This window comes from Delphinapterus leucas, unplaced genomic scaffold (genome assembly GCF_059928025.1).
Source record: "Delphinapterus leucas isolate spDelLeu-1000000601 "Yukka" unplaced genomic scaffold, BTC_Dleu_Yukka2 spDelLeu_asBTCV2_sq25, whole genome shotgun sequence".
NCBI lineage: Eukaryota > Metazoa > Chordata > Mammalia > Artiodactyla > Monodontidae > Delphinapterus > Delphinapterus leucas.
Genome location: NW_028322234.1, coordinates 15,974,150 through 16,247,031, shown reverse-complemented (window position 1 = coordinate 16,247,031; position 272,882 = coordinate 15,974,150). Strand labels below are relative to the sequence as shown.

Genomic DNA, 272,882 nt, shown 5'->3' with positions numbered 1-272,882 from the left:
CTGCTCTTTCCACTTAAAACCATCTTGGGGATTAGTCTCTGTCGGAGCACAAAGAGCTGCTTAATTCGTGGTTCCCTGTGTTCGTGGGAGCATAGTATTCCTCCACATGGGGCCTGGAGCCGATCTTCCTTTTTTGGCTGCGCCGGGTCTTAGTTGCAGCACACAGGATCTTTGTTGCGTCATGTGGACTCTTAGTTGCGGCATCCGGGGTCTAGTTCCCTGACCAGGGATCGAACCCGGACCCCCTGCATTGGGAGCACGGAGGCTTAACCACTGGACTGCCAGGGAAGTCCCTTGTTTAGTTTTGGTGGGGTTTTTTTTTTTTTGGTTTTGGGTTTTTTTTTTGGCTTCATCAAATTTATTTTTAAATTGAAGTATGATTGCTTACAATCCAATATTAATTCCGGGTACAACACAGTGACTTGATATTTTTATTCGTTACAGAATGATCACCACTTCTCAGTGTAGTTTCAAAATTTTAAACATTGAGGTATAGTTTACATACAATGAAATCCACAGATATTTAGTGCGTAACTTGAGTTTTAGAGAATGCATGTGACCGAGTAACCCCAATGCCACCAAATACAGAACATTTCCATCACCGTTAAGTTCCCAAGGGGCCCCCCTCCCCCTTCCCCTTCCCTCCCAGGGAAGGCAGTCCTTGCCTTCCCCCAACCCCCAGAGGCCGCCTCTCTTCTGAGTTCTATCACCATAGATTAGTTTTGCCTGTTCAGGAAGGTGGTATAATGCACACGCAGCATGTACTTCTCTGTGTCTGCCTTCTTTGGCTCAGCTTTGGGGCTTCAGATTCGTCCGTGTCGATGCATGGAGTACAAGCTTTACTGTATGAATGTACCACAGCTTGTCCATTTGTTCTTCCGTTGTGGGGCACTTGGGTTGTTTCCAGTTTAGAGCTGCCAGGAATAAATTAGCCAGGCGTTCTTGCACAGGTCTTTTTGTAGACATACTTCCATTTAATTGGGAAATAGCTACCAGCAGATTGCTGGTTACAGGGTAAGTGTATGTTTAACTTTACTAGTCATTGCCCAACGGTTTTCCAAAGTGTCTGTACCACGTTACAACCACCCCTACCCCCAGCAGAGAGTCCTGGTTGCTCCAGGTCCTTGTCAACACTTGGAATTGTTGGTCTTGTCATTTTAGCCACTTTAAGTGGACGTGTGGAGGTTTTCAACCAATCTTGCATTCCAGGGCCAGATCGCAGGGGCCCTGGCTGTTTGCTAAAATTTTGTTAAGGATTTTTTACATCCACGTTCATGAGGGATATTCAGCTGTGTTTTTCCTTTCTTGATGCATTTTTGTCAGGTTTTGGAAGCAGGGTTATGCTGGCCTCATTAAAATGAGTTGAGGGGCTTCCCTGGTGGCACAGCGGTTGAGAGTCTGCCTGCTGATGCAGGGAACACGGGTTCGTGCTCCAGTCCGGGAAGATCCCACGTGTCATGGAGCGGCTGGGCCCGTGAGCCATGGCCGCTGAGCCTGCGCGTCTGGAGCCTGTGCTCCGCAACGGGAGAGGCCACAACAGTGAGAGGCCCGCATACCGGGTGGGGGGAAAAGAAAATGAGTTGAGACGTGTCCTTCCTCCTCTAGTTTCTGGAAGAGTTTATTTATTTATTTGTTTTTAGCTATGCCGCACATCTTGCAGGATCTCAGTTCCCTGACCGGGGATTGAACCTGGGCCCCAGCAGTGAAAGCCCAGAATCCTAACCACTAGACCACCAGGGGACTCCCTGGAAGAGTTTATATAAAGTTTATATGGTTTCTTCCTTAAACATCTGATTGAATCTACCAAGCTGGACCTGCAGTTTCCTTTGTGGAAAGGTTTTTAATTATGAGTTCAGTTTTTTTAACTGATAAAAAGCTTTTCAGGGGCTTCCCTGGTGGGGCAGAGGTTGGGAGTCCGCCTGCCGATGCAGGGGACACGGGTTTGTGCCCCAGTCCGGGAGGATCCCACATGCCGCAGAGCGGCTGGGCCCGCAAAAAAAAAAAAAAAAAAGCTTTTCAAACTTTCTATATGTTTTGGTGCCAGTTTTGATAGTTGGCATCTTTGGAAGAGTTTGTTCATCTAAATTGTCAAATTCATTGGCATGAAGTTACAGCCCCCTATTGAAGGCTATAGGATCTGTACTGATGTCCACCTTTCATTCATGATAGTTTGTGTTCTCACGATCTTATCATTCAGTCTAGCTAGGTATGTATCAAAGAACTTTGGCTTTGTTGGTTTTCTCTGTTGTTGGCTTTTTGGTTCATTGACTTCCATCTGTATCTTTAATTTTCTCCCTTCTAATGGCTTTGGCTTTTAGTTTGGGCTTCTTTTTCTAGCTTCTTGTGGAGGAAGCATACATCATTCATTTCAGACACTTTTCATTCTTTTTTAATAGAAGCATTTAAAGCTATAGCTTTCCCTCTCACAACTGCTTTAGCTGCCTCTCACAAGTTTTGGAGTATTGTATTTTCTCGTTCAGTTCAGAGTGCTTTCTGATCTCACCTGGGGCTCTCAGTACAGTTATGACTGAGAGTGAAGAGCCAGCTCTTCACTGCCAAGGTCTCCATCCCCGGCAGACTCTCTCCCGACTTCTGCACCCAGTGCTCCATGCTGGCGAGCAGGGCTCTGTGCTGTCCCTGCTGCCCTCCTCACACCTCCTGCTGTGAGCCAGGCCAGGCTGCTCTGTGACTCTTATTTTGTGCACTTGGAGGTTCACTGCCGGTTCACTTCCGTATCTCCTTGGCCAACCCGTGAGTGCCAGAGGCAGGACCTTGTTCAACTTGTCCCCATTCCCTCTGGCAGTGCCGTGCTGAGAACTCATTACGTGCGGGGCCTGGGCCGAGTGCTGCATGGTTGGGTACATGGCTCACCAGATGCCTGGAACAGCCCTGGGAGTTGGGGACAGAGTTGTTACTGGCGTCTCACAGACCTGGAGAAAGTGGCTGGCCCGAGGGCACGCAGCCTGGTGTGCTGCATCCTGCTGGCCCAGCAAAGCTCTTATGCCCCCGCCGAGCAGTTCTCGGTCCTCTTGAGTAGATGCCTGAGCCCCAGAGGGCTGAAGAGGCTGCTGCTCTCCGAGTGGCCCTCAGTGGGGGACATGGGGGGACGTGAGTGCTCCCTGAACCATGGGCTGTGGTTCTCCTTACCCAGGAAGGGGCAGGATCCCCCAAATACATCCCACCTGGGTGGGGCTCAACTTCCCGTTTCCTACTTCCCAGTCTGAAGAGGGCCAGGCCTGTAGGAATGACTGTGGTCGGTGCCCTCGCCAGGGCTCAGACGTGACCCTGACCCCAAATTTGTCTCCAGTTCCACAGAATAACGAGAAGCTTCAGGAGAGCCCGTGCATCTTTGCCTTGACGCCCAGACAGGTGGAGCTGATCCGGAACTCCAGGTGTGCTGTGCCCGCCCCCTGCCCGCCTCTGTGGCAGCCCAGGACAGCCTTCGCCAGGCCCGCAGCAGACCCTGGGCTCAGCATGGCGGGGAAGGGTGGCCCCCACCCCGTGCTCATGGCCTGCGCGTTCTCACCACCTTTGACCCACAGCTCCAAGGTGGGCCAATCGTCCCCCTTTAACAGGGTCCCCCCCTCACTGCTCCGGACATCAGGGTCGGGGCACGTTCTCTGTGGGGTGTGGAGCAGCATCCCTGCCCCTACCCCCTTGACGCCAGGAGCACCCCAGTCGTGGCCACCACAGATGTCCCCAGACATCCCCAGTGTCCCCTGGGGGCAGAGCTGCCCCCGGTGAGCAGATGAGGGATGCAGGCTGGTTCCAGGGCTCTGACTCTGCTCTCTGAGGCCTTCAGTCTCCAGCTGAGATAGAAGTCACCATTAGGGTTGCCATTCCTCGGGCACAAGGCCCACACCCACCAACCCTCTTACTACCCGTACCAGCCCCCCATTTTCCAGAGAGAGGCGGTCATTTGCCCAAATCACCCGTGAGTAAATGTCAGGAGAGAACGCTCTAGGCAGTACCCTTGGCCTTCGGTCGCCATGGGAAGGAAGTAGTGGGTTAGTCCGTCTGGCTGGTCCCCCCAGTGAAGGGTCAGAGGTGGCTGCTGGGCGCTGTCCTGCTATTGACCCTCCCCTCCTCCCCCCGCACAGAGAACTGCAGCCCGGGGTCAAGGCCGTGCAGGTCGTCCTAAGGTAAGCCCAGGTGTGCCCAGGCCCGGGGGTGGGTGGGGACACGACCCTTGCCCACCTTCCCTTCCTGTGAGAGAGAGAGAGAGAGACACACACACACACACACACGCACACACACACACACACACACACCCCAACACACCTCTGCTATCTGGCCTTGTCCGTGGGTACACCAGCACGCAGCCCCACTCAGGCCAGATACGGGTCCTGTCACCTCCACCCTCGCCCCCCATCTGTCCTCCCTGCCCCTCCCAGCGTGCCCTCCCCTGCCCGAGGTGCCGAGGTGCCTATGGTCCCCGGTGTCCTTGCAGAATCTGCTATTCAGACACCAGCAGCCCTCAGGAAGACCAGTACCCACCCAACATCGCCGTGAAGGTCAACCACAGCTACTGCTCGGTCCCGGTGAGTGGGCCCCCCAGATCTGCTGCGGGGGGCGAGGCAGAGAGTGCAGAGTGGGGCGGGTGGGACACATGGAACACCTTGTGATGGGCGCAGCTGTGGTGTCTGCTTCCAGGGCTACTACCCCTCGAACAAGCCAGGAGTGGAGCCCAAGAGGCCGTGCCGCCCCATTAACCTCACCCACCTCATGTACCTGTCCTCGGCCACCAACCGCATCACCGTCACCTGGGGGAACTACGGCAAGGTGAGCAGGCCCTGGAACTCCCTCCCTCTGCCCTCCCTCCCCTGCCCACCCTGCCTCCACTGGCGCAGCCCTGACTCCACTCCCCTCCCCCACCGCCAGAGTTACTCCGTGGCCTTGTACTTGGTGCGGCAACTGACCTCCTCGGAGCTGCTGCAGAGGTTGAAGACCATCGGGGTCAAGCACCCGGAGCTGTGCAAGGCACTGGGTGAGCCCCGGGGCTTTCTGCACTGCTGGGTGGGGCTCCCCACGGTCCCTGGGGGTGGCCATGGCTCCATCACTGCTGACCCAATTTGCTGGGCACAAGGCACAGGCCTGGTCCTCAGGAGCTTGTTGCCTGTGGGGGGCCTGGACCTCCCCGGGTCTGGCCATCACCCTGGTGGTTGGGGAGCTCTGGGAGGTCTCTGGAGGATACAGAAGGAGGAGGGGGAGCCAGGCAGCGAACCATCAGTGCAAAGGCCCTGAGGCAGGGATGGGCTGGGTGTGCCGAAAGCCCCCCAGTGAGCTCCGTGAATGGGGCGAGGAGAGCCGGGGTTGGTGGGTGAGGAGCCTTGGAGGGCTTGCGGGGGTGGGGAGAAGACCCCAGGTGATCAGCTTTCCAGGCAGGTGCTTCTGGCGGCGGTGCGGGACCGGGAGGGGGCGGGGGCCAGCGCTCAGTGGGAGTGGAGGATGGATTCCCAGTTGGAGGCACACGTGATGATGAGGGTCTGCCCCAGAATGCTGAGACCATTGTTTTTTTTTCTTTTTTGTACTTTTAAGAACCAGAAAAAAGGGGGTGGGGATACGCAGAGCATTAATAAACCCCAGAAGAGCCACTCAGACGGGCAGATAGAACCTTCCTGTGCCCTGCCCCGGGGGCTGCCCACCACACAGCCGGGGCTCAGGAGTTCCCTCTCTGGTCGCCTGGAGGCCCTTGCGGGGTGCCTTCTGACTCCATCCTCACTGCGGATCCAAGCAGTGGGGCCTGGCCACATCCCAGTCTGACCAGTGGGGACACTGAGGCCAGTGTAGCAGAGTTAGGGCTCTGTGACCCCAGGACCTCAGCCTAGGCACCCTGCCCTGCCGCCTGCCTGTTTCCTCAAATGGCCCTTTCTTCGATCCCCCCCCCCCACACCTGCCCGCTTGGCAGGTTCAGGCATTGGCGCAGGGCTGGGCAGGGCTCATCCAGGCACCCGTGGGCCCCAGAGTGGGGATGGGCATGGGGAGGCCTGGCTTAACTCCTCCGTGACTGGCCTGGGGCAGTGCAGGGGCCGCGGCAGCATATGTCGCGGCTCATGGGAAGCCCGGGCCCCTGCTGGGGTGGGCAGGGCCTCCCATCTGAAGCAAGTCCCCAGCTTCCTTCCCACAGCCAGCTCAGGCTGGGCATCGTGCCTGCTGGGTTGCTGTCTGATTGCAGCTGGGAAGTCCTGTTCTCTGTCTCACTTGAACCCTTCCTGCTGCGCGTGCCCTCCCTCTATTAGGTAGAGGAGGACAGAGGCCCTGCTTTGAAGCATGATATGCAGTGCACCCGTCCTCAGCTGCCCAGGGTCTTTTTGAGGGGCCAGGGTCTCTGGGTCTACCATTTATCTGCACCTGTTAGCCAGAGATGGGAGCCACAGGGTGACTGAGGACAGTAGGGGCGTTGAGGGGGTGGGAGGACAAGCTGGCAGGTCACCCTCAACCCCGTGTGGGAGGCGGAGGAAGGCTCTCTGGAGGAGGGGACACAGGCGTTGTATCAAGGAGGGAAGGGCAGTCCCATCGTCCAAGACGAGTGCCCTCCACTCTGCAGGGCCTGGGCATAGTCCCGAGCCATCTGGGGATGGAGCTGAACCGCTGCCCCTCTCAGGTTGGTTGGCCAGCCTCCCGGCGCCCCCTGCAGGCCCATCCCCAGGGCTGCAGTGGGCCAGTTTCCTTCCAGGCTTTTTTCCTCCACCTCGTGGGCTCAGTGTGCCGTGGCTTTATGGTGGGCGCCTGCTGTCTTCTGATCTGTTAGAGAAGCAGACTCGGACAGTGCAAGGGAGCTGTGCTCGTGGGCTCACTCCGCCCTCTGAGGGTCCCTGGTGGGGCTCTCCTGGCCTTGGGACGTCCCAGCCCTTGGAGTGGTGCGGGAGGTCCTGGCGGTTTTCATCAGAGCTAACAGTCACAGCAGGTGGCCGACGGCAGCTCTTTGTTGCCTGGATCTTTCCAGAAAAGGGCGGTCTTGTTGGGGGGCTGGCCCCCCTCGTTGTGCACCCAGGTTATTGTCAAAAATAAATGTCTGCTGCCGAGGGCTTTTTTTCTTTTTTTGGCTGCTTCGGGTCTTCGTTGCTGCGTGCAGGCTTTCTCTAGTTGCGGCGAGCGGGGGCTACTCTTCGTTGCGGTGCGTGGGCTTCTCATTGCGGTGGCTTCTCGTTGCAGAGCATGGACTTCAGGCACACGGCTCAGTAGTTATGGCTCGCGGGCTCTAGAGCGCAGGCTCAGTAGTTGTGGCGCGTGGGCTTAATTGCTCCGCGGCACGTGGGATCTTCCCAGACCAGGGCTTGAACCCGTGTCCCCTGCACTGGCAGGCGGATTCTTAACCAGTGCGCCACGAGGGGAAGTCCCTGCCCAGGGCTTTTTTTTTAACATAGATTCTCCTCGTAGTCCTGGGTCCTGGAGCTAAAGCATGTGCCTCATGGTCCTGGGAGGTGAATATGGGGTGCTCACCGTGTCTAGCTGAGGCGAGGGGTGCTGAGGGTGTTCATTGCTGCCCTCCCGAGCATCTCTGGCTGCTGGGAAAACCTGCCCCTCAGCCCCGCTGACACCGGCCGCCCCTTCCCCACAGTCAAAGAGAAGCTGCGCCTGGACCCCGACAGTGAGATTGCCACCACTGGCGTGCGGGTCTCCCTCATCTGCCCGGTGAGTCGGGGCACGTGGGTTTGTGGGTGCGGCTGGGTGGACAGTGCTCGTTGCGTGGCTGCTCACACCCATCACCTCCCACCCCCACAGCTGGTGAAGATGCGGCTGTCGGTGCCCTGCCGCGCGGAGACCTGCGCACACCTGCAGTGCTTCGACGCCGTCTTCTACCTCCAGATGAACGAGAAGAAGCCCACCTGGATGTGCCCGGTGTGTGACAAGCCAGCCCCCTACGACCAGCTCATCATCGATGGGTGAGTCGCTGGGGCGTACGGGGGCCCTGCCGCCTGCCAGGCTGTGCTGGGCTTGGCCCCTTGCCTGTCTGGGCCTCTGGAAGGAGGAGAGGGGCCATGCAGCTTCTGAGGCCTCCTGGGGCCTCCGGGCTACCCAGCAGCACCCTGTGGCAGCTCTGCAAGCCCTGGGCTACAGAGAGAGGCGGGTGTCAGCCCTGTGGGACTTGTCAGGGCCTTTGCTGTTTGTGTGGCAATGGCGTAGCTTAGGGTTCAGAAGTGGGGCTCCAGATCCACGAGGTCCACTGTTGCTCCCCACGTCACCTTGCGTTTTGTGAGTCTGTTCCTCCCCCATGTAAAACAGGGACCCGAGAACCCCTAGCTTCCACCCTATTGCACAGTTCGGGGAGTTGCTTCTCAAATGGCGTTCAGCAAAGGCTTGGTCACATCCTCCACATAGGAAGGTGAAGGGGACGCACATCTTCCCAAAACTCTGACCACCTTCTGTTGGGCCCTTTCCTAGGTGACACCAGCGTGCGGCCAGGCTGTCCCCTGAGCCTAACCAGCAGGCCCTCCCCATGCCACAGGGGGGACAAGGGGAAAAAGGCCATTCTCCCTAAAAGGGAAACTTTGCTCTGGTCTTAAGTTTCCAGAAACTGAGCCCAGCACCTGACTGACTGGCTCCTGCCAGGCGCCAGCCACACCCACTTCTGTCCCCAGAGCCGGGGCTGGGGTAGGGAACCTGGTGGCCCAGGCAGGAGCGGACCATGGGGCAGCCCTAGACCGCTGACTGCATGGCCCCCGCCCACACACAATGGCTGAGGCGCGGCTGCGGTGTGTGCCACGGGGTATGGGGTAGCCCTGACCTGCAGTGGCCGCGTGTGAACTGTCCCCACGATCGGGCACTCGTCTCCCTCTGGTCACTGCGCTTGAGGTCTCAGAAGCCCTCCCTCCCAGCCGTCCAGGGAGGTGGACCTTGATCATCCTCTCCTCACAGATGAGGAGACAGATTCAGAAGGGGTGGCCACCAGCCCAGGCCCCCAGCTCACAGGTAGCCAGGCAAGGACTTCAAACCCAGTCTGACCAGCTCTGAGCCTGGGTCCCCTCCCTGGAGGAGCTGAGCAGCCACCCCAACGCTGTCCAGCCTTGGGGTGGAGTGAGGAGGCCCCTGGGGCCGGGCACAAGGGCTGGGCCTGAATGGCAGCTCTGTTCCCAGCCTGGCAGCTGTGCAGCCCAGGGCCCGTCTTCCCCCCTCACAGGCCTAGAGCAGGTCACTCAGGCCCGGGTGGTGGTAACTGACAGCTCTAGGGACAGATGGGGCTGGGGCTGGGTAGTGTGACTGTGCCCCACATGGACTGCCATTCCATCAGCCCATGCGGCCTGGGTATATCCAGGGAGGCTTCCTGGGGGAAGGGTCCTTGGGTCGTGCATTTATTCCACAAGGCCCTGCCACTTGGTTTCTGGCCCTTAGCTGGGTGGCTTTGGGGTCAAAAGGACTCCATCCCAGACCCTGCCCTCAGGGAACTCCCAGCTGGACGTGTGGGATGGGAGGACCGAGCCAGAGACAGACATTCCTATTGCTTGTGCTCTGCTTGGAGAAGAGGAGCCGTAGAGTAGGGCTTTGGAGGGTGAGTAGGAGTTTTCCAGGTGCAAAGTATGTTTCAGGCAGAGCTGTAGTCATACTGTGGTGACCCTCTGCCGTACTATGGCAGAGCTGTATTCATACTATGGTGATGAGGCTGGGAGGGGCCCCATCTGCCACAGAGGGTGTCCTGGAGAAGGCCTCCCTCCTGTGTGATCATGACTGAGGTGGTCAGAGTCACCTGGAGGCAGATGCAGTGTTGATGCTGAACGAACGCTGGGGGCTCTGGTGTGTCCCTGCTCCCGGCCTGGCATGGGCCTCCGCCGCGAACCTCAGGTCAGCAGGTGCAGCCAGTGCTGTCCTGAAGCCACTTTTGGAGAGCAGGAAGTGGCTCAGAGAGCATCCCACCCCCAGCCAGGGGAGCAGGGTGGGGCCCAGGAGTCAGCAGGCCCTCCTCCCGCCCCCAGGCTCCTCTCCAAGATCCTGAGCGAGTGCGAGGATGCCGATGAGATCGAGTACCTGGTGGACGGCTCGTGGTGCCCGATCCGTGCCGAGAAGGAGCGCAGCTGCAGCCCCCAGTGCCCCATCCTTGTGCTTGGTGAGGCCTCAGCCGGGCTTTGCCCGAGTTTCTGTTCCCGGAGTTTGCCGATTGCTGAGTTTGACTCTATCCCACCGCGTGGCCTTTTTATCTGAAACGCGACCGTCCCGGTGGAGTTGATCCCCCTGGAGCGGGGCGTCTGAGGTGGTTAGTGAGCACCTGCTGTGTGCCGGGCCTCATCCAGAGCATGGGGGACCCGGTGGCCTGAGGCCACCTCGCTCCGTCCTCCGAGGTGTGCTGCTGCGCAAGGCTGTCCCCGCCCCTCGCCGGCCTTGATTTCCTTGCTCTGCGGGTCACCTGCCATCCTGAGCATCTGTCCCTGTCTCTCTTCCGCAGGCACCTCGGATGCTAATGGGCTCCCAACCACCCCCAACGTCAACGGTGGGGGTGGCAGCGCGCTCGGGGGCGCGGGCGGCGGGGGCAGCGCGGCGGGAGGCGTGGAGAACGGGAAGCCAGGAGCTGATGTGGTGGACCTCACGCTGGACAGCTCGTCGTCCTCGGAGGAGGACGAGGACGAGGACGAGGAGGACGAGGACGAGGACGAGGACGGCCCCCGGCCCAAGCGTCGCTGCCCCTTCCAGAAGGGCCTGGTGTCGGCCTGCTGACCGCTGGCCACCGCCGCGACCAGCCGGACACTCGACTTTCCTGGTGCTCACCACGCAGAGGGGCGCAGACGGGCCTCGGGCACAGCGGGAGGAGTGATTTTTTTTTTTTTCTTTTTATTGTTGTTCATTTTGTTTTTCCACCCCTTTCCCTGGCTCCTGGCACCTGTACCTCTGGACTCTCCTATCGGAGGATTAAAAAAAAAAAAAAAAGTAAAACGACAAAAAAAAAATCAAAAAAAAAAAGAAAAACAAAAATCAAACTTAAAAACAAGACAAGCCACCCACACAGCCGCTTCCCTGGCCGGAGTTGGAGCCCGAAGTCAGAGCCAACCCTGGGAAGGGCGGGTGGGCCCAGGTTGCCGCGCCCCCCGGACGACCATTCCAGCTGGTGCGAGGGACCGGGCGGTGGGGATGCGGGGAGGACAGCCTTTCCCCCGGCAGCAGCCCCCGACTCTGACGTTCGTCTGTTCCTTTGCTTTCTCTCTCTCTGCAAGCGTGTCCTCTCCTGAGAGCCGGGAGCAGGGAGCGTTTTTTTTTTTTTTAGCCAAGAAGCCATGGAGGGGGGGCGGGGCCGGGCAGTGGGGGGCGGGGCGGGGGGGGGCCAGGGAGGGTTTAGCCACAGATGTGTTGTATTTTTTGAAAGTGCAATAACTTGGTATTTTGAAGACCCGGCGTGTGGCCAGGACCCCCGGCGGAAGGCGGGGGCCCCAGAGCGCGGCACCGTGTGGCGTGGGGGGGGGTCTCAGTTTTCTAGCCAGCTACCTCGGTAACTCCAATTCAGGTTAACTTCCCTACGGAACAGCGCAGGTGTCCACGGACGCCGACGCCGCCGTCGCCAGCCCCCTCCTCAGCGGGGCAGGGGGGCGTGGCCACTTCCGAGGGGTCGGCAAGGACCTGCCCTGGCCTCTCCATTCTGGGCGGTTCCTTCCCCCTCTCCTTGCTCTTGGGTTTTCCGACGGGTACGAGGCCTGCCCGGCACCCGCTCCCCTGGGAGCCTCACTCTTGTCTTCCAACAGGACTGGGCCTCAGCTCCCTGCCCAGACCCAGGTGGCTCCTGGCCGGTGGGGGGGGGGCAATCCAGTGACCACGGGGGCCCAGAGCGGCCCCAGACGCCTCCAGGGACCCGCAGCTGGGTGCCTGGCCCCCCGCCCAGCACCCTTGTCCCCCGGAGGCCACACCTGGTTCTCCAGATCTCCTGTGCCCGCCATTCTTTCTGCTTTTTCTTTTCTTCCCCGCCACAGCCCTCACCCCCAAGACCCGGAATATTTTTTCTTTGTATAAACAGAACTCTCCTAGTCAGGAAGCAATATCATTTCAGGTCTAAAGAAGAAAGGGACATGAATCTGGTCGAGGGCAAATTCAGTTTTACTGTATAAACTCGGTTGTGCAGTTCAGCCCTCCCTCCGTCTGCACTGGCAGCCGAGGGCCGCTGTTTTCTAATATTTGTATTCTAATTTAATTGTTTTTTAAAAACGCAAATAAAAAAGTCAAGGTGAAGCTGTCGCAGCGTCCACTTCTCTGTGCGTCGGGGCCATGGCTGGGAGCAAAGGACAAAACCTGTGCCCTATCCATGCTTCTCCTGGCCTTGTGCTGCATGGCCTTCCGGATTCAGAAGTCACAGCATTTGGTCAAATGAGAAAGATTCCACCTTGAACTGCCAGGTCCAGTGTGTGTCTCCTGGACCGGGCAAGGAATTCAGACTGAGCCACTGAATCCCAGGATGGCCCCTGCCCCCCTGGGTGGCCAAGAAGATACACAAATGGCCAATAAGCTCCTTAGAAAGATGCTCGACATCATCAGTCAACAGGGAAAGGCACGTCACAACTGCCACCTCACCCCTCACCCCCACTAGGACGGCTAGATGGCGAGGACGGGGATTAAGTGAGGACCTCGAGCTCGCCGGCGGGAATGTGAGATGGGGCAGCTGTGGTGGGAGAGTCCTGGGCTGGAGTTGTCATCTGACCCAGCAACTCCGCTCTTAGGTGTCTACCCCAAGGTCAACGAAAACAGGCTCACGTAGACACTCGTACACACCTGTTCACAGCAGCATGATTCACAACAGCGAAAGGGTTATTGTGAAACAATAACCCTTTCATCTGGGAAAAACCCAGATGTCCACTGACAGGTGAATGGACACACCACGTGTTCCATCCACCCAGTGGAATACGATTCAGCCTTAAAAAGGAGCGGAGCACTGACGCTTGCTACAGTGTGGATGAACCTTGAGGACATGATGGTCAGTGAGAGAAACCAGACAGAAGACCACATAGTATGTGATTCCATTTATATGACATGTCCGGAACAGGCCAATCCACAGAGACGGGTTAGAGGTCACCAGGGGCTGGGAGAGGGGGATATGGAGTGACTGCTAGTGGGGAAGGGGTTTCTTTGTGGGGTGATGAGGGTGTTCTAGAACTAGATGGAGGTGATGGTTGCACAATTCAAATATGCAAGAATTCTCTTAGCGAGGGAGGCATGGGAGCCTAACCGAAGATGCCCTCCTGGGCCGAGTGGCTGCAGAACCATCCTTCACCATCATCCGAGGCCTCCAGTCTCCCTCTCGGCTGGCTTAGGTCCCCTCGGGGTCTGGCTGTGGAAGCCCTGGTCCCCTACCCACCCTGGAGACCTGGGTCCATGTAAGCACAGACAGGCAAGTGACCTTGCTGCTGATGGAGGACTCCCAGAGCCGCCACTCTGCATCCTCCCCAAGCTCCTGGCAAAGGCTGGCTGGCCCTCCTCTCCCAGGCCACGGTGTGGCCATTGTGTCCCCTCGGGGCCCCTCCATCACCCCACCCCCACCCCAACCCGCTGGCCCCAGTCTGACGGAGACAGACGGGAGGAGGGCTCTTCCAGGGCCCTGAAAGTGGCTGTGTATGATGACCCCAAACCAGAGGTGGGGCTGCAGCCTAAGACCCCTGTCCCCGGTGAGGGGACCCCGGCCTGACTTCCCCCGGGAAGCGTGGGTGGAAGCAGCCAGCTTGGATCCTGGGTCATGTCAGTGGGGCCCAGCGTGGGCTGGCACCTTGGGGCCCTCTGGCAGACTTGATGTTCCCGGACTGAGGCCACCCCAACCCAGGGCCTCCAGAAACCCTGCAGGAGGCTGCCCAGCCGGCTCTCCCTGCCCACCCCCATCCTCGCCCTCACCGGCCCTCAGGCCCCTTCCTGGTGCCACCCGCCCATGCCCCGGGGTGTGGGTCACCTCCTCTGTAGGGGCCCCAGGCCTGGTACTGCTGGCGACACCCACCCCACTCTGGAAGCACAGAGGCAGGGTCACTGCATCCACGCCCCTGCCTCCCAGGCCTGGCAGGAAGGGTCCGACTGAGTTTGAAGTCCTCTCCCTGGAACCCAAGTAGGGGGGCCCGGAGTGGTGTTGACAAGGGGCCCAGCCCACAGGGAAGGGGCCCCCCAAACCCTCCATCCCCGCTCCCGAGCCTCCCCCCCCACCCCGTCGCCCCAACAAAACACAAAGAACATCAAAATCAGGCAAATGAGGCAGCAGCGGTCGTAACAGGCTGCGTTTAGTGGTTTTTTTATGTACAAGAAAAATGATTTTTTTTTGTCTGGTTTTTCATCATCTTTTGTCTTTTTGTTTTTGTTTTTTTGTTTCTTTTATTACTTTTAAAGCTTCTCCCTCCCCACCCCCCAAAAGTGCATTTTTATCATTTTTTTTTTTAAATCTCCCACACTTTATAAAGACTCTCAAATACAGTCTATGGAATGTCTGCTCTGTGCTCTGTGCCCCCGGTGGGCGCCACCCCTGCCCCCCTCCACCAGGCCTGGCCCCCCAAAGTCCAAGGCACCTCATGTCTGGGCCCGGGTGGGGCAGGGGGCACCCTGGGCGTTGGGACCCCTGGCCACAGCTTTCAGGCAGCCCCAGCCAGGGGATGGAGGTCTCCCCAGCTCCCTCCATCTCCTGCCCTGCCCCCCCACCCCCCGTGTAAATCTATATATTTAGTGCGAGCTAGTCTTACTCTGAGGTTATGGCTCCTGGGGTGCCCGAGCCCCAGGCCCTGACCCGTCCTGCGCCAGCCAACATCCCCACTCCAGGAAGGCTGCTTCCTCAGCTTAAATAACTTTTTTAAAATAAAACTGCAAATATAAATATCTTTCTTTCTCAAAAAATAGGATTTTTGCTTTTTTTTTTTATTGATTTTTACTTTTTTTCTCCTGCTTTTCCTTTCACTCTCTCATTTCTTGCCGCCTACAATCCTGGCTGCCTGGGCTGCCTTGGTCCTGGAGGAGCCCCTGCCTCTTCTGTCCCATCACATGCCACGAGGCCGTTCCCTCCACGGACAATGGGTCTCAGTAGTGCAAAGACTCCCCAGAACACTCTTGAAGGGGCTGGGGGACCCCTCCCCCCTACCTAAGACCCCCTCCCCCTTGGAAGGAAGCAAAGGGACAGCCACGTACAAACAGGGTGACAAGACAGGATAGCCATGAGGGGTCTCCTGGGCGAGCCGCCCACGGGGGGCAGACTTTGGTATGGCCCAGGGGAGCCCAGCTGGGCACAGGTCCAGACTCATACTCTTGTCAGGCTGGGCCTGGTCCGGCACTTTACATTCACTGGTTTTTAAGGTTTGTATTTTTTTGCCTTTTTTTTTTTTTCTCCTAATCTCAAAAGGCGGGGTGGGGATCAAGGTGGGGGGCTAGCCAGGGGGCAGCAGCAAGGGTGCTAATCTCTCTCTCCCGGGTCCTGCAGGCTGGCGACCTCTCCAGGTGAGGGCTCCGGCCCCCACCATCCTGCTGGCCCACCGCCGTCGTCCCAGGACGCCCTCCCCCACACCCCTGCTGGAGCCCCCTCCTGGAGTTCCCCCCGCCTGGACCTCACTCATACACAAGCGCACACACACATTCACGCAGCTTCACCAAGATGATGGAAATAACAATTTCGCTGTTTTTCTTTTTTTCTTTTTTTTTTTTTTTGTACCAGGCAGTTAAAAAAAAAAAAAAACACCCCAAAAAAAGAAACCACAAAAAAAAAACCCAAACAACCAAACAAAAAAACTTTTTGCTCTGTCCTTTCTGACCAGTCAGCACGTTCCCCCTCAAAATTTTTTTTTTGTTTGTTTGTTTCCTGAAACGCGAGAATTCAGCAGTATCTTTGGCAACACTTTATCACGACCTTAATTTAAAGAATAAAAATAAAATTGATCCACGTCTATATACAGTATGTGATTGCGCGGAGTTGGGGGGCAGGGCCTGGGCTGGGAGGACGGGGGTCCCGGCTCTGGGCCCATGCAGATGCTACGGCCCCCGGGGATGGGCTGGTGGGCAGCAGGAGAGGGGTTAAGGCGGAGTGGGTGGGCAAGGCTGGCGGAAGCTGAGCGCAGAGCTAGGGGTAGGGGTTTAGTGCAATTCCCGAGGAGGTTTGTGTTAAAGTGTGCTCGGCGGGGGTTCAGCCCTTGCCCCCGCTGTAGTCCCAGAGGCCTTAATCCCCCAAGCCTGGTCTCCCCCCACCCGGCCAGGACGACAGCTGTGATTTTTCAGTTGGTTTTATTGCGAGGGGGTGTGTGGGTAGTGGGGGAGAGGGCTGTCCCTTCAGGGAACCGCTCTGGGAGCTGGGGTGGGGTAGGGGTGCAGGTCCCTAGCCTGGGCACTGGAGCTCCCTGTTCAGCTTGCACGGGTGGTTCTCTGAGAGAGCTCGCCCCACGATGCTGGGGTGTGGGCGGGGCCACCCGGCCCTGGGCTCCCCTGCCACCCCCCTCAGGAGGGGGGGTCCTGAGACATCTGGGGGGCTGACGGGCTCAGGGGTGGGGGGAGCAGGAGGAAACAAAAAACTGTCCTGTAGAAACGATGAAAGTTGCCTTCTTTAAAAGCTTCCCTTTAAAAACAAGAAAGAGATGGGGTCTGTCACAGAACCAAGGGGCACGGGGTGACGGGCCAGCAGCTAGAGGCGGGGAGCGGGGACACCCCCCCCGCACCTCCGGCTTTTGACGAGGAAGGGTCTCCGCTCAGCAGAGCGTCTATTTACAGGGCCCCACGCTAGGGTTGCATATGCGACGGGGGATGGGTGGGGGTGAGGAAGGTGCCCCGGCCTCTGGCGACACGGCCTCCCCAGCCCTGGCCCCAGTCCGTGGCCTGTGGCTCGGTCAATGCCGGGCCTTTGGGGAGCCAGAGGCTGGGGGGAGGCGGGTGCCAGCCCCCAGGTTACAGTCAGTGCCTTTGAGTAAAAAGAGGGGTGCAGTGGGGGGTGGAGTAAGGCCCTGGAGGTGAGGCCCCCTGTCACCCACCTCGGTGGGGATGGTGTATCCAAGATGGCAGCTCCTCGGTGGCCACAAGGAAGGGCGGCCATGTTGGAGGGTGGGGGGACAGCAAGGGTCGGGGGACAAGGGCAGGGAGACGGGATTGCTCCGGCTGGTTGGAAGGCCAGCCCTCTCTCGGGCCCATCCCTGAGCTGGGGAGTCGGTAAGGAGGGTCCCCGCGGACACGGGTGGCCACTGTATGGCTAGCAGGTGAGGAGACGTCTCCAAATCAGAACCCAAAAAGGGACAGAATGGGGCGGGGAGGTGCTGGGCGGGGGAGGGGGACACGGCAGAAACACAAAAACCCCGCAGTCCTGCCTGCAAGGCGAGCCCCCATGGTAAAGCACAAATACCTCAGAAGGCTTCGCCCTCACCCGTGACTTCCTGACCCCCTTCTCACCTCGGGGAACAGAAGTGGATTCTACGTCTGTGGTGGGTTTCTTTTTTTATTATTTTGTACAAAAATAAATCGACTTTTAGGAATTTCTGTTTGCTCTCTCTCGCTCTCTCTCTCTCGCTCTCTCTCTCGCTCTTATTTTTTTTTTTGTCTTTTTGACTTTTCATAGAAGTTGGTTGCAACTTGTAAACATGTTTTTAAATTAAGAATTAAGATAAAGTGTAGTACCCGTTCTGTTACAAAGTGCCAAGACTTCTATTTGTGGTTGGTTGTCTTGTTGTTTTTTTTTTTTTTTCCTTTCATTTTTGTAAAATCTTGTTTTTATTGCTTTTGTGACATTGGAACTTCTGGACACTCTCGCTCCCCACATCCCTGCCACCGTGAGACCCTGCGTTCCCTCTGCTCTTGGCTCTCTCACCCCACAGTCGCCTGCTCCTCTGAGGAAAAGTATATTTTATATATATATATATCTATATATAAATTTTGTTTTTAAGGAGGAAAAGAGGAAAAAAAAATCTAAAAAGTGCTTTTAAAAATCGGGACAGGGCTAGGGGAAGGGGAGAGGGTGAAGACAAAAAGTTTCGAATCTCCAAACGTCTCATGGGGTCTGGGGTGGGCCTGGGTCGGGGGACCAAGACGGGGGTGGCAGGGGCGCCCTGAGTGGCAGCCCGCAGGTCCCGCCGGGTTGTAAGTGCCGTGAAGGAAGGCGGCGGGGGCCCTTGGGGAGTCACCCTGGTGCCCTCCCCCCCCTTCCCCGTCTTCTCCCCTTTCTCCACGCCTGGAAATAAATAGATTTGTGTCGCGGTGGCCAGGAGATCCGGGGGACCACAGGCAGGGACGGGAGGCGGGGAGGCAGGCGGGGAGACGGAGGGGGAGACCCCCACTTCGGAAGTGCCCTGAGGAAGGAGGGTGGGGGTGCGGATGGGGCCGTTTTAACGTCCGCTCACAGCGGACACAAATCATTTTTAAGGTCTTATCTCAAAAGACTCTAGAAATCAGCGGGGGCGGGGCAGGGTGAGGAAAAGAAAAGCCCCCCCCTCCCCCGCCATCCCCGGCCCACGCCCCCGTGACCACCCTCACCCCTGCCGGGACCTGGGGCCCTGATCGGGCCTCCGATGGGACCCCAGACCCCGAGGCGCCCGGGGAGCTCAGAACCCTCGTATCCCACAAAAACCCCAAGCTGAGCCCCGAAAGCCATCGACGGGGTGGGGGGCAAGCGGGGCTGGGGGGGGGCGAGGGTCCCCGTGGAGGGAGAGAACATCATGAAGGAGAAAAATCTGAGAAAAGCACTACCCTAGATTCTGTGACGCTTCATATATATATATCTGTATATATATATATATATAGATATAGATATCTGTATATAGATAGATTTCTTTTTTTGTGTTTTTTGGGGGTGGTGGGTGATTTGCTCTCTCTCTCTCTCTTTCTCGGGTTTCTGTTTTCTTTTTTTGGTTTTCAAGCGAGTCCGGCCGCGAAGCTGCCATCGGCGGTGGCCCCGGTGCCCCCGTCGCCTCCCCCAGCGGCGCCCGCTACATTCAACCTGCCCAGGCCGTCGGGGCTGGCCTCGTCCTCATCCTCGTCCTCGTCCTTAAAGTGCTTCTCCTGGCCATTGCGCCGCGCGTCCGGCGAGCCGGGCGGGGCAGGGGCGCCGGGCGGCACAGGGGCCCCCGGGGCGGGGGCGGGGTCGGGCCCCCCAAGCCCGCCACCCCGCACCCGGGGCTTGCGGCCGCGGCGTGAGGGCACGCCGTTGCAGCCGTCCTTCTTGAGGTGTCTGTGCAGGTGGTCGGAGCGCACGAACGTCTTGCAGCAGCTGTCGCACTGGTAGGGGCGCAGGCCAGTGTGGACGCGCATGTGGTTCTTCAGGTCGTAGTTGTGCGCGAACGCCGCCCCGCACTGCTGGCACAGGTACGGCTTCTCGCCCGTGTGCTTCCTCATGTGCACCTTGAGCTTGTCCTGCCTGTGGACGGGCCGAGGGTCAGCTGGCGCCCGGCCGGGCCCATGCCCAGGATGGAAGCCCCCTGTCCCCGCCAGCCTCGGCGCGGGGAAACCGGGACCCTTGTGGAAAGGTGGGCTGCGGCAGGTGGCGCCCCCGTTTTGCGGGGAAAGGGGGTGCGAGTCCCCATTCTGAGAACAGCACCAAGGAACCCACGAAGGTGTGAAAAGGGCCTTGGACCCTGCTCGCTGTGTGGCCACGGGGAAATGGCTGAACCTCTCTGAAACCCAGTTTTTTTTTTGGCCGCACTGCGGGATCTTAGTTCCCCAACCAGGGAATCAAATCCACGCCCCCTGCAGTGGAAGCGCAGAGTCTTAACCACTGGACCACCAGGGAAGTCCCACTGAAACCCTTTTCTTATGCATAGGAGGAGGAAGATAACAGGCCTCCCTCCCACCTGGGGCTCTGCCCAGTGGCAGGTGCATGGCTTCACACTACAGGCATTTACTGAGCACCTGCTGCATAGCAGACCCCGTTCCAGGTGCTGAAAATGCTACAAGGAACAAGGAGGAATGCCGGAGTATTTGGTAACAGAGAGGGTTAAGCTGTCCTGGCTTTAGCACCGAAAGTTCTGTGTCCTGGGAAACCCCTCAGTCACTGAAAATCCAGGGCAGCTGGTCACAGTAGTAACCAAGTCCCCACCCCAGGGACCCCACCCCCTACCCCCAGTTCCTGCCAGATCTCCCCTCACCTCTGCCTCACTCTGCTCTGGCCACACTGGCTTCCTGTCACCCCAACACGCTGATAACAAGGAGCCTACCTCAGGGCCTTTAAACATGCTGTTCTGGCTACCTGGAGCACTTTTTTCCCTCCCAGATCTTCACAGTTGAATTTCAGCCCAAACGTGATCTCCTCAGAGAGGCCATCCCAGACTCCCTCAGCCCTGGTCCCTCATGCCACCGCCTTTGTTTCTCATCTGTCTCCCTGACTGGACTGTGAGCCCTGAAAACAGGGACTGGGTGTGATTCAGGGCCCCTCCATGCCCATCTCACCCACAGGGAACTGTGTGGACCTGGCTCAGCCTGGGGCCTTTGGCCCACAAAGCTGGTCACCATATCAGCTCTGGGGAGACTATGGCCCAGGTGTTGCTCTGTCCCCTTGAGCCCTTGAAATGTGGCTGGTCCAAGGTGAGATGTGTAAGAAGTGCAAAAGGCACCCCAGATTCTGAAGACTTCATTTGCTCAATGTACTGTACAATATCTCATTTATAATTTTGCTTATTGATCACATATTGAAATAGAACTAATGGACTATGTAAAAATATGATTAAAATTACTTTCACCTGTTTCTTTCACTTGTTAAAAATGTGGCTGCCAGAAAATTTAGAGTCACGGAGGTGGCTCACATGATATTTCTATTGTACTATGCTGGTCCATAGTGATGGGGGTGGATTCCTGCCTGGAATCCACAAGGCAGGGGCAGGGACCTGGGTCTCCAGAGCTCTGGGTAGAATCTGACCTGCTCCTTGCTGCAGACTCTTATGCTCCACTGAGTCACTCAGGGTCTCTCCCTTCTGATGCCCACCAGACTGAGAGCTTTTTCAGTGCCAGGACTAATAAACTCCTACTCATCCTTCAAAGCCCCACCGGAAATGCCCCTCCTCCTCCAGGAAATCTTTCCCAACCCCGAGACAAAGGCCTGCACCCTCCTCCCCCCAGGCTCTTTCAGTCCCAAGTCCCTCCCTCTGGCACCTCCCACAGAGCTGGTGTCCCTGCTTGGCCTAACTTCTATGGCTTCTTACTGTTCTGAGGATCAAGACCTGGCCCTTTGCAACCAGACCCCCTGCCTGTTCTCTGGCCTCGTTACACCCCCACGTGAGCCAGCAGAACCTGGGCCACAACAAACTCATCACTCCCTGGATTAACTTGAGCTGTTACCAGAAAGAGGATGGCAATGGCCAGGTGCTTCCCGCCACCCCCTACCCCGCCTCCTAGGAGCCGGCTAACATGGTCTCCCAGTTGCCCCGCTCAGACCCTGGGGCCAGGTCACGGAGGGAACAGGAGGGACTCAGATTGTTCTAGCACTGTACAGAGATGTCCCTAGCTGAGGCTTGGAGGCTCAGAGAGGGGAAGTGACTTGCCCTGAGTTGCACAGAGGGTTGGGGGCTGTCCCAATGTGGGGTGGGGGTGGAGGAAGCCCCAGTTTCATCACTTCAAGCCCCGGCCTGGGTAATTATAGCCCCGGCCGCCACAGGCCCTGCTTACTCAACCCTCTAGTGTGACTCAGAGGGGCCCCTGGGCTCCCCAGCCTGGAGGGAGGGGTGGGGGCTGGGGCCCTGGGCGGCAGAGAGGAGCCAGGTGGGCACCTGGGAGGAAGAGGCCTGGCCTGGTGGCCCTCTCTATGCCTCAGTTTCCTAGAACGGCAAACAGGATCAGCCCTGGGTTGAGGGTGGGGTGGCCAAGAGAGCTCCAGGCCAGAAGGTGAAACTGAGCCTGGCTGAGGGTGGGGGCGTGGGGGAAGGTGTCATCTCTCCAGGCTCTGGCTTGCTGGGCCTCTACCAGGCTGCTCCTCCCAGGCTCTAAGACCCCTGAGGGCAGGACCCACAGCCAGCCCAGTCCACCATCTCCACATCTGGAGCAAGAGGGAGGCCCCTAAGACCAGCGGCACCCCAATCTCACCAAAGGGGGGGAGCCAGGCCACCCACCAGGCTGCCTGCCTCCCGGCCAGTGCCCTTTACCCCTGCCTGGCACTCCTGGGCCCTGGAGTCCCAGCCACACCCTCCTCTCCTGGCTTGCTGGGGAGGGGGCCCAGGTGCTGGTCCGGGGGTCAGCTCCCAGATCCTGTCCCCACAGGGCAGGGCCGGGAAGCTGGGACAATGGCCTCTTTCTTCGGCCTGGGTGGGTGTGGCTTGGGGAACCCCGGGGCTGGTGAGGGTAGGGGGTGATGCTGAGTCACCCAGCCTGGCTAGGCCCCCACACACCAGCCCCCCGCTCCCACTGGGCTGGCCCACAAGGCCCAGCCTGCCACCTCTGTACTCTTAAGACCAGATCGCAAAATCCCCCCAGCCTGGCCTCAAACTCCTCCTGTCCAGGGACCAAGCCCAACGGCTCCCGTGCCCTTTTCCCTCCACTGGCTGTGGCGAGTCCCTAAGCTGAACTGGCCTCAGGGCCTTTGCACTGGCTCTTCCCTCTGCCTCTCCCTTTCCCGCTCCCCACGGCTCCCTCCTTCTCCTCCTTCAGCTCTCAGTCCTCGGGGAAGCCTCCCTGTTTAAGGCAGCACCTACAGCCACACCCCGACCGTGTTCTCTGCTCTTTTCCTCCCTGGCACTTTCCACCAACTAGTGTTATCAGCTCTGCGGTTTTATCTTGCACATGCTCCGTCGCCCCCACGGGGATTTTGGCTTGTCCCTCCACTTTTAGAACAGGGCCTGGCACCCAGCAGGCACTCCATAAATGTTGGCTGAATGAAGCAAGTCCCCCGGGCTCACGCAAGACTTCAAAGTTACCTAACGACCAGAACTCCCTGCTCCCAGTGGGGCTGTCACCCTCTCTCAAGGCCCAAATGCTCCAGTCGGGATGAGAAGAACCACCCAGGGAAAAGGAAGAAAAGCAACTCCTTGGGCCCTTCCTTCCAGCCTCACGCAGGTCGGCACCGCCTGGCACGCTTTATGTTCTTGTGGTCACCTTGTTTAGGGCCTGCACGGCACCGCCCACCCAGGCTCTCTCGACAGGCGCATGGGGGTCGGGGGTGCCCCGATGGACAAGGCACCCTTGCAGGGCAGGGCGCGGTGTTGTTTTCGCACGCAGAGGCGGGGTGTGAGCGTGCTCGCGCAGGCGGGGCAGGGGGTCCCCGTGTGGCTGCTTTTGGGGCAAAGGGCCCCCAGGGAGCACCCCCCCTCCCCCACGCCCCCCGCCGCGGTGGCGCCGGCTCACCTGGTGAATCGGACCTTGCAGATGTTACACTCGTAGGGCTTCTCGCCCGTGTGGGTCCGGATGTGCCGCGGCAGCTTGCCGGCGCCCTGGATGACCTTCTCGCAGATGGGGCACTTCTGGAAGGCCTTAGCCCGGATCTTCTTCTCCACCTTCTGCGACCAGGCCGGGTAGACGTCGCCGTCGTGGGCGCCGCTGAAGTACTTCAGGTAGTAGTCCACGACGCCCTTGTCCTCCGCCCGTGACTCCTCGTCGCTGTCCCCCGCCGTCGCCGCTCCCGCCCGGCCCACCGACGACATCATCTGCTGCAGCAGCGTGCTGGCCGCCAGCCCGTCCGTGTCGGCCCCGTCCCCGTCCTCGCCCTCGGCCGTGCCTGACAGGAAGCCCGGAGAGTCGCCCGGCTCCGGGGCCGCCTCTGACAGCGAGGCTGCCTCCTCCTCCCCGCCCCGGCCGTAGTGGCCGTTCTGTGTGGCGGTGGACGGCTGGGCCACGGGGGGTGGGAAGAGGCCGCCAGCGGGGGCGTCGTCATCCCGCTCCGGCCACAGACCTGGGTTGCTATCTCCCTCATCCCCGTCCCCGGCCGGGGGCCGCTCGGCTGGGGGGCCGGGCCCGTAGAAGTCCAAGCCATTGCAGTCGCCGGCAGCCACGGCGGCCACGGCAGCGGCCACGGCCTCCTTGGTGGCGTCCAGGTCATCGTCGGATGCGCCAAAGGCAGACCATGGGAATGAGGCGGCGGCGGCGGCGGCGGGCAGGCTGTTCATGGGATTGCTCTGGAAGAACTCGAGGTACTCCTTGGCGCGAAGGAGGTTTCGCTGATCAATTTGATCTACGAGGTCCAGCTGGCCGGCATCGGCACCCGCATCGGCCGCCAGGATCTGCCGGTCGAGGAGGTCGGCGCAGACGTGGCTCACGGCGGGGATCTCGAGCAGGCGGGCGGCGCTGAGGATGTCGCCCACGTTGGCTGTGCTGACGGTGAGCGTGGCCGTGTAGGCGAAATCCATGAGGGCCGTGAGCGCCTCGGCGCTGACGAAGTCGATCTCGTACACGTTCTGCTGGTCCACCACGGCACCCGACGTGAACAGCTTCTTGAAGTACTGGCTGCAGGCAGCCAGCACCGAGCGGTGCGTGGGGAACTCACGGCCCTCCACCAGGATCACCACGTCGCACAGCAGGCCCTGCGTCCGCTGCTCGTTGAGTCCGCTCAGAATGTCGCTGCTGTGGTCAGGGAACGGGATCCCGATGGGGCCGTCCACGCCGCCGGCCATCTTCCGCGCCGAGACCTGCAGCGCCGGGGAGGAAGGGGCGGTCGTGAGGGACAGGGAGGGCCGGGCCAACTGGCCGGGCTGCGAGGCCCTCAGAAAGCAGTGCCCCCACCTCCCCGCCCCACCTCCCCCCCCCAGCCTCGGTTTCCCCAGCTCTGCATCAGGATGGTCCATGGCTGGTTCTGCATCATCAAAGTGAGAGGACATTGGCGAAACCCAACTGGGTGCTTCAGAGATGAACACCGGCCCCCCTCCCCGCTTTACGAGAGAGGGGAGTGCCTGTCCAAAGGACAATTTGAAGTGGCGTGGGAGCACACAGAAGGTGCTCAATAAATGCCCAACACAAGTTGTTTCCTAATGAATCTGAGCACGGGATTCTGCCCATGCCCTCTCTAGGAGGCCATAGCGGTGACATAAGGCACCCACCGTGCGCTGCCCTGGCTGAGCGCCCAGCAGTCCCAGAGGCAGCACCGTCTCCACCGCAGAGGTGAGAAAACGAGGCTCAGGCTCAGGGAGTCCCAGGGCCCCATGGCTGCACCTCAACTCAAACCCAGGGCAACTGACCCAAGAGCCAATATCCAACCAGCATGGCCGTCCATCCCTGCCTAGCCCCTCGGCCTCCCTAACCTTCTCTCCTGCCTCCTGGTCGGGCCCAGTTCTCTTGGGGGGCTCTGAGTCAGGAAGGGGTAAGGCCAAGACCCAGGGACCTGGCCAGGGTCATCAGGGCCGTGGGCGTGCCCTGGTGGGGTGGGGCGGTGACTCTGCAGGACAGACCCCTTCCTGCCCTGTGGAACCCCTAGGATGTGGCTCAACCCTCGCAGTGAGTAACTGGGGGAAACCAGGCCACTGCCTGATGCTCCTCCCTGCCCACTCAAGCTGACCCTGTCAAGGAGAAGTGGGGGACCAGGGGGCCTCCTGCCCACCTCCTGCCTGGCCAGCCCCTCTCCTTTTGGCCACCCTGTTTGCACTGTTCAGCCCGGGACAAGGCCCTGCCACTCTCCGGGCCTCAGTCTCCCCATCTGTCAAATGGGCAGAAGCCTTTGGAAAAGCAGGGCCATGGAGGGGACTCTGTCCCGCCCCTCTCCCCTGCCTCCTATTTTCCGCCTTCCCCTGGGCTGTGACTCATCCACCCACTTGGGCGCTTGTGCAACCCTCTGGCTCTGTCCCCACCCCTCCACCCTCTCCGGGGAGCCCCCGGCTGCCCCAAGCCACCCAACAAAACCCACATTCCTCCAGGCCCAGCCAGCCTGCTTTCAGGCCAGAGCCTCTGCATGTCTCTGGGGAGAGGGCCTGAACCGGGCCTTCCTCAGCCTCCTAAAGACCCCAGGACCCCCAGCTGGGTGACCCAGCTCAGCTCTAACACAGATCCCTCCCACTGTGCCTCCAGTGGGATACAGGCGGCTGGCCCGGCAAGGGAGCTGGGCTTGGTCTGGTCAGTCCTAAGGCCAGGGCCGCCCTGCGAATGGGGTCCAGGCCTTGGGGCCGACACAGAAGCCTTTGTGTGGCGTGCAGGCGGCCAGTACACTTCCCGGGACGCCTCTCTCCGCCGCCCGCCCTCTTTCCCGCCGACCGCACCAGCTGCTTAGCTCCCGCCTCTGTTCCGCCAGCCCGCGGTGGGTGGCGGGGCAGGCTCAGATGTGGCTGCTGGGAGCAGGAGGAAGGGGATGGGGGCGCGACCCCCCCCCCAGGCTCGGCCAAGGGAAGCCTCGGCAGAGCCCCCTGTGGCGGCTTCCACCCCCTGCCACCATCTGCCGTCTGGCCCCGGGCCCCAGGGAGCGAGTGGGCAGATGGGACTCCGGATCAGACTGGCCTTGGCCCCTCCTCGCCCCTCCTCTGATCCTGGCCACTAACGTGCCAAGATGGCCACCCTGGCCCTGCTTGCCAGTGTCCCCTCAGGGGTCCTCCTGGGGCCTCTAGGTCGAGACCTTAATTGGTCCAGGTGACTCACCCCTCGCCACAGCCCCTCCACCCCCGCCTTCCCACCGGCACCAAGCCCACCGGGCCAGGCGCTGGCACATCCTTACTTCAAGCGTGAAGCCACCCGGCTGGGAAGGAGCAAGCTCCGGCCTTGAACCTGGCCTGGGGCAATGTACCCAGCCCTGGGCCTGGATCTCCACCAGCTGGAGGAGCCGGGCCACATGCTAAGAGCCTGTTGTGTGGGGCAGCCCTTGGGTCTGGGCTGGGTCTGAGGGTCCGCGCCCCTGTCCTTTCCCAGCTGGGGCCTCTATTTTCTGCACATAATCATCTGAGACTCTCCCCCAAAGGGCAGGGCCTGGGGCAATACCAGCCAAGGAAAGCCCCAGGGAAGTAGCATGACCCCCATTTACAGATGAGAACACCAAGGCCCAGAGACAGCTAGAATCCAGGCCAAGGGTACCCAGCAAGGCTGATCCAGGAGCTGACAGAGGCGAGAGGCTGGGGGTCCCCCAACCCTCCCTCCCCGACACCTCCCAGCCAGCCACAGCCCCTTCCCTGGCCCTGGAAACTAAACTGACCCAGCCCTCTCTCCAGGAACATATGCCACCTGCCTGCCACACCCGGGGCCACTGCCCTCCCCCTACCCGGGGCCTCTCAGGGCCCTCCCTCTAAGAAAGCAGAGGAAGACCCTGCCAGGTGGGAGAAGGAAGTCACGTGGGGTCCAGGCAGAAAAAGCACCTATTACTGAGCACCCACTGTGCGCCACAGCACCGTCTCACCAGGAGATCCCTGTGGCTCCCTTCCTGGCTCTAAGAGGCCCTGCTGGCACCTGACACCTAGTAGGTGCCCCAACACGTGGCGGTTTCCTCGGTGATGATGAGCCAACGAAAATTCTCTCCTCCAGGAAGCCTCACCCCCTCAACGACCAGGGTCCCCTGAGCCCAGGCCCACACCCACCCAGGGCCCCGTGTTTCATCACAGCTCCACCCCGACACTCGCCCCCATGGGATTTCCGGGTCCGTTCGATGCTGACTCGGCGGCCGGCCGAGGGGCAGGTCTCAGCAGGCTCTTCCTGGGCTGGAGGTGGGGCGCCCTCCTCCCTCTGGGCTGCTCCCAAGCCACCCTCCACCCCCCGCCCCCGGCCTCCCCTGGGCAGTGCACGGTAGGGGCGCAGCAAACGACAGGAGGAACCAAAGACCAAAGAGCTATGTGCTGGAGAGCCCACACCCAGCCCCGCCCACCTGGCTGGCAGGCACACCCAGTACCAGGGGACCGTGCCAGTCCCACCTCCAATCTAACCTAGGGTCACTTGCTGCACCAGGCAGCAAGGACCCGGGCCTGCTTTTTGCCCTCCCAGGGGGCCTCCTCTGTGCCCTGGAACCTTCAAGAACTAACTGGACCCTGGGCTTTAGAGATGAGGAGAGGCTCAGGGAGGTGATAAGGCCAGGGCAAGGTCACACAACAGACCGGCAGCCAGGCTGGGACTCAGATGCTCTGACTTGAGCCGGCCTGAGCTGACACCTCTCAACTACTGGGGATGCAGGGAGAGGTCAGGAGCATCCTGACTTGGTCCCAGGAACAGCAGGTGTCATCCAGGAAGGACCCTAGGATTGTGGGAAAGGTGTCCCAAGCATGGGAAACAGCAGGGACAAAGGCTCAGCGGTGGGCACCTGGGAGAGGGGCAGGGGAAGGAGGCTAGAGTCCCCAAGGTCAGGTGCAAGGTGAGGGTTGGGGCCGGGCCTCTTCCTCCCCCCCACACTCCTCAGGGGGTGGCCAGCAGTGGATAGGTAGGTAATTGCCACCTGACGCCTTCCTGGAAGAGTGTCCAGGGATGTGGGCAGCTCAACAGGGGGTTAAGGCCTCCCTCCCTACAACTCAGGGAGAGAATGAAAGGAAACTATATAAGGGACCTCTAACACCTACTACCTGCCACAGCAGCCCGCGTCCATATCCTGGCTCCTCCATTTCCAAGCTGGGTGAACCTGGGCCAAGAAAAGCACCTCTCTGTGCCTCATTTTCCTTGGGGGTTGTGACAGTGGCAAAGGGTTCCACTCTCATCCTCTTAGCAAACTTTGGCCTAGGACCTACTGTGTGCCAGGGACAATCCCCAAAGGCCCAATGAGGCTGTTTACCCCCTGCCTTGTGGATTGGGGGCTTTGAACTTCACCTCTGAACGTCATTCCAGGAATCCAGCCCCCTCCCCAACTACTGTGTACCAAGGAAGTGTGTGGTGAGCCCCAGGAGGAAGCTGAGCCATCATGTGTGTGTGGGGGGGAAACCAGGCCCAGAGAGGGTGGGCGGCCGCCCCAAGGTCACACAGTAAGTCTGGCGCCCAGGTGCGGCTGCCAGGCCAGTGCCCAGCCGCCCCCGCCCCCTCCCAGCCTGGCAGCCTGTGTTGCAAGGTTGGTCCTGACGGGTTACCCCGCCCCGACCTGGTGCCAATCCCCGCCTGGCCCAGTACCGAGGCCGGGGTTTAATGGGACAGGAATGCAACGTCCTGATCAGGAGGTGGGGGGCACCAACGGCTCAGGGTGACTGCTGGCTGCCAGCTGTCAGCCTGCCCCCTGCCCGCCTGTCCTCGCAGGCCTCCCTCCAGGCCAGACACCAGCAGACAGGCCCTCGGCCATTTTATGTGTCCATTTATTGCCCTAAATGGGGAGGGGCTTCCTGCCCGGGGCCTTAAAGGGCCAGAGGCAGGAAGGTTGCAGGCCCAGTGGGAAGTGTGTGTGTGGAGGCTGGTGGGGGTGGGGACTAGGAGGTCATGGGGATCCCATCTGAGCCCCAACTCATGGGTGGGGCTGAGGCCCACCCTGTTCCCACGCTCTGAGTGCTGTCGTGGGCCAGGAAGTACAGCCCCGACACCAAGACCAGCTTTCAAGAGGAAGCCCTGTGAAGAAAGAGCCATTTTCAGTGGAAGTGGAAGGAATAAGCTTCCTGTCACCGGGAGTAACCAAAGCCAGGCTTCACAGAATCCCATCCGTGTCTACACTGCCCTCAACTCAGGCTGCACCTGCTTATCCAAGATGCCCAGGAGAGGCCTGGGTGACTTCCATCCAGACTGCTCCCTCCCTCCCCTGAGGCCAGCTTGTCACCTGGAGGTGCCTGTACCACCCCCAACCCCACCCACAGCCTGCGCAGGTGGACTGCTCGGCCTGGAAACCCCAAAGGGGTGCTTGGCCCACTGGGGCCCCAGTGTCCTATGCCTACAAATTCAGCCAGTTCCCTCCTATCAAACACATCCTGATGGGAGGTGGGACCGAGCCTTGTTTTCCAGTCAAACCAGAAAGGCGTGGGTGAGGACACTTCCACCAAGTGGCCGTCCACAGCCTGCTGGGGGGACAGATGGAGGGGCTGGTGCTTTGGCCAGATTCTCCACAGGGCGCCTTCCACGCTTTGGTGCTCCAAAGACTCGGGACTCAGGCCGCAAGGGCAGGGGCTGTTCCTCAACGGGGCTTGACGGGGGCCTGGTCTGGATCACCTCAGCAGCAATCCTCATAGCTCTGGGAGGAAGGGTCTGTAACCACTGCCCCACTTCACAGGCCAGGAAACTGAGGCAACTTGCCCAGGGTCACAAAGCAGAGCTGGATTTGAACACGGGTCCTCTGTCTGGCTCCATCTGGCCAAACTAACTAGTCCTCCCAGGGCTCCACCCTCCTCTCCCACCACACACACTGCCCCCAGGTACCAGCAGGGGACTAACTCCCCCCACCCTGGGGGCCTCGGTGGGGGGAGGACAGCTTATTCTCACGCCCCCTCAGAGCTGCCCTGTGATAGCCCAGAAAAGGGAGAGGTTTGCCTGAGGTCACACAGGGAGCCTGGGGCAGGGCTGGAGTCCAGCTGACACCTGTGAACTCAGGGCATCAGAAAAGAGATGCAGGAGGGGCTCCCCCAGGCCCTGACACCACACAGCAGTCACTCAACAAACATTCCTGGGGAATCACTGAGTAAATCCTCACTTTTGGCCTAAAGGTAATCTCCCCATTGTATCGATGGCAAAACTGAGGTTGGCAGAAGGGAGGTGACCTCCCTAGGTGGACCTCAGGTGGAGCGGAGGGCTGGGCTGAGATTGGACCACGGTGGCCCCCACCCAAGCCTGTTCCTCTGGTCTCCACTGCCCAGGGCTGTTGCAGGGTGGTTTATGGTCTATCAGGTGCCTGGAGCACAAGATGACAGGTGGGGGGGTGTCTCAGACACACACACACACACACACACACACACACACACACACACCCTCCAGCAGAATCCCTGCTGTGTCCTGAGCTGACCCAGGTGCTTCCTCCATGAGGGAGGCAAGGAAAGGGAACACAGGTGGATCTGCAGGCAGTACCTGGGGGGAGCCCACAACCACCTCATTTTACAGAGAAGGATGCTCAGGCTCCAAAAGGCCATGGGGCTTGTCCAAGGTCACAGAGCAAGTGGGCCAGCATTTGAAACCCCTGTGGACCCCCTCCTCGGGCCAGCTCTGCTTCAGAGGGGCTGGCCCTGACTCTTGGCTCTGGGAGGTGATCTGGGTCTCCTCGGAAATAATGGGTTGTAAAAACACAGAGCCCTGCCAGTCTCCAGGGGCCAAGGTGCCAAGGGGCGGGGCTGCAGCTCAGATGGGGTGGGAAGGGCCTGCCTCAGAAGGCTGGGAGGCAGGGAGGCTAAGGCCCCTGCTGTGTGACCTTGGACACCTTGCTGCCCCTCTCTGAGCCTCACTGTCCTCTTGGGGCAAAGGCTCCATTTGGCAGACAGGTGCCTGCTGTCAACCTCCAGGACCTCTGGAAGACAGGTGGGCCGGCGCCCCTCGGCTGTGACACACAAAGGACTTTGGACGCGTCCTAAACTAGGAGGCAGGACCACAAGGGTCAGACCCAGCTCTGGCTGGGTGACCTTGGGGCTGCTCTCTGCTTCCCCCAGGGCCTCAGTCTTCCCTGCCCCACAGGGCACCACTCTGAGCCTTGCTCTAAGCCCCTGAGGCCCCACGCTAGCGTCTGGCCTCCCCTCCTGGTCTCAGTTTCCTCGCACGGCATCAGGGACCTCCACCAGCCCAACCAGCTTATGGGTCAGAGGGTTCCAAGGAAAAGAAGGGAAGGAAAAACGCCAGCACAAGGTATAGCTATTGCCTCGAGAACCTTCCCCACTGGACGAAGGCTGAGCACTGCCGGGCCTCAGTCTCTCACACAGAGAAAAGGGTGCATGGGCTCCCCGCAGCCACCCGCTGCCGAGGGCCTCTGCTGAGAGTTGCGTGGCTCCCCGCCCGGGCCAGGGTGCTGACTGGCCACCACGCAGCCAGTCAGCCAATCAGAACTGAATAATAAATACCCCCCCAAAGTGACCCACGAATTAAAATTTCAGTGTCCCCGTTGGCTCCTCTTTCCTTCATTAGGCATGCGGATCCCAGGGCTTCGCTCTTCCAGCCACTGGCTCCTGCCCCCCCTTCTCCCCTAGGCTCCCGTCTCCACAGCGATGGCTGGCGGTAAACAGAGCCCCGAGCCCAACCGATAAGTGCCAGGCCCCACCCGGGGTGGCCCTCGGGGGAGAATGCCCCCCTACCTGGAGCCTCCGGGGCCTGGGCAGCAGCAGGGCCTAGCCTGGACTCCCCGGACCTCTCCCAAGACCAGCTCTGCGAGTAGGAAGTGATCGGCTGGTCCTGGGGAGGGCCCCCCAGTGTGGGAGCGGCACACTCAGGGTTACGCCCTGGCCCTGTTGGGGTGGGGGTGGGGGGCTGACATGGAATCCTGGACGCCCTCTCCGGCCGGGCCTGCTCCGGCCCTGGTCCGGGAGGCAGCTGGCAGGGTGGGGGGGGTGGGGGAAGCCAAGCAACCCCGCCACCCATGGGTTGAGCCAGGTGGGCACACCCGGTGGAGGGGCACCAACACCTCTCTCACTTCCGCCGCCTGGCTAGGGGGAGAGAGGAGTTGCCTATCTCCCCCTGCCACCCCGCCAACTGCTGGCTACATTCCCCAAACATTTAGTGGGTGCCCACAGGGTGCCCGGGCCTGGTTGGACAGCAGTCTCTTGCTGCGGTCCACCGGACTCCCTCGCCGCCAGCCAGCCAGCGCGGACAGTGCCTCCCAGGACCCGCAAAGGCCTGGGCCCCGGGGGGTGCACCGGCCCCAGCTCAGGTCCCTGCCTGGTTCCCAGGCCCGGGCTGGGGGAGGGGGCCGGTTCCTAGGCCGGGGAGGGAGGCAGAGCGAGGGAGGGGGCCGGATCCCACCAGTTCACCCCCTCTTCTGCCCGGGCTCAGGGTTCGCACGTGGTGGTGGCGTCAAGGGGAAGGAGGGGTGTCCGGGCCAGAGGAGACGGGGTCACGCGCTTTGGGGGCGCGGGCGGGGGAGAGGGGTGCTCTCTGCTCCCTACCCCGGGGCCGGGGCCGGACGGCCGCGCGGACAGGGCGAGGGGCCAGGCCGGTCCCCCCGCCCAGGGCTGAGTCAGGCCCGGGCGGGGGCAGGAAGCGGCCCCCTCCCCCGCCCCGGCCGCAGTGCGCGGCCCCCGCCCCGGCCCGCGGGCCCCCACCGCGCCGCCCGCGCGGGGGGCTCCTACCTCCTTCCCGGGGCAGCGGCGAGGGGGCCCGGCCCCGGCGGCGGCGGTGGCGGCGGCTGCGGCTGGGCTGGCTCCCTCCGAGGGGCCGGGAGGCGGCAGTGAGCCTGGCCCCGCGCCACCCCCCGCCGCCGGCGGCCAATCCCCACCCGGGCTGGGGGGAGGGCGATGCAAATTACCCCGGATCTGGGTCCGCCCGCCCGCCTCCCCCACGCCCGGGCCCAGCCTGCACTAGGCCGCGCATCCCCGGGCTCGCCTGTGCCGCGCGGCCGCCCGGGCCGCCGCCCTCCCCGGGGAGCGCCGGGTGGGTGACCCCCCCCCCCGGGGCGGGGGGCTGAGGGGAGGGGGGCTGGGGACGGTTACACAACCAGGCGGGGAGGGGCCCCGGGGCGGGGAGGGGGCCGGCCCGCGGGCCGCGCAGCCGGAAGCCGGGGACCGCCACCGGCCCCCGGCAAGGGGAGCCCGGCTCCAGGCCCCGCCCTCTGGCCGGCAGGGCCCGCCCTCGAGCCGCGCCGCGCGATCGGCCCGCGCCCATTGGCTCTCCAGCCCGCCGCTCACCGCCCCTCCTCCGCACCGCCCCTACCCGCGGGCCGCGGCGGACCGCCAGCGCAGGGCACCCTGGGACTTGTAGTCCTATTCGCCTGCCACCTGCCAGCCGCAAGCGCGGGGGAACTACGATACCCAGAGGCCCGAGCGGCCGCGCCCGCCCACCCGGACACCCCACCCCTTCCCCCTCCTTTGCAAAGCCCCCCTCCCTGTTTTTTCAGCCCCCTCCCCCCCCTCCCCCATGGAGCTCAATCCTGGCCAACTCCAACGTATGCACGCAGCACCGAATAGGCCCCCGGGGGGCGAGAGCGCCCCCAGTACCCAGCTGCAAACTTAGCACGCGACGCGCCCCCCTATCTCCCCACGCCGGCTCCCCCCACCCTCAATGCAGCCCCGCTTCCCCTCCCCCTCTCCCCGCGCGCCTGGGAGCCCCGAAAAACCATGCACGGAGGGGGGGGCTGGCGCACAAGCCCATGCACTTCGCCCCCAATACCCACTCCCGGGCGGCGCCCCCTCCCCGCCCTCGGGATCCAGGGCGCCTCCCGCCTCCGGGCAGCTGCCAACCACCCCCTCCTCTGAAACTTGCGGGACGTCCCCGGCTCCCGGGATCGCCCCTTCCCGAGAGGGCAGGGGTGGGCGCAGCGCCCCCGGCCCGTCCCCGCCCTGCACCCCGCGCTGGGGGCTACGCCGGGCGCTGACTTACCTCGCGGGGCCGGGCCGGGGCCGGGCCGGGCCGGGGCGCGCGGGGCCGGGGCCCGGAGTTGGGACTGGGCTCCTCGGCCGCTCGCCTCTGGGGTCCGCGTCTCGCTCTCCCCTCGCTGGCTCTCCCCTCGTCGCTCCCTCGCTTCGGCGGCGGCGTCACTGCCCCTACAGTAACTGTACAGTACAGCCAAAGCCCCGTATGATGCTCGCGACTCCCTTCCTGGTTTCTCCGAGGGCAAGAGGGGTCCTCCCTTGTCTTAAAGGTGCCGCAGCCGCCGGCCCCCCCACGCCCAGCCCGCCCCCCCCCACCCCGGCCTCAGAGGCCAGAACAGGCTCGGCAGGTCCCCTCTTGCCACGTCTCTGCCCTCCCGTGGGGCTTCGCCCGCTGCGCCGGGGAGACCGGGCTGTTATTAGGTTTTGTCAAGTTGGTGGGGGGGTCCAGCCCGCCCCCGGCGCGCCCCCCCCTCCTCTGACCTCTCCGCCCCGCTGCGCGGCGCCGTGCCAGCCTGCCAGCTTATCTGGCCCCAGAGCTCCCCGGGGCGCGGGGGGAGCGGGCCCCCCGGGGTGGAGGGGGTGGGGGCCTCCAGATAAACAGGCCCCCAGCCTCTGCGCAGAGGCGGGTGCGGGGGGGCGCGGGCTTTGCCCCCGACGCCTGGGGCGTGGCAGGATGGCAGCGGGGGCGGGGAGGGCTGTGCGCACTGCGAGGAGAGACGCGGGCGTGGGTCGCGGCTGCCCGGGCTGCTGGGGGTAGGGGGGGCGCGAGGGGGTGGGGGCCTCGGGCCTGGCGCCGGCCCTCCCCGGGCCTCAGTTTGCCCAGCCGCGGAAGGGACCCGGGGGCAGGCTTTCAGCTGACTGCTTGGGTCCGCTGGGCTCCCGGGTCCCTCAATGAAACAGCCAACCTGCCCGCCCGAGATTATATAAAGGAGTCGCCTCCGCCCGCTGCGCCAGGGGCGTAGCGGGGGAAGGGGTTGGCGAGGGGCGGGCTGGGCTGTTGTTTTCCCGGCTTTCCAAGTTCCCCCACCCATCTGCGGGCCACTGGGCGGGACGGGGTCCCGGCCCCGGACGCCTGGGTTCTGCGGTCCTCTCCCGCAAGGGTCTGCGTGGCTCGGGAGGGGCGGAGGTGGGGAGGGGGGAGGCGTTGGCTCAGCCCAACTTTTTTTCCCTGTCCATTTCTCCCACTTCCTCCCCGGTCGTGGGAGAGGTCCGGCGGGGGACGGGGGAGGGGGAGGAGGGGACATGGGGTGAGAACAGCCTGACCCGGCCCGGCCGGCTGCCCGTTGCACACAGTAGGCGTCCAGAGAGGGCTGGCTGGTGCGATCAGCCGCCTGGGGAGCTCTGAGCCTCAGTTTCCCCTTCCTTATTCCCTTGGTCGGAGAGGGCTGGCACCTGCTTCGTAGCTGTCGTTTACTGAACGCTTCTCTGGTGGCTGGCTCTGTCCGGGGTCCTGTTTACCTTCATTCTAACATCTAATGCCATTATCATGATCATTATTTATTGTTATTATCATTTTTACCACCATTACCTTACAGGCAGGAAACTTCCACTGCCGTGGGTGAAATGCACCCCGTTTGTCCTTCTCCGACTTCAAAGCTTTCCTCCCCCCAACCCCAACCTCCTGCACTTTACTGCCTCTTCACACACGTATTGAAAGTGCCTTTAAACGCCCAAATGGGTTGAATTGGCTTTTGTAATAATAATTGGGCTTCAAGGGGAAACCCGGGAGGCCCCCAGAAGGGAAGCGACAGCCCCAGGACTTGCAGCCTGAAACCAGCCCCGGGGTAGGTGGAAAGGGACTGAGGGAGGGGCCGCATGCGTCTAGCGTGAGGGCGGAGCCCAGGGACTTTGTTCTAACGACCCTGCCTGGGATATAAGTCCTCTTCCTTCCAACGTGCAGGTCCCAGGGCAGTGCTTGGTCTCTGTAGATACCTGAACCTCAAGCCTTAGCCCTCAATGGTCTCTTTTGCCATCCTGCCCAAGCTCCACCCACTCAGCCAGAGCAGGGGTGACTCAGGGTCCCCTCTGTACCACCCAGCCTCAGATATCTGGCACCCTTCTCTGCAGTTAATAACCTGACTCAGAAGGGGCAGGGAACTCGTATGTAGGATTGGCGTTGAATCTAATCCTTATCAGGCCCTGGGAAAAAACAGGGATCATATGATTTCCATCTTACATTTGAGGAAATTGAGACCCAGAGAGGGACAGTGGCCAAGGATGTTGAACCCAGCTTCACCTGGCTCTGGACCCTGCCGGAAGGGCTGTGGGCAGGTCCTTCAGAAAATAAATGCTGTGATGGCGTACCCCTACCCTGTGCCCACTCCTGTCCCTGCAGTGCAAAGAGAGGGAAGGGAGCAAAGCTTTGTCCTGACCCCCACTCCTCAGTCCCACCCCTTCCCCTCCCCAAAAAAAGATACCCAAGTAGATACTATTTGAAAACCTAATAAAGTATAAAAGATTGAGTTGCTGTGTGACCTTGGGCAGCTTACTTAACCTCTCTGACCCTCAGAGTCCTCTGTAAAGAATAATGGTAGAGGGACTTCCCTGACGGTCCAGTAGTTAAGACACTGCACTTCCACTGCAGGGGGCATGGGTTCCATCCCTGGTCCTGCAACTAAGATCCCCACATGCCACAGCGTGGCCAAAAAATAAAAGTTAAAAAAAAATGTTTTAATTAAAAAATTAAAAAAGAATGATGGTAGAGACTTCCTAGGGTTGTGACAAAGGAGAAACAAGATGGTACATGTAACATACTTAAACAGAACAGTGCCTGCTGGTGGGAAGTCCTCAACACAGGATAGATGTGACCATGCTGTTATTGCTGTCATTATTGTTATTATTTGAGCCATACCCTTCCCCCCACCCTGTTCCTGGCCAGTGTAGAGTTGAAACCCACATCTCCAAAGGTGAAAAATTCACGCACACACTCAAGGCATTTTTTTTACCTCATTGGCAGACCCCACCCCCGCCAATGTGCTTGGCTAAAGGGTTCTTGGAATGTATCAGAACCAAGTCCATCATAGCCATAAAACAATACAAAAGTTGATAAATACTTGAAACTTGCCTCAGAACAGATTTGTTCTAGGGTGAGTAGTAACACCAGCTCTCATTTTCTGAGTTCCACCTTTGTGTGTTATTTTAGTCTATCTGTGGAGCAGGGGTTATCATCCCTGATGTACGTGATGAAGACACCGAGACCCAGAGGGGGTAAGAAGTTTGCCAAAGTCACACAGCATGCCAGTGGGGTGACTTGAATTCGAGTTATATGGGCTAGGCTGCAAAGCTGTATAATATTTTGAACTGATAACTCTTGTCACCATAAACAGGTGTTGCTTCTGGGAGCAGAGTGAGAGAGCTTCTGTTTACTCTCTTTGATCTTTTGAATTTTGTATCATGCATTTATTACTTATAATAAAATAAAAAATACTTCTAAAGTAGCACATTACTTAACCTATGTGCTTCAAAGAACACCATCAAAAAAGTGAAAGAAAAACCTACAGAATGGGAGAAAATATTTGCAAATCATAGATCTGATAAGGGTCTACTACCCAGGATATATAAAGAAATCTTTAACTCAACAATAAAAACACTACCAATTTTTTTTAAGGGGCAAAGGATTTGAATAGACATTTCTCAAAAAAGATATATAAATAACCAATCAAGCTCATGAAAATTTACCCAACATCATTAGTCATCAGGGAAATGCAAATCAAAACCACGAGGAGACACCACTTCACCCCTGCTAGGTTGGCTAGAATCAAAAAGACAGACTGTAACAAGTGTTGGTGAGGATGGAGAGAAACTGAAATCCTCATATGTGGCTGGTGGGAATGCAAAATGTTATAGCTGCTGTGGAAAACAGTTTGGCGCTTTCTCAAATGGTGAAGCAGAGAGTAACCATATGATCCCTCAATTCCACTCCTAGGTGTCTCTACCCAAGTGAAATGACAACATGAATATCCATAACAGCATTATTCCTAAGAGCCAAAAGTAGAAACAGTCCAGGTGTCCATCGACTGATTAGTGGATAAATAAAATGTGGTCCATCCATACAATAGAATATTATTCAGCCTTAAAAAGGAGTGAAGCACATGCACGCTACAATGTGAATGAACCTTGAAAACATGATGCTCAGTGAAACAAACCAGACACAAAAGGCCACATAGTGTATGATTCCATGTACATGGAATGTCCAGAACAGGCAAATCCAGAGACAGAAAGTGGGTTAGTGGATGCCTGGAGCTGGGAGGTGTTGGAGAGAATGGGGTGGGGGGAGTGCACCAATAGACGTGAAGTTTCTTTTTAGGGTGATGAAAATGTTCCGGGATTAGATAGTGGCCATGGTTGTACAACTCTATTACTAGGCTAGAAACCACTGAATTACACACTTTAAAGGGTGAATTATATAGCATGTGAATTATATCTCAATAGAAATTATATAGAGAGAGTTACTTTTTTTAAAAATAAATTTATTTATTTATTTGTTTTTGGCTGCATTGGGTCTTCGTTGCTGTGCGCGGGCTTTCTCTAGTTAGGGCGAGCAGGGGCTACTCTTTGTTGCAGTGTGCAGGCTTCTCATTGCAGTGGCTTCTCTTTTGCAGAGCATGGGCTCTAGGCACACAGACTGCACAAAGACTCAGTAGTTGTGGTTCGCGGGCTTAGTTGCTCCGCGGCATGTAGGATCTTCCCACACCAGGGCTCGAACCCGTGTCCCCTGCATTGGCAGGTGAATTCTTAACCACTGCACCACCAGGGAAGTCCCTAGAATTACTTTTTTATTGAAGTATAGTTGGTTTACAATAGCTTTACTTTTTGGTTGAGGAACATTTTGCAGTTGACAAAATTCTTACATCCTTGTGATCTCATTTAAGCTTCCAAATACCTGAGATATTTTAAAAGAGGGTATCTCAGTTACTACAGAAGGTCATACGGGTGCTGAGCTTGGAAGGGGGACTGGAGTTCAGGTTTCCTGAGTCATAAAGGTTTTCAAGTGGGGATGTTAGCTGTCATCTAGGGAACTTCTTGGATGAGACAGGTTGAGTTCCTGAGAGCTCGCTCTCTCCTGGGGGAAGACGTGGAGGAGAATCTCAGGGCCAAGTGAGCTCTGGGCAAGAGGGAGCCCGCCACCTCTCCATCCCAGACCCCAGCTCCTCCACAACCTAGGGGGGTGGCTGTCTGAACCCCTAAGACTCCCATGCATGAAGCTGGCATTTCTTGAGACCAATCTTCTTGTTCTGATTCTGCAGCCCAGGTGACCCTCCCACTCTGGGCCTCAGCTTACCAATGGCAGCGAGCGCCATACCTCTTTCACAGGCTTACAAAGCAGCCACCAAACAAGGCAAGGTGCCTTTGGGAACTTGGATCAGATGTCTTTAGGTTTTGCTTGCTTGTTTGTTTTGTTTTGTTTTTAAATTTTATATTGGGGCACAGTTGATGAACAATGTTGGACTAGTTTCAGGTGTACAGCAAAGTGATTCCATTATACATATACATGTATCTATTCTTTTTCAAATTCTTTTCCCATTTACATTACGTCTTTAGGTTTTTCAACAGGTATTGACTGTTCTCTCAACCACGACCCAAGAGGGAGTGGATGAGGGGCCTTCCCTGACTGCTGTGGGTGAATTAGGGGCTGTAGCTGGACCCAGGGGCCTCACAGCTCGAGGTGTTAAAACAGTTTCTGCCGTGGACCCGGGTTCGATCCCTGGTCGGGGAACTAAGATCCCACAAGCCAAGTGGTGCAGTCGAAACAAAACGAAACAAACAAAAACACAGTTTGCACATGGGCCTTGGGAATCCTAGCTGATATTCCTGGAGGAACTTCTGGGAAAGGGAGCTGCGGGGTAAGTGCTCCACTTTTGAAAAAGGCAGGGACATAGGCAGGTTCTAAAACCCGGGGTGGGGAGGTGGGAGGAATTGAGAGATTGGGATTGACATATATACACTATTGATACTATGTATAAAATATATAACTAATGAGAACCTACTGTATAGCACAGGGAACTCTACTCAGAGCTCTGTGGTGAACTAAATGGGAAGGAAATCCAAAAAAGAGGGGATATATGTATACGTATACCTGATTCATTTTGCCATACAGCAGAAACTAATACAATATTGTAAAGAGCTATACTCCAATAAAAAATTTTTTTAAAATCTGCCTATAATTTGCATAATGTAGTTTATGAAATAGAGTCACTGCAACCACCTTGAAAAAATTAATAAATCAAATAAAACCCAGGAGGGGATCACTGAGCTTGATGTTGACACCATGACGATTTTAGAACATTCTGCTCAGTGTTTGGTCTGCCTGGAAGCCCACTTAGCCAGCCCTTAGTGCCTCCCATGGACGAAGTCCCTGGTCTCCAGCTTACATTTTAGTGGCAAATACTGACAATAAGCAAAGAGATAAAATCATTTCAGACAATTAGCGGCGAGTAACTGAATAGACAGTGATGGGGGCCTGGGGGCTATTTTTTTTAAATGAACACATGTCAAAAGATTTTATTTCATTCATTAATTAATGAGGGAACCAGCAAGATGTTACAACGGGTTCAAAGGAAAATCCAAAGAACATTCCTATAGAGACAGGTGAGCAATGCTGGAATGAATTACAGACAGAAGAAAACAGGACTGTGTATGATTCATTTGTATTTGTCTGGACAAGAATCATTGCCAGCGAGTTCCCTGGAGGTCCACTGGTTAGAACTCAGCTCTTTCACTGCCATGGTCCCAGGTTCAATACCTGGTCGAGGAGCTAAGATCCCGCAAGCAGCGCCGCATGGCCTAAATAAGTAAACAAATAAACAAAAGAAAACAAAAAAAGGATCATTGCCATAAGTATCAGTTTTCTACACGTACACAGTTGTAGAATAGCCCAAAGATGGCAAAAGGTGAGAGACCTCATAGAATCAGACCATGGCTAGGTTTGTCTAGGGGCTAGTTCTGTTACTGAAATGATCATCAGGGAGAATTCTTCAAAGGAAGTGATACTGAGCAGAGATCTGAATGAGGATATGGGAGCAGCTTCCCAGGCCTGAGGGTAAAGGGTACAACGTGGGACCACCCCTCATGATGGAGGATCAGCCAGGAGGCCAGTATGGCTGGAGCAGCAGATTCAGAGGGCAGTAAACGGGCACCTGCAGGCCAGGCAAGTGCTTTGGACTAAAGTGTCATGGATTCAGTCATAAAAAGGAGTGAAGCACTGACACTCGCTACAACATGGATGCGTCTTGAGAACACGATGCTCAGTGAGAGAAGCCAGACACAGAAGGACTCATAGTGTGTGATTCCATTGATGGGAAACGTCCAGAACAGGCAAATCCACAGACACAGAGAGTGGGTTTGTGGTTGCCAGGGCCTAGGGGAGGGGGAGGGGAGTGACTGCTAAGGGGGATGGGGTAGTTTTTGGGGGTGATGGAAATGTTCAAAAATTAGATAGTAGTGACGGTTGCACAGTTCTGTGAAAACCACTGAATTGTCCACATTAAAGAGTGAATATTCTGGTAGTGAATAATATCTCAATTTTTAAAAAGCAAAGAAACACCCATGTTTAATAACAGCCATATTCACAATAGCTAAAATATGGAAACAACCCAAATGTACATTGACTGATGAATGAAAAAGCAAAATGTAGTCCATCCACACAATGAAATATTACTCAGTCTTAAAAAGGAAGGAGATTCTGACACCTGCTACTACATGGATGAAACTTGAGGACATGATCCTCAGTGAAATTAGCCAGACACAAAAGACAAATACTGTCTGATCCCACTCACAGGAGGTCCCTAGAGGAGTCACATCCACAGAGACAAGAAGTAGATGGTGGGGGCCAGGGGTTGGGGGAGGGGGTGGGGAGTCAGTGTTTCATGGGGACAGAGTTTCAGTTTGGGGAGATGGGAAAGCTCTGGAGATGGATAGTGGTAATTTTTGCACAACAATGTGAGTATACTTAAATGTCACTGAATTGTACATTTAAAAATGGTTAAATTGGTAAATTTTATGTCATATATATGTTGCCAAAAAATTTTGTTTTAAGTTCAAAAGGAAAGTCGGCCTGGAACAGGATGTGAGGGTGGCCAGGTGCCATCTCATTCCAAAGTCTGGGAACCCCTGCAGTGCCTAATGGATTCGCACATCCCATTAGTATGAAGCGTGGTCATTTGTGAGTAAAATTAAATGTTTTTCCTTTCCAAAAAATTAAAATTAAAAAATTGAAAGGTACCCCCCAAAAAGTATTGATGGAAAGACATCCGTAAGAATAGAATTACCATATGACTCAGCAATCCCACTCCTGGGCATATACCCAAAGAAAACCATAATTCAAAAAGACACATGTACCCCAATGTTCACTGCAGCTCTATTTACAATAACCAGGTCACGGAAGCAACCTAAATGTCCATCAACAGATGAATGGATAAAGAAGATGTGGTACATATATACAATGGAATATTACTCAGCCATAAAAAGGAATGAAATTGGGTCATTTGTAGAGATGTGGATGGATCTAGACACTGTCATACAGAGTGAAGTAAGTCAGAAAGAGAAAAACAAATACTGTATATTAACGCATATATGTGGAACCTAGAAAAATGGTACAGATGAACCAGGTTGCAGGGCAGGAACAGAGACACAGATGTAGAGAACAAAGGTATGGACACCAAGGGGGGAAAGTGGCGGGGGAGTGGTGGTGATGGAATGAATTGGGAGATTGGGATTGACATATATACACTAATACGTATAAAATGGATAATTAATAAGAAACTGCTGTATAAAAAAATAAATAAAATAAAATTCAAAAATTCAAAAAAAAGAAAGACATCAGCCTGGGTTCGAGCAGACATGTGCCCTGCTTTATGTTTTGTTAATCTTTCCGATAACTGTGTAAGAGCCCTGAGCAGGGCAAGACCAGTTGGGACGCTGGTGTGGGCAGCTCGGTCAGCATAGATGGAGACAATAGTGGGGGAAGGTGGACAGGGTCCTTTTTTCTTTGGCCGCACAGCACTCGGGATCTTAGTTCCCCAACCAGGGATCGAACCTGCTACGGAAGCGCTCAGTCCCAAACACTGGACCGCCAGGGAAGTCCCTCCTTACACTTATTTTTATTTATTTATTAAAGTCTTTATTGAATTTGTTACAATATTGCTTCTGTCTTATGTTTTGGTTTTTTGGTCCCTGAGGCATGTGGGAGCTTAGCTCCCCGACCAGGGATCGAACCCACACCCCCTGCATTGGAAGGCGAAGTCTTAACCACTGGACTACCAGGGAAGTCCCTCCCTACACTTATTTTTAAAAGGCTCATGATCTGCTTTGCCATCTTCAAAACCTGCAGCTTGACATCCTCCCATTTCTCTCTAACTCTGACCCTCCTAACTCCCTCTTATAAGGACCCTATGAAATATGTATATAAATTAGTTTCCTAGGGCCTCTGTAACAAAGTACCACAAACTGGGTGCCTGGGGACAGCAGAAATGTATTCCCTTTCAGTTCGGAAAGCCGGAAGTCCAAAGTCAAAGTATTGGCAGGGCCATTCTCCTTCCAAAGGCTCTGGGGAAGGGTCTGTCCCAGGCCTTTTGCCTGGCTTCCTTCCAGTAGCCTCAGGCCTCCCTTGGCTTGCAGGTGGCCAGCTTCCCCAGGTCCCTTTAGGTCATCTTCCCTCTGTGCTCATCTGTCTCTGCGTCCAAATGCCCCCTTCTTATAAGGACAGCAGTCACATTGGATTAGGGGCCCACTCTGCTCCAGCATGAACTCGTTTTAACTAATTACATCTTCAACAACCCTATTCACAAATAAAGTCACCTTCTAAGGTACTGGAGGTTAGTACTTCAACAAGTCATACATACATATGTGTATATGTTTATCTATCTATCTATCTAATCTTTTTCACCAGTGACTTTGAATAAAGATGCCAAGATGCTGAAGGCTAGCTTATCAGTTCTGGGAGAACAGAGATAAATTTGGATTCAAGGCATATCACAGCAAACACACAAAGAAACACTAACCTTCCTGGGAGAGCTGTAAAGTTCTATGCACACTCTCAAAAGCCAACTGAGGGGACTTCCCTGGCAGTCCAATAGTTAAGACCCTGTGCTTCCACTGCAGGGGGCAAGGTTTGGGTCCCTAGTCGGGGCAACAAAGATCCCGAAAGCCACGCGCTGTGGCCAAAAAGAAAAAAAAAAAAAAAGGAAGCCATTGAGTAAAAGGGGACAGAGTTTCAGTTTGGGAAGATGAGACAGTCCTGGAGATGGATAGTGGGGATGGTTGCCCAACAATGTGAATGTGCTTAATGCCACTGAACTGCACACTTAGAAAGGGTTAAAATGCTCAGTGTGATGTATGTATATTTTACTACAATTATTATTTTTTTAAGGTGGGGAGTCAGTTGATTCAGTGCAGTACAGGCTCCTGGATGGGATCCTGAAACAGAAAAAGGGCATTTGTGGAAAAACTGGTGAAATGTAAAGACAGTGTGGAGTTTTGTTCGTGGTGATTTACGGGTGTTCGTTCCTTAGTTGTGACAAAGATGCCGTGGTGATATATGACAGCATTAGGGGAAGATGAGTGAAGGGGTATATGGGAAGCCTTTCTGGAATCTTTGCAAGTTTTCTGTAAATCTAAAATATTTCTGAAATAAAACATTTATTTAACAACAAAAAAAAGTAAAAATTGAGTCTACATGGGTGTATATATTTGTCAGATTCATCCAACTCTATACGTAATATCTGTACATTTTATTGTATATAGCCTATACCTTAATTTTATAAAAACACACAGAAATTAAAACACCCAAAAAAAAGTTGCTTGACCAAAAATGCCTAAAAATATGCACCGCCTTTGGCCCAGAGATTCTGTATCTAGAAATTTATCCAAAGGAAATATTTTGAGACGGTCAAGCTATAGTAAGTAGAAAAGCGGGTTACAAACCAGTACATTTAAAAGGTCCCATTATTCTGGCGTAGGGACTTCCCTGGCGGTCCAGTGGTTAGGACTCTGCACTTCCACTGTGGTTTTGATCCCTGTCTGGGGAACTAAGATCCCACATGCTGTGCTACATGGCCCCCCCAAATTTTTTTAAATAAATTAAAATAAAAGGTCCCATTATTCTTAAAAATATACACATGTATACGCTTTGTACACACACTGAGGTATCAACAGTACTTATCTCTAGGTGGTGGGATAAGGGTGACTTTATTGCTTCTCTGAATATTTGCATTTTTCTTCAATTAATATATATTTCTTTTCTAAAATTAAAAAAAAAATTTTTTTAAGAGGTAATTGCACCAGATAGAATATCCTGTGAGGGTTTTGTATGAGTTTCCTTGGGCGACTGTAACAGGTTACCCTAAATGTAGTGACTGAAAACAACACAGATTAATTTTCTTACATTTCTAGAGGTCAGATAGTCCAAAATGGGTCTTGGGCTGATCCTTCCGGAGGCTCCAGGGCAGCATCGGTTTCTGCCTTTTCTAGCTTCCAGCGGCGCCACATGCCTGGCTCGTGGCCCCGTCCTCCATCCTCACAGCCAACAGTGCAGCATCTCCCGTCTCTCTCTGTCTCTGACCCTCCCATCACAGGGTCTTATAAGGACCCTGTGATGATGCTGGGCCCCTAGAGAATCCAGGATAATCTCCTTTGTCAAGAGCCTCAACTTAATACCATCTGCAGAGTCCCTCTGACCACGTAAGGGACACAGACGTCTCTGGGAGACCATTATTCTGCCCATCACACGTTTGTATGGACAAACCAGGCAATTAATAGTGCAGCTGAGATTCTGAAAAAGCTAATGTGATTTCAGGCCACATTAATAGAGGTCTAGCACTCAGCTCGAGGGAGATGGTGTTCTTACCAAACCATTCTGGGGACGAGACCAGCATGCTGAAAGGAGACAAGGAGCCATGGCCCACGAGGAAAAGACGGACAGACAGACTGATAGCTGGGCCTGGCTCCCAGGAGTTCTCTGTAGGGCTTACGGGTGGAAGGCGGAAATGATTCTGGGGTGTTCCCGAGGGAAGGAGGGATGTCAGACCTGGTCCCAGTCCTATCTGAGTCTCCTCTTACTGCCTGGCACCCAGCACTGGGCTCAGTAATGGGTGGTCCACTCTACTCTTGGGGGGTGGACCAGCCCAATATCAGGAGAAACTCCTGGAAGCCTTGTCGGGGGCGGGGGGTGTCTTTCCACCAGACTCATTCGGTCGAAATGCTGACAGGGCTGCCGAGGCCTAAGTCAGAGAATCCAGAGCAAAGTTCAATTCCTAAAACCATGCAGGTGTTTGCACATCTGTATTCATAAGAGCATTATTCACAGAAGCCAAATCGACAGATGATGGCTAAACAAGTTGCGGTCCATCCACACAGTGGAATATTATTCATCTTTAAAAAGGAAGGAGATTCTGACACCTGCTACAACATGGATGGACCTTGGGGACATGATGCTCAGTGAGAGAAGCCAGACACAGAAGGACAAATACTGTCGGATTCCACTCACAGGAGGCCCCTAGAGGACTCAAATCCATAGAGACAGAAAGTAGATGGTGGGGGCCAGGGCCTGGGGGAGGGGCTGGGGAGTTAGTGTTTAATGTGGACCGAGTTTCAGTTTGGGAAGATGAGAAAGTTCTGGAGATGTTTGCACAACAATGTGAATGTACTTAAAACCGCTGAGCTATGCACTTTAAAATGATCAAGATGGTAACTTTTGTGTATATTTTACTACAATAAAAAAAATCAGGGTCTGTTTTTAAAAACAGGACTAAAAAAAAAACCCAAAAGAAACTATTTTGGGGTCCAACTTAACAGAGCGCAGCCTTTTTATTTTCACAAGTGATGACATTGGAAAGAAAAGAACGTGAGAGCCACCAGCCACAAGTACAGTGTCAAATGGCTCCCAGCTCGGCTTCTGGACGCTTCAAGCCCTGCCGTGACCACTCACAGGCACATTGCTGGTTTGGTGGGCAGGGACTTTGTCTGCCCTGGGTGCCCCATAAACCCGGAACTGGTGCCCGGGTGCAGGGAAAGCCAGGTGAGGCGCCGGAAGCCCCTGGTTCCCCAGTGGGTGGATGCCTCCTCCCATCCAGGCTCCTCCCAGGTCCCCAGAGCCCCACCCAGACGAGCTAACATTTAACCAGTACACCCCGGGGTGGCCAAACCAGGTGTGCAAGTATCGAAATACTTCAGCAGCTTCACGGAGGGCCCCCAGCATCACGGAGAAACATTTTCTAAGCAGCAGAGGGTGGGGCAATAATGGCTGGTCCATGGGTACCTGGGGGGCTAGGGAGCCTCACTTAAGAGGTGGCTTAGACTGCTCCAAAGGTGGAAAAGGCAGGACCGATCTGGTGCTGCTGTCCCTCCCTCCTTCCACCCACCCCCAGGATCCCCGTCTGTGCAATGGGCCCTGCCAGTCTGTGCAATGGGTCCTGCCAGCCGGAAGCTCCCAGTCTCCTGAGCGCCACTTTCCTGGATGCCCCCTCACATTCAGGCCGGATGACAGCTCCCAGGGGCCTCTCAGAACCTCGAAGGAGTGCTCCAAAGCCGGGGGGGCCAGCCTGTCTGCCTTTGGGGTCCAGCCCAGAGTTCTGTCTCTGTCACTCTTTCCGCAGCCGGGTCCCCCCCCCCGCCGCCCCCGGACAGGAGTTGGCTTAGGGCAGGGGATCACATTGGGGGTGGAAGGGGTGTGATTCCCCTACCCCCTGCGGACAACTATGGCTGTCATATTGGGGGAGCTCCAGACATGGAGCTGGTGGAGGCCAGGGATGCCACTCAACACCCCACAGTGCCCAGGACAGCCCCACCCCAGGGAATGACCGGTCCCAAATGTCCACAGTGCCCAGGGGGAGAAACTGTGGCCTGGATCTAACGCGCCTGCTTGCTTTTTCCTCTCCGGGCTCTGCGGAGAAGGAAAACCACTGCGCGGTGGCCTCTGCTTGACCGGTGGCCAGGTCCCAGCCCTTGAGCCATTCCGCTGCCCTTCCCCCATCCCCTGGCAAAGCCTCCTCTCCACCCACACCCTTACACTGCCCCAGGCAGCCTGTCTCCACGCTGGGGGGTCCTTGGCTTTTTATCTGTGCGAGGGGCCTGAGGCTGGTCACTCAGTAGAGACGGTCTCCGTGGGTCAGCTTCACCTGAGGGACCCCGGGTGAACCAGGCCAGTCCTGTCCTCCCCCACCCCAGCCCCTGCCCGCTCAGGGCCTTCTACAAGATGGCACCCCTGGGGGAGCCTGCAGAGCGGAGGGGACCACAGCTAGGGAAGGAGCAGAAGAGGAGAACGTGGCAGCCTTTCGGGTCGGCCAGACCTCCTCCTCGGATCTTTCTTTTTTTAAAATCACCACAATTTAAGGAGGGACTCCTCCCTCCATCCTGCCGCCTGCCACGTGGGCCAGCCAGGGGAGTCACCCGCTGGCCCTCTCGCTCCCTTGGCTGGTTTGGCTGCGAGGCAGTAGCTTCAGTTTCACTTTGGTGTCACCGGTTTCACTTTCCGGGAGAGAAAGAAGAGAGACAGAGAGAGACAGGGAAGAGAAGAGGGACAGAGAGGGAGGGCAGCTGTGTCAGGTGCAAGGTCAGCCGCCGCCCTGTCCTGCAGGGCCACCGTCTTGCCGCCGCTCCCTCTCCTGACCTTCCTCTGGCCTGTGGATTCTCAGGGTCAAGGTCAAGGGGTCAAAGGGCAAGTTCTCTCTGCATGACCTTGGGCAAGGCAAGCCACCTTCTTATCCTGGGCTCCTTCCCCACACCGCCTGACCTCCTGTAAAAGTGGGGCAGGGGATCAGGTCCACCCCATGGCGTGCTGGGAAGATCAAAGCTCTGCTGACCGCTGACTTGGGCCACAACATCCCCTTTGGGAGGGGGCGGAGCTAGGTCCAAGGCAGGACAGGATGTCGGCTGCCTTTACCCAGCAGGGACCCTTGGCCCAGAAACCACCAGAAAGGAGGATCCATGTGGCCTGAGTCGGGGCTGGGTGGGGAGTGGGGGGGGGGGATAGTGTCCCCTGAGGCCACCTGCTGTGGTTTGGGGCTCATGGTCTGGCAGATGGGGCTACAGGCCCAGGTGCCCCACTTGCTTACTGGCAGGCCTGCCTGTCTCCAGGCAATAGCGTGGCCTTGTCCCCCTCACCCCTGCTGTTCTTCCTGCAGGGTGTGGGTCCACAGCCTGGGGCACGGATTCACTGTCTTCTGGGCCTGGTTGAGAGCCACTTAATGTCAGGAGATGGGCCCCATTCTCCAGGACTCCCCAGACTGGACGGGAAGCGGGGAGGGGGGATAGTCACCTGGGGATGTCAAGAACGTAGCTCAGGGAATTCCCTGGTGGTCCAGTGGTTAGGACGTGGGCTTTCACTGCCGTGGGCTTTCACTGCCGTGGGCCCGGGGTTCGATCCCTTGTCGGGGAACACAAGCTGCGTGGCGTGGACAAAAAACAAAAAACCCTCACAGCTCAGGGAGACAGGAAGTGTGGGAGCCAATGGGAGAGGGCAGTTCGTTTTTTATTTATTTATTTATTTATTTGAATTTTATTTATTTTTTATACAGCAGGTTCTTATTAGTTATCTATTATATATATATTACATTTTAGTGTATACATGTCAATCCCAATCTCCCAATTCATGCCACCATCCCCCCACCCTGCCACTTTCCCCCCTTCGTGTCCATACGTTTGTTCTCTACATCTATCGTTTTTTAGTATAACAGCTTTATTGAGATATAATTCAAATACCATACAGTTCACACACTTAAAGTGTGCGATTCACTGGTTTTCAGGACATTCACAGTGTTGTGCAACCATCACCACTATCTTATCTTAGAACATTCTCATGCCCCCAAAAGGAAACCCCGTCCCCATTAGCATCACCCCCATCCCCTCCCCCAGCCCCTGACAACCAGGAACCCACTCCCTGTGTCTGTGGATCGGCCTGTTCTGGACGTTTCCCATCAATGGAATCACACCCTGTGTGTCCTGTGTCTGGCTTCTCTCACTGAGCATCGTGTTCTCAGGGTCCGTCCACGGTGTAGCGAGTGTCGGGGCTTCACCCCTTTTCACGGCTGAGTGATGCTCCCGTGTGTGGATGTGCCTTATTCCGCTTATGCATTCCTCAGCCGATGGACGTTTGGGGTGTATCCAGTTTGGGCTGCTGTGAATGAGGGCAGGTGTTAACCGAAGTAGGTGTTGGTTGGTGCGTGTCCACGCACCATAAGTGATGTCTGGGGACCCCACGTTTTCTGGGGGGTAAGAAGCACACCCTAAAAGGCACAGAGAGAAGGAGCACCCCCAGGGGCGGCCCGGCACCCAGTCTCCCTGGATCTTTGCCGGATGCTGAGGAAACACCTTCCCCATCCCCACCCCCGCCCAGGTTGGCTCCAATTGTGAACCCAGAACTTCAAAAGGGAGAGTTTGAGAAGCTCCCAGAACCTCAGGGGCCAGCACGGAGCAGCAGGGCAGGCAGGCTGGGAGCAAGGCCCCGGAAGATGGCCCCTCCCTTTTAATGAGGAGTAGAGCCGGGCTGGGGGTGGGCCGGCCGAGGCGGGGGAGGGGAGAGCAGAGGAGAGGCAGGAAGAGGAGGAAGGCAGGGGCGGGGCTTCCTCAGAGGGCAGGTAGGCAGGCGGCTTCTTCGCACCTGTGCCGGGCTTTGCGCCGCCCCTTTGGCGGGGAGCCCCTGGGCAGGCGAGGAGGAGGGGGAGAGGGAGTCACACAGGATTCCGTTCCTGTCACTCCGGAGCCACTTCCTGCTCTTTAATGTGGGGTGAAAGCTGGAGACAGCGTACCTCCGGCTTCACGCATCCCGGGGAGACCCCACCCCTCTGCGTAGAAGCTGATCCCACTCGCCCCGCCCCCTCCTCCAGCCCAAGTCCAGGTGTGGGGAGACCCGGTCCAGCAGCTCCTCACGTGCTCACTGGGCACCTGTACAACGTCTTTGGGGAAATACCCGCCTTTTTAATTGGGGCGACTCTTTTGGTTGTTAAGTTTTGAGGATTTTTTCTTTTTTTTTGTTGTAAGGGCTCTTTATTTCCCCTGAGTACTAGGCCCGTCTCCCCTACAGGATTTGCAAATACTTTTTTCCCACTCTGTGGGCTTTCTCTTCACTCTCCTGAGGGCGTCCTTTGATGCACCCAAGTTTTCAATTTTGATCAAAGTCCAAGTTCATCTATATTTTCTTTTGCTGCTTGTGCCTGTGTGTCATGTTGAAGAATCCACTGCCAAGTTCAAGGCCATGAAGATGGGTGATGGGAAAGTCAAAGGAGCAATTTTGCTGAGGGTTTTACATGGGTGGGGGTCTGGCGGCCCTCGGCAGGGGGAAGGGAAAGGCTGCCTGAAGTTTGAGCAGGAGCTGAGGGTGGGGAGGGGGGAATGGAAGAGGAATTCCAGAACAGGGAACAGCAGGTGCAAAGACAGGGAGCCAAGAGTGAGTGAAAGTCTTGCACTGCCTCCCCCTCCCCCCTCCTCTTCTCCCTCCCCCTCCTCCTCCCCTCTCTTCCCCTCCCCTCCCCTCCCCTCCCCTTCCCCTCCCCTCCCCTTCCCCTCCCCTCCCCTCCCCTCCCCCTCCCCTCCCCTCCCCTCCCCTCCCCTCCCCTTCCCCTCCCCTCCCCTTCCCCTCCCCTCCCCTTCCCCTCCCCTCCCCCTCCCTCCCCTCCCCTCCCCTCCCCTCCCCTTCCCCTCCCCTCCCCTCCCCCTCCTCTTCCCCTCCCCCTCCCCTCCCCTTCCTCTTCTCTCTCTCCTCCCCACTCCTCCTCCCTGACACTCTGACCCCTGGGAGGCCCCTACCGCTGTACACTGGGTCCCCCCCAGAGACATCAGGGGTTGGGGGGTGATGTGTCTGTGCTTAGAAACCTCACTGGTCCCCACCTCAAAATCCAAGGCTGTTATAGAAGAAAGGAGATGGGTGGCCCGGCAGGGGAGCTGTGTGTGAACTTTCAGGTGAGTGTAGTGGGGCGGTCATCCCAGCCACACGGGAGGGCGGAGGGTTATGGGGGCTCGGAGAAGGCAGAGAGCCCTCCCCAAGAGACACCCACAAGTGAAGGACCAGGAGATAGGCAGGTGCAGATGGAAGGGAGTGAAAAGGCTCACAGGTGAGCAGAGTAGGAAGTGTGACAGGACAGACAGCAATGCCAGTGCTGGGGACAGGTGGGCTTGGTCTTCTGGGAGGGAGAGGGGACATGGGGACAGGAGGTAAGGGGCCAGCCTTTACCTCCACCCAGGGCAGGCCACCAGGATGAGGCTATTTGTGGATCGATAGGTCTAAGGGGAAGGTATAGGGGGGTCTCCAGTCCAAGGCCTTGCCCTGCCCCACGGCCCAGCTCTCTCTATGACTTTTTTCTTTTTATATTTATTATTATGATCATTATTATTTTTATTTTGGCTGCACCGGGTCTTAGTTGCGGCACACGGGATCTTCGTTGCAGCATACGGGATCTTTGGTTGCAGCATGTGGACTTTTTTTTTTTAATAAATTTATGTATTTTTATTTATTTATTTTTGGCTACGTTGGGTCTTTGTTGCTGCACGTGGGCTTTCTCTAGTTGTGGCGAGCGGGGGCTACTCTTCGTTGCAGTGCACGGATTGTCATTGCAGTGGCTTCTCTTGTTGTGGAGCACAGGCTCTAGGAGCGCAGGCTTCAGTTGCAGCATGCGGGCTCAGTAGTTGCAGCTCGTGGGCTCTGGAGTGCAGGCTCAGTAGTTGTGGCACACAGGCTTAGTTGCTCCACAGCATGTGGGATCTTCCTGGACCAGGGCTCGAACCCGTGTCCCCTGCATTGGCAGGCGGATTCCTAACCACTGCACCACCAGGAGAGCCCAGCATGTGGACTTCTTAGTTGCAGCATGCATGCGGGATCTAGTTCCCCGACCAGGGATTGAACCCGGGCCCCCTGAATTGGGAGCGTGGAGTCTTACCCGCTGGACCACCAGGGAAGTCCCTCTCTGTGGCTTTTTGCAGGAGAATCTGTAACCTGAGGCCGGCTTCCCTGGATGTCCATGCCCTCCTAGCTGGTGTGACCCGCAAGAGGACGGCCACAGTGGGGATTGGCCTGGACCCCTATGGTGGTATTTCCGAGCATCCTGCTCCTTTGCTAATTCATCTTCCCAAACCTGCTTGTCTGAGTTCACTGCCCAGCTTGCAGTCGGCCATCGTCCCGGCCATAAAGTTCCGGTTTCTTAGCCAGACATCCAAGTGACCTGGCTTCCCACTCAGCCACCATGTTGTCCTGCACCCAAAGCCAGTGGGGGCTGAAATGTCGACAGGCTTCCGTTCGTTCACCTGGTAGGCACCCAACACCCCAGCCCCTATGTCCCCCCCCCAGAAACTAAACAGTCAACACGAGGTCCAGTAGAGGCAGACCTGACCCCTTTCTGAGTCCAGGCGCCCTTGCGGGCCCATTAGGAATGGGCACTGCTCTGCTGGATGGTTGTTAAAGATCTTGCACCCTGGCCCCGCTGCCACACCCTTGCTCACGCGGGTTCCCCTGCCCCCGATGCCCTCTCCGGTCCAAGGGTTCTCAGCGTGGACACCCAGTCCACGGCCTTCTGCCTGGTGCTGCCGCTAGGGCTGTGAACTCTCCAGCACACAGAGTGTGGAGAATGGGGGCGCCCGGCATCTGTCGGGGGAGCTCGGAGCCTCTGGACGGGTCCCGCGTCGCCAGGGCTCAGCGGAGGACGATGGGGTTAGCTATTCTGGCCAGTTCACGGGGTGTAGCCAGGGTGAAGGGAAAAGGGATTCAGCATGCTCAGGAGGAGAGGGTCTGCTCCTTCCTGGGGGGTCAGGAGTAGCCATCTCATTTGGTCCGGGATGACCCCCTTGCAGGGGGCGTGGCCTCCCCCAGGGGTGGGGGTCAGGCGAGGGCCGGGGGTGGGGAAGAGACTCAGCTGCGGGGCCTCGGGGCCTCGGGGCCTCCCTCACCTGAGGCTTCTCTCTGACTCTCCAGGTGCTTCTCTGCGGTCCTCCCTCGGTCCCCAGGGAAGCCTGGGCAGAAACCCGAGCCTCGGTTCAGGCTGCCATGGGGCCTGGCCTCCCCCTCCGCCCTCCTTCCTCCTCCAGAGCCTCCGTGTCGTTGCCACGGGGACTGCAGACCGGGCAGGTCCTCCAGCCACTGGCCTGAAGTTCAAGGTGTGGCCTCCAGCCCCGGGTGGGTGGCTCGGGGCCCCGCACACCTGGTCAGCTGGGAGCCCCAGCCCCGGGAGGCGGGGCGAGACCCGCAGGGCCCCTGCTGGTTTCATTTTGAGGCCGTCCCTTCCCCTTCCTCACCCCCACTCTGCCCGCCTGATCCCCACTTTCTGGGAAATGCTGTGGCAGCTTCTTCTGAACTGAACTCGGTTAACCCGGAGTCCACTGAGTCCCACCTCCCGGACCTGAGGCTTCCTGCCCCGGCACACACCTCCACCCCTGGGGCTGGCTGAGCGCCCTTCTCCAGACTCCCTGCCTTCCAGAAGGTTCTGGGCCGCCCCTGCCCACACGCCCCCTGCCACACCGTGTCCCAGGCTCTGGACACAGGAAACCTGGGGGCTTCAGGCAGGGCTGCCTTGGACATAGAAGACCCAGGGTCTGACTTCTGCTACAGGGGAACTGTGGCCTTCTACACTGTTGGATCCTGGGAGGGGCATGGGCTAAACCAGCTTCCTCCCCTCACTGCTGACAGGGGGCCGGGTTACTCTCTAGGAGGGGGACACCGCAGGCTTGGTGGGCGGAACAGCATCCCCGGCCCCACCCGCTGGATGCCAGGAGCCCCCCAGTCGTGATGACCACAGATGCCCCCAGACATCAGTGTCCCCTGGGTTGAGGGGGGCAAGAGTGTCCCCACTGAGACCCAGTAGGCATGATGACAGCTGGGAGAGGACAGAGCAGCCTCTGGCCACGTGGGGCATCGAGCACTGGAGACGTGGGCCGTCCGAATTGAGATGCACGGTGAGGGCAAAACACACGGTATCACAACTCCGTACCAAAAAAAAAAAAAAAAGGAAAACACCAGACTAATTTTCATATGGATTGCAAAGTGCAAGGGTAATATTTTGACTACATTGGGTTAAATAAAACATACCATCCAATTACCTTCACCAGGGACTTCCCTGGCGGTTCCATGCTTCCACCGCAGGGGCACAGGTTTGATCCCTGATTGGGGAACTAAAAATCCTGCCTGTCACGTGCCACGCGGTGAGGCCCAAACAAGAAACAAACAAAAACAAGGAACCAGAAGGGTTAACTCTTTTTCCTGTTTTAAATGTGGCCACGAGGAAATTTAAGTTGCGCCTGCAGCTGAATGATGCACGTGCGTCCCAGTGATCTGAGGGCGCAGGGGGCCGAGACCCGCCTGGAATCTGCCTGCCGGTTCTGAGTTCTGCACACCTTCTTTCCTTCCATTTTCCCCCTGCCCCATCCCCAGAACGTCTGTTACACTCAGAGAAGGGAATGCGACGGTCCCGGGGCCGGGGCTGTTCCAACCTGAGAATTCCACTGGATCAGGCGGGCACCCGTGACCCCGAGCTTTTAGATGGCTTCTGGCCCATGGCCAGGGCTGGGGGTAAAACCCTGTGGCACCCTGATTGAGCTGGGCCACCTTTCCCGGCTCATCACTTATTCCAAGGTCACTTATGAGCTGCTCAGGGCTCAGAACCAGGCAGGGAGAGTCTGCTCTCTGGGGACACAGGGGTCAACACACGTGGTGTTGTAAAGTGCTGTTTAATATGATGAAAACTTGGACCTGAGGAGAAACTTGCATCGACAAGACGCTGGATACCTTCTTCTTCCAAACCAAGCGCAAAAGAAACCAAAAAAACAAAAAAACCCCAAAACCCCAGAAGCGAAGAAAACTCAAAACCCAAGTAAGAAAACATCCAACGGGTGAGATTCTGAAGCTCTTTGATTCATTTCCTGATTGATTTGTTTTTGGACAAAGAGGTCAGACAGAGGGACGCTGGGGGTCCCAGGGGCCCGAACAGGGCGGCTGCATCATCTCACGCACTTGGCCGTCTCGGGGTTTAAGGAAGAGCCACGGGGAACCTTGACACAGAACACAGTCTCTCACAAGAAGCTCGGGAGGGGCCAGCAGCCTGGCTGCCTGACTCCACCTTCTGCCTGGACCCCTACACGTTGGGAGACCCCAAAACCAACAGATGTTACATGTTTCGGGAAGAAGAGCCTGCCCCCTTGCAAGAGAGGACCTCGACAGGGCAGGGATCAGCGTTCCCAGGCCGGCCTGTGGTCACCTTCGGCCAGATCATTGGATGGGAGCAGCCAGGCAGGGACCACTGTGAACCGGGGAGAGACGGGGTGTCGCGGTGTGGGGGCAGAGGGGGCCAAGTCTAGCGACGTTTGCAGGAAGCGGGTGGGGGGCGGGGGAGACCCCTGGCTGTTAAAGTCGGACACTTTCATCACGGTCTCCAAGGCTCTGGCGTGTTCCTGGCTGACTCGGAGTGGGAAGGGTAAGCGCCAAGTGTCTCTCTGGTCCTTTCCTGAGGCGCCTCGGGGTCCTGGCAAAGCAACACAGCAGACGGTGGGCGGCTGGAGCCGATGGGCTGGGGGAGGCGCCTACTTTCGATCCATCCTCCCCCAGCAACCCTGGAGGCCTTACCCCACCGACCCGATTCACCAGCACCCCTAGGAACCCCGTCAATGTGGTCTCACTCCTTGCGAACGGCAGTCGGCTCTGTTAACAGACATTGGTCAGGCCCACAGCCTGACGTGTACAGGACTGGCCCAACGATGGGGCTGCCTGTGACTGCCAGCGCCGGGCGCCCACGGGCCAAGACGCTGAGTCACAGTTCACCCGTTAGGCCCCCTTCCCCCTCTGAAGCTCTGGAGGGAGCTGGGGTACCCACAGAGCGACACCTCCATCACTTTTAGTTATCTTTTTTATTCTTTTCTAAATCAGGAAAGACTTTGGGGGCAACTACGAGGTGGCAGATATCCGGAAAGCTGGTTGGAACAGCTACCAACTTGTCTTCTCTTTGGTGACCACAGGAAAAAACAGAGGAGACTTGAAGGGTTTCCCTAGGAAGAAAAGGACCCAGCAGTTCCCAGAGGGCCACAATCCCCCACCTTCAGCTATACCTTCTCCAGAAACGCGGGGCTGGTGTGGCTTGCACCAGGACCGCTGCTCTACGAGAACCCTTCCTCTGCGATTTATCACACATAAATATCGGCTTGTTTCAAGCCTTCAGGAAGTATTGGGGTTGTGGGGAGACGCACAGCTTCATCTTCAGAGAGCCTGCAGGAGGGGAAGCCTTAGAAGCAGCCCTGCCCTCCACCACTTCCTACTGCCCGATGGCCCAGAGGCGGCCTTCTCCGTTGGAGGTGGTACAGCCCTGAAGGCGGAAAGGCTGGGTCTCGGGCCTCGGACCTCATGCAGACCCCTGCAGGGGGCCTGGCTGGACACCCCAACGGCCACCAGGAGTCAGGACAGCCTCACCCCCACCATCTCATTTCCGATCAGCTGCGGTCGAACGGTTCAAGGCCCGAGACAGTGACGTGGCTTGGGTGATCACTTCTGATTTGCTGGGCGAGCAGAGGTGACACAGAGCCACCCGCCCACATCTGTCGGCCTGCAGGCATAGGGGAGCGGGCCTTATTTGCAGGATCTGCTGGGGCTTCAACCACAGGACAGCTTGGAAACCCAAGGCTTCCTTTCTGCCGAGCGAGTGTCAGCTCAGGCTGCTGCGAGCTGTCAGAAGTCTCTGTTCCCCGAAGCACAGAAGAGGACTTGGGGGTCCCTCCCAGGGGGCAGGTCACGCACTGCTGAGGACAGGCTGCATGGCCCGAGGCTGGAGCCACCGGGGCGGGGACCCCACGAGAGCCACTGGGCCCAATAGCTCTTGGGGGCCGGGACGGCCACCTCCAAGGGGCAGATGCCAGGCTGGGGGCACACACGCACTCCAAGGGGGCAGCCCCCTTCTCTTCTGGTGAAAGTCACCCACGGCTGGGGGTCCCTCTGAGGGCCTCGGAAAGGAGCAAAGCCAGTGCCCGACACCACGCCCGTGTCTCGGGGGTTGGGCCGCCCTCGCAGAGGCGCCCACCCCGGGCTGGATCAAGGCTGACACCCCAAGGACAAGGCACAAGAAGCACAACCGGCACGTTTGCTTTTTCTTTCCCTGTTTTGTTTCGGTTTTTTTCTTTAAACCTAAGGAAGCAGGTTCTGAGAAGACAGCGCAGCGGCGTCGGCCTCCCCGGGCCCAAGGGCCACGCGCGCATCCCCACGGAGGGGGCAGCCGGAGGGGTGGGATGGGGAGCGGGTCTGTCGGTGGCGGGACCGTCAGACGGCAGTGCGCGTGGGCGTGCTGGGCTGGTTCAGCCGCAGCGTTTTACACAACCAGCCGGCAAAATCCACTTCTTCCACCTCCGACCGCTTGATGAAGGCGTGGTTCTGAAAGGGAAGGAACGAAGTGAGTGGCCCCGCCCTAGCCGGCCGGCCGGGTCCCCACCCCAGAGCAGGGAGGCCCGGGCCCGGGGCCACGCGGCCTGGGACGGGGTCTCAGGCGATGGGGGAGGCCACTCTATGCCCCCTGGAGCTCAGGGTGACGTGGGGTCGGCTCACCCTCTGTGGGGCATCCCAGGCGCTGTGGGGTGTGGAGCAGCATCCCTGCCCCGACCCGCTTGACGCCAGGATCCCCCCGCAGGTGTGACAACCACACACGTCCCCAGACGTGGCCCAGGGACCCATGGGGGCAGAGTCACCTGGGTAAGAACATCTGATCTGGAACCACGGAACTCTGTGAGGATAGCAAGTGCCCTACATGTCCTGTCCAGGCGGCAGCCACCGGCCGCTTGAGGCTCCTGAGCCCTTGAAACAGGGCCCGTGTGGCTGGAGAGCAGGATCGCGCCTCGTCCGTCAGTTTAAGTAACTTTAACAGTCACCCTGACAGCGGTTCCCGTTCGGAAGGGCGGGGGTCTAGGCCTCCCACGTGACATCCACCTGTTATGCCAGCTGGGGAGGCGAGACCACCCCTACCTCCCTAAAGGTGGGCGTAGGCTTGGGTGAAACACCAAACCAAGGGAACAGGACTCGTGGTCGGGAAGACAGTCAGCCCCACACGGCCCACAGTGTCACGCAGGCAGAGACGTGGACGTCGTCCCGCACTGTGCGAAGTGCGTGGAGCTGGGCGGGGGGGCGGGGGGGGGAGACAATGGCAGGTATCAAAGTTCACTCCCCTGTTCCGTGGGTCTGCATGTTCCACAGTGAACACGTGCTTCTTATGTCGTGTGTGCCCTGAACACACGTCACTGGACTCAGTAAGGAGCTTCTAGAAAGAGGCAGATGGACGCAGACCCCTTCCCACAAGGCACTCCAGGCCAGGCTCACTCTTGGGGCCACAGAAAACTGACTACAGCTGGGACACACAGGCTGCAGCCACAGCTAACAGAGGGGTGGGCTAGACAGGGTGCCTTCCTGGAGGCGGTGCCGAAGCAGAGGCCCATAGCTGGGGGGAGAGCAACAGGACACGTCCCAGAAGGAGAAGGGCCATCCTGTGCAAAGGTCCTGAGGTGGAAAGCAGGAGGGAGGCCCGGTGGAGGACATGGTGGGGAGGGGGGAGCGTGGTCCTGCAGGCAGGGGCACAGGAGCCCACCGGAGGGCGTGGCTCGGTTGTTCAAACTACCGCATCGTGACCACCCTAAGAGGCTTCTTCTCTCCCTTGTGGACACCTGAGGTTGACAACCAACGTCTCACGCCTGTAGCTGGCAGTGTTTTCTCTCTTCGAGCCACAAGACGCATAAACAAGGGGCTGACTCAGCATCGGGGGTGACTCAGGTGGTCAGGCCTGGTGATGGAGGAAGAAGGCCTAACGTCCACAGTGGACATGGGCGGAAGGCACTGTGATGGTCACCCTGAGGCTGGCAGGCAGCCCTGCCGGGGGAAGGCCAATGCCAGAGACCACCTTGGTTTTCAAGGACGTTGGACAGTATGGGTTTAGAGGAAGGCAAACACCCCAGTGGTGCCCCCAACGCCTTGGAGGCCGGCCATTCTGAGACACAGCCCTAGCCCCAGGCACACGGGCCCTTCTGTACCCCGGGGAGCTGAGAGGACCATGGCCGCTCTGCATGGTCCCCTCCAGCAAGCCAGGGCGACCCACAGGGGTTCTCCAGCTTGGCCAAGAGACATCAGAGCCAGCTCAGGTGTTCACTCAAGGCGAGGAGGGCCTGCCAGGGACCTCTGGAAGTCCAAAATCTGTGGGTATTACTCACCATGAGCATCTTCAGATCTGCTCGCTCTGCTGGGTTCTTAATTAGGCTGTGGGTTCCAGGGGGTGGGAGAGAGAAGACAGGCGGGCAGTCAGTGGCCTTGGGGGAAGAGGCCTGCATCCTGCTGCCCTTTCCTGCCTGGCCCCCGTGGGTGAGGGGCTCCACCGCCACCCTTGGGTGTGAGAGCAGGATGCCCCGGGAGGGCAGGGCAAGAATCTGAGACCAGGACAGGAGGGAAAGGGGAAGAGGGTGGGAAACCCCCCCACGCTGCTCCGTCAGAGGCCCAGCAGCAACCACAGCTAAGTTTCTAATAAAAACCCCAAGTCTGGGAGTCCAAGGGTCAAAGTGGAAGTTTTCCCTTCACGAAAGAGGAACGGTCTAAAAGGCTGCTGCTCAAAGCAGTTCAGGGCTGAGTGGCAGTTCTTCAAACTGGCAACCTCACAGGGCACAGATAGGTTTACGGGGAGCGCTGGACGCACAGTCACAGGCTGGCTGCGAGGTACGCAACCCTGGGCCGCAGCGTCGCGTCCTGACGTGCAGGGCGCTCAACAGGCCGGCCCTCCGGGTCCACAGCCCGCTCGCCCGAGGCCGCGTCACCCAGACGCTTCAGAGGGTGGGAGGGCCACCCCCCAGAAACCGGCTCCGAAGGCCTGCCTAGGAGCCACGGGTTACGGGCTTGAGGGGTTAGGACACCTGGCTGCCTGCTGGCAGAAGGCAAGGCGGGAATAGCGTTATTTCCAGAGAGCCTGCCATCCTGGCTTGCGCGGGGTTTTGGGGACAAGCTGGGGGTGGCAGCTGGACGCCGTGACTCAGCAGCCTTGGTGGGGGGTTGGCGGGGGATCTGGGTTCTCAGGTGAGCTCCAGTCCCGCCAGACGCCGCCACTGCCCGGCATCCCCGAGGCCCCGGCCGTCCCAGGAAGCAGGCCAGGCCACCTGGCCCCTGCCCCACCCGCCCCGAGCTGGCGGCCATGGCGTCTTACCATTTATTTACAAACTCCTGGAAGTCCTGGGTGAAGATGCCGTTGGGCAGCTTGGGAGGAGGCTGCGGGGCAGGACAGAAAGGCGGGGGTGAGAGCTCAAGGATGCTTCTGGAATCAGGGAGAAAAGGCGCTTCCCAGCCTGTGCCTCTGAGGACAGCTCGGCACTTGTTGGGGACCCTCAGGATGCACCCTTCCTGGAGGCAGAGGGCGCCCACCACCCCCCTTCCAGCAGCTTCCCCGGGCAGCCCTGCCAACTGGGTTGGCCTTTTCCCAGAGTTTCCTTCAAAAGCTCTTCTTGTTTGGAGACCACGACTGGTTCAGGAGTGAAGGAGAACAGGGCTCATCCTCATTTTATGGATGAGGATGGTTACTCTTGACCACGTGCTACATGGTCTGGGCCACTACCCTCCGGAGGTGCTTGGAGAGAGCTGGGGGTCTGCCTGAAAAGAGGGGAAGCCTGAGGGGCCTGGGCCCGCACAGGTCCCGGGGTGGGGACAGCCGTGCGCAGGCTCAGGCCCCGTCCAGGAGGGCAGTGGGCCTTCTTCCTGCTCAGGGGCGGGAGGTGCCGGCGGCCTCCCTGGAAGGACGTGCTCACTGGGCCTGGGTGTCGCTGCCAGGTGCAGGGAGAGCTGTGTCACCGGAACCACCCTGCCCTGTTCTGTCGCCACTGACCCTGCTCTGAGCTGCTCACCTCAAGACCCAACCCTGGGCCAAGCTTGGCCACCCCAACTCCAAAGGGCCACTAGAAACACACTTCCATCAGAGAAGGGCCAGGAGGGTGACCCGGCCACGCCGAAAGGGAGGGCTGTAGGGTCAGGTCCTGCTCGGCCCTGTCTCAGCTGCAGGCCTGAGGAGCCCACTCCCATCCTTATGCCTGGATTTACCCATCTGTACAATGGGAGTATCCACGCTGCCCTCTCACGTGGTGGGGAGAAGGACTGGGTGGGCGCCCTGTGCCCCCTTCCCAGAGAGGAAGGTGATGCCTCAACTTTCCCTGAGGCAGTGGGATGATTTATGACTTCACCCACAGGGCCCCAGCGCTGGGCCACTGGGCTCAGAGTGAGAATTCCGGGTTCATCCCCGTGAAAAGATTAAAAAAAAGAGCCCCCTGGGGAGGGGAGGCGTGCGCATCCTACTGGACTCAGTGGTCTCTCCACAGCTCTCTGCGGCCCCTTCCCGACACAACCCACAGTCTACGCATCGAACGCTCTTCTTTCTGGGGAACACTTTCCAACGGGAATGGCTTGATGCTGCTGCTGTGGTGACCCGCCTGCCAGCAGGGCCCCGGGCACGCACCTCGTTCACGATGTAGTCCAGCAGCTCAAAGATTGCCATGGCCGGCCGGCTGTCCATCCCATGACCTGCCCGGGGCAGAAACAAAGACGGGTGAGACGGGCAGGTGGGCACCGTGCTTCCATCGGGCGGTGGGGCCTGAGCGTGCTGAACGCAGCCGAGCACCCTCTTCCGCACCCGGCCCGACCCAGAGGGCAGGCTCCTGGGCCCAGCTGCCTTCCTGGGAGAGGAACATCTCTCCTGAGCCTCTGGTGAATTAAAAAAACAAAACACCAGAACGAACAGGAACGTTTGTTGAGAAGGCACACATCTGGCAGGGGGCTGCGTCTGGGCTGTGCTAAAGCCGACCCCCTGCTCCCTGGCGTGGGGGGAGGGGCCACGGGGGGCTGAGCAGGCAAGGGCGGCAGTGTAACCTGGCACGGACCTGCGGGCTCAGGATGGTGGCTGGCTGGGATGGCTGACCCCTGTCCTAGACCCAGCTGGCCAGGCCCGCGTTTGGCAGCTGGACTTTCGCCTTCTGTCCCCTGTCCTGAAATGGGCACGTGGGCCAGGGCCGGGGCTGGGGGAGGTGCCGGCAGGCCAAGCGGCCTGGCACAGCGCCCCGCTCCTCCCCGCCTGGAAGGTCTGAGCACCGTCTGGGAGTTGGGCTAGAAAGGGAGGGGCAGGGCCGGGGCCTGAGGACACAGATGCGGGCGGGGGGGTTCTCCCCTAGGAGGAAATCAAGACACCCCAGCAGTCTGGGTGCGGCACCAGGAAAGGGGAGGGTCTGGGCTTGAGAATACTGTGAAAAGCGCCATCTGACGACCCAAGTATCCGTCAGCGGTAAATATTCCACACGGTGGAATATTATGTGACCATAAAAAAGGAGCGAGGCACAAGGTGCCACGAGGCACCGATACTTGCCACGGTGTGGACAGATCTCAAGAACACAATGCTCAGTGAGAGAAGCCAGACACAGAAGGACACACAGGGTGTGATTCCATTGATGGGAAACGTCCAGGACAGGCAAATCCACAGACACAGGGATTGGGTTCATGGTTGTCAGGGGCTGGGTAGGGGACAGGGTTTCCTTTTGGGGTGATGAAATGTTCTGAAGTCAGATAAAGGTGATGGTCGGACAACCTTGTGAAGGTATAGAAATCCGGTGGGTTATAAGCCTGAATTGAGTGGACCATATGGTATGTGAATGCTATCTCAATAAAGCTGTTAGAAACCAACCAACCAACTGCAGTCCACTGCATGGTCCTTTGGGCTCTCACTCAATTCAACTCTCTTCCTGTCACTTGACTTAAAAAATAAATAAATTGGGCTTCCCTGGTGGCGCAGTGGTTGAGAGTCCGCCTGCCGCTGCAGGGGACACGGGTTTATGCCCCGGTCTGGGAAGATCCCACGTGCCATGGAGTGGCTGGGCCCATGAGCCATGGCCGCTGAGCCTGCGCGTCTGGAGCCTGTGCTCCGCAACGGGAGAGGCCACAACATTGAGAGGCCCGCGTACCGCAAAAAAACAAAAAAATTTAAAATAAAATAAATAAATAAATCACAGAGTCCTACGCGCCCCTTCCTAATCACACCACCTGAGCCATGACCCTCACCCCTCGCCAGCCCCCAATGTGGTGGAAGCATCGGCCTGAACCTCGCAGGTGGCTGCCTGAGGTACCGGGAGGCCCCTGGGAGCCCCGCTGCCCTCCCGTACCTCTGCTGTGTGTTGGGTTGAATCTAACCAGCCACCCGAGACCCGAGTCGAGTTCCCTTCACTTTGGGCTCCCTGAAAGGCCTGGCCCAACACAGCAGGACGGCCACTGCAGAGTCCAGGTGTGGGGCAGAAGACTGCCTGCTGGGCAACCCTGTCGGCTTTTCTGTACACTTGAACGTTCTCGTGATAAAATGCTGGAGAAACCACCCGCCACCCCACGGCTTGGCTGAGGGGCGAGTGTCCCGACCCCGCCAGCTGGCAGCAACAGGTGCAGCTGCCCCAGACAGGACAGTTCGAGGCGTTGCTTGCAGCGTTGTCCCCAGAAGCCTCAGGACCATCTGAGGACTGCTGACCGCAGTGAGCGTGGCCCAGGGGGACAGGTGGAGCTAAGAGGGGCCAGAGGGGAGGCAGCTGCTGTCCCCAGGCGCCGCGTGCCCCATCCAAACCGGAAGTCCCAGCCTCAGGCCATACCGCTGATGGGGCGTCCGGGGGGTCTCGGCCGCGGCGAGATGCTGTGAGGCTCTCCTTCCGCGCCGTCGACCATGGCCCGGCCAAATATGGCCTCCAGCTCCTTGGCGTCCGGCGGGGGGATGGGGTACCTTCCAATGGACAGCTCCACCAGGGACAGGCCCATGCTCCAGATGTCTGACTGCACCGAGTAGTGAGTGCCTTGCAGCCGCTCCGGCTGAGGGGAGATGGGCAGAGACGGCCCGAGGGAGATGGAGGGGCGCTGGCACCCTAGAGCGTCCCTGTGGTCCCCCTGCAGCCCCATCACGCTTAGGGGCCCAGCAGCAGAAAGAAAGCCATTCCGCCCCCTCCCTCCACCTGCTTCCAGCCGTGCTGACAGCAGCCCCTTAAAGCCCCGCAACCCAAAGTGCTTCTGGAGAGCGACCGACCCAGGAAAGACGCCGGAATGTCTCCTTCTCCCAACAATCCCAAGACGGACTTCTCAGAATCTGCTCTTAAAATCAGCCAGATGGGGACTTCCCTGGCAGTCCAGTGGTTAAGACTCCACGCTGCCAATGCAGGGGGCGCGGGTTCGATCCCTGGTCGGGGAACTAAGATCCCGCAGGCCACGCGGTGTGGCCAAAATAAATTAAAGAGATAAAAATGAAAATAAAAAAATAAAATCACCCAGATAGTGCCTAAAATAACGGAGGGCTAGTCGATTGGCTCAGAAATTAACTGACTACTCTCCCCGAGCGGACAGGAACCAGGCCGGTATCTCCAGAGAGACAAAAACCCAGATGAGAAGATGATGGAAACTAGAAATTCGAAGGAGAGAACAAAGCCCGCAAAAGAAACTATACTACAGGGAAGGGCAGGCTTTTGGAAAAGCTTCTGGAAAACGGGGAAGAGCTGGTGAGGGTCGGGGTGGCGGTGGGGAGGACGCTGGAAGGACTCACAGACATGTAGGACCGCGTCCCCACGAAGGAGTTGGCCATGGAGTCGATGAGCTGCCCGCTCACCCCAAAGTCGCACAGCTTGATCTCCCCTCGGGAGTTGACGAGGATGTTGGATGGCTTCACATCTGGGAGCAGAGCCGGCGGTGTGGACGCTGCGGGTCGCCGTCAGCCCCTCCCGGCCCCGGGGCGCCCGTCCCCTTACCTCGGTGCATGATCTGGTGCTTCTCCCGGAGATACGCCAGGCCCCGCAGAACCTGCAGGGAAGCCACGGGGCGGTACCGTGAGGGGGACTGTCCTCTGGACAGGCCCAAGGCCCAGGCCGAAGTGGCCATGTGACACTGACGACATTCTTCGGGTGGGTACAGTCACCCACCTCCCCAACTCTCACACGGCCCCCCATCCTTGAGGAGGACATCGCTCTCCCCTTGTCTGAGGAGGGCCCGAGGCCCTGTCAGTAGGGCTGTAAGTGTCCAGCCAACTGCCCCACCTCAGGGGTCACCCCAGCCCGAGAGGCGTCCTCTGTTGAGCCCTTTGGTGCCGGGACTGTGCTCGGGGCCCCCAGGTTGACGGCGTGAAGGATACAGGGGCTGTTTCACCGAGTTAGACAGGCGACACTCGACGATGGCAGCACCGTGGGACAGCGAGTGCCTGGCGCCGCGCCACGGTTCCTCCTGCCACCCCCATGCCTGTATGGGGCACAGAAGTATCACCCCCACTTCACAGGCAAAGGGACGCCACTCGCTCAGTCCCACAGTCGGTGGAGGCTGGCACAGGCACCTCTGCCTCTTTGCCCGGAGGCTGACGCCCACCACTGGCTTCCTGAGGCTCCTCGAGCCTGGCCGCGTGGAAGGGGGCAGAAGTAAGAAGAAACCCATGAGAACACGGGGCCGGGAGCACGCGCCCGCACGCACTTACCGCGATGCTGACCTTCCCCAGGATCTCTTCGGGGATCCTCTTGGCTTCTTTCAACACCTGGTCCAGGGAGCCACCGTCCTAGGGGCAGCACAGGAGAGAGAGGTAGAGCTGCCCTGAGCCGTCGCCAGGCAGGGCTCCCCAGAGGGACGCCAGAGTGGCAGGGAGGAAAACGAAGCATTTCCCTGGTTCCCAGAGAGCTGGTGCTCAATTTCCTCCACGGAAAACAGAGGCCAGACCACAGCCAAAGGCAACCAACTGGCTCAGAGCAGGGACTCCCGCGGCCCCGGCCACCTCTGGGGCCTCAGGAAACGGAAAGGGTGCCAGTGTGCTCGCCAGGCGGTCCATCCTTCCCGGAACTGAGGCCCGTGGCTGGACGGCGTGACTCAGCCTTCCTGAGGTTGCCACGGCAGCGGCCGGCGGGCAGTGCTCCATGAGGCCTGCGGCTGAGCCGCCCAGCTTGCAGCCGGAGCACCAGAGAGCGTACCTGAGCCAGACCCGCAGCTCTGGGCCTGGGTCCCCTCCCAGCAAGTCAGCCGCAGCCTCGGGAAGGGGAGCGCGAGCACAGGGGCGCCGCCCGCAAGTGCCTGGCACAGACGGAAGGCCAAGCCAGCTCCGCCAGGAAGGCCTGATGGCCGAGGGGCACGGGGGAGGGGGAACGATGGCTCGGCCCCCCGTCCTGCCGGTGTAGCCACTGCTCGCCACCCTGAAACTGGGATGTTCAGCAAAGGACGTGACACAGGGCACCCTAGTTGATCCCCTGACCAGGGCATGGCCCCAAATCCACACGATAACGAGGAAGTGACAGAAACCAAGTGTCTTGTGCAAGGTCACCCGGAAGCAAACCTGGAGACCAAAACCCCGGGTGTCACCGACTGGCCCAAGGCGCCTCTTCAGAGATGGGCTCCGAGGACACACCGAGGCCCCCCCAGGATGCCAGGCAGACCGGAGCTGAGGCTCGGGCATGCGGTGGGAGGTGGTCAGCCTCTGAACTCGCAGCTGGGTGGAGAGCCTGTTTTCTCTCCATGCTGCTCTAGGGCTCCTGTGGCCACCAGCTGTCCCAGGAGGCCTCTTATTCCGTTTGAGGGGGCGCGAGAAGCCTGCAGCCTCGGAGACGCCTGGTCCCCCCTCCCTGGCATCTGCTCCAGCTGTGCCTGGGGAGAAGGGCCACGGTGGGAGTTGTGGAAAACCCCAGGCCCTCCAACGCTTTGGGAACCCACGGGGGACTCTGTAGGCTAGCCCCAGCCTGAGGACAAGGGGGCTGTGCGTGCAGCGACGGCGGGTGTGGCCGGGGAGGAACCCACGGGACCAGGAGGTCCGGTGCACTTGGTCGGCAGGCTGCCTGGCCCAGCCCCGTTCTGCGTGCAGGGCGAGATGGGAATTCCACTTTTTTTCTCATTTTTTGTTTCATCAACCTTAAAAGGGTTTTTTAAAAAAAGCGTTCGTGATCCCTGCTCCCTGACTCAGCTCCTCATACTCTGAACTTTCCGTAGGATTGTGGTATGTTTGCTGGACGACATTCAGGGAGAACGTCTCCGCAGCGACTACGGTGGGCCAGGCCCCAGGCTGGGGTCTCAAGGCGACTCAGGACACATCGCGGGTCCTCTCCACGCAGCCCCACTGCCACCCAGCCCCTGACATCAGCGTGGTTCATCCTCCGTGGGGTGCAGAGCTGATACAGAGCTTTAAGTCTATCTATCTATCTATCTATCTGGGGGCTCACATTATGCATACTTTCCTCTCGGGGGATTTTCTCATCCGGTGCATATATGCTGCTTTCACTTCTCCCCTGGAAAGCGGCCTGGTGTCATTCTTCACCTCCCCTTTGCTGACGGACGTGTCTGATTTTTCATTATTGTAGAACAAGGGAGTGCATTCTTCAGTAGATTTGACCAGGACCCAAGAAAATACCAAGAGCTGCCTCTGAGTGGTCAGTCGGCTGCTCCTTGGCCGCTCCGGCCCTGAGACACCCGCTGTCCGCTGGTCCAAGCCCCTAGTTTCCCCAGGAAAAGGAATAGGTCTGGGCACCGGGGAGCCGCCAGCCCCGCTGTTTCCCGTGCCCACAGGTGAGTTTCTTCTGTGCTGAATCGGAGCTGCTCGGCACAGCCAGCGGGCCTTTCTCACAAGCTGGAGCTGGAATCTACCCGGTGGGAGACGAGAGTCAATTTGTGCACGACCCTGCGTAGAGACGAATGTGTGCCCTCGACAGGGAGAGAAATGGAGGTGATGCAGGAATTCGGGGAAATGGTGGCGGTGGTGACAACGTCACGGCTGACGCTCCGTCAACGTTCATGGACCAGCTCGCCCCGTCCTCATATCTTTGGCCTGACAGACAAGGTGCGAGACTCGTCCAGTCCCGCATGAGAGGTGGGGGGACTGCAAGCGTCCTCTCGCCGCCATGTGCGAGACCCTGCAGGGGACCATCGGGCACGAGGACACTGGTGTAGGTGGCACAGGCCCTCTCAGCGCTTCCCGTCATCTTGTCCTCCTCACGCCCTCCCCGCCCAGCAGCCACCCACCACTTAAGGCTCACCTCCATTGACTGTAACCCGTCAGCAGAAAGAGGGGCGCGCGGGCCACACCCGAGCCCGTGTCCTTGCGTTTGTGTGCCATCTACGCGTTCCACTGTCGTCATATGCTCGCTATGAAAGCGAACAAGAAAAGCCCGACCGTGAAGCTCTGAAGGACGAACATGGCAAACAAAGAGAATCTAGCATCTCCCCTGCATCCCAGCGGTTCCGTCTGTGCGCTGCCGGGGTGCAGGCGCCTCACCTGGAACTGATGCTTTACACCCACCAAGAACGGAGGGGGAGGGGGTGGGGCTGTGATGCTGCCTCTTTTCTTTTCTCTTCTTTTTTTTAGACCGTGCTGTGTAGCACGCGGGATTTTAGTTCCCCAACCAGAGATGGAAACCGTGACCCCTGCAGTGGGAGCATGGAGTCTTAACTACTGGACCGCCAGGGAAGTCCCATGCTGCCTCTTTTGTACAAGGCCAAGAGGGGCCTCCAAACTCTCAGGGTATTCAGGGAGCAGGGATGGAGGTAGCTGAAGCGGGGGCAAGCAGGGGAGGAGGGGGGAAGGGGAGAGGGAGGGAGAGAGACAGCACAGAAGAGGCTCCCCTCAGACCACAGCGATGTCATATCCTTTTCTCGCCCTGATACTCGTCTGTGCAGTGTCGACCAGGTGGGTGGGCAGATACGACTGCCCTCTCCCAGGTGGGGAAGGGGCTCCCACGGGGCAGTGCCAGGTGGGAATCAGGCAGCCAGGTCGGGGCAAGGCAGCGGGGGAGCCCTCCCCCCGGCCCACATGCATTCCTCGCGGGCTCTTGCTCAAATTCGTTTCCTGCCTTCGTTACAAAACCATCAGAGGGGACGGCAAGCTGGAGGCGAGGCGTAACCACAGCCACCCGCCAAAAGCCACGCGGCATCCTGGTTTTGCAAGGGCCCTGAGGGCCGGGGCCTGGACAGCCGGGAGCGGGCAGGGCCCTACCTGACAAAGGAGGCATGGCAGAGGGCCGGCGGCATTTCCTCTGGGGGCCTTCGGCTCTGACCACTTCTGCTTTCGCGTTACACCTGATCCCACCCACTTCTGAGCCTCGAGACCAGAGTTCCTTAATGAGGGGGCACATCAGAATCAACCATGGTTTAAAAGAGATGGGCGGCCGCCCTCCATGGCAGAGGCCTGGTCCCATGGGTCTGAGCTGGGGTGCAGACCCGGGTCCCCAGACCACGCACGCTGGTTAGAGGGCACTTGGGAAGGAGAGATCAAGTGTTTAGTCGCATAGCCCAGCGGCGGGCCTCAGCCCTCGGGCATGCCTGCTTAGGTGCAAGGACTTTCAACGTTGCATTACTCAGAAGGCCGCGGGGACCGGAAACAACCTTAGTGTCCACCAAGAGCGTTTCATAAATTACCCAACAGGTACGCGGGGACGCCAGGGCGCTAGACGGAGGGGAAAAAGACGGAGCCGGCTCTGTGCCAACAGAGAGTAACGTCTACCATGGATCCGGGGAAAAAGCAACGTCGGGAGGAGGGTGTCTGGCACTTAAGAAACAAAGGGGTCTACATGCACGCACGGCTGCACTGCCTCGTCCACCTCCAAGAGGGTCCCCCGGGAACAGGACGGGGACTCCGGGGTGGGAGGGGAGGTGCCCCGGGCCCCACCGCACTCACCATGTGCTCCATGCAGATGCTGATCTCGCCGTCGCTGTAGAAGGCCCCATAGAAGCCCACGATGTACGGGGAGTTACACTCATGCAGCACCTGCAGCTCACGGATGATCTGGTTCCGGATGGCTGGCTTGATCTCCAGGTGGATCAGCTGCAAGGGAGAGGGAGGCGGGGTCAGGATCGGGCCACTGAGGGGGGCCGGGAAGGAAGGGTGTCTATGTACCTGAGAACGGGGAACACACACCCACACACAGACTGGAGCGGGAATGTTCACAGTAACCGGCTTCACAGCAACTGAAAGGTGGAAGCAACCCAAATGCCCTGAATCAACGGAGGAAGGGACAGAAAAATGTCTCTCTACGCCCTGAACATCACTCAGCCGTGAAATGGGGTGATGCACAGACACTCGCTGCAATGTGGATGGACCTTGAGAACATGACGCTCAGTGAGAGAAGCCAGACACAGGAGGACACATGGTGGGTGACTCCACTGATGGGAAATGTCCAGAACAGGCAAATCCACAGAGAGTGCATTCCTGGCTGTCTGGGGCTGGGGGACAGGGGAGTGACTGCTAATGGGGATGGGGCATATTTTTGGGGTGACGAAAATGTTCTAAAATTGATGATGGTGATGGATGCACAGCTCTGTGAATATACTAAAAATCAGTGTATTAAATACTCTAAAAGGGTCGCTTGTATGGTAGGTGAAGTACATCTCAATAATGCTGTTTTAAAAAAATATATCATCAGAGGCAACATTATTCACTTGGTTACAGGGGGAGCTCTGTTAATCAGATCATACAAAGGGCCAGCCTTTCCCAGGAGCAGACCAGGTAATGCCCTGTCCGATGCGGCAATTACTTCACCTCTGCCCCCCTCCGCCCCTTGGGTTTTCTGGACCCCTTCCCACCCCCGGCCTAGAGAGAACAGATAGCCTTCCACTGCCACCCTAGGATCCTAGCTCCCCTTCCCCTTGAGTTCAAGTCAGCAGAGAGGACTGCCACCAAATTCATCGCAATATCTGGAAAGGTTAGAAAAGAAAGGATCGTCCAGAGAGATGCAGAAGAGACAGCTGACAAACAGCCAAGAGCAACTCCCAGCTACAAACCCCAAATAAGCCAAGATCCCCCGTACAGCGGGGGAGAGTCAGGCTGCGGGTGCACGTTCTGGTTACTTCGAGTCCTAGATGCTACAGCCATGGTGATAAGACAAGAAAAGGGTGTGATTTCCACCTGTCCATCAGAGAGGCGGAACCAGATCCCCGGTACCTGAAAATGACCACTATCAATTCAACAGACATTTCTGTAGAGTCAGTTACACTCGGGGCTGGTGACAGGGAGAGACAGCACAGATGGTCCTGCTTGGACGAGACGCACCACCAGGAGGAGAAGAGACACAGGCAAAACAACCCCGCTGTGGTGGAGATGCTGATGGAGGAATCACAGAGGGGGGTCCAGGGCTCAGGCGACACTCAGGCCGGGCCTCGAAGGACAGGTGGGACTCTGCCAGATGGACAAGGTGGGGTGGGCATGCCGGCGGAAGGACAAAGAGCTGCCTGTTGGCGGGCTGTGTGCCGAGTTCATGGGGGCACGGGGCGTGTGTGGGGCACCCACCAACGACCTTCAAAACCTTGAGAACTGCAGCAGCTCCCAGCGAAACGGTGCCTGGTGCCTACGCCGCCCCCAGGCAAAGCCTCACGCCTACACATGAAGGTTCCCCACCTGACCCAGCCTGCAGAGCAGAGCTCTGGCTGTGGGCCCTGGGACACCGCACCTGCCCCTTGGCCACCACCAGCGGGACGGCAGAACACACCAGAACCCCAGGTGCTCTCTCCTCCAACGGCCGCCCCTGTGAGCACGTGCAAGCAGACCCGCTTGGAGAGGGCGAAATGAGGGTCTGAAAGCCAAGTGCTGCCGTCCGTGTGCAGCGCGGCAGGTTCATCCTGCAAGCCAGGCGGGAGGGCACAGCGAGGCGGACTGTGGGCAATGCCAGCATCAGGACCATCAAGGCCCAAGAGAAATACAGCACGGGCCACCAATTTAATTCTGAATCCTCTAGCTGTGCATTCAGAGTACAGAGAGACAGGTGACATGAATTTTTCATGTATTTTGTTGAAACTCGGTGTAGCGTATCAAAAATTGACTGTTCGAACGTGAGGGCGATGTAAAAATATTAATGAGTTTTTTCACACGGAGCCCTTGAAACCTGGTTTGTGTTTCTGCACGTACGGTGCACCCTGTCTGACATCGACCGTGTTTCAGGGGCTCGGCCACTGCGTCTGACCAGGGGCAGCCATCGTGGACAGCGCCGCTCTCGACAAAGAACTTCAAAGGAGCCGCAGATGAATCACTGGGGTGGTGGGGGTAGAGAAGCAGAAGTGGGGGAGTTGGACAAAACTGGGCAGATCTGGACAAATCCCAGGGGTCCTGGAAGCCTGGAGTCAGGGCCTTAATGTGAATAAGGCCAAAAGAAGTCAGAGGCTTTCCAGAAAAATATGGTAAAGAACGGATGCAGGGGCGGCTGCCATGTGAAGTGAGCCTCATGGATTACCTATGAACCACCACTGAGGGGGTGTGGAGAAAAAGCAGGAATGGGATGAGGGCCACGTTTCTGAGCACTGGTGCTTGCGATTCGCCCTGACGATGACGACCCATAGGGGTTGGAGAGTGGTGGTGAGAACTGCCCCCATTGGGCTGACCAGCAAGTTCAGGTTCAGAGACTTAAATGACGCCCCCAGGGGCACACAGCTGGTGAGCGGTCAGGGAGGGTTGGGTCCTGGCTTATGGAACGCCAAACAAAACCCACGCTCTTTCCACGGCAGCACCTGGGCTGTGCGAGCTCCAACAGCTGATTAAATAAGTACGGTGCTAGGAGTTCAAACCCCATCTAGGAGTCTAAGGGTGTTCCTACTGCAGATTGGGGCATTCGAGTTAGGGATGGGGGCAGGGGGCACAAACTAGGTAAAGAGGGAAATGGATTGCGGAGGCGAGGCCTTGACTGCTTCCACTGGGTCAGGGTCAACTGCAAAGGGAGGACCCGAGAGGGTTCAAGCCCAATTCAGACACCGACCCAGCTAAGCCTCAGTTTCTCAGTAAAACAGAGCTGTTGGCCCATGCAAATGAGAACATGCGCACCGGCTTTGACCCAGGGCCATCACTAGAAAGAAGACAGCTAGTGTTAGGACGTGGCCTTGGGCAGGTTTGTAACCTCCATTCTGGAAGCATGCAGATGCCGAGGGGAGGGACACACACACACACACACACACACACACACACACACACACACACACACACACACACACACACACGAGGCTGAAAACACATCCCTCCGCTCAGAGCACAGGGAAGTTGGGAGAGCCTCACAGGTGCAACACGGTCACCGAATTCTTCGCGGATCTCTGCCGGCCCCAGTGATGCAGAGGTTGTGTGCCCAGGGCCCCGCAAGGATGCGGGAGGAATCGTGACACCAGACATGAGTTCAGAGAACATTTACGAACGGACGAGACAGTGGAAATGGAGCCCGGTTCTTGCGGGTCTTAGGGACCTGGTGTCACTGCTCGTGTCGTAGTGGTCAGGATAATCTCCTGCCCATCACAGGGGCTGGAGGGACGCCGGCCCACAGCAGGATCCGTGCAGGCCTTCCAGAATGTGTGGAATTCCTACTCGGCTTCCCAGGAATTCGGAATTCCACCCAAGCTAGTGGAGGAAGGACGGAGGCCACTGTTTCTCAAAAACCACTTTGACATGTCAATTTTCCCACCTGTGTCCTCAGCTGAATACAGGCAAACAGAGCTCCTGGGAGAAATGGCACTCTGGGAGCCCTTGACCTCCGCAGACCGGCCGAGGGCTCCAGGGCCACCAGGGAGTAAATTCACGCCCTGAATTGCATGACTCTGGGTGCGGCTGCACAGGCCACAGGCAACTGGAAGGGGTTATGATTGATGGGGAACAAAATCTGAGGTTCACTACCCCCAGTTTTTAGAACTTTTTTTTTTTTTTTGCCGTACCACACGGCATACGGGATCTTAGTTCCCTGACCAGGGATCGAACCGGGGCCCTTGACAATGAAAGTGCTGAGTCCTAACCACTGGACCTCCAGGGAATTCCCTTTCTTAAAAAAATTTTTATTCTATTATTATTATTTTTTTGGCCAAACCGCGCAGCATGTGGGATCAGTTCCCCGACCAAGGATCGAACCTACGCCCCCTGCAGTGGAAGCTCGGAGTATTAACGGCTGGACCACCAGGGAAGTCCTCCCTTTTTTTTTTTTAAACCTTTTATTTTGAAAGGATTATGCAAGCACAGGAAAGCTGCAAAAACAGCAGAGAGAGTCCCGTGTGCCCTTCACCCAGCTTCCCCTGGCAGTGACGCTGTCTGTGACTGAGGCCTGTATCACAGCCAGGACACAGACATCGGGGCAGCACCACTAACTAGACTACACCTGGGCCCCCCAGGTTTAAACCCGGAAGCCTTACTTCACAGGCTTTCAGAAAGCCGTAGACAAACTCTCAGATTTCATGGTTATACAAGGCACGTCAGCAGCCACCTGGAAGAGTCCTGGTTGTCCTGAGAACCCTCCGACCCTGACGAGCACTCTGACCTGTACACTCTGTTCCCAAGTCCCTGCCTTCCATCACCGTCTGAATTTCACGTCTGCCCTTCCACTCCCTGTACTTTGGGCGATGGCAGACCAGGGATTTCGGGGGCTGCTCTGGTTTTGAAAAGGCTGCCTGTGGTAAGCAGACAGAAATAGAAAGCATGTGGCTGTAGGTTTCGGGAGGGAGGGCGGGGCTCTGGAGGCAGGAGGAATAGCTGCTGCGCTAACCTCCCCCCCCCCCCATGGAAACCGAGTGCATGGTTCCCAGGAAAGGCGGGCCCTGCGCAGATCCCCCCGGGGACCAGGGTGGTCAGGTTTCCAAGAACGCAACTCGGAAACTATGGGACGATGGGCTTCCAGAAAGGGGGCTTTCTATGTCTGCAGGAACACGTCTGTGGGAGCTGAATCACGTGTCAACTCAACGTCCCCCAGTCACGTGTGCAGGAGCCACCATCCCCAGGTGGTGACCTCCTCTTCTCCACTCCCGATGTCTCTCAGGGACCCTTCCCTACGTGTAGCAGGGAGGCTGCACTGCGGCACAGGAGCCCCGATGAGGGACTTCTCAGCACCAGGGTTTGCACTGAACAGGGAGGTGATGGTTGATTTTGTGTGTCCGCTTGGCTAGGCCACGGTACCCAGCTGTTGGGTCAGATGCCCATCTAGATGTCACTGTGAAGGTATTTTTTAGATGTGATCTAACATGGAAATCATCAGACTTTGAGGAAAGCAGGTGACCCTCCATAAGTGGGTGGGCCTTATCTAATCAGTTGAAGGCCTTAAAAGACTGAAGTCGCGCTACCCCCACCCCCCGCAAAGAGAGGATTCTGCCTCCAGACTCCCTCTCTCTCTCTCTCTCTCTCTCTCTCTCTTTTCTTCTTTTTAAATTTTTTGGCCACGCCGCAGCATGCGGGATCCTAGTTCCCTGACCAGGGATCGAACCAGCGCTCCCTGCAGGGAAGCCCCTAGGACTCTCTTTGGACTCAAGCTGCACCGCCAGGGAAGCCCCCAGACTCTCTTTGGACTCAAGCTGCACCAGCTCTTTCCTGGGTCTGCGCCCACCGGCCCGCCCTACAGATTTCAGACCTGCCAGCCACCACGGTCCCTGAGCCAATGCCTTAAAGTACCTCTACCTACCCCACCCCCTACACACCCCTAGTGCTTCTGTTTCTCTGGAGAACCCTGGCTACTACAGGTGGCTCGGGTACCCCGTTACCAAGGGACCGCCCTCCCCCACCCCACCGATGTGGCCGTCGCTACCAGCAGCCAGTCCTGGTCGGCAAGGCCTTCTGGTTGTGAAGTCAGGGGAAGCCCGGCTCTAAGGGGACTCGATTCTCCTCTCTTCCGTCTGCTACCCTTCTCAAGCCAGTCTGTTCCCGGAAACCTGAATTTCAGACATCCCGCAAGGCAGGGGGCGGCCTCCAAGAGAAGAGCTGCGTGGCACCAGGCTGCATCACCACATTCTAACTAGAACCCACGTTGGTGGGGGTGGCCTCTGAGCCTGGGAGCCCGTCAGAAGGCAGAGGCCGGCACCCTTGAGGCCCCTCTCTCCTGCTGCCAGGGCACCTGTCGCCACCGCTTGCACCCGCAGAGTACGGGGACAGAGCCGTCACCCCGCCGCCAGCTGCCTCTCACCTTTCTTGCCATGATGAGGCCCGAGGGTCTGTGCTGGACCTTGGTGACCACCCCACCGTTCCCGGCTCCCAGCTCCGAGATCCTTTCAAAGTCATCGTCCTTGAGCTCCCCGACCTTGGCCTTCTGGGTGAGGAAGGCTTCCAGCCGCTTCTTCTGCTGCTCGTCAAGTTCTAGCTCCTCTAGCTTCTTCTGCAGGTCCACCAAGTTTGCTCTGCGGAGACCCCAAGGGCGAGGGTTAGCCAAGACTGCATGCGCTACCAAAAGATGACTCAGCCCGAGCCGAGGTCACCGCGTGGCCACTGCACATTCCAGGCCTGGGGTTTGTAGCTGGGAGGTGAATCAGACCTGATTCTGGTGCTTGAAGGGCCTACGATCTCATGGGAAAGAAAGACCACCCGCAGACACACAGCTGAGGTCCCTGAGAACTGGGGATGCCGTCCCTCTCCCCCACTCATAAAGGTTAGGAGACCTCAGAACCTCGAGGGCCAGCTCTAGCTCAGTGGCCCTGCTATCAGACCCGGGAGCCCTTCCTCCTGACACAAGAGCTCTGGACCACATGGGAAGGAGACAAGGGAACCGGAGAGACAAGCCTGGGGGTCGGGGAGTGAAGCCCCAGGTCAGGACACCTGTCTTTCACAGGGATGGAGGAGCAAACTCATTTTGAGTGGCCTCAGAGCAAAGAACTAGAACCAAGAGGCAGATGACAGAAGCCGTAGCATCTGCGCCTCTAATTTACACGAATTACACAGAGGCATGGGCGGAGGAAAGGAGAGGGGCATAATTTAAACAGTGCAGACAATTCCAGGGCATTCCGTTCCAGCAGCATGCTCTTATTATATCTTGAGCGTTACTGTAAACGGTAGGCATTTATACGTACATGCATTCCTAGAGCCGGTTATTAAAAACCAACCATGTGGGACTTCCCTGGTGGTGCAGTGGTTAAAGATCTGCCTGCCAGTGCAGGAGACACAGATTCGAGCCCTGGTCCGGGAAGATCCCACATGCTGAGGAGCAACTAAGCCCGTGAGCCACACCTACTGAGCCAGCGCTCTAGAGCCCGTGAGCCTCAACTACTGAGCCCGTAAGCCACAACGACTGAGCCTGCACTCTGGAGCCCGCGAGCCACAACTACTGAGGCCCGCGCACCTAGAGCCTGTGCTCCACAAGAGAAGCCACCGCAATGAGAAGCCCGCGCGCCGCAACGAAGAGTAGCCCCCGCTCACCGCAGCTAGAGAAAGCCCGCGCGCAGCAATGAAGACCCAACGCAGCCAAAAATAAATAAACAAACAAATAAATAAATGTATATAAAAACCATGTATACTGCACTTTATTGGGTGATTTCAACGAACTTTCGAAGGACAGGTTGACAGTTAGCTATTTTCACGAGTGCCTTGACTCTGAACCAAATCCTGGAGTAAAACACTGTAACAGGCAGGTAGACGCCAGCTCAATGCTCAGCGCGCACGAGCACTAACCCGAGGCTGCCCAAAAGAAAAAGAACGTGAGCTATGTATGCAATTTTTAAAATTTCTAGCCACGTTAGAAAATGTTTATCTGGTGAAATTAGTTACTCTGGAATATGTATTATACTTACAGCTCCCCTGAATTTGGACAAACAAGCCACATTTCAAGCGCTGGCTGTGGCCAAGGGCTCTACCCAAACAGTGAGTGCAGCTCTAAGGAAAGTCACTAGAGGAGAATGGGCCACCTCCAGAGGTCCCCACTCACCACTCTCCAGGGCACTTAAGCCAAGGTTTACCACCCACCTAGGGGAGACCCCCCCCGGGGGAATTCAAGCAGGAGATGAAGGGGGACACTGGAGTTCTGGCAGGAACCTTCCAAGCCCCAAGTTCAACCATGACTTGCCTACAACTTAAAGAGATGTAAGCAAAAGGGCACACAGGAGCAAGATGACCTGCCGCTGGGTGATGTCACCTGAGCTGGTACCTCGAAGAGGTCGTTGGGAGGTAGGGGGCTAGGTGCCACTTCCCGAGCAGGCACAAGAGCTTTAACTCCCACAATCCTCCTGGGAGGCACCTCTCTTGTAGACCCAGCCCACCCAGGAGGGACAAGGCTCAGAGGTTCAGTAACCTGCCTGAGGGTCACAAGGCAAGGAAGTGGCAGAGGCTGGAGCAACACCTATGCCCTTCCAGCCTGCAGAGCCTGTGCTCATAGTAGTGGTCCCCTGAGCCAGGACCTGGATAAAGGGGGAACAAGAAGGACGCCGATGGACAGAGAAGGAAAGGCAAAGGAAGGAATATATGTGCCACGACCCCTTCACCATAGGAGTGAAGAGGCAGCTCTTGCAGCCAGGCCCTCAGACCCTGGAATGTGTCCAGCCTGGCCTATGACATCTAAAATGCATTCTGGAGTCAGCTGATTAAGCCATTTTACATTTCATGGCAACTCCACTGTGGTTATTTAAAAAAACCCTGGAATTCCAAAGGCTGGCTTCTTCTGGGGGAATTCTTGAAGGGATGGAAATCACAAATCACATTAAAAAAAAAAGAAAAAAAGAGAAGAGAATATGATGAAGGAGATGTCTCGTAAGAATAAGTGGAGTTTCTGAGAATCAGGAACACGTCCCCACATTGAGCTGCACCCTCGGGGACAGAGAAAGATGTGAACTCACACACATATGCATCAAGGCGCTCCTCCTTCATCTGGTCGCAGGAGGCCAAGTCCCCTGAGAGGCACCAAACATGCCATTCGCCCATCACACCTGGTTCTCATGGGTCACACCACAGGCAAGGCGCACGGCACACAGATCCCGGCCACGGACCTCTGACACCAGCCTGGCCGCTCCAGCATGAAGAACGGGAGTGGGGAGGTCATAGGGACATGCTCTGGGGCCAAGTGGCGTGACCTCACACAACGCAACTCTGCCATCAGGTAACCCCAATGCCCCGTGCTTCTTTCTCTGTCCCTTCCTTCCCCTCAAGTCCTCCTGTTCCCCTCAGTTGCCTCAAACCCAATCACACTTCTCCAGCCCCTCAAGGCTTTGCTAATCCATTCGATCCAGAATCTCTGTTCATCTGCTTTCAGGGGTCCCAGCAGGCTCCCGACTTCTTTCCTGCTGGGTGCCCAGTTCTCCCCACCCCCGTCCCTTCAAATCCCCCTCGCTCCTTGTTCCCCCCCAAGCCTCTATGCCTCCTCCAGGCCTCCTAACCACTCTCCCCAGGTTCAGCTCCACCCCCCACCAGCAGGGTCTTCTCAGGCTCCCTTCCCCCCAATTCCCTGAGGACCCTCCCCACCCCTCAGGGATCCCTCCCCACCCTCAAATCTCTCAGGTACCCCCTTCTCCTTTTCCTGGACCTCCTTACCCCATGCTCACTCCCAGGAACCCCGCTTGCCCCATCCCCTCCTCTCAGGAACCCCACGTGCCACCGTTCTTGGAATGCAAGGACCCCCCCACCCCGCGCCTTTCCCCCCACATCACTACTCAGGGACTCCTCCTCCTTCCTCCGATTTCACTATTGCGGACCCCTGACCCATCCTCTCCCCTCAGAAACCCTCCCATCATCATCCTGGCTGCACTATTTAGGGCGCCACATTCCGGTCTTCTCCCCGCAGGGACCGATTCACTACACTGAGACGCTCCATCCCATCTTCTCCCAGCAAGAACCTTCCCCCAGCCCGATTTCACCATTCAGGGACCTCCCTCCCGCCAAGAGCGATAATCCGAGCCCCTCACCTCTCCTCTCCTCTCAGGGCCCCCTCCCCGACCTTGCTACCCAGGGCCCCCTCCCCTCCTTTCAGGGACCCCCTTCCCCGATCTCGCAACTCTGGGACCCCTCCCCCGTCCTTCCCACCCAGGGCCCACTCCCCCGTCCTCTCATCTCCTCGACCCCCTCCCCCGACCTCGGTACTCTGGGACCCCCATCCCGTCCTCTCCCCGGCCCTGGCCCTGCCCACTCACTCGGAGGCGCCCTCGCTGGTGGGGGACGGGCCCTCGGCGATGGCGGGGTTGATGGTGAGCGCCGGCAGCACCGGCTTCCTCCGGGCCAGCATCGGGGATCCGAGGGCCGGCGGCGGCGGCGCCTCTAGCCGGGGCCCATAGGGGGCGGGCCGGGAGCGGGCGGCGCCGACGCGAGCGCGGGGCTGCGGCCGCCGCCTAGGCCGGCGCCGGTGGGGCGAGGATGGGCGGCGCTGCGGATCGGGGCCGAGAGGCGCCAAGGGACGCAGGGGCTGAAGCCGAGGGATCGGGGCCACGGCAGCCACAGAGGCCGGACCGAGGCTGACGCTGCAGCCGGAGCCCGGGAGGCAGAGGGAAGGGAGGGGGAGCTACGAGATCGCGGGCCTCTCGCGATAACCAGCGCCGGGGAGCCGAGCCGGGCCCCGCCCCTCACCCCGACGCGTGCGCACCAGCCTGAGGCCGCCTCCTCGAAGGGAAAAGGGGAGGATACCGACTCTAGGCGGTGCATGGAGCATGCGCACTCGCTCGTCTCCCACCGAGCGTGTGCGCATGTGCCTGGGGCGCCAGGAGGGCGTTCGGGAGAGGCAGGGCGAGAGCGAGGACGCGGTGGGCAGGTGTGCGTGAGGGAGACGTCAGACCCTTAGAGCCTTGCAGGTGCCGGACTGGGAATACATCACCCGGTAAAATCCTCAAAAGTTGTGGGAGGGGCTCCCCTGGTGGCGCAGTGGTTGGGAGTCCTCCTGTCGATGCAGTGTACACGGGTTCGTGCCCCGGTCCGGGAAGACCCCACATGCCGCGGAGCGGCTGGGCCTGTGAGCCATGGCCACTGAGCCTGCGCGTCTGGAGCCTGTGCTCCGCTACGGGAGAGGCCGCAACACTGAGAGGCCCGCGTACCGCAAAAAAAAAAAAAAAAAAAAAAAAAAAAGTGGGAGACTTAAGTTGACCTCAGAGTCAAAGGCTTTTTGCCAATTATGGACAAACACACACACACACACACACATAATATAAATTACCATCATTCTTTCACGAAAGAGAGGTCATTTAAAAACTTGTTGTTGTTGTAAGTATATGTAACATAAAATTTACCATTTTACCATTTGTAAGTGCACAGCTCAGTGGCATTAAGTACATTCACACGGTTTGGCAACCATCCCCACTATCCATCTCCAGAACTTTCTCATCCTCCCAAACTGAAACTCTGTCCCCATGAAACACTGACTCCCCATTCTACTCCCCCAGACTACCACTACTTTCTGCCTCTATGAATTCGACTCCTCTAGGGACCTCATATAAAGTGGAATCATACAATATTTGTCCTTTTGTGACTGTCTTATTTCACTCAACATAGTGTCCTCAAGGTTCATCCATGTTGTGGCGTGTGTCAGAATTTCCTTCCTTTTTAAGGCTGAATAATATTCCTCTGTATGGTTGGACCATGTTTTGTTTATCCGTTTACCCACTGATGGACATTTGGGTGTTTCCACCTTTTGGCTGTGATGAATAGTGCTGCTATGAATATGGGTGTACCAATATCTGTTCATATTCCTGCTTGCAATTTTTTTGGATATCTACTTAGAAGCGGAATTGCTGGATTATATGGTGTTTCTATGTTTAATTATTTTGAGGGATCATACTGTTTTCCACAGCGGCTACACCATTTTATGAGAAAGGTCATTTTTAACACCAATTAAAAAAAAAAAAAGGAGGCAGTATATGGCACTGAATAAAGGCACAGCCATTTAAGTGGGAAAAAGTTGGCTTCATGAAAAACTCACCACATTGCTTTTTTTGGCTCACATCTATGAGCACCTGTGTGCATTTCATGGTAGGGTGCATCTTCACGTGGGAAAAAACAGAGAGAGGAAGGTTCAGTCCACCTCTTCTAGGTTCAGCCCAGGTCCCCTGGTCCCCCTGGCTCAGCCCTGCCCACTTCCTGTCCAGCCTCCCTGCAGTCATTCTTTTAATAGTTAATTTGCAAGCCTTTTAGGTGCTAGACCCGCTCTGGGCACTGAGAGATACAATGTTTAAAAAAATAGCTACATAATCTAAATATACATAATTGCAAAATGTGACAGTGGTCTAAAAATGCAAAGTTGTAACCATAGCTCTCCCCTGATGAAAACTGCTCCCAGACACTGCCTGCCCCTCCACTTTTACAATCTGAGCTGTGTTTGTTTTGCCTCTCACTGCTCCCAGTCGCTCATCCAAAATTCAGAAGAATGCTCATCTAGCCTCAAATAATGCCATGACCTTTCCCAGATCTGGGCGTTTCCAATATCTTTCTGTTCTGCAAAATGATTTCTCTATGATTTTATTTTATTTTAGGCTATATATACATATAGTCTTTTTTATTGAGCTGTAACTCACATGTAATAAACGCACAGTTCTTGAATGTTCAATTCCTTAAGCTTTTATAACTGTATACACCCATGAAACCATTCCCGGAAACAAGATGCAGAACATTTCCATCACTACAGAAAGTTTTCTCGTTGTCCTATTCAGTTAATCCCCCTTGCCCCAAGCAGCAGTGGTGTGCTGGTAAATGTTTAACAATGGGCTTGTGAAACGAGAGATTTAGAGAGAGAGAGATTTAGAGAGAGAGAGAGAGGCTGCTTTGTAATTTGTAGTACTTGTCCTTTTCTGTGGTGTATATATTCCCACCGAGACTTATTTCCATCTACCATGAAGTTGGAAAGGATAGTAACAATAGGCACCTATGAGCCAAGACAAGCTGGCTGCAGCCCCCTACTCCCCTACAGGCACCCTAGATTCTGATTTCTATCCCCAGAGATTAGTTTTGCATGTTCTAGAGCTTCGTGGAAATGGAATTGTACAGTATGTACTCTTGTGCCCAACTTCTTTTGCTCAGCAAAATATTTTGGCCATTCATCCATGTGATTGTATGTAACAATAATTTGGTTTTTTCCTTGCTGTATGTATGATATTCCATCGTGCATACCTGGGGGACTGCCCTTCATGTAGACCAATCAGTTAGTTCTTTTTTTTTAAATTGAAATATAGTCAATTTACAATGTTTCAGGTGTACAACAAAGTGATTCAGTTATGTATATATTATATATTTTTCAGATTCTTTTCCATTATAGGTTATTAAATGATATTGAATATAGTTCCCTGTACTATACAATAGGTCCTTGTTGTTTATTTTATGTATAGTGGTGTGTATCTGTCAATCACAAATTCCTAATTTATCTCCTCCCTTTCCCCTTTGGTAACCATAAGTTTGTTTTCTATGTTTGTGAGCCTGTTTCTGTGTTGTAAAGAGGTTCATTTGTATCATTATTTTTAGATTTCACATACATGTGACATATGATATTTGTCTTTGTCTGACTTAGTATAATAATAATCTCTAGGTCCATCCATGTTGCTGTAAATGGCATTATTTCATTTTTTTTTTTTATGGCTGAGTTAAATTAGTTCTTGAGGAGGATCAAGGGATCAAATCTTTTCTAATGAGCAGAATTTTCTCCTCGATTCCTAGTTGGGGGCTCAGCATACATTAAATCTGATTCTCCCTGTTCCTTCCAGTTCCCTATTCCTTGGAATTCCCAATACACCCTGCTTGTTTCTGGCGTATGGCTCTCGCTGCATTCTGATTCGCTTCCCTGCTCTCTTATTCTATCTTCCCGTCTAGTTATGAACATTTTGAAGGCAAGGAAGATGTTGGATTTGTCTGTTTCTCTTCCAGTCCACCTCCTTGGATAGTGGAAGCCTCCGAATATATGCTACTTGAATTAATGAAATGGGTGCTCCTGTCCTTGGGAGGCGAACTTCCTGCTAATCACCTGATGCTCAGCCCTTGTTATAGAACATAAGCTTTTATTGTTGAGATTACAGCAGACTTGCCCTCCAGCCCCTTCTCTATCTTGACCACGGAGTACATTTTTCTCTGTAACCTCACCCTGTTACCTATCTCTCTGCTTATCATTGGTTCCAATCACATCTTTCTTGATACATCTGTTCCCTGGTCCCAGAGACTTGGATCTCTCTGAAATCTCCCCCTCCCCATGGAAATTAGTTTCTAATGGCTTTGTTGATAGATTCAATTCAAAGTGGTGTTTATCTTACTCAGGAACAATTTAGCATTAATATCACATGTGTACACTTGGCCTATCTCGGAATTCACCCTGAACTTTATCTCTCTCACCTGGGCAATGGATTAACTGGAAGAACGGCTGACCTGACCCCTTTGCATACTGCAGTTGAACTCTATCTGGACTACCTACAACCCAGCAATTCTACCCATAGGCATATGCCCTTCTATAACCAGGAGACACGTACGCTAATGTTCTCTTTGGCAAAAATCTGGAAACAACACGAATATCCATTGATGGAAAAATATGTTCCAGTATAGTCCCCAAAGAAATATTAGGCAGCAGTAAACTCGCAAATGACACAACAACGTAAAAAAGTCTTAGAAAGTTACAGAAGACTTTTGATGACACCATTTTTTTTTTTTTTTTAGATTTTATTTAATTTTGGCTGCATTGGATCTTTGTTGCTGTGTGCAGGCTTTCTCTAGTTGTGGTGAGCGAGGGCTACTCTTCGTTGCTGTGTGCAGGCTTCTCATTGTGGTGGCTTCTCTTGTTCCAGAGCACGGGCTCCAGGCACACAGGCTTCAGTAGCTGTGGCATATGGGCTCAGGAGTTGTTGCTCATGGGCTCTAGAGTGCAGGCTCAGAAGTTGAGGTGCATGGTCTTAGTTGCTCCGCAGCATGTGGGATCTTCCCGGACTAGGGCTCAAACCGGTGTCCCCTGAAAATGGCAGGCGGATTCTTAACTACTGCGCCACCAGGGAAGTTCCCATCACCTCAATTTTTTTTAAAGGTAAAAAGTATTTATACTCAAAACATCACATCCTAATTATATTTTGCTATTATGTGTGCTTTTTAATTTGCTTTGATTTTCACCTATTTTCATTGTTTTTGTTACTGTATCTGTTTGGTGGAAATATGATGGGGAGGTACTTTCTGTACTTTTTAAACTTTGTGTCATTGACATCACATTGGCAGATTGAAATGGTCCCTAGTGGGAGTATTTACACCCTGGAAATTGGCAAATGATACAAATGAGGGCTTGATTTATTGTGTTTTTGATTGCATAGAATGAGTCAGAAAATATTTTGGTAAAAGGATCGGTCAATATTTTCTGCTTTGTGGGCCCTACATCTCTATTGCATGTCTGTACGGAGAGAGCAGCCACAGACCACACTAACCAAATGGGCATGGCCAGGTGCCAATAAAACTTTATTTACATAAACAGGCAGAGGATCATAGCATGCCAACTCCTGGTTTAGGCTTTAAAAAGTGGTGGAGACATGCCGCGGAGCGGCTGGGCCCATGAGCCATGGCCGCTGAGCCTGCGCGTCCAGAGCCGGTGCTCTTCAACGGGAGAGGCCACAGCAGTGAGAGGCCCGCGTACCGCAAAAAAAAAAACAAACAAAAAAAGTGGTGGAGAAAAGTTAATAATGCAGATTAAATGTCAAAATGTGTGTGTCTACTATTGTTAGGTTGTGACTAGCACACACACACAGAAATGGAAAGATATTTTCCAGTATGCAAAAACCGTTACATGATTCACCAAAGAAGACATTCACATTATTGATGAACAAGTGAAATTCCAACATACATCTTCACTTTCATGTTACTTATTAACATAAATGAAAAATATTGCCAACGTTCATGTCAGAACTACACTTGTTCCATTATTTGCCACCAGAGGTTGGCTATGGATACAAGAGTTTGGCAAAAATCAACCAAAACCTATTCTGAGATTCAAGTGGCTATGTAGAATTTATAATACGGTATTGTATATGTGATTATTATTTGTAAATTGTGTCCTACACCTCCTTTATATTGTTAACATTTAAAAGTATATATTAGGGGGCTTCCCTGGTGGCACAGTGGTTGAGAGTCCGCCTGCCGATGCAGGGGACATGGGTTCGAGCCCTGGTCAGGGAAGATCCCACATGCCGCAGAGCAACTAAGCCCATGCGCCATAAGTACTGAACCTGCTCTCTAGAGCCCGGGAGCCACAACTACTGAGCCCACGTGCCACAACTATTGAAGCCCATGAGCCTTGATCCCGTGCTCTGCAACAAGAGAAGCCACCACAATGAGAAGCCCATGCACCATAACAAAGAGTAGCCCCCACTCGCCGCAACTAGAGAAAGCTCATGTGCATCAACGAAGAAAAAAATATAAAATAAATAATAATAATAATAAATATATATATTATATAATGCATGTATATTATATACGTGTAATGTATATTCGACATATAGAGATGTCTGCAATGCATGTATATTATACACACGTATATTCAACATATAGAGATGTCTGCAGTGCATGTATATTATACACATGTAATGTATATTCAACATATAGAGATGTCTGCAATGCATGTAGTTATACATGTATAATATATATTAGATATACAGAGATATCTAAATTCCCTTTCAAGAGAGCCGGTTGTTAAACACAGACCAACACACCACTACTTTTATACATTGGGGAGCTGAAATATTCCTCCACCAAAACGGTGTGCATTCATTCAACTAACATTTATTGAGTGTCTACTCCCTGCCAGGCAGAAAGACCTACCCCAGGGGATATGGATATTCACTAATTACTTCATTCAACAGAAACGTCTGTGATCATTCCCTCCATCAGCTTCGATCCAGATACTTAGCTATTCAGAGAGAGAAAGGGATATGGGGTTGAGCAAAAACTCAGGAAGTAGCAAATAAGTGGACAAAAGCACAGAGGCCCATCTCTGTGGTGGCATCCCTAGAGGGATTTTTTTGTGTTTTTTGCTTGTTTGTTTTGTTTGTTTTTCTTTTCGTTTTGTTGGTGGCCGCACCACCCGTGTCTTGAGGGATCTTTGTTCCCCAGCCAGGGATGGAACCTCAGACCTGGGCAGTGAAAGTGCAGAGTCCTAACCACTGGACTGCCAAGGAATTCCTATCTCTCTTTCTTTCTTTCTTTCTTTCTTTCTGTCTTTCTTTCTTTCTTTCTTCCTTCTTTTCTTCCTTTCTTTCTCTTTCTTCCTTCCTTCCTTTCTTTCTTTTCTTTCTCTCTTTTTCTTCCTTCCTTTCTTTCTTTCTTTCCCCTTCCTTCCCTCCTTCCTTCCTTTTTACCTCCTTTTATTATTTGATTATTTTTCTTGAGATATAATTGACATATAACATTATCTTAGTTTCAGGTGTACAGCCTAATGATTTGGCTTATGTATATATTGAGAAACAATCACCACAACAAGACTAGTTAACATCCGTCACCACACATAGTTAACAAACACCTTTTTTTTTTCTTGTGATGAGAAATTTTAAGACCTCCTCTCTTTGCAACCTTCAAATATACAACACGGTACTATTACCTATAGTCACCATGCTGTACATTGTGTCCTCAGGACTCATTTTATAACTGGAAATTCGTACCTTTTGACACCTTTCACGCATTTCTCGCCCCTCCCATCCCCACCCCTAGAGTTGTTTTTCTTTTTTAATTATGTTGTATCATGTCCTGAACAATGGATGGGCAAGATGATATCTATTTTACAGCTGTGCAGAAAGGGTCCATGCAGATGAATAAGAATTAGGAGGAATGTGGAAAAGGAGTTTGACTTGGGGCAGGGGTGGTTAATAGGTGAAATTTACTTTTTGCCTTCCCTTTATTTATTTATTTCATAGCACTGTTATTTAGTAAGAAACAGATAAGCATTGTCTTTTAAAATTTATTATTATTTTTTTAATTGAGGCATCATGTATGTAATGCAAAATCCACCCTTCTAAAGTGTATGGGGACTTCCCTGGCGGTCCAGTGGTAAAGACTCCGTGCCTCCACTGCAGGGGACACGGGTTCGATCCCTGGCTGGGGAACTAAGATCCTACATGCTGCGTGGCAAGGCCAAAAAATTATAAAAAAATAAAATATAGTGCACGGATCAGTGGTTTTTAGTATATTCACTGTGTTGTGCAACCCTCACTGCTGTCTAGTTCCAGAACATTCCATCGCCCCCAAAAGAAACCCCGTTCCCATTAGCCATTGCTCCCCAGCCCCCGGAAACTTGCTTTTCTGCCTCCAGTTTGCCCTCAGCTTCTGACTGTGCCCATAAATGTCTGCGGAAGGGATGAAGTCAAATGGAGTTTTGATGGGATGTCGTAATCACTTCGATCAAAGTCCCAAACTCAAGGTTTCTAGAGTGAGTGATGACTTTATTTTTTCTTTTTTTACAGGGGCAATTAAAAATCTCCGGGGCTTGGCAAGATCAGATGGTTGGGTGCAGATTTCTCTCTCAAGGTCAGTACCTCAGGTGACCTTCAGTTTATGAAGGTGTTTCTTCATCAGTCTGATTTCTTTCTTCCTTCCTTCTTTCTTTTTTTTTCTTCCTTTTTTTAATATTTGTTTATTTATTTAGGCTGCGCCGGATCTTAGTTGCAGCATGCCGAATCTTCGTTGCAGAATGCAGGGTCCTTTAGTTGTGGCATGCAGACTGTTAGTTGCAGCATACATGCGGGATATAGTTCCCCGACCAGGGATCAAACCTGGGACCCCTGCACTGGGAGCGTGGAGTCTTACCCGCTGGACCACCGGGGAAGTCCCCGGCAGTCTGACTTCTGTTTCCTGTAAAGCATCAGAAACATTGTTCAGATAATTCAGCAAAGGAGGAGTCCCTCAGAAACGTGGGGCCTTGGAAAACTCATCTCACCCCTCTGGGTCTCAGTTTCCCCTTTGGCAACACCATTTCCTCCTTTGACACGAGAGCAGGGCTCTGCAAACTTTTTCTGTAAAGGACCAGATAATAAATATTTTCAGTTCTGAGGGCCAGTCTCTGTCGCAAAAATATAGACAAATGGGTGTGGCCAGGCGACGCTGACATTGGCATTTCATATCATTTTCAGTAACAGAAAATATTCTTAAAACTTTTTCTCAACGGGTTAAAGAGTGTAAAATGCATTCTTGAAGACAATACAACAGCAGGTGGTGAGCTGGCTTTGGCCCATGGGCTGTGGTTTGCCAACCCCTGATCTAGGGCATCAGGACATTGGTTACACTTCGAGGCATTTGGAGTATAAGACGTGGCATGTTCCTCATAACTAAGTTAAGGCAAATCATTCATTCATTCAACAGCTACAGCAGTTCAAATTTTTATTGAATCCCTACTCTGTTCCAAGCTCTCATGGAGCTCACAGTCTGATAGGGAGAAATAGGCCACAAACAAATAAAAAACAGCATGTCCCATTTCAGCAAGTGCCGCGGAAGAAAAATAGCGAATGCAAGAGAAGAGGAAACACAGAAGCTGGGAATAGGGCAAAAGTCACAGTTTTAGGGCTTCCCTGGTGGCGCAGTGGTTGAGAGTCCGCCTGCCGATGCAGGGGACACCGGTTCATGCCCTGGTCCGGGAGGATCCCACATGCCTCGGAGTGGCTGGGCCCGTGGGCCATGGCCGCTGGGCCTGCGCGTCTGGAGCCTGTGCTCCACAAGGGGAGGGACCGCGGTGGTGAAAGCCCCGTGTACCGCAAAAAAAAAAAAAAAAAGTCACAGTTTTAAAATAGGATGTCAGGGACTTCCCTGGGGGTGCAGTGGTTAAGAATCCGCGCTCCCAATGCAGGGGGCCCGCGGGTTTGATCCCTGGTCAGGGAACTACGTCCCACATGCATGCCGCGACTAAGGAGCCCGTGAGCCTCAACTAAGACCCGGCACAACCAAATAAATAAATAGGATGTCAGGGACGGTCTCACTGAGAAGGTGACATTTGGCAAAAGCAGAAAAAGTTGGGAGTGTGCTCCATCGAGATCTGGAAGAAGAGTTCTGAGGCAGACGACACAGCCAGTGCAACGGTCCTGGGGCAGGACCACACCTGGCGTGTTGGAGGGACAGCCAGGAGGCCCGGGTGCCTGGAGCAGAGTGAGACAGAGTGGATAAGACTGCTGATGGATGGATGTGGGGTGTGAGGGAAAGAGAAAACTCAAGGACAGCCCAACGTTTTGACCTTGAGCACTGGAAGGCTGGAGCTTCCGTTTGGTGAGACAGGAAGGGCAGCAGGAGGAGCACGTTTGGGGAAATGGGAGGTGCTCAGTCAGCCACATTGAATTTGGGAGGCTTGTGAGACGCCTGCATGGAGACGGCAAAAGGCAGTTGGATATACAGGCCATTTGCCAACCTTCAGCAGTTAACCCTGAAAACAAGGTCAGACTTCTAGAAATGACAGGTGTAGCAGAAGCACTTGCTGCATTTTCGGTAGGGATTAAGCTAGTTTTTTTTTTTTTGTTTTTGTTTTTGGCCATGCCCCACTGGCATGTTGGATCTTAGTTCCCGGAGGAGGGATCGAACCCGGACCCCCTGCAGTGGAAACACGGAGTCTTAACCACTGGACTGCCAGGGAAGTCCCTAAGCTAGTTCATTTTGAATCTAATAACTCACATCTGATATCTTGGAGAGGTGGTACTGGACTTTATAAATAATCACAGCTTTTGGGGGGGAAAAGGTCCAAGCATTATTCTAATATTTGAGAAGGAATGGGTAACGTCTTATGACATCAGGTAAATATTTGATAAATATTTGATGGGGAAAATGAATGAATAAATGAGTGATGAAGGAAGGAAGGCTCTGAAAAAGAGTGATTTGTCTTCCCAAAAGTCCCTGGCACAGCTGGCATGGATGTCCTCTCCCAGGAGGACTATCTTCCTTTCTGACTGCCATGCTGCTGATGCTCTGCTCACATCCCAAAACGCAATGGTTACACCTTCCGTCTCGTGATCCACACAGAAAATCCCTAATTTGTAGCATCTGCCGATTCCTGAGGTGTAAATACCCCAACCTTGGCCAATTTCAATCTACCCTCATGATGTCATTGAATCTCACCAGCCAGAGGAAGCCAGCTCCAGCTCACCACTGTACCTGAGTCTTTTCAGGCCTCGGACCCAACATCATTTCTTAGCCTGAGCATATATATTACCTATCTCCTCTGTCCTTCTATGTCTTCAGTGTGAAATACCAGCCAGTTCCTGCAGATGTTGGATGAAATGATGTGGATCAAAATACTTCAGGAGAGGGACTTCCCTGGTGGTCCAGCGGTTAAGATTCTGCGCTTCCAATGCAGGGGGGCAAGGGTTCGATCCCTGGTCAGGGAACTAGATCCCTCATGCCGCAACTAAAGATCCCTCATGCTGAAAGTAAATATCCCGCACGCCACAACCAAGATCCTGCATGCCCCGACTAAGACCCGGTTTAGCCCAATAAATAAATAAATATTTTTAAACAACACTTTGGAGGGGCAAAGAATGGCATGCTACACAAATGCAAGGCGTACATACAGATAAAAAGCACAAATTAAGAGGTGGTGTGTATACACACCAAGGGGCTTTGGAAAGTAACAAAGCTGTTCAAATTTGTCAACATCTTTGACAACGGCTGAATGGGATTTAATTCATTGAGAGTCCTAGTGTGTAAAGCATGGTGGGAGAGTAGGATCATGGCCCCAGGAGGGGGGAGTCCTGGAGACCTTGGCAGGGGGCAGGGGGAGGAATCAGGACAAGGAGGAGGCACAAAAATAACCTCCCACTCCTCCCCACTTCCCAGGAGACCTGGGTTTGGCGGGGAGGGAGGGCGTGGGTGGAGCCGCCAGGGAAGGAGGTTGAGAAGGCAGTTGCTCGCGGGGTCCACTAGAGGGCGCCAGGGACTGAGAAGTTGACCGGTCTCCCCCAGCCTCAGGCCAGGCCTGGGTGGGAAGGGGAGGGGTCACTGGGTGACGCTGGGCAGCTGTCTATAGAAGAGGACCTGGGGGCCTAAGTCTCTGAACATGGACTTCCAGAGTTGGGGGTTTGGAGGAGAGGGGTTGAAAAATTAGAGCAGGAGTCTGCAAAAAAAATTTTAAAGGGCCACGTAGCAAATAGCTTAAACACAGCCCATCACAGTTAGTCAACTCTGCGCTCTTAGTCCCCAAACAGCCACAGACCATACAGTCCATAAATGGGTGTGCTGTGCGCCAACGGAATTTTATTTTTTGAGGCTGAAATTTGAATTTCATGTAATTTTCCTGTGTCGCGAAATAATTTTTTCCTATATTTTTAATGTTTGGTTTTTTTTTAAGAAGATGTTGGGGGTAAGAGTTTATTTATTTATTTATTTATTTTTGGCTGTGTTGGGCCTTCATTTCTGTGTGAGGGCTTTCTCTAGTTGTAGCAAGCGGGGGCCACTGTTCATCGCGGTGCGCGGGCCTCTCACTATCGCAGCCTGTCTTGTTGCGGAGCACAGGCTCCAGACGCGCAGGCTCAGTAGTTGTGGCTCACGGGCCTAGTTGCTCCGCAGCATGTGGGATCCTCCCAGACCAGGACTCGAACCCGTGTCCCCTGCATTAGCAGGCAGACTCTCAACCACTGCGCCACCAGGGAAGCCCTTCTTCCTATATTTTTAAAGCGAAATAATTATTCTGTATTTTAAAATTATCTGAAAATGCAAAAGCTGCTCTTTGCTCTCAGTCTTTACAAAGACAGACTATGGGGGTATAGTTTGTCAATGGACTAGGGATGATAATAAATATTTGTCTGACACTACGAACCAGGTATTAAGTGCCTAAATGCAGTGACTTACATAGCACACTTAAAAGCTGAAGGAAATCTTGTTTTAACACTCACTCCTCTATAAGCCAGAAAGTGTCAGTAATAATTATGCAAAGCAACCAATAATTGTAATAGCCATAAGAGAAATATGGAGTGAAATTTTTTCTTTCATTGAACACCAGCTATATAATCACACCAGTAACATACATAAAATAAATATCCCAGTCCGATATACACATTACTAAATGTTAAATAGATAGCTAGTGGGAAGCAGCCACATAGCACAGGGAGATCAGCTTGATGCTTTGTGACCACCTAGAGGGGTGGGATAGGGAGGGTGGGAGGGAGATGCAAGAGGGAGGAGATACGGGGATATATGTATATGTATAGCTGCTTCACTTTGTTATACAGCAGAAACTAACACACCATTGTAAACCAATTATACTCCAATAAAGATGTTAAAAAATTAAATAAATAGGGCTTCCATGGTGGCGCAGTGGTTGAGAGTCCGCCTGCCGATGCAGGGGACACGGGTTCGTGCCCTGGTCCGGGTAGATCCCACATGCCATGGAGTGGCTGGGCCCGTGAGCCATGGCCGCTGAGCCTGCGTGTCTGTAGCCTGTGCTCCGTAACAGGAGAGGCCACAACAGTGAGTGGCCCGCGTACCGCAAATAAATAAATAAATAAATAAATAAAATAAAATAAATAAATATCCCAGTCCAATAAAGGGAAAAAGGTGATGAATGGATACATTTTAATTCCATTAATGAATTTTTTTTTAAAGAAAAACTTCTCTTTACATGTAGGTACATATCTCTACTGATCTGTTGCAGCAATGAATAATAGCTTTATAGTTTAATAAGTTTAAATCATCAAACAAGAATAATAATTTAAAGGAGGAAATTATTGATATTTCCATTTTAAAGATATGGCTCAAATCCAGTAAAAATGAATTAAAATTTGAGCTTGCCAAACAAAAATATTATAATTTGCAATTGGTGCACTGTCTAAACTTTTAAACAGAAATAGAAGGTCCAAGTGGTCAGATAGGGAAAAAAAAAAAAAGTGAAGTAGCTCAAACTCTGTTTCTTTGCATTTAAAATCACTGGCCCATCACTGTTTATTTCAAATCTACTGTTTAAACACAAGATCGTGTAATACCACAAGGGTTGGAAATATGAACTGTTTCCAAAGAGAACTCAAAAGAATTAGAATCGTTAAGAACTAACTCTTCAAATGAATGTGTATAGCTGAGTCTGTGTGTGTCTGGAGCCAAATGCATTGCATGAAGTTCTCCAAATTCACTTCTGTGTATAATACAATGTTTATTAAAGGATAAGTAATAAAATGTGCTAATTCAAAACTTCCAGTGGTTAAACCACAGCAATTGTTCATACCAAGAGTGGACAGGCCATGACTTGTCAGCCAAATCCAGCTTATTTTTGTAGGAGCTAAGGAGGGGTTTTTTTTGTTTTTGTTTTTTAACTGGTTGGGAAAAAAATCAAAAATAGAGGGACTTCCCTGGTGATCCAGTGGTTAAGACTTCGCCTTCCAATGCAGGGTGTGTGGGTTCGATCCCTGGTCTGGGAGCTAAGATCCCGCATGCCTCGTGGCCAAAAAACCAAAGCATAAAACAGAAGCAGGGCTTCCCTGGTGGTGCAGTGGTTGGGAGTCCACCTGCCGATGCAGGGGATACGGGTTCGTGCCCCAGTCCGGGAGGATCCCACATGCCGTGGAGCGGCTGGGCCCGTGAGCCATGGCCACTGAGCCTGCGCGTCCGGAGCCTGTGCTCCGCAACAGGAGAGGCCACAACAGTGAGAGGCCCGCGTATCGCAAAAAAAAACCAAACAAACAAAAACAGAAGCAGTATTGTAACAAATTCAAGGAAGACTTTAAAAATGGTCCACATCAAAAAAAAATCTTTAAAAAAAATCAAAAAGAGAATAATATTTCACATGTGCAAAGTATAGAGGACTCAAATTTCAGTGTCCATATAAAGAGCTTTCCTGGCACTGGGCCATATTCATTGATGAGTTGTCTGCAGTGGCTTTCTTGTTGGGATCACAAGCTGAGTAGTTGCCATCTGGCCCAAAGAGCTGAAAATATTTACTATCTGGCCCTTTATGGAAAAACTTTGCTCACTCCCTGGTTTAGACCAATAAAAGATTTCTTAAGGGGAGATTATTTTGACACTGACATTGTTCAGAATTGTCTATGCACGTTGATAAAAAAATAATAATAAAATCAGGTTTATTATCAGTTTCTGAATTCTCTGCAGACAATGGGCTCCCCTTTTTTTACTTCAGATTTTCTTTTTTATAAATTGAAGTGTAGTTGATTTACAGTGTGTGTTAGTTTCTGGTGGACAGCAAAGTGTATCAGATAGATACACTTTTCAGATTCTTTTCCATTATGGTTTATTAAAAGATATTGAATATAGTTTCCTGTGCTATACAGTAGGACCTTGTTGTTTATCTATTTCATATGTAGTAGTTTGTATCTGCTAATCCCAAACTCCTAATTTATCCCTCCCCCACTTCCTTACCCCTTTGGTAACCATACATTTGTTTTCTGTTTTGTAAATAAGTTCATTTGTATCATATTTTAGGTTCCACATATAAGTGATATAATATGATATTTGTCTTTCTCTGCTTGACTTACTTCACTTAGTATGATAATCTCTAGGTCCATCCATGTTGCTGCAAATGGCATTATTTCATTCTTTTTTATGGCTGAGTAGTATTCCATTGCATATATCCCACATCTTTATCCATTCACCTGTTGATGGACATTTATGTTGTTTCCATGCCTTAGCTATTGTAAATAGTGCTGCTGTGAACATTGGGGTGCACGCATATTTTAGAATTAGAGTTTTCTCTGGATGTATGCCCAGGAGTGGGATTGCTGGATCATATGGCAACTCTAGTTTTAGTTTCTTAAGGAATCTCCATAGCGGCTGCACCAGTTTACATACCCACCAACAGTGTAGGAGGGTTCTCTTTTCTCCACACCATCACCAGCATTTTTTTATCTGCAGACTTTTTGATGATGGCCATTCTGAACAGTGTGAGGTGATGCCTCATAGTAGTTTTGATCTGCATTTCTCTAATAATTAGCGATGTTGAGCATCTTTTCATGTGCCTCTTGGACATCTATATGTCTTCTTTGGAGAAATGTTGATTTAGGTCTTCCGCTCATTTTTTGTTTGGGTTGTTTGGGTTTTTTTATTATTGAGTTATACAAGCTGTTTGTATATTTTAGAAATTAATGGGCCTCGTTTTTGATAGCACCTGGGGTGAGCTGCTCCCCTCTCCCCAGCCATGGTATGCCACCGCTCCTGTATAAGAGTTCTCTGGATCTTTACTATTCTCCCCATTTTGGGAGGAGTAGAGGCACAGAGAGGCCAAATAACTTGCTCAAGGTCACACGGCTTGCAAGAGGAGGGGCTGGAATTGAATCCAGAGAGCCGTAACCATGACATTCGCTCTGTGCTAGATGACACGACAAAGCCCCGGCCTGTTGTTGCCATGAGCACTGCTACCTGGGGTTGACTCTGGCTCACCCCAGGGGCAGCTCTGACTTAGGGTTGCTGCCTTGAATTTCAGCATCACTACTTACAAGCTGCTTGGGCTAGAGCATCCCCTCCGCAAGCCTCAGTTTACTTATCTGCAAAATGGGTATTTACAAAGTCCCCAACTCATTTGGGGTTTTTGGAGGATCAAGTTTATTTGTGTACTTTGCACAGTGCCTGGCACAGTGAGTGATCAATAAATTTTAGCTGTGGTTTTGATGAGACTGGGTGCCCAGACCCAGAAGCTGGGCCTAGGAGAAATGGCATTGTTTTTTGTGGAGAAGGGAAGTCCAAGAGAGTGGGGGTGGGGATGGTTTGAGAGAATTCAATGCACAGAGTGAGTTCTCCATGCATGCATGTTTGTTTGTTTTGGAGGCCCCGCTGGGATTCTCCATGCACGTTTGCGTGCAAATTGCATATACGAAATAAACCTAATGAAAGGTAAGAAATGACTTTTCAATCCTTTTTTAAACTGTCTGATTCTGTCAAGAAGCACTCAAGTTGGGTGCTGTTGTGTCTTTAACACATTTTTGCTAAGCTTTTAAGAGTCACCTAATCCAGAACCTTCCACAGGCAACAGTAGCTCTCTAGAATATAATAACATTGTTTATTTTCTTTTGCATCTGTTTTAGGCACCTGATACTTAAAAAAAACCTAAAATCTGGTGTTATAATGTTTCCTTTTAAGATACATTTTAATTAATTTATTTTTATTTTTGGCTGTGTTGGGTCTTCGTTTCTGTAGGAGGGCTTTCTCTAGTTGCGGCAAGGGGGCGCCCCTCTTCATCGCAGTGCGCGGGCCTCTCACTATCGCGGCCTCTCTTGTTGCGGAGCACAGGCTCCAGACGCACAGGCTTAGTAGTTGTGGTGCACGGGCTAGTAGTTGTGGCGCACGGGCTAGTAGTTGTGGCGCACGGGCTTAGTTGCTCCGCGGCATGTGGGATCTTCCCAGACCAGGGCTTGAACGCGTGTCCCGTGCATTGGCAGACAGATTCTCAACCACTGCGCCACCAGGGAAGCCCTAAGATACATTTGTTGAAGAAAGTTTAGTACCATCTTCAGCATTATTATGTATTTGGCTTTTTTTCTTCAATAAATTTATTTTTGAAAGACACTTAGTAACACGATGGTAAATTAGACCAGTATCAGATGCCCCAATTAGAAGGTAATTGTAAAAGCGATGTAACATGAAAATAAATGTTACTAGGGACTTCCCTGGCGGTCCAGTGGTTGACTCAGTGCTTCCACTGCAGGGGGCACGGGTTCAATCCCTGGTCCTTCCGGGAACTAAGATCCCACATGCTACACTGCGCCACCAAAAAAAAAAAAAGTTACTAAATTCTCTTGAGGGTTTTGGTGATCATTTAAGTGTACTCTAACTTGGAGATTCTATTGGTGATCTGAGATTTCTACAGTATTCTTCCTGCAGCAGGGAGGACATTTGGGGATTAACCATGCTCCCAGAGAGAAGAATCAGGGCGCGGTTCTTTCTTAACACTTTCTCAGCCCGTTCCACCTCGCTCATGCGTGAATGGGATTGTCCCCTACCTGGTGGGCTTCTCCATATATATGTACACAACGTGGCCCACGACTCTTATCAAACTACACTCCTGGTCAGATTCTCCCTGGGATTAAACATTAACCCCAATGTTTAACCTGGAAGGGGCTTCATTTTATATAACCTTTAGATCCATCGTCCCATTTTGCAGATGGGGAACCAGAGTCTCAGAGGGGAGGAGTGACTCTGTGATGTCACAGCCAAGTTGATTGCTGAGCTGGGGCTAGGACTTCGACCTCCTGGCACCCAGTCCAGAAAGCAATTGCACACAAAATGGGAAAGTTTTGAATTGATTTAGAGACGATACAGATATCCCAACTCGGCCGAGAGCAGGTGTATTTCTCTTGAGACCCGTGGCGCACACTGAATTGTGGGGTTTGCTCCACAGATGGGTTTGGAGCCACTTCAGTGGTGGTGGGGGATTGATTTCGTGGCTGGAGGTATATCGGTGATCAAAATATACAGGTCCCTCCTCCCTGGTGTAAACAGATAACATAGATAAATAGAATTTCCTCCCATCAAAGGGGTTGTACTGGGTGTGACTGGGATGGGGGGGGTGATTTTGGCTGGGGTGGTCAGGGCAGCTACTTGGAGAGGTGACCACCAGGCTTGGGTTTCATCACAGCTTTGAGGGGTGTTAGGGGTTGAATTGTATCCCCCAGGCCCAAATTCATATGTTGGAGTCCTAACCCCCAGGGCCTCAGAATGTGACTGTATTTGGAGTTGGGGGTTTTCAAAGAGGTAATCAAGTTAAGTGAGGTCACTAGGGTGAGCTCTAATCCATAAGACTGAGGTCCTTGTAAAAAGGGGACATTTGCACACAGAGATACAGGGACAAGATGGCATCTAAAAGGCAAGGAGAGGGGCTTCCTTTGTGGTGCAGTGGTTAAGAATCTGCCTGCCAGTGCAGGGGACACAGGTTCGAGCCCTGGTCCGGGAAGATCCCACATGCCGTGGAGCAACTAAGCCCGTGCGCCGCACCTACTGAGCCTGCACGTCTGGAGCCCGCAAGCCACAACTACTGAAGCCCACACTCCTAGAGCCCGTGGTCCGCAACAAGAGAAGCCACTGCACTGAGAAGCCTGCGCACCGCAGCGAAGAGCAGCCCCCTGCTCACCACAACTAGAGAAAGCCCGTGCGCAGCAATGAGGACCCAACGCAGCCGATAAATAAATAATAAATTCTTTAAAAAATAATATAAAAGGTAAGGAGAGAGGCCTCAGAAGGAACCAGCCCTGCTGACACCTTGATCTTGGACTACCAGCCTCTGGGACTGGGAGAGAATACATTTCTGTTGTTGCAGGCCCCCAGTCTGTGGGACTTTGTTTCAGCAGCTACAGCAAACACATTCAGAAGGTGAGGGATGGAGGGCCAGGACGAATTCAGGCTCTGGGGACCCCGACATGCCTCCCCCACCCGAACCTTAAGGACTCCCTCCCAGAAGCCCCAGGGGTGGAGCCAGAGGAGACAAGATCTTCTCGCCCACAAGGGGAAGGAAGCTGAGTTGACCACATCCACAGCCGTAGGAGGCCTCCTTTTCCTGGTGAGAGGGTCAGCTCTGACCCTTGGACCCACCAGCCATAAAATAATCACCGAGGTGAGGTGAGATGAGATGGTGGTGAGACATGGGGGAAGGACTGGGCAGAGGGGTGTGGATTGCGAGATGGCAGGGGCGCTGACCCCGTTTGCTGGTCTAGACTCAGGACCCTCATGGGGTACTGCCCCAAAGGCCACCTGGTCTCCTGAAGCTGGGGGACCCCCTTCCTATGGTTGGCTCAGGGCTAGACCCTAACACCAAGCTTGGAGAACCAGATCTCTGACCCAAGGGACCTCCCAGCTCTTTCCACAAACACATCCCATCCAGCCCCACGCAGAAACTTCTAGAACCATCACAGGACTGACATCATCCTGGAACAAGGCACCACCCTGCCCTCAACTCCCCAGGATCTTTCTGCCGAGGCCTCCCTGACCCAACCCCTCCCATCTCTCTTTCCTGCTTTATTCTTCTATACCTGGTCTCTCCCAATTTATTTATTCTTTAAATTTCTAATTGAAGTATAATTGATTTACAATGTTGTGTTTCTCTTCAGTTTATTTATTTACTTGTTTATGCACAATTGATTTTACTTAGCATCTTCCCCACCTCAGAACATCAGCTCCACAGGGGCGGGGCATGGGGAATAATTGGTTACGTTCTCTGCTGGGTCCCCAATACCTGGCACACATCAGGCACTCAAGAAGTAGTGGTCATTGGGGCTTCCCTGGTGGCGCAGTGGTTAAGAATCCACCTGCTAATGTAGGGGACACGGGTTCGAGCCCTGGTCTGGGAAGATCCCACATGCCACAGAGCAACTAAGCCCGTGCGCCACAACTACTGAGGCCGCGTGCCTAGAGTAGTCCCCGCTCGCCGCAACTAGAGACAGCCCGCACGCAGCAACGAAGACCCAACGCAGCCAAAAATAAATAAATAAACTATTAAAAAAAAAAGAAGTAATGGTCACTAGAATGAATGAATGAATTCCCGGACATAACGTCCTTCATGCTTTAGGAAGGGCAGAGGGAGCCTCCCACCCCCTGACAAAGTCTCGCCTCTCATGGTATTGGGAGACCCTGATTCAAACTTCCTGTCTTCAGTCACCCCTGAGAGCCAGGAACCCCTTGGACTGGGAAGCCTGGAGGATTAGGTGCTAATCAGTTGGCATTGCCTAAGAGCCCGATCAGAGTCCCCCTGTCCCCAGCCCCTGGCCTGCCTCAGCCACACCCATGTCACAAGGGTTTTACTCACTGCCTGGCCTGGCCGTACCCCAAGGGAGAGTCCCGGAGAAAGAGGGGGAAGGGAGGGGGGGAGCAGGTGCTCCCAGACCCCCTCACCTCTTTCCCCCAAAACTGACCTAAAGGGAGAAGTAGAAAGGACCCTCTGGCAAGCAGCCAAAGGCATGTGGAGGTGACATGGTGCCGAGGGACATGTCCCCAACTGGGGCAGGGGACCTGGGCGTTGTCTCAATGGTGGCTGACTCATGGAGTGGCCATGGTGAATCATAACCCCTTATTAGCCCCTCTGTCCTCCTGTGCAGAATGGGGACTGTCATTAGGGCCAGACTTGTGCTGAGGCCAAAGGGCTGAGGGGGCCGGAAAATGACAAGCAGACGTCTGCCCTTCGAGCACCTCGGAAGCTGAGCCTGGCGTGTTTCTTACAGATTCATATACTAGTAATAATAGTAATAACCCTAAAAATGGCCAGAGTTTGAGACCTGGCTGTGTGGGCATCCCTTCTGAGCACTCCACATGTTATAATGGATCAAACCCCCAAGAACCCGGTGAAGCAGGGTCTTTATCCCGCATTTCATAGATAAAGAAAATGAGTCAAGAGGAGCAAAGTTATTTGCCCACAGTTACAAGTGGTAGAGGCAGGATTCGAACCCAGGCCCTGCTCTACCCCAGCCAGTTCCATGGAAATATTCTCACTTTAAAGTTTTTAGCAGTTACATCAGAAAAGTACAAAGCAAAATGAAGTTTCGTATTAATAATAAATTTTTGTCAATCTAAATGACTGAATTCATAAACCCAAACTGTTACCATTTCAACGTGCAGTCAATGTCACAGTTATGAACGCAGTATTTCACTTTTTTTCATGCTAAGTCTTGGATATCCAATGTGTATTTCACACATACAACCCATCTCAATGTGGATGCTCAGTTTTCATCAGAAATCCTCGATCTGTATTTATAGAGTTCAGAAAATTTACAGTAAAAATGTAGATTCACATATGCAACTTGTTCCATATATACTCAAAAGTTGTCTGTTAACTGAAGTATCAATTTTTAAAATTTAAATGAATAGAAATTAAAGTTAAAATCCAGTTCCTCAGTCACACTTTTTATACTTCAAGTGCTCAGTAACCACATGTGAACTTAATCCTGCTGTTGGGCTGAGCAAGTCTAATCCACAGAACCTGTGGATTACAGAAAATGTTTTCTGAAAAGGGCCAGATAGTAAATATTTTCAGCTTTGCGGGCCAAAGTGTCTCTGTCAAGACTATGCAACTGTGTGACAGCAACTGTAAACAATATGTAAACTAGTGGGAGTGACCATGTGCCAACAAAGTTTTATTTATAAAAACAAGTAAGGGGCCAGAATTGGCCCATAGACTGTAGTTTGTCAGCCACGCACTAAACTCCATGATTATATTTATACATGTTCAGTTGTTCCTTCTACAAGTATTGATTGGGCAGCTACTGCGTACCAGGCACAGTTCCAGGCACTAGGGATACTGCACACAGTAGGTCTTGTCCTAATGATTGTCCCTATTTTGCAGGTGAATTCTAGCTAGAGACTTTATGGTACTCCACCCCACAACCTTTCCTATCTCTGACTTGTTAAGCACCTGGATCAATGTTGATGTATAGAAGGAGTAAAAGACACTTTTGTAGACTGAAATAATGAATGAATATTGACATTCCCTAGGATGTGTCCCTCTGCCTGGCACAGAATAGACAATCCATAAATGTTTGTTGAATGAATGTACACTGTGATAAATGAACAAAATATATAGTGTCGGGTGACAGTAAGTTTCTATGAAGAAACATAAATCGAGATGGGGATGGAGACTGGTTTTAAAGAAGGTGGTCATGGAGAGCTTCATGGAGGAGGTGAATTCGAGCAGCCATTTAAAGGTGAAAGGAGCCAGCCACAGGGAGATCTAGGAAAGGGGATAGGACAGCAAGTGCAGAGGCGCTGAGGGAGGACCGTGCCTGGTGACATGAGTCCAGTGTGAAGGGAGAGAGAGGAAAAGCAGTGGAAGGTGGTGCAAAGGTAATGAGGGAGAGGGCTTTTTGAGTCCTAATAAGGAAAGCAGACTATGGGGGCAAGCATGGAAGCCAGGAGGAGGAGAAGGGGGAGAGTGCACTGGTCCAGCCCAGTGAGGATGGGGCTGGACCAGGACAGTAGAAATGGAGCAGACAAAGAATGAACGTATTTTGAAGGCAGAGCTATCAAGACTTGCTGATGGATTGTAATAAACATGTGCAAAGCCCACTGGAAGATAAACAGAAACACAAGAGTGTGGGAGCTGAGGGAAGGAGGAGGGTGACAGATACACAGGAAGTAGTGAGAGCCAAAAAATAATGCCACGGAATTCAGAACAGTGGTTACCTCCATTGGGGGAGGGGTAACTCCTGAAAAGGGATTTCTGGAGTTCTGGAATATTCTTTCTTTTTTTTTTTGGCCGTGCCATGTGGTATGCGGGATCTTAGTTCCCCAACCAGGGGTCGAACCTGTGCCCCCTGCAGTGGAAGCACAGAGTCTTAACCACTGGACTGACAGGGAAGTCCAAAAATTATATATATTTTTAATTAAAAAAGTTTACACAGGGTCTTGGTGCAAACCAATGCTAATATCATGCCATCAGATTAGAGTATAAGAGATTCAGTTATGAGCATTTGACAGCCAAAAAGTAAGGGGGAAGGAAAGCAATGATATGTGAATAGGCGAGGACCATTTTGGCAAATTCAGAACTGGCCAGACATTCTTGAGCATCCACCATGCCCTGAGTAGTGTCAAGGGAGATGAACAGACCTGCCTTCAACCTTCAAGGGACTCAGTCTAGTTTTGAAAAGACAATACAGACAGGCAGGACCAATCAACAAATACCTAAGGAGAGTGTGTTAAGTGCTAATCTCTATAATCTACATTCAAATGTGAAGCTTGGGGCAGGGAGAGACAGCTCTGTGGACAGGATTAATCAAGGAAAGTAAATAGTTTTTTTGTTTGTTTGTTTTGATGTTTGTTTGTTCAGTGCAAGGGTCGGAAACTCCAGCTCAAAAATTTTAAACCAAAAGGGGAAGTCACTGGCTCACATCACTGCCATGTTTCTGAAGCCAAGGAGTGGATTTCAGGTATGGCTGAGTCCAGGACTTCAGACCATGTTGTCAGGGATTGATTGCTCTCTGTCTGCTCTGCTGTATTCTGGGTGGGCTTCATTCTCAGATAGCTTCTCCCATCATGGGGTAATGATGGCCAACAGCCCCAAATCTACACTCCTACAGCTCAGCACCCCGAGAGTGCTATAGAGTGGAAAGGGGAGTTCTGGAGTGAAGTGAGTTCCCAGGGTCTAACGTAATATCTGTGAGGAGTGGAGGTAGAGTTCACACACACGTCCATCTGTCTCCAACCCCTGAGTTCTTCTTAGCCACCGAATCGTACTACCTCCTATGGAACTGTCCCCAAGCTGCAGAGGAAATGGTTAGAATTTTCTCAATTTTAAGGGTTTTCTCATTTGAATTTTTTTCAGTCTTTTCTGACTTTAACTACCACTTGTCTGAGCTAGAATCTAGTACAGTATGCAATCTCCAGTCAGTAAAGATTCAGGAAGCAGTTTCTATGTGCCCTAAACTAAATGCTGGGATTTTATAGATAGGAATCTTGTATGTTTAAGGGTGTGAGACTGAATATCATAATTTCATGGTGTTTCACATAGAACCCAGTGGCTTTTGAACATCTTACCACTTGAGTACATCTGAAACCCACAGAGGGAAGTTATTTGCCCTGGGCGAAAAGATAAGAGCTAATATAGATCTGGGCTACAGTTCCTTCAGGCTCCATGAGGAAATGTAAATGTTCCCAAGAAAAATAATATATTCACCCAAAATCAGTCATTCACATTTTACCTAGGTCTAGTTATATCTAAGTAACATCTGAGAGGGGGTGATTTTTGCCCTGGGGAAAAATGCTAAGAACTAATCTTTGAGTTATAATGCCTTAAGGCTCCATAAGAAAATGTAAATGCTCCCAAGCAAAGGAATCTATGTGCCTGATATCAGTCATTCGCACTGCAGCTGGAATTAGCTCAAAGTGCTTCGAGCACATTTTCCCTGAGGTAACTTCAGAGATGGAAAGGAAGAGGGATCTGTGAGAAAAGCACAGGTATAGGGAGACTGCCTCCTGGCAGGACTTGGTTGGCAATTATTGATATGGTAGTGTTCACATCAGAATAAAGCAATAATGATGAAAGGGAGGCATCACCTTATTTAAGGAACGTTACAGGCAAGGCAGTGGGAATGCTGGACTTTGGGGACCCAAGGTGGATCAATTTACTTTTGTAGAGGGGGCAGCTCCTAAACACTAACTCTAACACAAGGTGCGCTTGTATTAGAAAACTTGGGAAACTATGGAAAATGTATGTTTTGCATTTTATTTGTATTGTTTTATTATTATTATTTTTTTTGCGGTACACGGGCCTCTCACTGTTGTGGCCTCTCCCGTTGTGGAGCACAGGCTCCGGACGCGCAGGCTCAGCGGCTGTGGCTCACGGGCCCGGCCTCTCCGCAGCATGTGGGATCTTCCCAGACCAGGGCACGAACCCGTGTCCCCTGCATCGGCAGGTGGACTCTCAACCACTGCACCACCAGGGAAGCCCCTATTTCTTCTTTTTTTTTTAAGTTAAATTGTATTTCTTTGTTTGGAATATGTACATCGGGCACATGGCTGAGAATTCCAAAATAAATGATTATGCAGGGAAAAGCCCTCCTTCTTCTCTATCCCACCTCCCAGCTCCCAGCCCTGAAGGTTACCACCGTTACCAGATTCTTGTGTCTCATTCCAGAGATATTCTATAAATATATAAGAAACATGTATACACGTTCATTTTTCCTTTTGTCACACAGAGACAGTATCTTGTGTAGTGCACCTTAATTTTTACTTAACCAGTGCATTCTCAATGGGAAAGATATTATCTTCAAGGGGGTTGTGAAAACTAGTTCTTAGGGGGTGAAAAAAAATCTTACTCTTTTACTGTATAAAGCACAGATATACATATGGTACACAAGCATGTATATAGAATACATGTGGATTTACAGTTTCACGGGGGAGCAGTTAGGAAAATGTTTTCAAAGACTCCTTGTGGGAGGGCCAGAATAAAAAAAATGTTGAGAAACACTGAAATAACCATATATTTTCAATATTGTCCCATATCAGTACATAAAGAGAACCCTCATTCTATTTCACAGCTACATAATATTCCATTGTGTTAACACATCAGACTCTATAATCAATCCCCTATTGACAGATATTTTGGTTGTTTCTAATGTTTTCCTAAACGCATTATGTACGTGGTTGTTCATTATGTATTTAGTATGCTTTTTATTGAGGTAGAATTAATTTACAGTAATGATGCACAGGTCTTACGTGTGTTCAATTGGCTGAGTTTTGACAATTCTAGACAATCATGTAACCACCATTAAAAATAAGATATGGAATATTTTCTCCACCCTAGAAAGTTCCTTCATGCCCCTGTCCACTCAATTGCCCACTCTACTTCAGGCAACCACTTTCTGTCACCAAGAATTACTTTTGCCTCTTCTCTGGGTGTCATATAAATGGGATCCTACAGTCTTCTTTTGTGTCTGGCTTCTTTTATCACAATACATTTGAGATTCATCCATGTTGTTGAATGTATCAGTAATTTATTCCTTTTTATGGCTGAGTGCAGTTGTGTTGTATGGATATACCAGTTTGTTTATCCACTCCCCTATTGTTGGGTATTTGAGTTGTTTACAGTTCAGGACAATCATGAATCAGGCTGCTGTGAACATTCACGTACAAGTCCTTCTGTGAACATATAATTATATTTCTCTTAGCTAAATACCCAGGAATAAAATTGCTAAGTCATATGGTAAATGCATGTTTAACTTTATAAGAGATTTCCCAATTGTCCAAAGTTTCCCCAAGTGGTTGGACCCTTTTGGTTCCCACAAACAGTGGGTGAGAGTTCCAGTTGCCCCAGATTTTCCGCCAACAACTGATGTTGTCTTTTGTATTGCAGTCAGTCTAGTGGGCATCTTTAAACGTTTTCAAATATCAGAAATGGTTCAGTATCAATGAAGTGCAACTTAAAAACAAAGCTCACACCTATGCAATTATGTTTAAGAAATGCTACAAACTCTGTCCCTTCCAAGGGTGTTACAGAGTGTTGTAAAGGCTCTGACAAGTTCCGCAAATCTGTTTATTAACACAGTATTCCTCAATCAACACAGCATCCTCTTGTGTTATGTTTCATACTTTTTAAATAATTAATTAATTAATTTTTGGCTGCATTGGGTCTTCATTGCTGTGCACGGGCTTTCTCTAGTTGTGGCGAGCAGGGACTGCTCTTCGTTGCGGTGCACGGGCTTCTCATTGCAGTGGCTTCTCTTCTTGTGGAGCACAGGCTCTAGGCGTGTGGGCTTTAGTAGGTGTGGTGCAGGCTCAGTAGGTGTGGCGCATGGGCTTAGTTGCTCCACGACATGTGGGATCTTCCTGGACCAGGGCTCGAACCCGTGTCCCCTGCATTGGCAGGCGGATTCTTAACCACTGCGCCACCAGGGAAGTCCCATGTTTCGTGCTTAAACACATTGGTAGAATCTATTGTGGGAATTTTACTTTAGATTCCAACTTAGCATCGCTTTGAAGCATGTGGTCATGTCCAGTAAATTAGGTCATATGATTCCAAGGGCATCAGAAAGTCCTCTTGTCCCTCAAACGCTTATCTTTATCCTACCTTTTCAGACGTCTCCTTCATTAGGACACATAAAAGCCTTCCAAAGCCCATGATTATAAAATTACAAAAAAGTACAAATATCCTGGGGAGGTGGACTATGGGGTCTAAATCTACGTGAAGGTGTAAATGAGTAATACCAGATCCATGATTCTGGCAGGTTTTGATAAGAAGAGGAGGAAGTTCTATGTCAAGGGCACCGGGGCTCCTCAGAGTCATAAATGGGAGTGAGGGGGAGGCAGAGACAAGCCCAGAAGTCAAACTTCACCTACTTTCTCCACCTGCTGACACTGCCCTGGAAAGGAGCCTCCACAGCAAAGGCTGAATAAATATTATGACTAGGAAAGCCAAACCAAACCAAACAAACCCCTTAAAAAATCCAACACACACACACACAAATCCAACACAGAGTGGTTAAAAAGGAAATAAGAGATGCAGGGGTCAAGAGTGAGATAATGTCTCCCATCCAGAGGGGGACAGTTACTGTAATGCAGGGATTCTCCCGCCAGGCACTGCTGACATCCGGGCCAGGCTTACTCTGTGTGGGGCCGTTCCAGGCATTGTGAGGTGTGGAGCAGCATTCCTGACCCTCACTCATTCCATGCCTGGAGCACCCCCAGTTGTGACAACCACAGATGTTACCGTCAGATAAGAGAACCACTCTGGCGCAGCACATAATAGGTCGTCCTTAAATTTTTGATGCATGAATAAATAATGGCTGGTCCAGGGAGAAATGTACGCCAGGATGTGAACTTCTTGAGAGCAAGGAGGGTGTCTGAGTTACTGTGTAAACCTAGCACCTACCATCGTGCCCGGCACACAGAAGGTTCGTCATCCATTCACTAATCTCCAACAGCTTCCTGCTGTATTTCATATAAACCAAACTCCTTGCCACAGACTGCAAGGCCCTGCACGACCTGCCCCGTCCCCTCCCTGCCCTCCCCTCCTCCCTCTCTCACTCTGCTCCATCCACATGGGCCTCCTGGCTGTTCCTCCAACACGCCAGGCCCCATCCTGCCCCAGGACCTTTGCACATGCTGTTCCTTGGCCTGAAACACCCTTCCACTAGATCTCCCAGTGGCTGGCTCTTTCTCATCATTCAGGACTGTACTTAAATGTCACCTTTTTTTTTTTTTTTTTGGCCATGCCACATGGCATGTGAGATCTTAGTTCCCCGACCAGGGATTGAACCCGCGTCCCCTGCATTGGAAACGTGGAGTCTTAACAGATGGACCACCAGCAAAGTCCCTAAATGTCACCTCTAAAAAGAAGCCTTTGCCAGCCCTCTGTTGCCCTTTACATGATGACATTTAGTTTCTTGGTAGCATTTGCCCATTTGTCAGTTTTCTGGTGTGTTTATGCATTTATGGTCTAGCTCATCCACTGCCTTATCCCCAGGGCCTTAAATAGTGCTTGGCACACAGGAGGTGCCCAATGAGTAAGAGTTGACTGAGCACCTCCTGTGTGCCGGGCACTTCCTAGACACTGGGGACCCAGCTGAGAACAAAAGAGCCCCGAAGTCACTCACATGAAGAGGCAGGGGAGGAATGAGGGAAGAATACAGGCAAGTAAACAAGAAACTTTCAAATAGTGAGGATTTCAGTGAAACCAGTGATGTGATAAAGAGGTACAGGGTGAGGGCTCCTCTCTGGTGAGAGGTCAGAGACGACCTCTCAGCTGTCTGGGCTGAGATCCACAGATAGAAAACATTCCCAAATATGTGAACGCAGTGATAGATTCGGGGTGGAGGGGATAGGAGTTCCAGGCAGAGGGAACAGCTAGTGCAAAGGCCCTGAGGAGGGAATAAGTTTGGCTCAATGAATATTTATTGAGAATAAATGAATGATAGAAGATTCTAGAAGGAATCGATTGTTCTGGTTTGGCCGTGGAGAGCTTGCTTGCGGGCAGGGGGTTGGGGGTTGCCAGCTCCAATGAGGGAAGGGGGCTCCTGGCAGAGGGAAGGGCTCTAGCGGAGGCCTGGGCAGTTCTTCTTGGTTCTGTTCTGAGAGTGGACAGGACCCAGCCAAGGGCCCTGGGCTCTCCTGGAGCCGACATCCAGGGATTATGACGAGAAACAGTCCCTGAAAGTAGGGGAGAGGTCATGCGAGAGCCGCGGCTCCCCAGACTTTGGCCTTTGCCCACTGCCGGCTGGAAAAGCACGAAACATCTGAGATAACGGTCTTCCCTCCCCTCCCCCTAGCCTGCCCCCGTGTCACTGGCCCTTAACCCTGTCTGTCTTGCCTGTTCCCCAATCAGCACCTGGGGGTGGGCTAGGAGCTCCCCAGGACTATTTCAGCATCTTTTAGGGGTGGTGACAGAGCCACAGAGAAGAGCCGGCTGAGCCTGGGAGCCCTGGTGGTGGGGTGAGCCCCCACCTCGCAGCAGACGCAGAAGTGGCTGGAGAAAGAGCTGGCCAGGTTCATGAATGGGGATTTAGCAGTTGGAAAGGTGAGCCCTGCACTGGTCTCCAGGTGAGGGAGGGTTTATGCCAGGAATCTTCCCCAAGCTCCCAGGGTTGGCAGGAACCTCACATCCCATTTTACAGATGAGAAGACTGAGGCCCAGAGGGAGAATGCAACGACCAAAATTGTGTCTCCATTCTGGGGCTGCTCCTGGTCTTTCTTCCTGGTCCCCCCGCCTTCCAGAAGGGGGGAATTTGGGCAGCATGGGAGTGCAGGAGAGGGCTAGTTCCATCGGCTGATCATCCCCACGGGGGCATCTGTCTACCACTTTTTAAAGAAATTGGCTGTCAGGCCCCGGGAGTCTCTGGGTTGGCCCCAAAACACAGATTTGGAGACAGAAGTCCAGCAAGCAGGAGCAGCAGGCCCGACCTTGGGGCTGGAGCCGGGATGGAACTGGAGCAGGATGGACCTCAGGGTGGTGTGCAGATGGGTGGTGGGGAGGAGAAGGGCTGCGTGACCCTCACAAATGTCCCCTCCTTGCCCCAGATGGCTTCCTCCACCAGTCTCACGTGCCCTACCGACAGCCTGGAACTCTTGGATCTCCTGTTTGACCGGCAGGACGGCATCCTGAGACACATAGAGCTGGGCGAGGACTGGGGCCACGTTGAGGACCAGGTGATAACCCGCTGCATTTACCCCAGGGCCAGAGCCAGGACCCCACTCAGCTCTGTGCGTTTATTGCTCATGTGTGAGATTTTAAAAGCACGTTATTGTATGGAACCTCTCAGCGACCTAAGGGGCAGATGCCATCACCTCCTTCTTATAGGTGGGGAAAAGCGAGGCCCAGAGAGGGGTGGTAACTTGTCCTGGGTCACACAGCAGTTTGGAGTTGGGTCCAGACTTAAACTTGGGGCCTGTGCCTCGACACGGTTGGATGTTGTTCCCGTGCTACATGACTGTGTTCAGGCTCCAACAACACTGGGGGCAAGGAGCGTTAGCTCTTTCCATCTTACAGAAAGGACACGTGAGGCCCAGAGAGGGTCAGTGGCTTGCCCAGAGACACACAGCTATCCAAACCGAAACGTAGGCCTCCTAATTCCCACCGTCCCTCTCCGTCCCAACAGGTCCTGCCAGGCCCGAACTCTGATGATTTCCTCAACTCCATCCTGGGTTCTGGAGAATCAGTGCCCAGCTCCCCGACCTGGTCTCCTGCGGCCAGTGACAGTGGCATCTCAGAAGATCTGCCCTCCGACCCCCAGGACACCCCTCCACACAGTGGGGTGGTTGCCACCCCGGCCAGCTGCCATAGCGCAGAGTCTGGCAAGGGGCCCTGCCCCTCCTACCATACTGGCCCTGCCTGCCCCACCAGGAACCTTGGGCCAGTGGCCCAAGGGTTTGAGGCTTCCGTTGCTATAGACCTGGGTGAGTCCTGAGTCTTTGCCAACTACCCTCACCTTCTCCCAGGCACTGTACACGCAAACCCATTTTCGGTACGCAGGCCTCTCACTGTTGTGGCCTCTCCCGTTGCGGAGCACAGGCTCCGGACGCGCAGGCTCAGCGGCCATGGCTCACGGGCCCAGCCGCTCTGCGGCATGTGGGATCTTCCCGGACCGGGGCACGAACCCGTGTCCCCTGCGTTGGCAGGTGGACTCTCAACCACTTCGCCACCAGGGAAGCCCGTGCAAACCCACCTTTTGAGATGGGTATTGGGATGCTGTCTGTCATGGGCCCGTTTTCCAGGTGGTTAAGAAATGAGTCAGAGCCGCAAAGGTGGGATGCGCCCCTGGCAGGCTGGTTCCTGCTGCAAGCATCATGCTGGCAACCTCATTTTTGTACCTTCCGTGCCTGGATCATAGTAGACGCTCAATGAAAGTGTGTGAGGTCACGGGATCCCAGGCCTTGGGGTGTTCCCCTTGGACCTGGAGAAAGGCCTGATGCAGAAGCCACCGCCAGCAGGGTATCCTTTGTCTCTTGAGCATTGCAATGGTATGGGAACGCTTATTAGTCCCTTTGGAGACTTGACAAAACTAAGGCTCAGAGAGGTTTAGTCCCTTGCCCAAGGTCACACAGCTCCACCTAGTCGGGATTAGAGCAAAGGGCTATTTGACTCTGAAGTCTGTGCTCTCCAGAGCAGCTCACCTACAGTTTGCCAGGTACCTGGTGGGAGGGAACCACAGGTGAATCAGACCTGGTCCTTTCTCCAAGGGAGAGATAAGGCCAGGCCAGCTGCAGATCCAGCCTATAATCCTGGGCAATAACAGCTGCTCCCTCCCAGGTTGACAGTGGGTCCCTGACAATGTCCTGATGAATCTGGGTTCCCATCTTATGGTGGAGGGGAGACTGAGGCACCAGGTCTTGGGGCCCCAAGCTGTACTTCAAATCCCTAGCACATTGGGGTCAATTCTGGGAGCTTTGCTGGAGGAGGGAAGTAGAAGCTGGGAGCTTAGGGGCCCCCCGCCTGACTCCCTCCCTGTCTCTGTCCCCATCTGCCCTGTCAGAAATGTGGAGCCCAGGCCTGTACGCCGGGGAGCAGGCTGAGCTGGCCAACTCACCCCCGCACTGCAACCTCACAGTGAAAGACCTCCTCCTCTCTGGCAGTGGCGGGGACTTGGTGAGCAGTCCCCACCCGACCCCTGGAGCATCAGAGGTGGGAGGGCACTGGGGTTCATGGGGCCCCAATACCCCCATTTTGGAGACTGGAAGACAGTCACAGACAGGGGCTGATAGTTGTCCAAGGTAAGTCCAAGTCACTTACTCTGACTTACACCCAGAGTAAGTCAGTGGGTCCCAGTCCTGAGTTCTCTGTCTCCTGGGCTGGGATACTTTCTACTATAGTAGTAGTATTAAAAAAAAAAAAAGGGCTAAAACTTACCAAGCATCTACTATAGGCCAGGCACTCTTCTAAATGCTCTTAATGTATCATCTTTTAATTCACAGCAACCCTGAAAACTGGGGCTCTTATCTTAATTCTACGTTTGAGGAAATGGGCACAGAGAGGTCCAGTAATTTGACCTAAGTCACACAGCTGCTGCAGGCTTAATCCCTGGGCTGGCCCATTGGGCCTACTGTGCCCATTGCACGCTGACTGAGGGCTGTCTATCTTGCCCTGGGGTTCGACTACAGGTAAACCAGACCTGAGAACCCAATCAGTACCTCCATTTCTCAGATGAGAAAGCCAATGCCCAGAGAGGTTAAGCCACAAACCCAAAGTCACACGGCAAGAAAGTGGCCGAGTCAGAATTTGAACTCTAATTTGCCTGATGCCCAAAGTTGTCCTGACAACCTCTAAGAAAGAGCAGAACACCCCTCTTGACTTGAGAGATGCGCGGTGAGCACCAGCTGTGTGCTCAGCCTCTGGGGACCTCATGGTCAAAAGGGGACAACTGACTGCTCATGGAAGTGTACCCATAAGGGAGAGAGGCTGGAGGGGCATTGCAGGTCCAGGAAGGCTTCCTGGAGGAGGCAGAACTTCAGCAGGTCTTGAAAGATAGGAAAGGTGAATGACTGCTCTGGAAATACTAACTGGCTTTTGTAAATGTGTCAAGTTTAATACCGTTGTTCTGTGTGTGAACAACGTTGGGAAGTGGAAGACCTTATCCCCATTTGGCAGATGAACATACTGAGGCTTGGATCCTGGAGAGAAAATGGTTGGGCTGATCCATGGCCTGGAATTCTAGGGAGTGGAATTTGATCCAGCGAATGTCAGGCTGCCCCAATCTCCACCTTTATTCCTGAGCCTCCCATTCCATGGTGTGACATTCCTAATACTTGGCTCTCTGATGACCCGATTCTTTCATTTTCAATGTTTCTATTTCATAATTTAAATTTAATTAAAAAAAATTTGAATAGGCAAATGCATTCACATAGTCCAAGTTCCAAAGGTACAAACAAGTAGACAGGAAGAAACACCCCTCACCCCCATTTCCTGGAGGCTCACTTAACCTGTGCCTTGTGTGTTGGATTTTCCCTTTGCTGTTGCAGAATGCACTGCAAGGAATGTTCAGAGCCCAGAGAAGTGCCTGGCATGTAGTAGGTGCTAAATACATAGCTGTCTAATGGCTACTTGTGAAACAAATGAAAAACTTGTATCTAAAGAGCAATTCCTGGAAGTGGAATTGCTGGGTCAGAGGGCTATGTGCTGGTTCTTTGGAGCCCTAGTGCCAGTGGGGACTCTACAGCAGATGGATCGATTGTTTCTCAGACCTGATGCCTCTTTCATTTCCCAGAGGCGGTCACTCTCCCTGCCCTCAAAGCAATTCTGCTGGTTTCCCCACAGCAACATCACCTGGCAGCCCCAAACCTGTTGCGCCTTGGGACCGAGCACAGCCAGGAGCTGGTGCTGACAGAGGATGAGAAGAAGCTGTTGGCCAAAGAAGGCATCACCCTGCCCACCCAGCTTCCCCTCACCAAGGTGAGTCAGTGGGACCCCTGGCTCTGGAGCTCGCCCCCTTTCCTGCAGCTACTTGCCCATGAGTCTCACCTTTGGGTCTCCCACACTAGAATGTTAGGACGTGTCTGTCACCAGAGCCAGAAAAATCATCCTCAAAGCCACCGCAGTGGGGGCTTTCTAGCTGGCCGCAGTCTCCACCCAGCCTGTTCACTCAATATCAGTATCTGAGTTTGCTTTTCCAATTGGAAGACCTCTCTTAGACTTGATAACTGGGCTCGGGAAAGGAGCTGTTCCCACAGATGGCCAGAAGATGGCGGGATTGCACCAGTGCACAAAATCCAGTTGCCAATTCGGGACTGGGTTTGGGAGCTGGGAAAACCTTCAGAACCCAGGACCCCTCTAGAGATTCTGCAAGAATTTCAGGGCAGAAAATCTGGTCTTCAAGTCATCATGGGTCTGCCCTCAAGTCCCTGAGTCTGGGATGGCTCCCTTGGGAGGATAATGGGGTGAAGTTGTGGGGTCTGGACAAGAGAGCGGACCGTCCAGACTGCCTCAGTCTGCTCCCCATGTCACTCTGCAGTATGAGGAGCGAGTGCTGAAGAAAATCCGCCGGAAAATTCGGAACAAACAGTCAGCCCAAGAAAGCCGGAAAAAGAAGAAGGAATATATTGATGGCCTGGAAACTCGGTAAGGCTGGGGTCCCGGGACACCACACTTAAGGGGGAAACTGAGGCCTGAGAGAGGGATGCAATGGAGCTAAGGTCACAGTTTTCAGGATCTGACAAAATTAGAGTTGTTTCCTTCTCTGGGAGAGACGATTTTTCACGTGAATTGCAAGGATGGAAAAATGCCTAGTAAGGTGGTACAGGGCTCAGGTTCGAGGCCCCTTAATCCCCTAGAAGATGTTGTGCCAAGAAGGGAGAAGGTATCATCCATCTTGTCCTGGCTCTTTGCCTGAAGATGGGACATTTACTTCCCTTGCTGAGCATCACTGATCCTCAGAGCTGTCATGGCTTCCTTTGGTGGGGGAGAAGAAAGGCAGAATTTCCTCAACTTGAGAACTGTGCACCCAGGACTTCCCTGTTGGCGCAGTGGTTAAGAATCCACCTGCCAATGCAGGAGACACAGGTTCAAGCCCTGGTCCGGGAAGATCCCACATGCCACGAAGCAGCTAAGCCCGTGCACCACAACTACTGAGCCTGTGCTCTAGAGCTTGTGAGCCACAACTATGGAGCCCACGGGCCACAGCTACTGAAGCCTGCGTGCCTAGAGCCCGTGCTCCGCAACAAAAGAAGCCACTACGATGAGAAACCTGTGCACCACAACGAAGAGTAGCCTCCACCTGACACAACTCGAGAAAACCCATGCGCAGCAACAAAGACACAATGCAACCAAAAATAAATCAATTAATTAAAAAAAAACAGAACTGTGCACCCCAGGATTTCCCTGGTAGTCCAGTGGCTAAGACAACACGTTCCCAATGCAGGGGGCCCAGGTTCGATCCCTGGTCGAGGAAATAGATCCCACATGCCACAACTAAGATCCACGTGCCGCAACTAAGACCTGGCGCAGCCAAATAAGTAAATAAATAAATATTAAAAAAGAACAAGAACTGTGCACCCCAATCTCATCCAATCGCCTCTCTCAACTCATTTAGGCTACTGAGGGATGGGCTCCTCTTTATTCTTTAATAGAAACCTAAAAACTTAGCTTGCTCACTTTTTAAACCAAAAGTGATTTAATTAAGTGTTACAGATTTGGGTTTTCTATTTCTTTTCTAGTCAATTCTGAGATGTCATATTCTTCTGGGAAGTTGTCCATTTCAAATTTACTGACATAAAATTGTTCATAGTTCTCTCCTATTATTTTTTTAAGTTCTGAATAATTTATAGTTGTGCCCTTTTTAATTATTCATGTTGTGTATTTGTGCCTTCTCTTGTTTTTTACCTTGGTCAATCTTGCCAGAAGTTTGTCTGTTTTATTATTCTTTTCAAAGAATGAATTTCTGGCTTTTCCTCCCACCCAGTTGTCTTTTTGTATTCTAGTTCCTTTATTTCTACTCTTAGCTTTATTGTGTCTTTAGTTGTGTTTTGTTTTGCTTTTGGTGGGGAAGATCTATTCTGTTGTTCTTTTGCTAACTGTTAAATGTGTATGTTCAGCTGGTTGAGCTGTAATAAGGTTATACATTTGGGGGGACTTCCCTGGTGGTCCAGTGGTTAAGACTCCATGCTTCCACTGCAGCAGGGCACAGGTTTGATCCCTAGTCAGAGAACTAAGATCCCGCATGCTGAGGGGCCAAAAAAAAAAGAAAAAGAAAAAAGGTTATATATTTTCCTCTCAGCACTGCTTTATCTGCATCTCATACATTTTGGTTTGTACCATTGTCATTACCATTTGGTCCCTAGGTCTTTCTTAATTTACACAGTGGATTCTTCTTTATCCCATGAGTTATTTAGAAGGAGGGCCTTTTAGTGGGAGAATTTATTCTCTTCCCTGGTTGTGATATGAGGACTAGCATATCCTCATGCCATGATTTGAGTGTTTTGTTTTTTTTAAAGATTTTTTGATGTGGACCATTTTTAAAGTTTTTATTGAATTTACTACAATATTGCTTCTGTTTTATGTTTTGGTTGGTTTTTTTTTTTTATCTTTTTTTTTTTTTTTTTTTTTTTTTTTGCTTCAAGGCATATGGGATCCTAGCTCCCAACCAGGGATTGAACCTACATCCCCTGCACTGGAAGGTGAAGTCTTAACCACTGGACTGCCAGGGAAGTCCCATGATTTGAGTGTTTTAATTCTACATCTGAGTGGTCTGGGCAAAGACAGCATTAACAGATGGATGCAGATGGGAAAGGTGGGGTTCCCGGACTGGACCCCAAAACCCTAGATGGAATGATCACATTGTCTTGTTCCTCAAATGTACTCTGCTAAGCCCCTAATCAACTTTACTTCATATCAGTGCCCGACTGCTCTATGAACTAGGTAACTGTATCTCCACTTTACAGATGAGGGGACTGAGGCCAGACAGCAGAGCGCCTCAAGGTCACAGGGAGGGTGAAGATTGTAACTTGGGTCTCCTTGGACTCAGTTGCCATGCTACTGTATCTTCTCAAAGCATCACTGCCTGAGTTTGGTGGTCCATTTCCAATCCTGGGGGCTCAGACCAGAAGAAAGCCCCCACACCAATGCAAAGATGGTACCTAGGAGCCAGGCAGAAGTGGGTTCAAATTCTGGCCTTGTTACAGACTTGCCAGGGTGACTTTGGATGAATGACTTACCCTCTCTGGGCTTCGGTTCCCTGCCTGTACAGTGGGGCCTCACAAAGAGATGTTAGTTTGACCTGTTGGTGACAGGCATATTCTGAATGTCACTGTGATGTTGCCTCTTCAGGATGTCAGCCTGCACTGCCCAGAACCAGGAACTTCAGAGGAAGGTCTTGCATCTTGAGAAGCAGAACCTGTGAGTATTGGTCAAACTGGGGCAGAGAACAGGAGGAGCTGACCCCAGAGTCCCTTGCAGGAGAGGTGGACATGGGGGGACAGGCTGTGTGACGGCAGGGCAGAGCAGGGGGTAAGGGCTCCACTTAGAAAGGGGGAAGCCTGCAGAGAAAAGGGGTTTTGGACTTGGGCCCTTGAAGGATGTATAAGAGTTCACTAAAGGGAAGATGCTGCCGGTAGAGGAAATGGCATATGAATGGCTAAAGGCTAGGAGTATGGTATGCTGGATAACTGCAGGTGATTCCATCTGTGGGTGCATTTACTTAGTCAATTTTTTGGGGGGTGTCATGGATGATGCCATTACAGGTGTTTGTGAAATAGCTTGTGTTAACACTTTAGTTGTGATGGGAGGAGGTGGTATTTCCTCCCCGCCGTCGTGGTCAACCTCCCGATTCACATTTTGAACTGTTGGATGTCTGCTCTGGTGGCAGAGAGGACTTTGTTGCATTCATTCAGCTTTGGGGAAGAAATGTATGCCGCTGTCAAGTTGTTGGGTGTTTTTTCAACCTTAAATCTTTTATCCCCCTGCATATATACATTCATCTTGTCACAAGGTCGGTGTTGCCTCCATAATTGAGTTAATACAGGCTAACTTTCCATCTTCTGTGATGTCCTGTTTGAAGTTTAAACAGCTTGATCTATTTTTTAAAAACCTATCAGCATATTCTTCATGTTGTGTGGACAGTGCTTGGTGCCTTATTCTTTCATAGAATCGTCTGTTGGAAAATAGTGAGGGATTGATTTTTTTTCCTAATAAATTTATTTATTTATTTGTTTATTTATTTTTGGCTGAGCTGGGTCTTCGTTGCTGCACGTGAGCTTTCTCTAGTTGCGGTGAGCGGAGGCTACTCTTCGTTGTGGTGTGCAGGCTTCTCATTGCAGTGGCTTCTCTTGCTGTGGAGCATGGGCTCTAGGCGCACGGGCTTCAGTAGTTGTGGCACGTGGGCTCAGTAGTTGTGGCTCGTGGGCTCTAGAGCGCAGGCTCAGTAGTTGTGGTGCACGGGCTTAGTTGCTCTATGGCATATGGGATCTTCCCGGATCAGGGCTTGAACTCGTGTCCCCTGCAGTGGCAGGCGGATTCTTAACCACTGAGCCACCAGGGAATTGATTGATTCTTACGGTGGTATTTAGAAGGGAATTTTAGTTCTTTTCTTTCTGTGCTATAATGTAGCTATGTTTAAACTTTCCAACCAGGTCGTATATTTTCTACTAACCTGTTTTTAACCTGAGGAAAATTCTTGAGCCATTGTTTCCAAGTAGCTTCCACTGAGTATTTGCTACATTGGCATACTTCTAGATCAAACTGTATGGCCCTACTTACTCAATTTTTATTTAGCATCTACTCTGTGCCAGGCATAGTTCTGGACACTGGGGCCCAAACAGTGAACAAAACAGACCCAGCCCCTCCACTTAAAGACTCACAGTCTACTGAGAAACAGACTCAAGACAAACAAAAATATATGAAAGATCATTCAAATAGTGATAGCCACTGGGAAGAAAAATAAACTAGGGGGAAGGGGCTAGGGAGTGAGGGGGGTGCCATTTTAGGCAGGGAGGTCAGATAAAGTGACATTTGAGATGAGACCCAACAGCTAAGAAAGAAGCAGCTACAAAAAGACCTGTGGGGGTGGGGCAGGGGAACAGTGTCCTTGGTACCCAGAGAACAGCCTGTGCAGAGGCCCTGGGGCAGGAATGCTTGTGCGTAGGAGGAACAGTGAGGGGCTGTGTGTCTGGAGCAGAGTGAGCGAGGGGGAGAGAGGGAGGAGGGGAGGGCAGGGAGGGGACGGGACTGGCTGTGCCAGGCCTTGTGGGCCTCGGGGAGGACTTGGGCTTTTACTTCCGAGGGAGATGGGAACTCTGGGAGGGTTGGGAGAAGTTGCCTCACATTTGAAAAAGTGTGGAGCATGAACTCTAGAGGAGGCAGGAGAAGCTTGGGGGGCCCAGAGGCTGGGGCCAGTGTCCAGGCGAGCAGTAATGGCAACCTGGATGGAGAAGGTGGGGTGGCAGAGAAGTGGGTGAGATGTTCAGTGATTTATTGAGGGAGATTCTGGAACTTTTAAGAGCAGTGGGGCCTTGAAGGATGGACGGGATTCAGACTTCAGCCAGGCTGGGGGACCCCAGGAATCACAGGGAGGCAGGTCAAGGCTATGTAGGGATCAAGCAAGTCTTCCTGTTTCCACTAAGGTCCCTCTTGGAGCAGCTGAAGAAACTCCAGGCCATCGTGGTCCAGTCCACCAGCAAGTCGGCTCAGACGGGCACCTGCATAGCGGTGAGTCCTGACCCCCAGCTCCAAGGGGCTTGTCAGCCTTGGCAGAGGGTCCTGTGGGGGAGGTGAGTGTGAGTAGGAGGACGGCCGGCCCTGAGCCCTAGCTCACGCGTGCTCCAGTCTTCTGGGCCTCAGTTTCCCTGCCTATGAGACGAGTGTGCTCAGGGGAGGGGGAGGGATGGGGTGACCCTGCCCCCATCTCCACCAGGTCCTGCTCTTCTCCTTCGCCCTCATCATCCTCCCCTCCATCAGCCCTTTCGCCTCCAACAAAGCTGAGAGCCCTGGAGACTTCGTGCCTGTACGAGGTAGGTGGACCAGGGGGTTGCTCCTCCCTCAAAAACCCTCTGGGCTGCCCCGTGGGCGCACTCCCCTTGGATCCCCAGCCCCCATACTGGGCCACTGGGGGAGGGGGAGGAGGCCCCCTTGCAACTGCTTCCTGAGGCTGGGGGCTAAAAGAAAGAAGGGACCCAGCCCCCCAGGCCATCCCTCACAACCCCCCAACCCTTGCTCAGTTTTCTCCAGAACTTTGCACAACGATGCTGCATCCCGTGTGGCTCCCAACACCGTGCCAGGCTCCGAAACCCCAGGACATGGGCCCAAGGCTGGCACACTTCAGGAAGGGTCTCCAAGCAGCCCTCAGGGGGAATGGGGATCCCGGGACCCGCCGGCTCCGGACAACTCGACGGAGGATCTGGACAACGGGACCCTGGTCCAGGGCAACTCCATGAAGGAGCTGGACCGGGCCGCCCTCCTAGACTGTGCCCGGCCTGAACAAGCACTTGGCCCAGGGCGCGTGGGGCTGGAGGTAGCAGTGGGGGAGCTGTGAGCACCACGGGTACGTGCCCCCACGCCCCTCTAGTCAGGTGTGCTACAGTGGACAGAGACAGGCACAGGGATCCGAGGTGAGGGAGAGACCCCGGCGATGGTGTCAGGATGGAGACGCACAGACTCACAGCTTCAGACCCAGGTACCCAGGCCCATGCAGAAACTGATGCTCAGACACAGACCATAAGGCCACAAAGCCTGAGAAATACACATACAGACCCAGGTGCAGAAGGAAACAGGAAGACAGACACAGACTGATCCACAGACCCAGAGAGATAGGCATACACCAGGCCTCGGTAACTCCCCGCTCAGGGACTCCTTCCTGCCCCCTGGAACACAGGGAGGAGGAAGCGGCCAAGTCTGCTGGGACCCTGGCCCTGGAGCACGGGCTGAGCTCTGAACTTCGGGGCCACCATGGCTCACAGCTGTTCCCTTTTTCTAAGACTGCTATGGTCCTTAATAAAGTATTTTGAGAGAACACGGCTGGCATGGAGGTGGAGTGGGGTGGGGGCTGAATTAGAATCTGGAGCTCCCCAACCCACAGAAGGAGGGACTAGGCCAACCTAGGATAGAGGAGTGAGGCAGGGGGTCCCTTGACCCCCAGGCTGGAGCGGTGACCAGAGAGGTGCCGGTGCGTGTTCAGCACCTTGGAGAGCGGCGGCGGGCGGAGAGCAGGGCGCAGCAGGAGGGCGAGGTAGCCCTGGCCCGCACCCCCCACACACACCCCCGACCCTTCCAGGGTATTCGCGGAAGGCCTGCGGCAGTTGCCTTCCTGGGGGGCCGGGCTGCCCACCCCGCTCGTTTTATGGATGAGGGCACTGAGGCGTCGGGAATGAAGGGACCTGCCCAAGGTCGCAGCTGGGGAGGACTGACCCCAGCTGCACCTGCGCTCTTCCTTTAACGCGTCACCCTGGCCCTGCCCACTTTGCACAGGTGCCCAGGGGTTGCAATTGAGATAAAAAAAACGCGGCCTCTCTCCTCAAGGGGCTCACAGCCTAGTAGCAGAGGGCACGTAATAAAGAATCCCGCAAGTGAGAATTACAAACTGAGGACTCAGCAAATATCTGCAGCCGGTAAGGCCCTCCTTCGCCCCCAGGCCTGGATTGCATGCCCAGGCACACATCCCAGGGGGTGAGGGGACCACACAACCCTGCCCCCAGGGACCAGGACCCAGGGCAAGGTTGTGGATGGCAAACACAGGCTCAGATGCAAGAAATTCTTTTATTGCATTGAAGGCTTTTCTGGAAGCCTGGAGGAAGCCAGGTGGACCCACCCTTCCTCCTCCAGCCCCAAAGGCAGTGTGAGCCTCTATTGTCTGTCCTGCCATGAAGTCTGGCTCCTAAATGATGGCCCTGCCTCCCTTCCCTCCTGGAGGGACTGTGAAGGCTGTCTGGGGGTAGGCAGGGGTTGGGGAGTGTGAGGGCCCAGGGGTCAGAGGAAACCACAGAGGGCCTGGCCACACCTCCCAGGAACATCCTGAGTCAGAGGCTGGAGCCTGGGGGTGGAGCAGGTACAGGGGGTGGGGGGGTGTCAGCTCCAAGGTCAGAGTCCAGGGGGGCTGCTCCTTCCCAGGCCCCCTCCAGAGGCCCCAAGCTAAAGGGAGGTGCAATGGAGGGCAAGTCTGCCCTGGGGCCTGGAGCCCAGCTCTCAGCGCCCTGAGGTCTCCCCACAAGGACAGAGACGAGTAACAAAGTGAGACCAGTAAGAAAAAAAAAAGAATCCATGGTTTCTACAAACAGCCCCGCCCTCCCCAGGCCCCCTGGTCAGCTGGGAACCACCTCGGTCTTCACTCTTTTGGGGGGCCTGCGTGGAGCAGGACTGTCCAGCCGCTCCCTTTTGGGGCTGGCGGGCCCGGAGCCGTCGTGCTGGGCACCAGGCTCAGCTGCAGGCTCCTGCTTGGGGCTGGCGGGCGCTGGGCTGTGGAGCTGGGCGGGGGCCTCCTCCTTGGGCTCCAGCTTGGGGGTGGGCGGGCGGGGCAGGGGTGGCAGCGCCCTCTCCAGCACGTGGGGGCCGTCCCAGGCTGGGATCTCCAGGCCCAGATGCTTCATGAGCCGGGTCATGACTTCATCTACATAGCCGTGGATACGCAGGTCTGCGTGGCGGTCCTGCGGGGGGCGGACCGGTCAGGCGGAGGGAGAAGGCTTGGGGGGGCCTGGGGTGTCAGGGGTCAGGGGTGGGCTCCAGCACGTACGTGCTTGGTGGGCTGAAGGTTGACAATGACCAGCCGGCCTCCGTGGCGTTTGGTGGCAAGGGGCAGGTTCCCGCTGGGCCGGATTTGCAGGGAGGTGCCCAGCGTGATGGACAGGTCCGCGTTCCTGGGGCCAGGAGGTGGGATTAGCCTGAGCCCCTCGGCAAGGGTCTCTGTAGCCCTCCTCCTGCCCCACGAGGCTGGGGGCGGGACGTCTCCAACACACACGCCACCCCACCCTTGCTCAAATGCCATGGCTTCACTGCTCTGCTGATACGCCGGGGCCAGCCCTGGGAGGCCGGCTCACACAGCGCCCATCTCTGTCTGGGGGCCAGCTTGCCCCAGTTTCCAAGCTGCTCTGAATCCTGCCCGCCGCTTCCCTTCTGCCGGAGCCACCCCACCCCGTCGGCAGAAGTGGAGCTGCTGATGTCCCCACTTGGACCCCTGGGTTCCAGACCTGGCTCAGTCACTTCCTGGCTGGGCAGTGTGGACGGAGGTGTCAGCTTGCTCCAGCCTCGGTTTCCTCGTCTGTAAAATGGGCCCCGAGCAGCACCCACCCTGGGCTGTGGTGAGGATGGTGTGTGAGGCCTCTGGCCGGGGCCGGAGGTATGAGGGCTCAGTACACAGGAGCTGCCATTGTTATGGGGGAAGCGAAGCCCAGAGAGGGTGTGGGCCACCTCTTTCCTGATGTCCCCGGGGTTGCAGCTGGCTGTGTTTCTGCCCCTCCCCTACCCACCCCACCCTGGGCTCGGTGGGGGTCAGACCTGCTGGCCTCATCGGCCAGAGTGAGGTCCCGGTCAGGCAGGGAGTCTTCCCAGTCCAGGATAGTGTCTCTCAGCTCCCCCCTGTACGGAGAGCGGGGGAGTCAGCAGGGACACTGGCTGCCTCCCCTGGGGTCCCGGGCGTGGGGAGGGGCCGCTTACCTGCAGGCCCGCAGCCCCCTTGACTTGGCCACGGTGCAGAGCCGGCCGGTGGCCTTCAGGCCCATGCTGCCCACCACGGTGTCCCGGACGTACTGCCTGTGTCGGGAGAGGAAGGGGTCAGCTTCCTGCCCGCTCCCAGGTGCCTACCCTGCGGCCCCACCTGGGTGGCTCTTGCTTTTTGCAGGCAGCTGTTCTCCCAGGAAAGCGGGGGCCACATGACCAGAATCTAAGCATGAGGGGACATCCGGCAAACCCAGCACGGCAGGGGCAGAGGGGGCCTCCCACAAAACAGCTGGCCTGGCTGCTTCAAAAGGTCCACAGCTTGGAAAACAGAGAAAGGTCGGGAAGTGCTCCAGGTAAAGGAGACTGAAGAGATGGGACAGTGGCATGCAGAGTGCCGCCCTGGGTTGGACCCTGCACCAGGGGAAAAACAGCAACAATGGGAGGGAGCGCTGGGAACACAGATTGGGGAGAATAGTCGCGTCTGTGGTTTTTACATTTCCTGACTTTAGAAACTGCACCGCGGCTGTGGAAGAGAATACCGTGGCTTGTGGGAGATAAATGTCTAAGGGGTTTAAGGGGCAAAGGATAAGGAAATCTGCCCCTTGAACAGTAGAGCAAATCCAAACACAGAGAGAAGAGGAGAAACAAATTGTGGCGAAATGGTAACATTGATGAATCTAGGTCAGGGTCAGCAAACCATAGCCCTGAGGATCAAATCCGGCCCTCTGCTTCCCATTTTTGTAAATAAAGTTTTATTGGCACACGGCCATGCCCATTCCTTTAAGTGCTGTCTATAGCAGCTTTCACGCTACAAAGCTGATAGTCACGACAGAGACAGTCTGGCCCACAAAGCTGAAGATATTTACCATATGGCCCTGTACAGGAAAAAGTTGGGGATCCCCGGTCTAGGTCAAGTATGAGTTCATTGTATGGTTCTTGTGAGTTTTCCACCAGATTGAAGTTTTTCAAAATAAATTTAGAGAGAAAAAAAATTTGTTTTTAAAGTTGGGGCCCCATCTGTGCTCTGGTCTTAAGAGATTCCACCCGCAGGGGAGCCACACGCACCCGCCACGCCTGAGTTACTCACACCCTTAAGGCTGTTTGCCCAGCAGAGGGAGACACGCCCAGAGCCCTCCTGTTCCAGGAAGGCTCAGCCTTTACAGAGCCGGAAGAATGCCCCGTCACACCCTGTTATGGGCTGAGTGGTGGCTCCCAGGTATTTTGGAATAAGACCTTATTTGGAAGTAGGGCTGTTGCAGATGTACTGGCTGGGTTCAGATGAGGTCACATTTGTGTAGGGTGGCCCCTAACCCACGTGACTGATGTCCTTATAAGAAAAGGGGACACAGGGACTTCCCTGGTGGTCCAGTGGGTAAGACTCTGCGCTCCCGATGCAGGGGGCCCGGGTTCGATCTCTGGTTGGGGAACTAGATCCCGCATGCTGCAACTAAGAGCTTGCATGTGGCAACTAAAAAGATCCTGCATGCCACAACGAAAATCCTGCGTGCCACAACTAAAGCCATAAGTGAATATTAAAAAAAAAAAAAAAAAAAAAGAGGAGGGGACACAGACACACAGGGACACGGAAACCATGAGGAGCTGGAAGAGGCAGGAAGGATCCTCCCTGACAGGGTTCAGGCAGAGCACAGCCATCCCAACACCTTGATTGTGGACTTCGAGCTTTCAGACCCATAAGACTATCAGTTTCCGTTGTTTTAAGTTACTCAGGTTGTGGCAGTTTGTAACAGCAGCTGCAGGAAATGAATACACCTCCCGGGAGGAAGATACGCCCCCAAGTCCCACCCTGGGAGGGTCACACCCTCGTCTCTGGAAACATCAGGTTCAACTCACAAGGCCCTTCTGCAGAGCCCGACCTGGGTCATCCACACCTTGGGCCCCCGCCCCTACCCTCCGTGGCACTCACGTCTTACACTTGACACATTCTTCTACAAACATGTTTCCGTGAAGCTCTGCCAGCTTGTCCCTGTGGGAGGAGAAGGAAGAGGCTTAGTGGAGGGGATCCAGAGGCCTCAGGGCTGGAATCCACCCCCCAGGACCAGGAAGAGGGGATCTCGATTCTCCAGACGTGCCCGCCTAGCAGACACTGACACTGGCAGCTGAGCACCAAGCACCTCTCCTGGCTGAATCGCCACAGTGGCCTTGAGAGGGAGGGGCTGCCATCAACACCCGTTTTCCAGATGAGGAAACTGAGGCTCGGAGAGAGGGGCAGCCTGCCCAAGGCTGAGCGGGGCTGGACGCGGGGTGCACCTGGGGAAGCCAGAGCGCACGTGCAGCCCGTCCACGTTCTGGCTGACCAGGAAGCGCAGGAGGCCCACGCGCTCCAGCTGCACCAGTGCCATGTGAGTCTTCGTGGGCCGCGCGTTCTCGAAGGTGGTGTCGAACTTGGGGGCCAGGCCCTGCTCCTCCATCGTCCAGACGCCATGGGGGCCCCTGAGGTGGCAGGCGGGAGAGACAGAGAGAGCTTAGGGATCAGGAAGACAGGGGACGGAAAAGGAGACAGAGAAACGGAGGCAGAGAAAGAGTCAGAGACAGACAAAGTGACACAGTCAAAGGAGGGGGTGGGGGAGGAAGGAGGGAGAACGTGGTACACAAGGGCAGAAATTAACTATTCAATCGCACCAACACTTACTGCTGCTGCACTGAGCCTGGCCCTGCGCTGGGTGATGCTGGGGCCCTAGGGGACCCAGGTCCTGCCCTCAAGGAGTCCTCCATCTTGTGGGGAGAGACACAGGTGGACACAGACTCTCCAGCTCTGTGGGGCTGGGGCAGAGGGAGGAACCTGAGGCTGGGCTGGCCCAGTAGAAGCGGTAAGGGCTCTTTGTGGAACTGTGGGAAGGCTTCCTGGAGGAGGCTGAGCTGTCTCTTGAACAGACAGGAAAGGGCCGGGCAGCTCAGACAGAAGAGGTAAGCAAAGGCCAGGGGGCTGGCAACAGCCTGTGAGTGGTCTGGGGACTGCAGGGGCTGCAGGGGCTGAGGTTGCAGAGCTGATCCAGGGCTAGGTTGGGAACAGCTTTGATTTCCAGCCTGAAGTGCTGAGAAATCTCCTGTGTGGCAATGGGGAGCCATGGCAGGTTATGGAAGGGGGGTGAGATTCACACCTTAAAATTCTACCATTCCTCCAAGAACGAGGAATCTGCTCTTCTGCTGTAAGAGTCTGCTCCGTGGGCCTGAGAGGCCTTAGAAAGAGAGCACAATTGTGATAGGCCTGCCCTACGGGGTAGGGTTGCAAACTCAGCACCTACAGGGGCCACTCGGAGGCCACCAGTTAGAGACCCCTGCTTTTCATCAATGAAACTCTTGTCTAACACAGGCTGCCTAACGTTAGACATTATCTGGCCTCACACCCTCACTTACAGGTGAGGAAACTGAGGTCCAGGTGGTTAAGCCACTTGTCCCACCAGAGGTCTGACAGAAAAATATTTGTAAGTGAGTATGGAGCTAATTGTCCTTGATATCAATTCTCCCCTTTTACTCTGGTAATAATAGAACCCCACTACTTAGCCTTGCAGTGAGCCTAGACGAAAGACTACATTTCCCAGCATCACTTGCAACTAGGTGTAGTCAGGTGACCAAGTTCTGGCCGGTGGAATGGAATGTTGGGTGTGATATAAAGGGACATTCTCCAAAGGAAGGGTCTTTCCCATCCCCAACACCCCAGGGAACTGACAGATCACCCCAGACTCAGCGGGAGGGAAGGCGGCAGGACGGGTTCCGATGGCCAGACATCTGTGAGCTCACAGGGAAGCCCTGCCTTGACTTCCCTCCATGCGCACGGACCTGAAGTCGGGGATGCCTGAGGCTGTGCTGATGCCCGCGCCCGTGTGGAACACCACGTTGGAGGACTGCCAGACCAGCTGTGCCAGCTCCCATACCTTCCGCTCCAACTCCTCAGGGGGGTCAAAGACCTGTTGGGTGGGAGAGAGTGGAAGGGAGCGAAACAGGAGGGAAGGGGGCAGGGCACAACCTTTAAAAGAATGACACAGGGCTTCCCTGGTGGCGCAGTGGTTAAGAATCCGCCTGCCAATGCAGGGGACATGGGTTCGAGCCCTGGCCCGGCAAGATCCCACATGCCGCGGAGCAACTAAGCCCGCGTGCCACGACTGCTGAGCCTGCGCTCTAGAGCTGGTGAGCCACAACTACTGAACCCGTGTGCCACAACTACTGAAGCCCGCACGCCTAGAGCCCGTGCTCCGCAACAGGGGAAGCCACCGCAATGAGAAGCCCTCGCACCACAACGAAGAGTGGCTCCCGCTCGCCGCAACTAGAGAAAGCCCGCGCGCAGCAACGAAGACCCAACGCAGCCAAAAATAAATAAATAAATAAAATAAATTTATTAAAAAAAAAAAATGACACAGCCGTAGGACATAACAAAAACTGGTCAAAGGTCCAAGATGGCGGAAGATTCGACTTCCAGTATACCTGGAGCCTCATTATACACTCATTGTAATACCTCAGCATATACTAAATGTATTAACACCCACAGGTGCCAGGACAGTTCAAAGGCTAACCATAAATGGCCAAAAAGTGGGCGGTGGCGCAATTCCTGGAAATCCCCACCCCTTCCCCGAAATAGCTGGAATAATTCTCCCACTCACTAGCCTATGAAATTACCCAGCCCATACAAACTAACCACGCTATATTTCGAGGCCTCTCACCTTCCGATGTGGCCCTAGGGCGGAGAAAGTGTCTGGTGCATGGTAGGTGCTTAATAAATGTTTGTGGAATAAAATGGAAACCAGGCAGGAGAGGAGTGGGGCTTCACACCACCTGGGAGCTCACTAATGCCTGACTCGGAAGGGATGCACTAGCCTTTGTGGGGTGGGGGCAATCTTCTCCCCCGTTTACAGAAGAGGAGAGGAGACCCAAAAGGAAGTTACCCCGCCAAGGTCTCAGTGTATGGTGGGGACTTCCTCTCAGCGTGGCTGGAGGGGTCTTTCTGACTTACATCCTCCAGGTTCCTCCCCAGCTCAAAACCCTTCCTCATCACCCTCAGGATGGTGTCAGCTCCCCAGCTTGGCACTTGAGGCCCATCTTGGCCTGGTTTTGGTAACCTCTCTGGTCTAATCTGTTCTCCAAGTTTGTTTATTCCCACCCCCGCGCCTTTGCCCCGGTAGTGCCTTCCGCCTGGAACTACAGCCCCTGGTCCCCCATCAGAACTTCAGGACTTCCCGACCTGGGTCCTAGCCTCAGTCCCAGCCTGACCGATCCGGAGCTGGGCGTGGTCGCGTCCCCAGGCGCGCTGGGGCGTCACTTCCCGCCCCCTCCTCACTGGGAAGTCCCTCCCATTGTCTAGCTTCAGTGTCTCCTGATACTCCCAGAATGCGCGCTGCCAGCCGGCCCCGCCCAGCCCACGTCCCCGACGACGGCCGTCGGGACACCCGGCCGCGCTCACCTCGGGGAGACCGCACTTGCCCTTGTCCGCGTACGGCGACAGCCCCGCCGCATAATTCACCGACATCCTCCAGGCCCCAACGGGAACAATAAAGTTTCCCTTGTTGCGGCCGCTTCCGCCGGAAACGGGGTGGGACGAGGAAGAAGGAGGAGCCGCCTTCTCATCCTCTGTACCCGGCCTCTTCTCCCCAAGGCGCATGCGGCTCGCGCTAACGCCTCAGTCGCCATATTAATTGCTGGCAAAGAGCAGCCAGCTTCCTACTGTGCTGGGGGTGTGGATGGTGGCGAGAATAGGGCTGTCCAGTGACCCGGGCTGGAAACTAGGGGACTGCCCACGTGAGAGTTCTCTAGTCACCTCTAAAATGAGGGGCGCAAGCGATCGGTTCCCTCTTTCCCCTTTTTACAAATGAGTAAACTGATGCGCCCCTTCCCCGCACCCCATCCCTCACAGGACAGGGCCTGAGAGAAGGGACCCAGGACTTATGCTTCGAGTCCAAGGTTTTTTCCCCTGCACATTTCATAAGTTTCTAAATTTACAAATGCAGGGTACCTGTGCATGTGTGCGGGGGCCTCAGGGGGTGGCAATTTGGGGCCTCACTAGGGAGGGTTACGGACGCCACTCTGAGTTATCTGAACGTTATCCAGGTGGATGATTATCACTCAGCAGGACAGGTCCCGACTTCGCCAAGAGGCTGGAGAAACTGCTCACAATCACCGGGGCTGGAGGCCTTGAGGACTCATTTAAGAAACGTATTGAGCACCTACTGTTTACTGGGGAGACGCTAGAGAACACAGGCAGCACCCTGTGACCGGGCGATGGTGACTTAGTGTGAGTGGGTTGTAATGAGGGCACTGGGCAATGAAGGAGCTCAGAGGAGGCGCCTGACCCAGCCTGGGGGCAAGCAGGAAGGCTTCCTGGAGGAAGGGATGTTGCAGCAAAGATCTGAACAGTGAGTACGATTGAGATGGGGAGAATCAGCCAGTTGGGGGTGACAGGAGGTACAGAAAGAGGGCTCCTGGCATAGGGACCGCAAGTACGAAGGCTGAGAAGAGAGGAAAAGGGTGGCTCATTCCAGAAACTGAAATCCGTCCAGCCGTGGTCGGGAAGAACATCGGTGTCTTCCCACCAGAGCCCCCTGGCCAACAGACAGCCCTGCTGCCAGCCTGTCTCCTCCCTCTGCTCATCCCCGGCCCCCTGGGGCAGCTGCCCGCTCAGAGCTGATCAGGTGTCAGAGCTGCGAGCTGGGAGCTGCTGGTGCGAGCTGGTGGCCCAGCTGGGAGCAGGTAACCAGAGCTGGCAGTGGACACAGTGGCCTGGTGCTGGAGTCACTGGAGCTGCAGGAGGTAGGAGGGGAAGGAGTTAAGGGAGGCCTGGGATGGAGGCTCCCCTTAGGGCCTCAGGCTCCTTGCCCCTGATCCCTGGCATGTGGGAGAAAGGAAAGGCTGGTGTGTGTCCCAGCTATGCTGAGGCACGCTGACACCCACACACACACTCATTCATGCGTGCACCTCCCACTTCCCAGCCTTTGTGCTGTCTAGGGTACGTACCCTCTTTTTCTGCTGCTGCAGCTCAATATCCTGCCCAGCCATCAGGCCCTGTTCATATATCATCACCTCTTCCAGGAAGCGGTCCCTAGATGAGGGTACTTCCCCCTCCCCCAAGCCTGCGGATTCCCTCCTGCCCAGGCAACCTGCGGACTTCTCTCTTGGGTGTCAGTTACACCCTGCTCTGGGTGTGATTGAGCCCGTTAGACAGGAGTAAAGAAAAAGGGTGGGTGGAGTGGGTGGTGAGTGAATGGGTACATTGATTGAATGGGGTAAATTGAAGGGGTGAATGAAAGGATGGGCAGTAGATGGATGGGAGGGTGGATGAACAAGTGGATGGATGGGTGGGTGCGCTTTGGATGGATGCGTGGTAAGTAGATGGGTCAGTGGGTGGTGGATGAAGGATGGTTGGGTGGGTAGATGGTAGGTGGGTGTTGGCTGTATGGGTGGGTGCATAGGTGGATGGGTGCGTGGATAGTTGAGGTAGATAGGTGGTTGGATGAGTGGTTGGGTGGGTGGATGGGCAGGTGGATGGGATGGTGGGTGGGTGGTGGATGAAGGATGGTTGAAGGGTGCGTGGAGAGCCATGAGAAGATGAGCTGGGTGGATGAGTGGGTGCGTAGTGGCCAATGGGTGATTGGATGGGTGAGTGGATGGTGGGTGGATGGATCAGTGGATGGGCAGGTGGATGGTGGGCGGATGGTGGATAGAGCACTGTTGAAGGGTACGTGGAGAACCATGAGAACAAAAGTTGGGCGGATGGTGGACAGTGGGTGGATGTAGAAGTGCTTGGGTGGGAGGATGGATGCACAGGTGAGTGGATGGGTGGAAAGGTGATTTGGAGAATTCATAGGCAGGTGAGCAGGTAAAAGGACAGGTGAAGGATATGTCTTAACAGAAATCCCACTCAGACATAGGAAGGAATTCCTAGCCAGACACCTGGCAAAATGCCCCCTTGAGATCCCTGCCTGACCTCTATACCTGCACATGCACGAAACACAAAACAGGCTAAGCTGGACAGACATGCATGCACACACGTACCTTGTGCTCACACGTGCACACACATGCGTGCAGCCATCACCCAGGACCTCTGCCCACCTTGGGTGACTTGCCTCCGTGCTCTCACTCACACAGGAGCCAGGCTGGTGTAAGGGAACTTAGCTGCAAGGATTTTCTTTCTGACTTTCCAAGAAACATGCCTCTGTGCTAAGACGCCTCGGCTCTGGGCCTGGGCCCCCAGGAGACCCTAACTATTCAAGAAAACAGAATCAGTCCGGACACTTCCAGCCTCTGGAGCCAGGGGTGGGGCAGAGGAAGAGCTGGGGGAACCCAATTTGAGGAGTTAGAGTTCTGCCTACTAGTAAGAGGCAAAGCTGATCAGAACACCATGGGATTTTGGAACTGGGCTGTGAAGGATGAATAGGAGTTCACCAGAGAAGAAAAAAAAAAAGGCATCCTAGGTAGAAGTAACTGCACAGATAAAAGCCTGAAACCAGAAAAAGCCTGATCTACTTGGGCAACAGGGAATACTGGTGGGATACATTTATTGAGCACCTATGTTTGCCAGGCTGTATGCTAGGAACCTCACAGGAAACTGGCCACAATTTGGGTAAGAGGGGATTATTTCCTGCATTTTATGGAAGAGAGATGTAAAACACAGGACAAGTGATCTGCTGAAGGACACACAGCATTTAGAAGATAGGATAGGTTCATGTCCTGCTCTAGGGGCTGGGATGGCCAGGGGGGAGGAGGAAGTGGTACTTTTGAGGAGTGGGAGGTGGACGACTCTCCTGCCCACCAGGATTGATGTCCCTTACCCCCTGGCCTTCTGTAGGTGGCCTGGGGAGAGGAGAAACACCTGACACTGGCCATGAAGACCCTCCGGGCACGATTTAAGAAGACAGAGGTGAGTCTGAGGCCACTGAGATGCCTGACGTCCCCCAACTTCAGGCTCCTGTCCCCCAGGACCTGGCTGAAGATCCAGTGGGCCCTTGGACTGCTGTCCTCTGTCTGTCATCAGATTCTTTTGGCAGTATGACCAAGCCCCTCCCTGTTCAAAACTCTTCCATGGTTGCCCACCATCCACAGGTTCAAGTTTACCCTTTTAGCCTCCGGCCACCTCCCCTCCCTTTCCTCTCTACTGCCCCCTGCTGCCCTGATCTCCACATTACTTCCTGTTAAAGCTTTTCAGCCACCATGCCTTTGTCCAGGCTGTTCCCTCCACCTGCAATTCTCTTCCCCGTACTACTGTGCATCAGATCCTCCCCATCGCTCGCAATTTGTCTCCAAGAACATTTCTTCCGGAAAATCTCTATTCCCAGCTACAGTGACCACTTGCTTTTCTGGGGCCTCACTTTCTCGGGGACCCTGATTTCTTGCTTTTGAGTATTTATTCAGCAAATATTTGTATTGGGTGCTGTTCTAGGCACAAAGGACACAGCAGTGAACAGGGCAGACCGAAATCCCTGCCCTTGTGGAGCTGACAGCTGTGTTGGGGTGATGGATGCTAAACAAGATAAATAAGTGAAAAGGCATATTTTGTACCAGGGAGACAAAGAAAGGGAATTTAAAGCATCCTGAGCAGGGGAGATGGTTGCAGTTTTAAAGCAGGTTGTCCGGAAAGGCCTCACCAAGAAGCTGATATTAAAGATCAGAAGGGAAAGGAGGAGGAAACCATGTGTGTATTTGCAGGAACTGCATTCCAGGCAGAGGGAACAGCCAGTGCAAAGGCCCTGAGGTGGGGTCTAGCTGGCTTCTCTTGCAGCTATATTTTGGGCTGTGAACTTCCAGAGACTGCGCTCCTTCCTCATTCATTACCCACTCCCTCCCGGCCCCACTAGTCCCTGCCAGTGTGCAGGCTGGTCCAGGGCACAGAGTGACAGAAGCTAAGAGAGCATTCACATGTAGAGTCTGGCAGCCAGCCTTCCTGAGCACTGGCCTCTGTCAGGCTAGACTTCCCAATTACAGCACAAAGAAACCAGGGTCTAGAGAGGTTAACTCACCTCTCCTGGTCACAGAGTAAAGTGGCAACAGGGAGATTCAAACCCACACGTGTCTGACTTTAGAGCCCTTGGTCTTTCTCCCATGACAGGGCCTTCCCATCCGGAAGGCCCAAGGCAATCAGGGAGGCTACGTGGAGGAGGTGGTGCTGGAGCAGAGCCTGGAAGGATGGGGAAGATTTAGTTAGACAAGTGAAGGCACACAGGGAGGGGGATGGGGACCAGTGTGAGCAAAGGTCTGGAGGCTGGGCAGAGCCTGGTTGATACAGGGACATAATGGGATGATGAAAAGGTTCTTTTGGCTGGAGGAGAGAATGTGAGGGGGAGCTGAGGCCCGAGAGGGCCCAGCCCAAGGAGTCCTTGAATGTCAAAAACGGGGCAGAGGAACAGCCTGGTTTTATTTTTTAATCAAAAAAAATTTTTTGGCCTTGCTGCACAGCATGCAGGATCTTAGTTCCCCAGCCAGGGATCGAACCTGTGGCCGCTGCTGTGGAAGAGCAGAGTCTTAACCACAGGACCGCCAGGGAAGTCCCAAGCCTGGTTTTAAAGTCACATGGCTCTGGGTTCGAATTCTTCCTCTGCCCCTGACTAGCTCAGTGACTTTGTGTATATCTCCACCATTCTCTGGCCTTCCAAAGTTTTCCCAACTGATTTTTATTTTATTTTATTTTTATTTTATTTATTTATTTTGGCTGTGCTGCGCGGCTTGTGGGATCTTAGTTCCCTGACCAGAGATCAAACCGGTGCCCCCTGCAGTGGAAGCTCAGAGTCCTAACCACTGGACCACCAGGGAATTCCCCCCTCAAAATGATTTTTAAATGTATTTTTATTATTTGTCAATTTTAACATTCCTTTCATTTTGTTTATTTTAACGTTTAAAATTTAAATTCAATGCCGTTGAACTCATTTTTGTTTATTTCATCCCATTTTTGTTTTTATTTATTTGTTTTCAAACACTACAAGGAGATTTCCATGTGCTTTGCAGATGTCAGCTCCTTTAACCCTCATAACAATCATATGGGGTAGGAGCTTTTATCTCCACTTTATAAATGAGTAAACATGCCCAAAGAGGTTAAGGAACTTCCCCAACATCACACAGCTAGGAAATGAATGCCTGCCTTCTCCCTGGGCTGTGTTACTAGGAACACCTGTGTTACTAGGGCTGTGTTATTGGGCCTTGGTTGCTGGGAAACTTGCATTGATTGAAGTGAGAAGGAAGGAGAGGGAGAGGGGGAGGGAGAGAGAATGAAAGAGAGAGAGAGAGAGGGCACCAGAGCAAGGAATAAATTGTTTGTTAAGCCCTACAAAACGTGGCATGGGGTTAGCTTCATTCACTGCGAAACGATCCTAAAATTTTCATCCCGTTCGAAATTGGTTCCTAGTTAGTGTTCACATTTCCTGCTAAAGATTCTGGAGAAGTTGTAGCCAGTGGTAAACCAAACCACGGGATTGTTGAATTTCAAAAGCAGAGTCCTATTGAAATCCAATCCTTCAAAACGTTTGTGCCGCTAAAAAAAACAAAAACAAAAAAAACACCTAGGGGCTTCCCTGGTGGCACAGTGGTTGAGAACCTGCCTGCTAATGCAGGGGACACGGGTTCAAGCCCTGGTCTGGGAGGATCCCACATGCTGCGGAGCAACTAGGCCCGTGAGCCACAACTACTGAGCCTGCGTGTCTGGAGCTTGTACTCCGCAACAAGAGAGGCCGCGACAGTGAGAGGCCCGCACACTGCGATGAAGAGTGGCCCCCGCTTACCACAACTAGAGGAAGCCCTTGCACATAAACGAAGACCCAACACAGCCAAAAATAAATAAATAAATAAATAAATTAAAGTACCCTTAATTTAAAGAAAAAAACCCCCAAAAAACACCTAATTTGGGACGTGGGTGTGTTTTGATAGGTGCCTGGCACAGTGTCAAGATGAGGAGGGCAGGAATAGAAGGGTGTTAAAACCTCAGCCTGGGTGTGAGGGTCTCTGGGTGTGTCAGGGAGGGCGGGGGCAGCGAGCAGAGCCCGCCTGGGCTGGAGCGGGCACGGCAGATGGGAGGCCTGGGGGAGGAAGGAGAGGAGAAGCTGGTCCTCCACTCCCCCCCCAAAACCGCCCCCCACCCCCGTCAGTCCCTCTACCTGCCAGGCTCCAGTTTCTCTGCCAGACGCAGGAGTCAGGTTCAGCTTTTGTTCGGCTGCCCCGAGGGAAGAAAGCAAACACCCGCGACTGCAGTGGTCCGTCTCCACCTCCGTCTCCATCTCTCCGGACCTTCCATTTCCCATTCTCAGCACACAACCTGCCCGGCGCGCCCTCCCCGCTCCTTTCTGCTTCTCTCATGATACAGCCTGCTCTGCCAGGTCCCAGCAGAGCGCCCTACTTGCTCTGAGCCTTCTCGCACCCTCTCTGGGCCTCAGTTTTTCCATCCATAAGATGGGAGGGATTTCCCTGGTGGTCCAGTGGTTAAGACTCTGCGCTTCCAATGCAGGGAGCACGGATTTGGTCCCTTGTTCGGGGAACTAAGATCCCACATGACACGCGATGCCGCAAAAAGAAAAGAAAAGAAAAAAGATGGGAGTTAACTGGAGCCGGGAGCCTAGTCTTTGGATTCCCATCAACCTCCTGCCCTTATTTCAGGTTTTAGAAAAATCCTACATGGAAGAAGAGTGCGGATTTGTAGAAAATTTTAGAGATTCGTAAACTCCCGGTGCCTCAACACTTTTTGGAAAATCTGTCTGTCTCTCTGTCTCTCCCTCACTTTTATTCCCAGAGTCACTGTTTCTTTTTCTTTTTTTTTTCAGTTTGAACAAAGTAGTTTATTGCTATTAGATCAACACAGGCACTAGGGGATTGACTGAATTTTGTAGCTTGTAGTTTATTATTAGGATGCCCTGAAAAGTACTCTTGAAGTGAACAAATGTACATATAGATATATATTAGATATGTGACCTTATTTTAAATGAGTCACTATTTCTTTAATTCATTCAACAAACATTTATTCAGCACCTACTGTGGGCTGGAGATCAGGGCCGGCTTCACAGACACACACACACACACACACACACCCTGCCACTCAGAAGGACCCCATGTTTGGTTTCATACTCATTTCTCCCCATCTTGAAATTCTTCATAATTTTTCAACAAGGGGCCCTGCATTTTCATTTTGCACCGGGTCCTTCAAAGTCTATACCCGGTACCTGCTGGGGATCCAGCCGCAGTGACTAAGGGGGACAAAAATTCCTGCCTGTGCAGAGGTGAGATTCTGTGGAGAGATCAAGAGGAAACAATATTTTCAGAAAGGTACACAGGATGACGTCAGGTAGTGATAAGAACGATGAAGGAAAAATAACCCCCCACTAAGGGGTCAGAGTGACAAGGGGTGATCAGAGAAGGGCTCTCTGAAGAGGTGTCTTCCAGTGCAAAAGACAGTAAAGGAATCAGCGTTGTGGGCAGTGGAGGAAGGAGGGCATTCCGGGTGGAGGACACAGCAAGGGCAAAGGCCCGGAGGTGGGCAGAGCTGTCTGAGGACCAGAAAGGAGGTCACTGCAGCAGGATGTCACGGACCAGGGGAAAGGTAGGGGGAGATGAGCTCAGAGAGCTGACAAGGAGGATTGTTTAGAGCAAAGCTAGGCACATTTTTCCTGTAAAGGGCCAGAAAGTAAACTTTTTTTTTTTTTTTTTGCCATGCCACACAGCTTGTGGGATCTTAGTTCCCTGAGCAGGGATTGAACCCCGGCCCTCGGCAGTGAAAGCATGGAGTCCTAACCATTGGACCACCGGGGAATTCCCATAGGCCATTTGAAAATGGATGGGCATAGCCCCATCCCAATAACACTTGTTTTATGGTCACTGGAATGAGAATTTCATATAATTTTCATGTGTCAGGAAGTACTACTCTTCTTTTGATTTTTTTTTTCCCCTGACCACTTATAAGTGTAAAAACCATTCTTAGCTCTTGAGCTGGACCAAACCAGGTGGGGATGGGGTGGGCTGGGATTTGCCACCCACCCCAGCCCTGGGGACCTCCGTTGGCAGTTGGACCGCTTGCCATAGAACCTCCTGGGCTCTGTGAGCAGTTAGCATTTGATGCCGAGCAAAGTTGCTGGAGGCTTTTGAGCAGAAGAGAAAAATGCTCTGATGCAGGCTTTAGGAAGCTGTGGACCAGGGAGGGGAACAGAAGCAGGGAGGCCTGGGAGGAGGTGACCTCCAGATAGAATTGTGTTGGGGCTGGACCATGGGTGAGAAGGGGTCCCTGGACGTAGTTTACAGCTGGTGGGGTTGGCTGCTGGATTGGGTGTGGGGTGAGAGAGGAGTGAGATGATGCTAAGACTCGGCCTAAGCCCCTACCGGGACAGCGACGCCCTTGGCCCACTGCGGGGGGCTTCTGAGCTTGTCTAACATCCAGAAGGACAGGCTGAGGGCAGTTGGAAATCCGAGGCCTGAGCTGGGAGATCCATTTCAGTCTCCTCTCTGGACAAGCCTGAGAGGGTCACACCACCCCCCCTCGGTGTAAGAGGAGAGAGGAGCCCTTAACACCCTCCTTCCAACTCCCCAATTGCTTATCAGCAGATTCTCCATTTACCTGCCCCCACCTCTCCCTCCATCTGCCTAAAGGTGTCTAAGAATAATCACGGACAACAGCAGTGATCCTGCCTCCAGGTACACTGGGTGATACCTGGGACGTTTACGTTTTTCACATGGTGTGTGTGTGTGGGGGTGTTTCTGGACCAGGGGTGCCGCTCAACACCCCACAGAGTCCAGGATGGCCCCACCCCAGGGAATGACCAGGCCCCAAGTGTCAGCAGTGCCTCTGGGTGGAGGAACCCGGCTCTATAGTGTTCGTTCCATTATCTATCCCATGGTTAAAGAATTGAGGCCCAGAGAGGGAGAATGGCTGGCCCCGGGTCACACAGCAACTATACAATGGCCAAGCTGGGTTCAAAGCCCCAGTGCCTGTCAGCAGTCACTGCTCTTAAATTTGGGTTCCTGAAGGCCTGTCTCCTCACTCATCCCTTCTCTCCCCTGTAATCCCAATCTCCTCCCTTCTCCTGGTCCCTTCTCGAATTTGCATCCACAACACAGTGGACTATCCTGACTTTTGGAACCATTTGTGGCTCTCCTGACACCCCACACTCCTGGTTTCCCCCACCTTCCCAGGACCCCTTCCTCCAGCTCCTATGCTAGCACCTCTCCTCCTCTGCCCCCACCCTTAAGTATGCACACCCCTGCCCCACCCCACGCCCCAGGTCCTGGACCAGGGCAGAGGCTACCGCTCTGGTCCAGGAGAGCAATTTATTTCATGATTTCTCCCAAACATGATCTTGTTCCTGCCACTCCCCAACTCCTGCCCATTCTTCAAGTTTCAGCTCAGATGTCCTTTCTTCCAGGAAGCCCTCCCTGACTCCCCAGATGATATCAAGAGTCCTCTCTGAGCTCCCAGCTCACCTGGGCTTCCCTCATAATAGCCCTGATCACCTTGGTTCATAAATCCATGGGTGTGTCTGTCTCCCCAGGGACCTCATTAATAGCAGGGACATCTGTCTTCGTCACCACTGAGTCCCAATGCCCAGTGCAGTGCCAGGCACCCTGTAGCACAAGTGGACTGAATGAATGAAATACACATGGCTCAGAGGGCTTGGCTTTGTGAGTCACACATTAACGGAGCGAACATTCACCAACTGCCCACCCCACCCTGGGGTGCCCACCCCACCCTGGCCTCTGCCAGGGAGGCCTCAGTGGGACCCTGCTCTCAAGGGGCTTCCAGTCTGAGAAAACCAGCAGAACACAGACCCTCCCAGCCCCTTGGAGTTAGAGCCAAAGGCTGTGTCCTCTCTGTCTTTCAGTGGTTTAACTGAGCACCTACTATGTCCTGCGTCCCTAGGATTCAGTATTAGATATGCACACAGCCCAACCACATCTTTCTTTGAATCCGTGTTTATGGCGCACTATGTTCCAGGCCCCATATATAGCATCTCATTTAGTCTTCCCAGTAACCCTCTGCAGTAGGTACTGTTTAATATGAAACCCATTTCCCGGATGAGGAAAGTGAAGTCCAAAGCAGGTAAGTATCTGGGCCGATCTTATAGATGGTAAATGCGGGTGTGTGGAGGGCAGGGGGCGAGGCGGGGGGGTGCCCTGGATTCAAATTCAGGTTTGTCAGACTGCAGAGCCCCGCTGGTGGATGATGAATGAATGAAAGAGTGAATGAATGAGTGAGGGAGAGCCCGGATAGCCCAGCGGCAGTGGAACCAGACCGGGAGTCACCTGAGACCACCCCCCCTATCCCACACTCCCCCTCTTCCCCGCACCACCACCCCCCCCCCCAGAGAGGCGGAGACGAACGCAGGCGGGTCCATGGAGATCCTGGGAGCCTGGCCCTCTTTGCCTCAGCCTCCCGGTGGCAAGAAGGTCAGGTCGGGCCACCGCGGTGCCCCTCCCCCAGAGCCCAACCCCCTTCCCTGGCACTCCCCCCCACCCGTAGGGGAGGGGCCTGGAGGGGGGCAGCAGGCGGGGCGCGCGGGGGAGGTTTGGCGCGGGGCTTGGCGGGACCGCGCGGGCCGGGCGGCCGAGCCCCGGCATCGCGGGCCCTTCCCTCTGGTCACCTCCCGGACCCCGGCCGCCCGGCCGCCCGGCGCCCTGGACACCATGAAGCAGCTGTGCCTTTGCGCCGCCGCCTCCTTCGCGGTAGGGCCGGGGGAAGGGGCGCGGGAGCGGGGCGGGCGCGGGCCCTTCCTCCCCTCCCCGTCCCGCCCCTCCCCGCCCCCTGACCTCGCAGAGCCTAGACCCTCCACCCTCAGACCCGCGAAGGATGATCAGGGAGGAGGGAGGGGGCGGGGCAGAGACTGGGGGGGATGGATGGGACATTTGTGGGGACAGTTTTGAGGACAGATGGGGACACAGGAGAATTTAGAGGGCATTTAGAGGGACAGTTTTGGGGAACAGTTTTGGATGGGATCATTTGTGGGGACAGTTTGGATGCTGTTTTGGGTGATCTTTTCTGGGAAAAGATATTGACATTTGGAGAACAATTTTGGAGGACATCTGAAAGATTTTAGGGGAGGACATTTTGGGGACAGATGATGGGGTTATTGGGGGGGTGATTTTGGAGAACATGTCAGGAACTTGGGGAAGACATTTTGGAATGCATTTCAGATATGGGGACATTTGGGAGACAATTGTGGCATCTCAGAGGCAGTCAAAGGATAGATGGCCGAGGGTGGTGCTGAGGGACATTGAAGCAACCTTTTTAGGGGTTCCTATGGGAAGACTTCGGAGGGTAGTTCAGAAAGGGATATGGTGAGGTGATATTGGAAAGGTGGCTTTCACTAAGGGCTGGGCTGGGAGCCTAGGTTTGGGGGACAACTTTTTGGAAAGATGCTGGGGGCTGATCTGGGCATGGTTTAATGGTACGATGGTGGAAGTGGTGTATGACAGCTGGACCTGGGGGCAGATGCTGGGGACCCAGGCTTGAGGGTTGCTGTCTCAGGCCCCCACCCAGGACCACTCCCCCCGGCAGCTGCGGCTCAGCCCCACTGACCTTGGCTCCTGCCCACCCTGCGGCCCCTGCCCCATCCCGAAGCCGGCAGCCAGAGGCAGGCGCCAGGCAAGTGCCCAGGCCGGGCGGTGAGAGCCCGGAGCCCCTGCTGGGGGAGTGGGGAGGGGCAGTGGCCGCCAGTCCCATGTTCCCCTGGGTGTGCCCCGCAGAGCCAGGACTGGGGCAAAAGTGACGAGCGGCTGCTGCAGGCCGTGGAGAACAATGATGCCGCACGGGTGGCCTCCCTCATTGCCCGCAAGGGGCTGGTGCCCACGAAGCTGGACCCCGAGGGCAAGTCCGCGTGAGTGCCCACGTCCTGGGGGTGTGATGGCTGAGGGGTGGCCACCCTGCAGCTGACCCCTTACCTCTGGCCTCCAGATTCCACCTGGCGGCCATGAGGGGTGCAGCCAGCTGTCTAGAGGTGATGCTGACACACGGCGCCAACGTTATGAGCACGGATGGGGCAGGTACTACCCGCCGGGCCCTGGGGGAGGGAAGAGGAACTCAGACCAGGTGCCCAGCCTGAGGGTCCAGCCAGGCCCTGCTTCATGGCCTCCATGTCCTGCTGAAAAAGGGGGGTTCTCTTCAGTGCCCCCAGGGAGGCACAGGGGCGAGTCAGGCTGTGGTACCCAAGGATGGAGACCATGGCCAGCAGCAAACAGAGTGAGTCAACTTGTGGATCAGGGAGAGCTGGGACTCAGGTAGTGGTTGAGTCAGAGGAAGTAATGGAAACAGAGGAGCATCTGAGCTTGAGGAGCATCTGGGGGCGTGAGAATAACAAGTACAGTTTTTTGGAGGGGAGTATCTGAAGTGCATGGAGTAGCTGGGCTCTAGAGTTAGCTGGAGCTCTGGGAGTAGCTGAGACAAAAGGAGAATCTAGGTGTGTGACTTAACTAGGGCCCTGAGGGATAACTGTGATAGAAGGCATGGCCAGAGGGAGTAGTTGGGACTCAGGGAATAGCTAGGCATGGGGCATAGCCACATCTGAAGCTTCAGGGCAACAAGTATAGGAGCCAGGATGTATGGGTACTGGGAATTTGTAGAGTATCAAAGAAAGCGGCATAGCTGGCACTTTGGTGTAGTTGAGCTTATAGAGTAGCTGGAGACCTGGGGAGTAGCTGGGGACCTGGGGAGTAAGCTGGTGACCTGGGGAGTAGCTGGGGACTGGGGGAGTAGCTGAGGACCTGGGGAGTAGCTGGGGACTGAGGGAGTAGCTGAGGACCTGGGGAGTAGCTGGCGACCTGGGGAGTAGCTGGGGACAGGAGTGCTTGAGGAGTGGATGGATGTGGAGTGTAGCTGGGATGAGATTGTCTGGGACACCTACTAGCTGAGGTTTGGAAAGCCTCTGGTCCCAGGGAGTAGCACAGTTTTGAGAAGTACCTGGGTTTGGGGACTTGTTAGAGTCATCACAAGTAGTTGACACAGGTTTGGGGGGGCAACTGGAAGTTCCCTGAGTATCTGAAGCTCTAGTACATTCTCTCTCCCTTTCAGGTTACAGCGCCCTCCACCTGGCCGCCAAGTATGGGCACCCTCAGTGCTTGAAGCAACTACTGCAGGTCGTGTCCTTTCCTGCCTCAGATACTTCCCAACCCCAGATACTCCCTTGCCCTGACTAGTCCTGAGTTCCAGGAATTCACCGAACCCCCAGTTACCCCCTGAATCCTTTGTATTCCTTGGCCCCTTTTACTCCTGAGTCCCAGCTACTCCTTGGACAACCAGATACTCCCTGAGTGTCCAGCTACTTCCCACACCCAAGTTATACTCCCAATACCAGCTATTTCCTGAGCCCAGCTTCTCCCCAAACCCCCGGCTGCCCCTGGGCTCCCAGCTAATCCCTCTTTCTCACCAATTTTCATAAAAGCCAAGAGAGTCATTTGGGGGCCTGTGAGAAGTGGGTTCCACAGAGCAGGTGGGTGGGAGGGGAGAAGGGGGGAGGCAAGGAGGCTGAAATACAGCAGAGCCCAAGGAGGGGCAGTTCCTAGAGAAATTAGGCAACAGGGATGGCTCCTAAACAGGGATGGCTCCACCTCCAATGACACGCCTCCCCCCCCAGGCATCCTGCGTGGTGGATACTGTGGACAGTAGTGGGTGGACGGCCCTGCATCACGCAGGTGGGTGCAGCCTGGCCTCGCCCTGGCTACCATGGCCCAGAGGGTGCTAGGCTTGGGAATTATTCTACCTAGGGCTCTGGGGACCTGCCTAGAACATTCTGCCTCCTTCCTCATGGAGCCGCTACTGTGTGCCAGGCACTGGGCTCTGCATTATCCTCTGACCCTTTGAGCCATGGACGATGACCATTGGACAGACAAGGGGATTGAGGCTTATCAGCAAGAAAGTGGGGAGGATCCAGGCCGTCTGACCCCGAAGCACAGCCTACTGTATGCTGGGCCTGGGTGAGGACGATCAGAGGGTGACCAGAGTATAGTTTGCTTCAAGGAACTCCTAGGGAATCTCAGGAAGGCCAAAGGTCCAGGCAACCTTCATAGTCATCAAATCCAAATTCCTTTCCCAAGGGAGGGAAGGGACCCACCCACCTGAGCCAGGGTCTGTCCACCGTGCCCATGACATTCGGGAATGTCTTTCACTTGATGACTCAAGAACCGTCTATCCTCTTGGGAGCGTGGAATACATTTGCTCTGGAGTTTTATTCACTGTTGAAACATTCCCTGCAGTTGGAGTACGCTGCCACCTAGTGGTGGCAAAGCCTTTGATCACGTTATGGAAGCTCCGTGGTTTTTTACTTTCAATAAATATTGAGTACCTGCTGTGTGCCAGGCTCGGTTCTAAGCGATGGGATTACAACAGCAAACAAAACCCCATAAGTCCTTGGGCACACAGCAGGTAATCACATAGAGTTTGATGATTTTATTTTTTAGCTTTTTTTCTTATTTTATCTTCTTGGCCATGCTGCACAGCACGTGGGATCTTAGTTCCCTCACCAGGGATCGAACCCGCGCCCCCTGCAGTGGAATTGTGGAGTCTTAACCACTGGACCGCCAGGGAAATCCAAGAGTTTAATGGTTTTCCAGCAACACTTCCTTGCACAAAGCCCTTCCTTCCCTCTTTGAGGCTCTGGACATAACACACCTTGTCCTACTTCCTTGATGACCAAGTCCTTCCAAGCTCCTCCCTGCCTCAGGGTCCATGTCCATGCAGTGACCTCCACCCTCCCCCTTTCACCATCAAAACTCAAGCTCAGATCAAACCCCAAGAAGCCCGCCCAACCTCAGCAGAGGTCTGATCTCTCTAGTAAATATTAACACTCTTCGTATGAGGGTTTGGTATATAGTCGGTACACAATAAATGCTGGTTGAATCAAAAGGGGTTAAGTACATGAAAATCAGTGAAACGTTCCACCCTAAGAGGGACCCACAGTGGAATGTGGAAGGAGCTTGGGACTGGGAATTAGAAGACCTGGGTCCTCCTCCTGGCTCTTTCCCTGACCCCCTGGGTGACCGTGGGCCTGGCTGGGCCTCAGTTTCTTCATCTGTAGAATAGGAGTCATATCTTTGTCACTGATCTTCTGGGGGAGGTGGAAGTTTCTCATGAAATAAAGGATAAGAATCACACTCAGGCAGAAGGCCCCCAGAAAATATCAAAGCCATGCCCTTCCTACCCACCCTTCTCTCTTTTTCCAGCGGCTGGCGGCTGCATCTCCTGCTCAGAAATGCTCTGCTCCTTCAAGGCACATCTGAATCCCCGAGATCGAGTGAGTCTTTGGGATCTTGTGGGGAAAGATACTGCATTTGAGGCATGCTGCCACCAAGTGGCAGCATCCCAGGCACCCTTTGAAAAGTATGAAGATTTGGAGGGAAGCTTGGGGGCCCTCATAGGCTTCCCCACCTCCCAGAGTCATTCTCTCATGCCTTGTCTCATCCCTCTCCCAACCCCCTCCCCCAGCTGGGTACAACACCCCTCATCATAGCAGCTCAGATGTGTCACACAGATCTGTGCCGCCTCCTCCTGCAGCAAGGGGCTGCCGCAAATGACCAGGACCTTCAGGGCAGGTGAGCATCTCCCCTCTCAGCCAGTCCATTGTGTGCTGTGTGACTTAGGCAAGTCTCTTAACCTCTCTGGGTGTGGGATCTAGTTGTCCTCCTCCCCTTACCCACCCTGGGTGTTGAGGAGGGTGTGGTGGTTTGAAAATGTCCTCACCCCCTCAGTAGCCTCCTCTTCTGGTAGGACGGCCCTGATGCTGGCCTGTGAGGGAGCCAGCCCCGAAACAGTGGAGGTGCTGCTGCAGGGTGGGGCCCAGCCGGGCATCACTGATGCGCTGGGCCAGGACGCTGCTCACTACGGCGCCCTGGCAGGGGACAAACTCATCCTACACCTCCTGCAGGAGGCCGCCCAGCGCCCCACACCACCCAGCGGTATGCAAACCCCACCTCTGAACAATTTTGAGCACCCTCCTCCATCTTCTAGGTAATTTCTTGTCATCCCTTTCTCTCCCTCCCTACTGTGGATAGTTTCAAGGTATCCCTATTTGTATTATAGGAGGTTTCATTGCTCCCGTCACACTACTCAGGACAGTTTTGAGGAACCCCAGAGCTTTTAGAATAGCCTAGGGGTCAACTCTGTTTTCCTGGGTCATCCATATTCTTGGATGTTTACCTTTCCTAAGAATTGGCCCTTCCACTTGCCCCATCCTGGAGATGCCACTGTTCTCTCTTTTTGAGAGTTTCAGGGCCCCTCCTATTAGTATTCTGTCAAAATGGTTGATTCCTACCTTAAAAGTCCTGATTCTGGGGGGAATTGGGAGCCCTCTCAAGTCCCCTGGGCTCACTAATGCCCTTCCTAGGGCTAGGAATGGAATCCCTAGAACAGTGCCTGACCCTGCTTCCCTCTCTCCCCTGCCCTCCCAGAGGATGACTCAGGCGAGGCATCATCTCAGGTATGGATCCCTAAGCAGCAAACAAGTCCCTCTCCCTGTGCACACACTACCTTCCCCCTTGCCCCAGGCTCCCTGGGAAGAGAAGGAAGAGATGGACCCTTGACTCAGGGTTAATACCTGGAAGGACCAGGTTGGGGAAGAATGCTACCTTCGGGGTATGCTGCCACCAAGTGGCAGCAGCACCCACAGCATAACTCTCAAGACTCAGTGAGAACACTGGGGGGATGGGGCCAAATCATGGGGCTAGGGTGGGATGGTAGAGGGAACTGAGATGGGTGAGGGCTGGTGCAGTCAGTGAAGGAATCAGGTCTGGCCTCTTTCTCTCTTCCGGCACTACAGCATCTCAGCTCCATAGGGAAAGAATTGTAAACAATTGGGTCTAGCTGGGGAAAGTGCCAGGGCATGGAGAGGGGCAGAGGGTAAAACATAAGATTTAGAGCTCTCAGGAGATGTGGTCTTGCCCCCTTTTATGCTGGGATAAGTGAGGACCAGCGAGAGGCAGGGACTCACTCGAGATCACACAGGAAGTGAGGGCACAGTTGGGGCTGGTGACAGAGAGTGGGTTGGCTGTGTTGGTTTATTTGGGTGGGAGGCTGGCATGTCCCCCATGTACCCCCTCTACCCCTCCCCCCAGAACTCTGTGTCCAGCCATGAAAAGCAAGGGGCCCCCAAGAAGCGAAAGGCACCTCAGCCCCCTGCCAATATCCCGATGCCGGTGAGAGATGCCCTGGCCTTGGGGGGAGGCATGGAGGGACTCCAGGCAGGATGGGGAGAAAGCTCTGGCTCAGGTACGGGAGGGTACAGTCCTTGGGCATCACGTAAAGGTGGTGGGTTCCCGGGGTCGGGGGACAGGATGATCAAGATGCCTATGAGGAGATCGTGCGGCTGCGACAGGAGAGGGGCCGCCTGCTGCAGAAGATCCGGGGCCTGGAGCAGAACCAGGAACGGAAGAAGCAGGAGGTGAGGGGCCTCAGAGACGTGGGCCTTGGGCTAAGCCTGCAGCAGGTACCATTTTGGGGGTACCCTACCTCTTCTCCCTCTCCATACACACGGGCCTCCTCAGTGTTCCTCCAACACTCCAGGCACGGTGCTGCCCTCGGGCCTTTGCATGTGCTGTGGCCTCTGCCAGAAACACCTTTTCCCAGATGTCCCTATGACTCCCTCTCTCATCTCCTTCAGGTCTTTGCTCAAAGACACCTCCCCTACCCAAATTATTTAAAATTGTTACACCCCGACTCACTTCACAGTTCCCTTTATTTTTATTCAAAGCACTTACTGCTATTGGATGTACCATATATTTTATTCATATTCACCCATTCGACTGTAAGCCCACGAGGGCAGACATGGTTGATGGTGCCTGGCTCACAGTAGATGCTTCATAAGTATTTACTGGATGGATGAATATTTGAGTAAGTGAGTGAATGAATAAATAAACGAATTAGTGGCCTTAAAGGGGGTCTGGCACAAAATAGGCCAGAGGACATCTGTGGTTGGGATGGAGGGCCACTGAGCAGGAGGTAGGCCAGGGAGGACCCCCAGCCCAGATCCAAGCCCAGGCCCCTTTCTTCCGTCAGCTGCCAGAGGCAGAGGCCAGCTCCCTCCACAGCCTGGAGAGACAGGTAGGGTGGAAGGTGGGGGGAAGCTGGATGGCCAGCTGCCCAGTGTTTTCCCCAGAGGCCCACTGAGCCCCCCGCCCCCCACTGCCTCCCTGCAGGTGCAAGAGCTACAGCAGCTGCTGGCAGAGAGGCAGGAGGAGAAGGAGAGTCTAGGACGGGAGGTGGAAAGTTTGCAGAGCAGGCTGTCCCTGCTGGAGGTGGGCCCAGCGGGGAACAGGGCAGGGGTGGGGCTTCTAGGGGCGGGGCCACCAGGGGCGGGGCCACCAGGGGGAAGGGCCTCTCTTCTGCTGCAGCTGCATGATAGCCACACTAATACACATAGTCTCACACACATGCAAACACAGAACAGACAAACGTACAAACACAGGTACACATAATAGACACTTTTAAAAACACAGGATCACACATGCTGACATACGTGCAGAGATGAACAGCCACGCTTGTATATATGTGGTCTTACACATACAACAGGCAAACACACAACAAACACATCTGTGGGTGTATAATCACACATGCACAACAAATACTTGGGCACACACAGCAGATATTTCTCATTCAATCACACACCGAGGCAACACACCCACAAATACATGTACACACACAAGTATTTCTCACAATACATAATTACACAAACGTAGATACATGTACACAACCATGTTCACACACATGCACACATACAGAAACACAGAACGGTCACACACCACAGACTAAAATACAAGTGCAAAATCACACACAGTCACGGGGACTCACATAGGAGAGACGGGGGCCACTGTGCACGCCCACACATGCACACACATGCTCACCGCCGACCCACAGACCCTGAACCACTGTTGCAGGTACTCGCACACAGGCAGACAGCCGTGGCCCCACACAGAATTGCAGACACACCCTTTCAAGGACTCACTCCCATCCCTCTCTTGGTCCCCTGTGACCAGGTGGCACGTACACCCCTAGTTGTTGGGGTTATGGACACAAACTTGGGGGAGACATGGGGGCTGGAGGGAGGGCAAGACCCCGAGCCGGACCCTGATCACCCCCCCCACCAGAATGAGAGGGAGAACACCAGCTATGATGTGGCCACCCTGCAGGACGAGGAGGGTGAGCTGCCCGACTTCACAGGTGAGCTCCCACCTGCCCTCCCCCACCCGTTGTGTCTGGGGCCCCAGGAATTGGAGCCTTGACCCATAGGCATTGAGAGAGGTTGCATCTGGGAGGGAGCTTGGCCCGCCCCGTTAGTTATTCCACTCCCCAAAGTCGGCCTGCCCAGGGACCCTGGGGCCTGACTCTGTGTCCCCTGCCAGGGGCTGAGGCGCTGCTCTCCAAGCACCTAAGCCCATCGGCCCAGGATCTCTTGGCCTCGCTGCAGGAGCAGGTGGCCACGCTCACCAGACAGAACCAGGAACTGATGGAGAAGGTCCAGGTGGGGAAACCGAGGCCTGGGAGGGTTGGGTGGGGACAGACCTGAGGACCTGAGGGGCTGTTCCCCGGGGGGTTGGGCGGGCACGTGGCTGAGTCTGTGGATAGGGAAAGTGGCATGGCTGCCCTGTGCCCCCCATGGCCACTTCAGCTCTTGCCTGGCTGCCCTGCCCCCGCCAGATCCTGGAGCACTTCGAGAAGGATGAGATGGAGGCTGACAGTCTGGCCGAGGTCATCCCCCTGGCGCTGTACGACTCTCTCCGGGCTGAGTTTGACCAGCTCCGCAGGCAGCATGCCAAGGCCCTGCAGGCGCTGGGGCAGCAGGAAGCACAGGAGGGCCCTGGAGAAGAGGAGGCAGCCCCTAGGGAGGGCAACGGCCCGGGAGCCAAGGCCGCCAGAAACGGGCCAGTGGAAGCAGAGCTTAACGGCACTGCAGCTCCGGAAACCAGAGTTAATGGAGCCGAGAGCACAGATGAGGAGGCTGCGGGAGTAGAAACCACGGAAGCCAGAGCTTTGGAAGCAGCATCCATGGTGGCGGAGGCCACGGAAACAAGACCCACGGACGCTGAGGCCACGGAAACAGAGGGTGTCGGCACCGAGCGCTTGGAAACAAAGGCCGCAGGGGCTGAGGTCACAGAAACGAAAACTCTAGAAGAAGGAGGAAACCCAGAAACAGAGGCCACGGGAGCAGAGTCCACAAATATGAAAACAGAGGAACCAGAATGGAAGGCCAGTGGAACAGGTGCTGTGCAGGAAGAGCTCACAGGCACAGGGACCATGAAAACGGAGGCCATGGGAGTGGAGGCCACGACCCCGAGGGTCACCACAGGCCCCGCCTTGCACCCCAGTGCTGCCGAGCTGGAGGCGGCCCACGGCAAGTGTGAGCCCGCGGAGGCCGAGGGTGGTGGGGCTGGCGGGGTCAGCAGCGGTGACACAGGCCAGCTGCGGGCCGCCCTGGAGCAGGCCCGGGAGGACCTCCGAGACCGGGACTGCCGCCTCCGGGAGATGGAAGCGGCCTCGGCCCGGCTGGACGAGGCCCAGGCCGGCCGGCTGTTGGCCGAGGAGGAGGCTCGGGGCCTGCGGGCAGAGCTGGCCCAGCGGGAGGAGTTGCGGCTGGAGCTGAGCCGGGAGGTGCAGGCCCTACGGGAGCAGCTGGCTACGGCCGCAGCCGCCGGGGAGCAGCAGCGGGCTGCGGCCGTCAAGCTGGGCCAGGCGCGGGACGTGGCTGAGGCCCGGGCTTCTGAGCTGGCCGCGGCCTGCGAGGAGGCTCGGCGGGGCCTGGCGGAATTGCGTGAGGCCTCCGAGGTGCTCCACCAGTCAGTGGTGCCAGCCTCGGAGCATCACCGGCTGCAGGAGGAGGCCCTGGAGTTGCGGGGACGGGCGGCCAGCCTGGAGCAGGAGGTGGTGGCCACGGGCAAGGAGGCCGCCCGTCTGCGGGCAGAGCTGGAGCGCGAGCGTGTGGGCAGCGTGGCCCGCCTGGAGCACGAGCGCATCGTGGATGCCCTGCAGGCCGACGTGGCCCGGCTGCAGGGGCAGCTGGAGGAGCTGGGGCGACGCCACGAGAAGACCAGCGCCGAGGTCTTCCAGGTGAGCGTGGTGGGATCCTCATCGGGCACAGCCAGTAGCCAGTTGGTGGTCTGTTCTGACCCCACAGCCATGCGATGTTTCGACCCCATCGATTTCAGTCCTGCAGAGACTTGACGCTGCGATATATCCAGGTGGACCTTTGACCCTGCAGCCATTCTGACCTCCTGGGTGTTTCAACTGGTGTTTTCTTTTTAAAAACCTTTTGGTCATTTTGACCCCATCATTGTTTCTAATGGTTAGCCCTTTTTGCCATCTTCCTTTTTTGTTTTTGTTTTTGCGGTACGCGGGCCTCTCACTGTTGTGGCCTCTCCCGTTGCGGAGCACAGGCTCCAGATGCGCAGGCTCAGTGGCCATGGCTCACGGGCCTAGCCGCTCCGCGGCATGTGGGATCCTCCCGGACCGGGGCACGAACCCGCGTCCCCTGCATCGGCAGGCGGACTCTCAACCGCTGTGCCACCAGGGAAGCCCGCCATCTTCCTTTTTATCTATCTATTTATTTATTTATTTATTTTTGGCTGTGTTGGGTCTTTGTTGCTGCATGCGGGCTTTCTCTAGTTGCGGCGAGAGGGGGCTACTCTGCGTTGTGGTGCGTAGGCTTCTCATTGCGGTGGCTTCTCATTGTGCACCACGGGCTCTAGGCGTGTGGGCTCAGTAGCTGTGGCTCGTGGGCTCTGAGCGCAGACTCAGTAGCTGTGGCACACAGGCTTAGCTGCTCCGTGGCATGTGGGATCCTCCCAGACCAGGGCTCAAACCTGTGTCCCCTGCATTGGCAGGTGGATTCTTAACCACTGTGCCACGGGGGATGTCCCCGGCACGTGGGATCTTCGTTGCGGTGCACGGGCTCAGTAGTTGCGGCGCACGGGCTCTCTAGTTGTGACACGCGGGCTCTAGAGCATGCGGGCCTAGTTGCCCCACAGCATGTGGGATCTTAGCTCCCTGACCAGGGATCGAACCCACACCCCTTGCAGTGGAGGAAGGAGGATTCTAAACCACTGGACAACCAGGGAAGTCCTGAAGGTGGATCTTTTGACCCCATCTCTTTTCTTAAATACACACACACACACACACACACACACACACACACACACACATCCCGCAAAGAAACCTAGCAACTGTTTTTAACAAATGTGTGAATAAAAAGCCACATTTGTTAGTTGTCATCAGGAAAGCGTTTTTCTCTCCATGCCTCTGTTTACTCACCTGTATAATGGAGCTAATAATAGTTCTTAGTCCTCACATGAGAATTAAATGGTTTAATTTTACTTAGGACAGTGATGGTACAAGTGATTAATAATTGCAGCCAGGATTACTGTTTTTCCAAGAACATTCTCTTCTATTTTTTTTTTTTTTTTTGGCTGCACTGCTTTCACGGATCTTAGTTCCCCGACCAGGGATCTAACCTGTGCCCCATGCAGTGGAAGCGTGGAGTCTTAACCACTGGACCGCCAGGGAAGCCCTATTTTCTGAATTTTACCTTCCTTCATGATCACTTCTTTTGTGGGTAAATTTTGCAAGTCTGATTTGATTCAGACTTAGTTGTTGTTTTTTTTAATTGTTAAGGTGTAGTCAGTCTGTACTAAGTGGAACATCTAATTATTATCCATTTTCCCTGACCTTTTATTTCTTTTAAGGCCAGTGATCCCCCCAGGATCAATTTTTGCAAATCTAACACTGCTCCAATCTTGATATTTTTGTGAAAATGCAGTCATCAATTTTGGGGCATTTGTTTGCTTTTCGTCCAGACTCTTCTGTTTTTCCTTCATTTCGTAAGAAATCTACAAACCTTCACACCACTGGCAGAGAAAAGAACATTGGCTATATTGTAATAATGATAATAACGTTCATTATGTAATAATAACACTAAAAACAACATCACAAACTTGAAGATAGCACTTACTGTGTGCCAAGCACCATTCTAAGTGTATTCCATGTATTTTCTCATTTTATCCTCACGATCACCCTGTGATGTGGAGGCTCTTATTATCCTCGTTTTACATATAAGCAAATTGAGACACAGAGAGCTTATGTCACTTGTCTAAGGACACACAGCTTGGCAGAGTCAGAATGTGCATCGTGCCCAAAGAAATCCAGAACTTCCCTGAATCAAATTCCTTGAGGCCAAACGGGCTTGAATAGCCTCAGACCAAAATAGAAGGGTCAGAATCTTTGGTGTCCAGGCATCTTTGGGGTCCAGACGTCCTCAGGGTCACACATGGGTTTGGGCCGCAGGTGCAGCGGGAGGCGCTATTCATGAAGAGTGAACGGCATGCGGCTGAGGCCCAGCTGGCCACCGCAGAGCAGCAGCTGCGGGGGCTACGTACTGAGGCCGAGCGGGCACGCCAGGCCCAGAGCCGTGCCCAGGAGGCCCTGGAGAGCGCCAAGGAGAAGGACAAGAAGGTGGGTCCCCTTTTCTTGTGCTCATTCAGGGGGCCCCCCACTCAACAGAGGTTGGAGGGAATCTAAGAATGTCGCAACTGAAAGAGGCTTGGGAAATCAGCCCATTTTCCAGATGAGCAAACAGAGGCTCCAAGAGGCAAACTGAGTGTCTTGAAGTCACACAGCACCTCACTAGACAGTGGATGTGACCCCCAGAGCCCCAGGTGCTTTAGCACACAGAGAAACCCAGCCCCAACCTGCTGTGTGACCCTGGGCAAGTCACTTGACCTCTCTGAGCCCCAGTTTCCACCTCTGTAAAATGAAGATAAAATTGTGGTACGGATTATGGTTTATTTGTAGCAGTGTTCCTCCCCCTCAGCACTAGTGACATTTGGGGCTAGGTTATTCTTTGTGGGGGACCATCCCGGGCACTGAGGGGTATGGAGCAGCATTCGTGGCCCCTACGCACTCGATATCAGGAGCACCCCCAGTGGTGACAAACACAGATATTGCCTGGCATCCCCGGGAGGCAGGATCTCCCCTGGTTGAGAACCTCTGATCTATAGAAATAACAATAAAGCCCAGCATTTATTGAGTGCCTGCTGTTTGCTGACACAGTTTAAACTTAATCACAGCAGCCTACCAAGGTGAGAAGTGTGATTCTCTTTACAGATGAGGAAACTGAGATTCAGAGGGTTTAAGTCATCTTCCCAAGATCTCCAGCAGGGAAAGGGTAGAGAAGGACCCAAACCCTGGCCTGTCTGACCCAGCCCCACCAGGCCAGGCTGCTTTTGGCCCTCCTGTTCTGTCTGTCTCCACTTTCACTTCCCGGGACTCCAAGATCCACAAGGTTTTTCTGTAAAGGGCCAGACGGTCAATGTTTTTGGCCTTACTTGGCCAGGGCACTCAGCTCTGCCGTTGATGCAGGAGCTGTAGACCCTGTGACAATGAATGGGCTTGGCCGTGCGCCAGTAACATTTTACGTTTGGCCATGGAAATGTGAATTTGGTTTCATTTGCACATGTCGTGAAATGTCATTCTTCTTCGGACTTCTTCCCCCTCAACCATTTAACATGTGGATACCATTCTTAGCCGATGGGCCGGACTCAGCCTGCAGGGCAGAGTTTGCTAACCTCTAGGATGCAACTTTCCCTCCAAGGCCTGTCCTTTGCCTGGAAAGGTCGCAGGCCCCCAGCCCCGGGCTCAGGATGCTAGCTGACCCTCCCCTGATCCCACTTCAGATCACAGAGCTCTCCAAGGAAGTCTTCAGTCTTAAGGAGGCACTGAAGGACCAGCCGGGAGCCCCAGGCTCCTCGGAGGTGGAGGCCCTTCGCGGCCAGGTGAAGGCTCTACGGGAGCAGCTGGAGGTGAGAGCCTCGCCCACCCGCTGGGCACAGGGCTCCCCGGAGGGTGACGGGCAGGCAGGAGGTTGGGCACATGGGCCAGGTGTGGAAGGAAAACAGTTCAGTATTTTAGCAAGCAGCGCAGTCACGCCGGCGCCTCCCATCAAACTAGGGGCTCGGGGTGCCAAGGGGGCTTTCTGGCATATCTTGGAGGGCGTTCTGCTTTTCTGAGCACCCTCCCCACACCCACAGGAAGCTGCCAGGGACCACAGTGCAGTGGTGGCCTTGTATAGGAGCCACCTCCTCTACGCCATTCAGGTGAGTCACCCTGGCTTTGGGTGCGCCACTGCTGCTCCCTGGGCCTCAATGTCCCCATCTGTACAATGGGACGCTGGTCGAGGGAAGAGGTTCATGGCCTCTGGGGCGGGGGGTCAGGGAGGGGAATGGAGAAGCTGGGTGGGGGGCGGTGGGGAACGCCCAGGCTCTCTCCGCTTCTCTCCACCTCCCGCCCCAGGGTCAGATGGATGAAGATGTACAGCGGATTCTGAGTCAGATCTTGCAGATGCAAAGACTCCAGGCCCAGGGCCGCTGAGGTCAGAGCACTGCCCTCCGCCTTCCAGGCCCTGAGTCGGGGCTGCCAGACTCACGCGCTGACCATCCGCACTTGGAGACCAGCCTGGGCTCCTTCCCAACGATCCCTCACTGCCTCCACGGCCCCACTGGTCCCCGCATGCGCTGGTCAGTCTAGACCCGGGCCCTGACCATGTACCCTTCCCTGCGCCGGAGACTTTGTGAGTCCCTTCCCTCATGTCTGGCCTTATCATCGGACGCCACCCCAGGAATAAAAGCTCACGGAGAAGAGGATGAGAGCATCGCGTGGCCTGCTTGCTGGGCTCCCACTGCAAAGCGGGGAAGGGGCGGCCCAGAGCAGGGATTGGGGATTAGGGTGAGGAGAGCAAGGCAGGACTCAGTCCCCGAGAGGAACACTATGTTACTGTGTTACTGCAATATCATTTTTCTTTCTTATTTTGGCCACGCCACGCAGCATCTTAGTTCCCAGACCAGGGGTTGAACCGCGCCTCCTGCCTTGGATGCGCAAAGTCGTAACCACTGGACTGCCAGGGAATTCCCCAGTTACTGCACTATTTTTAAAAGTCAGAAGGGGTTCCCAAAAGTTCATGATGAACAAAATATGCAGATGTCAAATGAAGACAGCATCTGAGGCTGCACGACTTACCTCACTGCCCTCACCCTAAACCCGGCCCTGGTGGGGGTGTCCCACACCCTCCCACGGCCTCTTTGCCCCTGGGCCAACCCCCTGAAATCCCCTGGGGGTTCCTGGCTCTTTCCAGCTCCGTGTCCAGCCTGTTCCCCAGGTTTCCTCAGCATCCAGCAGTGGCTCTGCCTGTCCCCGGGCATCCCAGGCCCTTGGAGAACGTCCACGGTTCGGGGCTACCTTCCCAGAGCCTGGGTTTCTGCCTCTCTGTGGCCTGGAGCGTGGAATGTGGCTGGCGGGGGTGGGGGTCCCCATCTTTGTGGTTGATGAGTGATGGGCATCTTCTGTCGGCGCCTGCTACTCTCTGTTCCTCCCCGCCCTGGCCTCTCTCTGTCTTTCTCCCTGTCATCATGGCCCTCCCCGGCGTGCCTCCTCCTCGCTGCAGCCGGAAGGAAGGCTCTTCTGGGAAAGGCCACAGGGTCACCACTTCTCCCTTTCGTGGCCTCCTCCTTCTGCCCCCACCTTTGGGGCCTTCCGCACCCGAGACTGGGGGTGGTCGGGGAAGGGACTGGGGGCTCCTCCTCCGGAGCCCCATGAACCAGGCAGTGAGTCAGAAGGGGAAGGGGAAGTAGGGGGCCTCGACTGGGGGCTGGGCTTTCCCCTGGGTGGGACCTGAGTCCCTTGCCTGGCCGAGGGTGCTCCCTGCCCTAGCCTCTGAAAGCAGATCCCGCCTGAGCCATGGCCCCAAGACTTGTCCTCACCCTCACCTTCTGGGTGGGTTGCTCACTTTGCTGCGGGAGAGAAGGTACGTGGGGACCCGGGGAGGGTAGGGGGAGCCAGGGCAGAGGGACACTCTCTGAGGACTGGACTTTGTCTGCCGTGGAACATCCTGGGTGGGGTGGGAGCTCACACACCTTCTGTATGACCACTGATGGGAGGGGGTTACCATCCCATTGCACGGGTGGGGGAAACTGAGGCACAGAGAGGGCAAGAGCTACCCCAAAGGGACCGGGAAGTGGCAGCCACAGCCTGGAGGAAGGGAGGGTGGGAGAGAAAGAAATTTTAATTGTATCCATTCATTTCGTGTGATTCAAAACAAAACCATCACAAAGAGGGGGTCTGGTAAAGCATCTCCCTCCCCCCAGAAATCCCCACCAACCCTAGGTCCCCTCTGTGGGGACCTTCAACCTCAGTTTCCCCATCTGGAAAATGGGCTAATAGTTCCTGCTTTGGTGGGTTGTAGTGAGAGTGAGAGGTGATGTAGGTGCCTTTCATTCATGTACTCATTTATTCCACAAACCTCTATTAGGCTCCTAATGTGTGCCCAGCACTGGCTGGCAGTGAGGTGGGGGCCAAGCCACGGTAGGACTTTGATGGTCCTGGGTGAATCAGAAGCTCATGCTCTCCCTCTCTCTCCGGGCCCCCCAGTAGCTGTCACCCAGCCCAGGGTGCGGTGCCAGGCCTCCAGGTACCCGATCGCAGTGGATTGCTCCTGGACCCTGCCGCCCGCTCCAAACTCCTCCAGGCCCACGTCCTTCATTGCCACATACAGGTCAGAGAGCCTGGAGGGCTTCCTGGGGATTTTACATCTGGGCTGACCCCCTAGGATCAGGGCAGCTGGGGACTTAGTGAGAGCCTGAACCCCTCAGAATTCTAGAGCACCACCAACCCTTAGAAATATACTCCCTAGGGCTTCCCTGGTGGTGCAGTGGTTGAGAGTCCGCCTGCCGATGCAGGGCACGCGGGTTCGTGCCCCGGTCCGGGAAGATCCCACATGCCGTGGAGCGGCTAGGCCCGTGAGCCATGGCTGCTGAGCCTGCGCGTCCGGAGCCTGTGCTCCGCAGCAGGAGAGGCCACAACAGTGAGAGGCCCGCATACCGCAAAAAAAAAGAGAAATATACTCCCTAAAATACGTACTGCGAGCCACATGTGGAGGGTAAAATTTTCTAGAAGCCACATTTAAAAAAGAAAAAGAAATGGGTGACATTGGCTTTAATATTTTATTTAAATAGTATCTAAATATTCCAAATGTTTATCATTTAATATGATCGAATGCAATGTACTTTAACATGCTTATATACGATTCATATATTTAAACTTATACTAGAAATTGATTTCATAGCATTAATAGTATTTAAAGTATTCAACATGTAATCAATACTTTAAAAATTAATGAGAAATTTTGCATTCGGTCTTGTTATACTAAGTCATGGAATTCCATGTGTGCTTTACACGTGTCACACTTCAATTCAGATGCTAAACATTCAATCAGAAATTCTTTTTTAAAAACAAATTTATTTATTAATTTTGGCTGCTTTGGGTCTTCCCGTTGCTGCCCACCGGCTTTCCCTAGTGGTGAGCGGGGGCTACTCTTCATTGTGGTGAGCGGGCTTCCCATTGCAATGGCTTCCCTTGTTGTGGAGCATGGGCTCTAGGTGCATGGTCTTCAGTAGTTGTGGCATGCAGCCTCAGTAGTTGTGGCACACGGGCTTAGTTGCTCCGTGGCATGTGGGATCTTCCCGGACCAGGGCTCGAACCCGCGTCCCCTGCATTGGCAGATGGATTCTTAACCACTGCGCCACCAGGGAAGTCCCCCAATCGGATATTCTTGATCTCTGATTAGATTTCATAACATTTGTGTTTGGAAAAGTAGATTCACACACCTGAGTTGTTCTGAGGAACTTTCCCACACTTTCTGATAGGTGGAAACTTTTCATTCAGATTAGATGAAATAAATCAAAAAGTCCCTCTCAGTTGCGCTAGCCGCGCTTCATATCCACAGGGCAGAAGCAGAACGTTTTGGATGCTGTGGAAGTTTCTGTGGACGGTGCTGAGCTCCAGCCTCTAGAGTCTGAAATCTTGGGGTGTCAGAACTCGAGAGAGCTGGAATCTTATTATTTCGGATTCCGGAATCCGTGAATCATAGACCTGGGAATGTTGGAATTCTAAGGCTGGAATGTTGACGTTCCAGAAAGCTTTATTTATTTATTTAAAAAACTATTATTATTATTACTTGGCTGTGCTGGGTCTTTGCTGTGGCATGCGGGTTCTTCTTTGCTGTGGTGCACAGGCTTCTCTCTAGTTATGGCACATGGGCTCCAGAGCACGCAGGCTCAGTTGTGGCGCGTGGGCTTAGTTGCCCCGTGGCATGTGGGATCTTAGTTCCCCGACCAGGGATCGAACCTGCGTCCCCTGCATTGGAAGGCGGATTCTTAACCACGGGACCGCCAGGGAAGTCCCCCAGAAAGTGTTAGAATCCAAACCCTAGCATCTCCCTGTGGGGTTTTACCCCCGACCCTGGGTCCCCCAGGCTCTGTGATGTTGGAGTGAGGGGTCCCTAGGATCACACAGCCAAGAGCAGGACTCCTCACCTGCCGTCCCTACTTGGGGTCCAGGACACAGGGGGCCAGCAGGAAGTGCTGGGACCCTCACAGCACACTCGGTGTCCAGGCTTGGCGTGGCAGCCCATGGGGAGAGCTGGCCCTGCCTCCAGCAGACACCAGAGGCCACCAGCTGTATCATCCCTGACATCCAGATGTTCTCCATGGTGCCCTATGTGCTCAACATCACGGCTGTCCACCCCCGGGGCGTCAGCAGCAGCTTCGTGCCGTTCGTCCCAGAGCACATCAGTGAGTAGGGGTAGCGGTGGGGGTGTGGAGGGTCCCCCTTCTGCTCCTCCCACACACACACACGCCCACCTCCCACCTGTCAGGATGAGATCCTGTCCATCTCTCACGGATCCTGTGGGCTCCATCTTCACAATTCAGCAAGAATCCGCCCACTTCTCCCCTCTCCTGAGCCCCTACTTGGTGCAACCTGCATCACCGCCCACCTAGACCAGTGGCAGCCCCTCCATCCTGGTCCCCTATTGCTGCCCTCACCCCCATCTGTCCTCACAGCAGCCACCAGAGGGCGCCTGTGAGCACTCAAGTCAAGTCCCATCTTGGGCTCCTGCCCTCTTGCCTGCAGTCTGTCCTCCCCGCAGCAGCCAGCAGAGGGTGCCTGTGAGCACTCCAGTCGGGTCCCCCCTTGGGCTCTTGCCCTCCTTCCCACAATCTGTCCTCCCCACAGCAGCCACCAGAGGGCGCCTGTGAGCACCTGAGTCAGGTCCCATTGTTGCCCTGCCTACAGCCCTCCAGGGCTCCCACCATCTGTTTCTGTCCCCTCCCTGCCCTCCCCTCCTCCCTCTCCCCCTCTCACTCACTCTGCTCCAGCCACATGGGCCTCCTCGCTGTTCTTCCAACACACCAGGCACAGTCCTGCTCCAGGACCTTTACATGTGCTGTTCCCCCTGCCCGCAAGGCTCTTCCCCCAGGTCTCCACACTGTTCACTCCCTCACCTCCTTTACCTCTCAACTCAGATGTCATCTCCTCAGTGAGTCCTCCCTAAGCATTTTTTTTAAATTGCAAACCATCATACATTGCTGGCGGTTATTAGAAAACAGACTGGCAGTCCCTCAAAGAGCTAAACATGTTACCATGTAATCCAGCAATTCCAATTCTAGGTATATATCTAAAAGAAAATGGAAAGCACGTTTGCAGAAAAAAACTTGTGCATGAATGTTCATAGCAGCATTATCCATAATAGGCAGAAATTAGAAACGACACAAATACTCATTAACCGATGAATGGATACACAAAACGTGTCCATCCCCACAATGGAATATTATTCAACCATAAAAAGGAGAGAAGCCCTGACACTCGCTACCACATGGATGGACCCTGAGAACACAATGCTCAGTGAGAGAAGCCAGACACAGAAGGACACACAGTGTGTGATTCCGTTGATGGGAAATGTCCAGAACCGGCAAATCCACAGACACAGAGAGTGGGTTTGTGGTTGTCAGGGGCTTGGGAGGGAGGAATGGGGTGCTGACTGCTCACGGGGATGGGGCTTCTTTTGGGGAGATGGAATGTTCCGGATTAAATGGTGGTGATGGTTGCGTGACACTGTGAATATACTAAAACCACTGAACTGTACACTTCCAAAGGGTGAATTCTCTGGTATGTGAGTTATGTCTCCAAAAACATTGCAACTCACTACCCTCCTTGCACTCCTGACCTTTCTTCCCTCCTTTTTATGACCTTCGGATCTGCCTTTGTGTCTTATCTTCTTCCCGGGGGGATTGAGCTCCAAGGTGACAGGACTACTGTGTCCCTAGTATCCAGAACATCCCTGGACACTCAGCAGACCCTCAATTAATATTTATTGGTTGGTTGGTTGAATGAATGTGCCCTCCGCTGACCCTGTCTCCTGCTTGTCCGTCAGTCAAACCGGACCCTCCAGAAGGTGTGCGCCTGAGCCCCCTCCCTGGGCAGCGGCTCTGGGTGCAATGGGAACCCCCCCGGTCCTGGCCCTTCCCAGAGATCTTCTCACTCAAGTACCGGATCCGCTACAAGCGCCACGGAGCTGCCCGCTTCCGCCAGGTGAGGAGGGTGAGGTGACGGGGAGGGCAGTTCCCGGGTAGACGGAAGAGCATGTGCAAAGGTACAGTGGGGTGTGGGTCACAGCTTGGGGTGCTGGTGTGCGACGTGAACGCAGCCCAGCAGTTCCACTCCTGGGCATCTACCCAAAAGAATTGAAAACAGGGCCTCGAACAATTACTTGTACACGAATGTTCACAGCAGCACCACTCACAATGGTCAAAAGGTGGAAATAACACAAGTGCCCATCAACGGATGATGGATAAACACAACGTGGTCCTTCCACACACGGGAACATCACTCAGCCATGAAAAGGAGAGAAGCCCTGACACTCGCTACAACGTGGATGGGCCCTTGAGAACACGATGCTCAGTGAGAGAAGCCAGACACAGGAGGACACACTGTGTGTGATTCTATGGATGGGAAATGTCCAGAACAGGCAAATTCACAGAGACAGAGATTGGATTAGTGGTTGTCAGGGGCTGGGGGAGGGAGAGGGGGTGACTGTTAATGGGGATGGGTCTTCTTTCTGGGGGGATGGAATGTTCTGCAACTAGATAGTGGTGATGGTTGCCCAACACTGTGAATGTACTAAATGCCACTAGATTATTCACCTTGGAATGGTTAATTTTACGTCATGTGAATTTCACCTCAATTGAGAGCACCAATATATTGTTTTACATTCTTAAAAAATAAAGGCAGGTATCAGTCAGTGAGCATATGGGCAGGGCAGTTGTGTCCTGGGCAGCCTTGGATGCTGAGCTGAGGAGCTGAGTCTTTGCAGGGTTTAGGCTTTTGCAATCCTGTCCCTTAGAACCTTCTGCAACAGTAGAAATGTTCCACATCCACACTGTCCAAGACGGTAGCCTCGGGCCGCATGTGGCTGCCAAGCGGTTGCAACCTGGTGAGGAGTCGAGGAATGGGCTTTTAAAGTTGATGTAGTATTCATTAATTTAATTTTGTAAATGCTTGCAATTTTAAAATTGAGACAGAGTTTACATGCCACGAAGCTCTCTGTTTTAAAGTGCACAGGCCAGTAACTTTGGTGTATTCGCAAGATTGTGCAATGATAATTAATCTAAATTTAAAACGTAAAGCGTCACATCCGGCTGCCCTATGGGACAGCTTGTGCAGAGGAAGGAGGGACATAGTCAGACCTGCTATTGGGAAGCTGCTGATGGTGGCTGACATGGGACGTGCCAAGGATGAGGGGGACCCCGATGTTGGAGGGAGAGTGTGGAGTGGCGGGGACAGAGGGGACAGGGCAGAGAACCAGAAAGGCGGAGCTGAGAGGGTGTCTCATGGGTGCCCAGGGATTTTAATCTGTGGAGGTGCCTGAGTGAGGACATGGAAAGGTCAAGGCCATCGAAAGAAGAATTTATTACATTTCCCCAGAAAAGAGGACACATCACGCCACGCAGGGCCATGTGGGCAACTTTGGGACATCAGGAGGCTGAAGTGGGAGCCAGGGGAGAGCCCAGGCCAGAGGTGGATTGGGGTTTCCTCGGGGAAGGCTAGGCGGGGCAGGTGAACAGCTTAGGGTAAGCAAGTTTGAATAATTCCAGTGGGCTCTGGGCTGCAGGGTGGTCTCTAGTTGCTTGGCATCTGGCCCTGGGGTGATTTAGGGCAGGGTGGGGATATGGGCTGGTGTGTGACCAGTACAGAGAGGGGATGGATGGGGGTGTGGACTCGGTGTGGATTGGTTTTTATATGAAAGGCATGCTCCTGGTCGACCAAGAATTGGCTGGCCAGGGAGGGGCAGGCTCTCCCTGCTCAGCAAGATGTTTAAGATGTCCGAAGATGTACAGGGGCCGCAGAGGGCATGCCGATGAGGATTGCCATTGGTGCCTGAGTCTTGGAGCAGCAGCCCGAACATGGGGACGGAAGGCTTGATCACATAGCTTCCTTGTTTCCACTGACCCAGACCGCCTTCTGCTTTCAGGTGGGACCAATTGAAGGCACATCCTTCACCCTCAAGGCTGTGAGGGCCCAAGCCAAGTACTGCATCCAGGTGGCTGCTCTGGACCTCACTGACTATGGGGAATCAAGCGCCTGGAGTCTCCCCGCCGTTGCCTCTGTGACCCTGGGCAAGTAGTGGGGGTTCCCTGCACCCCCGAAGAGGGGCTGTGCCCTTGACATCCACCTAAGTGTGGATGGGACCTGACTGGCCTGGGTTCACTGCTGCCGAGTTGCTGGGCAACCTTGGACAAGTGACTTTGCCTCTCTGAGCCTCAGTTTCTCAGTCTGTGAAATGGGGATGTACTGCCTGCCTCCTTTGACACAGTGCAATGTTTTGTGAACTGTGAATATGAGATTTTTAAAATTGTTTAATTAGAAAAGGATCATTGTCACTAGAATGAGGACTCTTCCTTCTTTTAACAGATCCACATGAGACCCTGTGAGGAGAGGACAGACCAGGACACACACACACAGTGCATCCCCACTGCCACACACGGGGTCAGGGCTGGACCAGAGAAAGAGACGGGGCTGGGGGAGTCAGGGCAGGGGTGGTGGGTGTTCCACCTGGGATGGAATGATGAATCCATTCAGTTCAGTTCAGTTTGGTTCACCTCAAAAGCTGCCCAGATGTGAGCCCCACTGTGGGTGGACACCAATGGGACATGAGTTTGTCTGGGAAGCTCTGAGGAGGGGAAAACACAGCCAGGCTCTGAAGGATTTTCTCAATCCAGGAGCTTCTCGGTGCATTTCACTCAGGTCTCAATTCCAAGGTCACCTCCTCCAAGAAGCCTTCCCTGACCACCTCATCTAGGGCAAGCAGAATAAAGACCCCCCCCCAAAGATATCCATGTCCTAATCCCCAGAACCTGTGAATGTGATACCTTACACAGCACAAGGGACTTTGCAGATGTGATTAATTTAACGATCTTGAGGAGCCTTAAAGATTGAGGATATTTCATTAAGTTAATGAAAATGGGGACTTCCCTGGTGGTGCAGTGGTTAAGACTCCATGCTCCCAATGCAGGGGGCCCAGGTTCGATCCCTGGTCAGAGAACTAGATCCCACATGCCTGCTGCAACTAAGAGTTTGCATGCCACAGGTAAGGAGCCAGCAAGCCACAACTAAGGAGCCCGCCTGCCACAACTAAGACCTGTTGCAACCAAATAAATAAATATATTTTTTAAAGTTAATGAAAATGAAGTAGGTTATATTGTATTATCCAGGTGGCCCCAAGGTAATCACAAGTGACCTTATAAAAGGGAAGCAGGAGGGTCAGAGGGAGACAGAGAAGGTGATGTGACAGTGGTAGCAGAGGTCAGAGTGATCCAGGACCACGAGCCATGGAACTCTGGCAGCCTCTAGAAGTTGGAAAAGACAAGGAAATGGATTCTCTCCTGAAGCCTCCTGAAGGAACCTGCCACCCATTTTAGACTTCTGACCTCCAAAACTCTAATAAATGTGTTGTTTAAAAATATTGAGCTTGTGGTAATTTGTTACAGCAGCCATAGGACACTCATACATCTCAAGTAGCCCCTTCTCATCACTTTCCATATGTCTCCCTGTTTTATTATCTTCAGATCATTTACCAGGACCCGAAAGGGTTTTTGTGTGTGTTTATTGTGACATCAGTCCCACCAGACAGACTGTGATCTCCATGAGGGCAGAAATCTTACGTCTTACTCTCTGATGTGTCCCCAGTGACTGAGCACGTCTTTGACACAGAACAAACATTTGTAAAAGGAAGGGAGGAGGCTAGGGAAGGAACGACCTCTTTAGAGGGACAACTCAGAGGCAAACAACGGGGGGGACATCTGGGAGCGAATGTTTGTAGGGGGAGGTAGGTTTGGAGCCTGGTCTTTGAGTCTCTAACTGTGACTCAAGATAAACTTGGGTGTGGGGGGGCGTCCAGGGTGCTTCCTTGTGGAGCTGTGTGGATCGTAAGAACTGCCCCAGTCCTCAGGTGAGCGCTAGGGACACGGGAACGATGTGTAGGTTCCCGGAGCCCAACACACAAGGTAAGCGCTCAACGCTGAGTTCTACGTTTGCTGAATAAAAGAACAAACCACAGGGAACGTAGCTACCAGCAGCCACGTCGCGTGACGACGAAATTTTAACCAGTCGCTGCTCACCTCTAGAGGGCGCAGCGCCTCCTCCTCGGAACTTCAAATCCACACCGACGCCGGAACCCTTTGCTGCGCCCTTACCGAGGTTGCAACTGGGGAGGGAATACAGACGGACTCGACTGTTGACAGGCGGGGATCTGAACCAATGAAAAGGCAAGCTGTGTACTCAGCAGCCAATAACAGCGGCTGAAGGAAGTGACGGAAGCGGAAATACAAGGATAGATGGTCGGGGAAGTTCGACAAGCACTCAGCCTAATCAGTATTCTCGTGGTCGTGAGAAGAGTAGGAGGTAAAGATGTCGGAGCGAAAAGTTTTAAACGTAAGTATTGGGCAACTAGGGTTTTCGACCTGGGGCGGGACATCTCGGAGCTCGGGCCGAGGAGGGCTACTTATACTCTCCTATTAGGGCCTTTGCTTTCTTCCCCAACGGCCTTCTGCAGGGCGGGGCTCTCTAGAACCCTCCTAATCACCTTCTGCGGGGGGTGGGCCTTCACTAAGCCTTCCTCTCGAGGCTGGGGTGTACCCAGTCACCTGTGGGGGCGGAGCTTAGGCTATTTACCCACTCACTTCTGATAGGATTTTCTGAAAGGAAATATCCAGTCACTCCCGTTGGGGGCGGAGCTTCCTTAGGATATTGGTATTCTCACTTTACATTCTCATCTTCAGGAGGCGTGGCTCTGTTAAGTGTCTCCCCGCTTGGGGTTCTAGCCAATCGTGTTCCTTGGAGGGATTAGGCTTTGCTAAGCTCTTCTGCTCTGCTGGCAGGGACCCTTCCAATTGCCTCAACTTCTCCCAGTTCTGTTGGGGAAAACTGGGACTCTTGGGGTGTGGAGCTGGTCTCTGAAAGGCAGGATTCAGCTTCTGGAGAAGAGCGCTCCGGAATTCTGAGTCCCTGTTCCCCGCCCTTCAGCAGGGTGTGTGCTCCCAGGAAGGGGGTGAGCTCCCCAGCCTGGGAGTGTGTAAGCCTAAGATGTCTGGACGGAGTAGAGAGGAGACCTCTCCAGACTGGTGGCTTGGAGCCCAGGATGATGTCTCTTACAGTGACTCAGTGCTCTAATCTCTTAAACACCTATATTAGGAATTCAGCCCCAGCCAGACCCAGTGCAGTGTGCCGGACTTCGAGTCCGTGAAAGTCCTTCCATCTCGAGGATCCAACTGGCAGCCCAGCTATTTCCATAACTTGCTGGTAGATACTTCTGTGTGCCAGGCACAGCTCTATATGCCTTGTTCATCAGGTCTTCTCAGGGGGACAGGTTATCCCTTCTTCAGATGAGGAAACTGAGGCCCAGAGAGGTTATGTAATAGCCAGAGAATAGAGGAATCAAACCCAGACACCCCTCCCCACCAGCTCTGTAACTGATGCTCCTAATCACTGTACCACAGTTTCCCCAGAGCTGTGTCCCTGGGTCTGAATCCTGGATCTGCTGCTCACACTGTGTGACCCTGAGTAGCTGAAACCACCAGAACTCAGTTTCCTCCTCTGTGAAATGGGTACACCATTCTCTGTCTCATAGAGTCTTTGCAAGAATTCCATGAGGCAGGGGACATAAAGCTCTCTGTGTACTACATGGAGCCTAGTAAGTGCTCAAAATGCAAAGTGCTTTATTTTCTGATTATCGTATGTAGTTCTCTTTCATAATCCAAACTCTCCTTCCCCACATCTCCCATCTCAGGCTTCTGTGCAGAAAGAGTTAATGCAACAGGCTTGAGGCTGCTGCCTTAGAAAGCCTGGCTTGCAATGCTGGACTTTGGCTGGTATCCGGGAACCTGAATTTTGGGATGGTTCCCAATGTTCTCTGAAAAGAATGGCTCCTTGGGATTAAACTGTTAGTACAAACAGTGTGGTTTATGCTGAGCACCTGCTCCCCTCCGGGAGTCTAAGAGTCTGGAATCGTCATACGTGCCGGGCAGAGGTGCCTACACAGCAGCCCCCAATGAAAACCCTGGGTGCTGGGTCTTCCTGAGCTTCCCTGGGGGACATTTCACACACGTTGTCACAATATATCACTGGGAGAATTGACTCCATCAGGAGAAGTCTCTGGAAGCTTGTGTCCGGTCTCCCTGGGCCCCTCCCCACATGCCTTTTCCCTTGGCTCGTTTTTCTCTGTATCCCTTTGCTGTAATGAATAGTAGCCATGAGGACAAGTGTATGCAAGTCCTAGGAGTCCTCTCACCAAATCCTCAAACGTGAGAGTGGTCTTGGGGACCCAGACACAGCTCCCCAGAGCCCCTTCCCTCTGCCCCCAGACTGCCCCTGCGTCTGAAAGCAGCTCCCCTGACCCTTCCTTCTTCCCCACAGAAATACTACCCACCCGACTTCGACCCTTCAAAAATCCCAAAGCTCAAGCTTCCTAAAGACCGGCAGTATGTGGTGCGGCTGATGGCCCCCTTCAACATGAGGTGAGCGACCCCGCGGGGCCCCTGCACTGGTCGTGGTGGACAGACCCAGTGCCCGGCACCCACAGAGAGCGTCCCGTCCCCAGTGCTCAGACCAGGTCGTCGGTCCTGGCTCAGGCGTGGACCCAGTGAGCGAGTGACCGTGCCAGACCTCACCCTCCTGCCGTTCAGGACTAATCTCCCTGATGTCTCAGAGCTCCCAGCTGGTACCTGTGTCGAGATCTCAGTCACTGGTAGTAAGAGTGAGCACACGAGACAAGGTCCTGTACGTACATTCACTTCCTCCAGCAGTCCTGTCCGTTCCCGCCCCAGGGCCTTTGCACAAGCTGTTGCCGCTGCCTGGAACACTTTTCTTTCTGCTCTCACATGGCTGGCTCTTCTTTTTTTCTTTTTTGGCTGAGTTGGGTCTTCGTTGTGGTACGTGGGCTTCTCATTGTGGTGGCTTCTCTTGCTGAGCACGGGCTCAAGGTGTGCGGGCTTCAGTAGTTGTGGCTCGCGGGCTCTAGAGCGCAGGCTCAGTAGTTGTGGCGCCCGGGCTTAGTTGCTCCATGGCATGTGGGATCTTCCTGGGCCAGGGCTCGAACCCGTGTTCCCGCATTGGCAGGCAGATTCTTAACCACTGCGCCACCAGGGAAGCCCTGGGTGGCTCTTTTTCACCCTTCAAGACTTGGCTTAGATCTTACCCCCTCAGAGAGGCCCTCCGGATCCCCCTCCCAACCCCCTCCATCCTTCCCTCCCCATCACAGTTCCCAGGCCTCGTCCTTTATACCGCTTCGGAATTATTGTACCTCACCACAATTTTTCACATCTTAGCACATCTGAAACGAAGTGGTAATCAAAGCCACCTTTGTTAGTGAAATTCAGCCCGTGTTTACGTATTCTTTTCTCTCTCCCCTTCCTTCATTCGTTTTCCCTCAGCAGTCACTTACTGGGTACCTGCTGTGCACCAGGGCCTTGGCTGGGTGCCAGGGACACTGTGGGCATCAAGACTTGCCCCCCCCCCCCCGCCGGGACTTCCCTGGTAGCACAGTGGTTAAGAATCTACCTACCAATGCAGGGGACACAGGTTCGAGCCCTGGTCCGGGAAGATCCCACATGCCACAGAGCAACTAAGCCCATGTGCCACAGCTACTGAGCCCATGTGCCACAACTACTGAAGCCCACGTGCCTAGAGCCCGTGCTCCGCAACAAGAGAAGCCACCGCAGTGAGAAGCCCGAGCACCACAATGAAGAGTAGGCCACACTCGCCGCAGCTAGAGAAAGCCCGCACGCAGCAACGAAGACCCAACGCAGCCAAAAATTTTTAAAATAAATAAATAAATAAATAAGACTTGACCCCCTGGAGCCACCTGGTGGGGAGTAGAGATAATACATAAGGGCTCAGGCGTATTCACAAAAGGCGCATGTAGGACACATAGATGGTCATGAGAGAGAGAGACAGAGACAGAGAGACAGACTGGACGGTGGCCGGGGAGGGAGGGCGCTTCGCTGGGTGGTCAGGCAAACATCAGAAGAAATGCCAGCAGAACTGGGATCTGAGGAATGGAAGGTGTCACGGGCTATGGGAGTTGCAAGGGCGAAGGCCCGGAGGTGGGACCGAGCTGGGGTGTTTGTAGGGACAGCCAGGAGGCCAGGGAGCACAGGATCTGAGCAGGAGGGGCCGCGGGAGGGCAGGGTGCGCGAGCTCTACCTTGCTTCTTGTGGCATCCCTCCTGGTGGAATCCGCACTTTGGAGGTCAGGATGCCCCATGAATTCCAGGCTTGCTTCCAGGAATGGGTGATAGGCGAGTCTCACCTAGTCTGGGTAGTCTGGGTGCTTCCCAAGAAGGCAACACTTCAGCCGAGACCCAGATATTAGTGAGAAGAGTATGCCGTCTAAGGGAATCAGTACACACAGTGGGGCAGTCTTCTTGCGGGGTGGGGAGCTTCCCGTCCCTGGAGGTATGCAAGCAGCCATCTGCCAGAATGCTAAAGCGTCCTACCAGTAAGAATCAGGGTACCGAGATGGCTTGAGTCCCTGTCCTGCCCCACAGGTGTAAGACATGTGGAGAATATATCTACAAGGGCAAGAAGTTCAACGCCCGCAAAGAGACAGTGCAGAATGAGTCCTACCTGGGCCTGCCCATCTTCCGCTTCTACATCAAGTGCACGCGCTGCCTGGCAGAGATCACCTTCAAGGTAGGCGGTCAGCCAGGCTGGTCCTTCCTCCCCTGGGGGTCAGTGCTCCTGTCCTCTCCCTCCAGGGAAATCCCATTTCACCTTCTCCACAGGAGACAGCAAAGGTTTGGGGAATAGTTCACAGCAGTGTTGTTTATAAAGGCAAAAAACCAGAAGCAACCTAAATGTATGGTGATGGGATTCAAGGGACAAACTACGGTACAGTGGAATCTTGCACAGCCAGTAGCAGCCACGTTTTTACTTTGTTACTCTAAGGGTGGTATTAGAGATTTGAGGAAAGGATGAAGAGAACATATAGTTTTCTCTTCACATACTTTTGTACTGTTTGAGCATTTTTTTTGCTAGGGACTTTTTTTCTTTGGTTAAAAAACAAGATTTGGTTAAAATAAGTACATTAAAAAATGATATATTTTAATTACTTTTTTAACAACAGCTTTCTGAGATACGATTTGTATGCCATGCAGTTCTCCCTTTTAATTTTAATTTTAAATTGTATAATTCAGTGGTTTATACTCCTAACGTACCAAGCTGTCTTCTCTAATTCCAGGATGTTCTCTTCACCCCAAAGTTAAGCCCCAACCCTGTCAGCAGTCACTCCCCATCCCTCTCCCCAGCCCCTGTCAACCACGAATCCACTTCCTGTGTCTGTGGATTGCCTGTTACGGACATTTCTTTATCAGTGGAATCACTCTGTAGCCTTTTGTGTCTGGCATCTCTCACTGAGCATCACGTTTTCAAAGTCCATCAGTGTTGTAGCATGTATCAGTGCTTTACTCCTTTTCAGGGCTGAATAATATTCCACTGTATGGATGGGCCACATTTTCTTTATCCATTTGCCAGCTGATGGGCATATGGGTTGTCTCCAGAAAATGGTTTTTTTTACCTGAATTATGAAGGATGTATATATTTAGATATTAATGAATACGTATGAATTTTTTTTAAGATTAGAGAAACTATGGCAAAATGTTATAAATCGGCCTTTATAGTGAAGAATTTCAAATAACTAGGATTGCATATATGTGTGTATGTATATATATGTGTGTGTGTGTGTGTGTATGTGTGTGTGTGTATGTGAGCATATGGTAAAAACAGAACCCCCACAGTAGTGCAGGATTAACACTGGAAAATTTGTTTACTGCTCCCCTCTGCCCAGCCAGCCCCCATGCATAGAGACATTTATAACAGTTTCTTGTATGGCTTTCAAAAAATGTGCTCTGCATACACATGCACACACAGGGATCACTCTCTTCCTTGCTCTTTCTTTTTAAATAGTAAGCTTCTTATTTTGGAATACTTTTAGATTTACAGAGAAGTTGCAAATATAGCACAGAGAGTTCCCATCTGCCTCTCACCAGCTTCCCCTCCTGTTAACGTCTTCCATTTCCACAGTGCATCCGCCACAGTAAGAAACCAACACTGGATCATTACTGTTAGCCAAATTCCAGACATGATATGGATTTCAATCTTTCTACTAATATCACCTTTCTGTTCCAGGGTCTCATCCAGGATACCATGTTATATTTTTGCTTCTCCGTTTTATAAACGCAAATAGGAGCATGCTCTGTACATACTTGATATGTAATTCATAATTAAGGGGAGAAGGTCAAGTGTGTGCACACACGCATGCACACACACAGACACACACACACCAGAAAAGATATGTGCAGAGGTCCAGAGACTTCTATTTGCAAACATGTGGAAGGTGAAGGGCAGGAGGGAGGGAGTGGGCAGGTGGAGAAGGGTCTGCAGGTCTATGCTCGGGAGTTCAGTGATTCTGCAAAAGGGGACAGGAGCACTAGAAAGAAAGAACTGTACTCGCCAAAGCCATAAGGCAAGAAAAAGAAAGATTTGGTATTAAGAGGAGTGAAACACAGAGAGAAGGTGTCCCAGGCTGCTGGCTGCTGTTCAGCAGAAGCTCTTGATGCTCAGAGATGTAGGAGCTGATGTCTGCCCATCCTCCCTCCCAGACAGACCCCGAAAACACAGACTACACCATGGAGCATGGAGCCACGCGGAACTTCCAGGCTGAGAAGCTCCTGGAGGAGGAGGAGAAGAGGGTGCAGAAGGAACGGGAGGACGAGGAGCTGAACAACCCCATGAAGGTGAGTGTGCGCAGGTGCGTGCGTGCGTGTGTGTGTGTGTCAACTCTAAGATGTTCCCAGAGCCCTGACTCCTGGTCACACACCTCATCCAGTCCCAAGACTGTGCATACAAGGATCCTATTCCTATGACTGAGTTATGTTAGGTTAAACTATGGCACAGTCGCCCTTGTAAGAGGGAGATTATCCAGATGGTCCCCTTAATACCTGTCTAGGGTCAGAGACAGAGGACGTCAGAGACATGAAGGACTGACACTGTGGAAGTGGCCACGTGGCAGGGAACAGCAGGCAGCCCCTAGGAGCTGAGAACAGCCCCTAGTCAACAGCCAGTAAGAAGGCAGGGACCTCAGTCCCACAACCACAAGGAACTGAATTCTCCAGCAGCCTGAGTGAGCTCAGAAGAGGGCCCTGGGCCCTTGATCTCAGCCTAGCAAGACTGCCAGGGAACCCAGCTGTGTCGGCCCAGACTCCCAACCCACAGAAACCAGGAGACAATGAATTCGTGTTGTTTTAAGCCACTGGGCTGGTGGCAAATTGTGGCACAGCAAGAGAAAACTAACAGGGAGTCAGGAAGTTGGACTTCGGAACGCCAGGTGCTTCCTGCAGCCAGCTGCCCCGCAGTTTTCTAAGGAGGTTCCCATTAGGCGAGTTTGGATTAAGACTAGAAATAGAGAAGGAAACGTTCTCTTGACCATATCCTGGCTGTGTGACCTTGGCCAAGGCACTTGGCCTCTCTGTGTCTCAGCATCCTCATCTGTAAAATGAGATGAGAATTGTGTCCCCCTCGTACACTTGTGGTGAGGGTTAAATGAGTTCATACACATAAAACTCTTAGAACACAGCTTGGCACATAGTAATTCATAAATATTGATACTCCTTTTGTTATCCCTTAAAGAAGTTATTTTCATCTTTAACTGGACAGTTTTTTTTCGTCTTTCTCATAAATAGTAGGAAGTCCATGTTCTCCTCTGTCTCCTCCCACCCCCATAATTCCCATCTCTTCCTGGACCCTCACGCCTCTGCCAGCTGTGTTTTCTGGTCAAGCCATGTCAGATCTGATCCGATGTTTTCAGCAGCCGTGCGGAGCAGCAGGGAGGGAAATAGGCCTTCGAGGCAGTCTGCTGTATTCCTGGAGCTCCCTCAGTGCTGTCCATGTGCTGCTCTAGTTACTGCTACACTGGCCAGCACGGGGTTATTACCCTGGTACTGGTTAGCTGTCCTTGTGTAACAAATCGACTCAAAACTTTGCAACTTCCAGCATTTATTATCCCACAGTTTCTGAGGGTCAGGAATCCAGGAGCAGCTTTGCTAGATGGCTCTGTGGGTCCCTCCCAAGATCACAGTCAAGCTGTCTGCCGGGGCTGCCTCATCTGATGGCTCAGCTGGGGCTGGAGGAGCCACTTCCAGGGTGGCCCCCTCACGTGGCCATTCCCTGGAGGCCTCATGTCCTGTCCACATGGGCCTCTCCACAGCGCTGCTTGAGCCTCCTCACAACATGGGGGCTTCTCCCCCTCCCCCAGCGAGAGTCCCAGAGAGAACAAGGAGGAGCCCCGGGCCTTTCATGACCTGTCTCGGAAGGGACACACCGTCATTGGTCCTGTTGTGTTCATCAGAAGCGAGTTACTACAACAGCCCACCCTCACAGGGAGGGGAGTTAGGCTCCACCTCTGGAAGGGAGGAGCGTGAAAGAATTTGTGGACGTATTTTCAAACCACCACAACTGCCATTTCCCAGAGGGTTAGTTCAACAGGGTCACATAGCCAGGAAGCAGCCAAGGCAGGATTCATTCCCAGCCCCGCCTGGCTCCAAAGCCACCTCTCTGAGACCTGGCGGGGCCGACCTCACCTCTCTGAGCCTCAGTTCCTTTGTCTGTAAAGTGGGAGTTATTGTGAAGATTAAACGAGATTATGTCTGGAAACATCTTAGCCTGGAGCCTGGCACACACCAGTTGCTCAGATCATCTTTTTTTTAAATCTTTATTACTTTTGCTTAGTGACGGAGCCAGGCTGGAAGTCCAGGCCACCTGGCTCCACCGTTGACCAGCCGCGTGGTCTTGGGCAGTCACTTCCCCTCCCTGAGCCTCAGTGTTCCGAGCCGTGAAATGGGTACAGCTGTGGGACCGGGTGCTGTGGATCGAGGCCCCAGGGTGGGCGGGTCTCCCCTTGCCCATGGTGACCCCAGAGGCCACGCAGGCCGCGTGGAGGGGTGGAATCCCAGCTCACACAGCCCTGCGTCTGCACACCTGCCAGGTGCTGGAGAACAGAACCAAGGACTCCAAGCTGGAGATGGAGGTTCTGGAGAACCTGCAGGAGCTCAAGGACCTGAACCAGCGGCAGGCGCACGTGGACTTCGAGGCCATGCTGCGGCAGCACCGCCTGTCGGAGGAGGAGCAGCGGAAGCACGAGCAGGCGGAGGATGAGCGGGAGGCGGCGTGAGTCCCGGGGCGCCTGCCCCCCTGCAGCCTCTACAGGGTCCTTCCCTCTGCCTGGAATGCCCCCTTCCAGACCTTTCCACAGCTCCCTCGTGCGTCACTATCTCAGGGAGGCCTTCCCTGCATCTCCCTCCCCATCTCACTTTGTGTCTCATGGCGTCTGTGTCGGGGCCCCCAGGATCACCCCCAGGTTTGATGAGTTAATTACAGTGAAAAGTTACAGGGAAAAATCAGCAGAAGGAAAAGGCAGGTGGGGCAGAGTTGGAGGACCGGGCGCAGACTTTCAGAGGCCTCTCCCGGTGGAGTCCCACAGGACAGGCTTAATCCCCCCAGATGAGACATGACAGCAGAGGGAGGGGCGCTCCCTGGGGAGGCCCACGAGACCCAGCCCGGGGTTCTCACTGGGGGCTGGTCACGCAGGCACCTTGGCCCGGCACGGCCAAGACCCCAAACCCAGGAGGAGAGCAGATGCCCGTGCAGACCCCGTGTCTGCACAGTGTCGGGACAAGGAGCCCCCCATCAGTGAGGGTGACAGGAGCCCCCAAGTCCAGATCCAGATGCCCCCCCAAGGGCTGGCCTGGTGAGCCAACCTTTCTGAGGATCTGGCCTGAGGCCTGCTGTGTTCATGCTTCTGCCTGGCACCTCCCACTCTCTGGAACCTTCTTGCTGATTTGCCCCTTTCCTGATTTATTATCTATCTCCCCTCATCTAAAGTCTGAACAGGGACTTGCTCTGACCTCTGCATCCATGGCCTGGAACACGGTCAGGCACATACCAGCTGCTGTTGGGTTGGCATAAATAACAGTGAGAGGAGTCTGCATTTAGCGAGCCCCTTCTTGGTGCCAGGCACTGTTCTGAGTTTGGCTCTGTCGTTATGGTGGTCAAGAGAACTGAGGTTCAAGGAGCTCCCAGCACAGCCCTGACTGAGGCCCCCCAGCTGGGGTTCAAACCCAGAATGGTTCTGGCTTCCAGGCACTTAACTACCCCACTGGGCTCAGTGGACAAAGAACTTTTTTTTTTTTTTTTAATTATTTAATTTATTTATTTTTGGCTGTATTGGGTCGGGTCTTCGTTGCTGCGTGCAGGCTTTCTCTAGTTGCGGTGAGCAGGGGCTACTCTTTGTTGCAGTGCCTGGGCTTCTCATTGCAGTGGCTTCTCTTGTGGAGCATGGGCTCTAGGCACACAGGCTTCAGTAGTTGCAGCACACGGGCTCAGCAGTTGTGTCTCGTGAGCTCTAGAGCGCAGGCTCAGTAGTTGTGGTGCATGGGCTTAGTTGCTCCGTAGCATGTGGGATCTTCCTGGGCCAGGGCTCAAACCCACGTCCCCTGCATTGGCAGGCGGACTCCCAACTGCTGCGCCACCAGGGAAGCCCCTGGACAAAGAATTTTATTTTAAAGTTATTTGTGCATCCGCATCCCCCACTCAGTGAGATCAGGACGGGGCAGCCAGGCAGCGCACCTCAGTGTGTGTGTGTGGAGGGGTCCTGGCCATTGTCCCACAACAGAGCACTTTCCCAAGTGCCACTTTCCTTCCCGCAGGGCCTTAGTGGAAGAATCTAGGAAACGAAGACTCCTGGAAGACTCTGATTCAGAGGAGGATGCTGCCCCCACCCAGCCCCAGCAGGCCCTCCTGCCCAACCCCACCGCCATCCTGGACGAGGTGAGTGCGGCCTGCCTGCATCTCCACATGCTCTCAGGTGAAGCAGGGACAGAGTAAGCCAGAGGTTGGCTTAACTTTGTCTTGAAAGGCCAGTCTGGGTCGTAAGTGGTCAACTCCACATCATAGCACTAAACATAGCACTAAACTTGCTACGTAGATAGTACATGAATAAGTGGGCGTGGCCGGGTGCCAATAAAACTTTATTTACAAAAACAGGTGACAGGCCTCCGGGACTGTAGTTTTCCACCCCTGCTTCAGCTGCAGAAACAGGGAGACTCCCCACACTTAGAGACATCAGGCAGACGTTTATTTCTCAGTCACTTCACAGTCCTGGGCTGGACTCATAGGCAGCCCTGCTCCATGCAGTCACTCAGGGATCCAGGCTCCTCCCATCTCCTGGTTCTGCCCCATCCTAGAACATGGATGCCAACTCCGCGGTCACAGCTGGCTCAGAGCACCCTGGGGTTCCAGCTGCAGGAAGGCAGAGCATGTGTGGAGGACCACCAGCCAGCGCCTGGAGGCCCAGGTTCAGATGCAGCCCACCTCCATTCCCCCCGAGTCCCAGTGGCCGGGCATAGTCACATGGCCTCATCCTGCCTTTGCAAGGGAGGCTGGGAGCTGCCTCCTCTAGCTGCCCTTGCTGGCAGAAAGAAAGAAGAGCGTTTGGGGAGGGAGCTAGCCTTTTCTGCCACAGATGTCTTATCCAAGGTGGTCAAGTCCACTCTGGTTTGTTAATTGAAGGAGGGGGTTAAAGTGGGAAATCATAAATAGCACAGACACCCCCAGAAACTTATTATTTTAATTCAAAACATGTTCCTGGTCTGTATTAGTTAAATACAAGTCCAGCCACTGGACAGGACCCAAGTGACAGCCACTTCAACTACATGGAAGTTACTTTTCTCTCGAATAACAGTTGTGCGGGGCTGTGCAGAACAGAGAAGGTGGACCCTGGTGTCCGGGTCCTCATTGTCCTGCCGTCCCAAGGATGATGCCCTCATTGCAAGGCAGCTCAGTGCCACGTCTGCATCCCAGCCAGTGGAAAGAGGTGGGGACAAGGGAGGAGGACATTGAGGGTAACTATACCCTTGATTGAGTACATCCTTCTGCTCACACCCCATTGGTCAGAACTGAACCACCTGACCACATCCTGCTGCAAAGGAGGCTGGGAAATGTAGTCTTTCACTGAGGCAGCCATGTTCCAGCTGAGAATTCTGTAAGTGTCTGAAGAGAGCGGGTTTGGGGGTCGCGTACTCTCACTCTCACCCATTAACCTTTTGACATAGAACCAAGGTGTTTTCCTTGAGGCTGTATCCCTGATCAGAGTTCTCACGCTGTCTCTCTTGCATAAACCAGCCTCAGAATTCATGGTCTAAAGTTTCCTCTTCTTTTTTTCTTTCAAGTGGAACAAGAGATTGAAGGTACTTTCAAAGCAGTCTGGCCTTGTATGATTTCCCCCCAGTCTTTTTTTTTTTTTTTTTTTTTTTTAATAAATTTAGTTAGTTAGTTTTGGCTGCGTTGGGTCTTCGCTGCTGCTGTGCTGGCTTTCTCTAGTACCAGCGAGCAGGGGCTACTCTTTGTTGTGGTGCCCAGGCTTCTCATTGCGGTGGCTTCTCTTGTTGCAGAGCATGGGCTCTAGGCGTGTGGGCTTCAGTAGTTGCAGCACGCAGGCTCAGTAGTTGTGGTTCGCAGCCTCCGTAGTTGCAGCGCATGGGCTCAGTAGTTGTGGCTCGTGGACTCTAGAGCACAGGCTCAGTAGTTGTGGCGCACGGGCTTAGCTGTTCTGAGGCATGTGGGATCTTCCTGGACCAGGGCTCGAACCCATGTCCCCTGCATTGGCAGGCGGATTCTTAACCACTGCGCCACCAGGGAAGCCCACCTGCCAGTCTCTTACAGTTACCTTGCTCGTAGCTAATTTGATGGTGGACTTCTTGTATTTTGCTTTACACAGACTTCACTATAACTCTTACGGAAGCATCTCTCTTTCACCCCTCTGTTCCCTGGGTTTAGTTTAACGGGGACATGGAATGGCGTTTGATGAAAGGTGAAGGGTAGCAGCTAGCTCCGCCAGTCAGTTCAGTGGTGCCAGATGAGCAAGCTTCGGCTGGGACTGCCGGTCTCTCCCTGTGCCCCCAGCGGACGGCCTCTGTCTCGGTTACCACACACAGGGGATGCAGTGAGGCCGCTGTGTCCTCCTCCTGCCCCCACTCCCCGCCCCAACTGTGCCAGCCCCCTCGGATGGGCCAGGCTCAGTCCTGCCTCCCATCTCTGCTTGCTGACCTCAGCACTGCGTTCTGACCTCGGCTCTGCTGGCCCCCGATCAGCAGTAGCTGTCCCCCCGACGCTGTCACACCACCCTAACTTCTTTCTTTCACATCACTGATCAAGACAATGGTGTCTGGGGACTTCCCTGGCAGTCCAGTGGTTAAGACTTCCTATTCCCAATGCAGGGGGCACAGGTTTGATCCCTGGTCGGGGAACTGAGATCCCTCATGCCATGCAGCCAAAAAAAGAAAAAGACGAAGGTGTCCTGAGCATCTACTCGCTCATCCACCCTCTTCCTCCCCAGATGGTGAGCTCTGTGCGGGCAGCCCCCTGCCATCATGCTCCCCCTGCACCCTCAGCTCCCAGCTCCGACAGGGCCTTCTGCATCTAGTGGTTTCCAGTTCCTCTATTTAAACATCAAACAGATAAAAGGGGTCTCTTCTGGTGCGACTGAAGAGCTGGAGGTGGGGCTGAGCCCCTCTCTGCCTCCCGCTAACTGGTCCCCAAAGTGGGTGCCCCCATCTTCTGTCATTCCCTCAAACATGTTGATTGAGCACCTACTACAGACCCAGCAGTGAACAAGGCAGGACCCCGCAGCTTGGTTGCGGAGGCAGTTAATAAGGCAGTGGAGGCCACTGCGGGCACAGACATGCAGCACGCACTTGAGCTTGAAATGTGAGGAAAGGCTTCCCAGGGGAGCAGATACTTGAGATGGGTATTGGAGGATGAGTAGGAGTTCACCAAGTGAACTAGAAGCAGAAGGGGCATTCCAGGTGGAGGGAATGGCATGGGTAAAGGCGTGGAGGTGAGCGGTCACAATGTGATTTAGGAAGTGTAAGCGCAGGGTGTGGGGGGCACAGAGGAGTTTCGAGCAGGAGAGAGTTGGTCAGCACAGCAGGGGGAGTGGGAATGGTAAAGATCCTGGCTCAGCTGGGGACTAGGAACTGGGCTGCCAGAGAAGGAGCAGGATCTGGGACAGACCCCCCAGTCATGCCTGCTCCCTGCTACCCCCGCCACAAACTGTAGGCCCCAAAAGCCAAGAGGAAGGCAGAGAGCTGGGAGCGCAGTGTGGGCACCTTTGGCAGCAGTCCCCAGCTGTCTGGCCTGGTTGTGGTGAAGAAAACAGACCTGGGCCGCAGCATCCAGCGAGGAGGAGTCCTGCCCGCCCCAGGTAGGTTCCTGCAGTCCCTTAGCTTCATGCAGTGCCAAGGGTGGCCACCAGGTGGCAACAGCACCCCCGGTGCTGTTCCGGTGCGGGGTGAGGTGTGCCCCCAACCAGGGGTAAGGGGAGAAGGGCTACAGTTCCCTTTTTTTCTTGTAATTACAAAAGGAGCAAGTGCTTGCTTTTAAAACCCAAGTCAGATAGAGGCGTGTAGGACAAATTGTCCGCACCTCAGTGGTTGTGCCGCTGATGCTCTGTGTGTGTGGCTCCTCGGACCCTCGGGAGATGGAGAATTAGGGTGAGGTCGGCCCGATGAGGTGGAAAGAGCAGGCTTCCAGGGCAGGGATCCTGGGTGCAGATCCCTCTGCTTCCACGTGCTTGTTCTGTGGCCTTGGTCGAGGGCCCTCAACCCTGGTCCTCAGCTTCCTGTCCTGGAAGCTGCTCGTGACAACAGGACCAACCTCGTAGGGCCTCGTAGGGTTTGGGGGCTGATTCCATGAGCTGCTCCATGTCGGGCGCCTGCAGTAGATCCTGGCACCCAGCGAGCCTTGCGGATACACGAGCCATTGTTATCAGAACAGTTATTACCCCATTTATCAGATGAGGAGACTGAGGCCCAGAGACGTGAAGCTGTTTGCCCAAAGCCACACAGCCAGGGTGGGTGGTGGAGCCAGGGTCTGCCCCTCTTTGTCACTTGGGACTTGGAGTGTTTCCGTTTTCTGTGTTGCACCCCTGGCATGGGCACCTCTGCCCACCTAGATCAGCTTTCAGAAGCAGAGCTGCTGGGTCAAGGGGTGTGCGGTTTAAACCGTGATGGGTCTGCCAGGCACTTTCCACAAAGGCTGCAAACAAGCAGGAATGGCCGAGCCCACCTGGAACTGTCCCGAGGTGGGCTGCCGGGACGAGGAGGCACAGTGGGCTAGCTCTCGCCTCTCCCCCAGATGCAATGAAGAACGGCCAGGTGGCTGGCCCTGCGCCCCAGACGTCTGGCACCTCCTCCCTGAGCCAGCTGGGTGTGTATTCTGACAGCGAGGACAGCAGTGGCAGCAACTGAGCCCTGCCCCCAGGCCCTTCCCCAGGTCAAGATCACACAGCCAGCTCCAGCCCATGGTCGGGGCAGGAGGCCCTGGGACCAACCGGAGTCACCACTGGACAAGCACAAATGACCTCCAAGGCTGGCGGGGTCAGCAATGGCTTCAGCTGAGGGACTCAGTTTCTCTCCCGTTCCCCCACCTTCCCCCCTCTGGAGCTCGGGGTCCCCAGCTCACATGGCGACATCCCCGGAGCAGCTTCTGGCAGGCCTTCGAGGTTGTCGCGGCTGACATCCCGAGATGCTCTGGGCACGTGGGTGAGCCCACCCACCAGTGGTTGGCTCCATCCCCGCCACAGAACCATCTGGAACCCATGAAAGGAACCTGCTGATCTGGCCTGGGGGTACCTTCTCTCTGCCAGCATCTGAGGAGGGGGCTGCAGAAGCACGCAACCTAGCCAGTCCTGGACTCTTGACTCAGAAACTGTGAGATAATAAATGTTCCTTGTTTCATACACTCGGGGGATAATTTGTGAAGCAGCAGTGGAAAGCTGATATGGTCATGTAACCAGCAAGTCTGATTCCAATGCTCATGTTCTTTCAAGGTTGCCAGATTCCAGCTTGTGTGATCTCCTCCTGCTGCAGTATTTTCTAGTTGAAGGTCCTGTGCCCCCGCCAGACTGCTTCACAACTTGATCAGCCCCCATCTCTGGTCTCCCACCCCTCCCGGGGTCACAGCCGTTAGCCCTCCTCTCACACACAGACACACACACACAGAGATTGTCATCTGGCATTTGATAATGAGGCTTTGTGTTTTTCACTGTCAGAGTTTAGGGGATGAAATGCCACCACTTTGGGGATTCGCTTTCCTACGGTGATTTCCTTGCTTAGGGACAGCACAACGAGGTGAACTGGGGTCCAGCCAGGGCTTCTGATGAGGGCTTGGGGGTCTTGTACTACAGCTCCATGGCTGCGAAGACAGGACCTGGGTGGGTCTGATTCCAAAGCCCTGACAGGGACTCCCCTGGCGGTCTGGTGGTTAAGACTCCACGCTTCCACCGCAAGGGGCGCGGCATTGATCCTTGGTCGGGAAACTAAGATCCCACGTGCCTGTCGGCGTGACCAAAAAAAAAAAAAAGCCCTGACGGTGGGGACTGAAGCCGGCCCACACTGGCAGCTAGTGAGAACTGATGCCTCGTGCATCTCTTCCCAGTTTTGCACCCAGCAGCATCATATTTATGGCTTAAAATTGGCCACCACGGAGTGTTTACACCATGGAAATCGGCAGATGCTGCAAACCAGTTCCCCACGCCAGAGCCAGTTGTGAAGCCCGTACCAGCACACCACTGCCTGTTTTTCCCCCAACTCAGCATCCTGCAGACAGTGCCCTGGACATGGGCCATTCAGAGACTCTGGGTTAAAATGTCATCCAGGGAATTCCCCAGCGGTCCAGTGGTTAGGACTCGGCGCTATCACTGCTGAGGGCCTGTGTTCAATCCCTGGTGGGGGGACTAAGATCCCGAAAGCTGCTCGGCACAGCCTAAAAATAAAAAATAAAAAGTAAAGAAGTCACCCAGCTTAAGTAGTTGTGAAAAGAAATTGGGGGGCTGGGGCCTCTCTGCTTCATTTCAATTCATTCTTTCAGACGGTTTCCTGAACTGCCATTGCTCTTAATCCACCACAATTTTTGCCACGTACGTGCACCATCCGTTGCTATTATTTACTTATCATTATTGTTAACCTGACTCCGTTCTAAAACATGGGTTACCAAACTCTGATCCACAGGCCAAAGGTGGCCTGTGGCCTGTTTTTGTAGATAAAGTTTTATTGGCACACCTACACACCCATTTGTGTGCATATCACCCATGGCTGCCTTTGCTCTCCAGTGGCAGAGGTGAGTGATTAAAACAGCAATTCTGTGATCTGCAAAGCCAAAATATTTACTCATATATCAAAATAAGACGTAAACAAATGATACTAGGGGTGGCGCTAATGTTGCAATTAAAGCAGGGTAGGGTAGTTCTGATGGGAGTACCTTAGGAGGTGTGCGTACTGCTTGTGGCTCTCTGTATTAGTTACCTAGTGCTGTGTAACAAGTGATCCCCAAATCTAGCAGCTTAAAACAACAGGAATCTGGATGTGGCTTCACTGGGTTCTCGGCTTCAGGGTCTGTTACAGCTGCGGTTGAGATGTTGGCTGCGGCTGGGGTCTCACTGGAAGGCCCGACAGGGGTAGGATCTGCGTCAAGCTCACCCACGTGGTTGTTGGCAGAATTCACTTACTCATGGACCCTTAGCCAGAGGCCACACTCAGTTCCTTGCCTGCATGGACTGGCTTCATGAGAGTCTGCTAGAAGTGACGGCCCATCACTGTTGCAGTGTTCCGCGGTTAGAAGCAAGCCACAGATTCCTCCCACGTTCCAGGGGAGGGGCTTACCTTGGTGTGACAACCAGGAGGTTGGGGTCATAGGAGCCACCTGAGGGTCTACCTGCAGACCCCCCTGCACAGTGAGCTTTGCAAGGGTCCGTGTGTTGATGAGTGTGTCCCCAGCACCTAAGACCAGCTAGGCACTTAGTAGGTGCTCAATTAATGTATGTAGCCTGAGTGGGTATCTCCCCGTTCACGGATGAGGAAATTGAGGCCCAGGGAGCCGCACACTTCTGCCCACTCTCTGCCACCCTCCTTTCCTCCACACTATACTGGAATTGTTTCTTAAATTCTTATTTTCCCCGCAGGCTTTTACGCTTTGCTCTCCCACCCGTGTCTTGGGAACAGTTTGTCTCCTGGTCCCCAATTTTCTTGCAGGGGTTCCCAGGGCCGAGCAGGCAGAGGGACAGCGCAGCAACACTTTGGGCAGGGGGTCTGTTGTGTGTGCTGACCCTCCAGGGCCTCAGCCTGCATGCCCCCTCACTCCCTGCCCTGAGCCCACCACCCCGAGATCCACACCCCCTTTTTGCTCTCTGGAGCCTGCCCTTCCCTGCTCGCTGCCAACAGTCCCCGTCCCCCACGAGTTCCATGTCTGTCATCTGGTCCTTGGGAGCTGTCAGGCCTCATCCAGAATCTCCTCCATCAACTCCCCTGGGGGCTGCCTGGCTGCCGGAGCACATCAGAGGGACTGGGGGGGATAGTCTCCCTTATGCTGGAACCCCCTCCCTCCTGAGCCTGGGCTTCACAAAGGAGACAAGGGGCCGCTCCTGCTTCCCAAGCTCTCGCTGAGGGCCAAGCGCTGCCCCAAGCTCCCTCCATGCCAGGGCTCTGCCACCCATGCCCTCGGGCACATGCTCCCTTACCCACCGCCCCATTTTACAGATGGCAGGAGGCTCCTTGGCCAAGGGCTCAGAGTGGGTGAGGGGCTGGACCTGGCTTTGAAACTGTGAGGCTCCAAGGCTACACCTTCGATCACCACGCCCTATAGACTGGGAGCTTCCAGGGAATGGTCTGTGCTTCCCCCATCAGGTTGGGGCCCTGGAAGGCCAGTGTTAGACTGGGAGCCCTTGAAAGCAAGCACATATTTCCTGTGTCAGACTGGGTACTTCGAAGGTCAGTCTTATGCCTCCTCCATCAGACTGGAAGCTCCTAAGTTCAGAGCCGTGCCTCTCCCTTCAGACTGGGAGCCTATTAACGCTTGCACACATCTCCTCCGTCAGACTGGGGGCTTCTGAGGGCAGGACCATGTCTCTCCCATCAGACTGTGAGCTGAAGGCAGGGCTGTGTCCAGGAGCTTCTGAGAGCAGAGGTCGTCTCTCCTATCAGACTAGGAGCTCCTAAATCAGGGCCATGTCTCCTCCATCAGATCAGGAGGTTATAGGTCCCACCATGGGTCATCCCCACTTGGTCCCCTCCTGTCCTGGTGCCTTGGCTCCCATCCCCCCTGCAGACATGGGGATCCGTGAGATGAGAGCAGGCGCAGCCCCCAGCAAGGGACCCCCTCTGGCTTCTTTCTGAGGTCCCATCCACCCTAAGCATATATTGAGCACTTACTGTATGCCATACAAGAAAATACTATTCAGGGGCTTCCCTGGTGGTGCAGTGGTTAAGAATCTGCCTGCCAATGCAGGGGACACGGGTTTGAGCCCTGGTCCGGGAAGATCCCACATGCCGCGGAGTAACTAAGCCCGTGCGCCACAAGTACTGAGCCTGCGCACTAGAACCTGTGAGCCACAACTACTGAGCCCACGTGCCACAACTACTGAAGCCCATGCGCCTAGAGCCTGTGCTGCACAACAAGAGAAGCCACCGCAATGAGAAGCCCGCGCACCACAACGAAGAGTAGCCCCCGCCTGCCGCAACTAGAGAAAGCCCGTGCGCAGCAACGAAGACACAATGCAGCCAAAAATAAATAAGTAAAAAATAAATACATTTATTTAAAAAAAATTTTTTTTAAGGCACCCAAAACAGTGCCAGGCAGTAAGCGCTCAACAAAGGTTAGCTGTTCCATTTCATAGATGGGAAAACAGGCCAGGTCACTTACTCAAGTTCAGGTGGGCTGGGATTCCAGAAACCCAGCGCTACCCGGGAGGAGACCTTGATGGAGGAGACCCTGATAGACCGTCTTTCAGACCCTGAATGCTGGGGAAAAAGAGGCCCCATCAGCCCAGGACCTCCAGACCACTCACCTCCTTGCCTTTGTCCATGCAGTGCCTGCCTCCTGGCTTTGCTCTCTTGCTCCCTCCTCCCCCAATCAGAAAGGCAAAACCCAAGGGGTTACTGGCTATTCAAGGTCATACCACTGCAGGGCCGCCAGACCTCCAGCCTGGCTCTAACCCTCGTCCACCATCTCCCGCCGCGCCTCAAGCCCCCTCCCTGCTCCTGCAGTGGGAGTGGGGGCAGCCCCAGGAGAACCCAGCTCAAAAGCGCAGGAAAGTCAAACGCCGTTTGATTCTGCCTCCAGGGCCTCTAATTGCTATTCCTGACACAGACCGGAATTAGAAGGCCCCTTTCAAATATTTATACCTTAGACATCGCGTATTTATCTGACAGGGAGAGGACTCGGATTTGATGAGATCTGTCAACAGCTCATCCCCGAGCCGGGTATTGCCTTGCGGCTGACAAAAAAACAGGACAATTACTTGCCGTGCTCCCTGGGCAGTCCCCAGGGATGCTGCCTTATCGCTGATCAGAGAGGACGGGGTGGGGTGGGGTCTGTGTGAGTGCTCTTCGGGGGTGGAGGACCGAGTTCAACAGGTTCGTGTGGAGGCCAACTCAGCCAAAGCAGGAAAGAGGAGGGGAGGACATACGGACACCCCTGCTGCCGTGAGGGGCCTTGCCTCATCGGCTCTGGACCTCAGTTTTCCCATCTGGAAAATGGGGCTAACAGTGGAGGGGAGATGGAGAACCTCTGATTCCACGGAGAGACCTGATGGGGGTCGAATGCCATCCCAAGCCAGGCCATATCACAGCATCCAGGCAGAAATGAGCTGTGGGGTGTGTCTCCCCTCTCTGTGCCTCAGTTTCCCCATCAGGAAAAAAATGTCACATCCTCCTGATGATCCTTCCTCCAACTCTCTGAGTTTTTCCTATTAGAAACCCCATTTTTCAAATCAGGAAAGCAAAGCGTGGCCTGCATAGACATTGCCCAGGCCCCACTATTATTCTTTGCGGGGGGCGGAGTGGGGGAGAGCTCACAACAGTGTCAGCTCTGACTTGTGTCTGGTCTTGCCTCCCCTCCAAGCCACACCCACCCTAGGGGGCTTGGAGAAGGGAATCTGAGGTTCCATCCTTCCTGACTACCCCTCTCTTACTCTTTCTATTAGGGGTCACTGAGCAAGCCCCCTTATGGGGAAAGAAAAAAAATGTGTTTGCTTTGGAACTGGCCAGCAGCTCCCTTTGCCTCTCTTACTCCCCCCAAATCCGTTAGTGTCCTCGCCCCCTGACAGCTGCAGCTGCCAACAGGCAGCCAGGCCAGGCGAGACACCTCTCATTTCTGTCCCCCTCCCGGCCTCCACCCCCAGAAACCACAAAGGGACAGATGCCGAAGGCACACTCCAGGCACAGATACCATCTCCTTTCCCCTGGCCAGCTGCCCCAAACCCCTTCCCCCATCCTGCAATTAGTCCCCTGGGGAGAGGGGACAGAGAAGAGCCCTCTTGGGGGAGGGAAGCCAGAACCCCGTCCCTTCCGTTGCAAACCCCCCTTCCTTCGGCTGCCTCAATATCCATTTTAGCCGGTGACCTCTGGAACAATTTCCACAACCCCAATCTCCTGGTCAGTTTCGCCGCCAGACCCTGGTTCAATTTCGACCCTCAATAGTGGTCACGCTCACCCCCTCTGCTGGTCAATTTCATCCCTGCTCGCGGTCAAGTCCAGCCCTCCATTTCCCGGCCAATTTCCACCTCCCCTCCCTCTCCCCCTTCCCCATCTCAACACCTCTCGCTCTCCGGAGCAAGGTCAGCCCCTGTGGGTTTCCACCTCCCGTGCTCCTCGCTCGCTCCTGCCAGCCTCGGTCCTCCGGGTCACTGTCCAGCCGCCGCGGCCTCGGCCCCCGCGACTCCCGCCCCGCATCCCCCCTCCCTCCCCGGGCAGATGCTCCCCTCCCTCCCCAGAACAGCTGAAGGTCTCAGTCACCTCCGAGGGGAGCGCAGGGGGAGGGGAGGGGAGGGGGCGGGGAAGCCTTGACGTCGCTGCCCGGGACCCGGCCCGGTACTGGTAGGGGCTGGGGCGTCCGTCTGAGAGCCCCCTCCCCAAAGTCCCACCTCCCGGGCGCGCGCCGGCGGCTGCGGCTAAAGTCTCTCCGAAAGCGTGAAGGGGGATTGGAGATTTTATTTTCCTTTGTGCCCGCGACTGGGGCCGGATCGAGGCGGCCGGGCCGGGGGCCGCGGGATTGGGGCTCCCCCCGGAGAGGCGAGGAGCGCAACAAAGGATGCGCCGCACCGGGGTCACCGTCCCCGCGGCCCAACTTTGCGCGCGGCGCCCGAGTCCCCGGGGAGCCTGCCCGCTGCGCTGAGAACCCAGGCGTCCGGGCTGAGCCAGAGCTTGGGGGCGTCCGCAGGCGGCGCTTTCCCCGCCCCCGGCCCCCAGGAAGGGATCCCGGAGGCAACGGGTGGCCGAGCCGTGCAAGGAGAGCGCGCTGCCCGCGGAAACTCCGCGGATGCCCCTCGCTCTGGCTGGACGACCCCGCGCTCCGCGTTCAGGGCCCTACGGGGCGCCCCCTTCCCCCGCCGTCCTTCCACAGCCGGGCTAAGGTGCGCTTTTGCTTCTCCTCCCCCTTCCTCCCTCCTCTGTCTCCTCCTTCCCCCCCCCCCCACTTTTCCCCCTCCTCTGAGCCCAGCCAAGGGTCACACCTGATCTTTCTCCTCCTCCCTTCCTCCCTTCCTTCTCCCCCTGCTCCTCCCTGGGGACTCTGCCGAGGAAGGGGGCCCAGAAGAGGGCATGTGGGTCCTCTTCTGACAGTGGCCAGGTTTGGGGTGACACTCGCTCAATGGCCAAGTGGCTACGAGACTACCTGAGCTTTGGCGGTCGGAGGCCCCCTCCGCAGCCGCCCACCCCCGACTACACGGACAGCGACATCCTGCGGGCCTACCGGGAACAGAAGGATCTGGACTTTGAGGACCCCTATGAGGATGCAGATGGCCGCCTAGAGACCGACTCCGCGGGGCCCGGGGACTCCAAGGGCCCTGGAGACGCCAAGTACGACTCTCCAAAGCATCGGCTCATCAAGGTGGAGGCAGTTGACATGGCCAGAGCCAAGGTCTTGCTGGGCAGCCCCCGGGAAGAGGTGCGTGGCTAAGGCCCAGAGGTTGGGTGGCCCCAGGAGACTGGGTGGGGCGGCCAGGCTAGGTTTCCCCAGGACTTTGGGGAGTGTGTTTTATGTGTTACCCCAGGGAAAGACCAGGGCACAGCCGGACACTCCCCAATCCTCCATCCGCTTCGTGGAGTTTGATATCTGCCCCTTTTCACTGCACAGCGCTGGTTGTCCTCCTCCCTCTCTGACTGGCTTTGTGCCCCTGTCCTCCTGCTTCCTGATTCCCCCCTTCTGGATCCCTCCGCACAGCTTCCCTTCCTCTTAGCAGCTGAAGGGATCTTCCTTAAACAGATCTGAGTGAGTCAGTTTCCTGCGGTCACTTAAACATCCTCACCACTACTCTCCACCCTTCCTCTCTTATTACTCCCATTTTACAGAAGTGGAAACTGAGGCTCACAGAAGAGAAGCGACTGGCCCAAGGTCACATGGCTCTAGCTTGTTAGAACTTGAACCCAAACCTGCCTCCAATGCCCATGCTTTTTTTTTTTTTTTCAGTACTTTTCCTAGAGGATCAGGGGGTCCACCCCAAACCCTCAGTGGAAAGACAGAGAAGGCTTCAAAGAGGGTTACGGTAGGCTGTGTCAGGTAGTGGTTAATGGCACAGAGAAAGGTAGGAGGAAGCAGGGACTCGGGGAAGCAGACAACCAAGGATCAAGCACTGCTTCTTACTTATCAGCTGTGTGACCTTGAGCAAGTCACTTGCCCTCTCTATGCCTTGGTTTTCTCATCTGTAAAATGGGGATAAGGTACTTACTGAGTGTTGGTGCTACAAGTAAATATATGTGAAGCCTTTAGAACAGTACTGGCACCTAATCATTAAAATGATTGAAGGAGGGAGGTAGGGATCTGTGTCGGGGAGAATCAGAACAGCACAGAGGAAGAGAGCAAGGGAAGCTCTATCTGCAAACACTCGCGGGTGGAAGAGGAAACTACTTGCTTGGAGGGGATGTATCAGATGACACAGAGACAGCAGGCAAGAGGTGTAGTATTGCCCAGCAGGGGTATTCAGAGCTAGGCTTGGTCCCCCTGAGCCCTTGACTCCCTCCCATTCCTTTCTGTCTCCAGTTGGAGGTCGACACCGAGTACTCGGACCCTTTTGATGCCCAACCTCACCCGTCACCCCCGGATGACGGCTACATGGAGCCCTACGATGCCCAGCGAGTCATGAGCGGTGAGTGGTCAGAGCTTGGGGGAAGGTGACAGGGTCCCAGGTGGGAGTGGGAGCTGACCAGTGTCCTTGGCCTCCCAGAACTGCCATACAGGAGGGTGCAGCTGTATGACACTCCCTATGAGGAGCAGGACCAAGATCTGGGAGATGGGCCTCCTTCAGGGTGGAAACCTCGGCAGAGCCGGCTGCCCCAGGAGGATGAACGGCCAGCAGACGAGTATGACCAGCCCTGGGAGTGGAAGAAAGACCACATCTCCAAGGCATTTGCAGGTGCTTCTCTGAGCCTGACCTCTGAATGCCTGTGTCCCTCTATTTCCTGCTCTGGTCACATCCCCTGTTTCAACTTACAGAGTAAATCCCCATCACCTGTCACTTTGGTAGTTTGTTAATTCTCACTAAAGTGTGAATGACTGATAGTCATAATCTTCCCAGGAGAATCTGTAACTTCCTTGGAAACTGAAACCCCATTTATTTATTTATTTATTTATTTATGCTGCACCGCGTGGTTTGCGGGATTTTAGTTCCCCAACCAGGGATTGAACCCAGGCCCTCGGCAGTGAAAGTGCAGAGTCCTAGCCACTGGACTGCCAGGGAATTCCCCTTTTAGAGTGCAATGGAACCTACTCATTCTGCTCAGTATAGTGCAGGAATAGGCTTTGATGTCACACTAGATCTGGGTTTGTGTCACTTGGGCAAATCCCTTTATCTCCCTGAGTCTCAGCTCCCTTACCTGTAAAATGGGGATCATTCTAGTACCTATCGAATAGGGTACTTGTAAATTGAGTTCTAAAGTGCTCAATTACACAGGAGCCGTTGTGGAAGAAGGTAGCATTTCCTGGAGTCGATTCGTAACTGAGTTGGGTAAGCTTGGATAAGTCTCTGAACCTCAGTTTCCTCTTCTGTAAAGAGGGAATAATAAGGTCAGCTTTAAGAAATAAAATAACTTGGAATTCCCTAGCAGTCCAGTGTTTAAGACTTCGTTCTTCCATTGCAGGGGGCACAGGTTCGATCCCTGGTCGGGGAACTAAGATCCCACATGCTGCATGGTGCGGCCAAAAAATATATATATAGGAAAAAAATAACTTGGACCAGGAAGAGTTGTGCGTACCCAAATCTGCCCCAGAAGTTGTATGACTGTGAGGGAAATTGGAGCTCAGTGCCTCAGCCTACCTGTCTGTATATTGAGGGTGGTTTTCTAGCTCTATGAGTTGGCCAAAATCAGGCAGAACTTCCCACCTACCCCTCTAGCCACACCCCCTGCTCTCTGATTTATCACTCAGGGAACTGCCCACCCTTCCATGCCACCAGATTCAAGAATGACCACACCCCTTTCTTCTGAAGGCTAATTGGTTGCTCGCGTACCAATCCCGCCCCAGCCTTAAGCCCAACCCCGCCTCTTCTGGGTTCTGATAGGTTGCCCTAAGCTGGCACCGCCTTCCTACTGAAATTCCACTGGCTTGCCCCCACCCCACCCTCTTGAGATAGGCGGGACTTAACCATTTTCTCTTTAAACCTTCTTCAGTGCAGTTTGACGGTCCAGAGTGGGAAAGAACCTCAGGCTCAGCCAAGGAACTCCGGAGACTCCCGCCCCGAAGCCCCCAGCCTGCAGAGCGCGTGGACCCGGCCCTGCCTCTGGAAAAACAGCCGTGAGTGGGGAAGTTGAAGATGGAGTTGAATCCCTCCCTGCCCCACACCAGCCACAGATTCCTCGGGCCAGGGGGGCTGGAGGAAATTTCACTCATTCACTTCATTCATTTCTTCAACTAATCTTCGCTGGGTGACAGCGCCTGCTGTGGGCCAGACACTCAGCTCGGTGCAAAGCAGAATTAGGTGGCGTCTCCATTCCCTCCGGCGTCAGATTCTGGGTTCAAATCCCTTCTCTATCTTTTGGCTGTGTGGCCTTGGGCAAGTCACTTAACCTCTCCAAACCTTGGGCTCAACACCTCCAAGAGAGTGTCTGCCTCACACAGAATAAAAGGGGATTTCCTCCCTTCCCTTGAGTGGGGTTTATAAGCCTGAGAGCAAAGAGACATCTTTCTCACCCCCAGGAGATCTTGTGGTGAAAGTGGGAGAAGCAGGATTTTGAAGGGGTCCCAACTTTAGGCTGGGGTGAAGCTCACAAGCTGGGAGAGTCTGGGTGTTCTCTGTGTCTCTCCAATCTAGGAGCTTCTCAGGGAACTCCCCGAGCCCCCAGAGCCCAGCCCTGTGAGTACCAGGGTGTGTTTATCACAGTCATTCCCAAACCTCTTAGGTGGGCCATACAGAACTGCCTAATTAACCCAAGAACAAGGTATTTTCTTCCAATACAAACAACTGTTTGGTGCTCATCTGTCTTTGACACTTTGCTCCCACTGCTAGCTTCTCTTTGAGCACATTAAAGAAAAATATTATGTAACAAATGGTACAGGTGGGTTGGGGATACAGGATGTGGTGAATCTCATGAAAGTGATATGCAAGTGATTCGAGTTGGGGGATTAGGGAGGGGTTGAGGACACTTGGAGGCCCAGCTGAGGGAGGCTGTAAAAATCAAGGTCGGGGTATGTGCTGAATTGGAAGGAGCAGCTCCAGGTTGACCTGGGTTCAGCTCCCTCCCAGGGAGAACCTTGTCTGCCTGAAAACCAGGCTCCTCTTGAGAAATCCAAGGGAATTTGTCTCACTTGTTTGCCTGGACGTCACAAGTCCTTGAAAGAGCTGTGCCTGCATCCAGCCCCAGGACGTGTTGGAAAGGGGGACTGCCCTTCAGGAGACCTGTCCCCACCCCCTAGGTGGTTTCACGGCCTGCTGAGCCGGGCAGATGCCGAGAACCTCCTGTCGCTCTGCAAGGAAGGCAGCTACCTCGTGCGGCTCAGCGAGACCAGCCCCCAAGACTGCTCCCTATCCCTCAGGTGAGACCGCAGCCCCCTGGAGGGACAGAGGGTCTCAGGACTGCATGCTTTCCGGAGCAGAGGGCTGTGTCTCCAGCAGCCAGTGGGCGGGACTTCCAGGGCTGATGGACAGAGCTTTCAGGCCAGGGGGTGGGGCTTATGGGATCCATGGGTGGGGCTTCTAGGCCAGGGGGTGGGGCTTCTAGAGAGGCCACTGGCTTGGTTCCGACTGAGAATGAACTCCCTGTCACTGGAGGTACGCAAGAAGATGGAGAGGAAGCCATACCGTAGATCTAGGGCTTGAGTGAGATGGGGAACAAGGGACCCTAGACTGAGGGTAACCCTAGTGAGGAGCCCAGGACAGGTAGCACAAGGTGTCAAGAGGTTTGGAGAGAAAGTGCCTTCTGTGTTCCTGGGGAGGGATCTCCACCTGGTAGGAGCTCCAGCCTGTCTTGATAGGGGACAAGCTCGGAAGGCATCCCCGCAGTGTGGAACTAGCCAAGAGCTTGACGCCAAGTGGCTGTTAATCAGAAATATTAGGGGATGCCAGCGTCGGGCTCCTGGGGGCCATGAGGGGGTGGCTTTAGGGTTGGAGAGTGTGGGCGGGTCTGGAGTGCTGGGTACCCACTCTGACTCCTGTCTCCAGGAGCAGCCAGGGCTTCCTGCATCTGAAGTTTGCTCGGATCCGAGAGAACCAGTTCGTGCTGGGTCAGCACAGCGGCCCCTTCCCCAGCGTGCCGGAGCTGGTGCTCCATTATAGCTCCCGCCCACTGCCCGTGCAGGGCGCTGAGCATCTGGCCCTGCTGTACCCCGTGGTCTCACAGACCCCCTGACTGAGCCTCAGCACCCCGCCCTGGGCTGTGAGGACCCAGATCAGTGGCTGCAAACGGTGGAGGTCTTTACAGTCCTGGAGAAGGCTGGATGGAGAGAACCCCCCCCCCGCCCCTCCAGGATCTGGGTCTTCATCAGAGCCGCCCTGCTCAGCCTCCTTCAGGGTTCTAGGGATTAGAATTGTGTCTCGAAGCCCTCCTCTTGCCTGGAAAATAAATAAGTTATTGTGTGTTTCAAGTGTCCTTTCTGGGAGGTGGGGATCTCAGCCCCTCAGAAGGAAAAGGGGAGGCAGACCCTTGGAGGGGGAAGAGCATCCCCAGCTCCTTGTTTTGGGGATGGAGCTGGGGTTGGAGCCTGAATGGCTCACAGGGAGGGACCAGAATCCAGAGAGCTGGAGACAGGCAGGGAGAGAGAGGCATGGAGGCAGATAAAATTCCGGAGACAGTGGATGGAGACCAGCAGATTAAAAAGATGGAGAAACGGAGGGGGCGAGGCTCTCAGGCCAGCCCTGCCCCCACCCTGCCCCTCCTCCTTATCCGGGGCGGGCGGGCGGGCGGGCCAGGGCTGATGCTGCAGAAAGGACATCTGTCCCCATGGAAACAGCAGAAGTGGGGGAGGGGAGCCAGGCCCAGCTGGTGTCACTTCAAGGTGACAGTCGGGCAGGAGACCCCGGGGGCTGATAAATGCCAGGAAGCCCCGATCCCCCCCCCCCCGCACCCAACTCCAAGCCTGCCTGGGGGAGAGATACCAGCTGGGGAGGGGGTGCGTCCAGCTCCGAGCACTGTTTTGAAGCCAGGGGCATCACTTCTCTCTGCTAATTGGACATGTCTCTCCAAGGATAAGAGGTGGAAGGCTTGCGAGTCATCAAAGAGCCCCCTCACCACAGTGGTCCTCTGAGACCCCCCTGATGACTCCTCAGATCTCTTTAGCACTCCCAAATTGCCACAAATTCTGGCTTTGGTTTCTTCATGAGCCTTTATTGGGTGTTCTTTGGGCAAGGGAGAAATCCAGCCTCATAGAAATGAGGAGGGGGCGTGTTTCAGGATGAACTGCTGGACTTCGTGATCCTCTTGGAATAAGTCACATCTTTACGTAGCTGCTGGGGGGGTGTCCTCTGTGGGTCTCTGGGGGTTCTGATTCGTCTTCCCACTTCAAAGAATCCTCTTGGCCTGGGCCAGGAGGGACTCCAACTGCAGAGGTGGGGTGACTGGGCCTGGGGCTGGAGGAAGATTTGGGAGCCAGAGGCCGCTTGGGGGTGGGGGGCCAGGGGAAAGAGATCGAATAGAAGCTTTGGCCCTTCTGATTCTTGCTGGAGATGTCCAGCATCTTCCCCTACACAGGCCATGCCTCACTCTTCCTTGGGGCCCTCCGGGGCTGGTATAAGGCATTGATGTAGAGTGGATTCCCTGCATTGGAAGGAGGGGGGTATGACACAAAGAGGGAAGAATCACTTAAGAGAGCCTGGCCCTCTCCAGCCCACTTTCTGGAGGCTTTGTCTATGCCTCTGAAAAACATGGGTGTAGGGGCCAGCCTTCCCCATCTATTCCCCTTCTCTGCCTCCCAGCCTCACCCTCGCTCCTTCCAAAAGGGGCAGGTATCAAAGTCAGAAGGGTCTGCGTTCCATCCTTGTCAAGAAGCTGCAGTTCCCGCATCCGCCACGCGGGGGCGGGGTCGCCAGTGGATGGCGGTGCTCGTGGGAACCGTCCGCCCTCCGAGCGGCTACCTGCGCGGTTCCTTACCTGCGTCTGTGTTCCGGCAGCGGCGGCGGCCCCAGATCCAGGCGCCCAGAGCGAAAGCGGCCACGGCCACCGCTCCAGTCACCAGCAGTGCGAAGGAGAGCCCTGGGAAGGCGGTGGTGGTTTGTGGGCGGTCTGACTGGGGGCGGGGCACGGGGGCGGGGTGGGGCGGGGCTGGAGGAGGGACACGTGGACGGAACTCACCTGAGAAGCTCCGGTTCAGTAGCCAGCCATCTGCCAAGAAGAAACCTACGTCTCAGGGGAGCTCACCTTCGAGTCCAGCTTCCTGCACCTCTTCAGGGTAAGAGCCCCTCTACCCCGTGTGGGACCTCAGGGTTCTTGCCCCTGCCATGCTGTGTGAGTTCAGGCAGGGATTTGCTCTGAACCTGTTTCCTCTTTTGAAAAAAGGATACTAATCATTCCTATCTTAATGGGTTATTGTGAAGTAAATGCCAACGGGATTTTCTCATCATGAGCTCCATCTTCCCCACCATGAGCTGCACCACCCTTGTCATGAGCCCCATTGCTGCCATAATAGGCTCCACCGTTCCCATCACAAGCCTTATCATCCCCACCCTTAGTCCCATCACCCTGAACATGAGCTCCATCATCCTCATTTTGAGCTCCACCATCTTCACCAGGAACTTTGCCAACACCACCATGAGCTCCATCATCCTGATCATGGGATCTATGGTCCTCATGGCTCCTGTTTTTTGAGCGTCTACACTGTGTCAATCCCAAGAAAACTGAGCCTCAGATAGCCTGAGTCACTTGCCTGGAGTCACACATCCAGGCAACAGCTGGGCCATGCTTTGAACAAAGGTGTTTCTCCCCTCAGCTTCCCTCTCCCTTCCCTGTTTCAGAAAGAAAGGAAAGGAAAAAAACCAAACCAAAACAAACAAACAAAAACTTACACGGGCCTGAATTTTTGAGTCTTGCTGAATAATCAGTATCATAGACACAATAATAACCACTTATGTTTACTGAGGACTTACTATGTTCCAGACCCTGCAATAAACTCTTTAGATATAATCACTTTAAATTCACCTAATCTGATGAGGAAAGCACTATTAGCTGAATTTTGATGACTAAGGAAACAGGCACAGAAGGGTCAAGTCACTTGCCCAAGGTCACACAGCAAGTGAATGGCAGAATGGGGACGTGCTTTCAGGTCTGTATAACTGACATGAACCCCAGCCAAAGGTGCCTTCTCCTGTGACTAAGGCGAGACCCAGAGCCCCCAACCCCTTCATCATGGAGGTTCTAAAGTTGGCAGTGGTCCCAGGGTTCCAAGCAGCTGTTCAGGGATGGGAAAGCCAGCTGTGGGGAGCTGGACCTGTGCCCGCTCACTCTCGCTCCCTCACAGCTGCCAACAGCTCACAGCCTGGTGCCTCTGCTACCCTGCCTCTGCTAATTGGTAATTGGCCCCCTCGTCACTGGAGGGGTGGGGGGCAGGCAGGACAGCCATAACACACCGCCCCAGAGGCAGGCAGCGGGTGGGTCCTGCCAGCTGGAGACAAATGGGCGTCTCTTGGGCCTGGGAGCCCGGGTGGTGCTTCATTCTGCCTGATACGGGCCAGACATATGCCCAAGGCCCTTGGGAACCGCCGAGAGAGAGCAGGACCCCATCGGGTCAACCTGAGTCTCCGGCCCCTATGGTTTGGCCTATAATGGGGTGTCATGAAGAGTGGGGGAAACGCATGAGGTGGGCTCTGGAGAAAGCTGGCTGCATCCCCGGCTTGTGTGTGTGGTTGGATGTGTCTTGGTCCTTGCTGGGCCTCAGCTTTATCCTCTGTAAAGTGAGGCAGGTGGCTTAGCTGATCGGGAAAGTGGCTTCCAGCCTTGAGAGTCCATGGCTTTCTTTTTCGTTTATTTGTTTGGCCGCGCCACACGGTTTGTGGGATCTTAGTTCCCCGACTCACCAGGGGTCGAACCCGTGCCCGCTGCAGTGGAAGCATGGAATCCTAACGCCTGGACCCCGAGGGAATTCCTGAGAGTCAATGGTTTTCAATTCTGGATTCTGGAATTCTAGAATTTTCTGCTCCTACACACTTTGTGATGCAAAATTCTAAGAGTCTCTCTGGGACTCCCCTTGTGGTCCAGTGGTTAAGAATCCATCCTGCAATGCAGGAGACACCAGTTCGATCCCTGTTCAGGGAGCTAGGATCCCACGGGTCGCAGGGCAACTAAGCCCATGCGGCACAACTAGAGAGCCTGAGTGCTGCAACTGGGACTTAACACGGCCAAAATGTAAATAGATAAACATTTAGAAAAAAATTCTAAGAGTTTCTCTTTTTAAAGTAAGATCAGTTTCCCTGGTGGTGCAGTGGTTAAGAATTCACCTGCCAGTGCAGGGGACACAGGTTCGAGCCCTGGTCCGGGAAGATCCCACATGCTGCAGAGCAACTAAGCCCATATGCCACAACTACTGAGCCTGTGCTCTAGAGCCTGCAAGCCACAACTAGTGAGCCCTCGAGCCACAACTACTGAAGCCCGCATGCCTAGAGCCCCTGCTCCGCAACAAGAGAAGCCACCACAATGATAAGCCCACGCACCACAACGAAGAGTAGCCCCCGCTCGGGGCAACTAGAGAAAGCCTGTGCAAGCAACAAAGACCCAACACAGCCAAAAATAAATAAATAAATAAATAGAGTAATTAATTAATTAATATTAAAAATAAGTTAATAAATAAAGTATTTAAGACTACAACTCTAAGATTCTAGAATCTTCCGTTCCTTTATTTCAGTGTTTCTCAACTTTTTTCATTATCACTCCCCTAAGTAGACACTCTAAGAACCTTAATTTGTTCCCCGATGAAATGTTAATACCACAGACATTCTGTAACTCTGTTTATGGGCTGTCTGCATATTGATGCTTTGTACATAAAAAGAGTAAGATTTTCTTTGCTCCCAAGAACAAATTTTTGCCTCCTTAGGAGTGACAGTCCCATGCAGAACATATGCTGTAATTCTCAGAGCTTAGAATTTATGTCCCTAGGATTCTAGAACTGCAAGATTCTTTTTTTTTTTTTTTTTTTTTTTTTTCCGGTACGCGGGCCTCTCACTGTTGTGGCCTCTCCCGTTGCGGAGCACGGGCTCCAGATGCGCAGGCTCAGTGGCCATGGCTCACGGGCCTAGCCGCTCCGCGGCATGTGGGATCTTCCCGGACTGGGGCACGAACCCGCGTCCCCTGCATCAGCAGGCGGACTCTCAACCCCTGCGCCACCAGGGAAGCCCTAGAACTGCAAGATTCTATCTTGTGGTTTGAGATTCTGGAATTGTGCTCGGTACAATAGAAATGTGTCCATATGTTGACCAAAAGACAAGTTCTAGATTGTTCACAGCAGCCTTATTCAAAATAGCCAGAACCCAGAAGCTGCCCAAATGGTCATCAGTAGGAAATTGGAATGATTGGTGGTGATGGAGGCCGCTCTGCAGCAAGGATGAGCCACTGCTCCACACACCAACATGGAGGAATCTTCCAGACATCATGTTGAGTGAAAGATGTCGGAGAGAGAATATACTCTGTGAGTCCATTTAAGTAAAATATGAAACCAGTTAAAATAGATTTATGCTGTTAGAGGTCAGGATGGTGGGGTGGGCATGAGGATGGCATCTATGAGGAAGCAGATATGTGTGTTGAGCATGGTGCTGGGTACCCAAGTGTGTTCAGGTTGTAAGAATCCATTGCTGTGGTTTGTATACATCCCTCTAAAATTCATATGTTGAATCCTAACCCCCAATATGATGGTAACTGGAGGTCGGGGCCTTTGGGAGGTGATTAGATCATGAGGGTAGAGCCTTCATGAATGGGATCAGTGCTCTTATAAAAGGGACCCCAGGGGACTTCCCTGATGGTCCAGTGGTTAAGACTCCATGCTTCCAGTGCAGGGGGCGCAAGTTCGATCCCTGGTTGGGGAACTAAAATCCCACATGCCATGCGGCACGCCCAAAAAAAAAGGACCCCAGAGAGCCCCCCGGCTTCTTCCACGTGAGGACATAGCTAGAAGGTGCAAGCTATGAAACACGAAGAGGGTTCTCACCAGAACAAAACCTTGCTGGTGCTTTGATCTTGGATTTCCAGCCTCCAGAATTCTGAGAAATAAATCTGTGGTTTATTTAAAAACACTACCCAGTCTGTAGTGTTTTGTTATAGCAGCGGCCAAACAGACTAAGACATCCATTGAGCTGGCCACTTACAGTGTGTGCATTTCTCTGTTTGTAGGATGTACTTGAATAGCGTGTTTTATGGGATTGTTTTGAATCAGAATCCAGAATTATATATATTCAAGGGTTATTATTATTGTGATATCTTGGAACAGGGCTCAGCAAATATGGCCCATTGCCTGTTTTTTTCAATAAAGTTTTATTGGCATCCAGGCCCGCCCATTCCTGTAGGTATGCCTCTGGTGACTTTCATGCTGCAACGGCAGAGTGGAGTCGTTGCAACAGAGGCTGCCTAGTTTACAAACTTCTTGCATCTGCAGACTTTCTGTTCCTAGGAATCTGATTTGGAGAATTTATGTTTCTAGGAGTTTGAGATTCTACAGTTTTAAGATTTCTGGAAGTTCCAAGTCCCCAGCTTGCCCGCACATGCTCTCATACCTGTCTCCACCAGGAGCTGTGTCCCACTGCCCTGGGCCTCCTCCAAGTCAGGGATCTCCACGGTCGCCCAGCACACGTAGAGCCCACCGTCATTGAGGCTCACGTGGTCCAGCTGCAGGGTGAGATTGCCAGGCGGCTGCCAGGAGAGCCGTCCCCTAGGCCCGCAGACAACCATGGTGAGACTGCCGTTGATGATGCGTGTCTGGCACAAGTTGTCACCATCCTTGGTCCATTCGATGTGTAGCTGCTCCCAGGCCTGGGCCTGCACCACCTGGCAGGCCAAGGTCACCTGACTGTCCTGCCTCACCTGGAGCAACTTGGGTGCCTGCTGCACACTCAGGCCTGTGGCTCCTTGCAGGGCTGGGGGACAGAAGAGGTGAGTGAGGCCTTTCTCAGTGTGTGTGACTGTGTGTGAGCCCGGTGAGTGGGCTGCATTAGCCAGCCCACAGGGATGAGGCAGTAAGAGTCTGAAAGCTTGCTGTCTGTGTGATCTTTGCAAGGTTCTTGCTGAGGCTCAATGGCCTCATCTGTGAAATGGGGATAAGTCTCTTGGCACTTGCGAGATTTCAAGGTGGATGGTATGACGTGTCCGGCTCTCAGCCACACACATATTGCCTCGCGTGAGCCAGACCCTGTCCTGGCCACTGTGGACACAGACACAGACGTGACTAAGACACAAATCCCTACCCTTGTGGAGCTGAGGGTCTGTGGGGAGAGAGACACTGGAAGTCGTGAAATGAGAATCCTGACGGAGGAAAGGAATGGGGAGTGGCAATAGGGGATAAGGATGAAGTGAGAGGATCTACTTATAGAGGATGGTCAGGGAAGGCCTCTCAGAGGAGGTGACATTTGAACAGGGATCTGAATGGTAAGACGTAGTCAGTCGTGGGAAGGAAGATATGCAGGAAGAGCACTCCAGACAGGGAACGGGCCGTGCCAAGGTCCTGAGGCTGGACCGTGCCTGGTAAGTTGCAGGAACAGTGAGGAGGCCCCGTGGCTGGAGAAGAGCTAGCCGGCGAGAGGAAGTGGGATCCAAGAAGTCGGCAGGGGATGGCTTTTTCGAGGCCTGCAGGCCATTGGGGTGGGGTGTGGTGGAGGTACAGAGGTGGGGGTGGGGAAAGGGGAGCAGTTTAGTTTTTAACCTAAGCGTGATGGGAAACCAGGGGAGCAGGGAGGAAATGTGGTCCAATTTAAGTTTTAAAAAGATCACCGTGACTGCCATGGTGAGAACAGGCTATGACACAGGGAGATCAGGTGAGGCCAGGAAATGAAGGTCCAGGATACCAGTGATGTGGGCCGGACCCTGGAAAGAAGGGGTCAGAGTCTGAATAGATTTTGAAAGTTGTCCCCAGAAGGACTACAAGAGGAACTGAATTGAGAGAGAGGGAAAGAGGGACAGTGGCAGATTTCCAAGGTTTAACCTGAGGGACTTTGTGAATGGTGGAGCCTTTGGGCCAAGATGGGGGACACCGAGGGAGAAGCAGGGCTGGAGGGGAAAGAGTTTGCTTTGGGCCATGAGAAGTCTGGGGTGTCTGTTAGACACCCCTTCAAGTTCCCGGTCTTTGGGGTGCAGTTGTAGCTGACGCTAGAGAGAGGAGATCCAGGGAAGAGTATTCCAGGCAGAGGGAACAGCAGGTGCAAAGGCCCGGAGGTGGGATCAAGCTTGATGTGTTGGAATAAAAAAAAGAAAAAAGGGGGCTTTCCTGGTGGCGCAGTGGTTGAGAGTCCGCCTGCCGATGGTGGGGACACGGGTTCGTGCCCTGGTCCGGGAAGATCCCACGTGCTGCGGAGCAGCTGGGGCCGTGAGCCATGGCCGCTGAGCCTGCGCGTCCGGAGCCTGTGCTCCGCAACGGGAGAGGCCACAACAGTGAGAGGCCCGCGTACCGCAAAAAAAAAAAAAAGAAAGAAGAAAAAGAAAAAAGGAGAGAAGAGTCAGCAGGCTGGCCACGGGGGAGAGAGGGAATGCAGAGGACAGAGGAGATGAGAGGCCAGCGGAGCCAGGTCACGCAAGACTCGTACGCAGGTCATGGTGTGAATTTTATACTGCAGGCCCCTCTGAGGATCCTTGCTAGAACCCTCCAACCCTTGTAAAGTTCTGAGTATCAGGGAGAGAGACGGGGCGTATTTGGCAGAGCAGAGAAACTAAGGTTTCGAGGGGCCCTGTAAAGGAGGGGCAGGAAGCTGGGTGATGGGTTGCAACAGGGTGGGGGTAGAGGGGAGGGAGGCCCAAGTACTCACCCCAAAACTGTGCCAGGAGGACCAGCACCTTGTCCAGGGAGCCCATTCCTGGCCCATCAGGCTCCCCTCTCCCAGCATCCTGCCAACCCCCTCCCCCTCCTACATGACAGACTTCCTGCCACAGAGACATATGTGACACTCCACCCCCACCACAGAGGTATAGGTGACACCCGGGCAGCCAGCAGATGTCTGGTGGCCACTGCTGCTTGGGGTTCCACTTCCTGTCACCTCTTGCCTCAGTTTCCCAGAAGTTTTTTTTTTTTTAATCTGAAAGCAGTATGCGTATGTGGTGGAGATCATGTGAGTGAAAATCCTTCTAAAAGACTATACAAACACACCTAGGCTGGGGGGGACACATTGAAGGGCAGGTGAGGCAAGAGGAGGGGAGGAGAGGGGAGCAGGTGGCAGAGGCCTGAGCAGGGGACAGAATGGCAGAACCCCAGCCTCAGTTATTTTGCTCCCAAGGTGTCTTCCTTTGAGGTTCAGAGGAAGGGACTTCTTCTAATGGCTTTGAGTCCCACGGCAGGTAGGGTTGCTCCCCTGTCCCCACAGCCTGGGGAGAAGATTGGGGGCCCAGTCGAGGGGGTTCACAAGCTCTGGACTTTCTCCCAGCCCTGCACACATCACCCCACAGCCGGCAGTACCCACCCCGGACGAGGAGGCAGACTCCTAGGCCTCAATGTCTCACCCCCACCCACAGTGTGACCTCCTTTTTTTCAACCAGAAAGAAGAGGGTCAGTGTTCTTGGCAGAATTGTTCCTGTCAACCACAGGGAGGCCCCTGCGGTGGCGCTCTGCCCACACTTCCCCAGGAAGTGCCTCCCAGCCTCCTCCTAGCCCTATGGATTCTGGGCAGGCAGAGAGGCTTCTGGAGGAGATGTGAGGGCCTGGGGCTTTGTGGGATGCATAGGAGTTCAGTTGTGATTTAGGGAGAGAAAGGCGGCTTTGGAAGCTGAACATCCGCTTGGGCAAAAGACTTTGGCTTTTCAGTAAATGTAAGGCGTCAGTAGTTGCGGGGGGCAGATCTCTGGGCCAGGTGGAGGTGGGTTGCAGTGGAATTCCAGTTTGAGTGGCAGCTGAGAAGTTGTGTGGGTGAGAGAGTGGGGAGACTGAGGCACTAGGAAGACTAGGGGTAGGCTCAAGGCCACATGGCAGTCGAACCCAGGCATCCTGCCTCCCAGTTCCGGGCTCTCTCCAGCTCAGACATCATTAGCAATGTCGCCTGGTACGACCCAGGCTCTGTGGGTCTCGGCTCTCGGCGACCCTAGCGCAAGAAGGACTACATTTCCCAGCCTGCCGCGAGGGGCGCGCCTGCGCCCTGCGGCCAGTGATGGAGCGCTGACTGGGGGCGCGGCGGCGGCGGCGAGGGCTCGGCGGGCCATTGGCTACCGGCAGCGGCAAAGGCAGCTTGGGGACTAGAAGAGCGAGTGAGACCCGCGGGCCTGGCCGGGGACGACCTGGGCTGCAGCCATGGAGGACCAGAGGGTAAGACCGGGGCGGGGCGGGGCGGGGCGGGGCGGGGCCCGCGGCGGGGTTAGACAAGAGGAGGGGACCAGGTGATGCCGCAGCTACCTCCCCGCCCCCCCGCCCCAGCTGCTCTGCGGACGAAGCCCCACCCCCACCGCAACCGCGCCCGGATCTAGCCCCGATTCTAGACTCAGCTCCCCCCCCCGACTCTCGCCACGACCCCACATCATCTTGGCCTGGGTTCAGGCACATCCCCTCCATGTCCCCCTCGCCCTCCCAGTACCCCGGACCCAGCCTTGACTCCATCTCCCACGCCTTCCACCCGGATTGCGGACCAGGTGTCCCGGCCCCCACCCCGCCCCGCCTCGGAGGACGCCCCGCCAGCTCAGCACTGGTGACCCCACCAATCCCGCGCCCCCAGGAAAAGCACCCGTCGGAGGCCTGGGTTAGGGATACAGGCCCCAGCAGCATCCCCCCACGCGGCCTCCTTCCCTCCTGCATCCCCTCTTCCAGGCCTCCTTGCCTTTCTCCACTTACCTGGTCTCTCTAACTCTTCCTCAGGTACCTCCTTTCTCCTTGCTAATCCCTTTTCCCAGCGTATCCCCTTCCCCAGATGAGCCCATGTTCTGCAGGCCTCCTTTTCCTCTGGGGTTTCTTTCCCGAAGCTAGTCCCTCGCCCTGGATCATGCCCTGCCCTCAGGATATAGGTACCTGGTTGAAGGCTTTGTGCTCAGGCAGACCTAACTGGGGCCCAGGGTCTGTTCCTTCCTGAGAAGCTCTCTCAGAGCCTCAGTTTCCTCCCCCGTGAAATGGGCACGCATAGGGTGCCTAATGCCTGCCCGCTTCCTGAGGGATGTAGGGCCAGAGCTCCGCCCAGGGCCTGCTCTTGGTGGATGCCCCCGCATCTCCTCCCTGGATGACTGGAGGACAGAATGGGGAGTCTCAAGTCGGGGAGCCCGGCCAGGCTGAGGGGCTTACCTGTGTGCGCGCTCCCCTGGGGGCAGGAGGCTCTGCGGAAGATCATCACGACACTGGCTGTGAAAAACGAAGAGATTCAGAGTTTCATCTACTCCCTCAAGCAGATGCTGTTGAACGTGGAGGTGAGGAAGTCACCCCCCCAGGAGGGAGGGAGGGGCAGCCATACGAGCTAGTCTGCTGATGTCCATGGGACTCGCGGGCCTGGCTGCCACGGCCAGGCCTGTTTCCCCATCTGAGCACCGGCTTTGACAATCCTAGCCCTTCTGACCCCACAATGTCTCTCCGAAGGCGAACTCGGCCAAGGTGCAGGAGGACCTGGAAGCCGAGTTCCAGTCCCTCTTCTCCCTCCTGGAGGAGCTGAAGGAGGGCATGCTCATGAAAATAAAGCAAGACCGTGCCAGCCGCGCCTATGAGCTGCAGGTGTGGGGGGGGGGGGGGGGGGTGGGCCGGGGGGTGGTGCTCTCCTGGAACCCCGCCCAGACGCCATCCCCCATCCCACCCCTCGCACTCAGCAGAGCCCAGCTGGCCTAAGCATCTTTGTCCAAACCTGCCCCTCCTCCCGTGCCCCTTCCCAGAGATGTCCCCAAGTGTCCCCGGCGTCCAGAGCCGGACCCTCTAGCGGTGTCGGCCACACCTTCTCTTTTTTCCTGGGGTCTTCCCAGCCTCCTCCCTGGCCATGACCTATTAATGTCCCACCCACCTGCTCTCCTTCTTAATCCCCTCTCCCATCCACCCCTCCTCTCCACGGCTGCAGCCCCACCCGTACATCTGGCTTTTCCTCCCCACCTGTCCTCACCCAGCGCTTCCAATTTCTCAGCCCTTCCCACTGGTGTCCCAGATCTGAGGGCATCACCCCTTGCCAAACACCCCCCTGTGAGTCTCCTGGGGTCTCAGATTCCAAGCTGGGGTCGCTGGAGGTTGCACCAGAACCTCCTGGGCAACCTCCTAACGCCCCAGATTCCCATCCCTGGGGGATGTGGAGCCCTGGGCTTAGATGTGGCCTGGGCATGTGCATTTCTAAGGAAGGGATCCCCAGGTGGTTCTGATGCCCTGCCTGCAGAGGGCCAGCCTCCCTCTCCCACCTGCAGTTGGAGAAGGGCATGGTACCCTGTATCCCGAAGGCGGTGGGGAGCCCTGGGAGGGCTTGAGGCAGTGGAGTAAGGTGTCTCTTCTCTCGGTGCCATGGCACCTGCAGAACCAGCTGGCTGCCTGCACGCGAGCTCTGGAGAGCTCTGAGGAGCTTCTGGAGACGGCCAACCAGACCCTGCAGGCCACGGACCGCGAGGACTTTCCTCAGGTATGTGCCTGGGAAGCGACTGGTAGGGCTGCCAGATAAAATACAGGAGCCCCAGATACATTTGCGTTTCAGATCAACTACGAGTAATTTTTTAGTATAAGTGTGGCCCATGCAATATTTAGTCTAAGTACATCCCAAAGATCACATGGGACATACGCTAAAAAGAACAATTCATCGTGGTTGATCTGAAATTCAAATTTAAGAACAAATAAATTTTTTAGTATATCTCATGCAAATGTTTAGTATAAATATTTCCCAAGTGTTGCATGGGACATATTTACACAAAAATACATATTCATTCTTTATCTGAAATTCAGATTTAACAACGAATAATTTTTTAGTCATATGTCACGTGCAATATTTAGTATAAGTGCGTCTGAAATATTGGATGGGACCTACTTATACTAGAAAATCATTTCCTGTTTATCTGAAATGCAAACTTAACTGGGCATCCTATAAAATTTTTATTTGCTAAATCAGCCAACTGTATGTACTGGGTACTGGGTGGGAGGTGGGGGTGGGAGCCTGTCTTCGCCCCCTATCCCTTCGGGGCACAGCCAAGGTTTTCTGCCCCAGTGTTGGGGCACTTTGCCACATAGATGCCTGGCTGGGCCTCAGTCTTCCTGTCTGTATACTGGCTTTCTGACTCAGTCAACACAATTCTTTGGATTTTATTCTGTCCCTCTTTCTAGGCTGCCAAGCAAATCAAAGATGGGTAAGATGCTGGGCCCTGGCTCCCACCCCATTGCCCCACCCCTGTTGTGAAGGTGGGAATGCCCAGGTGAGGGTCCCTTGGCCCAGAGCACTGGACAGGAAGAAGGGGGAGGGGGTCCCCTACACACACCTCGGAGGACTAGGCCTGGGCGTCCACCTCCTTCCCTGCAGTGTGACGATGGCCCCCGCCTTCCGGCTGTCATTGAAAGCCAAGGTCAGCGACAACATGAGTCACCTCATGGTGGACTTTGCACAGGAGCGGAGGATGCTACAGGCACTCACGTTCCTGCCTGGTGAGAGGGGAACTTGCTGGAGGGCCAAGATTGCAGGGAAATGGCCCGGGAGTCTTGGGGGCCCTGAGACAAGGCCTAGAGTAGGGCTGACAGCCATTTGTGGAAACCCCAGAAGGCCCCGCCCTGGGGTGGAGCCCTGAGAATTCCCACCCCACGGTGGATGGAGCCATGAGTAAGCCCCACCCTGTGACAGAGCCCTGAAGAAGCCCCACCCACCAGGGGTGGAGTCCCGTGGAGGCCACACCCCCAATTGGTTGAGTTCTGGAAATGTTCTTCATCTGAATGGTGGAATCCAGAGAAGGCCAAGCCATTTGTTGGTTAAACCCTGAGAAAGCTCTTCCCTACCCTCCACCCTTTGAGGAGGTTCCACCCCCAGGCCCCACAACCCAGAGGGGCCCCGCCCCTAATCCTGGGATCCAGAGGACGCCCCGCCCCCAAGAAGGTCTATTATGTGGGTGGGGTTACAGCAAGGCCCGCCCCTGCAGGCACAGCACCCTGACACCCCTCTCTGCTCTGTCCTGGGCAGTGCCTAGTGCCCCTGTGATCGACCTGGCCGAGTCCCTGGTGGCCGACAACTGTGTAACCTTGGTGTGGCGCATGCCGGACGAGGACAACAAGATTGACCACTATGTGCTGGAGTATCGGCGGACCAACTTTGAGGGCCCGCCCCGCCTCAAGGAGGACCAGCCCTGGATGGTCATCGAGGGCATCCAGCAGACAGAATACACCCTGACCGGTAAGGGCAGCTCACCCTTCCCCATCAGTCAACCTGGGGCTCATGGACGATCCTCAAGGCACGTGGGGTGTGAGAGCAGCTGGGCTGGACTGGTGGGGAGTAGCAGAAATAACAATAATGAAAACTATACTGGTGACAGCCACTGTACCACGTGTTGAGGGCTTACTATGCGCTAAGCATTTTACCCACATGTAATGGGCGTGCTTATTATCACCATTTTACAGATGAAGGAACTGAGTGAGGTATGGGCCGAGAGGGCCTCCTCCATCCCTGTCTTATCTCTATGATCCAGCATTCGTTCATTCATTCATTCATTCATTCATTTTGACTTGATGTCTGCCGGGTACCAAGCACCATCCTTGGAGTAGTGGGGGAGCAAAGTGGGTGAAAATCCCTCCTCTGGTGGACTGGTGTTTGGGGGGCTACCCTCCCAGGACTTGGGGATTTCCTTGGCAGTTATAAGAGAGCAGAAAGCCTGGGGGAATCCGTCCAGCTGGTAGGGGAGGGTCTGATGGAAGATAAAATTAGGGGTCCCTAATGAGTTAAGAAGCCGTCCTGAGCCAAGGGAAACCCTCAGGGGCGGGGAGAGTCTGGCTGACAAGATAACTATCACCACTGCTCTTGGGCTGCAATCAGCATGCATGGTTAATAATGAGCATGCTAATTGCGGGAAAGAAAAGCCAGCAACCTGCGAGAGGGCCTGAGAAACTCTTGACTTATCGTTTGCATGGGAATCAAAATAAACACATCCCATTTTTTCCCCCCAATCTTTTTTTATTGTGGTAAAACACACATAACATAAAATTCACCATCTATCTCCAGAACTTTTCATCTTGCAAAACTGAAACTCTGTCCCCATTAGCTTTGTTTGTTTGTTTGTTTTAACTTTTTGGCCGCACCACACGGCTTGCAGGATCCTAGTTCCCCGACCAGGGACCCGCACGCTCGGCAATGAAAGCTGAGTCCTAACCGCTGGACCACCAGGGAAGTCCCCCTGTCCCCATCAGACACTAACTCCCATTCCCCTCCCTGCAGCCCCTGGCACCCACCATTCTACTTCCAGTCCTTATGATTGTTACTACTCTAAGTACCTAATACAGGTGGAATCACACAGTATGTCTGGCTTATGTCACTGAGCATCACGTCCTCAAGGTTCATCCACGTGGTACCCTGTGTCAGAATGTCCTTCCTTTTTTAAGGCTGAATGATAGTCCCTTGTGTGACTATACCCAGCTTTCTCTAGTAGTGGCAGCTTACGTAACTAGAACTCAATACCAGAACCAGAAAGCTGACACGGGTACCTTCTGCAGTGTTGATTCGCTTTTCACCAGTTTTACACGCACTCATTCGTGTGTGCCTGTGTAATCCCATGTGCAATTTTATCCCATGTGTAAATCTGTGTAATCACCACCATCATCAAGGTGTAGATCTTCTCCATCACAGGCTTCTGGATGCATCCTCTTTACCTCTCTGGCCTTTTCCAGAATCCATAGGGCAGGGACTTGAATCCCTCAAAAGACCTGCGATATTCAAGATAATGACGAATTTGCTCACCTATGTAAATAACCTATGTGGTTATTTGCAGTCCACCTACTCTCTCGTTGATTGTTTGGAAGACAGGAAGGTTTGGGTTGAGTTTATAACTTATATTCCTTGACCCATCTCATCCTCATGTGAACCCTACTTAGTGTGTTGGGGATATGATCGTTGGGTCGCAGAGTAGGAAACTGAGGCACGCACTGTCAAAAGTCAGATGGGTTCGTGATTCTGAAACCAAGCCTCCTGGGTGGTAGGTAGTCTTAGCTCTGGGGCAGTAGATGGCGCTGCTGAGCAACCCACCTTACTCTCAGAAAAGGGGCTCCAAGGGAGGGTGAGGCAGTCTGGGTGGGCACCTGGAGGAGGTTAACAGCCAGGCTGAGGCCCAAAAGAGAAGTGGGGGAGAACAGACTTCCAGGCAGAAGAACAGCCTGATCAAGGGCTCAGAGGCCAGAACACTGAGCCTTAGTGCCTGGAACTAGTTAAGTTTGCAGAGGGAACCACAACTGTAGGGAGAGGGGAGAGGAGGAACGGGGACTTTACCCTGAGGGCAAGGGGATCTATGGGAGATTTCAGAGCAGGGGGTACTAAGTGTTGTTTGGGATGCCCAGAGAATGGGCACCCTGTGAGGAATGCCCAGGAGGCAGCTGGACATGTGGTCTGAGCTAAAGGTTGGGCTGTGAGTGCTGTGGGTGGAGAGACGGTGTTTGAAGGGTGAGAAGGGGACAGTCAGCAGAGTGAGGTGAGCAGGGGTTCCAGACTGAGGCACCCATACATTTGAGGGTATGGAGGAGCCTGCAAAGAAGACCAAGGGGGAGCAATCAGAGGGGGCAGCCAGGAGAGGGCGATGCCATGGCTGCCAAGGAAAGAGAATGTTCCATGAAGGAAGGAGTGGTCAGCCAGGAGATCCTGAAAGATGAGGAATAACAAGGCCAAAGGAAGGAGAGGGAGTGATGCAGCTGAGAGGGGGGTGTGGACAGCTCTCCAAAGAGGTTTTGCTTGAGGGAGAAGACAGCTTGATGGTTGCTTTTATTTTGTAAGGTTAGAAGAAATTAATAATATTTTTTTTAAAGTATAGAAATGGAGGGTAGGATATATCCTAGTAGTATGGAAAGCCTTTAAGGAACCAGGCATGGCTAGATCCAGGGGTTCCAGCAAATGACTCGCTCAGCTCCGTTCCTGACACTCATTGGCTCTAGGGCTGCATTCTCCAGGAGGCTTGCCGACGTGCTGGAAAATTTTCTCAAAAGGAGCTTCCTTCTAGCTGGCCAGCCCAGAGGAAAGACAGAATCTGCTCATTATAATACTAGAGTCCCAGGGCAGATTCTGATTGGCTAGTTTGGGTCATGTGCCTATCCCTGGACCAATTGGTGTGACTGAGCCATAAAGCATCCTGACTGGCCAGTCTGGGTTGTGGGCAGAGCCAAGTGATACCCCACAGGTGAATGAGGGCAAGGATGGTTTCTCAGGGATGTCATTTATAAGATACTCCTTAGAATGAAGGGTGGTGGGATTACTGTGGGACACAGGGGCCTACTAATCTATTGCTCAAAGCGTACACAATGTTGATTCCTCTGTTGTCTCGTAGGTCTCAAGTTTGACATGAAATACATGAATTTCCGTGTGAAGGCCTGTAATAAGGCAGTTTCAGGCGAGTTCTCTGAGCCAGTGACCCTGGAGACACCAGGTGACTGGCTCCCACCCCTGCCCTGGCTGAGACACCATAACCCCTTACTCCCAGGGCCCCAGGGACTGGTGTCTGAGGAGAATCTTCTAAGCGGGATTCTATGACCCTTTTTGCCATGGTTGCCAGGAAGCTCAGTGCTCGGTCCACGGTAGCTTCCTTAGCCTGAGTGTCTGGTATAAACCTGGTATTGTTCTTTGCATTTGCAGTTGATCCCATTATACCTGGATGGTCTTTAGACACACACACACACACACACACACACACACACACACACTCTCTCTCTCTCTCTCTCTCTCTTTCTCTCTCTTTTCCAAAAAATGGCTAAGCGTGCTATAGAATTGGGAATGGGATATCAGTACTGAAGACAGATTTGTTAGCCTCTCACAGTGACACCTTTGAATGTCCTGATAGGAAGTCCTTCTGCAATCTTGCTTAACTCTGTCATGCTATAGCCCAGCCCCTTTCCTGGGATTAATCCCCAGTGGAAGCACAGGGCAGCACAGTGGTTTGAAAATGGCTTCAGACCTGGGATACCTTTAGGCAACAAGCCCTTGGTCTTCACTCCTCTGGCTACATGTTCTGCCCTCTCCACTCTTCCCCATCTTGTCTCTTGGTGTCTTTCTGCCTGTTGTCTCTGTATCTCTCTGTCTCTGAATCTTTGTCTGTTGGTCTCTTTTGCTCTCTCTCTGTCTTAGTCTCTGTTTCTTTGTGTTTTTCTGTTCTCTGTCCCTGTCATGGTCTGTCTTGGTCACTGTCTGTCTCTCTCTGTGCCTCCGGGTTTCCCCATCTCTGTGACTCCCACATCTGCCTGGCCCCAGCGTTCATGTTCCGCCTGGATGCGTCCACATCCCACCAGAACCTGCGGGTGGATGATCTCTCCGTGGAGTGGGACGCCATGGGCGGGAAGGTGCAGGATATCAAAGCTCGCGAGAAAGATGGCAAGGGGCGGACGGCGTCTCCCGTCAACTCCCCAGCCAGGTAGCCTGCCCTCTCCCCTCCCTGAGTCTCTGGTGGAGGAGATCAAGCTGGACATGGACACACAAGCCCAGTGTGCTCAAGGCTGGGGTGGAGGGAGGGATGTGGAGCTGGGGGGACCCAAAGAGTGAATGAAGGGAGAGGAGACTTTGAAATGGGTTTTGATGGTTGAATAGGAGTTTTCCAGATGAGGAAGGTCACTGGTGTGTTCTGACATGAGAGGCCCTGTGTATGAAAAGAACCACAGACAGTCAAGGAATGATGAAAAGTTCCTGGTGGCTGGGGTGGACCAGGGAAGCCCTCCGATGGGAGAGGTGAGTTCTGAATTGAGACTTCCCCTTCCCTGTTGCCCACAGAGGTACTCCATCTCCCAAGAGGATGCCCTCAGGTCGTGGGGGACGGGATCGCTTCACAGCTGAGTCCTACACGGTGCTGGGTAAGGAGGAGGGTAGATGGGAGGAGAGAGGAGTACTCTGGGCAGGGCCCTGATGGGGGGTGGTGGGAGAGAATTCCTTTGGCTGGGGAAACTGAGGCAGCTATCAACAAAGCTTCTGTGGGAATGGTCCCAATAATGTGTTATTGTGACACTGGAGGAATGGGAAGATTTGGGGCTGAGGGATTAATGGGGCGAATCAGAGCTTATGGATATTCTGGACTGGGGAGTGGCTGGGCAGGAGCTTGAGAGGGGATTTCCTGGGGTCTGTGGAGTAGCTGAGACTCAGGGAGTAGCTGAGCCTCGGGGAGTAGCTGGAAAGAACAGTTGCCTGTGGAGCAGCCAGGTTTGTGGAGGAGCTGAAGCAAGACAGGGGCTCGGGAAAGTGGCTTAGGGTGAGTGGAGGAGCCAGAGAGAGTGGCTGAGTCTGAGAAGTGGAGAGAATGGCTAGGATGAGAGGAGCGGTCAGCACCACAGGACTGATTGGATCCTGTGGAGGAGAAGCTGGAGTCCAAGGACGACCTGGAGTTCAGGGGAATCACCACTGTCCAGAAGAAAAGCTTGAAAAAGAAGCCAGGGTAAATGAGGAAGCCAGTGTGGTTTGTACTTTGTGGCAGGTGGCGGCGGGGAGGGCACAAATTTAGGGAGTAGCTGGTTTCTGGGGATGAGTGAGGAGAAAAGCTACCGTCTGGTGGGGCAAGAGTGTGCGGAGAAGCTGCTCAGGAGTAGCTGGATTGGGGAGTAGCTGAGGTGGCAAGAATCTGGATCCGGGGTCCGGGGAGGATGTGGACTCAGGGAGTAGCTGAGATCTAGTTGAGGCTTGGAGAAGATCCGGACTTAACGAATATCTAGGGACGCCTGGAGTATCTGGAAGGAACAGCTGAGGACCGAGCAGTATCTGGAGGGAATAGCTGGGCTCTGGTTGCCCCTTTGTGAAAGGGCACCTGGGACCCGATTCTACCCAGTCCCCCCTGCCCGCTCCGCCCCACAGGGGACACGCTGATTGATGGCGGGGAGCATTACTGGGAGGTGCGCTACGAGCCGGACAGCAAGGCTTTTGGCTTGGGGGTGGCCTACCGCAGCCTGGGCCGCTTCGAGCAGCTGGGCAAGACAGCCGCGTCCTGGTGCGTGTATGTCAACAACTGGCTGCAGGTCAGCTTCACTGCCAAGCACGCCAACAAGGCCAAGGTGCTGGACACCCCCGTGCCCGACTGCCTGGGCGTGCACTGCGACTTCCACCAAGGTGACCCCGAGCCCCCGCTGACCTCCCCGGCCACCCCTGTCCACCGTCTCTCTGCCCAAACCCCTCTCACCGGTGCCCCGTCCCTCTTGCCCTCCACCCCAGGCCTCCTGTCCTTCTACAACGCCCGCACCAAACAGCTTCTGCACACCTTCAAGGCCAAGTTCACACAGCCGCTGCTGCCGGCTTTCACGGTGAGGCCTCCTCCGCGGCCCGGGGCGAGAGCGGGCGTGGCGTGAGGGCTGGCTTCGCTGCTGAGCTCTCTGTGTCCCCCCCGACGCCGTCCCCCAGGTGTGGTGTGGCAGCTTCCACGTGACGGCAGGCCTACAGGTCCCCAGCTCTGTGCGCTGCCTGCAGAAGCGGGGCAGTGCTACCAGCAGCTCCAACGCCAGCCTCACCTAGGCCTCAGGACGGCCCCTCAGCCGGGCTGATTTCGGGGGCGGGGGGAACGCCTCCAGGCCTCGGCTGTTTCAGCTGGGCACCTTCCTCTCACTTGCTGCTTGGAGCCTTAACTCCTGATGGGGGTCACCAGTGGGGAGCGGGCACGGGGGCGGGCCCTCCTCCCCACCTCACCTCCTAATAAAGGTCAAACACTGGCCAGGCGGTGCTGCTGGTATTATTTTCGGGGCTGGGTGGCACTGGGTGTGCCTGGCCCTCTCTGGACCTCAGCTTTCTTGGCTGTAAAGTGGGCTTTTCTTGGGAATTGCCTGGTGGTCCAGTGGTCAGGACTCAGAGCTGTCACTGCTGAGGCCCGGGTTCGATCCCTGGTCGGGGAACTCAGATCCCATGAGCTGTGAGGCACAGCCCCCCAAAAAAGGCTTTTCTTGAGGGTCAGGAGGCAGGTTTTGCTGAGCTGAGGACCACTGTGGGCAGTCATCTGAGGGACCCCGCATTGCCCCACCCAGCCAAGCCAAACACGCAGGTCCAGGGGTCACTTGAGCTTTAATTCTGGGAGGAGGGATCTGCCTGACTGATGCGCCACACTTGGAGATTGGCCCGCTGATCCCCTGCGCACTCGGCTGCGCGCTGCAGCGCCAGTCTCCTCTGCAGTTTCCCTTTCAGCTCTGCTGTCACATCTGCCAGCCCTGGGAGTGGGGAGAGGGGTGGTCCCTGAGGCTTCAGCGGCACCAGGGATTCCCCAGTCCAGGCTGTTCTCTCTTATATCCACCCAGGACCGCTGCAGAATTTTCGGGGCCCAGCATAAAATGAAAAATGTGTTCAGTGGACATGAGGAATTTCAAGATGGACACAGCAGAGCATTAAACCAAGCGTGGAGGTCACCCATGTGTGACTACACGGGTCCCCCGCTTGTGAAGCCCACCCTGCATTGACCCCTTACCTGTGGTCGGGGAGGAGAAAGCCTGCGCTGAGCTGACTGCCAGCTTCCTGGCCAGGCCACTGTTGAGGCCTTTTTTGGGCTCTGGTGGAGAAGGTAGATGAAGGCTGAGGCTGGCTCTTGGCTGGATGGGAAAGGGGCTGGGAAGAGGGACCCCTACCTGACTTGGGCACAATGGGTGGCTTTGGAGGCTTTGCCTGAAACATGGCCAACTTCCTGGGCTTCGGGACAACTGGTCGACTAGGGGAAGGCACTGCGTGGACAGAGATGTGGCATGTCACATCCAGTCGTTAGCCCGCTCCTCATTTCCAACTCTCATCCACCCCGGCCGCCACCCACCGTCCCCGTTCACGTAGTTGGCAGCTGGGTCATCTCCAATGGGGATCACATAGTTCTCATCCTGGTTCAGTAGTGGGGGCAGCTTGTCCTGGCTGGACACAGGCGTGATGGACGAGGGAGGCATCTGCTTAGGGCCACCGCTAGGGGGTGCAGGACCTGGTGGGAAACTGTGGTCACTGTCAGGGCCCACGTGGTGCAGAGACACCTCAGGATGAGGATGTGTGTGCACACCTCGTTGCATGCATGTGTGTCTGTGCCCGTACCCGTTCATGAGTCTGTGTGTGTGTCCCTGTGTAGCATATACATGGACACTGGGTGAATTTGCAGAAGTTGAATATATGCAAAGGGTTTATACACACGTGTGTGCATGACATCGCATGGATGCTAAGGTATGTGCTTGGCCGCTTGTCTGTATTAGTGTGTGCACTAATTTAGTGTATGTGTAAAAGTCTGAATTTGTGCTCTTGAGTGGGTATGTCTGCATCTGTGTGTACGTACGTGATTGTGACGTGAGGTATGTATATGTGTGCTACATGGGACTGGAACTGTGTGACACCTGTATTCATGTATGTGTGCAGCTACTATCTACATAGGAGCTTCTGATTATGCAGGTGGACACACACAGGTTTGTGTTCATGAGTGTGGCATGTATATATGTATGTATACTTGGGCCCATCATGCACGTGGGGTCCGAAGCATCTGACCAGCCCAGGGAGAACTATACTGCTCACTCCACAGACCTTTCCAGTCTCTTGCTTCGTAATCGGGACTACCTCCCACCCTGATTTCCCATCTCTACCTACTGAAATCCTTGGGGACCTTCAGCAAACAGCCCCTCCTTCAGGAAGACTCCCCTCTACTCTAACCTGCCTCCTCTTCTCCCAGCTCTAGGTGCCGCGCCTTCCCCCACACCCTCCAGCCCCAGGTTCGACTCCTCAGGGCTGGGACTGTCTGTGCCCAGCCATGCCCGCCCCCTCCATAATCTGGAAGCCCCTGGAGAGCAAGGTCTGGGTAATTTCTCGGCCCCTGCAACTCTGGGTAGAAGATTGGGCACAGGTGGCGCCATGAGGTTCCTAGGTCTTTCCCCACTCTGCCCCAGTGGCGACCGCGGGGACAGGGCATCACCTGGGCCGGGGGCCGAGGGCGCCACCCACACACTCTCGCCATTCTCTTTATCCGCCTCCACGTAGCCTGGAACAGAGAGGGCGGCCTGGAGGAGGCACGGCGGCTGGGGGCTGACCCAAGGGTGTCCGGGTCGGGGAGGGGGCGGGAGAGGCGTGGACTGGGCCCCCAGAGTTCCCTGAGGCTGCACCAACCAATCACTTTCTCGTAGTCATCGTTCAGCAGGAAGGGCATCAGCTTCTTATTGGAGTGCGACACGAAATAGTTGACCACTGCGTCGAGCGAGGTGCAGGAGAACTGGGGTCAGATAGGGGACGTTATCAGGGCTGGCGGGGAAAGGGAGCAGACCTTTGCAATACCCGGGACCCGGGCCCAGCGCTCACCGGCTCCTCCACGTCGATCACGTACTTGGGGCCCTCGCGCTTCACTCTGTAGTGCCGGACCACCGGCGTCCTGCAAGGGCAGGGGCGAGTGAGTGGCCTGGGTGAGGACAAAAAATGGCCTGCCCCTCGTCCGGGCCCCGCCACCATGGAGGGCCCAACCCCGACTTGCTCCCCTGCACACTGACCACGCCACATCCTGGCGTGGGTCTCTGCAGGGGACCAGGCCCTCGAAAGACTCCACCTCCTAGAAAAACCCTGCGCCTGGTCCTGGCATAGCCCCCCAGTAGGACCGTCCTGTATGGATTCCATCCCGGGAGGCCCCGCCCCCGGCTCCACATTCTGCCTGGCCCCGCCCCTATATATGACCACACCCCCACACCCGACGCCCCTCCCACCCCGGCGCCGGGGCCACGCATGCGCACCCGTTGAGCGTCTGGAGCGTGCTGACCGACACTCCGCCCGCGCCGTCCCCGCTGGGCCGGAGCAGCAGGTTCCCGCACTCGGGGTGGCGCTCCAGGAGCAGCTGAGCCTCCAGCCGGCTCACTTTCAGGAAACACCTAGGGCGGGCCGCGTCACTCACCAGGACAGGCCCCGCCCCCAGAGACACAGCCACGCCCTCCCCACGTAACCCCGCCCCTGGGCACCCAGCCTTGCCCTCCCGTCCACGACCTGGTTCCTGGAGACCCTGCCTTGCCCTACCCCAGGCCCAGGCTCTGCCTCCGGAGGCTCAGGCTATCCTGCGGCCACACAGGCCAACACTCAGAGACCCATACCCGCCTCCCAGACACCTATACCCTCTCCTGGAAAACTTGTCCCGCCCCCAGGCACCTAGGCTCGCCCATGGAGATCCAGGCCCGCCCCCAGGCAGCTAGACCCGCCCCAAACACCCAGTAGGGCTCCCAGCTGTGAGACCTAATCCCCGCCCCTGCCCGGATGCAGTCTTACGCTCAAGACCCAACACCTGGAGACCCCACTCACTGCCCTCTCCGGCTCCATGCTGTCCAGCCCGCCACCATCCAGGAGACCCTCGGCACTTACGAGGGCATCTCGAGCGCACGTCGTGCCTCTTCTTTGGCCAGGACCTCGGCCATCATGTACAGGTGTCCGGGCAGCAGGTTCAGGTTAGACGGGACACGGAGCTGCGGGGGGCATTGGGGCGTCAGGGAATGGGAGGCTGTGACTATGTCACAGAGGGGCAAACTGAGGCCAGAGTGCGGATACAGCCAGGATGGGAACCCAGGTCTGGGGGCTCCAGAGCCACCTGACACCTCAGGGGCAAAGAGGGCATAGAGAGGACTTCGGTGATGAGGAGGACAGAGCAAATGCTAGCATGTAGGGTCTCAAACTCAACGGCCTGCAGGGGGCAGACTGGGAACAAATGAGTAACCTAGAAATCAGGAATGTTTACTAACACTCCTGCTTTTTAAGTGATAGCAGCTGTCTTAAATTTATAGCACTTTGTTGGCAAAACAAAAGACGTTTATGGGCTACATCTGGCTCATAGGCCGCCAGTTTGTGACAAGTTTGCTATACTGGAGAGGTTTGTTTGGGGAATGAAGGTTGGAAATTAAAAAGAGGATTTCCGAGCAGGCCTAGTGGGGAATGGGGGAGAGAGGGGCCGAGGACGACCACTCTTACCTCCACCGCCGTCAGGATGAAGCCTTTCCACATCTCCCGAGACTCCAGACTCTCTACCTAAGGAGGGAAAGAAAAAGATTTTGTGTCGATGAGCCTCGGTCTAGTCATCTGTGAAATGGGAGTGAGGAATAAGAGTCTCTGTGTCCAAGGGCTGTTTTGAAGATTAAATGAGCTTGAACAGGTTAATTTAGAATGAGGTCTGAATATAAGTTCTTAGTAATGTGGGGTACTGTTATTCTTTAATGTTATTACATCAACATTAAAAAAAAACATAAGTCAGATCATGTATCTCCTATGCTTGAAACCCTCCCTTGACTCCTACCTCCCTCAGGGTAGAAGCCCAGGTCCTCCTGGTCACCCACAGGCCCTGTACAACCTGCCCCTTTCCCCCCTCCCCAACCCTCATTCCCTCCCTCTCTCCCCCTCTTTCACTCTGCTCCAGCCACAGGGGCTTTATATATATATATATATATATCTCACATCTTCTTTATCCACTCATCTGTCAATGGACATTTATGTTGCTTCCATGTCTCGGCTATTGTAAATAGTGCTGCAGTGAACATTGGGGTGCATGTATCTTTTCAAATTATTGTTTTCTCCCGATATATGCCCAGGAGTGGGATTGCAGGATCATATGGTAGCTCTATTTTTAGTTGTTTAAGGAACCTCCATACTGTTCTCCATAGTGACTGCACCAATTTACATTCCCACCAATAGTGTTAGGAGGGTTCCCTTTTCTCCACACCCTCTCCAGCATTTATTATTTGTAGACTTTTTGATGATGGCCGTTCTTGTGTGAGGTGGTACCTCACTGTAGTTTTGATTTCCTTTTCTCTAATAATTAGCGATGTTGAGCATCTTATCATGTGCCTCTTGGCCATCTGTATGTCTTATTTGGAGGAAGGTCTGTTTAGATCTTCTGCCACTTTTTGATTCGGTTGTATTTTTTTTTTTTTTTGATATTGAGCTGTATGAGCTGTTTGTATATTTTGGAGATTAATCCCTTGTCAGCCACATCGTTTGCAAATATTTTCTCTTATTCTGTAGGTTGTCTTTTCATTTTGTTTATGGTTTCCTTTGCTGTGCAAAATCTTTTAAGTTTAATTAGGTCCCATTTGTTTATTTTTGTTTCCATTACTCTAGGAGGTGGATCCAAAACGATATTGCTGCAGTTTATGTCAAAGAGTGTTCTGCGTATGTTTTCCTCCAGGAGTTTTACAGTATCCGGTCTTAAATTTAGGTCTTTAATCTATTTTGAGTTTATTTTTGGGTATGGTGTTAGCGAATGTTCTAAGCGCAGGGATTTTTAATTGTCTTAGTCACTGCCTTGGCACTAGAAGAGGTGCCAGTAATGTTAGCTGAAAGATTGGATGATGGCAGTGATGGTCTTTGTGGATCAGATCTTGTTCTGGGCACTTTACATATATTATCCCACTTTTCAGTTGAGGAAACTGAGGCCCAGAGAGGTTAAGTGACTTGCCCAGTGTCACCAACCCAGTGGTAAACTTTTTGTGACTCCATGCTACTATGTGTTAATTGTGGGTGTGACAAGAAGGAAGGGTCTCCTACCAGCCCCACCTTAAGACACCTACCTTGAACTTGATCTCCTGGTTCTGCAGGACCAAGCAGAAGTGGGTGCCACGGTCATGGGAGCTCCCCCGGGGAGCTTCATCTGTGAGCTTCACAAACATTCCTAGGTCTAGCTTCTCCATATGCTGGGGGCACAGTAGACAGGGTCTGAGCACCAGGCCTGTGGCCCCTCAGGCCCCCTGTCTTAGACATACCATCCATGTCCTCTGCTTGGTCCCTGGGGTCAAGGTGGGCCAATTCTTGAGCCTTCATTTCCATCCTTACCTGGGAGTCCCGATTGCTACTGTAGAAATAGAGAGTCAGGCCCTGGAGGCCTGCCCAGAACTTCTTGTAATCCTGTGGACCAGAGTTGGAGAAAGAGAAGGAGGTGAGGTGGCGAGGCTGGGTACCTCCATCATCGTCTACCTCAGGACGTTTGCACTGGCTGTTCTCTCTGCCTGAACACTCTTCTCCCAGATCTTTACGTAGTTTCATTCATCACCTGCTTTGGGTCTGTGAACAAGTGTTGCCTTCTAGGGGAGGCCCTCCTCATCCATGGCCCGGCTTCTGGGGATCTGTTACTCTCAGAAAGGACCAAAGGGAACCTACAGGGGTAGGAGCTTTAGGAGTAATTTGTGCTAACTCACTTTATGGTTTTCCATGCATCCACCCACTCATCCATCTGTTCCACCCTCCCATCCTTCCACCCTCCCATTCACCCATACATACATATAACCCCCTGTCCCCTTATCCACCCTGTAAATATTAACATCTCCTAGGTGCCAGGCACTGGGCTAGGCGCTCAGTCTACAGTCAGAATTTCACAAGGCTCTGGACACTAGAAGGTCTGCAGATTCAGGATTTCCCCCTCAGTGTTCTGAATTCCAAATGTCCTAGCTCTCTGGAGGCCGAAGGGGCTGATACAAATCAGATTATAAGATTCTAGAATTTGTTTTTCACCAAATATTCCCTGAGCACCTACTCTGCGCTCAGCTCTGTTGCAGGCAAAATAATAAATGGGGCATGGCTTCTTTTTCTAAATAGATGATGTTTTGGGAATTCCCTGGCGGTCCAGTGGTTAGGACTCCGTGCTTTCACTGCAGGGGGCACAGGTTCCATCCCTGGGGGTGAGGGGTGGGGGTGGGGACTAAGATCCCGCAAGCTGCATGGTGCGGCCAAATAAAATAAAATAATGATGTTTTAGAAAGATAGAGAAAGCATAGATACTTAAATCCTCCAAAGAAGAGAAATTAACACCCTCAGGGAGGGATAGATCCTGGACCAAGAGATCACAGAGGAGGAGAGAAGCCCTCCAACTGGGAAATCTGGGAAGACTTCCTGAAACAGGAGGTACTTTAATTAGTCCATAATGATAATGAGGGTAGCTCTTATATTGACAGCGATCAAGCATCCATCAATCCACCTATCAATTCATCCATCTGCCTACCCATCCATTCATCCAGCCGCACATCCATCCATTCATCCTTTTTATCAACTTATGTACTCACCCACACATCCATCCACCTGCTGACAAGCATACCTCATTTTATTGCACTTCACAGATATTCTTTTTTTTTCTTTTTTACAAATTGAAGATTTCTGGCTACCCTGCTTTGAAGAAGTCTTTCGGCGCCATTTTTCCAACAGTGTTATTTTAAAATTAAGGTACGTACATTGTTTTTTTAAGATAGAATGCTATTTCACACTTAATAGAGTACAGTCTAGTGTAAACATAAATTTTATAGGCACTGGGAAGCCAAAAAATTCATATGACTCACTTGATTGCAATATTTGCTTTATTGTGGGACTTCCCTGGTGGTCTAGTGGTGGGACTCGGTGCTCCCATTGCAGGGGGCCTGGGTTCAGTCCTTGGATGGGGAACTAGGTCCTGCATGCCACAACTAAGAGTTTGCATGCTGCACCTGAGAAGCCCGCCTGCCACAGCTGAGGATCCCACATGCTGCAACTAAGACCTGGCAGCAGCCAAAATAAATACATACATACATACATAAATACGTAAATACATACATAAATAAATAATATATATTTGCTTTATTGTGGTGGTCTGGAACCAAACCTGCAGTGTCTCCGAAGTATAGCTCTATGTATCCATCCATTCACCTATCTGTCCCTCCACCCAGTCACCCATCTGTCCATCCATAGGTACATACTACATATATACATTTTACATTTATTGAAGACCTACTATGTGCCAGGCACTGGGAATACAGCAGTAAGTGATTAAACTCACATGGTCAGACCTACTTTGTCATGCACCAGCTATGTGCCATCCATTGCACATTGTTCAAGCTATCTGTGCCTCAGTTTCCCCACCTATAAAATGGCAATAATAATGGTGCCTGCCTGGGACTTCCCTGGCAGTCTAGTGGTTAAGACTCCGGGCTTCCACTGCAGCGGGCACAGATTCGATCCCTGGTCCAGGAACTAAGATCCCACATGCCTCTTGGCATGGCCAAAAAAAAAAAAAAAAAGGTACCTGCCTCAGAGACTGCTGTGAGAATTGGGTGAATTAATACATGCAAAACGCTGAGTCAGATCCTTGGCATGTTAAGAGTTATCCCTTGGGACTTCCCTGGTGGTGCAGTGGTTAAGAATCTGCCTGCCGATGCAGGGGACACGGGTTCGAGCCCTGGTCCGGGAAGATCCCACATGCCATGGAGCAACTAAGCGCGTGTGCCACAACTACTGAGCCTGCGCTCTTAGCCCACAAGCCACAACTACTGAGCCCGTGTGCCACAACTACTGAAGCCCGCTCCGCATAGAGCCCGTGCTCCGCAACAAGAGAAGCCACCGCAATGAGAAGCCCGCGCACCGCAACAAAGAGTAGCCCCCACTTCCCGCAACTAGAGAAAGCCCGCGCGCAGCAACGAAGACCCAATGCAGCCAAAAATAAATTAAAAAAAAAAAAAAGAGATATCCCTCTTCTGTAACCATGCCTATGGCCTTGTCAACCCATTTTATTTTTTTCGTTTTAATTTTAATTTTATGTTTTTGGCCTCACGGTGTGGCCTGTGGGATCTTATTTCCCCAACCAGGGATAGAACCTGCGCCCCCTACAGCGGAAGTGTGGGATCTTGACCATTGAACAACCAAGGGAGTCCTTTTTTTTTTTCTCTCTCTCCATTTTATAATAGAGAAAACCGAGGCACAAAGATGCAGAGTCACTTGTACACGGCGTGGGAGTCAGGACCGCGCGGAGCAGGGATGTGAACTTGGGTCTCATCCTCTGGGGCCCTCGTGCTCTTTCTTAACCCCTGAGATCTCCTGCCTCTGGATGCTTTCTAGGCTGGGGAGGATTTGGATGTGTGGAGGCTGAAGGACGGGAGGAGGAAACTGCCAGGGCAAAGGCAGAGAAAAGCCTGGTTGGTTTGCGTCCTGGTAGGAGGTGAGTATGCAGATGAAGAGGGCGATGGGCCTCAGTGGGAACCAGGCTGGGCTTTATTCTGAGAGGGACACACACACACACACACACACATTGGGCCCCTGGCCAGTATCTGGTTCTGTGGGACGTAGTCCCCATTAATTCTCACTGTCCCTCCTCACAATCTGTACTGACTTTGACCCCTGGATCTGAAGTTCACAGAGTTAGCTCAGGGCGGGGGGGGGGGGGGGGGGGGGAGGTGGGGGAATCAGAAGACTCCCCATTTCCTGGAGTAAAGTCGCTGATCCTGTTTGTATCCGAGAGAGACATAAAGAGACCAAGACAGAAAGAGATGGAGCCAGGCAGGGAGAAATACAGAGAAAGAGAAAGAGCTCAGGTCAGAATCAGAGACACAGAGAGAGACAGAGACAGACAGACAGAAGAACGTAACCTTTCCCAGCCCCCAGTCCATGCCCTGCCCCACCCAGCACCCACCGCATTATCCTGGACCAGCTGCGGAGGTCTAGGGTCAGAGAGGTGGTGCACCTGCCTAGGCCGCCCAGCAGCGCCAGCTCCCTGGCCCGTCTTACCCAGTCTCGGGGTCCCTTCTTCTCCAGGAAGCTCTCGTGGTAGTGTGAGGGCAGGCTGCTCTTGGGCTTGGGAGCCCGGGGTGGCCTCAGGGCCAAGGCCATGGCGGGCCGGGTCTTTGGCCTGGCCTCTCCCTCCAGTGGGTGCCCCGGCTGAGCCAGGAAGCAGAGAAACAGGTTCCAGGGGAATTTCCTCTCTTCTGTCAGCTCCCGAGCTCCCTCCCCTGCCAGGGCTGGATGGGGGCTGGGCCTGGGCAGGTCCCGATATCTTAGGGAAATCCCCTCCTCTCTGGTGCCCAAAAGAGGTCAGGGAGGCCTGGGTGGAGTAAGGGAACAGAGGAGAGAGCTGCTGGGAGCTGTCAGTGCCAGGGCATCAGGAGGGGGACCTGCCTAAGCAAAGGCCTGGAAGGGAGAGAACGGAGTCTGGTGCCAGAGTGGTGAGGGGATGAGACCAGAGAGTGATACAATGTCCAGGAAGCCCATTAGGCCACCTGGACGTTAGAACAATCTTGTTTGTATCTACCAAAAATCTTGCAGGGATTTTGACAGGAATAGCACTAAACCTGTGTATCAGTTGAGGGAGACTTGACATCTTTTATGTCCTGTGTTGAGTCTTCCAACCCACAGACATGGTCTTTCTCTTCCTTCCTTCCTTCCTCCCTCCCTCCTTCTCTCTCTTTTTCTTTCTTTCTTTCTTTTCTCTCTCGCTCTCTCTCTTTCTTTCTTTCTTTCTTCCTTAGTAATTATAAACACCATTGTACTTTTAGTTCCAGTTTTCACGTTCATTGCTAGCATACAGACATGCCATTGATTTTTGTGTGCTGATCTCTTATCCTATAACCTTGCTGAACTAACCCACTTCTTAGTTCAAGGGGCGTTTTTGGTAGATTTCTTGTGATTTTGTACACAGGCCATCATGTCATCTGCAAATAGGGTTAGTTGCATTTCTTCCACCTTTCCAATCTGTATGCCTTTTATTTCCTTTTCTTGTCTTATTGTGCTGGCTAGCACTTCCAGGACTCTGTTGAATAAGAGTGGTGAGGGTGGACATCTTTGCCTTGTTCCCAGTCTTAAGGGGAAAAGTGGGATTTCCCTGGCAGTCCAGTGGTTCAGACTCCATGCTTCCACTGCAGAGGGCACGGGTTCAATCCCTGGTCGGGGAACTAAGATCCCACATGCCACATGGCGTGGCAAAAGAAAAAAACGTGTTCCCTCTTTCACCATTAAGCACAATGTTAACTGAAGTTTTGTAGACGTGCTTCTCCAAGTTGAGGTAGTTTCCCCTCTGTTCCTAGTTTGCTGAGAGTTTTTATTATGAGTGGGTGTTGAATTCTGTCAAATGCTTTTTCTGCATGAATGGATACATTCTTATGATGTTTCTTCTTTAGCTTGTGTGTTAGTTTTCTGTGGTCGATATAATAAATTATCACAAATTTAAAGGCTTAAAACAACACAAATGTATTATCTTACAGCTCTGTAGGTTAGGAGTCCTACGTAGATCTCACAAAGCTAAAATCAGGGTGTTGGCAGGGCTGTTTTCCTTTCTGAAGGCTCAAAGAATGAATCTATTTCCTTGCCTCTTCCAGCTTCTAGAAGCTTTCCTCATTCCTTCCTCCATCCACAAAGCCAGCAACTGTGGGTAGGAACCTCACATCATATCACTCTGAATTTCTTCCGTAGTTATCTCTTCCTGACTCTCTTCCATTTTTAAGGACCCCTGTTATTACATTGGGCTCAGCAGATAGTCCAGGATCATCTCTTTATTTTATTTTTATTTTTAAAAATTAATTAATTTAGGCTGCGCCAGGTCTCAGTTGCGGCACGTGGGATCTTTTGTTGTGGTGGGCGGGCTTCTTAGTTGCGGCATGCATGCGGGATACAGTTCCCTGACCAGGGATTGAACCCCGGGCCCCCTGCATTGGGAGTGTGGAGCCCTACCCACTGGACCACCAGGGAAGTCCCAGGATCATCTCTTTATTTTAAAGTCAGCTGATTAGCAACTGTACTTCCATCTGCAACCTTAAATCCCCTTTGCCATGTAACCTAAGTATTCACAGGCTCTGGGGATTCAGACATGGACACCTTCAGGGAACCACAGTCTCTTAAATATGGTGGAAAACACTGACTGAATTTGGCATACTGAACCAGCCTTGCACCCCTGGAATAAACTTCACTTGGTCATGATGTATATAATTCTTTTTATGTATCGCTGAATTCTATTTATTAATATTTTGGTAAGGATTTTTGTGTTTGGATTCATGAGGTATATCCTGTAGTTTTCTTTCTTTGTACTCTTCTTATCTGGTTTTGGTGTCAGGGAGATGCTAGCTTCATAAAATGACTTGGGGAGACTTCCCCGGTGGTCCAGTGGTTAAGACTTTGCCTTCTAATGCAGGGGATGCAGGTTCGATCCTTGATCAGGGAGCTAAGATCCCATATGCCTCGCGGCCAAAACAACAAAACATAAAACTGAAGCAATATTGTAACAAATTCAATAAAGACTTTAAAAATAGTCCACATCAAAAAGATCTTTAAAAAAAATGAATTGGGAAATATTCCCTCTTCAATTTTCTGGAAGAGAATATGTAAAATGGTATTAATATTTCTTTGAACCTTCATAGAATTCTCCATCTGGGTCTGGAGATTTCTTTTTTGGGACTTTTTTTTTTTCTCCCAAGCAAATGAATACTTTTATTAGCATGGTAAAAAATATTTTTTTAAACACATAGGGTAAAAAACATTTTTTTTAAACACATAGGGTTTTGACCTCAAATACTTGCCAGGTCTGCTACAGAAATTAACGTGTAGCTAAAGAATTTATGAATCTTGAAGATACCTAGTTCCTTTTTGGGGACTTTTAAAATTACAAATTCAATTTCTTTCGTAGTTATAAGGCTGCCTGGACTTTATACGCATAGCAAAGAATAGCCTTTGGAATCTGCTCAAGAACTGTGTGGTCTGGGCAACCTCTTCATCTGCTGAACTGTCTGGTAATGTTGATTATACTATCTGCCATATAGGGGTGCTGTAAATGGTTAATGGTTAATAAGGTCACAGCAGTTAGGTTTTTTTTTGTTTTTTTTAAAAAATATATTTATTTATTTATTTTTGGCTGCGTTGGGTCTTTGTTGCTGTGCATGGGCTTTCTCTACTTGCGGCGAGCAGGGGCTACTCTTCCTTTCTGTGCCCGGGCTTCTCATTGAGGTGGCTTCTCTTGTTTCAGAGCACGGGCTCTAGGAGCACAGGCTCAGTAGTTATGCCTTGTGGGCTCCAGAGCTCAGACTCAGTAGTCGTGGCACACGGGCCTAGTTTCTATGCGGCATGTGGGATCTTCTAGGCTCAGGGCTCGGACCTATGCCCCCTGCACTGGCCGGCGGATTCTTAACCGCTGCACCACCAGGGAAGTCCACACAGCAGTTAGTTTTAATTTTATTTATCAAAGGCAATGGGGAGGGAAGTGGTCATAGTTGTATTTTATAAAGATCTCTCTGGGGCCAGCCAGGGTGAGAGATGGACAGGGTGTGGGTGAGTGTGGAGGCCTGAGTCCCTAGGAAATGATCCAGATGGGAGAGGCTCGAGATCCAGCCCTGGGTTTTATAAGAGAGCCAAAGAGAAAGTAGGCAAGGGTATGGGGGAATAAACGGGCCAGTTTGAGCTCTGCTGAGTCTAAGGGGCTGGGGAATGCATAGTTGATGGCTAGCTCCTGGGTGGGTGGTGAGATGACTCCAAAAGGAGGTTTGGACTGGACACAAAGTGAGTGTCAATGAAATTTAACTATCAAGTTAAGAAGAAGAAAAAAGGGAATTTTATTTGAGCCAAACTGAGGATTATAACAGAGGAAGCAGATTCTCAGAAAGTGCTGAGCGCTGTTCTGCCTGTTAGAAGCTGAAGGCACAGTCATATACATTTTACTTATTTATTTGTTTGTTTGTTTATTTACGCTGCACCACGGGGCATGCGGGATCTTTAGTTCCCCAACCAGGGTGCGAACGCGCCCTCTCTGCAGTGGAAGCATGGAGTCTTAACCACTGGACCGCCTTGAGACAAAGGATCATACATCGAAATGACATACTGATATTCTACATAAAGTTCACCAAGGATAGATAGTCCAGGTAAGCCCGTAAAAAGGGAGGAGCGGGCTTCCCTGGTGGCGCAGTGGTTGAGAGTCCGCCTGCCGATGCAGGGGACACGGGTTCGTGCCCCGGTCCGGGAAGATCCCACATGCCGCGGAGCGGCTGGGCCTGTGGGCCATGGCCACTGAGCCTGCGCGTCCGCAGCCTGTGCTCCGCAATGGGAGAGACCACAACAGTGAGAGGCCCGCGTACCGCAAAACAAAAAAAAAAAAAAAAAAGGAGGAGCAAATCATCCTGATCCCCTACAGAGCTGGGAAAAAACACTATTCTTTTAAGAAGTTACATTTACTGTTGAGTAGGCATTCCCATCTTCCCATGTTTGAGGATCACTGGTTAATGTGTAATGCAGATTGGGGAGAGAGGGAGGAAGGAGGTCCAAACAAACAGAGAATTTTGTTTACTTTTTCTTGTCCTGCCTTAAAATACAAATTTTATTTCATCATGAGTAATAATAATCATTCACATTGCCTAGCTCTTACTCTTTGTCAAGCCCTGGTCTTTAACAACTCTGAAGCAGGAATTATTATCCCCAGGAGGCAACAGGGAGGTGGAGACACTTGGCCAAAGTCACAGAGCTGGGAAGTGGTGGCGCAGGATTTGGAGCCAGGTCCAGTCTGATTCCAGATCATCCTGGCTGGACACCCCCGCCCCTAACAGCCTGTCCCCTCTTCCAGACCCGGGTCGGGTACACCCATATGCGGCTGAGCCCAGCCAAAGGTGCCCTGCAGCTTAACGGAGCCCCCACCCCGGGCTTTAAGCCCTGCGAGGGGCTGGTGAGTCCCAGCGCTGGGAGGTGGCCCTGCGCCTCGGAGCGGAGGTCCCGGGACAGAGGCCACCGAGAAAAGAAAGGGCTGCAGCTGTGCGGCGCACTAGCTGGGCTCAGCCCACATGCACGAAGCGCTAGTGTTGGGTGGGGGGTGGAGGCCACGAGCCAGCTTTGACCCGCGAGCTGATTGGCTAGCTGAGGACAAGACCCTACAACTGATTGGATGCGTGAGGCCGGAGTCTCCTGCTGACTGCTAGAGGAGGAGCAGTTTAACACTGAATGGCTGGAAGGAATCCAGCCTCTACCGTCTATTGGCTGAAGATGAAATGACCCAGTTTTAATTGGTTGGCTGGCTCTGCTGTGATCCAATCATGGAATCAGTCGAGGGCCGCCGGGAAGGGTGGAAGTTAACCCTTTAGAGACTGCCGCCCGGCTTGGGCGATCTACAGTCGCGGCTCGGGGCTGCTTCCCCATTCCATCCCGTAGCCCCAGGGCAGTGTGGCTCATTCTCCCGGGCCTCAGTGTCTCCTCGGTCCCAACAGCCGAGGCCTGTGTGTCCCTCAATAGGAGTGGCCGCGGACCTCAATTTCCTCGGTCGTCCTAGTGGGCTGAGCCACCCTTGTCCCCCAGCCCCAGGCCTCAATCCTGTAGGCTATGGCCTCGGGTGGAGTCATTGGTTCTCCGAAACCGTAAGTCCCCGGCCTTAGTTTCCCCAATGGTACCCTGAACTCTCGGCTACCAGCCCCCCTCCCATGGAAGGTGGCCTCAGGCCTCAGTTTTCCGAATGGCCCCGGAGGATTGAGCCGCCGCCTCTTTCTCCAGCGTGTGCAAGCCGGAGGCCTGACTTTCCCCGCTCGCTCCTGCTGACCCGCCCACCGGCGGCGGCCAATGGCTGGGGCGCTTCCCGCTCGGGGCAGAGCCGCGTCACGTGCCGGGAAGAAAGCACCAGAGGCGCGCTGGGCGTGTGGCTGAGCGGCCATGGCAGGTACGGCGGGCCTGGTGGGGGGCCGGCAAGGCGCTGGGTGGGTTGGCTGGACCAGCTCGGGGTGCGAGGCCCCGCTGCAGCCTGTTGCTGCCCGCAGCTCCAGAGCCGCTGTCCCCCGCGGGCGGCGCGGGCGAGGAGGCGCCGGACGAGGACGAGGCGGAGGCCGAGGACTCTGAGCGGCCGGGGGCATCGGGTGGCGCGCGCAGCGGAGGCGGCGGCGGTGGCGGCGGGGCCGGGCCAGGGAGCTGCGGCGGGCCGGGGGGCGCGCTCACCAGGCGCGCGGTCACGCTGCGGGTGCTCCTCAAAGACGCGCTCTTGGAGCCCGGCGCCGGGGTGCTGTCCATCTACTATCTGGTGAGCACCCCCTAGCCGCATCCCATCCTAGCTGGTGCAAAAGGGGAAACCGGAGTCCAGTGTGCTTTCTTGCCGCAGGCCGAGCCCCGGTGTGGGGAGGGGAAACTGAGGTACGGAGCATCCTGACCCAGCACGAGCCCTTCTGGGCGGGAGAACATTGTTTACCAAACACTCCACGCAGAGAGAACACTAGTGCCTTCCTGACTGTGTGACCTTAGACACACAGTCTAAGAAACTTAGGCTCAGAGAGGACACTAGTGCCTTCCTGACTGTGTGATCTTATTCAACCTCTCCGTATACCAGTTTTCCCATCTGTAGAATGGGATTTTCTTTCCTCCCATGGGGTTGCGTGAGGATTCAATGAATAAAGTGCTCAGCAGTATGCCTGCTACACAGTAAGTGCTTTTTATAAGTGTTTGCTATTATTACTATTATTGTTACTGTTGTTGTTGTGCTCTTTGTGAGTGGGAGCAATTTGTGAATTGAACACCTGCTGTGTGCCAGGCTGTGTTGGGTGTTAGGGACACAGCAGAGATCAAGACAGACCCTGTTCCTGCCCTTTGGGGCTCACAGTCCAGTGAAGGGAGGGGGGACAGTCATATAACTGGACAGTTCCAATCCAGTCTGATTGGGATGGTACCTAAGCTGGAAGCCTTCCTGGAAGGAAGCAGGAAGTGGTTACCAAACCCTGGGAAGCAGCATGGGGTCAGGGAGGACTTCCCAGAGGAGGGGTCTTGATGGGTACCAGCTCTTGGGCCCAGCCAGCCCACTGTCACTGCAGGGGAAGAAGTTCGTGGGAGACCTGCAGCCCGATGGGAGGATTGTGTGGCAGGAAACGGGCCAGGTGTTCAACTCACCCAGCGCCTGGGCCACCCATTGCAAGAAGCTGGTGAACCCAGCCAAGAAGTCTGGCTGTGGCTGGGCCTCTGTCAAGTACAAGGGCCAGAAACTGGACAAGTACAAGGCTGCCTGGCTCCGACGAAACCAGCTCCATATACCTGCAGCTGCCGCCGATGAGGTGCGTCCTTCAGCCTCCCTGACTCACTGTTGGATAAGGAGTACCCAGAGAGAGGATGTTGGAGCTGGGGCCTTGAAGGATGAACAGGAGTTGGTCAGAGAAAGGTGAATGGAAGAGTTTTCCAGAGGAAGGGATGGCATATGCAAAGCCTTGTAGGCATGAAGCAACACATGCTGCTTAGGGAACCATTATTAGCTGATGCAGCTGGACATTCAGATGCCTTGGTAGCTGAAGGGGCTGGAGACATCAGCAGGGACCAGATCTGGGAGGGTCTTGAATGCCATGATAGTAATAGATATTCTTTGAATGTTCACCAGCTGGGTTGAACTTGGCCAAGGACCCTCTCTGGGTTCCTAGTCTTTTTCATATGTAAAATAGAGATGATAACAGTACCCAGGTGTATTACACACACACACCTGGTTGGCAAATCTTTAGGGCCACTGGCAGGCTGGAAACTCAGGCAAGAGTTGATGCTGCAGTCTTGAGGTAGAATTCCTTGTTTTCCAGGAAACCTTAGTTTTTGCTCTTAAGGCCTTTAAACTGATTGGATGAGGCCTACGGACATTATCAAGGGTAATCTTCTTTATTGAAAGTCAACTTATTGTAGATGTGAACCACATCTACCCAATGCCTTCAAAGCAACACCTCGACTAGTGTTTGATTAAATAACTGGGTACTATATCCTAGCCAAGTTGACTTTTAAAACGAACTTTCACAGCATGCCATAGGGCTATTCATTCAGCAAGTATTTAGTAAATGCCACCTGTGTGCCAGGCCCTCTTCTAGGTGCTGGAGATAAAACAGAGACCAAAATGAGAAAAAATCTCTGCCTTCATGGAGAGAGAAACAAATAAGTCCACCTTACTGTACGTTGGCGGAAGTAAGCAGGGGCAGGGGATGGGAGTGGTGGGAGGGTTAGGGTGGTCAGGGAAGGCCTCATTGAGAAGGTGACATTTGATCAGTGAACTGAAGGAGGGGAGGGAGGGAGCCATAAGGCTTTCTGGAAAACAGCACATGCAAAGGCCCTGAGGCTAGACTGTGGCTGGTGTTTTTGAGGAACAGTGAGGCTCCAGTGTGTCTGGAGCAGAGTGAGCAAAGGGCAGAGAGGGAGGAGGTGAGGACCAGGGCCGGCGGGGGGAGGACAGGGGCAAGTCGTGCAGGACCTCATGGGCTGCGGGGTGGACTTGGGCTTTTACCCTGAGGGAGGTGGGAGCCCTGGAAGGCTGTGGGCAGAGGAGGGGGCGGGACCTGACTCAGGTGCTCACGGCCGCCCTCTGGTGGCTGCTGTAGGGTGTAGGGAGGACAGACTGGGGCCAGGGCGTGAGAGTAGGAGCCGGGGAATCGGGGTGCAGGTGATTGTGCAGATCCAGGTGGCTGATGATGGGGTGGACCAGGACAGCCATTGAGGGGGGAGGAAGTGGGCAAGTTCTGGTTAATTCTGAAAGTGGATCTGATGGGATGTGCTGATGGATCTGATGTTGGTGTTAGGAGATGTTTTGTTCTGAGCAAGTGGGTAGACAGGATTGCCCTCATTAGAGATGTGGGGAGGAGCAGGTTTGGGGGGATGGTTGGGGCAGGGTGGCCATGTTGAGTGTGAACCCCCCACGAGGAGATGTCAAGGAGCAGCTGGACCCCAAGTCAGGAGCTCAGGAGAGCCCCAGGCTGGAGTCAAGACTGTGGGCAGTTGTTCAGGGGGTAGATGGGGTTGGAGGCCACCCAGGAGGGATGTGGGTGGGGAAGGAAAGAGGCCCGAGGACCCAGCCCTGGGCCAGCGAGTGAGATGGGGGAGAATAATGGGGTCCAGGAGAGGTGGGAGGGAAGCCAGGTGAGTGGGGGGTTCCCTGAGGAGTTTCTGGGAGGAGAGGAACTGACCCGGGCAGAGGCTGCCGAGAGGGGGGCAGGGGGACAGAGACTGAGATGTGACCATTGTGTTTGGACACAGAGAGGTCACCTCGGCAAAGTTTCTTGAGGAGAGAGCAGGGGGAGAGGTTATTGAGAGAATCTGGTAAAATAATCCATGCAAAGTGCTGGCTTGCTTGCTGGATGCATGGAGCTACAGGGCATATGCTAAATGCTTTGCACGCATTCTCTTTCACCCTTACGCCACCCCTGTGGGGCTGGAGGTCATTGTGCCGTTTTACAGATGAGGCGACTAGAGCCCGAAGTCTGTTTGTAATAGGCAGAGGCGAGATTCGAACTTGGGAGGCTAGTCCACAGCCTAGATTGTTTCTGCTCACTCCCTCCCTCTAGTGGGCACCTGGGGCAACGACAGGAACCGAAGGCTCAGGCCAGCCAGAGGTCTCTGTGGAACTTGCCGGGAGGGTAGGGAGCAGCCAGCTGAAAGTCCCGTCGCTGTCCCCCCAACCCCGACCCCGCCAGAGCCCGGCCAGCGAAGGAGAGGAGGAGGAGCTAATGATGGAGGAAGAGGAGGAGGAGGTTCTGACAGGAGCCTCAGCAGAGGACAAGAGTCGGAGACCACCGGTGAAGGGCCCCTCGGAGCCTGTCCACCCTGGTGAGAGGTGGGGGGAGGAGGGGAGGAGGAAGGGCAGGAGGCCGACAGAACTCAGGTGGGGGAGGAGGCTGGGGGCAAGTCTGGCCTTTCTTTTCCTTAGAGCCCCCAAGATGCCTGGCTGACTTCCCAGCCCCCGTTGCCTAATTTCGCTCTCACTGCCTGACTTCTTTAAGCTCTAATACTACATTTCTTGGTCCCACTGCCCAGTTTCTTTATCTGCTGCCGGATTTCTTCACCATGCCGCCTGATTTCCTTGCTCCCCCATAGGATTTCTTTGCCCTGTTGCCTGATTTCTAGCCCTGCCGCCTGATTTCTTTGACCCGTTGACTGGTCCTCACCTGACTTCCTGAGCCCTTCATCTGAGTTTTTAAATCTCTTCTGCCTGATTTGTTAACCTGCCGCCTGACTTCCCAGTCCACTTGCCTGATTTTTAAGGCTGCCCCTGGAGTGTTTTTTTTTGTTTTTTGTCTTTTTCTTTCTCCGGCTGCCTGGTCTTCATTTTCCAGTTTCTGGCTGGGGAAGGAACTGACGCTGCCTTTTTTTTTTTCTCTTACCCCCCAACCCCGCAGAGGCCACGCCCCCAGGGAAAAGGGTGGAAAACAAGATCCGGGTGCCTGTGCGCTACTGCATGCTGGGTAGTCGAGACTCTGCCAGGTCAGATATACCCCATGCCTGCCGGGACCCTCACCCCCATCGGTGTGAGCTCTTGCCGGCGTATGGGGAACAAAGGCAGGGGTAGGGTGGAGACAAGGCCTCAGGTCCGAGCTGGCTGTGGGCAGCTGGGGAGCCAGCGTGGGGGTGAGGGAAGGGCCTGGGGGTTCCTGAGGCTGTGGAACCCTCCTGGCTCCTTCAGGAACCCGCACACCCTGGTGGAAGTAACATCCTTCGCAGCTATCAACAAGTTCCAGCCGTTCAACGTGGCCATCTCTAGCAACGTGCTGTTCCTGCTGGTGTGTGCCCAGCTCCTACCTTGCCCCTTAGGGGCCAGGGGCTCTCAGGCCTGGGCAGGGGGTGTTCCCCCACCCCACCCCCACCAGAGGATCCCTGGAAGGTCGGCTCCATGAGAGCAGAGACCTTGTCTGCTCTGTTCACTACCGGTGAACAGTAAGCACTCAATCAATGTCTGAATGAAGAAGGAGGTGGGTGGGCTGACCTCGTCACAACGCAAGGGCCCTGGCCCTCAGGACGGCCTTGGGGCGGCGGTGCGCAGTCTGAGCGGGTCTTCCAATGTCCCTCCCCTCCCCAGGACTTCCACAGCCACCTGACCCGCAGCCAGGTCGTGGGGTACCTGGGCGGCCGCTGGGACATCAACAGTCAGAGTGGGTATTTGGGGCCTGTGGGCAGGGGGGTGTTTGGGGCTGGGGTCGATGTCCACGCCTTCTCCCGCCTCTGCGCAGTGCTCACGGTGCTGAGAGCCTTCCCCTGTCGGAGCCGGCTGGGGGACGCGGATACCGCGGCCGCCATGGAAGAGGAGGTGAGGGGGCGCACGGCAACTCGGCGTTCTGGGGAGGGCTGGCGCGGACACAGCTGTCCTGGCTACCGCGTCTTGGCGCCTAGCACCGTGTCGCCACTCAGCAAGGGTGCAAATGGGTGTGTGTGACCTCCGGTCCCCTCACCTGTGACCCCCACCGTCATACTTCCTTCTGTACAGACGCCGCCGCCGGCCCCTTCCCCTCTGAGCCTGTCTGGCACCTGGTAAAGGCCCGATAAGTATTAGCTGCCGTCCTTAATGTTTTCATAGGGTGCTTAGTACGCGCCTGCGCTCCACACTCACCTTGTCACAGGGCACAGAATGCGTGGGGATTCGGCGCGCACGTGTTTCTACGCCCACTTCTTCCTTTCTCTTTACCCTATCTCTTGATTTAACTATTGATTGAGCGTCTACTATGTGCCGGGAATTGTTCCTTGAGCTGAGGATACAGCAGTGAGCAAAATAACCTTTTACCTTAGATTTATGTGAGGAGCATCTTTGTTTTTTGGGGGGGGGTCGCACCACTCGGCTTGCGGGATCTTAGTTCCCCGACCAGGGATTGAACACCAGGCCCCGGGCAGTGAAAGCGTGGAGTCCTAACCACTGGACCGCCAGGGAATATAGCAGCAACTTTTTAACTTATTTGTTGACTGTCCCCCCCCACACACACTGGACTCGCTGAGGGTGGAGCAGGGTGTGTCTGCGTCACTGCTGTGCCCTCAGGCCTGGTACACAGCAGGTGCTCATTAAATGCTGGCCGCTTGGGGCTGGATGGGTGCCAGGTACGTGAGCGCACTAGGGCTGCTAGAGCCCCCGGCCCCGTGCGTCTCTGCCCCCAGATTTACCAGAGCCTGCTCCTGCGGGGCCTGTCCCTGGTGGGCTGGTACCATAGCCACCCGTACAGCCCGGCCCTGCCGTCGCTGCAGGACATCGACGCACAGATGGACTACCAGCTGCGGCTGCAGGGCTCCAGCAATGGCTTCCAGCCCTGCCTCGCCCTGCTCTGCTGTGAGTCCCGTGAAGGGGCGGGCGTGGGGCCCCAGCGGGCCATCGTGCCTCCATGCCCAGGCCCTTCTCTCTCTCTCCTCCCCCAGCCCCTTACTACTCTGGTAACCCGGGCCCAGAGTCCAAGATCTCGCCCTTCTGGGTGATGCCGCCCCCTGAGGTAGGCGGGGCTGCTGGGGGGAGGCCTGGGGCTGGGAGGCGTGGGCGGGGCCCTGTGTGGGTGTGGGAGGGGTCAGGAGGCCTTGTTAGCAGCAGGAAGCCAGTACTCTGGTTCCGGGCTCATCTGGGGAGCTGGGGCCTGCTCTCATCTGTGAAATGGGAACATAATCATTGCTCTGAGGCCATGGGTGTGAGGACTGTTGAAAAGGTGGGTGCTCTACCTGTAGCATGCTGCTTTTGCACCAAGGTAGCCTCCTTCCTGAGCCCTGTCTGGTTTCATTCCCCAAGTCCATCTCGGGGTCAGAAATCAGCTTTAGAAAGGAATTCCGGAGCCATGGCCACTCCTGTGTGTGTGGTGGGGTGGGGTGCCACCCTGCCTCCCTGCCTCCCTAGTCGCATTGCTGGGTTCCTTTAAGGTCTCGCGCGGCTCTGGATCTGATCCGAGTGCGGAGCCAGGCCTGCAGTATCAATTCTCTGACTCCCAGCCCTGGGCACTTCCTGCTGTGCTCTGCCATCTTGGAGGGGGGCCGGGTTGGGGGTAGCTAGTGGTGACTGCCATGTGTCTCTGCCAGCAAAGGCCCAGTGACTATGGCATCCCCATGGACGTGGAAATGGCCTACGTCCAGGATGGCTTCCTGACTAATGACGTCCTTCATGAGATGGTGAGTTCACTGCCGCGTGAGGTGGGTGGGGGTGGGGTGAGTGCCCTGGGAGGAGCAGGTGGGAGATGAGGGCGCCCAGCTGGATGGACATGACACCGTAGGACTTGGGAAGCGCTGGCTGAATGGGCCACATCAGGGCCCAGTCAGGCTCCTCTTCCGCTCCTGAAAATCACGGGCTCTTAGGGTCAAGTCCCAGATCCTTGCCTCAGCCCCTCCTACCTCTCCCCCCTCGCCCTCCTGGCTGTTCTGGAACATGCTAGGGACGCTCCCGCCTTGGGCCTCCGCAGCTGCCAGGGATTCTCCAAGTGGGACACGTGAGAACCTCAGGTGTTACTTGGACAAATAATGAGCAGGCACGTAAACAAACGGAGCTAGTTCGTCACACCTGTGACTTCACTGATGTTACTGCTCTGGCTAAGGCTAAACCGTGGAGCCATGTCAGGACCGGGGCAGGTATAAAGAATCACATTCAGTGTGCCTGCTGCTTCTGCAGAAGTTGTCTGCCCCTCCAGGGGGCCCTCCTGCCAAGCCCCTAATTTCTTCAGGACCTGGGTAACGTCTACGTGCCACACTGCATTCGACTAGAGCCCCCTGAGTGGTGGTAGCAGTGTCTGTCCCACTCGCTAATGTATCCTGAGTGCCTGGCCCGGGAAGCACGGTCGCTGGGGCTCACCTGCCCCACCGTTCCTTAGATGCTGCTGGTGGAGTTCTACAAGGGCGCCCCTGACCTCGTCAGGTTCCAGGAGCCTTGGAACCAGGAGCACACCTACCTCGACAAGCTCAAGGTAAGACTCATGCTGAGTCCTGTGCAAACCCCTCCTTTTATAAAGATCTCTGGGAGCCCCGGGGACCCCCCCCCCCCCACTGAATATATCCGTGGGCAGCTTGAAGAGAAGTGAGTTCTTACCTGGGCCTATACAAAAATACTTCAGTCAGAAACGAATGCTACCAAAGAAAAGTCGTGTTTTATCACATGGGGGTGGTGACGCTGGTGGACATCACCATCGACATGCAGATGAAAATGCAAAAGCCCCGTAGACCTCATCACCCCTGGGACGTCCCAGCTGGAGACGCTGCTCTGGGCCCTGCCTCTCCCGGGGCGCCCATGGAGGTGCAGGAGGGGTTCTGAATCTTAAGCAGCAGCAAAGCTGAACCGAGCAGAGCGGCTGGTGCTGGGAGTGGGTTTGTCTAGCCTGCTGGCCCTACCGCTGGTAAACGGGACGTGTCGGCAGGGGCTCCGCATGTCCTGCCTTAGAGTCGTTCTCAGAAGACACTACCCACTCCGCTTTGCAGAGAAATAGCTTCACACGTTTGCTTGTTTTGTTCACACTTAACAGTGACCAGGGCTTAAAGCTGCCACTGGTTACCTCCCAGACTGGTGCTAGGTGGGTGGGGTGGCCTCAGCACACGAGGGGGGCGCGTGTAAGAGCAGGATTTGGAAAGTGTGGAGGAACCTCACCCCCAAAGGACGATGTCCCCAGGCCTCGAGGTGTGGCTTCAGGGACGTGGCTGTGTGCTTGGGTTAGGAGAGCCCCCTGGCAGGCTGCAGCCCTGAGGCACCAGGCCTCCTTATTTCAGATCTCCCTGGCCAGCAGGACGCCCAAGGATCAGGGCCTGTGCCACGTGCTGGAGCAGGTTTACAGCGTCCTCAGGCAGGGGAGCTGAGAGCACCAGCCTCCAAGGACCAGGGAAGCCTTTGGTCAGATGTGGCTCCCCGAGGCTCTGCGTGAGGGGAGTGGGCCCAGGGCCTTTGTGCTGCTTTGTTCCTGTGTGACTGAGGTGTGTGACGGCAGGGCCTCAGATAATAAAGGAGAAACAGCCTAGGCATGTGTCTCACGGATTCAGGAGGGGTTGCTGTTCATGCAGCCGTGGCTATGGGGAGGGGCCGTGCTGGCGACTGGGCGGATGACAGCCGTCCCTCCCAGGCTCTCTGTGGGCTGGTGCTCATGTGGGCCCCACCCTGGCTGGAGACCCCTTCGGGAGGCCCCGCCCTGCACCACAACCAGGCAAGAGGCTGTAGAAAGAGACATTTAATACTTTTTTTTAAAAAATCAGGATTACATTTTGATCTGCCCTAGGCTGGGATGTCTGTCTCTCCTCCAGGTACTGGTGACCGGGGGCCTCTTGGAGGAGCAGGGAGGGCCTGGTGTCCTTGGGGGCTTTACCGGGTCACCAGAGGAGGGGAATGTGAACCAGGCCCGGGGTCCCCTGTTGAGCCAAGTTTTGGATTAGGCAAGAGGGGAAGTGGGTGCAGGGCTGGGGCCCTGCTGGTCTGGGCAGCTGCCTACCTTGGTCTGGAGGAGATGGCCTGAGCCACTGTCCAAAGAGGGTATGGTGGCTGGCTCACCAGGGTGGTGCCCGTGACTCCCCCAGGGGTCCCAGCAGCCAGGGGTCTGGGAACATTCACTTAACAAAGCCTTTGTGCTTGACCTTCCACATAGTGGAGGCTGGGCTCCCGTGTGTGTGTGTGTGTGTGTGTGTGTGTGTGTGTGTGTGTGTGTGTGTGTGTGTGTGTGTGTGTGTGTGTGTGTGTGTGTGTGTGTATACACGCACGCGCACACTGGCAGCTGGGCTCCCGTGTGTGTGTGTGTGTGTGTGTGTGTGTACACGCACGCGCACACTGGCAGCTTGTGCCAGAGATGCTCCATGTGCTTGGCCTGGGATGCGGTGGTGGGCACGGGTGTTTGGGGCTTAGTGCCCTGCAGGGGGGAGATGGCCTGTCTTTAGGGGCCCTGGCTCCTGAGAAGCCCAGGCTCGTCTTTCCCCAAGTCCCCAGCCAGAAGAAAGGGGTGAAACCCTTCCAGGAAGGTGGCATCTGTAGGCACTCAGGGGCCTAGGGAGCTCTGGAGGGGGCTGGTAGTGTCCGGGGGGAATTTAAAAGCAGGGTGGCGAGTCTCAAACAGGGGTCTCACCCAGACCACCCCATCACACCGATGTTCAGTCCTATCCTGTTAAGGGCAGGTCTCCGGGCGGGGCTGGATGGAGGTGGGAGAGGATGCGTGTGCGTGTGCGTGTGCGTGTGTGTGTGTGTGTGTGTGTGTGTGAGTGAGAGAGAGAGAAGAGAGGAGAGAGAGAAGGGGGGCCCACCTTGAGTTACCAGTCCCTGGAAGGGTGGGAGGAGTTAGTGTTTCTAAGAGCACCTTAGTGTGAACCTCCTGGGGCGGGGCGGGCGGAGCTGGGGGGGCAGAGTTGTGAGCAGCAGGAAGGAGGAACACTGCCCAGCCCCCAAGACGGCCACGTGGAGTGGGGAAGGGAGCCCCCACCACCGGGGGTGAGCACTAGTGTAAACAGGGGCCCCGCTGCCCTGGGGCTGGATCAGGCCCAGAGCGGGCTGCCCCGCAGGCTGTGAGCACTGCCCAGCTGCGGGGCCCGTGGAATGCAGAGATCTGGATGGAGGGGCGGTGGGCCGACACACCATGGAGACGCGGTCACTGGGGCAGCGGCACCAGCACCTCCACGTAGCTGAGGGGGAAGAAGCCAGACTGGCCGTGGAGCATGCCCTCATACCAGTTCTCGTCGATCTGATTGGTCAGCGTGATGATGTCGCCCTCATGGAAGCCCAACTCCCCGTCGTTCTCAGGCTCAAAGTCGTACAGGGCCTTGCAGCTCGGCTGGTCCAGGGGTGCTGGGGGCAGGGGGAGGTCCAGGCTGTCACCTGCCCCTGTGGGTGCGCAGGGGGATGTCGCCTCCTCTCCCCTCCCCTCCCCCCCACCCCCTTGTCCTGCCCACTCACTGCTCCTTGCTTTCCCCCAAGGAGAGCCGCTCCCTCCCCTGTGGCCCCCACCGCTATCAGAAGGAGCCAAGTGACAAGGGGAGGGAAAAGGGCTCTGTGAGTCATCACCAAAACGCTCCTGGGAGGAGCTGGGGACACCCAGTGGCATCAGGGTGATAGTGACCAGAAGCACACAGCTCTTAGGGTACCACTTGGAACAGAGGGAAGCCCAGCTCCACTTCTACCAGAGAAGGGGTGGAGAAGGACCCTTGGGGCACAGATTAGCAGGCGGCATCATAAACCGAGGCAGGGGCACGGGGCAGGGCCTGGGCCCCTTGGGGACACTCACGCATGCTCCTGCTGCTGGGGGTCCGGGTGGGCTTGTCGGAAGATCGGAAAGATGACGAAGCTGCTTGCAAACAAAGAACAGAGGTGGGCTGAGAATGCTGGCGTGGGGCCTGGTGCCCATCCTTGGGGCTCCTCGTGCAGAGAACTGGCCCTGCGGTTGGATGGGTGGCGGGCTGGGGGCTCCCCCGAAGGGGCCTGGGGCAGAGTGGTGCCCTCTCCTCCATTACCTGTGATCTTGGGGGCCGTGGCACAGGGGAAGCCCCCGTTGGACTGCTCAGGCTCTCCGAGGTCCAAGGGTTCCCGGGGCTTGGGCTTATACTCCCGCTTGGGGCGCGAAGAGGCTTCGCGCATCCTGCATGGGGAAGGACGCCTGTGAGCGGCTGCAGGGCACCTCTTGAGCCCTCGCGTGTTGAGGTCAGGGAACAAGGCCTCCAACCCCAGCTATTTATGCTGCTGCCTCGGGATGCACGTGGGAGGTGGCGAGAGGGGGGCCCCCAGGCATATCTCCAAGGCTGCCTACAGGCCTGGTCCTACTGCACCCAGAAGCCTCCTCGGCAGTGGTGGCTGGGGAGCTGGTGCCCAACAGATACCCACCCCTCACCAGGGAACCACCGCCCACCGGGGCTTCCCTTCTTAGGCCCTGGATGCTGCTGACTGCAAGATGGCCCTTGGAGACAGGGAAAGAGAGGAAGGGGCTCCCCAGGGGCAGGGTTGGCCAAACCCTCTCCCCACAGGACATCCCAAGCCTCTCCTCTGGGGACCAGGATGAGCGTGATGAGGTCCTGCTCCCTCCTGGGACCCCCGCCCCGACTCATGCAGCCTGGGGATTCTTTCTGAAAAGGAAGTAACCCTGCTGCTCTGGAAGGAACATGTCACAGTGGGGCTGGGTTGTCCAGGGGCGGGGGCGTCCCACGGGTCCCCCAGGGCTGCCCCAGCAGCCGCAGCACCCAGCCACCGGGCCTCCCAGCCAGCAGGGTGGGCCAGGGCTACCGCGGGGAAGGCCGGGGGGCCAGGCCCACCTTCGCTTGAGCTTGTCAGCCAGCTCATCCAGGATCTGCACGGCCTGCCGGTGGTAGTCCAGTTGGGCATCCACCAGGGCGGAGAGCTGGCTCACCTGCTCGATCTGCAAGGGACCAGCCAGGGCTGAAGAGCTGCCCTCCTTCTGGCCCCCATCTCTGGCTGCCTCCTGCAGGAAGCCTTCCCAGGTTGTTCCAGACGTGGGCCCAGCCCCCGCCTGACCCTTGAGCTGCAGCCGGAGGAGGGTGAAGGGCCTGAGGAGACCCCAAAGCCTCAGTGGGCCAGTGGCTTCCTGTGGGCCTCCTGTTCCCCCTTCCTTCCCTTCACACCCTGAACAGGCTGCCCACTGGCCCTGGGAAGTGGGCACTGCCGCTGGGCTCCTGTCTCAGGGGCTCCCCCAGGGTGGTCCCCGGCAGGCCGGTGTGGTGGGTGCACGCGGGGAGGGGCAGGGCCCACACACATACGTCAGTCTCCAGAAGGTTGTGCATGCTGGTCTCGGCCACCTCCTTGGACTCCTCAAACTTCTCCATGGCCTGGCGCAGCTCCTCATCGGGGATCTTGCCCTGCCGCTTCTTCTTGTAGTCAAAGTCCAGGCGGCGGCCCTCCAGCTTCTTCAGGTGGTGCTGGGGGCCGGGACGAGGGTCACACCACGTGCCTGGGACCTCGGGGAGGGCCACCTGATGCCCTGCAGCCCTTCCCGCTGGGAAACCTGGCCTGGGCTGTATGTGTGGGGGGAGGGGGGAGGAGCGAGGGTGGGCCTGGAGCGGCCCCGCATACCTGGATCTCCTTCAGGTCCTTGTCGCACAGGTTCTGGAGGGGATCGATGAAGTTCTGCTTCACCTCTATGTCCAGGGAGTCCTTCACCTCAGCCAGGCGCTTCATGGACTCCCCGGCATCCAGCAGGGCGTCGCCTGGGGAGAGGATGGGGTGGCGGAGGAAGCCGTCACAGGAGGCCTTGGCCTGCGCGGCCGAGGCACACCCCACGGCCAAGGACCTGGACACCAGAACAGAGAACGAAACAAGGGACCCTTAAGTCTGACCCGGAGCCACGGGGGCCGGTGGTGACAGGTGTTCACGAGCCGCCCTCCCACCTCTTGGAAGGCACCCAGGTCCACCGTGGGCCGGGAGGGTGGCTTTCGCATGGCCGTGATGCTGTAGGCAGCCCTCGTCCAGGGGACCAGCCACCCTGGAGAAGATCCTCGAGCTACGGGGAACTGCCAGCCTGCTGGCAGCACAGAGACTCTGGCCCCAAGCTCTCAGGCCCGCCCCCGCCTCCAGCCTCCCCACAGCCTCACCGAAGTTGGACTCGCCGCCCAGCTCCTTCCCATGGCGGATCATGCACTCGCCCAGCAGGCCCTCCGACTGCGGGTAGCCAGGGTTCTTCACCTGCCCTCGGATCTTGGACACCGTGTTGAGCATCGTCAGCTTGGCCCGAGAGGCTAGAAGAGGGCGGGGCCGGGTGGGTGTGGTCTCTCAAGGAGCCACCAGACTGCCAGCTGCCCCCCTCTGCCCGGGTGCTTGTTTATTTCTGAAGTGCTCCCTCGGCCTGAGGAACCAGAGCGTGAGAAGAACCTCCTGAAGAGACGTCCCCCCGCTGCTCTGGTCCTCGTGCAGGAGTACTGGCAGTGGGCAGGAGAGGGGGCCAGCTCCTCGAGACCCCCAGAGAAGCGGGGTAGGCAGGTAGAGGTGTGGACAGGTACAGGTGCCCCCAGTGCAGACCTCTACCGGGGGCGGGAGGTGAGGGGCGTGCCTGCACCTCTGCCAGCTCCAGTCTGTCCTCAGCGAAGGCCTCAGGTGGACACAGCTGCTTTTGCTGCCTGTCCTGCATCCTCTGCCTTTCACTACAGGAACCAACATTTCGATTTTTCTCCAGGAAAAGTCCCTGCCTCCCTCTCAGCCTCGGAGACCCCACCTCATGCTCCAAAGACAGGCTTGTGGCTGGGGCCTGGCACCTGATTCAAATTGGTCCAAAGAGTTGACTGGGGGGAAAAGATGCCCTTTTCTGCTGGGACCATTAGCTCTAAGGATAATTTAAGGCTAGGGTTGCCGTGAAAAGCGAGAGCTGACAGATAAAGCAGAAAGGAAACGCATGACCCTGAAGACATCCTTTGGATGCCTGGATCCAGCCATGCCTGAACCTGCCTGCCCCTGGGCATTTCAGTTCTGTGGGCCCACGCACTGCTTCTTCATGCTCCAGTAACCAAAAGATTCTGGACTGACAAGAGACCCGAGGAGCTGGGGTCAGACCCCTTGCAGCTGGCTGGTGCCCTACCTGGGTTGGGCTGCAGATACTCGATGGTTCTGGCCAACACTTCTGTCACGGCCTTGCTGGTAACATCCACCTTCTGTAAAGGGAGTCCACGTGTAGGGTTTTGAAACCATCAGGGCGCCTGAGGCCAAACCAGGAGCACCTGGACAGCCCTTGCCCTGGTCCCAGTTCCCCAACCGCCTCAGAGACCACGCAAGAACTGCCCGCTGCTTCTGGGAGCCGCCTCGCCTCCCTGCCTCCTTGCTGTTGGCTGTGCTCTGCCCCCACCACTCCCTGCTCTGGGCTGGGGGGAGGCCTGCGACCCGCCTAGACCCTTCCGGTAAAAGCCTCGCCTCCCCCCAGGTGCCAGGGCCGGGGCCTATGGGGGCTGGTAGCACTGCCAGCGTTAGACAGGCACCCCTCTCCTGTTACCTTCTCCATCTCTTTGAAGTCATCGTCCAGCTTGGTCCCTTCAGCCCCTCCGACCTTCTCACTGACCAGCTGGGGAACGAAAGGAGGGAAGAGAGTGTGAGCCTCAGGGGAGGAGGGCGAGGGCTCAGGCATCCACGATGGCTTCCCAGGGATGCTGAACATGGCAGCCAATGGCAAAACGGGGAGCCAAACGAGCTCCTGCTCCAAACCCACACACTCCTGCAAACCCAGGGCCGGGGGGTCCTACTGCCGGAAGCCTACCCTGGCTGCGCCCACCCGGTCAGGCTGCGCTGGCAGCTCCGCAGCCCCCAAGAGGGTCCCCCACCCCTGCGGGGTTGTGCAGACTGTCCAGGCCCCCTCACAGGGCTGCGGGGCCCACACCCGGACGGGGCTGCTGTGGTTCAGCGAGACACCGAGGCTCACGGAAGCCCCTTCGCTCAGGGAACTGTGGCCTCCCTTTCCCACTGAACTCCTGCCTCTCTGCGAAGGACTCTCGGGGACCAAGGGTCTGCACGCCCCAGGGGCACATCTGAGAGGCGAGCAGATCCTGAGGCCAAATGAACATGAGGACTGCCACGGGACAAGCGCCGAGTGGGAGGGAAGACCTGCCCCACACGGGCCAACTGTGGTGCCCAGAAGTCACTTCTTGCGTGCACGGGTGTGAACACACACAAACACACAATTTCCTGGTGGCCAGCAGCAGTCTTTGCCCACTTGTCAGGACCGCTCCCGGGGCTCCCGAAGACACCCTAACCCTAACCCTAACCTGTGTGGTCTTGGGCTATCAGCTTCACTGGGCCTCAGTTTCCACCTCTGTAAAATGGGGTGACAGGTGTGCACTCACCAAGCTGTGGCCAGGCTGCCGTGGGCTGCTGTGTGCAAGTGTGCGCTCCGGGGTACTCCTGCGACAACCATGCTGCCCACACCGATGACTGCTGTTACTTTCCCCACGCATCTTGGTTCTCCAGGGGAACCACAGAACTGTAGGGCAGACCTAGCCTATAGGCCTTTATCCCTGCCTCTCCCTGCCTGGGGTGAAGGGGAGTCTGGGGGGAGCTGCATGCCCCTGCAATTCATGGCAGCTGCACCCCGGGAGCCCAGGAGGGGATGGGGCACAGAAAGGAAGCAGGGCTGGCTGAGGGCCCCTCCACCATGCACCAGTCTCTGGGGGACCTCCAAGGGCAGGCAGGGGCTGCCCTCCCGTTTTTGACTTTATAAGGAAAGACCCTGGTCTCTCCTAGGTGTTTCTGGGGTGTTCTACTTTATTTCATGGGGCAGTTTCACTTCTTTTGATTATGGTAAAACAGGACGTTCTCAAATTCAGTGGTTGCCAGAGGGAAATGAGTTAGGTGTCTGATGTGAGACAAGACACTTCTGGTGAACTGAAAGGGTAGCTGCAGTGCTAGGGCTCAAAAACCACACTTTCCGGGCCGAGGGCCTGCTCAGTACAGGGGACACGGGCGCCCCCAGGGACCAGCCCCTGCTGGCGGGGACTACGTCCTTTCTCTGAGGGGAGAGGGCACAGGCAGACCCCACAGCCTCTTCCAGGCCCTCCAGGAGTGTCACCTCCCCATCTTCCCTGGGAGCCCTCTGACAGCTCCGATGCGGGGCCTCCTTGCTCTGGCACCTGGGGGGCTGTGCTGGGAACATCTGGGTCCCTACCAGTCTCCTCGCCCTACCCCCACCTGGGAGCTCCAAGCTCCAGTCCCTCAGGCTGATTTGCCCCATGTCCCTTCTCTCCAAGGCCCACAGTCCAGAACTGGCACAAGTGGACGAAAGGATGACAAAAGGCCAAAAGGGAAAAGTGGGAAAAAGCAAGCCACATGCCAACCACAGCAAGAGCATCAGCAAAGGGAGGCTGTGCTGAGCACTGGGCTGTGCTCCAGAGGAGGGGCCTGGGGAGGCCCCAGGAGGAGGCCGGAGGGCGGGGAGTGCCCCGTCTGTGTGGGAGGCCAGGACTCTGCCGCTCGGTCCTGCTCGGGGACCCCGCACACACCTTTTCGGGCCCGGCAAGAGCAGCAGCACCGCCATGGAAGTAACACCTTCACGTGTAGCGTCTGCATCCAGCACTCCCCACAACTGACGGTGTTCCCCGGCTGCGGGAGAGGAAACTGAGGCGCAGCCCTGGCAGGGGCCCTGCGGGCTGAAGCCCACTCTTCTCTCTGCAGCTGCTGCCCCCCACCCCCCACTCCGGCCCGCAGTGCAGAGGGGCTGGCCCCGTCAGCCAAGGCACCCCCCCGGGGTGGGGGAGGCAGCAGAGGGGGTGGGTGAGCACTGACCCCTCTCCAGCAGGGCCGTGACCACGGCGGTGTGGAAATCATGGCCTCCTGGGCCTGCCCAGCTGGGTGGGAGCCTGAGTCACCAGCAGTGGGCCTGCACTGGCTGCCACTGTGAAACCCACGTGGGTGCCTCCCTGGGGGAACGTGGGGCCCAGGCCAAGCCACGGCCCCAGCCACCCCCGCCAGGTGACAGCCAGGGCTGAGGAGTCGCTGTGGAGAGGCTGCGCTCGGCCAGAGCTGGCAGCGGCCTTCGGAGATGAACTTGCTGTTGCCTGTCACACGGGCCTCTCAGATCTCAGCCTGGCTCCCCACCTGCACGCCTGGCTTCACTTCCGCCCTGGCAGGGCACTCAGGGACTGTGAGTCCCATGAAGGCCCAGAACAGGGTCCTTTCTGAGGAGGCCGGGCAGCTGTCTGGTAAAAAGGTCCACGGGTGGTTCTGAGACCAGCCACCAGGTGGGACTGCTGAGTGACTGCTGCTCTGTGACCCTCTGAGCGCAGGCCTTCCTGTATCTGTCCATCCTCTGTGATGGCGGCTCTATCGAGGTATTGCTGGCCTGCGCACGACCCACCAGGGAGTGCACACCTCTGCCCCGCAGGAGGCTCCCTCTGCAGCCTGTCCCTCTGGCGGTACCTCTCCGGGAAACTGCATGAGCCAACCCCCCACCGTATGTTTGGTCTGACCTATGTTACTGCCCTTATATTATTTCTAACCTCTGAGAGGAGTGTGCCCTGCTTGCAATTCAGCCTGCAGGCGCCTCCAGGGCTCCAGCTCCAGGTCCCCCTAAGTTCAAACTGCAGCTTAGACTACAGAGGTGGTTACTACCAGCCAGAAAGTGGAAGGACCCCCAACCTGTTCGCTTCCCCGTGTGCTGACCCATTCGGACTGCTCCGCCAGCGACGGCCCCAGCCCAGCTCCCACCTGGACTCTGAATGGTCAGATTTACGATGACACGACCCCCAAGTGACTGCGACAGGCAGAGGGCACCCACTTCAGGCTCTCACACAGAGGAGCAGTGGAGCCGTGTGATCTGAGGACACCTGCCCCAGGCACCTGGGAAGTGAGCGAACTTGGAACGGAGATGGGGCTTCATCCCTGAGCACCTACACGACCTCCACCCATGCAAGGCACCCGTGGGCACTTATAATAAAGACCACTCGGAGAAGGGGCTGTTCTCTCAAGGACTGGCGTTCTTCAGCCTTCTAGCCTTGGCCATGTTTGGAGAGGAGTGAGGAATCTGACACGCAGGAGAGAAACAAAGAACGCGCAGTGGAACAATCCGAAAACACAAGACATTGTATGCCAAGAGCCGGCAGGACAGCCGCTCCAGGAGCCGATCAGAGAACAGGAAGGCAGGAGAACCTTCTTTCCCCCAGGGAGGGACGTGGGGACGAACGGCTGCCCTAGACCAGGCAGGCACGCTGCAGTGGCCCCTTGGGGGCAGCGGAAGCTCGAATCCTGCACCAACGGGAGGCCTTGTAATTGAGTCATCTCAGCGGGGAAACCTGATCAATATGATATGGAAAATAAACAGCCGATCTGCAGGCTCGGTGACCGGGGCAGACGATCCGCTTTGATGAATTAAGAGTTTAAGTAAAAAGAGCAGCAGGAGGAGGCTGGCACAGAGGAGCCGGGAGAGAGAAGAGCAGGGATGCTCAGGGCCTCGCAATGCAGGATGGATGCTCTGCACATCCTGCTCAGCACCCTTGCGCCTCGTCCAGCCAATATGCTCTGTGGGGCCGCTTGCCACGCTCCAGGTTAACAGCGGAGGTCCCCATCCTCTCCCGACTCCCCCAACTCCCCTCCTGCCCTCCGCCTGGCTAACTTCTCCCTGCCCCCACCCCGCGCTACAACAGAGCAGCCCCCGCCTCTCCCTCCCTCCTCAGCGGTGAGGAGCCCAGTGCCAGGCAGAGGGGGCACGCGTTGGGGGCAGCTGCTCTCGGGCACTGGCTGGAGAGTTGGACTAAAAGGCATGGAAGGACTTCCCTGGTGGTGCACAGGGGTTAAGAACCCGCCTGCCAACGCAGGGGACACAGGTTCGAGACCTGGTCTGGGAAGATCCCACATGCCACGGAGCAACTAAGCCCGTGCACCACAACTACTGAGCCTGTGCTCTAGAGCCCGCGAGCCACAACTACTGAGCCCACGTGCCACAACTACTGAGGCCACGTGCCTAGAGCCCATGCCCTGCAACAAGAGAAGCCACCGCAACGAGAAGCCCGCGCACCACAACGAAGAGTAGCCCCCGCTCGCCGCAACTAGAGAAAGCCCGCGCGCAGCAGTGAAGACCCAATGCAGCCAAAAATTAACAAATAAATAAATTTATAAAAGTAAATAAAATTTAAAAAGAAAAGAAAAAGCGATGGGGGTGAAAGAGCCTTGGGGTCCAGGCCCAGCCGCCCTGCTATGCGGTCCCGTTCCGGCCATCCTCGGGTCTGGGCCAGTGAATGCCCTGTGGCTGAGGCGCTGTGACCCAAGGCTGTCAGGTGTGAGCACTTCAGGCTCCAGTTAGCGACCACCGTCGCGAGGGAGTGGGCAGGCCCGCTACCTGCCGCCAGGGGAGAGGCTGTGCTGGCTTTGAGGAGCACCCCTCTGGCGAGGGAGATAAGAACATCAGGCAGAACAGAGACACAGTGATAAGAGCTGCAAGGGAGGTTTAAACACGCCAAACATGCTCCTGGCTGGGTGAGCTGCGGGGGCCAGTGCTGTCCAAGCTGGACCTCAAAGGGCAGGGTTCCAGCAGGCAGAGCCTGGCCAGGCAGGCATATGGTGTTCTGGGTGAGACCCAGGCTCGGGGACACAGGGGCTGCCATTCCTGATCCTCCACGTGCCAGGCACTGTGCGGGCGCTTTGCATACATCCTGCCATTGATTGTCACCCCTCTGCGATGACAATGCAGGGACCTGCACACCCATTCTACAGATGAGGAAACCCCCGGGGTAAGAGGTGGAACAGCAAGGCTGCGAGCTGAAAGTGGAGAAGCTGGGAGCTGCGCCCAGAGCTGTTGGACTGGTCGGTCCGTCCCTCACCGCTCCCCGCAATGCAGGATCTGCCAGAAGGGCACGGGGCCTCCGAGGCTGTGGGGAGGAGGCAGACTGCCTACGTGCAGAATGCCCAGACATGGGAGGTCCCGGGAGGCAACTGCAATGACTCCCGGGCAGGGCTAAGAAATTCCTGAACGGGGAGGACGGCACAGGGACGGGAGGGAGCGACACAGGGATGGACTCATTCGCCTCTACATCCCTTCCAATTGCTACTCCCCTTCCTGCTGGCCTCCCAACACTTGGGAGCCGCTTGCCAAACACCTCAGAGCAGCCCCTTCTAGTTTCCTTTATGGCCTTCTGTCTCATGACTTGGAGAGCCCACGACATGGGCAGAGCCCAGGCTGGCCTGCTACCCGGCCGACACACGAAGCTGCTGGCTTTCTCGAGTCTCCTTTCTCTGCTTGGGCCCTGGGCCCCTGACTCAGAGCTGCTGGCAGACACACCAGAGGGTGCACTCTTTGGTTAACTGACGCCCTTTCTGGAAAGGCGAGCCAAGGGTGCTTCTGGGGAGGTAACGTGCACGGTGCACTGCCACGCTGAAGCCTCCTGTCCGTCCCTGCCCAGAAACCTCCAGTGGCCCCCGTGTCGGGATGATTTCCAGAGCCTGGGCCCTTGTGAGTACGAAATGCTTGCCGACGGGGGCGGCACTTGGACTCCAGGCAGCTTGGATCCCACGTGGCTCTGAGAGTAAAGGCCACGAGGTGTGGGGCCGGGCCACCGCCCTAAGGGATGAGGGAGAGGTGCCACTGAAGCAGAGGCCACAGAAACACTATTCATACCCAACTCCTCAGCCCAAGGAGGCGGGCCAGCAGGAAGCCTGAGGGCTCTGGCAGCAGGAGAGCTTTCATCTGTGGCGGGTCTTTAGTAAATATCTGTGAGCTGATGGAGAATAAGTCACCACCCGCTTTGTCAAGCTCCGCAGAGGGAAGTGTCCTGACAAGTCAGAACTTCCTTCAGCATACCCGGAATTCTGGAATTTTCCCGGTTTGCTGGTACCCTTCATGCCTCCGGGCACACACTTCCTCTCCTCCTAGGGATCAAAGCTACGCGGTTTTTTAAAAGCAGCTCTGTGAACGGGAGCAGTGGAAATGATCAAGCAGGAAAAGGCTTCTGAAGTTACTTTTCCCGTGAAAACCCCCAGTCGGGCACCATGACCACCAGGTCTGGCCCCAAGGGGCAAACACAGACCCACAGACGCCCCTCCACACAGCAGTGTGTCGGGGTGTATCTGGAACCTAGTTGTGGCAGCACAAAGACGGTGGCTTTGAAGCCCAAGGTGTTCTCTCAGCAGGAGGGACGGCACCTCTGGCCTGAGGCCAGCGGCTGAGATACTGGCTCAGAAGCAGAACCCCTCAGGTCCCCGAGGCTGCAGGCACAAGCCAGCTGCAGGGTCCCCCAGGTGGTGGCGGGGGAAGCGTTTGGCTGTCTCTGTGGAGAGGAGACAGGCCAGGGGGCCTGGTCTGAGCTAGCCTCTTGCAGTCTGAACCCCCCTGGTTCTCTGCCCCCGCCCCGTGGTGCCCCTCCCGCCTCCCTGCCCAAACCTTCCCAGGGCTGGCTTGGTGGGCAGCAAGCTGAACGCCATGTGAGTCCCAGTGGCTGCTCCCCTGCGTGGCACATGCTGCTAAGATGAGGGGGGAAACCGTTACATGAGAAAAATCCCCTCAAAGTCACGTCTGGCTTAATCTGAGAGTCTGGTCAGGACACGGCACGGGCAGTGGGAGCAAAGCAGGAACCCGTCGTCGGAAAGAATGGACTAGGGAAGGCAGCAATGGCACGTGGGGACAGTCGCTCAGTGACTGTCAAGGCAGTGACGAGCTGGGGGACGGCAGTCCCGAGATGGATTGAGGTGTAGCCTCAGCCCCATCTCAAAGCCCCGACCTCTGCATCTGCAGGCTTTGTGGGTCCCGGTACCAGCAGCCAGAGGTTCACCCAGGGCAGACACCCAGAGAGCTGCCCCTTCAGCCCCAGGCTGATGACCAAGTTGCCAGATCTCCCACTGCTGTGACACTGCTTTCCCGATGGGGCCTCAAACTGGCTTTAAGCACCCCGGATCCGTCACGAGGGCCCCTGCGTGTAAACCAGGCCTGCCCTGCCCTGGCTCAGACTCTCCTCACTTCTCCCCAGGACCCCTCCTGGCTGCTCTCCCCTCCTCGGCCTTGCTGGGCCTCCTGCCCACGGCAGCCCCCGAGAGCTGGGTCCAGAACCCTCTGTGTGTCAGGGTCTGTGCCCTCTCCAGGCTCCTGCAATCCCGGGACTGCTCCCCTCCTCCTGCAGGGGCTGGAGGCTGAGGCCTGGCCTGACCCCCCGTTAGCTTCCCACGCGCCCGCGCTCATCTCCGAGCGCAGGGACCCCATGTGTCTTGCTTTCCGCCATCACCCAGCCCAGTGCATCTGACCAAGCACCCAGGCCCCTTACTTTTGGGGGGTCCTCTCCTGGCCTCACAGAGGAGTGGCAGCTCAGAAGGACCCAAAGCTGGAGGAGGAGTGAGGGGCTGGGCAGACACGGGTGGCTGTGCGGTGCCTTTCCTGTTGCCTCAGCCCTATTTGAGGAAAATGCCTCCCTCACCCCGAGGTGACCCAGCAGTCCTTGGAGATGGGGTGACAAAGAACTCACTCCCTGCCTGGCCCGACCTCCACGTGGAGCTCAGCTGAGTGTCGGCCACAAGGGCCCAGGCTGGCCAGTGTTTCCCCTCGCAGCCTGTCTGGCCAGAAGCCACAGGCCTGAGTGCCCTCCCGGTGCGCTGTGGAGGGGTGGGCACTTCCTCTGGGGACCAACCCCCCCGCCCAGAGCGTTAGCCCGGGCTCGACTCTGATGATGGTTGGTCCTGGGATTCCCATTAAGATGCCGAGTTCTTCCACAAGAAAGCAGAAGCACTTAACAAGAAGTGTTCCCTGCTTCCATTCATGGTTAACCAGTTCCCCAGGTCATCTGGCAGAGTCTGGGGGAGGAAGTGGGCCCTGCTGGGTGCTGGGACAGGTGTGGAAAGCAGGCTTCAAATTGAAGCACTTCTGGCTTGTGGGGGGAGGTAGGACTGCTGGAGGGGAGAAGGGACCACAGAATGTGCATCTTTTAATGTTTCTATGAAACGCAGCAGAGACTGCATTGTTCCTTGGACCTGCGGCCTTGTCAGCCCTTCTGTCAACCTTGAGGAAGGGATGGAGCCCCCAAAAGGAAGAGATAGAGCCATTGGGGACCTCCAGCACCCATCTGGCCCAGCTGCAGCCTCTGGGCAGTTATCTCCACCTTATAAATGGAGCAACTAACACCCCAGGAGGTGACCCGCCTTTCCCAGGGCCAGGCAGTGTAGTGTAGTGTAGTGTAGTGTAGCGTAGTGTGTGAGACCAAGCCATACAGGAGGGGTAACTGGGTCCCCAAAGTCTTAAACCACCTTGCTCTGGAGGCTGCCCTGCATCTCCCTGGGTTGCTTCCTCATTTTCAAAGACTGGCCAGGGCAGTCAGGGTGCTGTGGAGACAAGGCCCAGCCCTCAGAATCCGGCCACAAATCCCGCCCCTCCCGCTTGGCTGGGGAAGCGTCCCAGCAAGTGTGAGGCCACATCGCAGCCCCTGGGAGCAGGCGGTCAAGAGGACCACAGCTGTTCCTGGACAGTGACAGTGGGGGACGACCACCCAGGATGACACCCTACACCACACCGAGTGCACGAGCCTGGAGGCGGAAGGCGTGCGTTGGAGGGCTGGCTCTGCCCTGAGCCTTCTGGAACTCCAGTCTCTCACATGATACCCACCACTCCAGGGTGGCATGAGGCCACAGCCCCTGGAATAGCACAGAGCTTTCTATGAATACCAGTGGCACCCCGGACCGGGAGCTGCTCAGGGAGGAGGACACCAGTCACACACAGACCCCTGCGCAGGACGTGATGCAGCTCATGTCGGGGAGAAGCAGACGGGCCCTGCCCCAAATGTTATCGGGGGAGGTGAGGGCCAAAGCCTCAGGGCCTGGCTGAGGAATCTGGGCGGCAGACTGGGGTGTGGGCTCAGGACTTTGCCTCCGCCGGGACACAGGGAGGGAACAAGCCCACTGAACAGGGACTCTAAGGGGGGCCTGATCCCAGCCGGCACCCCAGGCTGTGCCGAGGGTTTTTACCCAACGACCGAGAGGCCAGCAATTGCTTGAGGCTCATCTCTTAGGAACAAATCTCATCTGGAAGTCTTGCCAGAGCTGAGAAGCCTGGGTATAAAGCGGCCTAATGCATTTTAATTTCTCATCTCAGGGACAAGGCAGGAAGGCTGCATGTCACACAACCGGGAAAATCAATTTCAGATGAAAACTCATAAAAAGAAACACCCAACCCACAAACAAATGAGGTAATAAATTTCCGAATCCTGCCGCGCCCACTCCGCACCGCTGACTGTGTGCTGTGCCGGGGTGTGCTGTTGGGGAGCTACCGTCCGCAGATCCCCTCTCAGGGCAGTACAGCAAACTTCTGTCCCCACAGGAGAGTAAATGAGGTGTCCTGCAAACTCACCTTTTGTCAATGGCAGAGCTGACGCAAGAGCAGCCCTTCAGGAAGAGACAGGAAACGGGACTTGGAAACCCTGTGAGGTGCACAGCTGTGCGGCCTCCAGAAAGCACCGGAACAGACCCTGTATCCAACACCATCACCGCAGCCTACTACATAAGAGGCTGTAGGCACCAGGTCACGAGTCTCACAGAGGGCCATGTGTACCCCAACAGCACCAAGCTAAGGTGACAGAACGATCTAAAAGCCCAGGGCCCTGGAACACAGATGCTGTCCCCCCATCTCTACGACCACTTCCATTCTGAGACACTTAACTAATGTGAAGCCACCTCTTCGAGGAAGCCCTCCTGATTCTCCATCACCCGCCTCCTTACCCAGGTGGGAGTGACCTGGCCACTGGCCACCTCTCCCAGCACACTATTGGCACCTCCTCCATTGAGGCCAGAACCCCCGCCCCCTCTGGACCTCACCTTGGACCAGGCTCCACAAAGGCACCCACCTCACCCCATGTCAGAGCCTCTGCCCTGCTGTCCCTTCTGCCCCAGACTTTCCCGTGGTTGGGTCCTGTCCATCTGGTTCCCCCCTCCCCAGTGGGGCTGTCCCTGACCCACCGATCACTCATCCTTCTCTCAAGCCCCTCTTGTTTGTTTACAGCCCTCCTCCCACTGGACTGTGAACTCCAAGTGAGCGACCCCAGCACTGCGGTACCTGCACTCGGAACGGTGTCTGAGACTATGAAGTGCTTAGTTGATACTTAGCGCCCCATGGGAGGAAGGAACGACCTCACAGGGGTCTGACCTCATGGCGCCATTCCATAGTGGCTAAGCACTGGGAGGGCTGCGGACCCAGGAGCCGGCCGGATGACAGCACCCCCTACCCCTGAATCCCCAACTTTCCTTTGCATTGCTTATGGGAAGTTCAAGTTAGGCGGCACTCTGCCTGGGGGCTGCCAGTCTAATTCCTCACTCTCCACCCAGGGTCTGCCCACAGCTGGCCCCCTCACCAGAATGTGAAGGGAAAGTTTGCAAAGGAAAAAAATCTGAGCAAGCTGGGCCCAGGCTGGCCTGCATCCAGAGGACCCCGCTCCCAGAGGAGGAACCCCCTGTGAAAGGCATGTGCCTGCAGTTTGGGAGGGCAGGACACGGGAAAGGAAGGCTGACAGGCAAACAGGCTCTGAAGGCCAGAGGGAAATGGCCCCCAAATGGGCCAGGCTGGAGCCGTAGGGGCCGCACACCTAGGTTCTCCAAGGATCATCGGGGGCGACCTCTCGGGGAGGGCAGAGCTCGGCCTGGGTGCTCCTCCGAGAGAGCTCCAGGAAGAAGCTCTGAGCGGGCGCTGAGGAACATACCCTCACCTGGCTCCACGGCTCGCCTGTCACTCCAGGGCGGCGACACCAGGTGACTCAGGGCCACTGAGACCAGTTTCTTCAGGCGTGGCTACCAGAAGCACCCGGGTGGGTCATGATCCCAGGACAGCATACGGCAAGCCAGAGGAGGTGACGCCATCAGCCCCTCTCGGCACAGCGGATCAGCCCCTCTGAAGTTTAGTGACGGGCACTGCGACACTAGGCCACGTGTTAGATGCCGGCACCCTGTCACCCTGCACGGCCGCTCCTCTTCTTGACCCCCACCCTATTTGTCCAGGGGCACCTGCCCTTCTAACCTGCAGAGTCAGTCCTGGAAACCCTGAACTGGAAGGAATCTCAGCACACAGATGAGGAGATCAACAGGGGCCTGCTGGGGCCAGGTGGGCACCAGAGCCGCCACTCCTGTCCCCGGCTGCCATCCATCCTGCAGTGGCAGAGGGGGTGGGCCTTCTCCTTCTCAGGACGCACATCAGGCCTGGCGCACACGCTCCCTGATGTTACTGCCTGTAACTGCCCCAGTGGTGGGTGAGCACCCGACTGAGGGGTTCCCAGGGACTCCGCCCTAGATCACAGACAGAGAAGAGCAGTTCTCAGGGGCCGTCTCCTCCGCCACAGCTCACCTTCATTCCAGCAACAGCACCTGGGAGAGCCTCGCCTCCCCACCCAAATGCACCCTGTCCCCAAACACTGACTTCCCGTTGGCTGCCAGCTGCTGTGATGGGGCTAGTAGAGCAGCAGGGGGCCTGACGCCCAATAGGTGATGGGCAATCAGTATTTGCTGAGATAACGCAGACCTCGCCCTTAGGAGCCCAGGGGAGAACACTGCCAGTCAGGTGTGTCAGTAACAGGCCAAAACAAGGGTGTGCCCAAGAGGTCCTGAGGTAGGGCTGGGGTCGCAGGGGAGCAGTGGGGGTGTGGACCACAGCACAGGGACTGGATCCGGCTCTGTCACCACACTGTCACTTAACAAGAATGTGGACCCCTCTGAGCCTCTGTTTCCTCAACTGTAAAACTGGGTGCTGATGACGACCCGTGATGACACAGGTCGCTGGGTCTCCATTGTGTGCACAGGCTCTTCACTGCGGGGCTTTTCTCTAGTTGTGGTGCACGGGCTTCTCTAGTTGTGGCACGCAGGTTTAGTTGCCCTGCAGCCTGTGGGATCTTAGTTCCCCGGCCAGGGATGGAACCCGCGTCCCCTGCAGTGGAAGGCAGATTCTCAACCACTGGACCGCCAGGGAATTCCCTCAGCAATGCCTTTTTATGTTGATTTTTCCAGGAGTAAAGCAGCCCTGCCCTCGTCCTTGCTTCTCCGCTGTCACCGTATGACGTGTGTCTGGTGCTGCCACTTGCTGAGCTAGGAGCCGTAAGCATATTCAAATCTCTCTCCATCTGATGACGATGGTCTAGTAGCCAGGGCCTCCCCCCGCACCCAGGCCAACCTCTGCTCCCCTAGAAGGACCGAGCCCACAGACAGGCGGTGTCTGGACTCCTGGATGAGGAACAAGAACACAGTAGGGCAGGCCAGTGACCCGGAGGCCCCAGCACTGGGGGCTTCGCTCTGCTGCCTGCTGGGGACAACCTGCATCCTCCTCTCCCTTCTCCCTCCCGTGTCCACATTCAAAGCCAGGGTCCCGGTCACCCCCTCGTGAGTCATCCCTGGTTTCTCCATACAGGGCGCGTGTCATAGGACCCTGTGTCACCATATCTGCCCTATTTCAATCGCTCAGCCACTGTGCGTGTCTGGGACACTCTCCTGCCCTGAGCTTACCTGCTCCATCAGAGCAGGATGGGGCTGAATGTCTGGGGTCAAAGTCAGCAGGCCAGCTCCCCACTTGAGAAGGTTGCCCTTATTCATTCAACAGATATTTATATGTGCCAGGTATAGTAGAGGGAAAAAGAGATAGATACTACAAGCTCACACAAAAACGGCACTACCTTAAGGACCTAAGATAAGGAGCCCCTTCCTCCTTGTGGGGAGGGAACCAGGTAGGAGTTACAAGATGTCCCTGGACTTGGCTTTGAAGGATGGGTTGAACTTGGGGGCAAGAAGGAGAAAAGGACATGATGTGAGGAAAGGCAGAGACGGAGGACGCGGGGTCCGCACCAATGCAGAGGACAGAGGCGCTAAGGGCCGGCTTGGAAACCAACTCCCAGAATGTGATTCTGAAGCGTCCCCTTTGCAGGTGTGGGAGTGATTAGTGAAGGCTGCCTGGCACGAGGCTCTAGTGTCCGTGACGGGAAGAAAGGCACACTATCAGGCTCGAGAACTGCCGACCTCTTTCTACAGTGGATGGGAAGCAATGCTGGTCGAAATCCCACTGTGGCATTTCCCAGAGGTTTAGACGGGCCACAGCGCTCTTTGCATAAAACCTGAACACAGAGCCGGTTTTCAAGTTGACGATGGAGGATTCCCTATCAGTCCACTAGCTCGTAAGTCACCAAGGTGGGATTCCAAGAACCAGGGGATGACTTCCATGGAGCACTGAAACGAAGATGGCTCAGTGGGAGGCCCGCTCTTCCCACAGCACCCATCCATCAGCTTGGCAAAGCGAATCGCTCCTATTTCCTCTTTGACCCCAGCCGTTAAGTTGGAGGTGAGAGCTAAGGGAGGATGAAACACACGTGCTCGTGTGCACATGCGCGTGCATGCGTGCGCGCACACACACACACTCTTCAATGCTGAGCTGAAAACCTTTATCCAGACAAAGCTTTAAGACAGCAGGGACCTGTAAGAGTTTCCTACAGCTGCTATAACAAATTACCACAAACTCAGTGACTCAAAACACGTTTCCTAAGCCGCACAAAAATCTGAAGGAGGTCAGAAGTCCGACACGGCTCTCCCCAGCGAAGACCAAGGTGTTGGCAGGGCTGTGTCCCTTTCTGGGAGCTCTAGAGCTTTCCCGCCTTTTCCGCTCCTAGAGGCGGCCGCGCTCCTTGGCTTGTGGCCCCGTCCTCCGTCTTCACAGCCAGCGAGGTGGGCCTATCGTGCCACCTGCCCTCTGGTTCTCTCCTCCACGGTCCTGTCTCCCTCCAACCAGGCAGGGAAAGGTTCCACTTTTAAGGGCCGTTATGATGAAATTGGGCCCACCTGGTCATCGGTTCCACCTCCAGGTCCATGCCCTTAATCCCACCAGCAAAGTCCCTTCTGCCAAGTAAGGTCACACATTCACAGGTTCCAGATAATGGCAGGGACACCTTGGTGGAGGGCAGGGGGGTGGTGTTCTGCCTGCCACGGGAATAGTCAGCTCTCGTTACTCACAGTGGTTCTGTGCTATAAAGTCGCCCAGACGTCGAACTAGTAAATACTGAGCCACTGCTCTGGGGACACGCAGGGGTTAGGCTCCTGTGAGCCTCTGGTCACAACTCATCACCTGTAACTTCATGTTACGTGTGTTTCTGTTTAAAGAAACCTTATTTAGGGACTTCCCTGGTGGCACAGCGGTTAAGACTCCGAGCTCCCAATGCAGGGGGCCTGGGTTCGATCTCTGGTCAGGGAACTAGATCCCACATGCATGCCGCAACTAAGAGCCCACATGCCCCAACTAAAGATCCCGCGTGCCGCAACTAAGACCCGGTACAGCCAAATAAATAAATTAATTAATTAAAAAATAAATGAAAGAAAACTGATTTAATATACACTGCTGATTCATTAGCACTGGACGCACGGCCAGCAGTACCTGATCTCGCCTGAGCGGAGCTCATCTCACACATGCTCTGTGAGCACGTCACAGCCTTCCTGTGCCTGGGACACTAGCCAGCACTTCAGCTCCATGCTTGGGACCAAGAGCGAAAACACCCGCAAGAAGCACAAAGGTACAAACACGCGTCACTAAACAAGCCGTGGAAAGGATGCTGGTTTACAGTCTTATTCTGCCTCAGTGGGAATGAACGTGTTGGGAGACTCAAAAATTTTTGTCACTCTGGGCATGTTCACGAATACCTGCGAAGGTGCCCCAAGTACTGATGGGGGGGGGGTTACAAACACATTTCGGCAAGTAAGGTGAAACCGCAAACACAAGCCCGCCAACAATGATGGACCGATGGTGAGTTCAGGTGCTGCTGGCTGTGCATCCAATGCTAATGAATCAGTAATGTATATTAAATAAGGTTTCTTTAAACAGAGGCACGGACCGGGAGGTGGAAGCGATCGCCCTGGATGACCAGGTGGGCCCAATTTCATCAGGTGGGCCTCCCTGGGTCCTCCCCCTGGCTTGTGCCCCCACCAAGCGGACCCTGTGCCTGGGGAGCCCCCGCCCCACGCACCCAGCTTCCTGGCTCAGGCGGTACCATGGAGCCTAGCAGAAAGGTCACCCCTGACGAGGGCCCCGACGCAGGACCCCCAGCAGCTTTGATCAAGACTCCAGGGTCATGCGAACAGAAGAGGTGGTGGTGTTCTCCAGGCTGGTCCTGCTCAAAAACCTACACGGTCACATTAAAGGGGCAGGAGTTTAGAGAAACACTTGGGCCTTGCCTGCGGGGACATCCATGTGACCGCTCACTGTGACGCCGAGAGCAAAAACGCGGCAACGTCCTAAATGCCCACTGCCAGCGGAGGGAGGACAAGTCGCTGTCCGCACACAAAGGACAGCAGGGAGCTGTGGAAGCAAAAAACTCGAGCCACACGCTCAGTGTGGACGAAGCGCCCCAGCGGTGCTGAGCGAAAAGAGCAGGCCAAAACAGCTGCCATGTGACACCATTTTCAAGGGGTTAAACTTGCAAAACAAAGTTGCAGACTTTTTAGCGGTAGATTCGTGTGCAGTGATGTATCAGGGAGGGGCCCTCGACTCTAACTGTGCTGCTCGTGTTTACTCAAGCTCTTGTGGGCGCTTGGCTAACGGCTGGCCATTCTTCACCTCTCTCTCTACAGCTGAGACATTTTAACACAAACTCAAGTGCCTGAAAAGGGACGTGCCCTTTACGATGCACTGGCACTGCCTGGTGCGGGGAAATAGCTGAGTGCAAACTCCCCTAGACGGCGGTGGACTCTCCTCCAGGCTCTGCTGAGAGCTGAGAGGACGCCTGGACTGAGACCGGGCAAAAGGTCCTCCTCCCCACTCCCCGGAACCAGCACACCCGGACTCCCGGGTCCCCAATGCGCCCCCATCTGCACAACTTCCCACAGAAGCCTCCCAATCCTGACAGTCTGGAGGCAGCAGAGGGACTTGGCCGACCGGTGCCTCCTGCCCAACCTGGGCCGAGGCCAAGGGCATGGGATACTCTGAAGCAAAGCGGAGAGAGTGCTCAGCTACCCTTGAGTCCACCGGCGGGAAAGGAATGGTGATGTGGAACTTCCCAGAGATCCCAGGAGAAACACCTAAGGCTTCTCAGCCGTGAAGTAAACGCATCAAGGCTGGGGGCAAGAGACGAACCTCAGAGCCAACCTCTGAGGGCAGCACACACAACTGTATTGGGGCAATCAGTGGGGAGCTGCAGCAGCTCCAAGACTCCTCAAGGGTGAAATGCTGACTTGGCGGGACAGCAAGGATTCTCAACCTTGGAGGAAACACCCCAGGGAGAGGAGATAAAGGACAACCCTAGGCCAGGAGGTTAGGGTTAGGGGACGGAGAAATCCCACCCTTGTCCCCGTGCGCTCGCCGCCCTCTTCTGGACAAAGGCTGACCCTGAAGGGCCAGGGCTGCCCGCCCAACTTCAGACAATCACAGCTCTGATGACCTGAGGCCATCAAGCTGATGGACACCTGCCTGCCTGCCTGCGTGCCTGCCCAGAGGCAGCCGAGGGGCCTCATCCTGGGGAGGCAGCTGGCAGGAGATGAGGAGGGGGCCTCGGGAGTGATAAAGTTCCCAGTTTCCTTCCCCGGGGGCGTCCTAAGTCTCCTCTCGCTCCTGGGGCTGAGACCCAAAACGACAGAGGAAAAACCATCAGTCAGCTGCTCCACTTTAGAGAAAGTGGGACTGGATTGAGGTGTGCTGGCCAAAGACATCTGAATTATCGGCCAAGGTGGTGTCGGGGGACTAAACACACGTACTGAACGGTGCCACTTACTGTCGGGCCTCTCCCCAGACACTTGGGAAATGCACCCTCACCCCAAAGCTCTCTCTTCTGAGCCTTAATTCAAGGCTGCAGGATTTCCTGGCTCCACGGGGAGACGATGAGGGGCAGGGGAGGGGGTGACAAGAGAAGAGGTAACCCAGGGACAAGTGAGAAAGTTATTCCCACCACGATGCTCTTTCAGTACCCCTCGTTCTGGCAAGGAAAAACTTTCCAGTGGGCACTTTTTTTTTTAAATTTTTTTTTTTGCTTTTTATTTTTTGGCTGTGCCACGTGGCATGTGGAATCTTAGTTCCCTGAGCAGGGATCGAACCCATGCCCCCCTTCAGTGAAAGTGCAGTCGTAACCACTGGACTGCCAAGAAGTCCCTCGTGGGCACTTATTGTTTCAGCGACTCTTTAATAAGAGGGACCAGGGCTCCTCTGGTGGCGCAGTGGTTGAGAGTCCGCCTGCCGATGCAGGGGACACAGGTTCGTGCCCCAGTCCGGGAAGATCCCACATGCCACGGAGCAGCTGGGCCCGTGAGCCATGGCCGCTGGGCCTGCGCGTCCAGAGCCTGTGCTCCGCAATGGAGAGGCCACAGCAGTGAGAGGCCTGTGTACCACAAAAAAAAACAAAAAAAACAAAAAAAAGAGGGACCAGACCCCAGCCTCCGAGGTAAGGAATCCAGGAGGAATCAACTACACTGCTTTGTTTCTGTTGTATCTTGTGATCCAGTTACTATGACTTAGAGTAAGAAATAACATCAAGATCCCTTTTAAAATAAATTTAAAAAGTGAGTCTATTTGAAAGTCAAGTTAACTAATTGATTCAAGTCACAGGCTAGGTGGTTGGTTCCAGGTATTTACTGCAGGCCCAGGAGCTGGTGTGATGGACGCAGCACCTCGGGGAAGGTGGCGGGGCTCCCTGGGCCCCAGGGTGTGGACAGGGAAAGTTAGGGCCCGCAGGTGAGGAGGCTGGCCTCAGGTGCACTGGGCCTACGAGCTTGTTGCATTTCCAGTACCAGCCAGACAGGCAGGGACCACCATCTAGAGGGTGGCTGGGAGTGCCATGACTGGGGACAAAGATCTGGAGGACAGGTGCATGAGCAGTGGCAGGTGCTAGGGAGGTCCCTCAGGTCCTGGAGGGAGAAGGCCCAGAGGCAGGGTGGCAAGCCCACAGGGGGAACCAACGGGGCAAAGCGGAGGAGGGGGTGAGAGAGCTGGCCAGCTGACTCAGGACACAGGAGAAGAGGCAGAAGGGCGGCCAGGTGTGGAAGCCAGGGAGGGACTGCACACAGGACCCGGGCTAACGCCGGTCAAGTCTAAGAGGTCAGAAGTCCAGGGGCAGAGAGCAGGCTTCTGAGGCCAGAGTGGTGGGGCCTGGGGAAAGTGGAGCCAGGGAACTCCTTTTCCCAGCAGGCTGGGCACCTCCTGGCCTGGCTGTGGGGTTGAAATGACAGAGACTGCCCGTGACACAGGTTGGGCCGCTCTGGCCAGTCAAGCGCCGGTCCCTCGGCCTGGAGCCCTCAAGACAGATCCTAAGCCAAAGGGAACAACCTCTGAGCTTTGATTTCTTATTCTTTAAACCAGTCGGACCTGTTCCTGACCGAGGCCTCCATGGCCTTGCCAGCCACCTGGCTTCGCATGGGCACCGCCACTGGCACCGGACAGCCCCATTCCCGCTCTGAGAAGGAGTCCACCATTTCTGACGACTTGGCCAGCAAGCCACGACCCGTGGGGACCCAGGCCTGTCACCAGCCGCCAGGCAGCCTGCTCCCTCAGGAGCTCACACCCAATGAGAAGAAAAGCACACTGGGTGTGAGGATGTGCTGGGTGTGTGGCACGTGGGCAGGAGACCACCAGGGAGGGTGGAGAAATATTTTTTGGGGGGGGGACCCAGGAGATGGCAAGGATACAGGAAGATACACAAAGGGCTCTGAGGGCAAACAGGAAGTGGACAGGGAGACTGGGCTGGGGTGGGGAAGGAGGGGGGAAGGTATGAGCCTGAGCAGACCTGTTGGACTGAGGCGTGCTGGCTGCGAGGGGGAGGGTGGGATTGAAAGCCGCGACCAGGGCGGGGGCTCCGGAAGGTCCTGAATGCCAGGTTGGAGCTGGAACCGCACCCCAGGTCAGCGGGGGACGCTCCCCTCAGCAGACCCCAGCCCTGTCTTCTCTAGGTGCGCCCACACGGCCGCCCCGCTTTTGCGCTCTCATGACCTACGATGTGGGGCAAACTCCGTCCAGCTAACCTTTACTGAGTTCCTGGGACAGCGACCCACTGTCCTCCTCACCGCCCACCCCCTCCCGGGGGGCAGCTCACGTCACTGGGCCGTGACAGTCCGGGCGGGCGTGGTACCGCTGGAGGGGTTTAATGCCCAGGTGTGGAAATCTGAGCATCCAGGCAGCGGCTCTTCCCAGGGTGGCCACGGCTGATGCTGAGTCAGGTCCTTCAGAGGAAATCGCACATCTATTTTCCTGCTGTGGTTGGGAGTCTCCGCGTGATCCCCCTCTCGGGCCCAGTCAGCAGGTTTTTCTAGGAGCTGAGTGGAAAAGGAAGACGAGGCCATCCTCTGGGAGCCTGAGTTTGTGGAGCCCTGGTTACTGCTTAACAGGAAATGAGCAGAATTGGACCCAAACTGCAGTGCTCGAGAGAAGTGGCTGCAAATCCAGCCCTGGGGAGAGGGGCGGGGAGAGAAAAAGTTTGGGTGGGGGGGTGGGGAAGAGAAAGAAGGAGAAGAGGAGGAGGAAGGAGGGGGGTGCAGAGAGGAGGGGAGAAGAGAGGAACCGGCTGCTCCACAGTCTGATACATCCTTCCTCAGCTTTCCAGGGACAGCTTTAAAAAAGAACCAGAAAAAATCGCCCCTGATACTTCCCCAGGCACTTAAAAGCCAGGAGGGTTTGAGCACAGGGGGTAAAGATGCCTCCACGGGCCTGCTCACCCCTCCAGTGGCTGGAAGGCTCCATCATCAAACCCTCCTTAAACCTCAGAAACCTCACCCCACCCCCCGCCGTGACCTCAAAAACCAGAAACAGAAGACAATCTGACTTTCCTCTGCCACTCCGCGGCCCACGGCAGCCCTGCAGTGTCAAAATGTGCAGATGCCTCTGAAATCCTACGGAAGAAGTTGGCTGCACGCCCCAAATTAAAAACTAACTTTCCCCAGATTGGATCCGTTTCAAAATACTGGCAACAAAGTGGAGAGGGCTGAGACAGAGGCCAGGGCAGAGCTAACTGTGGCCCACATCCCAGGGTCAAAGGCCATGGGACACGCACACCAGAGGCAAATGGCAGGCCTGAGGGGCCCGGTCAAAGCCTGTCAGTTTGTCCTCTGAGGAAAGAAGCAAAGAGATGCTCAGATGGACACTTGATGGGCGGGCGGAGAGCTCAGGCCCCCGAAGGCACTAAGTGCTTGCTTGGATGTTGGCTCCGGAGGGAGGCTGGGTGGATGGGTGGTGGGTGGGTAAATAGCACCATTTCCTTACTTCACTTGCTAAGTCAGTGACAGTTCTGGGGTCGCAAAACTGTGACAGCCTCCAATTTCTGAAACCAAACAGAGGCTGTTATTAAGTGGCACACGGAATATAATTAAGTATCCTACAGCTTTGCCTCAAAACATACCCAGATAAGCAGGGCGATTAGCTCCCACGGGCCCTCTTTGATGAACTGCTCTTTACTACACACAGGATTCTGAGTCAGAGGTGAACTTTAGGTCTGATGTACCGCAGTCACGGGCAGCAGAAACAGAATATGATGACCCCTTGGTCCTGGTATGTTAATAACAAGAGTATGCAGGATGCTGCTTGGTTACAGGGCGCCTCCCTGATTGCAAACAGCGGGTCCTGCCCAGGAGGTCGGGTTAACCTGGTTTTACAGACAGGCCTGGGAAGTGGTGGAGTTTAAAGAGGCCCCTTGGCTCCCTTCAGGAAGGGCAGTCTCAAATCTCTTCTGTAGCTCCACAGTGCAGCCTAAAACACAGGGCTGGTTACTCCACCCAGCAAGCTGGGGATGGAATACTAATGGAGCAGGACAGGATCATCTCTGTCCAAGGTCCCACAGGGACACCGCTAGGTCAAGGGTCTTCCTACAAAATGAGTCAGCAGAGAGGCTTCCTGTAAGAGTGGACTTAACCCAGTTCCCGTCGCACGTGGACATGGCAATGGCCAAAGGCCCTTCCCAGGTCTGCTGTCCCGAGGCAGAAGGTCTTCCGGAGGTTAGCCTGCAGCTGCTCAGCTCAAGGGTCTGGGCCAGGGACCACCCCCACCCCCAGACCTCGCCTGACACCTGTCGCTCCCGGCTCACAGGTTCCACACTTTGATTCGTGCTGAGACTAAGGGGTTACAAATTCCAGATTTTTGTATCCTAAGATCACTCCATGTCTACTACTTAGCAGGCCAAGAACTTTACTGGGAAATCAAAAGCATGATCCCATAAAATGAAGTTTAAAAAATAGGTCAGAGGGACTTCCCTGGTGGTTCAGTGGTAAAGAATTCTCCTTCCAATGCAGGGGACACAGGTTCGATCCCTGGTTGGGGAACTAAGACGTGCCACGGGACAACCAAGCCTGTGCACCAGAACTACTGAGCTCGCGTGCTTCAGTGAGAGAGCCGGCGTGCCGCAACTACAGAGCCCAGGTGCTCTGGAGCCCTCGTGCCACAACTAGAGGGAGAAAGCCCACATGCCACAACTAGAGAGGAGCCCGCGCCGCAGTGGAAGATCCTGCACGCCTCAACGATGACCCCGTGTGCCACAACTAAGACCTGATGCAGCCAAAAAAAAAAAAAGGTCAGAGCAGGCAGTATCTGGGGACATCGGACATTCCCCCGGCTACTGCTTACTCCAACACGTTGGGGTCCTGGGCCCCCCGTCATACCCCCACCCCATGCCTTTCCCGGGAAGCTCGATCTTTCCTCCTAGACACAAACCCGGAGCCTAGCGAGTATCCAACAAACGTCAAAGCTACGGGATATGACGGTCATGAATTTCCCTCCTAGCTCGGATGGAACCAATCTTTCAGTTTAAACTCTCTCCCTCCTTTCAGGCAAAAAAAAAAAAAAAAAAAAAATCAGGCCAGCATTCCAGGCAGCTGCCAGATCTATCCCTAGTTACACTCTCAAATCTCCACACAGCCCAGCCACAAGAATTATCAGGAAACCAGTCAGAAGGTTAGGCCTGGAAATTAATGTCACCCAAAAACACCACAATGACAAGTGAAGTTTTGAGCCTAGATCTCGCTACTGGGTTCCTCTACCCACCTCAGTTCCTCAGAAAGGCTCATAAAAGCACCTCCCCAGATTCTAGGTGTGCATGAGTACCAGAGGGCTATTGAGTGGCATTACACGGCGAGGCCGGAGGGGACCAAAACCACGGGCCTGAGACAGACGCCCATTTCTTTGGCTGCTTCACTCCATACATTCAACTTTCCTCAGCTCAGGTGACCAGTTCCTACTAAGAAGTAAAAACCCACAGACTTCCCGCTCAAGCTCAAACCGATTTTATTTGAGACCTGAAAGTTTTCACCAGAGATGAACTGGTGTGGAATTTGCCAGTATACTGCCAGACACTGGGACCTGGTTTGTTACCAGTGTCACCAAGGAGGTAGAAACTTTTCATTAACATCACAGCCTCACCTTCGAGAAACCCAGCTTCTCTATTCCCAGCTCTCTCTCACACATCCACCTGGCTTCTATTTCTCAATTTAGAAATGATGCTCTTACAAGCCTTGGAAATCAAGAACCCGTTTCAAAGTAGGGTTTCTTGCTACAGAAACGTTGGCGCTTCTCTTATGTGGGGCCAGATAATTCTTTGTCTTGTAGAAGACTGTCCTGTATGTTATAGGATGCTTAACAACCATCCCCAGCCATTACCTACTCGGTGCCAGTAGCACCCTCTCCCCAAGGCGTGCCACTGTCTCGGACGTTGCCAAATGTCCCTTGGGTGGTGCACAGGGTGGGAGAGGGGAGGGTTAGTTGCCCCTAATTGAGAGGCACCAATGCAAGCTTGTACCTTCTTAAAAATGCCAGATGCCAAAAAACACTCTGGGGTTTTCCTGAGGACTTGGGAGGGGGAGACTTGGTGTCTGGATGCTGAATTTTACGCACATGTCCATCTGCGTATATGTGGTTATCTGCATTTCGAGAATTAGAAAAAGCAGGCAGCTGCCAGAAGAATGCCCAGGAAGGATTTTTTGTTGTTCTTCTGTTTGGGTAAAATTATCCTCACTTTTCTCAAACCATAAAACAGTGTTTCTCAACCTCAGCACCGTTGACGTCGGAGCCGGGTGACTCTTGGTTGTGCAGGGCCACCCAGTGCGCTGTAATATAATTAATTACCACCATGTTGTGACAACCCAAGATGCCTCCAGACATTGCCAATGTCCTCTGGAGGGTAGAATTGGCCCTGGTTGAGAACTACTGTCCTACAGGAAGACAAATGCCCCCAAATCCTTTTGTGTAAAAAGGGGACAGTGTTTACCTTAGGCCAGATAAGTGAGACCAATTGAGACCGACTGGTTTAAAGAATATCACCTGTTCACGCAGTGAAAACTCAATATATATTATTACGACTTAACAAGAATGTTACCTGACACAGACGACCCTACTTGAAAGAGGTGTTCGTAAGATCAAGAAAAGAAACACAGGGCTTCCCTGATGGCAGAGCAGTTAAGAATCCGCCTGCCAATGCAGGGAACACGGGTTTGAGCCCTGGTCCGGGAAGATTCCACATACCACAGAGCAACTAAGCCCTTGTGCCACAACTACTGATCCTGCACTCTAGAGCCCGTGAGCCTCAACTACTGAGGCCCGCATGCCTAGAGCCCGTGCTCCGCAACAAGAGAAGCCACCGCAATGAGAAGCCTGTGCACTGCAAACTAAGAGTAGCCCCCACTCACCGCAACTAGAGAGCCCACGCACAGCAACGAAGACCCAATGCAGCCACATAAATAAATAAATAAATTTATAAAAAAAAAAAGAGAAGAGAAGTAATACACAAAGAGGTGGACACATCCAGATAAACAGCAGAGGTCTATGGAAACTATTGCAGAAGGGAATGGAACACAGCCAGGGTGATTCTTGAGAGGGCAACTCAACATGGAGTCGGTCAGGAGGCCAAGACAACAGCTCTCAGAGGAGGACGTGTCGCAGCAATTCTTTGGGACTGGGCCTCAGAATATCGAGATAATAAATTGATCCGCACCACCAGCTTGCACTGCTCTGAGCTTTCCAGATTTCCAAGCACTCCCCACACGTCTGAATGCAGGCCAACCTTCTTTCCCCGAGACAAAAGGCTCCGGTGGATGGCCTGAGGCCCAGCTAGTTCCTCCGGCACAGCGTATCTGCTGGGGACAGCATGGGCCACCAGCACAGGCCCTCATGGCTGGGGGCGGGGCGCGGAGGGCTTCCAGAGACCTGTCTATATGAAGGAACAAAGTGGCCCAGGAATTCTTCCGAGACCCACAGTTCCTGCGAGAGGGGCTACATCAGGGCCCAAGATAGTGAGCAGCCCTCCAAGGTGCTCTGGTCAAGTGTGCGGGGGTGGGGTCTGAGGCCTGCTGGGCAAGGTCTAACCCAGGGCCAGCTCACTTAATTCCATCCTGCTGGGGCAAAGGGCTGTACTCTCAGCAACAATCCTAGAATCCCTCTGGGTTAAACCTCTCTTCCTCCAGGGTTTGGCCTGGAGTCTAGAGATAGAGCCCAAATATCTTTAGCCCTAGACAAATACTAGGGTCATTAGTTTTCCCCCTCAAAGGGCAAAAGGTCCCAGCTGTGTATTACTGGGGACTCATCTCTCTTCCCTCCCACCGGACCTCTCCAAATTGTGGGCAGAGTCTGGTTTGCCAGCGCGGGCCAAACAACTCCTATGACTGTTGCTCGCTCCTTCCTGGAGTCTATCCACACAAACTCCAGATCTATCCACACAAACTCCAGATCTAAGGTTCTCATAGGATCAAGGGATCTGGGACTTCTTGGATCTGAAATTATAAACTGAATTTTGCATTCGCCCAGTTTTCTGAAGAGTGGATCCACTCAGCTTTCACCAGACTCGTGAGCAATGGGGCCTGGACTTTCCAAAACACCTATTCTATCTGTCAAAGTAGAACACTTATATTCTTGGATTCTGCATTCCACTTCTGGGAACTTATCCTTTAAATCCAATCCCACCTGTGAGCAGAGATATTCACTGGCTATTCACGATAGTATCGTTTGCAGCAGAAAACTACTGGAAACAACCTAAACATCCATCGATGGACAACTAATTAAATAAATTATGACAGACTTCATGGAATGGAATGCCACATACCCATTAAAAAGATACAAGAGGCTCTAGGTGTAGCTCTGGGGGAGGGGGAAAGGAGAGGGGTTTTCCCCTAAGGACATTTAGCAGCATCCGGAGACATCCGTGGTCGGTGGGGGGAGCTCCTGGTATCGACTGGTTAGGGGCCAGGGATGCTGCTCAACGCCCCACTGTGCCCAGGAGGGCCACCACAACAGAGAATGACCCAAGGTGGAGAATTCTAGCTCTAGTGCGATCTCCGAGACACATTTAATGAAAAACATGAATTACACGGTTCTGTGTAGACAATGTTACCGCTACGTGTGTGTTTTTAAAGGAGAGACATACCCTTCTCTTTGGTAATTGGTGACAGTCCCTGTCTCTGGAGAGAGGGACTGGATGCCTGAGGGACTGAAGTGGGAAACTGACTTTTCACTCTACCCTTTCAACTTTGTACCGGGCCCACTGAAAAGGTTTTTTCGTTTGTTATCTTTAAAAAAAATAAAAAAGAAAAAAAGAAAAAGAATTGTTGTAGACACAAAATTTCCCTGACCCTGGGCTCTCTAGCAAGAGTCCTGTGTCGACAACCTCGGGACTGCTTCTTCCCCATCTCTCCCTGCCCCCCCCACAGCCCTCCCCCCCGCCCGCCCGCCCGCCCGCCCTTTCAGAGGGAAGGACGGGAGGAGAGGGGTCCACGTCCGGGGCCAACCTCTGGGTGCACCTCCGCGCCTCTAAAGCGTCTGCCCACCCGTCTCGAGGAGACTGGAGCCCACATGGCGGGGAGGGTCTGGGCCACCTCGCACGCAGACCCCCGCCCCTCCTAGGCTGTCCCCACCCGGCGGGGGACGAGTGCCAACGCCGCCCCCTCAGTACCCACGGCTCCCTCCCGAGTCAGGGCTTGGCCGGGAACCCCTCCAAGCATCCTGGGGCCCGGAGCTCGCCCCCCGCCTCGGCCTCCGCTCACCTGGCTCGCCTTGTAGAACTGCTTCTTCAGCCCCGCTACCGACATGCTGCCTCCCGCCGTCGGGCCTCCCACACGGACTCAGCGAACCGGAGGGACCGCGCAAGCGACAAGCTTCCGGGCGCCGCCAAACCCCGCGCGCCTCAGCGGGCCCCTACGGCACCGCCTCCGCCGCCCTCCAGCCAGCTCCGCGCCCGCCCCGGCGCCGCCTCAGCCCCTCGCGCGCCCGCGCGGCCAGGATATTACATGGCAACCACACACTTCCGGTGCCGGCCTCCGCCGCGCGCACGCGCGCCCCCCCCCGTCCCCGTCTGCGCACGCGCGCCCCCTGCCGGCCAGGGAGCGCACGCGCACTCCGCCTGCGGATGGAGCGGCCGCCTAGCCCAGTGAGTGGACCAGGGAGAACCTAGAGGGGCTGTGGCGGCTGCAGCGACCCCTCGAGTCCCGGAGGTGGGCCTGACGTCTTAGGAAAGGGGCTTAACACCTTTTTGCAGAGATTGGGGAGGCGAAGGGGCAGGTAGAACTCCAGAGGCTGGGTTTACAAATCTTCGGATACCTGTTCGGTAATCTCAGCTATACCCAATCCTTCTGTGGTCTTCCACCACCATCGCGTCCGGCCCCGTGTTCATCCATTCAGTTGCCCAAGTCAGACATCAGACTATCACTTATAACTCCTTTCCACTACCCCAACTGTCTTCTGCCCTGATCAGACCATTCCACCACCCTCCTCTCTGGTGTGCCCACCTTCAGGTTCTCCCCTCCAATTCATCTTCTACAAGGCAGCCAGAATGATGCTTCTATAACACAATTCAGATCACATCAGTCCCCTGTTTAAAGTCCATCTACTGGCCTTAGCATACTCTCCCAATTTCTTAACATGGACTACAAAGCTTGTATAATTTGGCCCCATCACCTTGTCTAACTTCGGCTCTCTTCGTCTTCTATAACCCATGGTCCCTGTTGCCTATGGATTTTGCTAACATTATTCCTCTCATGCACATTCTTCCCCAATATTTCCCCCGTCCCTTGTGCATAAAAAATAACTCTATTTGGAATGTCACCTCCTCCAGGAAGCCTTCCCAGATTGATACATGTTTACCGATATTGATTTTTTCATCAATTGTTATTTTTATTGAATAAATTGGAAATTAATAATGAATCGAAATGAGTAAATGAGTCCAAAAAAAACAGGGTGGGGGCCAGTTGCACAATGGATAACGTGTCTGACTACCGATCAGAAAAAGAACAATAACGTGACTAGAGCTAAAGTGCTTGCAATTTCAGTGCTGAAATATCTGACAGAGTTGAGTGATTTTGTAAAGCAGAGGATTGGTGGAAGTTTACAAGTGCCTCAACAGAAGGACTAGATCAGAGGATTGCTTTAGAATATGCATGCCTCAACATCTTTCCCCAAGATCCTGATGGGGCTATTATGAATAGTTTGAAAAATCTCCCATGTGATTCTGATGGGCACCCTGAATGGTAATCCACTGGTCTAAATCATTTCAGATGCCAGAATGTCAGAGAAGGAAGGGAAAACATCCTAATGGTTCAGATGAGGAAACTGAGGCCTTGAGTAAGA

At 54.8% G+C, this 272,882-nt stretch overlaps 14 protein-coding genes across 51 annotated transcripts in view; 8 read left to right on the top strand and 6 right to left on the bottom strand.

The window, feature by feature from the left end:
* Positions 1–12,144, top strand: part of PIAS4 (protein inhibitor of activated STAT 4) — a 25,589-nt gene extending 13,445 nt beyond the window's left edge. The window contains exons 3-11 of the mRNA XM_022557256.3: positions 3,308–3,392; positions 4,101–4,142; positions 4,451–4,541; positions 4,654–4,782; positions 4,882–4,987; positions 7,562–7,635; positions 7,726–7,886; positions 9,912–10,042; positions 10,379–12,144. Coding sequence (XP_022412964.1) covers positions 3,308–3,392; positions 4,101–4,142; positions 4,451–4,541; positions 4,654–4,782; positions 4,882–4,987; positions 7,562–7,635; positions 7,726–7,886; positions 9,912–10,042; positions 10,379–10,647 — 1,088 coding nt within the window. The 3' untranslated portion in view covers positions 10,648–12,144. The remainder of the gene's footprint in view (positions 1–3,307; positions 3,393–4,100; positions 4,143–4,450; positions 4,542–4,653; positions 4,783–4,881; positions 4,988–7,561; positions 7,636–7,725; positions 7,887–9,911; positions 10,043–10,378) is intronic.
* Positions 10,839–34,330, bottom strand: ZBTB7A (zinc finger and BTB domain containing 7A). 5 transcript variants are annotated; one of them, XM_022557088.3, is made up of 3 exons: positions 34,102–34,330; positions 23,155–24,431; positions 10,839–19,246 (listed from the first exon to the last, which is right to left on the bottom strand). In XM_022557088.3, the coding sequence occupies exons 2-3, from the start codon at positions 24,414–24,416 to the stop codon at positions 18,745–18,747; spliced, it is 1,764 nt and encodes a 587-aa protein (XP_022412796.1). In that variant the 5' UTR covers positions 24,417–24,431; positions 34,102–34,330; the 3' UTR covers positions 10,839–18,744. The 5 variants fall into 5 exon arrangements, with proteins under 5 accessions (XP_022412796.1, XP_022412797.1, XP_022412798.1 ...); XM_022557089.3 differs by lacking the exon at positions 34,102–34,330 and adding an exon at positions 32,856–32,962; XM_022557090.3 differs by lacking the exon at positions 34,102–34,330 and adding an exon at positions 31,866–32,783.
* Positions 34,331–58,125: 23,795 nt separating this feature from the next.
* Positions 58,126–81,172, bottom strand: MAP2K2 (mitogen-activated protein kinase kinase 2). Of its 4 annotated transcripts, none has more exons than XM_022557157.3 (11): positions 80,824–81,161; positions 76,905–77,115; positions 70,682–70,828; positions 66,515–66,592; positions 65,802–65,853; positions 65,600–65,724; positions 64,665–64,878; positions 62,504–62,568; positions 61,208–61,269; positions 60,231–60,276; positions 58,126–58,413 (listed from the first exon to the last, which is right to left on the bottom strand). In XM_022557157.3, the coding sequence occupies exons 1-11, from the start codon at positions 80,913–80,915 to the stop codon at positions 58,303–58,305; spliced, it is 1,203 nt and encodes a 400-aa protein (XP_022412865.1). In that variant the 5' UTR covers positions 80,916–81,161; the 3' UTR covers positions 58,126–58,302. The 4 variants fall into 4 exon arrangements, with proteins under 4 accessions (XP_022412865.1, XP_089761777.1, XP_089761778.1 ...); XM_022557158.3 differs by lacking the exon at positions 58,126–58,413 and adding an exon at positions 58,428–59,806 and having other exon boundaries at positions 80,824–81,172; XM_089905651.1 differs by lacking the exon at positions 76,905–77,115 and having other exon boundaries at positions 80,824–81,168.
* CREB3L3 (cAMP responsive element binding protein 3 like 3) lies at positions 80,772–122,577 on the top strand. Its single transcript, XM_030764486.2, has 12 exons — positions 80,772–81,500; positions 89,074–89,137; positions 91,826–110,504; positions 111,005–111,133; positions 111,583–111,880; positions 112,957–113,069; positions 114,735–114,869; positions 115,429–115,535; positions 118,239–118,307; positions 120,530–120,614; positions 120,820–120,916; positions 121,124–122,577. Exons 3-12 carry the CDS (start codon positions 110,478–110,480, stop codon positions 121,435–121,437), a joined length of 1,374 nt encoding a protein of 457 aa, XP_030620346.1. The 5' UTR covers positions 80,772–81,500; positions 89,074–89,137; positions 91,826–110,477; the 3' UTR covers positions 121,438–122,577.
* Positions 122,578–123,092: 515 nt separating this feature from the next.
* On the bottom strand, positions 123,093–130,078 carry SIRT6 (sirtuin 6). 6 transcript variants are annotated; one of them, XM_089905646.1, is made up of 9 exons: positions 129,964–130,059; positions 128,349–128,476; positions 127,201–127,331; positions 126,819–127,001; positions 126,475–126,534; positions 124,548–124,643; positions 124,389–124,469; positions 123,628–123,751; positions 123,093–123,541 (listed from the first exon to the last, which is right to left on the bottom strand). In XM_089905646.1, the coding sequence occupies exons 2-9, from the start codon at positions 128,439–128,441 to the stop codon at positions 123,200–123,202; spliced, it is 1,110 nt and encodes a 369-aa protein (XP_089761772.1). In that variant the 5' UTR covers positions 128,442–128,476; positions 129,964–130,059; the 3' UTR covers positions 123,093–123,199. The 6 variants fall into 6 exon arrangements, with proteins under 6 accessions (XP_089761772.1, XP_089761775.1, XP_022413321.1 ...); XM_089905649.1 differs by having other exon boundaries at positions 127,201–127,283; XM_022557616.2 differs by lacking the exon at positions 127,201–127,331 and adding an exon at positions 124,082–124,254 and having other exon boundaries at positions 123,405–123,541; positions 129,964–130,078.
* On the top strand, positions 130,072–155,876 carry ANKRD24 (ankyrin repeat domain 24). 11 transcript variants are annotated; one of them, XM_022557604.3, is made up of 23 exons: positions 130,072–130,912; positions 131,093–131,306; positions 133,342–133,413; positions 142,009–142,095; positions 142,197–142,327; positions 142,405–142,493; positions 143,518–143,582; positions 144,080–144,137; positions 145,665–145,735; positions 145,927–146,033; positions 146,209–146,396; positions 146,889–146,917; positions 147,552–147,632; positions 147,770–147,877; positions 148,492–148,536; positions 148,632–148,730; positions 149,580–149,652; positions 149,835–149,953; positions 150,130–151,536; positions 153,766–153,933; positions 155,154–155,279; positions 155,508–155,573; positions 155,770–155,876. In XM_022557604.3, exons 1-23 carry the CDS (start codon positions 130,806–130,808, stop codon positions 155,845–155,847), a joined length of 3,588 nt encoding a protein of 1,195 aa, XP_022413312.1. In that variant the 5' UTR covers positions 130,072–130,805; the 3' UTR covers positions 155,848–155,876. The 11 variants fall into 11 exon arrangements, with proteins under 11 accessions (XP_022413312.1, XP_022413314.1, XP_089761769.1 ...); XM_089905643.1 differs by lacking the exon at positions 131,093–131,306 and adding an exon at positions 139,575–141,176 and having other exon boundaries at positions 130,871–130,912; positions 133,342–139,151; XM_089905639.1 differs by lacking the exon at positions 131,093–131,306 and adding an exon at positions 139,062–141,176 and having other exon boundaries at positions 130,895–130,912.
* Positions 155,877–157,161: 1,285 nt separating this feature from the next.
* EBI3 (Epstein-Barr virus induced 3) lies at positions 157,162–164,394 on the top strand. 2 transcript variants are annotated; one of them, XM_089905653.1, is made up of 5 exons: positions 157,162–157,276; positions 157,900–158,023; positions 159,922–160,100; positions 161,741–161,898; positions 163,838–164,389. In XM_089905653.1, the coding sequence occupies exons 1-5, from the start codon at positions 157,210–157,212 to the stop codon at positions 163,988–163,990; spliced, it is 681 nt and encodes a 226-aa protein (XP_089761779.1). In that variant the 5' UTR covers positions 157,162–157,209; the 3' UTR covers positions 163,991–164,389. The 2 variants fall into 2 exon arrangements, with proteins under 2 accessions (XP_089761779.1, XP_089761780.1); XM_089905654.1 differs by having other exon boundaries at positions 157,183–157,276; positions 157,903–158,023; positions 163,838–164,394.
* Positions 164,395–166,184: 1,790 nt separating this feature from the next.
* On the top strand, positions 166,185–181,712 carry YJU2 (YJU2 splicing factor homolog). 4 transcript variants are annotated; one of them, XM_089905632.1, is made up of 9 exons: positions 166,185–166,296; positions 168,277–168,377; positions 170,408–170,552; positions 172,520–172,654; positions 174,901–175,082; positions 176,621–176,741; positions 177,655–177,814; positions 180,030–180,174; positions 181,107–181,712. In XM_089905632.1, exons 1-9 carry the CDS (start codon positions 166,273–166,275, stop codon positions 181,189–181,191), a joined length of 1,098 nt encoding a protein of 365 aa, XP_089761758.1. In that variant the 5' UTR covers positions 166,185–166,272; the 3' UTR covers positions 181,192–181,712. The 4 variants fall into 4 exon arrangements, 3 of the variants coding, with proteins under 3 accessions (XP_089761758.1, XP_022413309.1, XP_022413311.1); XR_016391522.1 differs by lacking the exon at positions 181,107–181,712 and having other exon boundaries at positions 177,655–177,954; positions 180,030–180,095; XM_022557603.2 differs by lacking the exon at positions 177,655–177,814 and having other exon boundaries at positions 166,186–166,296.
* A 123-nt stretch (positions 181,713–181,835) lies between these two features.
* SHD (Src homology 2 domain containing transforming protein D) lies at positions 181,836–194,043 on the top strand. The gene is made up of 6 exons (XM_022557592.3): positions 181,836–188,909; positions 190,002–190,107; positions 190,186–190,374; positions 191,627–191,750; positions 192,870–192,989; positions 193,615–194,043. Exons 1-6 carry the CDS (start codon positions 188,613–188,615, stop codon positions 193,799–193,801), a joined length of 1,023 nt encoding a protein of 340 aa, XP_022413300.1. The 5' UTR covers positions 181,836–188,612; the 3' UTR covers positions 193,802–194,043.
* A 965-nt stretch (positions 194,044–195,008) lies between these two features.
* TMIGD2 (transmembrane and immunoglobulin domain containing 2) lies at positions 195,009–202,596 on the bottom strand. 2 transcript variants are annotated; one of them, XM_022557299.3, is made up of 5 exons: positions 202,378–202,481; positions 200,140–200,499; positions 195,740–195,769; positions 195,539–195,640; positions 195,009–195,205 (listed from the first exon to the last, which is right to left on the bottom strand). In XM_022557299.3, exons 1-5 carry the CDS (start codon positions 202,421–202,423, stop codon positions 195,132–195,134), a joined length of 612 nt encoding a protein of 203 aa, XP_022413007.3. In that variant the 5' UTR covers positions 202,424–202,481; the 3' UTR covers positions 195,009–195,131. The 2 variants fall into 2 exon arrangements, 1 of the variants encoding a protein (XP_022413007.3); XR_016391523.1 differs by lacking the exon at positions 195,009–195,205 and adding an exon at positions 196,311–196,389 and having other exon boundaries at positions 195,560–195,640; positions 202,378–202,596.
* FSD1 (fibronectin type III and SPRY domain containing 1) lies at positions 198,591–214,513 on the top strand. Of its 2 annotated transcripts, XM_022557291.3 has the most exons (14): positions 198,591–199,061; positions 200,153–203,861; positions 204,848–204,943; positions 205,110–205,241; positions 206,017–206,118; positions 206,811–206,833; positions 207,004–207,125; positions 207,652–207,861; positions 210,986–211,084; positions 211,903–212,062; positions 212,416–212,495; positions 213,484–213,735; positions 213,838–213,926; positions 214,024–214,512. In XM_022557291.3, exons 2-14 carry the CDS (start codon positions 203,847–203,849, stop codon positions 214,132–214,134), a joined length of 1,491 nt encoding a protein of 496 aa, XP_022412999.1. In that variant the 5' UTR covers positions 198,591–199,061; positions 200,153–203,846; the 3' UTR covers positions 214,135–214,512. The 2 variants fall into 2 exon arrangements, with proteins under 2 accessions (XP_022412999.1, XP_089761748.1); XM_089905622.1 differs by lacking the exons at positions 198,591–199,061; positions 200,153–203,861 and having other exon boundaries at positions 203,967–204,943; positions 214,024–214,513.
* A 142-nt stretch (positions 214,514–214,655) lies between these two features.
* On the bottom strand, positions 214,656–224,312 carry STAP2 (signal transducing adaptor family member 2). 5 transcript variants are annotated; one of them, XM_089905631.1, is made up of 13 exons: positions 224,092–224,310; positions 220,405–220,476; positions 220,143–220,265; positions 218,551–218,607; positions 217,951–218,051; positions 217,335–217,469; positions 216,913–216,982; positions 216,724–216,826; positions 216,533–216,598; positions 215,421–215,563; positions 215,229–215,321; positions 215,072–215,152; positions 214,656–214,817 (listed from the first exon to the last, which is right to left on the bottom strand). In XM_089905631.1, the coding sequence occupies exons 1-13, from the start codon at positions 224,191–224,193 to the stop codon at positions 214,803–214,805; spliced, it is 1,161 nt and encodes a 386-aa protein (XP_089761757.1). In that variant the 5' UTR covers positions 224,194–224,310; the 3' UTR covers positions 214,656–214,802. The 5 variants fall into 5 exon arrangements, with proteins under 5 accessions (XP_089761757.1, XP_022413003.1, XP_089761756.1 ...); XM_022557295.3 differs by having other exon boundaries at positions 215,408–215,563; positions 224,092–224,309; XM_089905630.1 differs by adding an exon at positions 221,898–222,092 and having other exon boundaries at positions 215,072–215,321; positions 215,408–215,563; positions 224,092–224,171.
* Positions 224,313–229,410: 5,098 nt separating this feature from the next.
* MPND (MPN domain containing) lies at positions 229,411–239,694 on the top strand. Its single transcript, XM_089905635.1, is given in 14 exon segments — positions 229,411–229,942; positions 229,945–229,972; positions 230,053–230,326; positions 231,108–231,344; positions 233,724–233,856; positions 234,426–234,510; positions 234,710–234,806; positions 235,103–235,175; positions 235,254–235,330; positions 236,167–236,335; positions 236,422–236,492; positions 237,064–237,153; positions 237,846–237,938; positions 238,732–239,694. Coding segments are annotated over 14 exon segments (1,581 nt in total). The 5' UTR covers positions 229,411–229,875; the 3' UTR covers positions 238,819–239,694.
* A 584-nt stretch (positions 239,695–240,278) lies between these two features.
* On the bottom strand, positions 240,279–271,491 carry SH3GL1 (SH3 domain containing GRB2 like 1, endophilin A2). 6 transcript variants are annotated; one of them, XM_089905623.1, is made up of 12 exons: positions 271,304–271,491; positions 246,907–247,006; positions 245,755–245,891; positions 244,911–244,979; positions 244,503–244,575; positions 243,526–243,669; positions 243,008–243,141; positions 242,695–242,853; positions 242,233–242,336; positions 241,441–241,565; positions 241,215–241,274; positions 240,279–240,814 (listed from the first exon to the last, which is right to left on the bottom strand). In XM_089905623.1, the coding sequence occupies exons 1-12, from the start codon at positions 271,346–271,348 to the stop codon at positions 240,582–240,584; spliced, it is 1,383 nt and encodes a 460-aa protein (XP_089761749.1). In that variant the 5' UTR covers positions 271,349–271,491; the 3' UTR covers positions 240,279–240,581. The 6 variants fall into 6 exon arrangements, with proteins under 6 accessions (XP_089761749.1, XP_022413393.2, XP_022413394.2 ...); XM_022557685.3 differs by lacking the exon at positions 271,304–271,491 and having other exon boundaries at positions 240,279–240,778; positions 246,907–248,883; XM_022557686.3 differs by lacking the exons at positions 245,755–245,891; positions 246,907–247,006.
* Between the last annotated feature and the right edge of the window lie 1,391 nt (positions 271,492–272,882).

What these genes read in the sequence shown, in the direction of transcription:
- SH3GL1 (XM_022557685.3), bottom strand. Translation starts at nt 247,231, where the DNA reads ATGATTTCCACACCGCCGTGGTCACGGCCCTGCTGGAGAGGGGTCAGT. An exon ending in ACTTCAAAGAGATGGAGAAG is followed by an intron (nt 244,576 to 244,910) that starts GTAACAGGAGAG and finishes CTCCCTTTACAG; the next exon opens with AAGGTGGATGTTACCAGCAA. An exon ending in GTATCTGCAGCCCAACCCAG is followed by an intron (nt 243,670 to 244,502) that starts GTAGGGCACCAG and finishes GCCCTCTTCTAG; the next exon opens with CCTCTCGGGCCAAGCTGACG.
- ZBTB7A (XM_089905656.1), bottom strand. An exon ending in TGCAAGGTCCGATTCACCAG is followed by an intron (nt 19,247 to 23,154) that starts GTGAGCCGGCGC and finishes GCCCGTCCACAG; the next exon opens with GCAGGACAAGCTCAAGGTGC.
- FSD1 (XM_089905622.1), top strand. Translation starts at nt 204,776, where the DNA reads ATGGGGAGTCTCAAGTCGGGGAGCCCGGCCAGGCTGAGGGGCTTACCT. An exon ending in AGATGCTGTTGAACGTGGAG is followed by an intron (nt 204,944 to 205,109) that starts GTGAGGAAGTCA and finishes GTCTCTCCGAAG; the next exon opens with GCGAACTCGGCCAAGGTGCA. An exon ending in GACAGAATACACCCTGACCG is followed by an intron (nt 207,862 to 210,985) that starts GTAAGGGCAGCT and finishes GTTGTCTCGTAG; the next exon opens with GTCTCAAGTTTGACATGAAA.
- STAP2 (XM_089905628.1), bottom strand. Translation starts at nt 224,193, where the DNA reads ATGGCCTTGGCCCTGAGGCCACCCCGGGCTCCCAAGCCCAAGAGCAGC. An exon ending in TGACTACGAGAAAGTGATTG is followed by an intron (nt 216,599 to 216,723) that starts GTTGGTGCAGCC and finishes TCTCTGTTCCAG; the next exon opens with GCTACGTGGAGGCGGATAAA. An exon ending in GCCCTCGGCCCCCGGCCCAG is followed by an intron (nt 215,564 to 216,532) that starts GTGATGCCCTGT and finishes GTTTCCCACCAG; the next exon opens with GTCCTGCACCCCCTAGCGGT.
- CREB3L3 (XM_030764486.2), top strand. Translation starts at nt 110,478, where the DNA reads ATGAATGGGGATTTAGCAGTTGGAAAG. An exon ending in CCCAGCTTCCCCTCACCAAG is followed by an intron (nt 114,870 to 115,428) that starts GTGAGTCAGTGG and finishes GTCACTCTGCAG; the next exon opens with TATGAGGAGCGAGTGCTGAA. An exon ending in CATCTTGAGAAGCAGAACCT is followed by an intron (nt 118,308 to 120,529) that starts GTGAGTATTGGT and finishes GTTTCCACTAAG; the next exon opens with GTCCCTCTTGGAGCAGCTGA.
- SHD (XM_022557592.3), top strand. Translation starts at nt 188,613, where the DNA reads ATGGCCAAGTGGCTACGAGACTACCTGAGCTTTGGCGGTCGGAGGCCC. An exon ending in TGGGCAGCCCCCGGGAAGAG is followed by an intron (nt 188,910 to 190,001) that starts GTGCGTGGCTAA and finishes TTCTGTCTCCAG; the next exon opens with TTGGAGGTCGACACCGAGTA. An exon ending in CTGCCTCTGGAAAAACAGCC is followed by an intron (nt 191,751 to 192,869) that starts GTGAGTGGGGAA and finishes CCCACCCCCTAG; the next exon opens with GTGGTTTCACGGCCTGCTGA.
- TMIGD2 (XM_022557299.3), bottom strand. Translation starts at nt 202,423, where the DNA reads ATGGGCTCCCTGGACAAGGTGCTGGTCCTCCTGGCACAGTTTTGGG. An exon ending in CCTCCTGGCACAGTTTTGGG is followed by an intron (nt 200,500 to 202,377) that starts GTGAGTACTTGG and finishes TCTGTCCCCCAG; the next exon opens with CCCTGCAAGGAGCCACAGGC. An exon ending in CTGCCGGAACACAGACGCAG is followed by an intron (nt 195,206 to 195,538) that starts GTAAGGAACCGC and finishes CTTCCAATGCAG; the next exon opens with GGAATCCACTCTACATCAAT.
- MAP2K2 (XM_022557157.3), bottom strand. Translation starts at nt 80,915, where the DNA reads ATGCTGGCCCGGAGGAAGCCGGTGCTGCCGGCGCTCACCATCAACCCC. An exon ending in GCATCTGCATGGAGCACATG is followed by an intron (nt 66,593 to 70,681) that starts GTGAGTGCGGTG and finishes TGCTGCCCCTAG; the next exon opens with GACGGTGGCTCCCTGGACCA. An exon ending in CAGATCTGAAGATGCTCATG is followed by an intron (nt 58,414 to 60,230) that starts GTGAGTAATACC and finishes CTTCCCTTTCAG; the next exon opens with AACCACGCCTTCATCAAGCG.
- YJU2 (XM_089905632.1), top strand. Translation starts at nt 166,273, where the DNA reads ATGTCGGAGCGAAAAGTTTTAAAC. An exon ending in ATGGCCCCCTTCAACATGAG is followed by an intron (nt 168,378 to 170,407) that starts GTGAGCGACCCC and finishes CCTGCCCCACAG; the next exon opens with GTGTAAGACATGTGGAGAAT. An exon ending in AGCTGAACAACCCCATGAAG is followed by an intron (nt 172,655 to 174,900) that starts GTGAGTGTGCGC and finishes CACACCTGCCAG; the next exon opens with GTGCTGGAGAACAGAACCAA.
- SIRT6 (XM_089905646.1), bottom strand. Translation starts at nt 128,441, where the DNA reads ATGGGAGCTGGCACAGCTGGTCTGGCAGTCCTCCAACGTGGTGTTCCA. An exon ending in AGGGGGCTGCGGGCCTGCAG is followed by an intron (nt 124,470 to 124,547) that starts GTAAGCGGCCCC and finishes CTCTCCGTACAG; the next exon opens with GGGGGAGCTGAGAGACACTA. An exon ending in ACCTTCAGCCCACCAAGCAC is followed by an intron (nt 123,542 to 123,627) that starts GTACGTGCTGGA and finishes CGCCCCCCGCAG; the next exon opens with GACCGCCACGCAGACCTGCG.
- ANKRD24 (XM_022557604.3), top strand. Translation starts at nt 130,806, where the DNA reads ATGAGGGCACTGGGCAATGAAGGAGCTCAGAGGAGGCGCCTGACCCAG. An exon ending in GACGGCCCTGCATCACGCAG is followed by an intron (nt 144,138 to 145,664) that starts GTGGGTGCAGCC and finishes CTCTTTTTCCAG; the next exon opens with CGGCTGGCGGCTGCATCTCC. An exon ending in CCAGCGCCGAGGTCTTCCAG is followed by an intron (nt 151,537 to 153,765) that starts GTGAGCGTGGTG and finishes TTTGGGCCGCAG; the next exon opens with GTGCAGCGGGAGGCGCTATT.
- EBI3 (XM_089905653.1), top strand. Translation starts at nt 157,210, where the DNA reads ATGGCCCCAAGACTTGTCCTCACCCTCACCTTCTGGGTGGGTTGCTCA. An exon ending in ACTTTGCTGCGGGAGAGAAG is followed by an intron (nt 157,277 to 157,899) that starts GTACGTGGGGAC and finishes CGGGCCCCCCAG; the next exon opens with TAGCTGTCACCCAGCCCAGG. An exon ending in GAGCTGCCCGCTTCCGCCAG is followed by an intron (nt 161,899 to 163,837) that starts GTGAGGAGGGTG and finishes TTCTGCTTTCAG; the next exon opens with GTGGGACCAATTGAAGGCAC.